This window comes from Gobio gobio (assembly GCF_949357685.1).
Source record: "Gobio gobio genome assembly, chromosome: 1".
Taxonomy (NCBI): domain Eukaryota; kingdom Metazoa; phylum Chordata; class Actinopteri; order Cypriniformes; family Gobionidae; genus Gobio; species Gobio gobio.
Window position 1 is genome coordinate 64,802,948 of NC_137097.1, and position 215,358 is coordinate 65,018,305.

Sequence of the window (215,358 nt, forward strand, 5' to 3'; positions counted from 1 at the left end):
CCAAACCCTAGCAAAATATGATTTTCACCCTTGTGAAAAGTGTGCTTTGCACTTGTAGTGCAATAAAAAACTTCTTGCCAGATATATATTAATATTATAAGTAGGTTCCCTTACTTATTAGTTTGGACTACTAAAGCACACGTAAAGTATTTGATTAAAATTGTACCTGTAGTGTGTTTGTTTGATATCACATTTAAAGTTAATAAATAAATAAAGTTATTAAATTTCAACTTCAAAATGACATAATATCAAATTGCCCACTTAACTATACTACTTAACTACTACTTAACATTAAAATATGTTTTAGTTTATCAAACATGCTTATCGATACATTCGGCAATGCACTTCTTCAACCATATTTCATAAGACAATAGAAGTAATTATGAAATTACATACTTAAGTCCTACATAAATGTCAAAAAACACTTGAGTTCAGCTAATTGCTTTTTACATAACTATAAACTATTCAGTGTGTACAGAAACATTTTCAGTGCTAAAGTGTACTTCTTTTTCACAAATTCTGTTAGTGACAGTAGGTAATTTAAAAACAGGTATAAAGCATCACACAAATATATATTTATTTATAATTCACAGAAGGTTGTCAAACACAACAGAAGCAGCACGGGCTTATTTGAGCATCCATCACAGCAGATTTATCTGAATACTGTACATTTACACTTAATACAGACACACAAACAAAACCAATTCCAGTCAATCCGTTTACTCAACCCCCATTGTTTAGCTTGTAAAACTGGCATTCATCCAGGTGATGTGAAACACATATACTGAACAAGCGTCCTATTTTTTCTTTTCTTTGTTTCCCTCTTTTTTCTCTTTCTTTGCACTACTCTTCCCCTTTCCCTTCTTCGTCTCCTTGCTGGGCTCTGCTCTGCCCCGTTCATTGTTCTGTTGCAGCTGAGCGGTGTGGACTCTTTGGATGAGAGAGAAGTAGTCCTCATAAGGGCTGAATGGACTAGCCGCATCTCCTGGGTGTGGAGACGAGGGTCTCGGGTGTCCCTGTCTGGCAGGAGACCTGTTAGTGGACGTAGACCTGGAGCGATGGTTTCTGGGTGAGTTCACGTTGAGAGAGACCGGTCTGCTAGGCCTACGGCTGAGAGGAAGTACTATAGCCTCCCCTGGTTGTCCGATTGTGAGGAAGACTTCAGGGAATGGACACGGCTGATTATTTGCTCCATGCACCTGAAGGAGACACAAACATAGACATTAGACTCTAGGGGTTCTCAACTCTGGACTTCCAATCCAAATCAAACACACCTGAAAAAGCTAATCAAAGTGTTTTTAGGATTACTAGAAAGTTACAGGAACTATGTGAGTTTGATGTGGACCTCGAGTGGCCAGAGTTGAGAACATCTGCATTAGACATCAATGTTCAGTCATGAATAAGTAGCCGTCTGGAACAAAACAATATTTTAAGTCCTATGTTTACTTTGAGCTGCAAGATCAGCTCATGTCAATAGCACTTATTTGAAGTTTTATTTAAATAAATGAACGGCACTTTGGGCAAATATTTTTTCCATTTCAGCTATTGCAGTGGCATAGAGAAAGCTATTTGTTTTCATACAACAGCATATAATAGTAAAAGTTGAGCAATGGACATGACAAAAAAACTCAAGAGTTGTCTATAGGAATCATATTGTCTTCTGAAACCATATGATAGCTTTGTTTGAGGAACAGGCCCAAATTTGTCATTATTTATGCATTATTTATGCCCATCAATTTAATTGATCTCATCAGGATAGTTCACCGAAAAAAATGAAACTTCCCCTCACGTCATTCACACAGAGAAAAAAAGGTGTCAAAATTGTACCTTTAGGGGTATAACAGCTTGTCGCTGAGGCAGTACCCTTAAAGGACATATTTGTACCTTTTTCTACTCCTAAAAGTTGCACATTAGCACCTTAGAGTACAAAAATTACATACCTTAAGGTACTACTATCAACCGTTTTGTGCTAAAATAAAAGGTACAAATATGTTCGACAAGCCGTTGTACCCCTAAAGGTACAATTTTGAGACCTTTTTTCTCTGTGTTCCAAACTCAGATGATTATCTGTTTTCTGTCCTTTTTGGAGCTTGAAAGTTTTGGGTCCCATTGACTTTCATTATACACTCAAAAAAAATTGCTATATGGTACTAAAAGTGGTTATTGGCTGAACTCATTACTGGACTGCTATTTTCCTCTCACCAGGCTCCTGAACACTACCACTCATTATGCCTGATGTGTGACACCTGTGTTTTGCCCTATTAAGTGGGTTTGTGCCCTTTGTGCCATGCTTTATTGTTCAGTCTTGAGCCTATGCTACCTGTTGTCAGCTGCAAGCTAAGTTGGTATTGGTTAATGTTTTTGGACCCTTGTGTCTGTTTTGTTTTTCTCTGTTTCTTGGAAGCCCAACTTCCTTTGTTTTGTTGTCATTTTCTTAAGTAAAGATTGTCTTTTGTTGAAGATCAACGAGATGGCACGCTTTTTGCCACCTCTGCCCTTGGATTCGTTTACTGGAGACTTAACTCAATCAATAAACTCAGTGACTTTTAACACTAGAGACCTATGTTCAATCCCCACCTAACAGGCCTGTTACAGCATCATAGGGGAACACTTTTGGTGCTATATAGCACCATATCTTAACAGGTTCTGTATATGGTAGTGGTGCTTTATAGCACCTCAGTCATACCAAAGAACCACTGAAGCACCAAGATTTGTTGCTATACAGCACTTAAAGTGGTTCCCCTACGATTACGAGCCAAAGAACCAGTTTTAGTGCTATATAGCACCATTTTTTAGTTTACTGACAAAAACAGCTGACACATTGTGATGTATTTTGGTCTGTTCCTCACACAAATCTATCACATGACTTCATGGTTGTGGGTTTACAACAAAATGAAGATAGAAGATTCTAAATACTGACAGAATTTCTATTTTACGTATCGTAAGTATGAAATATATTATCTGTTGATTTTGGGAACTCTGTAGTACTTTTGTTTTTAGATTTAAGTCTGGCATTACACTGTAGAAAAACAGTATTCTTATTGCCCACCTTGAACATTGAGGGTATTAAAGGTTGTGCCCTAAATTGGTTAAAATCCTATTTGAATATTAGAACTTTCTCAGTCTGTGTGGATGGGTGTTCATCCTCCAAATCAATTTTGACCTGTGGGGTTCCCCAAGGCTCTATCCTGGGCCCCTTATACAGTATATGCTCCCACTGGGTTCAATTTTTAATAGGCACTTACTGGTCCCTAGATTCAGGCTTTTACCATAGCCGGCCCTAAATTGTGGAATAGCCTACCACTTTCTATCAGAATAATCTCAACTAAAAACCTCTTTTTGAGAATGTTTATAATCTCTGAGCAAAATGAGACTAGTCTAAGAATCAATTATGTGTTTGTGTTGTTTTTTACTGTCATTCTGTTGTATGTATTCCAGTTTTTTTTTATTGATATTGTTCAGCAAAATGGTCAACTACTGTTGCTTTATTGTGCTTTATAAATAAATTGAGATTGAGTGTTATAACGAAACATAAGTAGCAATAGATTTTTCTTCCATGTTGTGACATACGGTGGAGTGAAACGTATTACTTTTAAGTAAACTTTTCACTAAATATTCTTTCATTCTGATAAACAAGCCATGTATTGTACTTACCTGATGTGGAGGGAAGCGCATGGAAATTTTAAATGATATCTGTAAAACAAGAATGTGCTTACTATTCATATCAACCACTTCAGCTCAATTTTCAGGAATCAAAAGCAAAAAAATAGATGCAGTACATGCTAAAAATAAAATCCCTCACCTGCCCAGACATGTCATCATACTGTAATCTCTCCTTATCTGACGCTGGGCAAAATGAGGCCGATCTGGGGGGAGGCATGTCTGATTCATAGACCGTCAGAGTGGGAGAGGAAGGTCTGGAACACACTTTTTTTGGTGCAGCAGGTGACGCAGGGGTCAGCATGATATGGGGGGATGCTTTATTTTCCTCTCTCCTAGTCCCTATTCCGGAGGGCTGGAGAACTGGCAATGCGCTAAGTGTCACGCGTTGATCATCCAGTCGTCCTCTTTGAAACTTGGTCAGTAAATTGAAAAACTCCTCAGGATCTTCCGCTGTATGCAACAAACACAGTAGTACAGTGTGAAACTTTTGGATTACAGTGATTCAGTTTTTAATAATCACAATCGTCCAAGCAGACTTCAGTTACCTGTGGGATTTGCGTTTGGGTTCTTTGGAGAGGGAGTACTCTTTTTAAAGGGTTCAAATGAGCACCGCTGGTCATCCATTCGCCGATGCTGTGCATGATGCACCATGGAAAAAAACTGGTCCTGATCAATACAATTTTGTACCTTAATTAAGAGAAAGATAACACTATATGAATCAATGTGAATTTATGATTTCCAGGGGCATTATACTATGTATTATACTATCCTAAGAAAACAGTCTATGGTAATATATATACCAATCAGGCATAGCATTATGACGAATAACACTGATTATATTAAGGTGAATAACACTGATTATCTCTTCATCACAGCACCTGTTAGGGGGTGGGATATTTCGGTGACGCATTGCTGCCACATACACATTTTTTTTTCAATCAATTATGTCGTAATAACGAGATCTTACGTCGTTTTAACGACATTTTCTCGTAAAAACGATATCTTGCGTCGTTTTAACGACATATTTTCTCGTAAAAACGAGATCTTATGTCGTTTTAACGACATATTTTCTCGTAATAACGAGATGTTATTTTGTTAAAACGACATATTTTTCTCGTTAAAACGACATATATTTTCTCCTAATAAGGGCATGTGTTGTGTAGTGATGTGTGTATAGGCTATATGTCTGTATCCACATTAGAGAATTTATTTAGCCCATGCCTTTGTCACACTTGTTTGAAAAACAGAAGCAAGCTCAGCGTAAAATAGGCTCATCCGCTGCCTGTATCAGTGGCAGTGCCCATAGCACGAAATTGTTGTAATTTATTGATGTAGCCTATAGTTCATATATAGCCATGGGTAACAGGTGCCATGGACCGCTCATGATTAGCCTCAGTGGCATAACTTTAACCTAGTAATGACGGACCCTGGTGCAGCCACAAATATCATAACTATCTATAGGCCTACTGTAAGTAAGATTGTCTTAAAATGTATTAAAAACAGAAAGACGCTATAGTTTCAGCCTTACTCAAAGGCCGCGGAAACATGGCCAGTGGGTTCGTTACGCACGCCAATCCATTCCCAGCGTTCTTGGTTTGCTTCTTATTTATTAAATATAGGCTACAGTACAGGCAATTAGATGAAACCTTGATCAAAATTAAAATACAATTTATAGGAAACGAAATTCACTTTAAAGAAAGACTTTCTACAAAACAAAACTCAATAAAAATCATGTTTGACCACACTCCATGTCCCAGACAATAGGCAGCGGATGAGCCTATTTTCAAACAAGTGTGACAAAGGCATGGGCTAAATAAATATGGATACAGACATATATACACACATCACTACACAACACATGCCCTTATTAGGAGAAAATATATGAAAAATACAAGAAAAATATGTTGTTTTAACAACATAACATCTCGTTATTACGCGAAAAGATGACGTTAAAACGACATAACATCTCGTTATTACGACATAATTGAGAGAAAAAAATAATATGTATGTGGCAGCAATGCATCACCGTAGGATATATTAGGCAGCAAGTGAACATATTGTCCTCAAAGTTGATGTGTTAGAAGCAGGAAAAGTGGGCAAGCAAAAGGATTTGAGCGAGTTTCACTAGGGCCAAATTGTGATGGCTAGACGACTGGGTCAGAGTATCTCCTAAACTGCAGCTCTTGTGGGGTGTTCCCGGTCTGCAGTGGTCAGTATCTATCAAAAGTGGTCCAAGGAAGGAACAGTGGAGAACCGGCGACAGGGTCATGGGCGGCCAAGGCTCATTGATGCATGTGGGGAGTGAAGGCTGCCCTGTGTGGTCCGATCAAACAGACGAGCTAATGTAGCTCAAATTGCTCAAGAAGTTAATGCTGGTTCTGATAGAAAGGTGTCAGAATACACAGTGCATCGCAGTTTGTTGCGTTTGGGGCTGCATAGCCGCAGACCAGTCAGGGTGCCCATGCTGACCCCTGTCCACCGCCGAGAGTGCCAACAGTGGCACATGAGCATCAGAACTGGACCACAGAGCAATGGAAGAAGGTGGCCTGGTCTGATGCATCACGTTTTCTTTTACATCACGTGGATAGCCGGGTGCGTGTCGCTCACCTGGGGAACACATGGCACCAGGATACACTATGGGAGGAAGGCTTTGGGTAATGTTCTGCTGGGAAACCTCGGGTCCTGCCATTCATGTTTCTTTACGAAGTGACATTGCCAACTACTGGCCAAGAATAATACAGCATTTTTAGGCATTTTCACGGGTGAACAGGGATCGTTTTGACAATGCGAAACATTTCAAGAACCAAAATTAAAAATGTTCCGTTTTCAGTACATCGTTGTCATGTAAACATACCCTAAATATTGAGCTACAGGCCATCACAAAGACAACTTTTTATGCTACTAACTACAACAAAATCTATAAAATTTGAACTATATAGGCCTACAGTAAAATCTCTGTAGCATGTTTAGCACATTCAGTGTTATTATTAGATATAGTATATCACCTCCGCTCACCTCAGAGGAAGGACTAAATGAACCTGATCTCCTGGTTGATTCAGATGGAGGGTTAGTCGGGGATACCGACTGAGAATATGATTTCCTTGGGGGGGCGGGAGACCCCAGCTGGATTTTGGGAGCAGAGCAGGACTGATCATCCATCCGAGAGCCCTGCCAAAGAGAAAATAATACAAGCGTGCCTTGTTATCATGGAGTGCTTTTAAATTAATGATATTCTGTCCAGGTTTCTATTTCTGTGCACCAATTATTAAAACAGGAGAGCGCTAGTAAATGTTGATTGAGATCTTAAAATAAGCCCTTTTTTGCTGGCCTATATTTGTTCTCTTCCCCCTATTATTGCAGCGCATGGTCGTGTCATCACATTTTTCATGATTTTCAAAGCACTGATTTACTGACACTTTTGATCAATGAATGCATCCTTGCTGAATAAAAGCATTAATGTCTTTCAGACTTTGGAACCATATTGTATGACCTTTTGAAATGATGAAGGCCACATCTCAACACATTACATACCTGTATTCTGGAGACCATGTTGAAGAGCTGATCTGATTCCTGAGCTGTCATACCAGGAGGTGCTTGTTTTGATGGCAACAGGTTTAGCGTTGCCCGCTGGTCATCTAACCGTCGATTTTGGGTGTTAGTAATGAGTTTAAAAAAATTCTCTGCATCTTGGTCTGTTTAGAAGGTGTATAGAAACATGCACTAGTAAGAAACTTTGTTTTTCGATGCATTTGTTGAATGACTAACTTTATTATCACAGACTAACCTGACTGGCTGTTGTCCGTATGTCTGGGTGATGACGATAAGGGGTTAATCGAGCAGCGCTGTTCATCCATACGTCCACGTTGGGTTTGACTAACTAGACACAACAGCTGGTCCTGCTCACGCTGATGGATTAAGAACAAGAATAACAAGCTTTTGTACTTTGTTAGTAGCAAGTTTTGAGAAAAAGTATCTGCGGCCACTGTGAATATAGCATTCATACTCACTTGAAAACTTTCCATTCTGTCTTTGTCTGATATGGGGTTGAATGAGGCTGATCTGGTTGTGAGCGTGTTATAAGTGTCTGAATCAGCAGGAGGTTGAGGATTGAAGCTCGCCCTTCTCACAGAGTCCGGGGCCCCTGGGGTCAGGGTGTTTTTTGGAGGGATGTGTTTCCTGAAACTCTACATTGCAGGTAAAGAAATTTGACACAATACTTTCCTTTCGTTCCTTTTCTGTATATCAATCAAAAATAAATGGTAGGATTTACTCGATGATCTATAACGACATGGGTAAAGGTTAGGTTTAGGGGAAGGTTCAGGGTTAGTACTTAGTTGTTACCCAACTATTATAATTACTATAATAAGTACATAGTATGTACATGGAGAACAGGACTGTATAATAAAATGCTACTCATATAGTAACAGTGAATTAAATGTGTAATTTTGAAATAGAATGACAAAAACAGTATTATCTTGTAAAACATGCTCCAATAAACATTTTACTAATCAGATGTGCTCCAAAGTTCACCGGAAAACTCACATGAGCTCTGCTGACCATGTTGCAAAACTGATCAAAGTTGGTCTTCAATACATTTCCGTCTTTCGGATCTCTGACCGTGAATGCCTCCATCCCTGGCAATGAACTAAGCGTCACTCGTTGGTCATCTAATCGTTGGCTCTGACTCTTGACCAGGAACTGGAAAAACTCGTCTCCATCTGCCGCAGAGCCATCCAAAGAGACATGAACATGTAAATGTTACTTTTAAGGCAAGACACCCAAGACAAAACCTTTGTTTTTTCATTCACAGGTCAAATTTGAGTATGTTGGGCTGCTGCCATAATAGTCAGAAATATACACCAAACTGTACAGTTTTATTCCTGTCAATACAGAACCCCGGACATGGGGTTGGATTATATAATATGAAAAATATATTTTAAATATATACTGATTCGAAAGACCGCTGTTCGCCAGCTTCTTTGTTTACAAGTAGAACGCAGAACCGCCGCAACTCTGCCGTCATTATGTTAAGCCCACCCACCGACTCTATACACGATGTGATTGGCCTGACCAGAGTTTGGTTTTTCCAGCTTGCAAGCCAACGGAGAGTTGCTAGACTACCCAGTCTTTAAATTAGATTTGCTGCCGCTATAGGGTGCGTCTGGATTTCTAGGCTACTCGCAAAGATATTTGCATTCGCTCACAAACTTTAGCGTTCCCTGAGAAACTTTGCCTTCGCCTGCAAAATGTTTGCTCCCCTGAGAAACTTTACGTTTGTTCGCAAAACCTTCGCGTTCTAACCGAAAGATATTTGAGTTCGCTCGCAAACTTTTGCGTTCGTTTGCAAATTTTTCCGTTCAATCGCAAACTTGTGCATTATCTCGCAAAGATATTGGCATTCGTTCGCAAACTTTTGCGTTCACTCGCAAAACCTTTCTGTTCTTTCGCTGAGATATTTGCGTTCGTTCGCAAACTTGGGGAACGAAAAACTTTTTGCGAATGAACGCAAAGTTTCTCAGGGGAACGCAAACATTTTCTAGAGGAAGCAAAAGCATTGAAATATAAATAGTTTTCGTCCCATAATTTTTCCTCCACCATGTCCTCTGTAAGAGGCTCCGTAAAAAAGAAATATCAAAATCCCCTTTGTAAAAACCACTGACTATAATATGTAAACAAAATTAAACAAAAAAAATGTAACTTTGTTTATCCAATGTTCATATTTCTGATCTGGAAATGTATGTGAATTAGTTCATATTTATTCGAAAATGCCTCATTTGCATATTTATACATAACATTTCAGAAAACTTGAAATAAGCATTTGTCTTAATGCGCTGTGATTAATCAACCGTGTAAATATGGTGATTATATATTTTATTTCTTAATTACCATTACCAAAATGACAAAGACATCTGACCTGGTTGAGGTTTTGTCGGACCCAATGTGCAGCGCTGTTCATCTATTCTTCCACGCTGAGCGTTACTAACAAGGGAAAACAACTGATCCTGTTCGACAGAAACCTGCTGCAAAGACAAGACATCAATCAACTTTAACATTCTTAACAGGTTGTTGTAAACATACATTGTTAATATTGTTCATAATGATTCATAGCAATGCAGTAGCTAATAATAAACTAGAAACGTTTAGGGTCAAGTTTAGAAATGTAAAAAAATGAATACCTCCATGTTGTCCGCCACAGCCGTCATCTCCTACCAATCATCATCTGGATATTCTTCTCATTAAGATACAAATATCAATGCATACTTCGTTAGAGCAAGTATTACAATTTCAGTCATAGTGCAATCTAGCTACTTGTGTACAAACTTGCGTTCCAGTTTCTCTCTCCAGACTGAAGTGAAGCTCTCTGAGGATGGATGGATGGATGGATGGAGAGCTTTTAGAAGGTCTTAAGCTTTAAATATAAACCCGCACCCATTAGGAAACCTAGATGGGGGCTGTCTTTAATCCCAGATAAAAACGTTAATCCTCTCTATCATGCAGCAATGATCTTGTATCATAGGAGACAATTATTTGAGCAATGACATCAGTATCAACAGAGACCTCCTGACATCGGCCTGTGTTTAGGTTGATAACTCTTTGGAACCGATTAATGGATTTATCAAAACCTGCAGACAATATAGGCTTAAACAAACATAGGATGATTCTGTTCAGGGTCAAAGGTAAACACATGGATGGGCATACAGGGAGAGTGCTCTCTCTATAGAGGAAATCCAACCAAGAGTTGAGCTACAGGAAGTGCAGCTGCAAATGTGTGCAAAATGGACCTGAATCTAAAAAAAAAGATGTTTTATTTATATAGCGCCTTACCGTAGCTCACTTTACTTTGTACATTAAAATACATTTGCACACCCACACACATATTGCAAACACATAAGGCCACATACATATTCATTTAGCTGAGTCTTGAAGGTAGACAAACATGAGATATTACAGAGCATTAACACTAAATGACCTTCCACTTATACAGTGGACAACCGGAAACAAGGGATGGACAAAAGACAAGTAAATGATGATCTAGGGACCGGGAAGGACAGTAGGAGGAGTAGTGTAGATCAGACAGATATGGAAGTGCAAGACCATTTAATGCCTTAAATGATAGAAGTAATATCTTAAAGTGAATACGTGATGCCACAGGTATAGCCAGTGAAGATCATGCAGTTGAGGAGTAAAGTGAGCAGAACCTCTGGTGGAGGTGAGAACTCTTGCTGCTGAGTTTTGAATATACTGTAATCTTGTAATGCATGAATCATATGCAGAATCTTGATGTCTGTGTGCGACTGTGAAATATTTGCTCAAAACGTTGTGTGCACATACTGTTTTATCATCCTTCAGGATAAGTGATCCTTTTAATGCTTTTGGTGCCAATACAGTAGATTCGCAAGGTTATAGTGGCTATAAACAAATGACTATTGTGCCAAACAAGAACACAACATCAGATGCTCGCTTTCGGATGATTTAGTTATCATCAACAAGGAGCTGATTACACCTGATGTCACTTTATCTTTGCTTTCTCAGCCACAACTATTGTGTTTCACAAACACACAGTTAGAGCAGCCAAAGAAAAGCTACCTCAAGAAGTACGGGGACCAAGAGCCCAACTAAAGCAAATGCTTCCCACCACAATGGTGACTTTAAATTAACCATAAATATCAACATCTAAACCTCTGGTAATTCTCAGTAAGAGCTTCTGTAGACGTCTGACAGAAATAGTCAAAGCGTCTCGTATGTCTGTGATTAAGGGCAGCACCAGTTTCTCCTCACAGACGTCATAAAAACGTTCATTCTGGCTCCTCAGTGGACGTCTTATCAACGGGTGTTCAGCATCAGCTTGAGTGAGAGACGATTGAATATTACCAAGATGGAAAAAAAGAGTTTTTAACAACCGAAGAAATATGAGAGGCCAATGATAGAGTTGAGTCAAATAACCAAGATTACAGACAGATGAAGGCTTAACATGAACCCCATTGATGTCAAAGGGCCGGTCCATCCTTTTGACTTGAGTTAAAGCAAAGCCAATCATCAATATTTCAGTTTTGCTATTATTTAGTTTAAGGAAATTCAGGGACATCCCATGCTTGATATCTCTGATACATGCAGTAAGTGAGTCAGGCAGGAATGAACCTTCTATGGTACGGTGTTGCCTCCAGGCAACATAGTCTATTTTAGTTTTTTTTTAATACAATGAAACACCAATTTATTGGTCAAACCTATTTTAGGGAAGAAGAACTCAAATACTAATCAATGAAAGTGCGACAAAATGGTCACATGACCCACAGGGGTCCATTTTGTGTGTTTCAGCACATGTGCACAGGTCACATGGCTCCATATTTTCTCCGATGAAAAGTGCATTTTTCACTAGTTTCCGTCGTGTTAATCACCCACAAAAAATATGAGTCACCTTCACTGGTAAGTAAAGAAGTATTTTCAAGAAATTTACATTATATATCATCAAATGTTTGATGTAACATTGAGTATTTTTTGAGTAAATAAATATTTTATTTGAGTAAATAACAAAAAACTGTGTGTTGCCTCATAATGGAATCGCATAAGGCCATACCAGACACACTAGATTGGATACAAATATAGTATATTTGTAAGGAAAAGAGTTAAAATTCTCGAAATGTATTTGTATTTTTGCATGATTTTGTAATGCACGTATAAGATTAGTAATTCACATATAACTGCATATATTATGATCTGCACGTTTTCTATAGTACTTAAAAAAAGGTATAAAACACAACCGATGAAGGGGAGGAGGATGAAGTGTCATGCGATGAGGAAGATGAGGTCATAGTGACAATCTGGCAGGGAGATATCGAAGATGGAGATGAGGATGAAGATGGATATGATAACTTGACATGATAACTTGATGTGATGGTTTGGTAATACTTGTGTTCCACGATGGTACAATGTTGCCTAAGAGCAACAGCTGAATTTGAAATGTTACTTTTTATTAAATATGAAATGTGTAATACATTATAAACTGTATAAATTATTATCATTTATTATTCTGTGACTTTTGAACTTAATGCATCCTTTGCTGAATAAAAATATTATTTATTTTATAACCCCCCCCCCCCCCATTTTACTGACCCCATTTTAAAAAAATGGTAGTGTACCTATATCAAATAATTAAACAGACCGCAAAATGAAACAAACTTATACTCAAGCACAGTGTTGAGGAAAGTTACATGTTGCAATATTGCGTTACTCCCTAAAATTACTATGAAAAGTAATGTGTTTCGTTGTTTTTGTGTTACTTTATCTCAGTTGGACTGGACTTGCTTATCCATCCATCCATCCATCATCTTCCGCTTATCCGGGGCCGGGTCGCGGGGGCAACAGTCTAAGCAGAGACGCCCAGACTTCCCTCTCTCTAGCCACTTCCTCTAGCTCTTCCGGGGGAACCCCGAGGCGTTCCCAGGCCAGCCGGGAGACATAGTCCCTCCAGCGTGTCCTAGGTCTTCCCCGGGGCCTCCTCCCGGTGGGACGTGCCTGGAACACCTCCCTGGGAAGGCGTCCAGGAGGCATCCGGAACAGATGCCAGAGCCACCTCAGCTGGCTCCTCTCGATGTGGAGGAGCAACGGCTCTACTAAGAGTTCCTCCCGAGTGACCGAGCTCCTCACCCTATCTCTAAGGGAGCGCCCAGCCACCCTACGGAGAAAGCTCATTTCGGCCGCCTGTATCCGGGATCTTGTCCTTTCGGTCATGACCCACAGCTCATGACCATAGGTGAGAGTAGGAACGTAGATTGACCGGTAAATCGAGAGCTTTGCCTTGCAGCTCAGCTCCTTCTTCACCACGACAGACCGGTACATCGACCGCATTACTGCAGAAGCTGCACCGATCCGTCTGTCGATCTCCCGTTCCATCCTCCCCTCACTCGTGAACAAGACCTCAAGATACCTGAACTCCTCCACTTGAGGCAGGAACTCTCCACCCACCTGAAGTGGGCAAGCCACCCTTTTCCGACTGAGAACCATGGCCTCGGACTTGGAGGTGCTGATTCTCATCCCAGCCACTTCACACTCGGCCGCAAACCGTCCCAGTGCATGCTGAAGGTCCTGGCTCGAGGAAGCCAACACGACAACATCATCCGCAAAAAGCAGTGACGAAATCGTGTGGTCCCCAAACCGGACACTCTCCGGCCCTTGGCTGCGCCTAGAAATTCTGTCCATAAAAATTATGAACAGAACCGGTGACAAAGGGCAGCCCTGCCGGAGTCCAACATGCACCGGGAACAAGTCTGACTTACTGCCGGCAATGCGAATCAAGCTCTTGCTCTGGTTGTACAGGGACTGAACAGCCCTAAGCAGGGGGCCGCCGACCCCATACTCCCAGAGCACCCTCCACCGAATGCCACGGGGAACACAGTCGAATGCCTTCTCCAAATCCACAAAACACATGTGGACTGGTTGGGCAAACTCAGCACCCTGGAAAGGGTATAGAGCTGGTCCAGTGTTCCACGACCGGGACGAAAACCACACTGTTCCTCCTGAATCCGAGGTTCCACTATCGGCCGAATTCTCCTCTCCAGTACCCTGGCATCGACTTTCCCGGGGAGGCTGAGAAGTGTGATCCCCCTATAGTTGGAACACACTCTCCGGTCTCCCTTCTTGAAAAGAGGGACCACCACCCCGGTCTGCCAGTCCAGGGGTACTGTTCCCGACCGCCATGCGATGTTGCAGAGGTGTGTCAGCCAAGACAACCCCCCAACATCCAGAGACTTGAGGTACTCAGGGCGGATCTCATCCACCCCCGGTGCCTTGCCACCCAGGAGCTTTTTAACCATCTCGATGACTTCAGCCCGGGTGATGGATGAGTCCACCTCTGAGTCCCCAGCCACTGCTTCCTCAACGGAAGACATGTCGGTGGGATTGAGGAGATCCTCGAAGTATTCCTTCCACCGCCCGACGATATCCCCACTTGAGGTCAACAGGTGCCCATCTCCACTGTAAACAGTGTTGGTAGGGCACTGCTTCCCCCTCCTGAGGCGTCGAACGGTTTGCCAGAATCTCTTCGAGGCCGACCGATAGTCTTTCTCCATGGCCTCACCGAACTCCTCCCAGGCCCGATTTTTTGCCTCCACGACTACCCGGGCTGCAGTCCGCTTGGCCTGCCACCGGACTTGCTTATTTAAGTTCTATTTTTTGACATCAAAAGTGAAATTCATAAGCCTCAGCATGCGTTACTTGTAATGCGTTACACCCAACATTGCTCAAGCGTCTCTTCATAGAATGAGGTATAATCTGAATTTATTTAGAATTGATAACAAATAGACAACAGACAGTGAACCACATCCACCTATATGTGATAACGTAACAGTAAAAGAAACAAAAGTGCACAAGCATCAGAGCATGAAAAACAAAAAAGACACCTAAACTGAGATAAAACATTTCATGCCTTCTCCAACAGGGGGGCAGAAGATATATGAAAAACTGACTGGAAATCAGAAATAGACAACTTTACCATAAGCAGACTTATCTTGCAAATTCCTTTGGTTTCCACATTGTGCAGCTTTACAGTAGCAGTAAAACACAACCTCCATAATAAGGCAGGTGTTAAAACATCCATTGTGATCATCTGTGTGCAGGTCCAAAGAAGTCCTAAAATCACCTCAGAACTTGATAGGGCAAAAGGTTCAACACGTGATTGTTGGATGAATTGGATATAAACTTAGCGGGACAGTGGGTCTCCAGGAGGAGGGTTGAATACCTCTGTAACGGGCCGTAATCACAGCAGAAGTCATCTCCTCTCATCAATCTGAACCTCACATTTGGTATATCTGCACATTTTTAAGCCTCTGGCAACAGGTTCACATATTTCATCTCACATATATATATATAATTTTTCTTTTAAATTAAGCATCAGTCATCAACAGCATGAATATATATATATATACACAAACATATACCACCAGTTTAACTTGGGTCATTAAAATCACTACTTTAAAAGCAAATAATCAGTAAGCTAGATCTTTTCACTGGTAATTTGAGAGTATCAGGTTTCACATGAGTTCAGTGGGATGAATCTCTTCAGCGATGTACTGCTAAACGGGTGCAGGCTTGTCCAAATCCTTCAGGTCATTCAGAAAGCTGGTCGGAGTAAGAATGTGAGACGATCCTGCAGAAGAAAGAAAACCATGAGATTTTAAACAACACTGAAGACAATAAATGCTGTCTTCAACCCTGCTCCTGGTGACCCACTGTCCCGGAGAGTTTAGCTTCAACCCAAATCGAGCTCTTCCGGATCACGTGATATAAACTTTGCAGGACAGTGGGTCTCCAGGAGGCCGTGATCATAATCATAGCAGAAGTCATCTCCTCTCACCAATCAGAACCTCCCATTTGCCCTCTGTGGCCCGGGTCACTTCATAAGCGCTGCGCATCTCAGAATGTGTCACGCCGCCAATCACGAAGATGATGAGGCGAGGGCCGCTGCGGTACTCTGTGGCAGACTTGTTCTTGTGCCAGTGTCCAAACCGTGCGCTGCTGGAATAGGATTCAAGAGTAATGTCACACCACAAGCCAACTACTAGTGTGTGTCGTTTGTAGCTTCCAAACCTCGGCAGGTCTGTGTAAACCACGACTTGGCAATAAAAGATTCTGTGTGTGGTTCTTAATTTGTGTTCTGTGTGCATCCATGATTTGACAAATAAGTTCAATGTAGTTCCAGTCAGGATCGCTTCTGAGAATAATACATTTACTGATTTACTTTGAATTTGGCAAAAGGCTTTGGCTCTAATGGGCTTAGCGGCCACTATAGACAGTTTGGGATACCTCCTTAAAGCTACACTATGTACATTTTCCTTCCACTAGAGGTCGCCTGTTCAAAACAAAGGCGTAGTTTGATGACGCCACGTTTGAGCGCAGAATCTTGGGACATGTGGTCTTCACCTCACAGTCGGTGGGAAAGAATTGGTATAGAACTCGGGCAGAAATCAAGTTGATGGATGCGATTATTAACGTTACTGTAGAATGAAGAAGAGCAGGACTGAGTGTTGTGGAGCTGAGGAACCGCTGGAGCGATTGATAATAAGAAGAGCAGAACACGCGCTTCACGAGCAGCCGGACAGTTATTATGGCATAGTCGCCGGCAGGACTTTTATTATGCCACAGTCGCTGGCGCCACTTCCGCTTTTCCGGTCATAAGTATGAGGTAACGCAGCTCTGTTTATCATATTAGATACATTTGAGTGTGTTGAAAATTAAGTTATGACGTTACTCTGTGCGTTCTCTTGGCAGCTGCTATGACACTTGTTCACACTGCAGTGAGAGTAAAGCGTTTCTGCAAAATTAAACCGGAAACCGAGGGGAACGCTGATATGAAGCCATCGACAGGCGACTCCCTCACACGTCCCGGTTCCTCGGTTAAAATAGCAATTTACTCATGATTTACAAATAGTTGTTAACATTTGGGATATTGTAAGTACTCAACTGAACAAAATATATAACACTGACCTAGTGGTTTTTGGATATTTTACTGAACATTTTTGACGTAGTGCAGCTTTAAGTGTCATGAAACCCCTCTGTTTTAGGCTGGTCGTTCACACCTCAGAGTTGGATAAAGTCCCAAAGAAATGGGCGTATAAAGCTGTGGAATAGTGGGAGTGTGATCTTATTTGAAAGATTGGATTCTATCGACGCTTGTTTCTGACTTTTCCGTCATCATATCACATTTAGTTCCAACTTATTGTGACTTTTTCATCTCACAATCCTGACATTATAACACGCAATTGTGAGATAAAAAATGTATCGCAGTTATCTTTTATAATGCTTAATTCTTTCACAGATGTAATTCTGTTCAATAAGTAATGCAAAATACATTTTAAAATGTACATGACAACAACACAGTCACTCTTGTATGCAAGTGCGTCTGCTTGACCATGACATGACATGTCATTTACGCCGTCATCACCGGGGTGTTGATGGCACGCAGGCGAGACCTGAACAACACACGTTGATATATGTGTTTAACCTCTTATGCTCTGGGACCATTTTGGGGGATTTCCGCCTGGATTTGGCCTACCCAAATTGAAAAGCTTCCCATACCCACATACAGTGGTCTCTAAATACACAATAAAACACTAAAAGTGATAAACATGTAATTATATGTTATTATATGTCATGTAAATAACATGACCGTTCCACCCCTATTTTTAACTTATTTGAAGTGCCCAACCCGTCCCCCACCACTGAGAAATATCCAGATTTTTAGTTGATTTTAATGCTTGTTTGGTTTCTAATCTTAAATAACTTTGTTGAGAACCACTGGTCTACAAAATGAATATACAAAATATGAATTATATAGTGTAACTAATCTGATCGATCACTAATGGCTCTTGTGGCTGTGAGATGTGCTGGTACCTGACTGTAGTTGATGTGGTGGTGGTGATAGGGGCAGGATCAGACAGGAACGGCCACTGCTTCCTGTCACACTTGTCATCAATGATGTTCTGCAGAGCAAGAGGAATTTAAATAAGTATCATTGCATTCTTATATAATTCTTATATAAGCGCTTCCTGACCTCCATCACATCTTTCAGGATGGGCGTCCACCGGGAGAGCTGATATGTGGATTCTGTGCGCTCTTTCCTGTCAGGCATATTCTTACCAGAATTAGTGCCCTAAAAGACATGACAGAGGACAATTTGGTCATTTGTTATCATACTGTTCTTCAGATCCACAAAGGCTGCCAGGGCAGCTGTTTCCTATGAAGAAAACCAGTACAGCTTCTGCTAGGGCCGGAACGATTTGACCTAAAATCAAAATCTCGATTACGATTAATGAACGATTATTTAGCTCCTTTTTTTTGGCTTTCCTTTTTTTGCCCTCATAGTTCACTGATAAGGTTTGTACTGTAAATATATATTTTTTTCTAATGAAAAAGTGCATTTCTTTGTGATTTTAAAAATACTTGAAGGAAACAGCTCACTTTTTAAGCAGTTATTGTCTATGGGGCAGATTTCTGTTTCTTGTACATCAGATACAGATAAATTAGCACAGTAGGCCTACATTACATTTATTTGAATGCATTAATTAGAGAGTGTTTGTGTGTGTGAATTAGTCATACCGTCTCTATTCATTATGAAGCTGTGGTTTGTAGTTACTTCAAAAGTAGACACATCTATGCTATAACGGTTGAATTTCTGAGCTACTTTAGCGATGAATCACAGGACAGCGTTGACAATGAGTTTCTGCGCTCCTCGCTGTGCTGTGCGAGTTACTGTCTGTATGAGTGTTTGTGTGTCACAATATATCAGGCATTAGTTCAACATAATACACATCCGATGGTCTAAAATCACTTCAATGTTCAAACTGGCAGGCCTTAAAACACATACAGTTGAAAGTTGAAAGCTTTGAGAGGACGCAAGTGAACGTGATCTGGCTTCAGGGCGCGCGCGTTGTCAGAGACACGACACAACTCGGCTCTCTGTGTCACAGAAAACAGCTCACGAGCACGGAGATGTTTGCCATATGGTTGTTCTTGAATAGTCTAAAATCGCTTGAATGTTCAAACTGGAAAGCCTTTAAACGCATTTAATTCACAAACGTCATGAGGATGCAAGTGTCTGTGTGTGTGTATCAGCGCATACAAGTACGGCGATTCATTGACCTGTATAAACTGTGTAAAACATGCAATTACCATAGTTATACTGAGCATCCATCCAGATTGTATAAACAAAGATAACTGCTCCTGAATCTTTCCGTGTAACTCTTGATGTTACTGACGGGACGGAGTCACGTGACTAAAACCGGCATGGGAAAATTACGTCGTTTAGAGGTTCTGAATTTCGGTTACGTTTTACTTTTCAATGAATCGTCCAGCCCTAGCTTCTATGTTCCTGAATAAGGAAAGACTGAAATTTAAATGAATGAAACATCATCATACACCATTGTTTACAGACATGAATGATATTTTTGTGAAAAAAGTGAAGCATTTTTTTCAGTATTCTTTAGAGCTGCACGATTAATCATTAAAAGATCACGATCTGGATTCAAACACCCAAGTGATCTTATTCCTAAGTCAATTACACCACCAAGTGCCAACAAGTGACTGTTAAAAAATTTAATTATCACTGAATCATTCAATCAAGAGATTCTTTCAAAACCTAAAGTACTTATGAGGGAGTCATTGAATCATTCATTCAAACCGATAATTCATTCAAAATAGTAAAAACTAATTTTTTTAATAGACTGTAGTAATTAACATTTTGTCAGAACCTCTAGTACATTACGTTATTTTGTTTAGTTGTCTGTTCAGAATTGTGAGCTGTTTGAACAAATTAAATTAAATATCTTGAATCGTGCAGCTCTAGTATTCTTTGATGAACAAATTTCAAAAGAACAGCAGTTATTCAAAATAGAAATGTTGTAATAATGTACAAGTCTTTACAGTCACTTTTGATCAATTTAATGCATCCTTGCTAGGGGTGTAACGATGCATCGTTATATCGCGATATAAAAATGCGACGATATGTATCGTTGATGTAAACGATATGCTGTGTGTATGGATTGTGCAAGCGGTCCAATGAATGTCTGATTTGAAAGCGAGAGGACTGTGTAAGGGAAAAAAAAAGACAGTTTTGAGTGACATTACTACATTAAACTACTATACATAATGTTGAATATAATGCATAATGCAATGGGGGAATATTTGTGGGTCCTGTTAATAATATAACAACAATAATATTATTTTAATAATAATTTAAAAAAAAAACTCATTTATTTCGGCTTAAAATATTGCGATAAGTATCATATCGTGAGTTCAGTATCGCAATTTGTATCGAATCGTGACATTACACCTTTTTAGTTTCTTTACAAAAGTATGTTACAATAACATATTTCATACAGGCATATTGCAAAAATGGTATCCTAAATCTTACTTTTTTAGGCTGGTCCAGTTAATGCACATTTAAAAGTAAAGAAATTAGAGCGTCTCATCTTACCCCAGCGATGATGGGGCAGCCCAGGTGCTGCAGGTTGGTGATGATGTTACTGTCCTTCTGCACGTTTGCGTGCTGGATGAGTTTTGTGAGATTCTCTTCACCAATGCCTGTGTGTAAGGAGGAGTCACTTCTGCTTAATTCATTCAGAGCTTAAGCTGTCAGCTTTCAAAAAAGTTACATGTAAATGTGAGCATTCATACCCTTCTTCTTATGGAAAATGTACAGCAGTATGATGCGGATTTTGTCGTAGGGTTCGATCTCGGTGTTGAGGAGAACAGGGACGATACTCTTCATAGCATCTTTGAGCACTTCCCCCTCAGAATCTGAACCCATTGCCAAGTCCTGTGGAGGAAAACACAAAACCACCACAAATGTAAATGAATGCAACATTGTCATGCACCATTTTTTACTGACATGAATGATAATTGTAAAATATTCTTTACTATTTAAAATAAGCGTTTCCTATTTGAGTATATTTTAAATTTTAATTTATTCCGGTGATGTAAAGCTACATTTTCAGCATCATTACTCCAGTCTTCATGATCCTTCAGAAATCATACTAATATGATGATTTGATGCTCAAGAAACATTAATTATTATTATCAAATTTGAAATTTGAGTTGTGCTTATTTGAAACGGAAATATTTTGTAACATTATAAATGTCTTTACTGTCACTTTTGATCAATATAAATGCATAAAAGTATCAGTTTCTACTTCAAAAAAATCTTACTGAACCCAAACTTTTGAACCAGTGTTGCATCTTGTTTCATAACTTTTGAAAATAATGGAAGCTGCATTTTAAGTGAATGAGGGATGAAGACTGACCAATGAGAGACAAAAATCTCTATTTGAATATTTTAATGGCCCCATTTGTTTGTTAAACTCATTCAGGGCTTAACATTAACTTTTTTACTCAAAACGTCCAAAGTTAATAGTCACTCAGCATTTTCACTGGACACAATTTTGACATTGATACCATGGGGAAAAACTGCCATATAGATATTTTTTAATATTATTTCATAATTTGGCAGCAGGTATATTAGGCTGCTGTCACTTTAAGACCTAACGCATGGATTCATTATATACTGTTACACGTGCATTTTCTTTCTCAACTGTTTATATTCACTTTAAACATAACTGACTGTGTTTGTGTGAATACTCGCCAAGACTGACATTTTGACATTATTTTGTGTGTATTGGACTGTTTTAAAGACAATATATAGGCAGCGAAAAATATCTCAATTTAGTACTGAGAGGTGGCTTTTTGTGCGCACACTTTGGGTGTGAATCTGTGGGAATGAGTCAAATTAAGCACAATACACACAATCTCACGCCAAAATTCATGCACTGTAACACCAACAATATTCATCCGGAGCAAGCGAGTGAGTGAGTGAGTGAGTGAGTGAGTGAAGGAAGGAAGGCGGGTTTGTGTGTCGACTCACTGTTGGAGAGATCATTAGGGAGCGAGAAAGCGCAGCTGGTATTGTGTATCTATTCTGCACAAAATGAGTATTGGAAGCGTTTCAGTATCGATATGTACACTTTAAATTCCTACACAGTTTACGTTGTAAATAGTGCAGCGAATTCGAGTTCTATGGCAGCCGATGCGGTTCACGTGAGCACCACGACGCATGCAATGCAAACAGCGTAGGAAACTACCACAGGCCAGAACGAAATTGTTGAATAAAGTCATTATTTTTGTTTGTTTTTGCGCACAAAAAGTATTCTCGTCACTTCATTAAGTTAAGGTTGAACCACTGGAGTCACATGGACGATTTTAACAATGTTTTTACTACCTTTCTGGACCTTGAAAGTGTTCATTACATTGCTGTCTATGGAGGGGTCAGAGAGCTCTCAGATTTCATCAAAAATATCTTAATTTGTGTTCTGAAGATGAACGAAGGTCTAACGGGTTTGGAACGACATGAGGGTGAGGAATTTTTCATTTTTGGGTGAACTAACCCTTTAACATGCAGGAGTACTACAAACTCAAAACTTGATAGTTCTGCTGACTTAAAATTGGGAACATCATAACTCTTACTTATTTATTTTGGGGGTTTACAGTGTATCGAAAAATCTATATTTTTGACAACACTACATTGCACTGTTACAAAGACTACAAAGACTACAACTGAAAAGTGTATACATTATATTTAAAATTTAACCCGCCAAAGTGGCTAGTATGAGTGACTGCGTTACACGCCAATGCTGAAATCCACCCACATTTGGTAATGTCAAGCCCTGAACTCATTTATACATCTTTGAATCATAAAAACATACAAATGAATTAGAGAAACTAAATACTTTCAATGCTTTTTAGTCATGATTCAGCAGAATAAGATGTTAAGGGTGTCAAAGAAAACAAGGAAGTGGGATTATGCAAGTAACATTTTACTGCCGCTGTAAAACATATCTAGACTACTAATTGTGTGAATTTTTTTGTTCGTAATTTTGTGTGATTAATTCATTACTTTTTTTCTTTTTTTTAACAAAATGTAGTTAATATATCCAGAAATTGACAGCCAGATGTTGTTGATGTAGATATTTACATAACAATTACATAAAATAATATAAATAGGAGGAAGCTGAGACTATCCATCAGCAGAGCACCAAGTGTAATAAACACGGCACATACAGAACAGCATCAGCTGCAGTCATATCCAGACATTAACCAGCTGGTTATAAAACCTCCACACACAGAATGATGCACTTAGTAAAAACCGTCCATCTGCTATACATAAAACAGGGAGATGACCGTTCAATGTCCAGCGATGTTGCCTGTACTTTTAAAGATTATGCAATAGCTTCCTGTACATTATTTTACTGCCATAAACTGCTGAATAAATTGACAATAAGAAGCTTAGACATAGTAAGGAAAAATAGTAACAGACCCTCTGAAATCCACCCATAAACAGTATGGTGCATTTCATCAGAACATATGGTTCAAATGTAGCCTACACAAAACATATCACATAAAATGTGATGGAAACTGACCTGCTCCACCTCACAGAGCTTGTCTAATGAGTTCTTGAACTTCTTCATGCAGGCATCGGCGAGGTTCAGATGAGTGGAGTACTGTCGACATCACAAACAACAAGAAGTTACAGTCACCGTGAATATACAAGTGTCAAGGAAAAAGGGAAGCTGTGTTATGTGAGAGAGAAGCCGTACCAGGCTTAGTTCTTTCTGGTACTGTGGCATCTTCTTCAGCATCTGAGACAGATCTTTGATGTTGGCCTGAGGGAAGACGCATCAATGGCACTTTAGTATGAATCATGTGCAAAAGAGAGCGTTTGTAAAAAGATAATTTGTTTGTAAGATTTCAAAAACATTTCGCCATTTAGAAAATGTTCATTGTTAACCACCCTCGTGAAAAAGAAGAGTCACGAATTGTATTGAATGTGCACTTGTAGTGTACTTCAAAGTCTCCCCTGCAGTCAATAATTTTATCCCTTAGGCACAATATGTAATTTTTTGGTGCTAGAGGTCGCTTATTCAAAACAAAGGTGTAGCTTTTACTGTTACTGTGGCTATGTTAGCTGAGGCATGTTGTACTAAAGTACTATTGTAATAATATAACAATGATTAGTTTTCTGCCGATAAATGTATCCAAACAGTTGCTCATTTGTTTAATGAAAAACACATAATATATTAAAGCGTTTTTGGTGTTTCCATGGAAATCGAGGGTAACGCGGATATGATGTCGCAACGCAATGACACAGTCCGGTCCGTGTCCTGGTTAAAATTGCTGATTTCTCAACATTATTGGAAACATTTGGGATAATGTAAGTACACAAGTCAACAAAATATATAACATTGTCCTAGTGGTATTTGGATATTTTAAATTAAAAAAATCTTACATATTGTGCCTTTAAAATTTGTTGATAATCAAAGTGTTATATAAACGTTTTTTCCCTGTGAAAATTATTTCTTCATGCCTTAAAATAGCTTGACTGTAACTCTACACCCTTGCTTCATTTAGTATACACAGAACCATGAATATGCAAACTAGTTCTGCCTCCACTCAGTCAGACTGCTGAAATTTGGCGATCCAAACCGCTGAATCGACTCATTGATTCATAACGCTTCGAAGCTTCATGAGGCCGTGTTTTGAAATCGTCATCACTATATAAGTCGTTATTTAGGGTTTTTTTGCGCACAAAAACTATTCTCGTCACTCCATATAGTTATTGTAGAACCACTGTAGTGAGATGGACTTTGTAACGACGTCTTTAGTACCTTTTAAGGGTCTTGAGAGTGAACCGTGCCATTGTGCCAATGGAGGCCTTTCGGAGCCATCAGATTTCAACTAAATGAACGGAGGTCTTACGGGTGTCGAACGGCATGAGGGTAAGCAATTAATGACAGAATTTTCATATTTGGGTGAACTAACCCTTTAAGTACTCTTAAATGTCCAGGTGTAAATTATCATTATTTAATATATAAATAATAAACATGAATTAACAATGAACAACAGTATATTTATAAAGTAACATTAACAACGATCTGTAAAAAATGTTAACCAATGGAACCTCGGCTCATTGTGTGAAGAGTTGCCCTTTTTAATTACTTTAAACCATCATAAGAAGCTTAGTTTTAATTGTCAGCACAAATACATCTGAACTTCTAGATAACACGGACCCATTTTATCAAGTGCAGTGAGACGTCATCACTAGAGGACAAATAATGTGTGTTTACCTTGTCTGTGTTCATCCTCTTGCTCTCACAGAAGGTGCGCAGCAGCTCCGTCACCTTCCTGAAACAAAACAGAAGGTGTGAGCACAAAAGCCCAGCAGATGGACAGATGGGAAACGTAATGGTCGATCTGCTCTTACTTGGAGACGTCTGCTATGTGCATGTGCCGCAGCTGCACCCACAACTCATCATCCTCATCCAGCAACACTTCCTTGTCTCGAGCCTCGCCAATCCCTGCCGTCTGATACCTGCCAGCAATATGCCACAGTTCATAGACTAACGGTAATGACTTCATACATCGCATGAACCCTTCTGTTTGGGAACTGGCAGACAATCACACACCTGTAAATGTCTTGTTCGATGTCCAGCAGATCGTAAGTCATAGCCTGAAAGGTCAGCTCATGCAGGATTGGAGAGATGGGATCATATCCACGGTCCACTATAAGCAGCTGGGAGCGAGCTTTATCTGTGCCCTGTCAGTCAAACAACGCAAAGACTGTTAAACTGCAATTTCAGTTCCTTAGAGTGAGCATTTAAGAACAAGCAAACCAGGGTTGTGTATCAGCATATTAGAAGGGTTCCAACGTCAGACTTATTCAGACATCAGCTTGTCTGTCACTTTTAATATATAGAGCCTATCGCTTTCACAAATATTTCTAAATTTACATTTTTAACGTTTTTGAAAGGAGTCTCTTAATCTCACTCAAAAAGATTTGATCAAAGCTACTGTAAAAATAGTAATATTGTGAAATATTATTACAATGTAAAATAACTATTTTCTATTTCAATACATTTTAAAATGTAATTTATTCCTGTGATCAAAGCTGAATTTTCAGCATCATTACTCCAGTCTTCAGTGTCACATGATCCTTCAGAAATCATTCTGATTTGATGCTCTGGTGCTCAAGAAACATTTATGATTATTGTTCATGTTGAAACAGGTGTGCTGCTTCATATTTCTGTGGAAACTGCAATGTTTTTCAGGACTCTTGGATGAATAGAAAGTTCAAAAGAACAACATTTATTGGAAAATGTAATAAAACTTTAAACAATTTCTTTCTTTTAATAAATAATTGTAAAAAAGAAATCTTATTGACCACAAACTTTTGAATGGTAGTCTATAGGCAGGGTCAAAAATAAACTCATCCACCATTAAACAGATTTTGTTGCATTTCATTAAAAATAAAACAAGCATTTCATTGTAAATGTGTTATTCCTGTAACAAAATTATTATTTAGTTGTTTTGTCCCTTTTATATTTGTGTCAAAAGCGGTTAAACGTCAAAAAAGGTTGGGTGAAAATTTGTAAATTTGCAATTTAAAGGTTTGTTGCAGTACCTAGAAAAGTCTGTTCAGTAACATATTTGATAACAAATTGTACATTTTTCAGTTATCGCAATTTCTGGTGTTGTCAGCCAGGGGAGGAGAGCTTCCCCAGTCTTAGTTCCTCTCTTGGTTCCTTTCTCATCTACTACTAGGGATCAACAACATCCTAGGGAATTCACCTTTGCCTCGTTCTTTTTAGGATTTTAAGGGACTATTTAATTCACCTTTTCTCTACTTTATTTTTGTATCGTCTGTAAAGCTGCTTTGGAACAAGTGCTGGTGATTGGAATTGAATTGAATAATAATTTGATATTTCATCAAATGAAATGTAGGATCAGAGAGAAAACAGATGAGGGATTAGAAGAAAAAAAGGTGACAGGAACACAGATGTAACAGAGCAGGAGCACAAGGAAATAACAAAAGCAAGATTTGCATTGACACCCACCTGAACCTCAGGAAAATATCAGCTGACACATGAGGACAGGAAAAAAACAGAGAAGAGAAAATAGTGCAGAAAATAGAGTAAGAAATGATACAACATTCAAGAAGTGTTACTTTGAAACAGAAGAAAGTGTGAAGTTTATGTGACAACAAGATATTAGATGGTATAATAACATACATACATTTATACATACATTTATACATACATTTATATTTATATTTATATTTATATTTATATATATATATATATATATATATATATATATATATATATATATATATATATATATATATATATATATATATATATGCCAACATCTCACCTCTCCCATACTGGGATTGTCTGCTTTATGTGCATTCAGACGGTCCATCACCATCTCAGCCAGGGTGAAGTTCTCCTTTGGGCCCCTTAGAGAAACATAGTTGGTTTACACTTACATGTCAAACAAAACATGTTACACCAGGAAACAAAAACAAGGGATTGAGAAGTACTGGCGGTAGCGGATGGCTGGGTATTCCTTCAGCGTGTCACAGAGTGTGGCGATCTGCTCGGCCATAGCCTCCATTATCCTGGTTTTGTCATCTAGATTAGTCTGAGTTGGGCTGTAGAAAGTGTACAAGGAACTAGGGTTGTCCAGAGAAAACACCTGCAACAAAAAAACTTTAGTAAGAACTTCATTTTTTTAAACAAGAAATTATTACTTTTATTTAGCACGGATGAATAAAAGATACACTATGTAACTTTTGGCGACGGAAAATTAAAAGTTGTGATTTTCTTCGCCGATCGTCAGTCTTAGTACAAGATGTAACTAAACACATCACAACATGTTGCCGTTATTTTGTCACTTATTGAGCAGTAGGCTAGCTGGAGCCATTTACCTCCAGTCTTTGTGCTAAGCTAGGCTAGCGGTATGTATGGACAACCTGGATCTAACTCTGGGAGATACGGTGAATAAGCTTAAGTCCCAAAAAGTCGGCTTTAATGCGGGTGCGGTTCAGGTCACAGTCTTTATGTCAAAAGAGTCGGGTACGGAATTAAAATAGTGCAAGTACGCAATTACCGGCGAAAACCATCCCGTAAGGTCTAAAATATAAATCCCTATAATAGGCTTACCGTAGTGAATCAGGGTAAGACAAAAACACACTTTGGTAGAAGGATTGAGGATGCATTGATTTAATTTTGAGCAAAAAAAAAAGTTACATAGAGTACCTTTAAAATGATTAAAAGTGACAGTAAAGAAATTTATAATATTTAAAAAAATGCTGCTCTTTATATGAATCAAAGAATGCTGAAATAATTGCACATTTCTCACAAATAAAGCCGTTTTCAACACTAATAATAATAAGAAAATGCAAAAATCAGCATATTATGATGCCTTTTTGAATGGTAGCTAAAGTGCTTGTTATGCTGCCACGCACCTGAGACTCGTATGGTATGAAAGCCACATTGATTTCCTTCAGGGTTTTGATGACCTTAGAAACCTTCGACCTCCCGATCTCAGCAAAAAGCCCATCAGGACAAGCTGAAATTATTAAATTATAATTATACACAACTCCGGATTACACAGAGTAGGCAACCCTAATAGACTGTGTTCGAGCTGAAGCAAAGCTAATAGTGAAATGAATTATCTTACTGTCTGTGAAGAAGATGTGTGCTGCTTTGTATGTAAGGCTGTCTCTTTGAAAATCACCGATTAGAGAATGAATCGACTGGAAGAACAAATATGAGATCATTGAGATCACATGCTTAAGACTGTGAGTATTAACAAAAACAATCAAAAAGAAGTTAGCAACATATTAACACTGCCACTGTGCGATGTGTGTTAGTTAAGATCGCTCACCTTTGGCACAGGGGAGATGAGGTAAATGGCCTCCAGACTAGGGATCGGCTCCCTCCGCTTGTTAATGTCCTCTACAACTGCGAAGAAAAACAGGACAGCTCGCATCAAGATTGTTCCTAGTAGTGTTAGACCGATATATCAGGCCGATATTTGCGCTTTTTACATGTATCGGCATCGGCCGATACAAGGCTGCTGCGTTCGCCGATATTTTTTTCCCTGCATTATTTACAGACAGGCGTCCACAGGCAGCTCTCACCATCTTCAAACTGTCTTGCTCTCCCTCCCTCGCGCATATTAATCAAAATCAATTGAGAATTGACACGATGGTAAAAGTTCGAAAGACTGAAGTTTCACGTGGAGCATTGGGAGATTTTTTTCCTGATTTACCGCTGGTGTTGCTCTACAAGAGATTAAGTTAAGTGCACCTACACTCTAAAAAATGCCTGGTTAAAAATAACCCAAGTTGGGTTGAAAATGGACTAACCCATCAATTGGGTTGTTTTAAGCAAATATTTAACCCAACCACTGGGTCAAAACAACCCAATTGCTGGGTTAGTCCATATTCAACCCAACTTGTGTTATTTTTAACCCAGCATTTTTTAGAGTGTAACCGTTAAATGACTAGGTTGTAAATAGTTTTAAAATGAAGTATAGTACAGTCAGTGTGCACTTTATTATGCTGCTTGCTTGTTGATACTGTGTGCAATAGTGTAATTATTTTATTTATGCTTAAATATTTATTTTCAGAATTTATTTTCACCACTGAACTTTTCTTGTTCTACATCACCTGTTTTTACTATTTGTTAAATATAGTTTTTTTAGTTCAATAAATGTTCCTTTTTTAAATTTTAAATTATCATCCTGATCATTGTGTAATTTTTATGATGTAAATTGAGGGAGCAAAAGCAGTATCGGCTTCAAATATCGGCTCAAGAAAATCGGCAGCCTGTATCGGTCATCGGCTAAGGGTGATGAAAAAAAATCGGTATCGGCATCGGCACTAAAAAATCCATCTCGGTCGATCCCTAGTTCCTAATGGTTCATAGGATAACCAGTGAAATGTAAAAGACAACAAAATCACAACAGAATAGTCTAATAAAAAGCACCTTCTGGCAACTTTAAAAAGGAAAGATTTTTGAAAGAAAAGAACAAAAAAATGTAATATACTCACTTGTGACGCCCTCCGCCATGATATCAGACATTTTACAGCAAGAGGACAGAATCCGCATGCTCATGTGATCGACGATGAGAACCTAAATAAACACATCAAAGATACACACACAGTCACAGGGCCGTCGGACTGGGGGTAAAACCAGTACTGATTACCAGGGCCCCAAGGGGAGAAAGGGCCCTTGAAAAGTCTGGAATATATTTTATTTTACCTGGATATTTTAATTTCCTAATTAGATTTCATAATGAATGTCAGATGAAATGTAAAGTTAGTGTATTGGCTGAATAACTTGGTTGATTGACTGACTACATTTTGTATACAAAAAAGTCTAAGGTCTCACAGTCCCACCCCTTGCTAATGCGCCAAATAGTTTAGTCCATCGGCACGCATTTTGTTTATGTTAGTTGAGCGTCTGGTGGAAAGCAAACTTCTGCTGTAGAAATGTCTTTCTCAAAGAAAGCCAAATCAGGCCACCAAAAATGAAAGGAAAGACAGGAGAAGGAAATAAAACCAAATGAGGGGAAACAATTGGTAACTGACTTCTTTTCAAAGAAAGGTGAGCACAAACTAGAACACGAAACCGCGATCGTTGTAATATAATTTAGCTTGAACTTAGTAACCATAGTAAAGTATTCTAAGGGTGGGGGGGGGGGGGGGGGGTTTGAAATGGGTTAACAACCACAAAATGTCAGTCTATTCAATGTACTAATACTATTACCTTCCATTCCCCATCTTTCTTCACACTCTTGATGACGCCACTGAGGATTTCTACAGAAAAATTCAATGTAGCCTGGTTAGAGAACATCATGTATTGCCTTTAATAAAGTACAGATATGGAAAAATAGGATATGTATGGCATTTACAATGGTGGTACGTATTATGATGATAAGCTTTCGTTTGCTGAAGCAGGTTAAATGTCTTTCTGGAGTATTTGATTCATAACAAGGACTAAGTAAGTAAGTAAATATACCAATAAATTCCAAAATGTGATTATTTTGTCATACAAGAGCCTGCAAAAATGCTCATCCAAATATAGTAAGCTAACTGATGCCAGATTTGGCAAGAAGGAAGCAGCCGTGCATGACATCTAAACGCTTTAAATGTTATGTTTAAAATAAAACATAAGTCTGGTGAAATGTAATAGTAATGTATTAATACTGTGTGTGGTGCTGTGCAAGAGTTTCTCAAGAGTTTAACGGGGGGGAAAAGTGACATTTCCTGTGTGTTTTTATTATGTCCGGCGTGATGTTGATCACAAGACCAACTGGCACAACACATTTTAAATCGTGCAGTATCCTACAAACAAGTCCGTTATCCCCTCCACTTACATACATGACATTTCTAAGGAGTAAACGTGTCGGGTAAACTCTGTTGAAGTTGTAATAAATGAAAGTTTAAGTTTCTGTGTAAACTTGAGCAGCTTCATACGGAAGTTTGGTCCATTATGAGTATGACGTATCGAGCACTTGCTGTACACCTGTTGCTATGATTACTTATCAAGACAGGCCAATATATCAATATTTAAGCTCTGAGTTATTATATATATATTGTCAGTAGACATTTAACTGCCGTATTGTGAGAATAAATCAAACTTACTCTCGTTTGCGAGCACTTTTAGTCCACTCGGGGCCATCTTGACACTTCCCTGTTGACAGATTCCAGCAGGGCTGTGAAGGCAGAAATGACGGACACCTCTTCCACACCCTGATGGACGAGAACACCCGGAAAATGCAATTCAAAATAAAAGTCCTCGACGATCGACGTCGTCTTGTTACGATGACTTGACCAATATTTTATAGAAACTATAACTTCTTTTAAAGTTGTGGAAAAAATAACTGCGACATTAACATAAACTAGACTCTATCGCGTTTTTATACTGGGGCTAGTTGCATAAACTGTCAGAAATTTACTTTTAAAAGTAACGAGTTACAATACTGCGTTACTCCCTAAACGTACCAAGGGCTGGTCTTAATTGCTTAATAATTATATTTTTGGCAAATGTAAAGGCCCTTTCAGAATCAATTTCACACCGAAAATTAAATTAATAAGCCTCAGGCTGAAGGAAGATACAAAATAAAAGTCATCGACGATCGACGTCCTCTATATTTTATAGAAACTATAACTTCTTTTAAACAAATTAAAGTTGTGGGTAAAGTTATGAAGTTCGAACTGTGAGATAAACACACAAATGCAAGAAGAAGAGTCTAAAAATGTTATGTTAAACATTTATTTCATGCTGTATCTGCTAACTGCATATGTGAATATTATGCAATGTAGACTTACTGTTTACATCAAATTCATGCTTAAATAGTTGACTAATCATTGCGGGTTTCATCAGTCCAGTCTGAAACTTGCAACATAAACGTCTAAACAAAAGTCATTGATGTCCCTTAATTTATATTCGCTTAATTTATATGAACAATTCCACTTTTTCTCAAAGCAGAATCAGATTGGCCCAACAGGATAGCTATGCATTGGTTTGCATATGAAATCAGCATTTAGTGCGATGTTTAAAATTAACCAAACCATGAGAGATTAGTTTTGCTGTCTCTGCACACTTGCATGAAACAGTCAAAAGCATGTGGGACAACAGATTAGTCATGCCAATTAAAAAACTTTCAGCATAACATTATCTGTGTTCCAGCATCATCACACAAATATGGGTAGATAGGCAGGATTTATTTTTCCAGTTTTATGGCCTTTATATTTATTTGTGGTTTGGAAAATAATATTGATCTGTCTGATTGCATTAAGTCCTTAATATTCAATCTTGATAGTTTGTTTGAAATTGAAGTTACTGCCAGTTTAAAGCCAAAGCGCGTTGTGAGTGAGGACGTTTTGCTTTATTAAACAAATTTTGTTTTCTAATCCAGATTTGTATCTAGTCTCCATGATAAATGCTACATATTTTATTGATCTGCTGATCTGTGTGGAGTGTCCTAATGGTTAAAGATAACCTAAAACACAATTTGAAGATTTAAATTCAAGAAATTAATTTTCTGAGGAGCATTTTAAACAATTCAAAATAATTATCAGTTGACTTATTTTCATAATTTATTGATTATGGTTGTGCAGGAATGTGTCATTTAGTTATTATAGCTAGATGTTTGTATCTGAGAGAGTAAAAAAAAAATAAGGCTACACTTTAAGGTGACGTACTTACTCTAAGTAATATTTATTAACTACATGTACTTTATAGAGTTACGGTCAGGGTTATGGTTTGGTTTGGGGTTAGTTACTTGTAATTATGCATAATTTAGTGTTATTACATGTGTAACCAATAATAATAATTTATAGCCTGGTTAAACAACAGTTCTACAATGCACTTGATGTACTTTCTGAGAGATAGACATTATTGCTTGGGGAACATATTGAGACCTCGTTTAACAGAACTAGTTGAATGACCAGCAACTGACCTTCAGAAATGAGTTGTCTAATTTGTTGTCAATGTAAATAGACTATATTCCTCCAGGAGGCAGTGTTGAACAGTGTTTCCAGAACCTACCCCATGATTTACTCACCCTCAACCAGGTGGCCTGCTGTTCACTGCCATTATATATCTTGGATTAGCCAGGACATTTAATATTATGACTCAGATTGTATTTGTCTGAAAGAAGAATGTCATACACACCTAGGATGGCTTGAGGGTGAGTCAGTTCTATTAGACTAGGTGCATGTACAGTGCTTGCAGAACTGTCTAACACTTTTAAATATAACAACACATTTCATGCATGTGTCATGAATGTGTGTCGTGCGTTGTATTATTCAAATAATATTACTCTGCACTGGAAACTCCTGTCATCAGGACAAATTCTTTGTGTGTGTGTGTGTGTGTGTGTGTGTGTGTAAACAATACTGATTAATCATTTGTGTGAAAAATGTCTTAATTAACCCAAAAGTGTCACCGTCCCACTGGTGGGCCCAAATCCGTTACATATTTAAAATACTAATATCCTATACTAAACCTAAACTAACCTTGACAAACTATATATAATTTTAAAGCTTACAATCTAACAGTTTTCATATTGGGTGACTGATTTTCTAAATATATTACAGAGGAGCAGTAATTTATCAATTTGCAACAAGAATATTTTCATACTAATAAGGCGTATTCAGACCTTTATTTTGAAATAGCGACGAAAAATGAAAAATCATAAAAGATTGGTAGAAACCACAGTTTGTTTTCATGCCGAGAGTTCAAAAGATAACATGCATTCAATTTTATGAGAAAAAAGGGTCTGAAAATGTTTTAGATATAAAGAAACAAATGCTAGATTCTCCATTTGTGATGTGGCGGTGAGCTATAACACCAATATGTGTTCTTTTTATGTGTTTATTAGAGGTTGAATTCAAATCAAATACTGCCAAACTGCCCATTCTACTTCTGAGTAGGATGTCTACTTCATAAATTGTATGGAAATTATGAAAATACATGGTTCAGATCACTCAAACTATATGGAAATGGAGGTGCCCTTATATGGTCAGTAATGGAGCTTGGAAAAAAGTTTGATACTGCGCCCAAACAAAATCTTACTGAAAGCTCATTTTTTGAGATATCAACCTAAAATTTGGAACACAACTTTTGGCTTTAATTTTCTTGCAGTTTTAGAGTCCAACATGTTTTATGTTATATAAATTATATTTTTACATTGCACATTTTCATAAACTCAAATTTCTTTAACTTTTTTCTGTTTCACTTTCTTAATTTATTGCACTTCCATAATAATCTGCCAATTGTCTTCTTTAAAGCAAGATCAATCTTAAGTCTATATTAAAACATTCTTGAATTATTTAATTTTGAATATTGAATTTTCATGTATATGTGAGAAAAAGGGGGTGTGGTGACACTTAAGATGAATTAAATCCTGCATGATAAACTCCAATAGCACTGAAAAGAGAACTGAAAAAATATAACTACTCTAAGTTTATAATGGCCAAATGCTTTTTGCATTATATCAAAGGTATTGATCTTTTAAATTTCAACTTTCCAAGGCATATTTACTGCGAACACCAAAGCTCATTGTGTCTATATGTTGGCTTAAATAAAACTGCTACAGGTGAGTTTGAGGAACCTCTGCCATTATGTTAACTGTGTGTATGGTTAATACTGCATGTTTATATAGTGTGAAGTTGAGCTTGAAGAGGACAGTGAGGTGTGCCGACATCAGCAAAGGCTGTATCTATGAGCATCATCACCCTGCCTCCACTAGCGCTTTACTCTCCAGTCATTACTGCCACACAGTTTCACTGTTTTCAAAGGTGTTGCATCAGACAGAAAATTATTATTTTTTAAATTATCTTCATAAAATTAATTACATCACCCAGAATTGTATTGTATGGTGTAACAGACTGCATTCCCGTACATATGACAATAAACTCTTTAAGTGTTAAATTCTATAAAATATTATGTTTAAATACATGTTTTAACATAAGAATTCATGTTGATATCTTCTACTCACTTCCATTGTATGAGTCTCACTAACAGTTTTTGCTTTTTTAAACATACAAGGAAAACACACAAGTCTGAATTATTTTTTATAATAATCAGCATTATGCCGCAAATGCTGTCGATTGAGATGAACTTTGAATCCAAATTATTCCATTAAGCAAACATCTGTTATGTAGTTTCAATAACACCCTTTAACAACATGAAAATATATTAAGACCAAATGTATAATTGATTAAAAAAATATGACACACACAGCAGACAAAATTAAAAAAGAAATGACTTTTTATTCATTTTCAATTGGGAAATAAAACAACAATAGCAAAAACAAAGTGTTCTTATTTATTGATTTAGAAAGTAAAGTTACACACAATGAAGTCAAACCCCCTCAGCTGTATCCGTTTAAATACTTGTATATGTACAAAAATATATACATTTCCCCACCCGTTTATTCACATTAAAGTTTTAATTATGGTCTGACAGTTTGGGAGAAGCATTACAGTGTTTCCATGTCACACATGAAGGCTTGATCCCAAGGGTGCATGTGATGTTTTATTGTCATTCCTCAGACTTCATGGCCATCTGTTTCAGCATCCTCTGCTCTTTCCGGTTTCTCATGCGCTCTTTGAAATCCTCCAGTTCTTGCCTCTGTTCCAGAATGAGAAACGGCACATGTAAAAGAGAGCATGTGGCATTGCATCTCACTTCTTTATATATATATATATATATATACATACACACACTCACCTAAAGAATTATTAGGAACACCATACTAATACTGTGTTTGACCCCCTTTCGCCTTCAGAACTGCCTTAATTCTACGTGGCATTGATTCAACAAGGTGCTGAAAGCATTCTTTAGAAATGTTGGCCCATATTGATAGGATAGCAGCATCTTGCATTTGATGGAGATTTGTGGGATGCACATCCAGGGCACGAAGCTCCCGTTCCACCACATCCCAAAGATGCTCTATTGGGTTGAGATCTGGTGACTGTGGGGGCCATTTTAGTTCAGTGAACTCATTGTCATGTTCAAGAAACCAATTTGAAATGATTCCGGCTTTGTGACATGGTGCATTATCCTGCTGGAAGTAGCCATCAGAGGATGGGTACATGGTGTTCATAAAGGGATGGACATGGTCAGAAACAATGCTCAGGTTGGCCGTGGCATTTAAACGATGCCCAATTGGCACTAAGGGGCCTAAAGTGTGCCAAGAAAACATCCCCCACACCATTACACCACCACCACCAGCCTGCACAGTGGTAACAAGGCATGATGGATCCATGTTCTCATTCTGTTTACGCCAAATTCTGACTCTACCATCTGAATGTCTCAACAGATCAGACCAGTCAACATTTTTCCAGTCTTCAACTGTCCAATTTTGGCGAGCTCGTGCAAATTGTAGCCTCTTTTTCCTATTTGTAGTTGAGATGAGTGGTACCCGGTGGGGTCTTCTGCTGTTGTAGCCCATCCGCCTCAAGGTTGTGCGTGTTGTGGCTTCACAAATGCTTTGCTGCATACCTCGGTTGTAACGAGTGGTTATTTCAGTCAAAGTTGCTCTTCTATCAGCTTGAATCAGTCGGCCCATTCTCCTCTGACCTCTAGCATCAACAAGGCATTCTCGCCCACAGGACTGCCGCATACTGGATGTTTTTCCCTTTTCACACCATTCTTTGTAAACCCTAGAAATGGTTGTGCGTGAAAATCCCAGTAACTGAGCAGATTGTGAAATACTCAGACCAGCCCGTCTGGCACCAACAACCATGCCACGCTCAAAATTGCTTAAATCACCTTTCTTTCCCATTCTGGCATTCAGTTTGGAGTTCAGGAGATTGTCTTGACCAGGACCACACCCCTAAATGCATTGAAGCAACTGCCATGTGATTGGTTGATTAGATAATAGCATTAATGAGAAATTGAACAGGTGTTCCTAATAATCCTTTAGGTGAGTGTATATACACACATACACTGTTCAGCCAAAAATAAAGTGGCTGTTTGGATTTATACAGGCAAATGCTTAAGAGGCAATGATTGGATCATTATTGCAGTGATTATGATGTTTCTAGCATGTTATATGTTTGGCAACAGCTCTTCTAAGCCTGAGTGTGTAGCTTTTCATCTCTTAAACAACCATGTAGGAAGACACATCATGGCCATATTCCAGGATGACAATGTCAAGATTCATCAGGCATGAAGGATCATTTTCACACATGAAACAAAAAGTTTTTGGGATGTGCTGGAGGAGACTTTACAGAGTGCTGGACTCTTGCATTGTCAATACAAGATCTTGACCAAAAATTGATGCATCTTGACATTTCCTGCAATATGGCCATGATGTGTCTTCCTATATGGTTGTTTAAGAAATGAAAAGCTACACACTCCATCAAATAGGGTTAGAAGAACTGTTGCCAAACATATAACATGCTAGAAACATCGCAATCACTGCAATAATGATCCAATCATTGACTCTTAAGCATTTGCCTTTTAAAGTCCAAACTTTTCTTTGTCCGGGCAGTGTATAAAGGCTTCAGCGTTATTCTAATGGGATGTTGCTGCTGACTAGTAATCTACCCAAATATCTGTTAATCTAACCATTGCAACCACCAAAATGAAAGCGGTTTGATTACAGTTGAAGGAAATACTTACATGCATTTTCTCATCAGGTGGGAAAATCTCCCTCTGTATAATAAAATATACAATATTAACATTTAGTTATTATATGAATACTACTATAATAACTGACTGAGATTATTAGGGCAATTATAAACCTTTCGCTTCACGATGTATTCCTCAAAATACTCGGCTTGGTTTGAGACCCAAAACATCGCCACTGGAAACGACAGATACACCATCATCTGTGTAATAAAAAATAAAACATTACAAACCCAGAGATATTCACTTGTTTCGCAGTGGCTATTCACACAGACAGGCAGTGATGATGAGCTATAGTGTTTAGCAAATTGGGACGTTTAAAGCGTTTTTAAAAACATATTTCTCTCCCCAAAGTTGGTTTAGTTTGTGTATATATGTTTATTTAAACAGACCGGGATGCTTACACGTCTAAACGTAATCAAACTTACCCTAAAAACCTCTATTTTAACCCCCATGTCCTACAGCTTGACAGTCAGTCACGCATTCAGGCACTTCCTGTTTTCAAGATGTCAAATTAAAAGTCCGCCGCTAAAAACGCGCCGTCACGGCTAACAGTGTCATGCACAATGGAAATACTTCTCTGGAGAGCGGTGTGTATTTTTTTGTGTGTGAATTTATTCACAAAAGATGATGTTTAATGCAAAAATAAAAATAAATGGGTAAAAAAATAAAAATAAACCCTCTTCCAGCAGACTCGTTCCTCTTGCGCAAGCCAGCTGCAGGCTTATGAAAGAGCATGCAATAGTTGACCGGATGCAGGTACATCAAGATGATGTAAGCATACAGTAACTTTACTTCAGATACACTGTACGATAGTTGCTCTATCAAACTGCAAGACCAACATTCGCCTCTACTTAACCGCATCTAATGACATTTAAAAGGAATTTAAATAGTTATCCTAAAAATGCTATCATTTACTCACCCTTATGTTATTTCAAAGCTGTATGACTTTGTATTGTGGACCACATTAGGTGATATATGTGACCACAAAACCAGTCATAAGGGAGATTTACCCATAATCTGAAAGCTGAATAGACAAGCTTTCCATTGATGTATGGTTTGTTAGGATAAGATACACAACTATTTGAAAATCTGGAATCTGAGGCTGCAAAAAAAGTCTAAATACTGAGAAAATCAGCTTTAAAGTTGTCCAAATGAAGTCCTTAGCAACGCATATTACTAACAATAAAACATTTTTAACATATTTACGGTAGGAAATTTACAAAATATCTTCATGGAACATGATCTTCACTTAATATCCTAATGATTTTGGGCATAAAAAAAAAACAAAAATCAATAATTTTGACCCAAACAATGTATTGTTGGCTATTTCCACAAATATACCCGAGAGATTTATGACTGGTTTTGTGGTCCAGGGTCACATATTAAGCAGAAAGACATGTTTTGACAACGGAAGTGAATGGTGACCGAGGCTCTAATATTCCACAGTGTTCTCATTTTGTAAAAAAAAGCACATTAAATCCTCTGTATTGAAATCTTAAATGGCCCTAAATGGCCTTTATTTTCTGAAAACTTGATTTTGAGGTGAAATATGACCCTACATTTTCTTGTGAGCTTGTACAACAGATGCTGCATATGAAGGCACACGTTTCTTTGTACCATTTTCCACCCGCTCAACTCAAGCTGAAGAGATATTACAGATGCATTGTGTGTAAAGATGGACTGTGATGAATTATAAAAAGGAGAGACAGACTCATTTTTGTTTCATTTTAATTTTCTATAAAAGAGATGAGTTTATTTCATGATCATAAACAGATTGAACCATTGACCTCGATAGCCCACGCACATACCAAACAGTAATCGAGGAAAATGTTAAAACAAACCCAAAAGAAAAAAAAACAACAAAAAAAAACAAAACAAAAGAAAATAACAAAATACCTGAATAAAGCAAACTCTCTGCTGAGCTGCAGGTCAGCACATTCTCCGGATAATCCGAATCTATGGCACATAATGTCCAACTGTTACCATGGAAAAGAAAATACATTTAAAGGCTTGAAGGAATGAAGTGTTGCTCTTCTTTTAACTTGTACAGACCAAATTAACCAAAGAAAAAGGAAAAAAAATAGATATTTATATAAGTGGACTTCACGAGGAAGAAGAAGAAAACAAGTTTGCAAAGCAATATTTAAATGAAGTGTTGTGATTTAAACCTCCGGGTAAGAGCACCCTCCCCAGCCACATGACGTACATATCCAAACATCCAGACACACGCACGCACGCACTCACACACACACACACACACACACACACACGATGATGATCAGACATGTCCTCTTAGCAGTTTCGAGAAAATGAAAAACTAGTTGTTCGGTGTGTATACTTAAGAAGTCCAGCTAAAACTAGATTTAAACCTGAATATTGTAAATGGGTAAAATATAAAATGCTTACGTTCCTTTTTTGTCTTTTAAACACAAGCTCTCGCACCTAAATCCCCGATTTTCCCCTCCCCGTCCAACCGTGCCCCCTCCCTCGCCCTCCCAGAACGCAATATATGCCAACTAGAATCGCAATACAATACAGGCACTGGAGAAAACACTATAAGAGAAAACTCAGAGGACCTGCCAAGGTCTCGAATTGTGCCCCCCCGCCCCCCTTGCCGAGTCAAATAACAGAATTAGAACACATATCCACTATAATTGAACAAGAACAATGATAAATCAGAACGGTTTGATTTTTTTTTTGTAGCTTTTTTTCTTTCAGACGTTTTGCAATTATATCTAGCACAGCGTACAGAGATCTCTCTCCGGGCCGTTGTAATAAAATGATCTGTGAAAAGAAAAGAGGAGTCATGCAGTAACCAGCTGAGAGCTCCGTCGCGTTGGCCTGGTGTTCGCGTGACGACAGCGCGAACGTCTACCAGTTGCACAGAGTCGCATGTTTTCCTTCTGTATGTATAATACACTTAAAATAGTATTCTTTAAATTATATTTCAAACTAAACGACACTCAGAAACCACCCCGTGTGGGTCAACGCTCCGGCCCCGTGGCGAGACATGAAAACCGTGAGCAGTGAAAGTATATCTTCCATGATTCTGTCCTCAAATAACACTTGTCAGAATAATGCATATATTAGGGTTTATTTTCTACAAGGCTACCTAAACTTTTAATGACGAGTGGGGAGAACAAGAAAATATATTTATATATTTAGAAAGACATGTTACGTGAAGCGTTTCGAGTCTCGGCTATCAGCATAAAAGGATATGGGTGTTTGGCATAGACATCAGAGGGTAAGGTGTTGGTAAGAGAGTTAAAAATATTTAAAAAAAAAAAAAAAAAAAAAAAAAAGAGAGAGAGCGAAAGAAAACAAAAAAACAACCAACCAATCAACCAAAACAGTAATTAAGAAAATACCTTTTTACAGTAGATCCTACAATGAAAAATCTGCACATGATAACAGTGTGAAACACACCATGTTTAGTCATTTGTCACAGCCCCTGGTGAATATTGTTTGTGTTTTCGTGTTTACGAGTCAGAGGTGTAAGGCGAGCTGTACTTCCTCTCCCGAGGAAGGTCATCTAAGTGCCCCCGATCCCATCCTGCCATTTGCCTGCGTGTTTTCGCGAAAAAAGGGGAGGGAGGGGGAAAGGATATAGCGAAAACGAAACGATGGGAGGGAAACCAAATCAAACAGGAAACAAAGACGTATTCTATTCCCCCACAGACATCTGGCAGTCGATGGACGCCGCAACTAGAGAATCAGTACATGTTATTGTCGTTCACATATTCCTCCGGCGACCGCATTGTCCATTGCTCCCACATTCTGAATTAAGAGTCACACACGCAAGTCCCTCTCTTTCCCGCCGTGGTCACAATGGCAAATCCAGGAGGTGCCATCCGCCCCAGTGTGAGGGTCCCTCTTTCTGCCAAGGCAAAAGGAGAGCTACAGCCTCCCTCCCTTCCCTCTCAGGGCCTCAGCTTATCCATCGCTAGTTCAGCCTCTTCAGTGTTTCTTGTGGTCAGATGGGGTCTTTTTCCCTTGCTGCTTTTTTTCAGTTCATTCTGTCCGTCTAGAGAGGAATCCATGAGCTTTTGTTTCGCAGTTTATCTCATCCTCTCGCACTTCAGAACAAGTTCTCCTCGAAGATAGCCATCAAATCGCTTTGGAAATTCATGTCAATAGTAGCTGCCATCTGCAGAGGTGGAGAAAAGCAAAATTAAAACACACATTTACAACACTCTTAACATTTTGGGCTGGTAATGGAATCTTAGATGACATGCATATTTTAAAGGAAAAGCAATTGAAGAGCATAATTACACATTTGCCTTTATTACTACCGTATTGCTCCAGTTCAACTGCTACTGCCTATCCTGCAGTGTTAATTTCGTTGACGAATAATTTGTCGTCATCCACCTTTTTTCACTGACGAAAACGAGACGATAACTAAATAAAAACTAGTGTTGGATGACAAAAACTATAACGAAAATCAACTGTCATTTTCGTCAACAAATAAAAACGAGACGAAAATGTTAGGGAGGGACGATTAGGGAAGAGATTCAGTCAGAACTGATGTCGTGTGTAACCGATGCGCACATTTGATCTGAACTGATCTAACGGCTGGAAAACACGGCGCTGTTGTGCTTCTACAGGCTCACGCATCCCCAATCCAGCGCTCCAGAGCGGCTCACAATCAATGAATAACACACATTTATGCCAGGCAAGTGTTTATGAACTAATGCTGATGAATAATGACAATGTTTACTTTACGATGTTTTTATAGTAATATGTTTTAGACGGTTGTAACAATGCATATTTCATCTCCTGTACTTGAATGAGCTCCTGCAACTGCAACAGAGCCGCATGCATTTCAAAATAAGAGTCAATGTGTATTTCGAGCTTGTTTATAATTAAAAGTCACGCATTATATATTCGTTTTTGGTTACACAATAAACTGCATTTAATTTCATTCCCATTTAATTCATAGTCAGGAGGAAAGACCAGTATTTGACATGCATTCAATAAAGTATCAGGGTTATAATAGTTAACTAAAACCATTAAAAAAAAATCTTCATTACTTGAAATTAAATAAATGTTAACTGAAATTAAAAATAAATAAACAAACTTATTTGAAGCTTTAGCTTAACCTCATATGGCCTACTAACTAAAACAGAAATACAAAGTTACAAAAACTATATAGATGTTTTTAAAAAAAACTCTCTTTCATGTATTTTTAATGTCAAAAACAAAATTATGTCAAAATGTCAGTTCAAGTGACAGTCGGTTATGTAATGCTTAAATGCTTAAAGTATTACAATTTAACTAAACTCATTAGATTTTAGGAGACTAAATCTACTGTAGATTTAGTCGACCAAAACTAGACTAAAACTAAAAACAATTCAGGTGACTAAAATATGACTAAAACTAAATGGCATTTTAGTCAAAAGACTATGACTAAAACTAAATCAAAATCAAAAAGTATCGGTCTCTGCAGGATAGTAATAGGAGTTACCAGATCAGTGGGCCAGGCCATAAACAGAGGGGTGTTTTCCACTGTTACCTGATTTGCCCACGTCACTGTGTGTGTAGGGTTTAGGGCAGGGGTCTCCAAACTCGGTCCTGGAGGGCCACTGTCCTGCAGAATTTAGCTCCAACCCCAAATAAACACACCTGAACCAGCTAATCAGTGTCTACAAGGCCCTAATTAAACACTAATTAACTGGTTTAGGTGTGTTTAATTGGGGGTTGGAGCTAAACTCTGCAGGACAGTGGCCCTCCAGGACCTCCCATCAGTTTGAAAACACCCACAAATTTAGAAACGCCCACTTTTGTTCCGCAGAGACCTCATACTCATCTTGAGTGACAATACTACTCAAATGTTTGGGGTCAGCTTGATCATCACAGGAATAAATTCTTGCAGACCCTAAACTTTTGAACCCTAGTGTGTGTTACGAGGGAGGTGCAGCTGTAACTCACCGCCTCTCTCCTCCTCCTCTCCTGTTCCCGACGACGTGCGAGCGCCCTCTGCTGGTCAAGTGCACTCTGGGAGGCGGCGGGGGAGTGGGGCGGGGCTTGGGAAGGTTGCGGGGCCGAGGGCGGCTGGGCTGGGTTCTGGGCTTGGGGCTGAGTTTGGTGCGGTTGCTGCTGCTGCTGCTGCGGCGGCGGCTGAACCTGCGGTTGCTCCGTCCGCCTGCGGGGCTCCTCCTGGGGCCTTCGAGACGTCTCAATGGAGTCCTCCTCATCTCGTCCCCTTCAGAGAGCAAGACAAAGACAACGTCTGGAAACATGACCTTTGATTAAAATAGACAAGTTAGATTAAGATTGTCTGCTCTCTTACCGAAGTTTCTCTTGTTCCCTGCGCTGACGGTCTTTCTCAGCTTGCTCGGCCTGGGCTTTCAGGGCCTTCTCTCGCTCTTCCTTCTCTCGGGCCACACGTCGAAACTGTTCGAAGCTGTCGCTGGAGGACTTCAGGGCAGACGAGGGAGTGGAGGTGGATTTCTGTGCCAGGCTCGCCCAGGAACCCATGTTCTTTAGTTTCACATCCTGGGCACAAAACGATATGTTACGAGGCGTGAAAACAACATAACATTCTAGAAATGTTACAGTTGTATACATGGGAAAGTAAAACAAAGTTGTCCCTTCCACCCACCTGTACCTTTTTAGGTGCCACAGATGTCTTGGACTCCTGTTTGAATTTCTCTTTGCCCTGCATGGAAGGAGGTGGACCGCTCTGCTCAGAGGAGCGGATGACAGGACGGGAACTTTCAAGTGGTTTCATATCTGCTATTAAAAAGGGGTTGATAAACAGTTAGTTCCGCTCCTCAAGATTGTCAATATTTAGTATAACTGCACTCACACTGGAAGAACGCCACAAACAAATTGAAACAGAGTATTTGAGCAGTGTGTAGTGCAAGCAAAGATGGGTTGCAGAGCGTTTTACATACTCTGTTCTAGACCAGGTTTTAGTCTGTGCAATGCTTGTAAAATAATAATTTTATTAATCCAAAAAAAAAAAAAACCCTACCTATTATTGTTTATAACAAAATCAGTATAGCTCAAACAAGACTGATGCAATATTGAATATCAGCATTACAGCACAAAGTGTGCTTAAAATAAACACATGCTTTGAAACTCTCGGTTTCACTCACTCTGTTGGCTGTGACCTTGCATTATGGGTTTGCTCTCAGGGTGTTTGTGAGGCTCTGGTCTCATGGCTGGACTGAAGGGCTCACCGCGCATCACAGGTGACGGGGGCAGCTTCTCCTCTTTAATGCCAGCCAAAGCTGAAGGACCTCGTTGCGTTTCCTGTAGCAAACCAAAGCTTCAGTTATACCCCACCGAACACACATCTATAAAACCACAAACTATTCATCATTGCAAGAAAAAGGAAACGGTACTGACCTTTTTGGCCTGAGGAGGGGACTGGTGGACTAAAGCGTACTGAGAGATTTGAGGGGAATGCATCATGAGCGGAGAGGAGTTATCTCGCATGTGTGCTGTCAAAATATAGACACAAATGAAACAGAAGTACTTGCAATGCTGTCCAATACACACACACACACAAAAATACCTGTTTGATAGATATATAGATATATATATAGATATATATATATAGATAGATAGATAGATAGATAGATAGATAGATAGATAGATAGATAGAGAGATAGATAGATAGATAGATAGGTAGATAGGTAGATAGGTAGATAGGTAGATAGGTAGATAGGTAGATAGGTAGATGGATATAGATAAATAGTTATACAATGTTTATACAGTGCAGCTTTTAAAAAATTCAACTTTACAAAACAAACCAACTAAAAACATCACAAATTGTGATAATCATTCACTACACAAAGAAAACTAAACAATAATAAACAAATAAATAGTTGCTGGAAAAGTTACTCCATTAAGAAAATCTAAAATTAGTGATGATACATTTCAGCATTTAATTTTTTTTTTAACCAAGGCTGTTGTGTTACCTGAGTTATAAGGGTCAGACTTGTGTTGACGTGGAGAGTGATGTTGTGTTGGCTGTTGCTGGATGATCTGCTGTGCTTTCGTGGAGGACATGGAGACCTTGTGTTGACTAGACTGCGTTTGCGTGGTCTGCACCGGGCCTTGAGAGAAGCCCAGCTGCGAGTGCTGCATGTGTCTGGCCTGATGCTGCGAGAGCTGCGGGGAGGGCTGGTGCGACGCTGGCGGCTGGGCTTGAGTCTGAACGGGGAGCTGCGGTGGGGGCAGCGAGGTCTGCGGGCCCAGCTGAGACTGAACCTGCACTGACTGCAGCAGAGACGGCTGGCCCGGCTGCTGCTGCCTGCTCTGCAGAGACTGCATTAGTGACGTCGGCGGCTGCTGCTGCAGGCGGTTTGGCTGCAGGTGCTGCAGGTACATGGGCAGGGGCATGGAGGGAACGGGCTCCTCGTCGTCCTCTAGCAGCATCTGTGGGGGCTGGGAGGAGAGCAGGCCCTGGGGAGTGAGTGTGGGAGGAGAGAGCGGCCGTTGGCGGATTTGCTGTGGAGGATGCAGGAGGTGAGGAGGGAGGTGGTGCTGGGGCGGAGGGGGTTGCTGGGGCTGGAGCTGCTGCGGCAGGGTCTGCTGGGGTTGCTGCTGCTGCTGCTGGGGCGTGCTTTGCTGCGGAGGTTTAGGAGGTAGTGGGGCTGCCCTATTACTGGGCCGTGAAGGCTGCTGGGGCATTGCGTTGTGCAGGGCTGTAAACCAATGACATACAGAAAGAGGAAGACCACAAAAACGTGGTCGAGTGAGGAAGGCGTCAATATAGATGACCAGAACATATCAAACATTTAACATGCAGCCTGCAGAGCACCATTTTGCCAATGTGACGTGGTAGTCTAACCAATAGTACAATTGCTTAAACTGAAATTGAATAGATGGACATGTTTTCATTTTTTTTCATCATTTTCCAGAACACAAGTGTTTTTTAAATCATCTGGGGCCAGTTGAATAAACAGCCACTATAGCCTTGTTCAGACTGTCAGACCAAATCCCATTTTTTGTGTTAATATCCGATCAGATTTAGCAAGTCTGAACAGCCAAAAATCACATGAAATCCGACTTTCATATGTGGTTTGAAATCCTATTCAAATCGCATTTCTGGAAATCCGCTTAAGTCTGACCGCTCTGATCGGATTTCACGTGGTTTATGTGACACTCACACACCACATAAAACAAACGGCAGACGTTGTTTTAGAAAAGTTGTTTTTGCAAAGTGCGGGTCGAGCAGAAAATGACAATATAACGGGGACGGAAACGACAGCACAGAATAAAGCCACACACACCAGCCTCATACGGTTCTGCCGTTGCCTCAGAAGACGCACGATGTCATGTTGTAAATAAGACAACATCTTTATTGCAAACCCCTCTATGTTGCCGTTTTTTTCTTATGCCTACCAACTCAACATCTTTGCCAGAGAAACCAATGCAGATATTCAGGAAAACGAAAGAACTGCATGGACACACAAATCGGATCTGAACAGTTGTGATACACAGTGTGGGCAGTCAAACGTTAGATCAGATTCCAATCGAATTTGGACTGACAGTCTGAACGAAGCTTATGTTAAGAGTAAAAACAGTCTGATCAACTAGAAGTTAGTCAAGGGGTATTAAGTCTTACTTTCCGATTCAAATTGGTTCAATCTACAGTTTTATTATACTGACAGTTATTACCTGTCTCAAAGGGGGGGAAAAAAGTCAAAGCATTTGAAGGGGGTGGGTCCTGAAATTCCCTGCCGCTTTACCTATATATACTAATTAAATGTATAATCAAAACATTAATCAATATTTATCCTCCTTTATTATTATAATGATTCTTTCCAGTTATGATATTACTTAATCAATAGAACCACTGATTGTTTGTTTCTTCATGTTGTTTGTACTTGGCTTCTGAGGAGTGACTGAGGGTCTGGGCTAGGGATGTGTGACGTGTCGCTAAACACTTGATAGCAGAACATGCAGTCGTGTGTTTGGATTTGGGAGGTATCACACACCCCTAACATGCCAGGAGTGCAGTTACGGTGCTTACTCACTTAGCCCGACTTCCAGAGATGAAATATGGATTGGTCTTTCATTTTATATTATATTTTATATTAGTGAAACACTAAAGAATTATGGTGAATACTGTCTGTACCTCTCACTGAGAGAAAGCACATGTTATCAGTATGTTTTGGGAAACTTTCTGGTCAGAACTGGAGCTCAATCAACTCCAACCTTGGAGAGGCCGCAGTATTCTGTGTTACAGATCAGTATTGAAGGTGTAAAACGGGCATCCTAGGGAGAGTGACAGGATGTTGTTCTGGACAAGCTGGCGCCTGCTCCAGATCTGGAAGGTCACTACGTGCCTAATTCCGGGGTGAAAGCGTCAACAAGTGATCTATGGACACGTGCATCTAATTAACTGACAATGTGTGGAAATTTACCATGACTGTATTTTCTCTTAGCCAATCAGAATCATTCAAACTGAAGTAATGACGTGGCCAGACCTTAAAAACAGTATAACTGTTGAGAAATTGTATGTACGATAGGCGGGTAGAGAGGGAGCGCGGCCTACAAACTCCTTGTGAGACCTGAAGCTGGCTTCTGCTGATGAAACTGCAAACTATTCTTCAGTCATTTTTTCTTTAATGAATTGCACTCCTGACTCTTGGTCTTCATTTTTCACTAGTTGTCTTGGGTCCTAAACTGTTATCCCCAGACACATTTTATGCAACTGGCCCCTCAAACTTGCTGCAAATTATATTTAAAAGTAACTCAATTAACATCAATCACGTAAAAAATTTGCAAAGCACACACATTTGGATTTGTGCTGAGAGAGGTATACGCGTTTATTTGTACAATTTGTACAAATATAAAAAGTTTCAGTTTCACTTTAAATTTGTTTAGGCTTGGTCTTTATAATGTTGTGTATAATGAATGCCACTATACTACATGTTTATTATATACAACCCCAAATCAGAAAAAGTTGGGAACGTTGGAAAACGCAAAAAAAAAAGAAAAAAAAGAAGTGATTTCTAAATTTACTTTGACTTGTATTTCATTGCAGACAATATGAACACAAAATATTTCATGTTTTGTCTGGTCAACTTCATGTCATTTGTAAATATGCATCCTTTCCTGTCATTCAGACCTGCAACACATTTCAAAAAAAGTTGGGACAGTAAAGCATTTACCACTTTGTAATGTTGCCATTCCTTTTCACAACACTTAAAAGACGTTTAGGGACTGAAGACACCAAGTGATGAAGTGTTTCAGGTGTAATTTTGTCCCATTCATCCTGCAAACAAGTCTTGAGGTGGGCAAAAGTACGGGGTCTTCGTTGTCGCATTTTGCGCTTCAAAATGCGCCACACATTCTCTATTGGAGACAGGTCGGGACTGCAGGCAGGCCAGTCAAGTACCCGTACCCTCTTCCTCCGCAGCCAGGACTATGTAATGTGTGCAGAATGTGGTTTTGCATTGTCTTGTTGAAATATGCATGGACGTCCCTGGAAAAGATGTCTTCTTGAAGACAGCATATTATGCTCCAAAATCTCTATGTACTTTTCAGCATTAATGGTGCCTTCACAGAAGTGCAAGTTACCTTTGCCAAGGGCACTGACACAACCCCATACCATGACAGACCCTGGCTTTTGGACTTGTTGCTGGTAACAGTCTGGATGATCCTTTTCTTCTTTGGTCCGGAGCACACGGCGTCCATTCCTCCCAAAAAATACCTCAAATACTGATTCATCTGACCACAGTACACGTTTCCACTGTGTGATGGTCCATCCCAGATGTCTCCGAGCCCAGAGAAGTCGACGGCGCTTCTGGACACTGTTAACATAGGGCTTCCTTTTGGCACAGTACAGTTTTAACTGGCATTTGTGGATGTAACTACGTATTGTGGTACTTGACAAAGGTTTGCCAAAGTAGTCCTGAGCCCATGTGGTGATATCGCTTATAGATAAATGGCGATTCTTGATGCAGTGCTGTCTGTGGGATCGGAGATCACGGTTGTTCAGCTTAGGCTTGCGCCCTTGTCCTTTACGCACTGAAATTCTTCCAGATTCCTTGAATCTTTTAATTATGTTATGCACTGTTGAATGTGAAATATCCAAATCTCTTCCTATCTTTCTTTGAGGAACATTGTTTTTAAACATTTCAATAATTTTCACGTATTTGTTGGCAAACTGGTGATCCTCTGCCCATCTTTGCTCCTAAAGGATTAGACCTTTCTTGGATGCTGCTTTTGTACCAAATCATAATTACAATCACTTGTTGATATCACGGTTTCAAATCACATCATTATTTAACCATTTTACCTCATTACTAGCCCTAAATTGCTCCTGTCCCAACTTTTTTTGAAATGTGTTGCAGGTCTGAATGACAGGAAAGGATGCATATTTACAAATGACATGAAGTTGACCAGACAAAACATGAAATATTTTGTGTTCATATTGTCTGCAATGAAATACAAGTCAAAGTAAAATTAGAAATCACTTCTTTTTTTTTTTTTTTGCATTATACTGTCCCAACTTTTTCTAATTTGGGGTTGTACTTGTAAATTAGTTTACATTATTTTATACTTATATTTCCTGCCCCTTAAATTTAAAGGGGAACTAAAATACATGTTTGTAAAAGTTTTGTTTGATTTACCAGTATTTTACACTATTTATTAAATGTAATAATAAAAAGTGACTTATACACACACTGAAGCGACATCAGTTTTCCTTTCTCTCAACAACGCAATTTTGACCTGGAAAAAATACCCTACATCAAATCAGATGTAATAAACATGAAGTTTCCACTCACCTGGGGATGGGAGGATGGGGTGCTGGTTCAGGAACGGGTGCGTCTCAGGCGACACTGGGCCTCCTGGAGGGTGAGCGTTGAGGTGAGGTGGCGCAGGGGATGACGAGTCATTGGCGTGGTGGGCAAGGTGCATGAGGGGCTGGCCAAAATGGGCCAGAGGGTCAAAGGGATTTTCCAGGAGCTGCGAGGGCTCCAGAGCGGTGACGGGAGGAGGCATGTAAGTGGCGGGAGAGGGATGCTGCTGCAGTTTCAGCTGAGCGCTGGGCTGCAGCGCAGGGGTCTGGGGTTGATGGGGAACCTGTGGCTGAGGCATGCCCGGAGCCACTGCCTGGTGATGAGCCTTCTTTCCGTCACCCCTCCCTCTCTTCTTCGGCTTAGAAGCCATCCCTGAGTTTGTGAAGAAGAAATTCTTTATGCAAAGCAGCTTCTTGGATCTGTTAACATAGCAAATGCATTAGAAATTCAGCTGGTCAGACGTTATCAAGCTGCAGGGCTCACCTGGCTCAGAGTCTTCACTTTCTGAGGAGCTGGACTCGCTGCTGCTGGCCGACTCGGATGATGAGCCTTTTGTCTTTGAAGCACTCACTGCCTCCACGGACTTCTCTGGAACTGAAGGACGTTAAACCATCAACAACAACCCATACCGATTGAATCTCAGGTGATGCAACATGGACAGCATTAAATACAAGTGTAAATCTTTTTACACCTTTTTCCAATGTTTTGTTAGTGTGTGAAAGACACAATGTTTACATGCACTAAATTTGTTAACTAACTAAATCTGTTTGTTTGAACTCTGATTTACATATTCGTTTGCATGAGCATTATATGTATTCTGAACAAAACCAAACTGATTCAGAAACGGAGAAAGCCACTGCGATAATAATTTTTTCCTTGACAACATATCTTAAAAGAAAGTTTAATTTTTTAAAAGAGCTTTTTAACGCTTTCCCCACCAGTGTTTAAAAAAAAAAGTTGCCAGCCACCACCAGGGTTTTTCATCATTTTCACAAAAATGTAATGGCCCATATAATATTTTGTTGTATGAATATCTGAACATGCAATATATCAAAAGAAAGAGCAGACCCTCTGCCTTTAAACAACAACAAAAAACCCTGCTTTATTCTAGTTTCATGCATTCCTTTTTTATCAACACTTAAATATGGGTACAATGCATAAAAAAAGCAACATTTTGAACAAAAAGCAGAGAAAATCAAGTTTTTGTCAAAGACTACATCCAGACCAGATTCAGAACGATGATCAAACACAGCTGGAGTAGATCGAGTCCATCAACACCCCTAATGCTTGCACAGTCCTATAGCTTGTTCTGGGCCGACATTTAATTCAGTAATATTAGATAGTTTTGATTTATATGATGTTTAATGTTGATGATCATGTTATTTTATATATGCATCTGCTTGCATACGATCGCTTGTTTTTTTTTGCATCTTCCTCATCTGTGTTTTGATCAGGAGATTCTGTACCCATTCAGATGTGTAATAGCGCCCCTAGCATCTAACAGTGAAAACACGAAAAAAACAGTTTGACAGGGGAGAGTTTTCACAAATAACGGAAAATTCCGAGTTTGGTGGGGAAAGAGTTAAACAAATATTTAGTAAATATCCAGTCTCCTCCACTGAACAGCGCACAAGACATGAGATATAAATAAACATGCACATTCGTAAGACGTAAAACATCCGCATCATGGCACTGCACAGGTGGGCAAGTTATTTTTTAAATAAGACTCGAATTCAAGCATTTACATCCTTCATTTTTTCCTACTGTTCAGATTATTTCAGATCTACACCGGCCCTTCTAATCCGATCGAAATTTCATTCAGATCAAGCTCATTTGGCTCGACTGAGGTGTTTGCATAAAGACCTTTCAAACCGATTGAACAATGAATGCAATTACCAGGGCTCGACATAAGCAATGGCCCGATGGCCCGGGGCCAGTAAAAGAGTAAGTCAGGCTAGTTGAATGGCCAATCACTGGCCCGTGCGGGGCAGTGATTGGCTATCCGCAAAGGCAAAACAATTACTAAAAGATTATTTGAGTGCATGTAAACATAGCTTGTGGGTTGCAATTACTCAAAACCATCTTCTGTGGTGGTCAGGAACTCAATATGGACACATCACATTTGAAAGGTCAATGCTAATGTGTCCCAGACTACATTCTGGGACAGGGGTGTCCAATCCTGCTCCTAGAGGCCACCTTCCAGCAGTTTAGCTCTATCCCTAATTAAACACACCTGAATCAGCTCATCAAGCTCTTGAGGATCACTAGAAACTTCCAAGCAGGTGTGTTGGAGCTCAACTCTAGAGCAGGATTGGAAACCCCTGTTCTAGGACCAGCTACTCATGCAAAATGTAATAATTGTTCCAAAACAAGTTTTTTTTTTCTAGGTAGGTACAGGCAATCATCTGATCCAATTTAAGTATATGTGGTTGGACCATGATTGACCGATATTAATGAGTGTAAACAAGGTCTCAGTGTTAAAGAAGGTTTGTAAAGTGATGCTCTTGATCCCTCACCGGCAGGCTTCTTCTTCTTGCGAAGACATGACGACACGTATCTCTCCAGCTCCCGCAGCGTAGAAGGCTTCAACGTCTCAAAGTCGATCTCAATCTCGTCCGGGTTGGAGTTCTTGAGCGAGGGCTCACGGGACTGGATGATGTGGACCACACGGCCCAGCTTGTCTCCGGGGAGCTTGTTAATGTCCAGACTCAGTTGTCTCTTCTCTTCATAGGACATGGGCTTACACTTCTCTCCAGCAGCCATGCCTGCCATTGCGGCAACTCCAGTCAGACCCAGATCCTCCTCAGAATCCAGGCCTGCCACAGGCTGCAGGATTGGTGGGGCAGCACCTGGGGGAGCCATGGAGCGACTGCCCTTACCACCGCCCTCCTTTTTGCTGTAGAGCATGAGACGACAAGAACATCTCATTTTCCATACCACTACACAGTTAAAAGGTAGACTGCAAAATTATATGGCTCACCAAATTGATAAAAACAATTAAACCATGCAATTTTGTATGCTTTCTTGCTTAAAATGGGTTTGCATAATCAAATGTCTTAGCCCACCTCAGCTTCTTGGGCTTCTTCGGAAGAGGATCCTTGTTCTTAGGCTTTCCTTGAACCTTGAGGGTAGGAGGCGGCTCCAGGATCTCCTCCAGTGCAGGCATGACTACTGCTTTCCTTTTGTGCTTGTCTTTCTTTTTCTCCTTCTTCTCCTTCTCTTTCTTCTTTGGTTTGCTGGCCGGAGGCTGGGACAAGGCAGCCAGCTGCTCATGAACCGCTTTCAGCTGAGCAACAAAGGAGAAGAAACAAAATAGGGAGATTACAGTCGCTCAGTAGAGAGCATCACATCTTCATAAAGTTTTTTTTTCACAGTATATTTAGTGACCGATCTCCTGGCCAGCTCTTCTTTAGGGAAGTGCTGTAGTAAAGATCTAACTCACCTGCTCCTGAAGCTCTGCTAGTCTCTGGGCTCTCTCCTCTTCAGAGTCGTCCGTGGAGGAGTCGGATTCTGATGAGGAATCACTGGAGCTGTCTGAGGACGAAGCTGGGCCCATGGGCGGCTGTGTCTTTACAGGAGCCGGGTGGAGCACTGGCGCAGGAGCAGGTGCCAGCATTTCCTCTGGCTCGTCGGGCATTTTAGCAAAACGCATCTCAAACACATCCTACAAAAAGAGAGAACCTTTTGAGGATCTAGTATAATGGTGCGTTCACACCGGATGCAAGTCAATGCAAAGACGCAAATAGACATTCTGCGGTGCGATTCGCGCAAATGACACGGCACCAATTGAATGTTTGACGCGTGATCCGTGGAAAGTTTGAAAAATCTGAACTTTGGTGGATATTTGAGCCGCGTTAACCAATCAGGAGCTTGCTCTAGTAGTGACAACAATAAGGAGAAAATCTGATTTATATCAATCATATATTAATATCTGGTTCAGACAAGTGTGCATATGATTATCACTGTGATAACATTAAATGACATGAAACACAACCCAGTCTCTTTTTGTTAAATGCAAGTTTATGTATGATCAATAATACAAAAGTATAAGTAAAAGGTATAATGAGCTATACATGAAATAAAGCAAACAATTCAGTCAAACATTCAAAGCCAGTGCTAGTCGGCTACAACGGTAACGTAAAGTGAAATAGCCTAAAAATAAAAAAAGGAATGAAACTTCACTTTGCCCTCAGCCTAGACGATTTGCCAGGGAACAAATTATAGATCTGTGAGATCAAAAATCGCCCGTTACATATACACAAGACGAACTATAGCTCGAGACACCACAGAGACATCAGAGCCAGCGGCAAATGTCTGAAGGACTAGCCGAGAAAAGGTTGCTCTTGCCTGGGTTAACGAGCGCGGAGCGCCGCTGATCGGCGAACTCCGAAAACGCCAGATAAAATGTTCAAATAGGCGATCTCTTTATAAATAAACCACAGATTTGAGCTTTAAACAACTACATTATCACCTGAAAAAGTCTTAAAACTACATTTTGCCACACATTAACAGTAGAATTTTAACAAAAAAGACATAAACACAGCCCATGTCAGCCATTTCTCAACGAGACGAACCGCCTGGCAGAAGCCCCTCCCATGACGCGAATTCACGTCTGTTGTGAAGTGAATGTCACGCGGAAATGAAGCGAGTAAACTCAAAATGTTCAAGCGTCCAACTTTGTGCGAATAGCGCGATTTATTCGCGTCAGGTGTGAACGCAACATTAGACTCTCAGCAATGTCCACTTCCGAGTTTAAATTCTAACATATAGTTTCAATACTGAACGCCTGCATTTTCCTATAAAAAGTGGAACATTTCTCAACCACTTCCACACTTCAATGTCAATTGTCAGGAGATTGTGTCAAAAATGCCACCAAAATAAACAAAAATGTTTGTGTAAATAAACATGCCATGTCAGATTCTGTGCCACCTTTGCGGTGTAGAGATGACTTTTGACATGGTCTACTGTGGGCAAACATTGACTAGCCGACTAGACGTCTGACTAAAAAAAACAAACAAACTTGTCACACAAGCCCTGATGTACACAGTCTTTTGCAGTACCTGCAGTTTGCGTGCCATAGCCACCACTTCATGGTCTGGAGGGTTGTACTTGTAGCAGTTGGAGAACATTAACCGCACATCTGCTGCAAACTCCTGAGCATCTCTGTACTGTCTGGATTCCAACTTGTCCTGCACAACCAAAAAGAGAAAACTGAACTAATAAACATCGAGCGCACACAAGGCTCATCCTTCGACAAAGATCCAGCAACTGTATTTTCACCTTAATAGTGCTGAGGTCCATGGGATGTTTGATGATGTCATGGTAATCGTGCAGCCCTAAAGCATCCACATCCACTGGCTTGTAGAAGGGCCAAGCGTATGCTGCGTGCTTCTTAGCGTACATGTCCTTTACGATGCCCAAGCAGTAGCGTAACTGTTCTTGTTGCTTGGGGCTGTGGGTCCCAGTGGCGACTGTCCCATGGTGCTGGGAGTCTGGTGCCTCCTTTTTGGGTAGTTTGCTTGGTCGTGTACTATCCCGGCGTGGCAGAGTCTTCCCTGACTTCGACTCGGCGGGCGAAGACTCGCTCAGCTGGTCATTTGCCGTAGGTGTCGTGGTGTCTGCTTTCCTTTTCTGACTTTTTCTCTGCTGCTGATGAAAAATTTAAATTTAAGCGCGTGAGGAGAGAAAGACGCAGCTTTAAAAACAAAGACTGAAACTATGAATGTTACAGGCCCACTTACTTTGGGAGGCATAGGGATGGGGTTTTGTAGAATAGAAGCAGTGCTCTGCTGCATGTGCACGGGCGGCAGGGCAGTTTGGGTGGGGGGAGGCACAGCCGTCATGATGGGGGCCGGTGGGTTGCAGTCAGTGGGGCCCAAAGAAAAAGGTGGCCCTAATTGAGGCGCGAGAGTAGGGAGTGAAGGGAGAGGAGGGAGCGAAGGGAGCGAAGGGAGTGGAGGGAGCGGAGGGGGCACCCGAGGGGGCACTCGAGGGGGCAAGGCTTGCATGGCAGATTGGGGAGGTAAAGTAGGCGGACCCAGTGGTGGTCCTCTTGTTTGTGGCCCAGGGGCAAGACTGGAAAGGCCACGTGTTTGAGGGATTGTGGGTGAAGACTCAAGGACAGGCCCAATCTTCATGTTTATGTCTAATAACACAAAGAGAGAGAAAACAAAAGAATTAAGGCCCGTTCAAACCGAGAATGATTACTATATTAGTGCCCACACCAGCTGACAACATTCTTTTGATTCCAAGTGCACGCTGCAGTTTTGTTGTCTGCCTCCTTAAATGCTTGAGTTCTTAAAGCAGAATAGACTCTGATTGGCTGTCAATCTTTTTATTGTTCATCAGCTGAAAAAAACCCCGAACATTCTTGAAAGTGATTCCAAAGATATTGTTTCTCTGTACCGTTGTCGTTTCTGGCATTCTTTTATATAACAATTTATATCCATCGTTATTGTCCTTGTGAACAGGTCTTTAAAATGATAATCTGAGACCTGTAAAACTAGCATTTCTGTTTTAGTTATCACTATAATCAGGATAAAAGGACACTGAAAGCAGTTCATAGCAACAAAGCGAGTCGTTCATTTTCAATTAAAGGCTGGAGATTTGAGGTATACCATCAGAGATAAAAAGTTAATGCAAAGGTGCAGAGACATTAAGACAGTGAAGCCCAAATGATCTGGTCGAATCAGCAGCCGACTAGGACACGTAAAAAAGGGCAGCAGTGTGAGTGGCCCTCAAGTAAGAGTGAGTATGAGATTTATACCTGGTTCCCTCCTGCCCCGGCCACGACCCTTGCCGGATGAGGTCGACATCTCGATCTCATGCTGGGGCATCTCTGAAATCTTGTGGAGGAACACCTTCTCCAGCGCTTCTGCCATTAAGACTATGTCATCCCCAGGCTGCAGGGGGCGACACATACCATTAACCACATGCCCCATCACACCACTTCAATCCATTGTGAATGATGGTAGCAAAAAGGTGAACCAGTACCTTATTGTAAATGTAGCAGTTAGTAAACATGGTGTTGAAGTCTTGAATACATTCTTGGGCATTGACGTAGAAAGTGTTCTCTAGGCGCTTCTTGATTGTTCCCATGTCCATAGGATTTTTGATTATCTTGTAATAGTCCTAGGGAGAGGAGGTTACAAAAAGTCAGCATGATGCATCACAATCCATAACTTTCATCATCCTAACGGCCTTGTGTTATAATAACAGCAAGCAGCTTTGAGACTTTCAATGGAGAACATTTTTGACAGCAAGTACATGTACAGGCATTTTAAAAGTTCAAATTCAGATTGCATTTTTAAAAATGTATTATTCAACGTAAACGCGTTAATCCGACAGAAATCAAGTTTGGTAATTCATTTAATTTATTTATAAAATAAACCAGACTTGAAATACACTTTTGCAAAAACATACCCGGATAATAACACTGTAGCTCGACTTCGTCATCAATGTAAAGTTTATTTGTTTTATGCCGCATATTACCACGCTAACGTCAGGTTCACACATACACCGTTCGCAGTGCATATGCAGTGCATATGCGAAATAATGGATGGCACTCGTCTCTTCATGGAGGTGGAAAAACAATTCTTTATGAACCGCAGGATTTCTTGTATAAAGATATAAATGCAAACGAAAAGGCATGAGAGTCGGCTGTTTTTGTCAATTGTAAGTTTTCATTTAAAATGTTTGCGCTTTTTACATAAATGTTCAAATGTTTTGCCACTTGCTTGATCCAGATTATATATAAATCTATAGAAATAGCCTAATGAATTGAATGTGTTGTTTAAATGTAGTGCTTTTAAACATGAATACGCATGTGAAATATTGTATAAATGTGCTGTGTACAAAGAATCACAATGCTGAAAAAACATTTTCAGTAACAACTTCTGGGTTTGAAATAATGTTGTGAGCCTGAGCTGCTTCTATAACACATACGTACTACAATATGTACTGCATACACACTGCAAACGGAGTATGTGTGAACCTGCCTTTTGGACAATAACAACCACCAATATATCAATATCCTAGTATCAGTCATTCAAGTATGTGCTGTGTCATGTATACTCAGATTAACCCTACAAAACTGTATACTGTATTTTTAAAAAGTAAACGGTTTTTGCAACTTATTTACATGCATTTTATGTAAGTAGTCTGCTATACTGCTAAACAAATCTTATTGACTTATATTACAAGCAGAATTTCATCTTTTTGCCATAGAAATATCAGCTACAAATTGCATATTCTTGCTCAGTTTGGGCCTCTGAATAAAGCTAATGTGTTTTTCCCTCTGTGTGACTCCAACGACTGGGCAAAAAAATGTTTCTGTATTTATTTCCGCTAAGCAACATTAAAAATATCATCTGATTAACGCAAATCTTGTTACTAGTCTTCTCCACTAGTCTTCATCCTCTTATTTACCTTGCGCAATGTGTCTTTCCTTCAGTGCTTAACACGGCGAATGTAGGTACGCCCTTCAGCGCGTGAAGGTCTGGACAGTTGAAGGAACTGTCACTGCCCCGATCGGGAAAATGTATCATTTGCACGTTTTTAAGCCTTGCCATTTAAACATTCGAGACGCAAAAGAGAACTTAATTTGGTACTCGTGCGATTAGTTGTGTGCACTCATCCGAAGTGTGCAGTTCTCGGAACGTGTGTGAATACTAAATTGAGTTCGCTTTCATGTCTTGTGCTTGAACGGACAAATTCACACCAAATTCACACAATGCCTGTCATGGCGACGAGTATATCCTAGTAAACATAGTCGTTTCCGGTTTAAGTGAACGTAAACAGTGGAGAAAGACAACGCATGTGTAACCGTATCAGTATATCGGATCCATGCATTACGTCTTAAGTGACAGCAGCCTAATATTCCTGCTCCAATCCTTGTTTTTAACATTAATCAAACAACAAAAGAAAAAACAAACATTTTTAATAAGGTTTAAAAAGTTTAATAAGGATGAATCAATATTTAATTTGTACAGACTATGCAGTGTTATTTTACATTTGATTACTTTGATCAATTTCTGTACCTGAAAACTACTGTTAGATCCACATGAAAAAGCACTGATTATTTCATTTGAATCTTTGTTCTATTGAATGTATTTATTTGTGCTAATGTTTTTGGTTTGATTACTACATTTTCTACTTAAATAATCTTGCAATTCAAACAATTCGTTTGCATTTGCGATCCTGTTTTTGTGATGGTCGTGACAGCCATCAGAGCCTTACGCAACACAAAACAACTCAAATGCAAACTTATTTTAAACTTCAATAAAAATATATTATTATTATGATTAAATTATTTCATGTCAAGATTTGCAGGGTTAAGACCGTAGCTCGACTCTCCAAAAACCAACAGCAGCTTGATTACAACTGCTTGATGTAAACTGATGCGGTTTATTTGCGAGCAGGTTATGTAGCAACATAACCAGTGGAAATGTGGGGCGGTTCAGGGACCAAATCACCGATCATCAGACAGAGGACCTGCTGCAGAATGACAACTAGCACCATTTCAGTGGCAAAAGAACGGTACACTGTCTGACAGGACCTGCTCATCACAGACATGACGGGACTGTAAATGGACGTAGATCACTCACAGGCAGATTTAGCTTAACGGCGTCAACAGGAGAGTGGAAAGGCCAAGCGAACTGATGCTTCCAAAGAGTCTTCAGCACCACCTTCAGCAGGTACTGCAGCTGGTTGGTCTGGCGCTTGGGCCGGGTAGGGTTGGCGATCTCTGGGGTGTTGGGGTTTAAGAGGGAAGGGGCCTGGGACGAGGGCTGCCCCTGACTGCTGCTGCTCCCCGACATCTGCACTGCGTCCAGGCCGTCTCCCATAATGGCGGGGTGGAGCGCGGGCAGAGGGACGAGAGGGGGTGGGGCAGGACACCACTCGTTCAGTCTCGAGCCAGGCGCGGGCTCCACAGGGAGAGCACCGCTAATTCCATTGCACTCCTCGCTGGGCTCTCTGTGAAGGAAGCAAATCACAGTCATTAGCGCTTTAAATTTACATCTATGCCATCTGCATCAGATCCATCACTGTAATCATCACGATCATCTCAATTATACTTAACTATCCGCACACATCCTCTCTGCCCCCCCAAATCAGCATTATTCAAATGGTTCATGTTTGCTTAAGTAATTGCCCATGGATTCTCTAATTATCCCCTGATGTGGTCTGAATCATTAACATCTTCCAAAGGACTCGTACTGGGTTTTAAAGCAGGACACTGTTGTCAGTGCGCTGTACTATGTCCAAGTAGGTGCCGTCTTTCCAGCTGTGGCACAGGTATTAGTGTATAATGATACTAATTACTGAAATCTGCGGGAATAACAGAAATATGCCACCTTTAAGTTGGCCAGTGAGTCTTGTAAAATAGACTATAATGCACTAAAAACCACGCATGTAACCAATAGGAGCTTGAATAAAATTACATCATCAAGCTTTTCATTGGCCATAAATGAAGACTATAGAGTAAGTGTTGACAGCTTCATTCATGCACGTCAATGTTTTGAGATTTGCTTTGTACAGGTATAGCGTTCTTTTACATTGAATTACTGCCATTTTGATCCAGTTTATTAAAAAAGTCACAATAAAACAGAAGTAGCGATCTATTCTACCGTATTGTCATGTGCATTACAGTGAAATGGATTATTGGAAAAAAAAAATAATAATAAAGTAGGGTGGGGACTTGCTTCTTTGCATAGGTTGTTGACTGGATTTGTGAGTTTGTGTGTGTTTGTGTGAGAGATGGGGGGGTTTATTAATTTATAAAAGGTGATGGGAGGGGGGGTAAATAGTTTTAATGATGTGGAAATGTGTCTATTGATAATTTTGCACAACTGTGAATTTAGTAACTGTTAATTTATTGTATGTTTTATTTACCTGCCCAGGGACTACGGATGGAAAATAGCAATTTGCTAAAACCCGGTGCAATGCATCTCTCCTTGTTATATACAGGGTTGATGTTTTATTGTGCACTGTCCCTGTTCAAATAAAATATATAATAATGGAGGCAGGGCTGAATGAGAGCTCGCAGTCGATTGTTAGAAAGGGGCAAAGTTTAAGTGGAGGAAATGATTGGAGAACCTCAACATGTCAACCAGAGAGAAGTCTTCTCTACTCATGTACCGCTCACCAGAAAAGCGAAGTCTGCTCAAATAACATGCCGGCATGAAATTTCTTTGTAGTAGACTGGTTTCTGTTTGCAATCGCCCTACTGTGCTGCAACATGGTGTGGTATAGCCGTGCCGGACAACGCTGGTAAAATAACGTTACTCTCACTCCTCACCATCAGTTCACATGCTCTGATAATAGCTTTGTAGGACTATACATTGATAATTGGTCAAAAAATAAACGTTAAATTTGATTCTGTTACATAGAACTGAATGAAGAATAATATATTGCCATTTAATATTATTTTCAATATATTTCCTGTCCAATTTTCCAATTTTAAATGACACGCATTTTTAAAATTCAGATTCAATAAAATGATAGATTTTAATTAAAATCTCAGGCAACTCAGTCTGGAAACCCATACATTTACTTCTACTGCTTCTGTTACACTTTTGCGGGAACCAATCACAGACTGGCTTATCTACCTGGCGCGCTATTGGAGGGATTATCACGATGACGGATAGAGAAGCGATGGGTCGTTCGTTGCCCCATATGCGTTGCCCGCTGATCACGCCTCTTGGGGCTGATTGGTTGAAGGACTATCCAATTGCGTACTGAGTCATTTAATTTATGCATGTTCATGCTCGCGTGTGCAGTAGAAAAATACAGAGCAGACCAATGTTCAATCTTAAATTGAGCTTGGTCTGGTGATAGCCAGACAATAATATTAATACAATTATACAAAAAAGCTAATTTAAAATAAGAAATTAGTTTTTTTTTTTTTAAGTCAAGTGCATCCATTGCTTTGGCCCAGAATTTTAATTTTGGTACATCCCTAGTTTATTTCATGCTGACTTTAACATTGAAACCTGAAATTCTGCTGCCACCAGAAAACATCATCTGTGCTTAAATATTTCTTTAAAAAAAAAAACCATTTCTTAGTGAAATTAATCATTCTAATAGTAACTGGTTACTTGAATTCAATGAAAGTGTACAACCTTGAATAATACATGAAGGCTATATTTTCAACAGCAGTTTTGTTTTGAAAATCTGTAGTGATTGCAGCAAAAGTTACATACAGCTCATCAAATTTGCATTAGATGACCGTCTAAAGTTTAAAAGCGGACTTTCTTGCATTAGATGACCTTTACTAGTCGTCATATTCTTTAAATTAAAAATGAGCCCCACAGCACACTACGGGTTGGGCAATGACTTGTGTTTTGCTGAGGCAAGATGATCAGATAATTGTGCTTGAGTAGAGGAAAGAGAGAGATGTGATCTCATCAACACACCGTGCCCAGGTGACCCTACGACCAAACGAAGCCTCATCACAGAGTACAGTTTATGTAGAGCTCAGCAGACAAGCCGCTTTCACTCCTGCAGACCCATCCTGCACCTCCACAATCAATTCTTGTTCTTCAGCCAGTTGTTTTTCGATTGAAGCGTGTTAAAGGTCAGCCTGGTAATTGATACCAAAGGAGGGTCTAAATGTCTTCGCCTCTCTAGTAGTCACACTCCCACCACTGCCTCTGTAATCTGGCAATCCCCACACCTACACTTCCTGCTAATGAAACCTCATGTCACCCCATACTGCTCTCTAGAGCCTTATATCTCTCTACAAGCTCAGAGCGTTCAACCTAGAAACATTACAACTGCAGCACTACCACTGAAAAATTACTCATATGAGTCAACCACAAAATACTTCAGGTTTAGACAGTCGTAAATAATCAGAATGGGAACATTCAGAGCAAAACTTGATGTCTCTGTGCTTAAATGAGGAAACGAGATCAGAGGAACGCGTTATGACACTTGATGAAGTGTGCGGAGTGGACAGACTGCTATTCCCCAAGTCACACAAGAGCTGTAGTGACTCATTGGCACAGTCGCCGTCTCCTGTCAAGTCTTCATAAAATATGATATGCATTCAGTCGACAGTGACAAGTACCATTCCTGAATCATTCAAAATGACTGAGACCTAGCAAAAATCATCAGAATTTGCAACAGTACGATGAAGCAAAAGGGATCCAGTCTCAAAGTGCCCTCCAGTATACTTTTCTGCAGTCAAATTAGGGGTATTAACCGCTGCAGGTCGGACAATAAAAAGGCAGTGAACTTGTGTTCTGTCATTAAACGTACACAAGCTTTGGCTGTAATAAAAACAATAGTGTTATAATGATTTTACAGCACAGCAGCTGCCAAGTGTTCTCTCACTTTGAGCCAGCTCAGAATCAATTCCCTTCTCTTTTAGTTTTTGTCAGAACGTTAAATCATGATATTATGCCATTCATTGAGTCGCAATCATGAGACCAGAGCAAAGACCTGCAAGTTGCTCATAAAACCACCTGTGTGTAAATTGCTGCACTGAACTCCATATAACGGTTTACACAAGAATGGCTTAAGAACTATTTAAAAAGATTCACCATGCTTGTGTTTCATGAAAGCTTTGACTAATCATTTGAGTACACATAAAATGCACTTCATTTCTCGGTTGTGTGGCAGAGAAATACTCCAGCTCAACTAGTAGAGAAACAAGACCAAGGGTTCAATTCCTAGGGAACACACAATATAATGAAAGAGACTGAATGATTTCTGGGATAAAAACATCTGCTAAACGAAAACAAGTCAACAATAGGTGCATTTACATGGAGCACTGTAATCGGTTTAAAAGTCCAATCCGAATAAAAATACTCCATATAAACACCTCAATCGGAATAAAAATGGCCAAATCGAATGAAATTGTAATCGGTTTGAGAGGGGTGGGATAAACCTTTTCATGAACCGATCAAACGAAAAATTCCACCATGTAAACGACCTGATCCGATTACTTTGAGTGCACGTCTTTCTGTGACGTGATATACAGCGCGCGCCTCCACAACTGAAGAGCGCGCGCCACGCTCACACCAGGCTAATGTTGACAAGAGAGGAAAGTTAATTTTTCTGAGGTATTAAACTTTTTATTTCGTAACATGTTATGAACATGATGTTTGAATAATGACACAGACATAGCCTGGCTACACCATCTCATCTTGACAGCGTTTGTCCTAGGCTTTAACTGCGCCTGACAGAATAATTTATTTTTCTGAGGTGATTCTTCACTTTACGACAAATAATAAATAGCTTTTATAAAACTGTTCCCCCATTTCAACGGGGAACATTCAAGCTGCTCTCTGTTTCTCGTTAGTTAAGTTAGCTATAAAAAAAATAATTCAACAACTGCTTCAAATTGGTTAAGTAACATTACCCACAGTCTACTTTAATTACTTTGGTTAATATTTATACCTTTGTGATTATGGTATCTTTCCTTAATCATCTGAAATATATATGTTTAGTACTACTAGTAATGATGCGGAGCATGTCTTGAATGCTTCATTCATGTTTCACCGTATATCCTATGTTTTTATTAATAATTTGAGTGCATTTTATTGTTAATTTTGTGTTTTTCAAAATAAATGAATTTAATTCATTTTTGATTCCGCATTCATCATTCACAGCTGTTGAAATAGCCATTGTATAGGACATAAATTAGGTTAAACTACTGCATGTCCGCCCACAGAAAAATAAATAAATATAAAAATTACCAACACAGAACTATTGATCCACGATACGTAACGAATCTGAGGCGGCAGACAAACTGTGTGCGAATGTCACAAAATGATTCCTACTGAAAGTCAGCACATGTAAACACCAGATCGGTTTAGATAACGTCTCATGTAAACAGTCCACCGAATCTTTCAATTGGAATGATTTTGATCGGAATGACAAAAAAGTGTGCATGTAAACGTGGCTACTGAAAAGCAGCATCTCACTAAAAGCCAAGCATAAGCAATTTCTCTCTCACACACATACGTTGTCAAAATTATGGTACCGAGATTTTCTTTTAGCGCTGTTGAGCTGGAATCATAAACACCTCTGATTGGCCATTGTGCTCATGCGCTCATCGGATGTGTGCTTATTGGCTACAATGATCAACGCACGGTAGCGTTTGAAAGCACACGGAAGTGTTTGAATTTTTTTTTTGAAAAGCGGGAAAAAGGAGCGTCTGAAAGCACAAGCAACACTAACACACACACACAATAACTTTTAACTCCTGTCAAACAGGGACATAAATGAAAAAAAAAATTAACCACTACCACTTACACAAACATTCACTGATGCTCCAGAAGGAAACACGATGCAAGGCGTTAGTGCTGGGCGGTATACCAGCTCATACTGAATACCGGTATTTATTTTTGTTATGAGATGAATTTGGATGATACCGCAATAACGGTATGTGTCGCGTTCAGATGTTCGGAACGTGGCGCAGCGCGTCACTGTTCGAGGGGTCGCGTTTCACTGTAGTGAGAGCACAGCTGAGATCGCATCACAGCCTATGGTAAGTCCAAAATCACACTCTAAAGCCTCATTCACTATTCCCTACGTTATCCACTTATATTGTCCACTTGAAAGAGTGAATGAAAACGAGTGAGTGAATTCAGACAGCCGTTGTGTGACTGACAATTCCAGACTGACTGACAATTCAAACAAGAAAAACAAGAATGGGCAAAAATGTAACTGCTTTATTATTTTTCTGTGTTAAACTGAAGTGTGTCATTTATTCAGAGACTGTAGTGCTCTTAAATGCATTGCAAATGTCCTTCGACCTTTTAAATGTTCTTCCGCGTTTCTCCCTCGTTTTGTCAGTTTGTTGTTATATAGGGTTATATAAGGCAAGTGCCCTCAACTCTTTTTTTTTTCCATCTCCATGGTCAAATTTTCATATGCATGTGTCTGTAATGAGTGTTTTATTGGTTGTTGTTTCCCCACAGCATCATTTTGTGGGGGCTTTGTAAACCTGTAGGCCTATTAATTCTAGTGTGGAATTTTTCTACAATATTCACTCTTCATGACAGTAAAATAGGGCATTCTAGTCAATCTACTGCAGTATTTCCTCTCACAATTAGTAGAAAATGTGGTTAACACCCGGTCATGTATAGGGGAAAACAATACCGTCATATATCGTGAAACCGGTATAATTTTGAAAAATACCATGATACCGCCCAGCACTAATCAAGGTAAACTCAAACTGTACTTAATTTGTCTTCCGGGAAAAGTGCAAGTATCTTCTGTCCCTTCCGAAGGGCAAAAATGTTCACCCCCCATCTCTTAATGCATTGGGTTTCCTTCTGGAGCATCAGTGAATGTTTCTTTTTTTTTAAATAGTTGAATAGTCTTGTGGAATATATGTAAACATCTTGTTCTTGTGTAAAATCTCTTCAGGACAGTACTAAAAAAAAAATAACATGCATTTTATATGACCCCTCTTTGTTAAAATTATTCACATTTTCACAGATTCTGCAAGGGCTATGTAAACTTTTAGGCACACAAAGCGTAGTAAACAAACGGCTTATAAATCTATAAGGGTTCTGTATTTTTAATCTCTAATGTAGAGCTGTCAAAAACCGACAAGGACAGTCAGGTTTTAGTCCAAGAGTCTAATTATTTACAAGATTTTAATCATCCCATTTGCAGAGAAGATCTATAGGATTGGGCAACAGTCTGTGACTGCGTAACTCCAGAACAGGATGTGTGAGAAAAAGTGGAGTGCTTGAGGGCAAATATTTCTTTTACATCTGGCAGTGCCTGTAGCTGCTGCGAGGGTCTGCGGGTTGACCAGCATCCATCCCCTTCATGGTGCGAATCTCTGGGAGTTCAGCTCTGATTTAACTTTACTGTTAAGCTCCTTAATGGGGAACATCATGTCCAAGTAGGCACACAAAGACCACTAGAATAATCTTCAGCCCAAGTCCATGAGCACACACACAAAAGTTGTGCTCCCAGCTAAAAAATACCCCAAACTATGGAGGAAATGCAACCAAAAACAGAGCTGCAATACCCTGCAGGATCTCGGACACGACATATTCAGGCAGCCACACATTTCACTTCTTTTCCCGAGTCTAAAAGCATCTGTACACGCACAAATCACTTGTTTATGTCTGACTAACAGCATTCTTGATGACTCACATAGTGACGAGAGAAACAGTGGGTAGATCACATGACCACTATATCAACCCTAGAGCTCAGACTCGGAGAGAGGGAGCTGACGATCTGCCAGCGTGACTACTCAGGAAAGAATGCCAAATTGTCTGTTACCAGTAAATGCTCACTCATAAGCTGCTCCAGGGAAACATTCAGGGCCTCCCTAAAAATCCAGTTAGAGCTCGTATAGATGAATACACATCACACAAAGCTGACCCAAGTCAGACACAAGTTTGACGTCAGTAAAGTTTATAAAAAATTAAAAAAGAGTAATTAATACCTTTATTTAGTAAGGATGCATTACATTGAAGTGTCGGCAAATACATGTATAACATTACAAAATATTTGTATTTCAAATAAATGCTGTTCTTGTAACTTTCAATTCAAAGAAAAAATGTATCACAAATGAAGTCTATTCACAATATTACTGTTTTTACTGTATTTGTGATCAAATTTTTTCAGCCTTGGTGAGCACAAGAGACTCAATCAAAAAAAAAAAACCTTACGTTTAAACTGTAGTGTATACGTTCAGGCTTGGGCGCATTTAGGGCTGCGCGGTATATCGAGTTTGTACAATATATCAATATATATTTTTAGAAACCATATAGAATGAGACAATACCGTTTATATCGATATACAGTAGATTGATACGAACGCACCTGAAAAATAGCGGATAATGAGCTGATGATGGGAAAGTGCATGATACAATTTGTCCTAAACATGACACATGCTTTCTATTAAGCATTATATGCTTCAAAATAACTGTTAAGATATAGTTAACACGTATAGTTTAAAGCAGCTTGCCCTGTCAGATGCTCTGAGAGATGGCAGAGATAATTACTTGCAGTGTTTAATGCGTTTGAAATGAGGGGCATAACTTACGTTTCACAGGTATATTCTCCATCCGTAAATGTTAGAAAGTCATAGCAAATATGGACATTTTGCTGTCGGGAGAGGATGAGCCATCTGCATGTGAATCTCAAAAGTGTATAAAAGTCCACTTCTGGTATCCCCGTTCTGGTAAAAGTCGTACCAGAGTAGCTATACATGGCCATGACAACAGATTATACGGCTAAAGCCAGTAAGTGATTCTTTTAATAATCTAATGTTAACATTTATAAATGTTTATGCCTTCTAGAAAGCATATAGCAGTATTCAAAGCAGTATTTGGACTCTTTTCCAAGTCAATATAGCACAACATTGCACTTGGACTGTAAATGCATTAATATTAGGGCTGGGTATTGACAAATTGTACAATTAAATTTACAAGCTTGCGATTCAATTTGATTTCGGTGATATTGATTAACTGGGGCATATCAGGTACAGTACTTGTTTTCAAATATAAACATTTAAATAGTGGCTGTCATATAAACATGTCGTATTTAGACATACATTAAATATTGAAGAACAGGTTTTGAATATGCAATACAGTGCATAGCCCACATTTAGCAAAATGGTCCTCTCAAGAGCTCGTTTTTCTTGCTGACTAAAGAGTTTTTGGACATTGAATGGCTTTTCTGAGGTAAAAGTAACATTGTTTACAAGCCGTTTAGATTTTCTTTTTTTCACGGCTGAAACCGCAATGATGAGAGACATGATACGGATTTTTGTCAATTGTACTGTATCTTTCAACATACCTTCTGATGTTCATCCATGTTTATTTTGTGTTGTAACTAGTAAAGCACAGGCGATCGGTTCACCTGCACTCCGTATTGCCGCCTTACTTGAACTGAAGGCGCTGTACGATCTGTCACGCCACATTAAACAGCGGCAAAATGGTATTTATTCTTTGAATTTCAATATAAAATTGACAGAATTTGAAAGCAGAGACTATTTCCCATCAGAAGTAGCTTATTGCGATATTTTGAATGGGAGGAGCACTACAATGTTACAATGCTACAAAACAGTATAGATTAAAAGATTGATTCTTGGGATTTAAAGCCACAATATGTAATTTTTCGCTGTTAGAGATCGCTTATTCAAAACAAAAAGGTGTAGCTTGATGATGCCTGGATTTCAGAGCTTTTATTATGCCGCAGACGAGACAAGACTAAAGCCGAGTGCACACTGTGCGATTTATAACGGTCCTTTACGTTTGTTCCTTGCCTTACAGTACGAACATGATGTAAGCCATGTCACACTGTAAGATCTCAGTTGTCAGTATTGTCAGACTGTATGATAGTTGGACGCACGCAAGAAAACTCGTCCAGAGTTTTATATCATCAATCAATGACACTTTCGGCGACAAAGAGCTGCATACACGCAGGATTGAAATGGTGACAACAAAGAAATCTATAGCGCTCATTTTGGTCATAGTTTGTCTTGAAAAACGAAGATAATTTGACGGTCGTCGTAGGAGAAGTCACACTGCAGGATTGTGCGGCAAATCTTCTGACACTACCAGAATTACGTCTGAGGTAAAATGTGATCGCAGCGGTCACTAATCGGCTGCCGGTGAACATGTCAAACTAACGATCAAAGACTTCAGATTTTAGCCTAGGATCTGAGGAATCTTTTAGGATTCGCAAAATTTGTCTCAGACGGCCAAATTGTGGCCAAAATTGCACTGTGCACCAGAGTCCTGCACGGGTGCGGGTACCCGACGGGTGACCCGCGAATATTGCTGAAACGGGTGAAAAACATCCTACTGTGTCGGAATGCGGGTGCGGGTCGGGTCGGACAAGGGAGAAACACGGGTCTAAACACGGTTTTTAAACAGTCACGTGCAAACGAATATAGGCCTATATATAAACAATATATGCATGTATATTGTAGATGTGTTCCTAAAAATACAAAAATATGCCTTGCCTGTATTCCAAGTAGATAAAATAATTTCAAATCCATATCAGTTCATCTGTGGCCGCGCGGCACGCGCGTGCCCTCACAGAAGAATCACAACCGCGCGCGCGCTCTGCCTGCACTGCAGCCGTCAAGATGAATCATGAGGAGTTAAGATAGCCGCAAATGTGGAACTTCATCACTGAGGAAGCACGCAGATAACTGTGGTAACAAACCAAGCACACGCAGTTCAATCGAACAGTATTTGTGTTATATTTCCTGAGTTTGGTCTCTTAATAACACTGTCTTAGTAGGCCTACATTAAGCCACGTTAAGTGTTTTTTTTATAATGGTTTTCTTTGGTAGGAAAACGTTTAACGTGTAATTATACGCGTTGCGTTCATATTCTGGGCTCATCTGATTTTTTGTACATAGTATACGTTATTAGTATTATGTTTACTGAGTTTGGTCTCTTAATAACAGTACATTAAGTCACGTTAAGATCCCGGCAGAAGTTGTCCTTGTGTTAATGGTCGTGTAATAACTTCTGTATGCTGGCAATAGACATTTTTGTAAGTGTGTCAATAATGTGATATGCTAAACTGATTTTATTGCGGGTGCGGGTCGGGTGTCGGTTCTATTTTAAGCGGGTCGGGTCGGGTGCGGATTTTAATTAGTGCTGTTGTCGGAAAACGGGTCGGATGCGGGTTTAAGCACTGCGGGTACGGGTTTTCAAAATCGGACCCGTGCAGGACTCTGCTGTGCACCCACTTTAACGGTGTTGTGCTACATAAATGGACTGCATTTAAATAGCGCTTTCAACAGACCCATGGCCATCCAAAGCGCTTTACATCTTGCCTCACATTCACTCATTCATACACCGAAGGCGGTGTCAGCCATGCAAGGCGCCATCCAGCTCGTCGGGAGCATCTGGGGTTAGGGGTCTTGCTCATGGACACCCCGACACTTGGTCAGGTGGAACCGGGGATTGAACCACCAACCTTCCAGTTTGTAGACAACCTACATGAACCAATGCCACCCCCGAATCATATAACAATGATTCGTTTTTTGCCGATGAAAGCATCCAAACAGTTGCTCATGTTTCTAATGAAAAACATACATTAAAAGCGTCTTTGGTGTTTTTATGGTTTCTACAAAATAAAACCGAAAATTGAGGGTATGGTGGGTATGAGATCATTGATAGGCGACGCACAGACACGGTCTGTGTCCTGGTTAAAAAAGAAATTGCTTATTTCTCTGGATTTAAACATTCTTGGAAACATTTGGGATAATGTAAGTACACAAATCGACAAACTATATAACATTGTCCTAGTGGTTTTTAGATACGTTAATCCAATAATCTTACATATTGTGCCTTTATGAATCGATACTGGTTCTTCAAAATGAGAATCGGGTTAAAAAAAAAAAAAAAAAGATATTTTTAACCCAGGCCTCATTATTATTAGGGGTGGGAATCTTAAGGCACTTAATGATCCGATCCGATTCCGTTTCTGGGAGTAACGATCCGATTCCCAAAAAGATTCTTAACATACTTTTTTTGGTAACTAATTATCCTGCTGTGCAAATACATGAACTTTACATTTTAACCAAAATTGGAGTTACTGTGCTTTTTGTTTATAGTTATAATATCTGTTTAACAGTATTTCCATATTAAAAATGATTATGAAGATTTCTTTCAATACTTTTATTTTATTAACAAAGTTATATTCAGGATTAACAAGCTCTGAATGAAACATGGTAAGCCATTTTTGCAAAAGAATTGCAAAGAACAATCATTAAGAATAAACAGTTCTCAATTTACAACTAAGTGTGACTATTTTTCAGTTTCTTTAGAACATTTTAACAAAAAAAATGTCTTTAAACCCAAAAAAGTTTCCTTTCAAGTTAAGTCAAATTTTATTTATATAGTACATTTAAAAGCAACCGAGTTACGCCAGATAAGCAGGTCGTAGTTTGTCCATTTTAACTTCAAATTCACCCTTCGCCGCGAGTTTGATTGACAGGCGATCTGACAAATCACATCGCCGAATCTGGCATTTTGTCTGACAAAGCAGTCAGGAGAGTTAGTAGATTAACATCAGTGGACTGAACTTGAAAAACGGTGTTTATTGACATCTTTTCACGGTTGAAACAATATTTCTTTTAGTGTTCATTTATGCTAATGTAATGCTTATCAAGGAACTAGAAGGAAGATGTGATCGTTTCACGAGCAGCTTTAACTGAGGCGCAACAACGATCATGACACATTAAAGAGCCACAAAACACTATTTGTGGTTTACATTAGGACTGAACGATTGAGTTTGCGATAATAATCGCAATATGATAAAACAAGATTTCCTAACCACAAAGGCTGCGATTACAGTCTGGTCACGTGACACGCGAGAGTAAAGTCTGCAGAAGAAGCATCAACTTGGCACGTTACACATATCATATGCCTGGCCTAAAAGGAAAATAAAAATGTTTGTGTTTGATCTATCTAATATTGTGCTGTTCATACTATAGGCTACAATAGCGGTGGGAGAAAAGATTCTCTCTCCAATGATTCTGAGCTTAGATTTTAACTGCAGGTGCGCGGTGGCGCTGCGTGTGTTTTAGAAACACCCGTATTCTGATTGCTTCCATTATCTCCCTCCTTCTCTCTATCACACACACACACACACAAAAATCACACACGAACCAAAAAATAATATTTCATAACGTTCGGAAAGGTTGACGGCGCGAATTGCAATGACATTCGCAGGCTTCTTTGCACAGGATATGCGCTGTGAGAAACTTTGCTTGATGTCACGCTTGCAGTGTGTGTTCTCGCCTGCCGGTATTTTCCTTACAAATGCTCAACGAAGGCTTCATTCATGTCGTTAGGAATGCAGTGTGCTTGTATATTAAAAATAAGAAACTCACTGACAGAAGGCTTTCCATTTCAAATGCTCACGCGGCGCTGTGTGAAGAGTGCTCGCGAGCACGCGCCTGTGTGCATCTCAAAATGCTTTTACGACACAAAATTAATGTAAACACCATCAGTAATGTCTTAATGAATTAAACAGACAGGGCAAAAACATCATATATTTCAAAAGAGATCTGTGCATTAGTGTGAATGCAGGTGTCTATGATGTCGTCATGATTAATAATCAAACAACAGTAAAGCTGAGAAAGAGAAAAATCACTCACAGTTCAAACACTCTTAAATACTGAAAGCACTCTTTGTTCATTGCTTGTAATATGTTTTTTTGTTCCTCTTTATGATTTACCAGCTTATGTTTTGCAGCTATATTAGTTTATATATTTAAAATTATTACACATGCAATTCTTTTAATTAAAATGGTATAATGTGTAGTTATTTTAAAAAGCTTATAATTATAATCATAATAAAAAACATTTTAAGTTTTTAATAAATTAATAAGATTAATAGCCTATTAATATTAATAATTAATAAGGAAAAAGTTCAAGAATTGTTTTGGAATCGGATCGTGAGGTACCAATTAAAGATTTCCACGATTACTATACAATGATGTATTGTTGAATAATACAGAAGACAAAGAGTTTAAAAAATAATCGCATATTAAATTGCAATCGCAATATTGGTTAAAAAAAAAAATAATAAAAAAAATTTAAAATAATAAATCGCAATTAGATTTTTTCCCAAAATCATTCAGCCCTAGTTTACATTTCTATAAAAAAAGACAACATTTTAAAGTTGAGAATGTTTCATATTAAAAGTAACTTGCTCTCTCCTTTCTGTCGGCGTTTTGTCAGTGTCCTCTTTGCTCTGCGCCTCCGCAATGTATTTTCTCTACGTGAGAACATGAGTATGTGGCGAGAGGCGCCTGCCGGACATTGCAACAGTAACTAAAGGGGGCGGGTCTTTGCGAACAGTCAATTCACAAGCATACGAACGTTCATCTATCAGCGGGTTTTTCTGTTTGGCCAGTGACCGCGCGCGCACAGTGGTGAAGGAGCAGTTTGAATTGAACACAGAATCGATTCTGAATTTTTGAGAATCGATTCTGAATCGTTAGAAAACGAATCGATGCATCAACCTTTTCTCCCACCCCTAATTATTATACACACAATTTCTGTTTGCTTTTTAAACAGACGAATCAAAAGAGCAGTATTTAGCTTCACTTTGTATATGATCTTTGATGCACATAACGGTCAATGTTAGTTTCCCAACAACCATTGACCGTTAATGTGCCTACAGTTGCTAATATTGCATCCATCAAAAAGCGTAGGCTGTTATTGCACCAGTGTGTTTACAGTAGAGATTATCACCATGTCAAACACCGGGTTCGGGAGCGAGTCCAGTAATCCGCACATTACTGCAATTACAGGTGGTTGACGCTTCCAAAATGATGTCATGGATGTTTAACTAGCTCAACTAGTATTTGCCCAGAACTTTCCTTTAAAGCTCAAGAGGCCTCTTGAATTCACCTAGTAATTCACCATGTCAAATGGTTTGACGCGGAAGAGCTCTCAAACTGAACAAACACATCGGGAAATTCACAAGCCAATGCAACGCCAACTGTCTTGTACCAGCAACATGCAAATGAGCTGTTGTGACTGCAGTGAAAGTGTAGTGATCACACACGCAGGCTGTAATGGAAAACACAATTACAAATACAGGAAGAGATCACACTTAAGTGACAGACTGGAGCTGGAAGCACTACATGACCCCACCATGAGTTTAGTCCAGCTGGTGTAGCATGAACGCACACACAGATGGCCAATAACCGCCAAATCTGTGCGGTGCTGGAACTTCATTCAATGCGCTTATAAAAACCAACAGCCAAATAATTACACAATGTTGCTTCATTAACAACAACAGAGCTGTTATCCAGCTGTTCAGAGCAGATTTTAATTTAACTCGCTCTGCAGAGGTTTAGAATAACAGTCAGACTATTAGACTTATCAACTGATAACTGTGCCTGTGTAAAGTGTTGATAAAAAAAAAAAAAAATAGACATAGCAGTTCAGGCTCTGAATGTTCCCATTTTAATAAACAAAGGAAAACTTCCTCTTGTGTAAAGTCCCCTCAGCAGACTGAAACTAGAGTCACTTTTGTTACACACGTTACTCTCTTTCCATAAAAGCAACAGGACATCTCGATTACATAATTTCTCTACTCAAGAGCTGAAATTTGACATCTTCAGCAAGAATATTTTTCTAAAATTCTGCACTGAAACAGACAAAAAGAAACACAGATGTGGGTCTCAGTCCTCTAATGTTTCTGCGATGTGTTGATGTGATGTATTTCTAAGAAAATTACACAAAAGTAAAAGAAACCATATTTTTACAGAGCTAAACTAAATATGCAAATCTGGGCAAGAAAATCATGCAATACCGCAAAATACAATGCTAATATTACACAAAGTCGATAAAAGTACTAGCTAAAATTATTCTACTATCTTGTCATAATATTGAACAGAAACACCAAAGTCAAGTGAAAAACATCTCTGTGATCAGAGGAATTTTAATTTTCAATTTTTTACTTTCACTGGACTTTCCAAAAACCTAAAACCCCCATAATTTTAAAATTACATTGGCATTGATTACAAAGTGAAACTAAAGAATTAATGGAAATGGAAAAACGTATTGTCACATTATGCGCATGCCCACACACACATACACACAACAACACAAACTCATCTTAGTACAAGTAATTGCCGTATCCTTAATTATATTCATTACAAAGTGGCCAGACACAACAAGATTCCTGAACACTAAACACAGACACACAGTGCAACGTTACAATCCCAAATCACAGCCAATCAGAACACTGTGTGCAGGAGTTTACTCACTCAATGTACTGCACAGTAAACGCATACCTTGAGTTATGATGCTCAACATTACAACATGCTTCTTAAAATGGTACTCATTGTGGAGCTTGAGGGATTTGTCAAATAATATCTGACATATGCATACACATGAGCAGCATCAGAAATGGAAAGCAAGCGACTGACAAAATGTATGGAGACAGCTGATGGAAAATTCTAATATGTGTGTATTTCAGTTTTAACAAGTGGTGAGGATTTTTTTTTTTAATCTAAAAACAAAAATAGCAAATGGTACACATCACAGGTCCAAATTTATGTCACTGGTTGTCAAGCTAGTCAAGGAATTTGGCTTTGAATGAGAATCATGTTGCTATAGATTATACACCGGTTGTACGATAGAAACAGACACGATTAAATATCATGAAACCCAGATTTACAGATAACCCACGAAAACTTGCCTCATCACAATAGTCATTGTGAGTCAGATTCTGAGAACTAAAATCAGGAACAAATCTTGGTCGTAAATGGCAATGAGCAATTCAGTATATGGGAAAATGTAGGGCAAAATCAGATCAGTAGTAAATAGTCAAGCTCTTCTGACCACTTGTCATCTTTGCGTTTGTAGACGTAAGCGAACCATTACACAAAGTTAAAAAGTCAAACATTTTGAAATGCAAGAGTACAGCTGAACAATTAGATTAACAATTCCAGTAAACCACTATATCAAAACCCCCTCCAGATAGAGTCCAGATCTGAATAAAATGGCTCTGTCCAATGGTCTAGATTGACACGAGCCCACCACACTGACTGGGATGGAAACGGTCACCTTGTGGGTAGGGTCACTAAGATGTGACAGATCGCCGCTTAATGTTGTGGTCACATAAAATATGTCTGGGAGAAAAACTATTTAAAAGCTTTATATCTACAGCTTTATACCTCATATGTGGTGGATAAACAATGAAATGTATTAAAATCCATTATAACACTTCAATAGAGTGAAATATGGACTGAATTTCAAGGGTTTTTTTACTTTGCATTTTGACAGCTGGGCAAATCCATTGAAATGTCAATCATAACATGAAAAAATAATAATAATAAATAAGACCGGCCTTCATGAGACACGAGGTTGAAGATTGTAATGTGACAGTATATCATTGTGATTAAATTGTCTGAAGCAATGTAGAAAAGGGAGCTTTTAAATCACTTAACAGCTAAACAAATTTCATTAGAGATGCACAACTAATCAAAAGTGTGTACACAGGGCTCCAGAGTGCGACCAAATGGTCGCATTTTGCGACTAAAATTTGAGAGTGTGCAACTGAATTTTACATCCAGGCGCACATGTGCGACCTGTAAATTTGCCTGCTGTCGGTACTGGAGAAATTAAGAAAATACACTTACTAATTATAATTGATAGACGTTATGTCTGGCAAATTCTATCTTTGCCAGCCGTTTCTATATGAGAGAATATTAAACCATTTGTCCGTGATGCATTTCGCAATCCAGAAGAGAGAGAAAGCGAACGAGCTATGTCACGTGGAGCTACGCGAACACAACACCACAGTAGAGCCCTGCGCGGGACTGTTTTCTTCATCCCGCTCCCGCCCGCACCCGCCGAATTTCTGACCATTACCGCCCGCTCCCGCAACGTATGTGTTACACTCCCGCCCGCTCCCGCAATATGTATGTCCACTCCCGCCCGCACCCGCAAAACTCTGAGAATTTATTCCCACACAATAATAGAGATGCATTGATTTTGTGTCTTCTCCCGTCCCGCAGGGGAAAAAAAACACGTATTTGTATTGATATTATTAAAGAGATTCATGGGGTTGTTTGTTTCGTTTCCCTGGCCTGCATGTAAAAAAACAAAAAGACAAATACATTCAAATATAATTTCGTTTTTATCAAAAACTTTGCACATAAAAATAGACTGCTTTGCAAAACAGAAAACAGAAAACCAGATTGAGAAACAAAAAACAAATCCCAATTCGTCGGTCAGTTCCGACGTAGGCTACGTCGAACGTGACCGACTGAAAGGAAACCTGAGAAAACATGCTTCAACAGAACGTAATGTGAACACAAAATAGCAAACGGACATTTAGAAACAATTCCACTCACTAAACTTCTATGTATTGTTAGTCAAAAACACCAAACAGTCAACTTGACCTGCAGGGAGTGCTGAGCGTTTTTGGTGAGGTATGATCAAGTAGCTATGTATTTGCCAGCTGCGCAATATGTGGATACATATAACGTTATACCGCATGATTTTGCCTACCAAAACAATTGAGAAACTTCTCCAAATGTCAGACTTTCCTTGCTTAGCTTTTGTGCTGTAAATACCTCGTTTGAGGTTCTTTTCTACATCATCTATTGACATCTTCTCCATCATGTCGTTAGGCAACCTCCCTATCCCGCCGATTCCCGCTGTGTTTTTTTTAGCCGCCCATTCCCGCCCGCAGCAAAATTCAAACCGCCCGCTCCCGCGAGATTTGCGTTGGGTCCCGCGGGACCCGGCGGGACTCAATCCCAATGCAGCCCTCTACACCACAGTCAGCTTTAATGAGTGACGATGGCCAAGAACTAAACAAAAGTTTAGTCTGCTTAAACTTTAGGGATGTGCTGTGATATTAATCTAATTTTATTTTCGATTTTGGCTTCCAAGAATTATAAAAAGATGGAATGAGGTAAAACTATTCCTATAGCCGTGTTCAGTCGAGCGCGACATCCTTCCCTTCACAGCCTTGCGCTGTCATTTCTTGTTAAACCTAAACTAAACGTCAGATTCAGTGATTGTTGTAAACTGCAGTCTCTACTGTTGCTAAACTGTGGAATGTGTTTGATAATAAAGAGCTATTAAATGCACAATAATCCGCGCAAGAGACGCTGTTTCCAACTTCAAGGCGGCTTATGTGTGTGTGCTGCGAAATGGACCGACTTGCACTTAATATTTTAGGCTTCGTGTGCGCGTCTAAACCATCAAATAAACAACAAATAGCCGGTGTCAAAATGACCGGATTGGAGAGTAGTTATTTTAACAGTTTATATCTTAAATGGGCATAAATAGTTTGGAGAAATAGGAGAATATGATATTAGTTATACATTCAATCGGTCTTAAAGGGGCAGCGTCTAATAAACCTGCTGACGATTGAGCCATTAATTCGAATCGAACAAAAGGCAAATAGAAAATATTCACATCTCTTGAATTAATAACTTTAGCTTTTATAAGCATTAATCTATCAATTTATACAGTGAAAACTATGCAGTGTTATTTTACATTTCATTACTGTATTAGATTTCTTTGCAGGTTTGTTCTTTACTGTAATATTAATGTTAGCAGACCTTCCGAATGCCTGCACACTGGTCCATTTACAAATAGATGTTTTATATTTTGTTCAAACTTTGCGGTTTCTTTTGCTATAGATATTTTACTTTTCAGATTATAAAGCCATGTTAATTATGTTCTTAATTATGTTTTTTTTTTATAAAAAAAAAAAAAAAAAAAGTATAATAAAAAAGAACCGGTAAGAATACTGTTAAAGTACCGGATCGATAAGCAGTATCGGTAAGAGTAGTAATACCATTAAAACCTTAACGATACAGATCCCTATTAGTAATACAGTGGAAATTAGTAGATTTGGTTAGCATGTTGATTTACGGTGTGCGCCCCTAAAATTTCTGGTTGTGCCCCTAAAATTTTCAGTTGGGGGCCACTGTGCTCCTAGTGAAAAAAGTTAGTCTGGAGCCCTGGTACATGTGAAATGCTTTTTATAGACATATTTTCCTTACTTGTTGGTAGGCAGCCAAATGCATACGAGGGAACGCAAACAACGCACTCTTGCGCCGGGTTCAGACTACACGATTTTAGCCCAAATTTGGCATGATCTGTTTGACGTAGGGTATCATGGGGATTTGTAAATGACAATGGCCATCAGGACGCAAGAATCGATCGTTTTCTCTCGTATATTGCGTAATAGTGGACGACAACCGACGCCGCATCTGTGATGCTTCACGTCGATCAAGACTAAAGGCCAATTTATACTTCTGCGTCGAGTGCACGCAGAGGGTACGGCGTACCATACGCATAGACGCGTTGGATACGCCGTACCCTGACGCGCACCTCTCCAAAAATGTAACAACGCTTCAATTCTACGCGGACTGCAAGCGCTGTGATTGGTCTGCCAGAACCCTTCCCTCAGGTCAATAAATAAATAAAAAAATCTGCGATAGGAGTGTGTGTGTGTGTCCAGAAATTGGATGATAGTTCCTTACGTCTGCTATAACACATTATTTTGTAGTCCAGCGATTCTTTATGGTAGTAAATAAATACATAGATCCGCTGAGTATAGTTTATTTATTTTCTCATTAAAAACCAAAGATGTTAATCTGTGTATATCAAGAATAGGGACACATTAGGGTACATTTCGTGAATGAAGTCTCCGCAAAAGCAATTGATTGCTCGAGCCACCGCTAGTGAAAACAGCGGCCACGAGCTCCGCATGATTTCACAAACGCATTCCAGCGCCAGATCGCCTTATTTAACCCTCAGAGCCAGACGGCATCGCCCACGACGTCACACGGCACCTCCGATAAATATCTATATTATTTCATGAAACTTTTATCGATTTTCTTACCGTTTTTTCCAGCAGAAAGCTAACGAGCTAGCCATCACGGGGGTGTCTTTGTAGCCTTTACAGAAGGTTTTCTATCCAGCCTGGAACATGTGCATCTTTTTGGAGTTGTTCAGCAATAAATCAAAACGCTTACATCCAAGATATATCCACTTGATGTCCATAATTTATAAATTTTCCGTCATTTTTGCCGCTAGCGCGATGCTAGCTGCCATTTTGGATGAGGGTTTGACCAATGACAGGCTGATCCGTCATCCACGTTGGTGTGCGTCATTACGCATGAACCACAGCTCTATTATTGTTGATAGAGAGACGCACGGCTAGTGTTGAGGAGAGAGAGAGAGAGACGCGCTGCAGTTTTTAGTAGTTTTGTGGAGAAAGTTTGAGGAAAAAATTTGAGGAGAAAGTTTGAGGAGAAGTTCCTGATAGGAACTGTTTTGAGGCTTGGCACCAGTAAATATCCAAAATCCAAAGAGGCCAAAAGCGCCTGGACTTTTTTTGGAAAAATGTAAATAGTTTTGGTTCTGTATAAGTTATCATGTTTATTCCTGAGTTCCAGGACTCTAAAGACTTGAACAAACTGTTTTCCAGAGGAAATATGCTTAGCTTTTATTTATTTGTGTGTGTTTTCAATAAATATTTGAGTGATTAAATTTCCGTTTTATGTTTTCATTTGTCTTTATGGTCCCATAACTTATTTTACATTCAGGTGACATCAATGCAACACAAATGTACTGACAGAGCAACTTGTCTTGAAAAAAAAGAGGTGTGTCAATTGTCTGTGCACAACAGGGTTGATGTTTTACAAGCTTTTTTAGTAAATAACACCAGGCGGAAAATTAATTGTAAAAATACCCTTAGGTCTTAAAGGGTTAACTCTACAAATCAACTAGAGATGCTTAATTTGTATTAGGTACAACAACTCAAGCTGCAAGAAAAGCCGCTCTCTCACTGCTGCTGATATTCCGACATGAATGTACAGATTCTACACAACAAGCTGCTTCTTCATCGGCTGTTGTGTTGATTACACCAACATGCCCGAGGACACTGCCTACTAGCGTCTGCATGCTACGGCGTACACTCGACGCAGAAGTATAAATTGGCCTTAACAGGTTAAATTTTTTCCCCTGGTCTTCCACGACGGGTTTCGTCACATCTCTGACGTTGACCAAAAGGAGCACAGCTCATACACACAGCTTTCAAACATGCCAAAACGAAAGAGACTATAGTATTGGTGCACTGAAGATTCGTGGAGCTATGGCAGTACTCCTGCCTGTGTGAAAAAAGATAAATGCTGGCAAACGATAGCGGAGGCGCTTCAGCAACCCGATGGGTTGCTACTGGGTAAAAATAAACTATATTTTACTTCGTTCTCTTTGGAGGATTCCATACGGTTCTCTAGGAACGTGTCCACTTTGAGGTTCGCTCTCTTTTGTGGGCTTTTCTGACAAGACATCCAGTGCAAAACACGCTGATTCTGTAGCCATTGTGTGTTTACGCTGACAAGATGTGACAGTGGCTAGTTCAGCCTTCTCAATGATATCACATACGTCGATTAAGACGGCAAGCGATAATTATTCAGGAAGCAATATGTGGTCTTAAATGTTTTTTGTCAACAAGAATTTACTCCAAAATCACATAATCTGACAGCACAGACTATCGTACCAGACAAAAATATTGTGTAGTCTGAACCCGGCATTACGAGCATGTCTCTTAAACACAACAGCGCTGAGTTGAACAGACGATATCTTTTTTCACTCATTCAGGCAGGAGTACTGCCATAGCTCCACAACTCTTCAGTGCACCAATACTACAGTCTCTCTTTTGTTTCGGCATGTTTGAAAGCTGTGTGTATGGAAGAGTTATGTGCTCCTATTGGTCATCGTCAGAGATGTGACGGAACCTGTCGAGGAAGACCGGGGGGAAAAATTAAACCTGTTAGTCTTGACGACGTGAAGCATCAAATCAAATCAACTGAGTTAATAGGCAGCGCAGGACCAATAAGTTCAAACCTAATAACCCCATTATAGTTATTGCACTTAAGTCAGCACATTAAGATCTACACATGACGGGTGGCAAAACCACAAGAAAAGCCTGACGTGTATTGACATTAAGTGTATTCTCTTTTTTATTTTATTCGCTTACGAATATTTTAATTCCATTTCTGTGTAAAGCACTTTGAATTGCCACTGTGTATGAAATGTGCTATATATATCAACTTAACTTGCCTCTTCATTAGAAATGTTGACTGTTCAAGTGTCATTCATGCTATTTCTCCTTTAATGTGATTTAAAACTTCCTACCGTCAGCGTCTCTCAAAACCGGTAGTATAACAAGCCTATAAGCAATCTTAATTGTTATATGCTAGTTTGACATGGCATAAAAAGAAAAAGAAAAGCTTTGTGTAGGCTGTCAAAATACTCCCTCACCTTGCTCATCTTTCTCTGAAAGTCGCTCTGATGATGAAACATTGGAAGAACTAGTTATTCAATGCAAACCTCCATCGCAAGGACGAATTGAGCAGGACGTTTCTCAGTTTGTCTTGTGCAATTGTAACTCCTCACCATCAGCATTAACAAGTGTATTTCTCATTTATTGCGGTGCACATGCAGGGACTGTATTGATAACGGTGCATACGTTAGCCCAGCACTAACGTGAATGAATGCTGTAACAAACGTTTGTAAAACTAATCTTGCTCCATCCTTTATCTTTACTCAAAGCAGTAAGAATGACAGACAGTCTGCATTAATAGACAGTTTTAGGAAATGGTGGCCCACAGCTGCTTAGCAGAAGTATAAGCCAGAAGTTAGCTGGACACGTACACAATATAAAACACAAAACAACGCATTTTGAACAGCCGGTAGTAAATATACACCGTACATCAATAATTAATCATACTTCCAGTTTGTGATTCTTAGGAGCAAGTTGGTTCAAACCATCTCATCTTTAATGGATAAGCATTTTGCAAATCCTGCATGGACCTTTGGAGATTTGAGAAGTAAAATGAACACAACAAAAGGTTATACTGCTGTTGTATCGCTGTAGTAACTTTAACCACCGATTCTTCACATCCTCTGGGAAGTGTATACAAAAGAGAATTTGCTTTTGCAATGCAGAAAACCGTGTCTTCTCGACATGAAGCCGCTGCAGTGTTTGAGGCAAGGGCGGGTCAAAGTAAACGCAGGCAGCCAAGGAAGACCATAGTTTGGCATTATGCAAATTTGTTACATTGAATATAATCAGATATAATTTGGCAGTTCAATCAATCGATTCCTTTTGTTGGGAGACAACTATTTGTTGTGCACTTTGATCTTTTAAAAATTAAAAAAATAAACACAGCTTGGCCACTGCTTAATGTGGCGTGACAGATCGCAGTAGTGCCTCAGAGTCAGTTCAAGTGAAGCCAGTTACAGCGCAAAATAATCATGAATGATCATCTGAAGGCGATAACAACTTAACGAAATCCGTATCTTGTCACATGTAATCGCTCAATCAGTATTTCAACCACGGAAAGACGTCAGTAAAACAGCTTGTAAACAATGTCTGTAAAGTCACATTTACCTCAGTAAAACCATTTCCAGTGACCATAAACTCATTGGTGAGCTAGAAAAATGATCTCGTAGGAGCATTTTGAGAAATATATGCACTAAATTACATATAATTTTTAATGTTCTTCAATATTTAATGCATGTTTGAATAAATCAGATGAGCCACCATTGAAATATTTATGTTGTTTCAAAAAAACTAATTGGAGCAGCTATTTGATTATGTTACTGTAAAGTTAGCTTTATAAATGTATTATAAAACATCCTTGAGTGTAATTTAAGTAATTGTAGACAAATACAAATTTGATTTTAACCTTAAATATTAGGCTACAGTAATGTAGCACCAACTGAGACCCATGTATAGTTTACAGCATTAGTCGAGATTTTTTTCCTCTAGAAAATTTGCCATGTACTGTATCTGATATATCCAACATAATCGTCATCAAATCGAAAGCTTGTGAATAGAAATCGAATCGAATTGTGAAATGTGTGTCAATGCCCAGCCCCAGAGCATGTCCTGTAACAACAGCACACTGTATTTTATGACAATATCAGTAATCTAGCTGATTTAGATGTTAAAGGTCCCGTTTTTCGTGTTTTTTTAAGCTTTGATTGTGTTTACAGTGTGCAATATAACACGTGTTCATGTTTCATGTGTAAAAAAACACAGTATTTTTCACACAATTTACTTTTCTGTATACCGCTGTTTTCACTGTCCTCAAAACGGCCTGAGAATTTCCTCGTTCTATGAAGTCCCTCATTCAGAAATACGTAACGAGTTCTGATTGTAAAGTTTGAAAAATGGGATCAAGAAGAACAGGACCTTTAAGGCTTTTAGGGAGAAACGAAAGCACCGCAGTGAAGGAAAGAAATGCACTAAAAATCACACCGCTCCAGGTTATTTTTGTCATTGCTGTAGGGTGGCTGTACAATGTCTCCACTCTCTGCAAGGACAAATGTATTGTCCTTTTCAGACACCTGGTAGAACTGCCAGACCGGTGAATGTAGAGAAGCAATTTTAGCTGCGCTTAGGAAAAATTGCCTCGTGAGTTTTGCGTCATCTGATCGGCTTTTATAGAGACCATCAATCGAAGCACCCTTATTGAAAACCTCTGCCCTATAACATGCACTGGGAATGCTATACGTTCATTTTATTTTCCGCATTACAAACATTTTGGCTGGTACAAGTTGTTACACAAATTTTAATCCATGTCCTTTTGCAAATCACAAAAAGCATGAATAAACGACAAACAAATATTAAAAACAATGAACTTCTTACACACTAATTGAGGGCCTGAATGTCGTTTAGGAACATGGGAGGGGGAATTCCCCCCCTAAGTGATTCTTATGGGGGGATTTTTGCTAACTTTTTGCTAAGGGGTGTTGGGTGCTTTTTTAGACAATTTTTAAAAATGACTTGTATCTCGCCTAAATGTTTTCACACTTGTTATTTGTGTTTTTCCAATAAAGCAAATTTGCTTCTCAAGAGTTTACACAACATAAGGAAGCTTGATTTCAATCTTTGAATTACATTGACAAAAGTAGCACAAATAAATACAATAGAATAAGGTATAGAAATACTACAGAAACCGAATTAAGTAATCAAATGAAAATTAACTGTGGATAGGGCTGGGCGATATGGCCAAATATCTCATATTTTATGATTAAATGGCGATATACAGTATATATCTCAGTATTTTCTATGTTTTTCTAATTGGATAAAAGAAAACATCTGTATTTATGCATTTTCTTAAAAAGCCCAATGCAGAATATAATACAAAACATTTTCATATTGAAGGCCATGAAAACAAATATAGTGAACGTAATGCAAAAAAATATTTTAAAATCATTAAAATTAAAATAAATACAAACAAAAGCACAGACTAATTAACCTACATTTGATTACCCCATTACAATAAACTTGTAGGTTTCAAATTCTACACATGGCACATTTATCGTCCAACAACAAATATTTAAGCAATATACATATTATATACTTATTATAATATACATGCATTTTTGTAATTTAGTAATTATTGCACTTCTATACTATTGCGCTCCGTCTGTTTGGCGCACATTCGTGAAAATCTGAAATCTGTCAAGTTTCTAGCATTTACAGATGGAGAACATACTTGTGAAAATGTAAGTTATGCATTGAGGAAAGCACTAGGCCTCAAACAGTTTAAAAACAGTAGGCTATCCATCTGTCAGTCAGCACATGTATCTGTCAGAGCATCTGACGGGAGCTCAAGCTGCTGTAAACTTAATATCTTGCCAGTTATTTTAAAGCTCTTAATATAAAAGCATGGCTCGTGTTTAGGTCAAATTGGATGATGCCCTTTCTCCACAGCAGCTCCCTCTGCGTCCTCCGCTATTTTCAGATGTGCTTGTATTAAACGTCGACGATATAAACGATATTGCCTCATATCACGAGGATACTCGGCAAGACCGTCATTTTGACATAATTTTGTGTTTTACAGTGCTATACGGTCCACGAAAAATAACTTCGTTACCTGCACAACCTGTTTGTGAGGCAGCTTTACTGTACGACTATATGTATGCGCAAAAAGAAAACCCAGTGAATCTCTCAAAGACTGCACGAGCGCTGAATAGTTTAAAATCCCTTGAATGTTTGAATTAGTACGTCTGGTATCGCATGACATGAGATCAATAGGCATTGGGTTTAATGGTAACACTTTACAATAAGGTTCATTAGTTAACATGAACTAATAATGAACTGCACTTATAAACCATTTATTTATCTTTGTTAATGTTAATTTTAACATTATTAAAATCTTGTTAACATTAGTTAATGCACTGGTGAACTAACATGAACAAACCATGAACAGCTGGATTTTTATTAACTAATGTTAACAAAGGTTAACTAATGCTGAACAGAGGTGTTGTTCATGGTTAGTTGATGTTAACTAATGCATTAACTAACGTTAACTAATACAACCTTAATGTAAAGTGTTCCCAGTTTAATTCACTAATAATAGCATGAATTATTCATATTTAAAGGCACAGGAGAAGGTATTCCACGTGTGTACGCACATGAATTTGTTCTTAACCTCATTCTAATGTTAATGACTTTGGAGTATTTTAAATTAGTGACAGCATGCAGGATAGCAGTCTGCACAAAACACGCCCAGACCATCTCCTTAAGGGTTTCCACAAAACCTTTATCCAGCTGTGTATAAGAGTAACCTCACAGCTCAAGCAATAATTGCACTTTTTTTTTACTCTTTCATGATGAAATATGTTTTAAGATAAAAATTCAAATGCAAAAGATTTTCAACTGAACATCATGAAGTGATTTCTGCATCTTTGTGGTTTCATTTGATCACACTTTTTTCGTATTAGAATAATTTTTAATGCGAAATTTATTGATGAAGCATTACTTGCGTAAAAACGTTCAGTTTAGTTTTGTCTAACAGTTTCATTTGATTTTATAACTACTTCGTTAGCCTTGACATCTGTGACCACTTAGGCCCCGTTTACACTGCATAGTTCAAGTGACCCAATTCTGATTTGTCCTTCTCATGTGGCACAGATCGGAAATGACGTGAACGTGTAAGCAGGGAAAAAACGCATTAATTCCTCAGATCGGATTCAGGCCTCACTCAAATGTGGTAATAAATTGTGTCTGCCATGTAAGCGGTCAAATTAGATATTCCCCAGTAAATCAACACCAACTGCGATCAGATGACACTAATGGCTCTCCTCTTTTTTCTCCGCCTTACGAGAGCAATGTTTTGCTGACCTTTAAAGATTGAATAATAATTTAATCTGCAGCCATTGCATATCGCACCGTTTTACTTCCTTTTCCGGGTCAGAATGTCTTGGGCTGCTTCGCCAGTGTATAGTGTAAATGCAAATATCGTATACGGCTTGCTTTTAAAAGAAGATGTTATAAGCCGCGTTTCCACCGCAGGAACTTTCCCCAGGAACTAGGAACTTTGGGGTGGTACTCGGTGTGTTTCGACCGCAGGAACCGGGGTCTAAATGAAGTTCCAGGTAAATATTTCCCCCTCTGAAAGTCCCTGCTCGCAAAGTAGTACTTTTTCAAAGTTCAGGAACTTTCGGGGGTGGGACTTGGGCGCTGAACATGCTGATTGGTTGAGCTGACACAGCATTTTATTTCAACCGGCATTTTTAGAAGTCTTTTACGAGGTTAGTTCAGCGTTCAGTAAATATCAGTCTTGCTCTTTCTGTCCGATGGCGCGCGTTCGTCTCAGCAATCGCACGATCAATGTCCGTAATAGCCTATAATAACATACGTTGTCTTATTTTAAATCTAGCTTTACGAGCTTTCAGAATACGCTTTAGTATCAGTGCTTGTCTCTTTTCCGCAGTTTTGTTAATTACCTCTATAGTAAACCAATACATAACCAGCAAACGCAGCGCTGCTTGAATCTCCTCCATATTTGTTAATGTTGCACACAGTGTCGCGCAAAAATTATTACCGTCCGTTGCTGACTGGGAGGATCAGTCGCGCGCAGTCCAACATCACCGGACTAATTTGCGTAATCTTCACGGTACTTTAGAGCGTAATTTCAGTGGAAATGGGGCTATAGTCACCAAATCGGAATTGTGCATCAAGACCTGCAGTGTAAATGCAGCCTATAACTCGAATTCTAAATTGTAAATGAGAAGCATCAAGAGTCACAAGAAACGATCATTCCATTAATTTAACTTGTTAAAGGGTAAATAAACCCCTGCTCAGAGCTTAACTCCACCCACTGGCAAATTTTGAAAAATGCTGGAAAAGTGGGCAGAGCCCAGCGGAGACAGAGGGGACGAACCGAGGGCGGAGCTGAGCGGAGGGCGTGCACCTGAGACCCGCAGTGACGGATTGATTGACAGCTGTCAGACTCGTTCTCATCATGTGATTGGGGGAAACATTTCTGAGGGCGTGGTGAGCTCGCGCTAGGGGCGCGGATAGTGAGCCGTTGGAAGCATATCTATGGTTGGAGGTACCATCACACGTCACGATGTACCACAACGTCCAATAGGAAAATTCAACTGCAGTAGCCACCGTTCAACCTTAAGAGGGCAGCACTTTGGCGGTTTTACACCATATATTATAGAATTAAAACACTTTATACTCAAATGTCAAAACATTTACTCAAATCAACAAACAGCATTAATAAAGCCCCAGTATTACAGATCATTAACTAAAAAAAAAGTTGGTTTAGGGTTTAGTTACCCTTTAATATTCATGCAAACTTTGTGTTCAATGGCTGGCTTTTGAAACTGCCATTTAGAATAGTAACTAAATGGTATAGCCATCTACAAATCAAACTCCACAAAGAATTGCTTGGTCTGTAAAAAAGTCCAGCATTATCAAAAGCCTGAATTTGTTTGCATGAAACTTATGTAAAACGGTTTCTGTTTAAAATCCACACCAAATAATAAAAATCAATAAATGTGCCAATATAACCTTACAATGATTTTACCTTTGGACAACTTGGCCGCAATTTGTAAATACACACTGTGTTATGCTCTTAGGCTCTGCTCAACATCATTTACCACTAAGCGTAAGTGAATACGTCAAATTTTTCTGCCAAACCTATTATACAAGTGCAACAGGTGCAGGTGCTTTACAGACTTGAAACACAGAAACCAGGTTGGTTGCAGTGCTAATAAAGAACATGAACCTAATGAACCTTGCCTACCAAACTTCCATGACAACCAAGGAGTGACATAAGGCAACCCTCTACAATGCAAGTAAATCACTTGCATATGCCATTATATATAATTATACAATTGCATATAAATAGTATATCAGTCTGGTGAGTAAACTAAAAAATAAACAAGCCAATGGCGATTCTATTGCCAAGTTGTTCGTAGAGGGTTATTAGGTGTGTTTGCTTTGTGAATCACCCGCGCGGTAATTTGATGTCACACACACCGATCGGTCTGTGCAGTGCCACTTCGAGTCAAACACACCTAATAACTGCAGCAGTGTCTGTCCAGGGGCGTAACATTTCCAGCCCCGAACACCCTGTGGAATAAACGTTGACCTCTGAACTGGACACAGATCATTACACATCACTATGGAATGTGTGTGAGGGAGGAAGACGCTCTGGTTACTGTGAACCTGAGCACACACACCAGGAAATCTGGTTCTACAGGCAGGCCAAGCCCAGCCGTGACGCATGAAAGGGAGGGTGTAAAAACCGGCAGCAAACAAAATGGCTGCGTCCCTAACGAAAGTAAACAATTAATCATTTATGCTTACTGGGAGTTTCTCGGGACAGAAAGCTCCAGGTTCCCAGCGGAGGTCTAGGTACAGGACCGGGGCAGCAGGTTTATTTGCTTGAAAGCATATGCATAAATAATAAATGAAACCGTACAGAGTCAGTTGCTCAGGCCAAGAGTCCCACCTCCCCTCATCCATCTCCCCTCTCCTCTTTCACACTTTTGTCTCGCCAGCACTCCTGGGAGCTGTTCTTCCCTACATCTCAGGCTTCACAGCAGCTTCAACTGCTAGTAGAAATAAGTCAAACGTGTTGTGTTTGTGTGTTGCAAACTGCACTCGACACGGAGGGAACTAATCTGTACAAACATCAGCGAGGACTCCATAAAAACAGAGGTGTTTTTTCTCCCCTTGCTTGAACATTTGCTGTGCCATGTTGTGTTTGTTCTAGCGCTTTGATCAGTGACCTAAAGCGACTCCGAACAGGGTCTAACAAATGTCTATTGGAGAACGGAGCCAGGAGCGCACTGGCACACGGTAGGCATGTGCGCAATGTGACTGGAGAACTTTTTTTCCAACTGCAACTGTTCCACATGCCTTTCACGACTCAAACTTCAGAGTGCGAATGTCCAGCTCGCATGTGACATACATTCACAAGTGTCAGGGCTGTTTGTTACGCTAAGAGGTTTAGTGGATGAATATTCAGAGGGTACACAGTTTCATGCGAGCGTTTCATTTACCAAAATGCAACGTTGGTGGAGCAAAATCTGAGATGGATTGTCCATTTAAAGCAAGTTGAGTCGCTTTTCTAAGTACACCTGAAGGACTTTGTCTGGTTAAACAAGCGAAGGACGCTGGGAACTTCCATTCTAAGAACAGCACAGAAATAGATTAAATAAACAAGGACAAAACTTGAGAACTTGATTGAATGTTGGGAATTGAGCGTTGGGAAACATTTCAAAAGTTTCAGTGCTCTGCAGTGAAATCAAGTCAAATAACGTCATAATCGTTTACATATGCTTATTTGCAGCGAGTCGAAGATGAGCATTCACTAAAGTTGCTAAATCATAGCCGGCTGAACCCTCTTCTTCTGCCACAACAAATACACCACCCCCTTCTTCCTCTGAAAAACCCACCCCCACCGCCTGCTTACTCACACACCCCCTCTCTCCCTCCGGGAGGCTGCCTATTCGGAGCTTTTAGCTTTCTTACCAACAATGCCACCCTTTAAAATCACTATTTTGAGGCCAACTCCCAGTAAAGGACGATATTTAAAATAATAATAATCAATGATCTGACAAAGTGACGCTTACGGAATAATCCAAAAGCGAGTCATTCAAACCGAAAGACTACCTATGAATATTAACTTGATCAGGAGTAAACTACAAGCTAGCAGGCAACAAACAAGAGATACTGCACAAGCAAGCAACACCGGTGACTAGTCGTGTACGGTTTAGAAAAAGCTAATTCACAAAAAGCTTATCAGTTGTTTTACCTTTTAACAGGAACGGAGCAATGAGCAATTTTTTCCAAAAGGGCATCCAGCGTCTGAAAATCCAGCAAATCATTGGACTTGGAATGCATTTTGTAATCCATTTATGAGTTCCTCTCGGACCAAAAAGCAAAATCAAAACAGAAAGGGAACTAAAAAAAGGCAAGAAAAGTTCGTCACTCGATCCCAAAACACAGCAACTTCTCGCTCTCAAATCTCCAGTTCTGACGTATGTTTCCCAAAATCCACTGCGCCAAATACATGTTAATCCATAGTTAGTCCACCATAGTCCTGAGAGAAAGGTTTCGTGGTTCTTGAGAAGCCTCTAATCGGAGACTCGCTGGCGAGTGAGAGAGAGGCGCAGAGGCCTGAGGCCGGCTGGATCTGTTAGCTCTGTGCGCCGGTCGGCTCTCTACACCCTCCCCCCGTCGGCAGCACAACGGCCCAGTTGCCACAGGCACTTCGCCCCATTGTGTGCCCACCCGAGGCCTCACCTCACACAAACCACCTCCAGCGGGGGGCCAGAAAGCGGGGGAGAGCAAGAACGAGCGACGTGAAACCCAGAATGCGCACTTTCTTTCTCTCACTCGTTCGCCGAGAGCAGCGTGCTCTTACTCAACAGTGAAAATGGCTCTGGCGCTTCCTCATTGAGAAGAGGCTCTACCCACACACCCCTCCCTCGGCTCTCTCTGGCGCTTGCTCATTCTCTAACCCCTCCCTTCTTTCCCCATCAATAGCTTGAGCACTCTCCACCCTCCCTCTCTCTCTCTCTCTCTCTCTCTCTCTCTCTTCCTGCCTCTTTCACTCTCCTCAGCACACACACACACACACACACACACACACCTTTAGCTCCCCACCCCCTTCCTCCCTCCATTTCACCCTCCCCCACTCATTCTTTTCAGAGCGATCTCCTGCCTGCCTCCCCCACTACACCGAAGGCCGCCTTATCTGCTGCCTCTCCACACGCCGCACACATTCACACATGTCTAGACTGCACGGGCACAAAAAACAAGCCACACTGGGGCTGCCCAACCAGCGTGCAGAAACTGCCAAACTACACGGATGCTCGAGACGCTGATGGGAGGGTTTACAAGGAGTAGAAGGAAACGGTGAGCGAGTGGACCCACGGGAGGATGAATTCGAGGACGACACAGGAACACACCTCCATGAAGCACATTCAAATACTCCTTGGACACCACTCGCTTAATGTGAGAGGATGTTGATTTTGGACAAACTGAGGGGAGTGTATTCATGCTGTCGCTTTCCGATACTGGTGCATGATTCACAAACGTTGATACAGACGGCCTCAAGTTTGGTGTGGAAATTATGAGCGTTTATTTCGCATCAGAGTTCTTCATGTTGAGTTTCAGCCATTTTGGCTTATTAAAGGGGTTAGTTCACCCAAAATTAAAACTGTCATTGCGGTTCCTCATGTGTTTCTAAACATGTTTGTCTGAATGACGATGTCTTCCATGGAAAAAAGCATAAGCCATTCATATGACTCATGTGCTATATTACAAGTCGCCTGAAGCCATGCAGAAGATTTGTGAGAGAAAGTCATTATTCACAAAAAATCTTTCCTTTTTCCACAGAGCTCATTTCTCATTTGTAATTCATTGCAACTCGTTTGCATATTCAAACAAGAGACCCATGAGAACTAAAGGCTGTTGATCTCGCTGATGTTTTGAGCATACGCAAGCGCAAATCATATTTGAGAAGATGTTCAGAAAGTTGCAATTCATATCAAAGCTTTTGTAGATAACACTTTACAATGTAACTACACTAGTAAACACGAACTAACGAGTTAAATTTGTTCCCATCATTGCACTTAATTGTATCTTTATTACCTAACATTAAAGATTAATAAATGCTGTAAAATATATACATATTTCGCTTTTCATTTGAGCTAATGGTAATTGTTCACATTATTTAATGCATTAGCTCAAATTAACTCAATGAGACCTCACTTATTGTAAAACTTGGAATATAGACTGCGACTACCTTATCCAATGTGCAAAAAATAATTTGACCAACTTATTTTTAATATTCAACTAGATTTGAAAATGTAAGTCGACAAGGATACAAGTTGGAGCATGTGCACTGATGGATTCAGTAGCGATTCAAGGTGAAGCTCGCCAGCGGAGCAATTTAAAACAATGGTGAAACCATAATTGAAATATTGATAATTTGGGTCACTATAATAGTGATATGAAATTTTCATACCGTTCCATCCCTAATATCAGCATAATTGTAGAGCGTTGTTACGACGTGCATAGAGCCTGAAGAAATTAGTCAATTAGTCAAGGAACAAGCTCTAAGTTATTCCTTAACTCTTAACAAGTCATATTCAAAATAAGTAAAATGTTTATACTGCAGTTGTACGTTAATATTTGTTGTTTAGAAAAAATGATTTTTACATTGAATAGAACATGAGGTAATCGTTCAACGGAGTCACAGAACAAGCTTGAAATTTCCACTTGTTATTTTAAACTAACTTCGACTTAGGGCTGGACGATTAATCGAAAAAGTAATCGAAACCGAAATTCATAACCTCTAACTGACGTAATTTTCCCATGTCATTTAGTCACGTGACTCCGCCCCGTCAGTCACATCAAGTGCAGTTTGCAGGCACACAGAAAGATTCAGGAGCGGTTATCTTTGTTTATACAATCTGGATGCTCAGTATTACTACTGTAATTGCATGTTTTACACAGTTTATACAGGCAAGTTAATCTGCGTTTTTTTATGCGCTGCTACACACACAGAGACGGCGTGTGCAAGCCCCGAAACTAGATCACTTTCACTTGCGCCCTCATGAAGTTTGTCAATTAAATGCGTTTAAAAGGCTTGCCTGTTTGAACATTGAAGCGATTTTAGACTATTCAAGAACAACCATATGGCAAACATCTCCGATCAGTGCTCGTGAGCTGTTTTGTGTTTTCTGTGACACAGAGAGCAGAGTTGTGTCGTGTCTCTGACAACACGCGCGCGCCCTGAAGCCAGATCACGTTCACTTGCGTCCTCACAAACTTTGTCAATTGTATGTGTTTTAAGGCCTGCCAGTTTGAACATTAAAGTGATTTTAGACCATCGGATGTGTGTCATTATATTGAACTAATGCCTGATATATTTTGACACATGAACACTCATAAAGACAGTAGCTCGCACAGCACATCGCGCGCAGAGAGGAGCGCAGAAACTCATTGTCAACGCTGTCCTGTGATTCATCACTAAAGTAGCTTAGAAACTCAACCGTTATAGCATAAATGTGTCTACTTTTGAACTAAACCACAGCTTCATAATGAATAGAGACGGTATGACTAATTCACACACACACTCAAACACTCTCTCATTAAAGCATTCAAATAAATGTAATGTAGGCCTACTGTGCTAATTTAAATGTATCTGATGTACAAGAAACAGAAATCTGTAAAAAACGGTTACGACCCATAGACAATAACTTCTGCAAAATGACCCATTTCCTTCAAGTATTTTAAAAATCACAAAGAAATGCACTCTCATTAGAAAAAAATATCCCAACTTTAATAGCTGACCATATTTACAGTATAAACCTTATCAGTAAACTACGAGGGCAACAAAAAAATGCAAAATAATCGTTCATTAATCGTAATCAGGGTAAAAGGTTAAATTAATCGAGATTTTGATTTTAATAAATGTAGGCTACAAGGTGACAAAATATAAAAGAAAAAAGAATGACAATCTATGAAAATCTTTATTTCATTATTTTATCTTTGTTATTAAAAACAAGAACAAAGATGCATATGACAAATACAATATAACATACAAATGAAATAAACCATGCTTTATTGTTTCACAGTAGATGTATGTAACAGAAGTATACAAGAAAGAAATTGAATAAACAAACGTAAAAATAAAACAGACTTCACTGTAGAAATGATATATACACTGATTCTTAATAAAGCGACTGAAGTTATTCAGTCAAGAGCAGGAAGTGATTATCTCAAGTTTGGCTGAATCCAAAAATCGCCCCCTATACCCTTAAATATGGCATTATGTGTGGGGAAAGCCATTTGTAGTGGTGTACAAACCATAGTGGACATTATCGAGGGCACTCAATCAATCCCACATTGCACTGCAATAACGAGTGTACAATTGATGTACACTCAACGGCTGTCTGAATTCACTCACTCATTCTCAATCACTCCTTCAAGTGAACTGTATTAGTGGACTAACACAGGGAATAGTGAATGAGGGTTTAGGGCACATATGTCAAACTCAAGGCCCCAACTATCTTTGGCCCGCAGGATCATTCCTAGGTGAACTTTGAAAACAGGGGTTTTCAAGACAGGTGGGAAGCAGAGTATATGTTCGTGGATATGAAGGGTAAATCAAGACCCTGTTACTATTGTGTGTATGTTCAGAAAAGAATAATACATTATTTTGAAAGGTAAATAACTGGAAGGCTTCATAAAAAAATAATAATTCTACAGTAAAAAGTGCTTAAAATATGCATTTCGTTAGAGGAGTTGCTCTAAAGGGCTTGTGTCCACTTTAACGCACACTGTGGCGGCCGAGAAATCGCACAGCAAAAAGGCTTGACGGCGCAATGGGCGGCTCGGTATTTGTATTTTCCCATATAAAAACTTTAACGGTCAATTAAAAAATATTGGTGCTGTAAAATGTGCTTTATTAACCCATTTAGTCGGATTTAACGCACACTTAAATATGGAGGAGAAATAGTGAATTGCTCTTGAGTTACGGTCTTCCAATGTTTGGAAAATTAGGAGTTTGAAAGGACAGGAGTAAATATGACAATTTTCAGTTTTACGTGAACTATTCCTTTAAGAATTACACAATGTTTGTGTGACAGAGTGAGACAACCTCTCATTCCCCTAAAGACCTACAGACTCGACTGTCTCCTCCCTTGATGGCATCAACCCACCATCTGTCCACACACACACCTCATCATCATCATGATGACTCAGGCTAATTTCCTTTCACCCCCCCTTCCCTCTCTGCCACCTTCACCGCACTTTCTGTCACTTTCAGTTCAGGACCACCCAGTTACACAGTGGTCACAGTCACACATGCTGACAGTCAGCACACGGTGGAGGGGAAACGATTGGAAGAGAGAGAGAGAGAGAGAAGAACTGTGGAACGGAAAAGCAGAGGTTTGTGAGCTCCTGTAACTGGTAGAAGGTCACAGAGGGAAAAAAAAAAACCTGATGCCAAAATGAACGAGCACTCCAGGGACTGTCAAAGCTGTTGACAGTCTACAACTAAGGTCTACAAAATAAGACTATTTTGATCAAAACATGCATTTTAATATTTATGCGTTTGCTCCAAAATAATTTTAAGGCTTATTTTAGTCCATCCGGAAAATGTCAATATTTCAAACCTTGAAAAAAATTGTGCATATTTTGTGACCTAGGACCAGTCTCGTATTAATTCATGGCAAATTAAATCCAGCATCAACAAGGTCCATGTAGATTTGATACTGCCTCATTTAAGGACACTTATAAACAATCATTCTAACCCAAAAGGGAGATGGATTTACATCAAAAGCTAACGAGCAATTATCACGTATTGAATGCCAGTGAGAATAAAAGACGGGTGTCGTGTTGGCCATGTGAGAGTGACAGATCTCTAAAGGGATGAGGTCACAACAGCAGATACAATGTCGATGAACAGATGTGACGGAGAGAATCCTGTGTAAGCTTCTTTCTAAACCAAAACCCTTACGCGCCTTCTGCCAAGACAAAAAGCACATTCAGTCACTTTTGTGTCTTACATTGTTTGCTACTTTCATTCATAGTTGTAGTACAGTGGTGTGAAATTGCAAGTCGGGTTCAAACTCACACGATATGCTCAACACTGCGTTTAACCGCTATGCCACATTAGCCTTCTAAAAGCTAATTACCGGTGCTTGCTTAAGCAAACATTATGCAGTTCAAATCCTAATTCTGTGTATTAAAATTGTCACAACATCCTATGCTATAAAATAACAATAATAAATAATAACAACAACAAATACTAAAAATAAAAATTCGATATAAACTGTATCACAATATAAGCGTTTCATATCGGTCAATATCGATAATTATTGATATTTTTATGACCTATTTAAAATGACCAGGAGAAAAATATATTACATTTAAACATTTTTATTTTAAACAAACTTAGTGATTATAATCCCCTCAGTTATAAAGGCAGAAATGTCAACACAACCATGGAAAACACTCAAATAAATAAAATGTAAACAAGTCTAAAATCACAATGAACACTTAATTATCTCTTAACATTAAGGAGCAGTGCCTCCGTTATTTCTTTGTACCGTTTAGATGTTTTGTAATAAGTACCTCTCAATGTCGTTTCAAAGAATAGCACAACGGCGAGCGCGTCGAGAATAAACACGTCCCCAAACAGACGAGGCTCGCGCTGCGGAGTCAGACGAAAGTATAAAACAAGGCTTAAGGTGGTGAAACAAGTTTGGTCTGACTACGGTCAGACTTATAAAATACCCAAAACTGGCGAGCTGACTTGATTTCCTGTTTATCAACAATCTCCTCGCTCGCTGCGGCACTCATTTTCCACTTATCACTCCACACCGGTTCTGTTACTGAAGAATCCAACACGAGACAACGATATGGCGCAACCAAGAGTGAAACTGTTACATGATTGGCTGTTAGCGTGTCACTCCCTACTTTGCTAGATTACCAGAGAATGCCTTTGTTCATGCAACCAAACTTGCTTCGCAACCTCTGGTTTCTTCCGACGAAAAAACTTTATCAAACACATTTTTTTTTATTGATACCGATTAAGTGTCTATCGCGATACATATCGTTATCGTTTTATCAGCTAGCCCTACATTACTCTTAATATTTGTATCTTAATAATAAATTAATAATAAATAAAATGACAAAATTAGATATACTATTAATATTTTTAATATTTCACTGTAAAATAAATTACACAATTTTATTTTACACTGCAATTACATTTAAAATTAAAACTAATACATAAAATATATTAAAACTTATAAATCTAATCAGAATAATAATTTTTAAAAAGTATCAGCCGGTTAATATTACACGTATGGGAAGATGGATGGCGCATGCTGCGTTCCCAAATGCACGTTAAATAGACCCAAACTCAGAACAGATGCAGAGTGCAACAACATTTACTGTGAACTGAGCAGCTCTCAGATGCTGCAAACATTGGTGGATAATGAGCTGCTAACATGTAAATGACCCTGTCGCTCTTCACTCTGAAACATGCTGAACGATTAATCGTTAGAAGGCCATCATGATTCAAACAGTATTGGGATCATGGGCGTCGGAACCATTGTATATGGGTGCGCTTTTTAAAACCAATGATATTGGACCCACTCACTTATACAGTCTCTAATTCAGCGCATGTCTGTTCACCTACCCCAAACCGATTAACACTAATTATTAAAACACGTTAGACGCTTTATTTCCACTTTTCTAATATTTTCTTCATTTTATTGAAAATAAAAGCCTTTCCGATCTGATATGTGATGGGAAAAGGGAGTAGAGCGAGTTCAGCAAAAGGAGTATTTAAACCGCAGGTCGATTTGAGTCTTAACTTTCTGCCTTGTGCCTTACCCCATACACTATTGGCGCTATAAGGTGTCTTTTGTAATATTGTCTGACCCAACCAGACGTTTAGCAAACATGGCGAGCTATTTGCACTTAATGTAAATGGAATCTACTCTAGTAAACGTTTTCTGGGGGAGGATCCACCTACGTTTTTTTTCTCCCGACACCCATGACTTTGATAAATGTTTACAGTTCAGATAAAAACCCTTATGTCTGATGGAGCGACCAAAATAGAGTACATCACCTTTTGAAAGTAACTTGATGCTTTAAATAATGTTTGTATTAATTACATCAGTAAGTGGCGACAAGTGACTTTTCATTTGACATTGAACCATTCATTCATCAATCGCCGATTCATCCAGTAATGAAACAAGTGAAGTCTTTATGAGCGAGTCATTGAATCAATAAATAAAACTGATTTAAAAAATAAATTATAAATTATATATATATGTATATATGTATATGTATATATGTATATATATATATATATATATATATATATATATATATATATATATATATATATATATATATATATATATATATATATATATATATATATATATATATATATATATATATATATATATATATAATTTAACATTTTGTCAGAACTTTTATTAAATGACGTTTTGTTTAGATGTCTATTCAGAATTGTGGGCAAATCGTGATCTCTCTTTTTTTTTATCTCAATTTATCCAGAATCATGCAGATCTAGAACACTAATTAAATTGCAGTTTTTGCTATTTGATAACCGCACTTAAAAAAAAAAATTCTCGCAATTACGCTTTTATTCCAATTTATCATGCAGCCCTACAGACAGGTTTGTTTCACTATATTAGTGAGGACACATCAGACTTCCATCGTTTTTATATCAGGTTAACAATATTTTCAGTCCTAACGCATCTCCTGAAGTTAACCGTCACAGAAACCTGTACATTAAAAAATTTGGCTGATTTCTAAGCATTTTTAACTAGTGAAGACGCATTAAAACGTCCTCACAAACTGATTATCAAGGTATTTCTCTATATTGGGGAGGACATTTGGCCCTCAAGTATAGCAAAACCTGCACACACACACACACGCAAACAGTGTCTCCTGGCCACCAAAGGGGACAGGAACCCTAACCTTTGACCTCAATCACTCACATTCCAGGTAAACCTATCCAGCCCAACCATCTGCACTCACTTTTACTGCCCCATCACAGGATTCAACCAGTCCTTTAAGTGTGTGTGTGTGTGTGTGTGTGTGTGTGTGTGTGTGTGTGTGTGTGTGTGTGTGTGTGTGTGTGTGTGTGTGTGTGTGTGTGTTTTCCGTGTCTTTAGGCTGTGTATATTGCTGGGGGGAGGAAGAGACATCCTCCAATTTCACATTCTGTCAGAAAGCCCTCTGCAGCAGAGCACCAGAGCCTGGCCAACCAGCGGCAATCCCCCCACCCAGAGAGCACGTGCCTTCCCAAACACCGCCTGAGACAATACAGCAGCTGCCCGAGTGACAAAGCACAACTCTGAGAGGCTGGGACGACCCTCACCAGCATTTGGTGACTGTTTCTGTGTGTGTGTGTGTGTGTGTGTGTGTGTGTGTGTGTGTGTGTGTGTGTGTGTGTGTGTGTGCTCCTGCATTCAAACATAGATGGGGTTGGGGAGGGGAGAAGAGGAGAGTGAGGAGAACAAGGGGGATGGGAGGAATGGATGAGAAGGCGGCGGTGGTAGAGAGCGCCTTCAGACTGCTCAGCCCATTAATCATCTGAACGTTTGAGAAGCTCGAGCCAACAGGGACCTGGCTGGAGAGAACAGGGACAAGTAATCTGCTCTGCCTGCAGGTGTGTGTGCGCGAGTGTCTGCATCAGGGAGGAGTATAAAGAGTAACGCAGTTGAGAGGGAAGTACAGGATACACAAAAACAGGACAATGAAAGGCTTTCATGTGACCCATTGAGTGAAATGAAGAGGGAGCACACACACACACACACACACACACACACACTCAAAAAGAGCTCTCCTCTCTCCCCATCTGCTCCTAACGTAAGCCTCCTGTGGCACACGGGACATCTGTCGTTTGCGGCGGTGTGCCCCGCGCTGACACAGTAGCCATACGATGGCACAAAAGAGCGCCAACAGACACCTTGACCCTTCTCTGCCTCCTGTCATACAGCCGCTGCGCAACTTGTACACACTCACAGCAGCAGACATGTCCTCCGGAGGACAGATCTTCTTCAAAAGGGCACAAGCAGAAGTCAACTACTGATGACACGGATACAAACAAACACTCATGCACACAGCCATAAAAAAGTCTAACTGAAAATGTTTGCTGCCTGGTGTAGATTTAAGAATAATATCAATCATAATGCTCAACATAAAGTCCCGTCTTACTGTTAAAGGGCCAATTTCATTTTTTGTTTACACAAAAGCACTTAGAGCTTGAGCAGCTTAAAAAAGGAGATTTATAAGGAGATTTTATCTTAAACAATTTCTGATGGCACTATTGTAATATTTTACTTTTTTATTTGAAATACACTACAAGTCAAACGTTTGAGGTTACATGGGGTACTACAATTTAAAATAAGGGTTTCGTATTTTATTTTATTTTAAAATGTAATTCATTCCCAAACTTTATAATGGGAGTGAATGGTACCACAGATTTTGAAGCCCCCCCCCCCCCCCCCCCAAAAAAACACATCCATCCATTATAAAAGTAATCCACATGACTCCAGGGTTTTAAATAAAGGCCTTCTGGAGCGAATCGATGCTTTTTTGTAAGAAAAATAACCATATTTATAGCTTTATAAACCATAATCACTGGCTTCCGGTAACAGCTAGGGCTGGGTAAAAAAATATTGATTTCTCAATTTTAATCGATTCTCACTTTTACAAAACAATATCGATTCTTAAATCCCAAGAATCGATTAGTCATCCTGTTTTCAGTTATGAATGAAATAAACATTGTAGCACACCTCCCATCCAATAAATCGCAATAATCTTTGTGCTTTATTACTATTGATATGAAACAAAGTCTAAGATTTCAAATTACGTCTTTTTTTTTTACGAAATTCAAAAACATATACCGTTTTGGCGCTGTGGCGCAAGATCGCTCTGCCTCAGCCCAGCTCAAGAGAAGCGGCAGCACTGAGCGCACATGAGCGGATCTTCTCTTCCGCCTTAATACCAGTAACAGCGCAAAATAAACATGAATGAGCTTCTGAAAGTGTGTTAAAAGATACAGGACAACTTACCGAAATCCATATCATGGTCACAGAATAACTCAGTGTTTCAACCGCAGAAAGACGTCAGTAAAACGGCTTGTAAACAATGTCACGTAACGTCACATTTTCCTCAAAAAAAACATATCCAGTGTCCATAAACTCGTTGATCAGCTAGAAAAATTTACTCTAGAGAGGAGCATTTAGCTAATTATATGCACCACATTACATAGGATATTCATTGTCAATATTTAATGCATGCATGTATGACTGAATAAATCTGGCAAGTTTTTATGCAGCCACCATTTAAATGTTTATATCAAAAACCTAATTGGAGTAGAATTATGATTATGTCATTGTAAAGTTAATTATAACTATTATATATATATATAAAAAAACTATTTAGTGTCATTTAAGTGTTCGTATACAAATCTGTTAATTTGTACCTTCAATATTAGTAGGCTAATGTAGTATCAACTGACTCCCATAGTTTACAACATTAGTTCAGAAATGTGTTTTCCTTGAGAAAATTTTCCATGTATTATACCTGATACATATCCAAAATAATCGATATTGAATTTAATCGAAAATCGAATCGAATTGTGAAATTGGTGTCAATACCCAGCCCTAGTAACAGCCATACACAAGTCTATTTCTGGCGGAAGAGTGACCGCTGACCCAACGCATGACGTACTGACAAACGCGGAAGTGCAGAGGACAGAGCGAAACAAAACACTGGTTTTAATTAGAAGTCTAAAACGAGAAACTTTAGTTGAGTTGTTGTCCAGCTCTATTTGTTTGAACTGCGAGAGGCATCTACTCTCACCTAAGTTTGCACTGCTCCTACATACTACGTCAGAAGCCAGTGATTATAGTTAAAACGTTTTTAAAATATCTTACTGACCCCAAACTTTGAAAGGTGTATGTTTTATGACAAACATCCAGAGCATGAGATCCCATAACATCTACATTCACACAACAGATGCGATCGTTTAGACTAGGCTTGCTGCGATAGCTGGTGCTGCCGGTGTTACAGATGTTCAGCCCCAACACCGGTTACATCTCTTTCCCACTGCGGCACAACCCCCACCAATGTTTAGATTTTTTTATAGTAGTAAAAATAGTTTAGTTCGTGAACAGACAATTAAAAACTGAACGTGTCTGCTTAATGCAGTGTGAGCCGAACGAGAGTCGCAGCACGAGTGTTTACTGGCGTGGAGCAGAACGAGCATTTTTTAGGTTTATTCATTAGAAGCCCAACTTCCAAAAGAAATTAATGGAAAACATTTTCTTTGCTCTGCACTGTTATGAATACCTGTGCACATTTTACTTTCACTTTGCGAATTAATGATTTAAAAAGGAGGTGCAAAAGAGGGAAAACTCCAACGGTGATACCGGTATCATTGGTGCTGGCACAAGTCGATTAACCGCTGGGAAAGTTTCCTCACCATCACATCCCTAGTTTATCTGTGCATTATACTGGGCATTAACCTAGAGATCATCAGCCTAAGATAATAACAGAACGAGCGTCCCTGTGAAGCATGATTACTATTTTGTACTGGGAGCTACACTGTTTTTATTTGCCATACAGTTTAAAAGTGCACTTTTGTTAACAGAGGATACATTAACCAAACAGACTAAAGCCTCCAAAACAAGAGGGGGATCAAAGGATTTGAAAAGATGGAAAGAGTTTTACTCAATAGCCGCAGTAAAGTCCTGAAACTGAAGAGTTACTGTGTATGAAACAAACGTACCACTGATCCACAATATACAAATAGACACTGACAAATAGATTCATTTTATACGGTCCTAAATTAAAATTCTGCACAAACTGTGATGTTTTCAATGTTGATCTTTAGGAGTTGCTCCTCAATAGGGTTGGGTATCATTTGGGTTTTTTTCGATTCCGGTGCCAAACCGATACTTTTTAAACGATACCGGTGCCTAAACGGTTCCTGAACCGATACTTAAAAAAAAAAAAAAAAAGGCCACAAAACGAGGTGGATGACATTAAATGGCTTTTTATTTATTTATTTTTTATTTAAATTGAACTATTTATTAAAAGTTTAATGTATACTTAAATGTATGAATTTAAATAAATACAAAACACAATTTACTTATTTAAAAATTATTATTGACTTTTTTACAAATTCACAGTAAAACCTAAGCCACCCAACTACAACAAGCCTAATTTAACTCTAAATAACAGTTACAGTAATAACAGCAGTCGTCTGTAATCTTGGTATGCTACTAACCAGCTTTGAGCTTCAGCTTTATTTTGAAATATGATCATATTCTCTGGCTAAATATTTTAGAACGCATCGCCTTAATGTTTCCATGGCGACGCGTCATGTTTCTCACATGACACACAGCAGCCGCAATAGCGCTGACAGCTCAGCTGTATCGGGTTTATTTCGTGTTTTCTTTTTATTCAAAATATTCACAAACTTCTTAACTGTGTCACAAACTATCTGATGTTCAAATGTGTGAGTGAATGTGTGTTAGTTGATCTATAAAGCGCAATGGGCGGCGCCATGTTAGTTTGCGCCTCAGAATCGGATCTGTCGGATTTACAACACTTGAGAGCATTCTCGTCTCACGAAATACATGAAAGTAAGTGACCAGTGAACTGAAAGAAGAATAGAGTAAACGATATAGCTACTATATAATGTGCATGTATCTGATGTGAATAAAACACGTAACGTTAGTCAAATTATAACTGTCTGAAAGGATTGTCATTGCCGCTTCCATAGATATCAGTGTGTGTTTTTTGCTAGTAGCCTACTTATGAGCATTTAAATGTCTGAAACCTGGAATAAACATGATGTGGTTTAAAACACTGAATAGTTGTCATGAGTTGTGATGTGACCAGCGCTGAGCGTCTGTCTCTGGCTCAGCCAAAGCGCGAAAGCACGTTTGAATTTTGGCACCGAAATGAGGAACCGAAATCTGCGTTCTGATTCGGTCCAGTACATACCGGTTATATAAGTACCCGGTACCCAACCCTACTCCTCACATGCTGTAGCTTTTGAATTCATTATTAAAGCGTTGTTTTCCTCTTATGCAAGTATTTTGGCTCTAAAAACAGTGAGATTTTAGTTTACACACAACCATTTAACACCCTCTCTCTCTGATCCTTAAAAGGAACACGCCGACTTTTGGGGACTTTAGCTTATTCACCGTATCCCCCAGAGTTAGATAAGTCCATACATACCATTCTCATCTCCGTGCCTTAACTCTGTCTGACGCTCCCACCGCTAGCCTAGCTTAGCACAAAGACTGGCGTTAAATGGCTCCATTTAGCCTACTAGTAATATCATTGAGCCGCTGCACCCATGGTACGGCAGCAAAGTTCCTTCATTATAATGCAGGAATGAGAGAATAGTTCCTAGCCATATGCCTACGCAACTTTTCATTTTCTGTCGGCCTTATGGTGCGTTCACACCGGACGCGATTCACGCGAGTGATTTACATGTTAAGTCAATGCAGAGACGCGAAATGGCATTCTGCGGCGCGATTCGCGCGATTGAGGTGGCGCGAAGGACGCGAATTGAAAATTTGAGCGTTTTGAACGCGCGAAACGCTCAAGTTGAAAAATCTGAACTTTGGCGGATATTTCGCGCCGCGTTAACCAATCAGGAGCTTGCTCTAGTAGTGACAATGAGGAGAAAATCTGTATATTAATATCTGGTTCAGACAATATGATTATCACTGTGATAACATTAAATGACATGAAACACAACCCAGTCTCTTTTTGTTAAATGCAAGTTTATGTATGATCAATAATACAAAAGTATAAGTAATGTATAACAAGCTATACATGAAATAAAGCAAACAATGCAGTCAAACATTCAAAGTCAGTGCTAGTAGGCTAACGTTACAACTGCAACGTACAGTTATAGCCTAAAAATATTAAGTAATGAAACTTATCTTTGCCCTCAGCCTAAACGATTTGCCAGGAAACAAATTATAGATCCATGAGACCAAAGATCGGCCGTTACAAGACGAATTATAGCTCGAGACACACCACAGAGACATCAGAGCCAGCGGCAGACGGCAGAAGGACTGGCCGAGGAAAGGTTGCCCTCGCCGGCTTTGACGAGCGCTGAGCGCCGCTGTCCGCTGGAGCTCACAACTCCGACAACGGCAGATAAAATGTTCAAATAGGCACTGTTTATGTAAATAAACCACAGATTTGAGCTTTAAACAACTACATTATCGACTGAAAAAGTCTTAAAACTACGTTTTGTCACACATTAACAGTAGATATTAACAAAAAAAAGACATGTAAACACAGCCCATGTCAGCCATTTCTCAACGAGACGAGCTGCTGGCGGAAGCCCCGCCCATGACGCGAATTCGCATGTTGTGCAGTGAATGTCACACGCGATTCGCACGAATTTCACGCGCACTCAAAATGTACACGTGTACACCTTCGCGCGATTAGCGCGAATTATTCGCGCGAATCGCGTCCGGTGTGAACGCCACATTAGTACACGATGTAACTACACATCACAACATGTAAATAGGAAAAATGTTTTGTCACTTATTGAGCAGTAGTCTAGCTGGAGCCGTTTACCTCCAGTGTTTGTGCTAAGCTAGGCTAGTGGTGGGAGCGTCAGACAGAGTTATGGCACGCACGGAGATGAGAATGGTTTGTATGGACTTATCTAACTCTGGGGGATACGGTGAATAAGCTAAAGTCCCAAAAGGTCAGCATGTTCCTTTAAGATATAAGCTGAGCAGATTTGGAGAACATGCTCATCGCTGACACACACCAACCTGCAAATTCACTGTCATTTAAAATAGGTTTTTTTAACTTCTAAAAGAGCTTGTTTATAAAACGATTGTAAGAAGACCCATAAAAAAAAAATCCTCGCTGAAATGTGCAACACAAATGATTAAGATCAGTCTAAAAAGATCAGGGGCACGGTTAAAAATAAACTTTCTGCTTTGTTTGTAGAGTTGGGATTGCTCCGAAAGATGTGCAGCGGGGCAGGAGCGAGACACAGCCAGAAACACAGAAAAGTTCCTCAAAATACAGTGGGGATGTTAAAACTTCCCACAGTTTGGTACCAGGTCAACAGTTATAAGTCAAACAGGAGTAACAATAAATAAATAAGCATACAATAATAAAAGAAAAATATATATAAAAATTATTTATTATTTAAAAATACACAAAATGTTTTACATTTACATGTAAAAATCAAACTTTTTCTGGTAAAATCACTTTTTAGTATGTTTACTAAATAAAAATGTCTAAATGTGTTTGTTAGAAAGGGGAATATTGCAGAACATACATAAAGTTGGATCTTCGCCTTTCAGCAGAAATGACTTGAATGTTGATTTCGTAACAGTCAAACAAATTAGGGGTTACATCTTGATGTGAGGACAGCCAAATAAATGCATGCACAATAAAATATTATAGTAATGTAAAATATAATACAGTTGTATTTTGCATTATTGCTTGTGCATTTTTTCACTTTACATCACTGCCATTGTTTTAATATATTTATATACTTAATATATTGTTGTGGCATGGTGACACACAAAAATCCCCACGTTTTTAAGAACTGCCTCTCAAAGGAAATATTTTTGCTGTGAAATTTATTTTACAGAGACATGATGATGATGATCATCTAACTGACACAAATCCCTCCGCCACATTTCATAAAGCTGTTAGCCTATTTGTCAGACATTAAGCTTTTATTACCCGGAAGGAATTATGACGGGACTGAATGGAAGAAGCTGTCAGGTTATTGACTCACATTTTTGTCTCTCGTGTGAAGAGTCTCTTATCTGAGCGCACGCATCTTCCCCAAAAGCACTCAGCAGAAGAGCTGCTTTCACGCGGTCCAGAGAGAAGTCACCGGCTCAGACGCAGGCAAAGCGGATCACACGGTACGAGGGCCACTACTGTAGAGAGACAGAGAGAGACAGGGATAAGTGACTTGTTTGAAGTTTCCACTCATTTAGCAGCAGCACACACACACACACACACACTCATAGGGTTTTTCCTGCATTGAACATTTTTTGGCGGCCGCCAAAACAAATTTTTGTACTGCCAAAGCCTAATTTGATGAGTTATTGTGATTTATGAGTGATGTAGAATAGATGCTACGCTTGTGACTGAGTGACAGAGAGAACGATCAGAGAGCTCCTCTCTGGGTTTTCAAAATAATCACTGTGTAAGCTCTCTCATATTTCACATATTAATCCAAATCAAAAGGTCGGCAGACCGAAACCATGTTGCACGTGGCACATTCGGACAATTTTTTCCTAGAATTACCGCTGGGTGTGAATTGCGCTCAGAAAACGTTTACTCTTCTCTGACCAGCTGACATAAACCATACTTTCAATAAACGGGAAACAAATTATATACAGTTATGAAGTGTTGACATTCTTTCGCGATGTTCTAACAGACGGGATTCGCGCACAACACGTCTGCTAATGTCCGATTCGTGACCTAATGACTCCTTTGAGCCGAATCATTTTAACGACTGGTTAGAACAACTGAACTGTCCAACACTGAACTAATGAATCAGTGTATCATTTACTCAGAACTCCTCAGAAATGAAAATACCCAATTTAGCAAGAGTGGATAGTAGGGGTGTGCCGGTTTCAGAATTGGTGATGACGGTTATGATGCGAGTCAAATGTGACGGTTCGTAAGATAACCGTGATGTGATCGTCTGTTATAGGACAACTTAGTTTGAATAAGCGAGCAGACACTGATTAGCTACTTGCTATAAGTTTATTTATATACACACAGTAAACAAATCCTTAACAAAAAAAAAATACCTTTGCAATGAACATGCTTTGTTTTAAATAAATCACACAGTAAACTAATCCTTTAAAACAAGTAGGCTACTTAAATTCTATAAGAGCTGCATAAAAATGAATGAGTAGCCTAGGCCTAAATTACAAATGATCAAATCTACATACCTTTATCAAAGAAAAAGAAAAAAGTCGAACAACGACTGTTGTGAGAATACCTTAATTAAACTAACTAAATACAGGAAACAAAAAAAGTGCAATGACATTTTAAATTCCTAATCTTTTTCGACTTCCAAGTTCTGTGACAGGAACACCAACATGTTCACTTTACTCGGTTTTAGTGTCGATCTGGCAGGGGTAGCCATGTTACCCGCAGTGCTAAAAACTCGCTCTGATGCTGTGCTTGTAGCACAAATACACATGTATTTACGTGCCAATTTTGCTAAGAGCGGATAGCGTGTTTCATTGTCTCTCCACCATGCTAGTGGATTAGCTGTAGAGTCAATTGGTTGTTCTTGGAGATAGCGGGTTAACTCCGTGTCAGCGCGCGCTCTGATCGGTAAAGGGGCAGAGATTTCAGACCTCGGTTTATTAAGGAGATCTCCAAGATTTCTCTTCTTGGTAAGGGGGTGGTGCACAGACCTCTCCCGAATCATCTCCAGCAGTAGCAGCCTCCGAAGCACCACTAACTCCGCCTCCGTTTCCCTCGTCAGCTGAGGGATCTAAAAACTGTTTTTTTTATTTATTTTTTTATGTTTGTAAAAAATATTTTAATAATGAGGTTTTGGCGTTTATAGAGTTCTAATGACGGTGTTTAACTATAACCCTCGGTCTCACGGTTATATACTAACCGTCACACCCCTAGTGGATAGTAAGAATTATTTTTTAATAACAGTATTTCAGCTTATTTCTGTTGACAATGTGTAGTAAAATAAATAGCCTACAATCATTCAGACTGGAGTGAGGTGAAACCAGAACAAAAGTTGTTATTAGCTAGCTGATCATTTTAATTAAATTGCATATGGCAGAAAATTAGGCTATTTGTTCATTTTTAATGCTACTTTTTAATATTGATATGATTATATACCAAAACAATTATCTGTAAATGGTGTAAAAAATAAGGAACAAAAGAAACAAACATCGATGTAAGAGATCATACATAATATGAGATTTCAAAATAAGATGATCAAAATTACTAGCGTTTTTAAAATGTATTGTCAGCATTGCGCTCGCAGATCACGTGGGTAGGGTGTGTCTGTGTGTGTGTCAACCACCACCGAAGACCATTTTTGACCCAGGAAAAACCCTGACTCAGTAAGCACACTTCACCGCAAACTGATACACACGGTCAAACTGGCTGCACCTTCTCTGATGCCTTTTATGAATCAAATTAAAAAGGCACCTTTTGCTCTGATAGTAAATTCGAAGATGTGTCTTACACATCACAAAGGGGTGTGCAAAACTACATTTTTAAAAGTTGACTAGTTGGTGGGTCACTTGAAAGACTAATCAACTAAATGATCTTTAAAGGGTTAGTTCACCCAAAAATGAAAATTCTGTCATTAATTACTTACCCTCATGTCATGTTCATCTTCTGAACACAAATGAAGATATTTTAGTTGAAATCCGATGGCTCAGAAAGGCCTCCATTGGCAGCAATGACATTTCCTCTCTCAAGACCCATAAAAGGCATTAAAGACGTCGTTAAAAAGTCCATCTCACTACAGTGGTTCTACAATCATTTTATGAAGCGACGAGAATTTAAAAAAAAAAAAATCTAAATAACGACTTTATTCAACAAGTTCTTGTCTTCCGTCTGGGCCTCTGACGTGAACTCACGAAGCACCAGGACGCATGCACGAGAATATGACGTTCAGACCAAGGGGGGTAATCCAGCACCCCGAAAGCGTACCTTCCATAGGGGCAGCCATTGCTAACCAAGCCATCACCTGCTGTTAGCATCCCATTGACTCCCATTCATTTTGGCGTCACTTTGACAGCGAATAACTTTACATCTGAGGCGTTTAAAGACTCCCATTTGACCATTGCTTATTTCTAAAGAAACACGACAATGTATAAAAGGCTCCATTACCTTGTATCTTACACAAAAACTAATTCTCGTCGCTTCATAAAATTATTGTAGAGCCACTGTAGTGAGATGGACTTTTTAACGACGTCTTTAGTACCCTTTATGGGTCTTGAAAGAGGAAATGTCATTGCCGCCAATGGAGGCCTGAAGATGAACAAAGGTCCTACTTACAGGTGTCAAACGACATGAGGGTTGCCTTTGAGCTGAAACAGTGAAATAACACCACCCTGCAGAGCTTGCCAGCTGGTTAATAAACTCAACCAAACGCACCATATATCAATATTAATATGAAGATTATTATGAACCTATTACGACATAAATCAACACAAAAGGACGTGAATGCGCACGTGAACTTCAGCGTGCTAGATTTTACAGGCGAAGGGTTTGAAACGGAACATTTTGAATGCGCTCTTCCCTTAACAACGCTGATACACGGACAACGAAAGCACACAGAAACAACATTTTATTAAAATCCTGTTCTCATTATAATGCTTTGACAGATGGACTCTGCACATCACGCACTTAATTTTATTATTCATGATCGAAGCGTTTACAGACATCACTGCGCGTTTTCGAACTCATAGCGAAAAACCAACTTTAAATAAACTAGGTCTACTGTTAAAAAATACGAGAACAGTATAGCACTGCTGCATTACTAATATCAATGATTCTGAGAAAGAAATAGCCTATCTAAAAAGAATATGACCGTCTCCATCATGTCGAGCATGAAATATGCGTTTGAGCTGAAACTGAAGAGAATGAACAACAGCCGGTATAACGGCAGCGCTTTGCTAGCTTATTAAGCTCAACCAAATGCTTCTTATATTAGATTAATCAGATATAGACAACATAAAAAGTATCTTACAACGTGCATCTGCAGAAAAGGACGCGGATGCTCACATGAACTTCACGCGCTAGTCTGAGTGTTCTCGCTAGTTTCTCTGTGGATCAGCTGATACACGGGGAACTAAGCACAGATCATTTACAGCTTTCTATTTCCATCGTGTTTTCATTATAATGCTATGTAGGCTATGACAGATTGGCGCTGCACATCTTGCACTAACCATTTAATGATCTCATGATTCCAGACATCACTGCAGTGCACGCCTTTATTTCGCCGCGGTCTGGAGGCGTGCTGTAAAACGCTAACCAATCAGACCTCCGCAAAACGATGCAATAACCAATAAAAAAGAGACAAATATATATTTTTCAGGGCGATCATCGTTCTCATGATCGATGATCGCTGACACGTTCGAGTACTCGATTACTATCGTAATAATAAAATAAAAAAACTGCATAGTCTTCACTCTATAAATTAACTATACACTGATTCTCAAGTTATTCAGTCAAGCAAGGGGTGATTTTCTATTTTCTTTTGTTTGACGAACATTAATCACACAGGATATTATGCCTTTAAGAGCTGCACGGACCCAATACAGTGTAACACATCCGATTTCTCACTCAACTCTGTATACGTTCACTAAGGGTGTGAACCTACACTGGTCTCACTGTTCAGTTCGATTACGATCATCATGCCAGCGATTCGGTTTAATTCGATATCACGATGCATCACAATGCATTGACGTTGCACTACATCCTCATAAAATTTTGTCAGTCAGTTATATGAACTGAACTAGGGCTGGGCGATATGGAGCAAAAAATATATCTCGATATCTTTACAGGAAAAATAACCCCCAAAAACTACTGCAAAAACAAATATGCCAAATACCACAAAGTCTTTTTTTTTATTGAAGTGCAAAGAGGTAGGCAGTTCATGTAGGAACAAAGTAGGGATGCAACAATACAGTAAGTCCACAGTTCAATACATACCTCTGTTTTTTTTAACCACGGTTTTCGGTTCGGTTCTGATGGCTAGTCGCATCAGATTTTTGCTATTCTATTCTTAGCTGAACAGCAAGAGCTTAAGGAGGAAAAAATACTATTTTTTTTATTGCAATACTCTTTCTTTATTTTACTTAAAAGACTTGAAAAACCTTACTTAAACTTAAAACTTTACTTTTAAAAACCCTTGTACACATTCCTAGTGTACTGTATAATATAAAGTAAATATATATTTATAAAGATTTACACTGGCAGCTCAGAGCTGTACAGCAGCATTTAAGTATGAGATTGAATTAATAAATGTAAAAATAAAAAACTACATAGACTTTCCCTATAAAATATACATTGATTCTTATTAAAGCTACTGTATTAGTTTTTCAGTCAAGAGCCGTGAGTGATTTTGTCTTTGTCTTTTGTTATTTTATTAACCACTAAAGGAATAGTTCACTCAAATGAAAAATTCTGTCATTGATTACTCGCGCTCAAGTTGTTTTAAACCTGAATAAAGTTCTTTCTTCTGTTGGACATAACATATTTTGAAGAATATTGGAAACCAAACAGTTGCTGGTCCCCATTGTAGGAAATAATAATATGAATGTCAATCGCTACCATCAGCTGTCTGTGTTCAACAGAAGAAATTAATACAGGTTTGGAACAACATTAGAGTGAGTAAATAATGACATCATTTTAGAGTGAACTGTCTCTTTAAGGACAAGCGGCAGCGTGTTCACTAGACTAGGCTGCCCTGCTGTCAATTTAAGACTTTCACGCATCTAATATACAGACACACGCCGATTTTACTTTTTCACTTTGCTGTCAAACTGTCAGACTATTAAAGAAATACATCTTATTCAGTCACATTGTCCGAGGTAAACTAAGTCAGTCAACAACCTAGCGTAATTACCAGCTCTCTTGGCTTACATGTAACAGCAAAACTGGACTTGGCAGTTACAAATTTTGTCATGTTATTTGAGTTAAGAGAACTGATGGGGATGTTTTTTTAATTGTAATTCAAGCAACGTATGTCTCGTTGCCAACTTACATGCACTTCACGGATGATCACTGTTGTGTTGTGATTGTGAATGCAGCGCTCAGCTGGATCAGCTGGTGTTGCCAACCCGGCACGTTGTAGAGTGCCCTCTGGTGGACAAACTATGAAACACCAACACTTAATGTGTTTGAAACGCCTACACTCAATGTGTTTGAAACGCCAACACTCCATGGGTTTGAGCGGTGTTTCGTCCGTTTTTTTTTTTTTTATATTAATTTATCGCCATCATAAATGCCGATACCGATAGTTTGAAAAAAGCCTAATATCGGCCCGCCGATATATCGGTCGGGCTCTAATATGTACATTTTACTCTTCGCAACAATGGCCAAAAAAAAATGAACGTGAGAGAGCGTGTTATGGGCTATATGACATGTTATAGTCAGATATGACGGCACTACTGAAGCACACGTCGCCGCGGGCGAGCAGCTGCGTATCTCTTCATCAAGCCAGCGCACAAACTACCGAAAGTAAAGTCGTAGGTGCTCAACATACAATCATATTCATTAAAAGTAAAGAAACTGAATGATCTGACCAGTATTGTTGCCGCGCTCTCTCCTATTGCGGTCTTTGATTTCTAATATCAAAAACAAAGACCGCAACAGGAGAGCGCGGCGGCTTAATGATGATCAATAAAATGCAGCTCATATCTGTTGTTTTCGGAGACGTAAACTCCAATAAATCTGCATATAGTGCGGGAATTGAAGATACATGGAGATACATTTATGTGCCCAAGTGTAAATTAAATGGTTTTGATAAATCAGATAGCTTTGATTTACACACAGCGCGTGTGTTCTCCAGGTCGTGCTTACCAGGTTGTTCATAAAAGCCGAAATGTGCCCAATTTCAACACCCTTAACGGTCACTAGAGACATATCCCAGGGCTCGACATTAACGCTTGTCTGCTTGTCCGGGAGAAGTGGATTTTTTGAAGGGGCAAGTGAAAGAGAATTTTACTTGTGCGACGGACAAGTAGCCTGATAAAACGTCATTAACAAAAATAACTAGGGAATCACCAAAATGCAAGAATGATTCTGCATTCATTAGTGTAAGTGGCGATCGTCAGTGAATGATAATGTATAATGAACTGACGGTAACGTTGCACTGTTGACGCTCGCGCAGCCTCTCGAGGAGAAATCGAAACAAATGTGCACCGCTCACACAGAGAAACTCAGTTAACACACTGCCGTAAATATGTAGAAATGTGGAGTTTATTCATATTTATAATATGATACAGTTGCAACGTCACATTACCAAGAGTGCTGTTTTCCTGAATAACATCACGACTGAAAATGACACTGATTTCATATGACAGTTCCATAAACAATTATTAACATTAAGTCACTTACATTTTAGATGCAATATTGAGTGTTTTTGTTCTATTTCAGCAGCGAAAATAGTTCCAAAAGATCACAGCAGAACGCGTGATACATCAACAGCGTGTTAGTGAATGATTCAGCGTTTTGAATGAATCGATAGAATCAAAGATTCAATGAATTATTCGTAAACGCCTACCTCATTCTTGAATGAATCAGCGTTTGAACGAATCGACTCAATGACTCACTCATTCAGACGGTCACCTGCCGCCACCTACTGGTGGTTTAGTTTCATCTTTCCAGCATAACTTATTTGTTTATTTAAAACAATCTCATAACATTATTTAATGCAGTTGTAATTTTTCAGTGTAAATTATTTAATTTGACTGGTAACAGCCAGTGTCGTCTTCTAATTTAATTGATTGATCCAATTTAAGAATATAAAAGGAAATCTGAATCATAGCCTATATTTAATAAGATTAGGGGAAAATGCCCTTTATAAAAGGTAAAAATATCACAAATATGCATATGTCAAAGCTGATTGAACACTGGTGAGAATATTGCTTCAGAATAAATTTTATTTACAACACACACAAAAAAAAAAAAAATTCCGGACAAGCACATTTTTTACTAGGACAAGTGGATGACAGATTTACTTGTCCGAAGGACAAGCACGTGAACATGCTTAATGTCGAGCCCTGTATCCTACGTGTTTACCTGAATACTCGCCAGGACGTGTATTTTTTTTTTACATATTTTTGACCATTCAAACCCAATAATCCGCAAAACTGACGTCGCGATCACATGCTGTCTGAGTGAAAGGCGTGCTCTTATTAGGGTGCTGTCATTCTTAAAGTACCAGAACTAATTAAAGTTCATATCGTACCGTTTTTAATAGCGGGGTATCGTGATACTTTTCTAGTACCGGTATATCGTGCAACACTACTTACAACCACAACCTCCCACACACGGATTTATAACCATCATCAAGTACTGGATAATTTTTCATTTCTGGTGTACACTGCAAAAAATTAAAGCAGCACAGATACAAGAACATTTCTGTTTATCTCTTCTATCCCTTCACTCCTGCTCCCCTCATTCAGAGGTCACGTCCTAAATGAGGCCAATGATGGAGTTGCTATGGCAACAAAAACAGTGAGGAGGGAAAACAACCAGCCATGCACACACATAGAGGAGTTCCACCCAACAACAGCACTCAAATACAATCTACTACAAGATTACTGTTAAGTTACAACCAAGCAGAACACAGACCTAGAGTCATCTGTACATGAAGAGTACACATCTATCAGCAACCTCCAGCACCAAGACTGACCTTTGCCATGCTATCTCTGTGCACTTTATGCGGCCTGAGGGCGACGTACACACAGCCGGAGTACGAAAGGTTGCAGTCCCTGTGTGTAAGTAATACTGAAGATAAACAAGTCAGTCAATTAAACTCATAACATAACCCAAACTAAACTCTCCTAAGAAATGAGACGTTCTCTACACTTGGCGTGTTCAAAGCGGATCCAATGCAGAAGCCAAGAAAGTCAGTCTATGATGGGGTGATGATCACAAAAAAGCAATCCATAACAATGTAAAACTGCTTCAACTTCATGTTTTGATTCTTTAAATAATGAGTTTGGTTGTGTGTTAACGCAATGCCAGCTTCTGTGGTGAGAAAAATTACATATCAGATTATACATCAGCTTTTTAAAATCTATTTTTGCTGAACTCAAGCTGTATTTGGTTTAACTTTGTAGGAAATTTTCTTACAAAGCGTTTCAGGATTCTCACAGGGTTAAGGCAAGCACAACGTAATAAACATGCTTCAGAGATAAAGAATTACAACTACTAACAATGGTCTCAAACTCTTGGAGGGCCACAGCCCTGCAGAGTTTAGCTCTAACTAGGCCGGTCACAATAATCAATACATCGACTTATCACACGTTATATGGACATGACCTCGATCATGTTTGGTGATGCAATATATATAACCCATAGCCATCTAATCAGCTCTCCATGTCGGAGGTGAAAGCAGGGCTCAGACAGCTCCTTCATACACAGAGCGGACATTGACAAGTGAAAAGGTAGCGCCATTTAAGGCATTATAGTGTTTTCTTAAAGGGTTAGTTCACCCAAAAATGAAAATTCTGTCATTAATTACTCACCCTCACGTCGTTCGACACCCGTAAGACCTCCGTTCATATTCGGAACACAAATGAAGATATTTTTGTTGAAAGCTGATGGCTCTGAAAGGCTTCAGATAGGCCTCCATTGGCATTCAGTACATTTATACTCCCAAGACCGATAAAAGGCACTTAAAATGTCGTTACAAAGTCCATCTCACCACAGTGACTCTACAATAATCTTACGATGCGACGACAATAGTTTTTGTGCGCAAAAAAAATCAAAATAACACCTTTTTCCAACTTGTTCTTGTCTTCCGTGTGTGCCTCCACGACGCATGCGCGAGAATATGACGCAGATCCGGCGTTCGGACACATGACCCAGAAGTGATTTGTTTACAAGCAGAGGAAGACGCGCGTATCTCAGCTGTTGGATTCTACATTGATCGTGCTTTAGGTCTCGGCGTAGTGCTCAAAATGGGGTTAGAGTGTGCATTTCATGGATTCCCGACCCCGGCGCTACGTCATATTCTCGCGCATGCGTCGTGGAGGCACACGCGGAAGGCAATAACAAGCTGGATAAAGGTGTTATTTTGATTTTTTTGCGCACAAAAACTATTGTCGTCGCATCGTAAGATTATTGTAGAGTCACTGTGGTGAGATGGACTTTGTAACGACATTTTAAGTGCCTTTTATCGGTCTTGGGAGTATAAGTGTACTGAATGCCAATGGAGGCCTATCTGAAGCCTTTCAGAGCCATCAGCTTTCAACAAAAATATCTTCATTTGTGTTCCGAATATGAACGGAGGTCTTACGGGTCTCGAACGACATAAGGGTGAGTAATTAATGACAGAATTTTCATTTTTGGGTGAACTAACCCTTTAACAACTACAGACCGTTTGAAAGTAAAAGTCTAAATGCACTGTTTCAAAGCTGCAATCCACTGTTCCGGTGCAACGTGACCGCGTGAAATGGTTTCTCCATTGTTTTTCTATGTAAACGTGCACTAGCCGGATGTTAGACAGTTGCGCTCGCGTCTTTTGCTAGCCTGACGTCGTCATAGGCTACTCAGATTCTAGTCAGAATACGAGTCTGATACTGCTCCATAGGGCTTTGATTATTGGGGCGTACCAAAACAAATCAGAGCAACGGAGTAAGTGACGTGTTGAGCGACGCAAAGTTGTCAACAGAACTCAACTGCACGCACGCTGGAAGAAGTAGAAGAAGAAAATAAGTGTACACGATCTTTGCCGGTGTTTTAAAAAAAATGTAAGGATACACGGAGTACTTAAAGGTGAACGCATATAAGAACAAGTTCTCCGAATTCAACCCAAGCGCTCTTTGATGACGTGGATGGTTACGTTACCGTTGATCATCTGTCCATCATCGTTGTTCATATGGACATCTGACTGAAGTAGGTTTTGTGTTTTTCAGCAATAGTGTGCCGTGCACCTTTACTTTACTGAGAAAAGGTCAGGGAAAAATCTGTAGATGGAAAATCTCTCTACAAGTTGTGTTGCTTTTTTTTTCTTCTTTCTTTGTTACCTTGCACTTTTTGTTAGAAAATATTGATTTATTATTTGTTTAAGTTTATGATATTTAATTTTCTGACACTTTAATTCCATCATCTAAATATTCTTATTCTATTAAGGTTTGTCGTCATTTGAAACTGTGTAGATCTACTTGCATTTTTATGCTGTTTTATTATGATTATATTTTAAGTGTTTTTTTAACAGTTAACAGTCGGCTTGTTTTAAGCGCGGAACACACTCAATCCTAGTTCCCACACGAACATATGAAGTATTCAGTCCATTTTATCACGAAATTCAAATAATAAATGCCGTTTTGACGCTCTTTAATATGGCGTTACTGATCACTGCTCAAGCGGCCCGTGAACGCGATCATCTGTGAACGGATCAATTATCTCTTCCTAAAGAATAAACATGAATGAACATCTGAAGGTATGTTGAGGATACATTACAACTTACAGTCACGTATCATATGTGGTGTAATCGCTCAGTCTCAACGGCAGAAAGACCTCAATGTAACAGCTTGTAAACAATGTAGCATCACATTTACCTCAGGCAGACATTCTGTGTCCACAGAATTTTATACACTAGAGAAATGAACTCTTTCACTAAATATATGGACTATATTAGCCTATTTATTCATTATATTCTACTTAACCTGTTAGTGATGTCTTGATAAGGCTCATGTATGTTTAAATAAAATGATAATATTTCAACAACGAATTGGAGAAAAAACTATTTTATAATTAGATTTAGAAGTTATTGCAAAAACTACCTTATGTGAAGTTTACATGTTTGCATACAATGTGTTATTTGAGTGTTATTATTATACCTAAAAATAAATAGCAACTGAATTTAGGCTAATAGTGTGGGCTCTGTTGTTAACCTTTCATATTAATGTGCAATCTTCAATAAACTTTTAGTTATAATTTAATTAATTTAAGGACATACACTTTTTTTCCAGTAAACCACTGTTTAATAAAAACTGCTGTACCGAACCGTGACTTCAAAACCGAGGTACGTACCGAACCGTCAGTTGTGTGTACCGTTACACCCCTAATATACAATAATTGGACAATGTATCGTCCAATAAAAAGTAGTTATGACAGGCCAAGCTCCAACCCTAATTAAACACACCTGATCAAGCTAATCAAGGTCTTCAGGATTACTAGAAACTTGTGTTACACGATTTACTGAACGCGCTCTTCCCTTAAAGGGTAAACTAAACCAACTTTTTTTAGTTAATGATCTGCACGACTGGGGCTTTATTAGTGCTGTTCATTGATTCGAGTAAATGTTTTGACATTTGGGTATAAAGCGTTTTAATTCTACAATATATGGTGTAAAAATGTCTGAGTGCTGCCCTCTTAAGGAACACGCCGACTTTGGGACTTTAGCTTCTTCACTGTATCCCCCAGAGTTAGATTAGTCCATACATACCATTAGGGCTGCAACGACGGGTCGACGTCATCGATGACGTCGACTACGAAAATACGTTGACGTGCGTGAAATGCGTCGACGCGTCGGCGGCACATTATTTACGTTCTAGAATAGAACAGAAGATCTAGAATAATGGCGGCTTCTGCTCCCGGGCATAGTGAAAATTATCATTTATCATATAAAGCCAGACCGCGACATTCAAAAGTGTGGAAGTACTTTAAACAGAAGCCGAGTAAAACTGTGCTTTGTTCGCTCTGTAACGCCGGTTTCACACTGCGCGCGGTGGCAGAGCAGAAGCTGTGCGCGTGTAGAGAGAGAGCTTTCACACTGCAGTCAGTGTTGCCAAGTCCGCGTTTTTTCCGCGGAATTGGGCTACTTCTACACTGTTGCTACACTGTTGTCTCATGTCCGCGGGTTGAAGCGATCCCAATTATGTGATATTCATCCCCAGGAATGAGAATTTTAGCAGGCAGCCCTGCAAAAAACCCCACATATTTAACCCCCCGAACGCGATGTTTACCGGAGAACCTCCCGAAACGCGATTGGGCTTGTTTTGGGCTAGTTTTGAGTAACGAATGGGTGGGTTTTGTTGTGTAAACCTGGCAACCCTGCTGCCAGTGTTCTCTCGCGCAGCTGAACCGTGGCGCGTGTATTGCAACAGACGGTCACATTTTCCTGGGTTCTTCTCCGACCCCAGTACGTCTCGTGCTTTTATTTATTATGGGCTGCATATATCTGCTGTAAATGCGACCTGGTTCCCCTCTGTCCCAAACACATATGCATAATAACATGCTGTATATAGGTTGTTTACATGATTAAAGTAACATTAAAGTTAAGATATGCCTCTAGCTTTAATCATTTAAATATGTCTTTGAAATTTGGGCAAAAACTTCTGGCAGCTTTAGTCGTTGTTTATGCACATGTATCTTCAAAATAGACGACTAGTTATACATTAAAACTATGATGAAAGCTCCTGTATGTGAACCTTTTGCAGATAAATACAAGTGCATTTTCGTTTACTATTGACACAAATCAATAAGTAAATCATACTCAACTACTAGGCTATACTATAGTAAACAACTTTTCCTAATTAGGCCTACTCTGTATACATTTTATGATGAATAGTATCATTATACATGATGTTTAAAATGCTTCTTGTGTCCATATATTTCATTATAAAATGGCTTAAGTACACTACCCTTCCTGAAATACAATTAATATTGTCATCATTCATTGATTTCATGTTAAAATAATATACAAATTCACTACCCTCTTTGAAATACAATAATCAGTAAATAAGAATCATAAAATCAATCCGGAAAAATAATCGTTAGATTAGTCGACTAATCGGAAAAATAATCGTTAGATTAGTCGACAGAAAAAATAATCGTTAGTTGCAGCTCTACATACCATTCTCATCTCCGTGCGTGCCATAACTCTGTCTGACGCACCCACCGCTAGCCTAGCTTAGCACAAACACTGGAGGTGAACGGCTCCAGCTAGCCTATTGCTCAATTAATGTGACAAAATAACGCCAACATTTTCCTATTTACATGTTGTGATCATAGACCGTAAAAAAATATGGACGACGCGACTTCATTGACTTCCGCTGACATAGTTGAAGCTTTTGTATGCCCGCTCACGGCGCTGACATCTTGGGACCGAGTCTGCGCAGTAGCGATCTCGGGACCGGAGTTGCGCAGTAGAGAACAGGAAGTAGAGGCGCGATTATCAAAAGCCCGCCCACACTCTCGCAGATGCAGAACAATTAATTATGTTGGTGTGAAATAAACAGTTATGGAAGTGTAGAAATTAAAGCTAAAGCTCCAATCTCCTCCCAAAAATCCAGAAAAAAGTCCGTTAGTGCCTCAGTGACAAGTTCATTCAGAGAAGCCGTCAATCTCAGCTGTCAATCATGACGTCACACCCCTCGTTTTTATAGCATCAAATAACTCACTAAAACTAAACTTATTTAAAAAACGAACACTTGAAATGAAATTATTGTAATAAAAACTGCCTAAAATGACAGAAACCATCTTTAGGAAACAATTATTTGAAGTGTAATTAAATTGTTTAGTGTGTCTCGCGCCCATTCTAATACATGGAGGGGTGGGGTTTAGGAGCTATACTGGGACCGGCCACCGGGGGGCGATCGAGGCGCGAAAGCTTCAATTTCTGACTGAAGCACTACAGGCTTGGTTGTGATGTGTATAGTAGTTACATCGTGTTTGATGCATTTTGAAAAAGAAATAGCCTAACATCTAAAAAGAATATAACCATCTCTAATAACATAATAATGAGTTGATAATGTCTGGCATTTTATTTGAGCTAAAACTGAAAAGAAGGAACACCAGCCCGTATACGGCAGCGCGGTTAATAATCTCCACCAAACGTGTCCTATATGAGATTAATCAGATATAGACAACATAAAAGTAATCTTACAACTTACATCTGCACAAAAGGCAACAAAAAAATTTGCTGTGTAAAATGTGCAATGTCAAATATTCGAAGAACACAACAAATCTGAGAGCGCACATAACGAGGCACTATTCTGATGTACAAAAAACAGAGCAGCAGCAAACGGCTAACATTACAAAAGAGGATCCCCTTCAAGCAAGTTCACACATCAAAAAATTACCACCAACCTCAACCAAAATAACCCAGTCAGTACTTCATTTAATTTGCATAGATATGCGCCCTCTCTGAGTCGTAGAGAACGAAGGCTTCCGTCATATGCTGCAAAATTTGGAGCCTCGCTACACACCATCCCGCCAGCACATTACGGACATCGCTGTGCCCAACTTGTACAACGAGTTAAAAATGAGCGTACTAGAATCTCTTTTGTACCTTGCCTGTAACAAAAGCCGAAATGACGCCACACTTCGTCTTTGTACACCGAAGCTGGAACTATTCTTTCATCCCCCATTACCAGCAGCAAACTATATTAACGTTAACATTAGTGACGTGCCGTAATGCTAGTACTTTTGTTCAGATCAAAATGTTAAGACACTGCATAATACAAATGTAAACTGAAACTGTGAACCTTGAAAGCAGGGTAGAAAAATATATAGCCTATGGTATGTTTATAACAGCTTATATTTTATACATTTAATTTAACTAAAAAATCCTGCAAGCACTTTATTTTTGCCCCGTTACTCGTACACTGCAAAAAATGCTCTTCTTATTTAGTACTTTTTTCTTGTTTCCAGTCCAAATATCTAAAAATTCTTAAATCAAGATGCATTTACTAGACAAGTAAAATTACATAAGATTATTTTTCTTACCCCATTGGTAGATATTTTTGCTTGTTTTAAGCAAAAACTCACTTCATTTTGATTTTATTTTCAAGAAAATCTTATGTCATTTAACTAGTAAATACATCTTGATTTAAGAATTTTTAGATATTCAGACTAGAAACAAGATAAAAATACTTTTTTTTGCTGTGTACTAGGGATGTCACAAGTACCAGTACTTCGGTACCAAGTCAGTACTGAAATTATAAAAATGTGACGATACCAGCATTTCTGTAGTACCGAGTCCGACTCCCGTGGTACCCGTGTGTTTATCTAAGTGCAGGGCTCCAGACTGTAGCCGAATATATACTAGTGACTAGGGATGCAACAATACAGTTAGTCCACGGTTCAATACATACCTCGGTTTTTGGTTCGGTGATGGCTTGTCACATACATTTTTTGTTATTCTATTCTTAGGCAACAGGAACAGCAAAAGGTTAAGGAGAAAAAAGACCTTAAACTTAAAACATTACTTTAAAAAAAAACTTATTTTTTTTTATTACTAGTGTATTGTATAATATAATATATATATATATATATATATAAATAAAGATTTACACTGGCAGCTCAGAGCAGTACAGCAGCATTTAAGTATGAAATTGAATGAATGAATGTAAAAATAAAACACTACATGGACTTCACTATAAAATATACACTGATTCTTAGCTACTGTATTAGTTTTTCAGTCAAGAGCATTGAGTGATTTTCTCTTTGTCTTTTGTAGTTGTATTAACATTAAAGGGATAGTTCATTCAAAAATGAAAATTCTGTCATCGAGAAATGAATACAGGTTTGAAACAATATTAGTGAGTAAATAATGACATCATTTTAGAGGTGAACTGTCCCTTTAAGGACCGCATGTTCACTAGGCTGCGCTGCTGTCAATTTAACACCTGCGTGCATCTAATATACAGACACACGCAATTTTACTTTCACTTTAGACATAACCGACTGTGTTTATGGTAACATTGTGTGTATTTGACAGTATTCGCGCAGTAAAACGACTATTTAGTCCAGTAATCGCGAGTTTGACAGGCTTTTAGTGCGCGCGCTCCGAAAAGCGCATGTTAAAACCGCGCACGTGAATAAAACCGGCAAGGCTTTGAAACGCATGCAAATAATGAACTTTCGTGATTGTGAATATCTATAGTGTTCCGTGAGTATAACTCTACCACTAACGTGTGATGTGAATGTATGTCGCGTTTTTCAGTATATTGGGATTCGAGGCTAATTATAGAATTTGTAGAAAAATAGTTAATTAAATGCAAAACAAACAAAAAAACGCAATTCACAAGCGCATATTGAACCGTGAATACCGTACCGAACAGTTCAATATTATATTGAGAATTGTGGCATCCCTACTAGTGATTGTGAATATTAAACTGCAATATACTATTTAAATATTACTCCTGCATGTTCTGCGTCTCTGTGTGAATGACTGGAAGTCGGGGGCAGCACGCGTGACACTCGCTCGCTGTCTTTTTAGTCTCTGCCGTGTGTCACTATATGAGGACACGAACGCATAAACCGTCACTTCATGAGAATTTTATTTGAGAAAACTGTCATCAGACACTCAAGTTCAACACTCACTGTTCAACACAGAAACTCAAGGGTCTTCACGGCAACCCGTCAAAATAAAAGTTTGGTTTAAAGTGAAGAAATTGACAGAATATATTAGGCTACTGTTGTAGCCGACAGTAGATTTAGCTACGTCTCTATGTAATAATAATGAATCTCTACTAATAATAATTAGGGGTGGTGAAAAAAAATCGATTATCGATTAATCGAACTAGTCCTTCAATTCATTTTAAGTTTTATTTTCAATCTCTTTTCATGGGCTACAATCGCCTACGTAGGCGAATTTTGTTTGACATTTCTAATCGTTTTTCGAGAATGTTGCACTCCTGTTTGTCATTGTGCACAAAACTTCACGCCAATAAATCATCAGAAATATTGCTGACTTGTGCATCTCATGCCCCTCTTTATGTTCCTCCTAATGCCTGTTAGTTGTCCGTGGATTGGCCTATATTTGGCGTTGAAAATGGAAACGTCTTTGGACATGGAAAATAGATTTTATAATCGATTCAATTAACACTTTTTTTTCCTCACACAAGTGACAGCCGTAATGTGGATACGCTACACCAGTTAAACATGCCAGCTGTGTGGACACTCTAGATTGACTATAGTAATTTCTTGATTTAATCAGTTATGATATGGTTCCCTAAACCTAAAATATCTTAGTTTGTGCCGTTTTCTGTTGGTCAGTGAACAAAACTTCACTAAACAAGTGCCTGCCATCAAATAATCGCAAAATGCTTTGTGGCTTTTAATAATGGTCACAACTTTCAAATTCTTCGATTTTTATATGAAATTCAAACAATAAATGTAGTTTTGGTGCTCGTTAATATGCCATTAGAAATTACTGTAGCCGCCTCAGTTCAAGGATCAATCTCTTTACTACAGTACATTACAGCACAAAATAAACATAAGTGAAAACACCAGAAGGTATGTTGTACTAAAATTAATCCTGTCTCATGTAAATCGCTCCGTGTTTCAACCGGGGAAAGGTGTAAAAAAAAAATGGCTTGTAGGCTATACAATGTCACTTAACATTACATTTTCCTCAAACAAGCAATGCAATGTCCATAAACTAAACATAAAAAATAAACATAGAGAAGAGTATTTTACTAAATATATACCCTATTACATATTCATATTTTTTACTAAACCAGTATTTAATGCATGTTAATGTCATGAAAGCAAGTTGATGCAGAGTTTATTGTCAGTTAAACGTTTATATTTCAACAACAAACTGGAGTACAAATCAGTTATTAAAAATATGATATAAAAACTGATTACCAGAGCACATAGGCCTAAGTTACATACATAAAAAAACAATGTGCATGGATTTTTTTTATGATATTCAATAAAAAAAAATCAATTTCGATTTCATGGTGACTTAAATAAGCGCGTAAAATTGCTAAATGACTAAAAAAATCACTCCCGAACATAAGATCAAACCAGGAAAAGGAAACCTGTCAGTCACCCATCAGCTGTCAATCACCGAGCTATGATGATGTCAGATAACAAACACGCCGCAAAGACTTGCTCCTCACACACAAGTTTAAGTGTATAACTAAACGCGTTTAGTGACTGCGTTTAATAATCATAATATCTAAACCGCAAAATAATCACATCTGACATTTCTGCCACAAAATCTGAGGATTCACTCGGAGGAAATCTGAGCGCAAACCGAAAGCGCTGCTAGGCTAATAACGAAACTGACAAAGAGCCCCAAACTGACAGTTCTCAACAAAACACACTTTAAATGTAAAGAATAGTAATGCGACTAACCACGGAAAGAGAGAAGTCAAATATGTAAATTGACTCTCGCACATTTTTTTATGAAAACGTAAAGGTTGTGTGTTCACCGTTACACGGTGACAAAATGGCGACTGCGGGCAGCTCGGATGAGTCCTTACACGAAAAGTGGCTAAACACCAAGGCCAAGGCGTCATATTAACGTTAAACGAGCTCATTTAGAAACAAAACATTTACTAGGGAGATTTTATGAGGTTGAGACACTATTATAGGCCTTAAAAGCGAGAAAACGAGCCACACATTTCCTCCGACCCGCTATCAATGCTAGCGGTGTGTGACAGGGACTCGTCCGGCGTCCTGCACGTATCTCAATGTGTGTGTGTGTGCGCGCACACGATCAAAACACACACTCTCACCCCAAGACCAAAAGCGTGAAACAACCACGGCCCACATTGATACACATCTGTCAATGTCAGACGCTTGGAACGAGCGCAGATCAAATGAACTCGGGTTAATTAATCTGACCGTGCGTTAGTGTACGCATATTCTCGTACAATCCTACGTTAAATCCACCAGCATTCCCGCACAGGGAAACGTGAGATTTTTCGCGAAGCTGCGCAGAGCAGGGATGCGATGCTAGCATTGGACAGCAAACGGCCTAATGCTAATAAACAACCCCGGGGCCCTACATTACTCGCTTTCTTTGCCGCACACGCGATGTAGATGTCGTAAGTCAGCACTAAAACACAAATTCAACGAGCCCAAGAGCAAAATTATAGCCAGACTGACCCGTGATCATGAGTGAGTTTGCCTTTCCTAGCAGCTAAAGCGTTAGCACTCGGCGACACACAGGCCCGCTTTCACCGCGCGCACCAGACAATCGCTTCAGCGCTGATTAGCGCGCTTGACCGTTACACGACAAGACGCAGCACATGCCGGGACCGTTAACGAGAAATAATCGCTTTGCATAAGTGTGAAGGCTGCTTGTTTATTTACCTTCTTTATTTTGTTGTGAGGGCGCGCGGGCTCTTTCTCTCCCACAATCCAGAACAAACAGCTCGAGACGTCGATGACGTCATGCGCGCGGAGGACGCACAGGACGTGAGGACAGCGAGCACGCGCCGCTGCTGCTGTCACGCGTGTGAAAGATCACTTACAACCGCTCGGCTCGGAGCTCTTCCGTTTGATCGCTGTCATTTAAACACCATCGGGAGTAACAGAACAATTAAAAAAAAAAAGCGGTTGTGATGAAATATTTAAATAAATAACAACAAAATACCTTTAATATGTATATAAATTATTCATTTTATGAAATAAAGTCTCAAATGAATGTTATAATTGTTCTATCTTCCTGTCTGTCTAACGTTATGTCTGTCTATCTATCTATCTATCTATCTATCTATCTATCTATCTATCTATCTATCTATCTATCTATCTATCTATCTATCTATCTATCTATCTATCTATCTATCTATCTATCTATCTATCTATCTATCTATCTATCTGTCTGTCTGTCTGTCTGTCTGTCTATCTGTCTGTCTATCTAACATTATGTATGTCTGTCTATCTATAATTCTGTCTGTCTATCATTCTGTCTGTCTGTATCGTTCTGTCCGTCTGTCTATCTGTCTGACTATTTGTCTATCTATCTATCTATCTATCTATCTATCTATCTATCTATCTATCTATCTATCTATCTATCTATCTATCTATCTATCTATCTATCTATCTATCTATCTATCTATCTATCTATCTATCTATCTATCTATCTATCTATCTATCTGTCTGTCTGTCTGCCTGTCTGTCTGTCTGTCTGTCTGTCTGTCTGTCTATCTAACATTATGTATGTCTGTCTATCTATAATTCTGTCTGTCTATCATTCTGTCTGTCTGTCTGTCTGTCTGTCTGTATGTCTGTCTGTCTATCTAACATTATGTCTGTCTGTCTATCTATAATTCTGTCTGTCTATCATTCTGTCTGTCTGTCTGTCGAACTGTCTGACTATCTATCTATCTATCTATCTATCTATCTATCTATCTATCTATCTATCTATCTATCTATCTATCTATCTATCTATCTATCTATCTATCTATCTATCTATCTATCTATCTATCTATCTATCTATCTATCTATCTATCTATCTTTCTATCTATCTATCTATCTATCTATCTATCTATCTGTCTGTCTGTCTGTCTGTCTGTCTGTCTGTCTGTCTGTCTGTCTGTCTGTCTGTCTGTCTGTCTATCTTTCGGTTACATCCAGGGTGTGAAGGAGGTCTGACGACCTATTCAAATATGAAGCTTTATAAATGTGTAGCCTACAGCTCTTATTGATTTTAAATTGTGCTTTTGTCCACCCCTGAAATGACTCATAACATTGGCATTACCTGCAGCTGAGCATGTACTAGAAAACCCTGATTATTTAAAGGGATAGCTCACCCAAAAATGAAAATCGAAAAATCCGTCATCATTTACTCACCCTCAACTTGTTCCAAACCTGTATGAGTTTCTTTCTCCTGCAGAAAAAAAAGAAGATATTATGAAGAATGTCGCTAACATTTACTTCCATTTTATCACCCCCCCCCTCCCCTACTATGGCTACCATCAACTGGTTGGTTACCCATATTCTTAAACATTTTCATTTTTGAGTGTACTATCCCTTTAAGGACGTGCATTTATTGCATACGGAGCAAGACCATATAGTAAAGACCACTAGAATGGATGAAGAAAAAAGGCACTGAGGCTTCAAACACAAGTGAACACGGCATCATGAAGCAGAGAAAGAGAACAAATAACAATACTTTTTTAATACATAGCGAAGAAAAGTTAGTTTAGGATTGTTTGACCTGTCAGTTTATTCTTTGGTAGTCCACAGAATCATGTTTGCTGTTTAGTTTAAAAGTAACAATATTACGTATAGGCCTATTTATAAATTAACATGAACGGAAAATAACACCCACGATCATAAGGAGAAGTTGAGCTAATGTTTAAAAAAAAATAATAGCCCACAGTTATTGGTACAAAAAGATGGGACTACGTGTCGTTATTATATTTGGACATATAATTATAATGCATCGCCATTAAAGTCAGCACTTTAATTTACTTTAGATTTTAAATTTGTCACTTTTACCATTAATAGTCTTGTGGTGAACAATTCATCAGTACACACACACACACACACACACACACACACACACACACACAACATTGTCTTTTTAATCATTGATCAAAATCTGAAAATGTACTTTATTTTATTTGTTTTATCTTATCTGAAAATGTACTTCCACTGGCCTTTTTTCTCCGATGACGTCAGAGTGACGGTTTGGGTAGTCGCTAGAACATTCCCTCCAACTGTCAGTGTGTTCCGAGCTTTGACAGCGAGATGAATGGAACGGGATGGAACGTTTGGAACTTTTATAATTCCAATCAATTCCCAGCTCGAAAAAAATCAAACAAAAACAAAAAAACAAAACAAGCAGCGCTCTCTATTTTCTCATAATATTCCGTTTGACTAGGAAATATCATAATATCGAAGTCGGTCGCCGACTTCCGGTTCACGAAGACTTTAAGCCAAGCTCCCAGACAATTTTATTTGTGGTACAAAAATAACTCAGCGACAGTTGTTTCCACACAGTCACATGGGGTGTATTTTAAAAGGTGAACCAAAGGCGAGGGACAGTTGCCACACCGAGCATTAAAATCATGAGACATTATTTGATGCACTTGCTTTTATTACCATCACGTCTAAGTTTGTGGATTCTCTCTTTGGTATATTACCTTCTTGTGTATGGCACAGCGGGAATCACGGCTAGTTTGGTTTTAATCCGAATTGCCTGGACTGGATTTAGGGATCCATGTAGAACTTTTCAATGGACCGTCCGAAAGAAACCCCCAGACTGCCTCCGAGACCCTGCACTTGGCCACCATGCATATCTGAAGGGCAGGGTGAGAGGATATTATGCAAAAAAATATTAACAAAAATGTATCTGAGGTCTTTAAAAACATTAAACAAAGTAATCTGTATGATGTTCTCGAGTTAGAAAGGTGAACGAACGGGCAAATAATGGATACCTTGTGTTCTTGCGCCACCTGTGTTTAAAAATAGAACACGGCGTTCACAATCAATGCCATATTCCTTTGTTTTTAATGGTAGCACGCTTAGCCCCCCGTGTCAAATTGAATTTATATAGCCAATCATTCACCAAACCTGATTTGCTGAATCTATTTAATTGCTGGTTATCATAAAATAATGGCCAGGTCCTACTTTCTTTCGTTACTGTATCCAGTAATGTGACTGTTTTGACTTCTTTCTCTTGGTCTTTCTTTACATTTAGAGTTCAGGATTGAGGTTCCATTATGTGACCAAAGGAGACCACAGAAAGCCCCTGATGCTGTTTCTTCATGGATTCCCAGAGAACTGGTGACTTCCTTATTATCCTTATTTCTGTTTATTTAAAATGGTACATTAGTATGTGGCAGTAAATGGTTTTGTAAAAAATATATTAACGGTTAAAATATATAGACGTCTCAGATAATTTTACTAATTATTCTTTTATTATATTACATCTGAATGTTGTTGCAGTGTGTGTTTTATATAATATTTTTGTTTTGTTTTATTATGTTCATGTTTTATTGTATTTATTAAATATCAACAAAACAATATTTGTTTATAAAGCGCATTTAAAGCTGCACTATGTAACATTTTTTCAGTAAAATATCCAAAAACCACTAGGCCAGTGTTATATATTTTGTTCAGTTGAGTGCTTACAATATCCCAAATGGTTCCAACTATTTGTAAATCATGAGTAAATTGCTATTTTAACCGAGGAACCGTGACGTGTGAGGGAGTCGTCTGTCGATGGCTTCATATCAGTGTTCCTCTCGTTTTCCGGTGTTATTTTGCAGAAACGCTTTACTCTCACTGCAGTGTGAACAAGCCTGGCCCACCCAATCAGAAGCTTGGCCCACCCTGGCCCCACGTTAAAGGGTTAGTTCATCCAAAAATGAAAATTCTGTCATTAATTACTTACCCTCATGTCGCTCGACACCCGTCAGACCTCCGTTCATCTTCGGAACAGAAATGAAGATATTTTAGTTGAAATCTGATGGCTCTGAAAGGCCTCCATTGGCACAATGCACGGTTCACTATCAAGACCCTTAAAAGGTACTAAAGACGTCGTTACAAAGTCCATCTCACTACAGTGGTTCTACAATAACTTTATGAATCGGCGAGAATAGTTTTTGTGCGCAAAAAAACCCTAAATAACGACTTATATAGTGATGACGATTTCAAAACACGGCCTCATGAAGCTTCGAAGCATTATGAATCAGTGAGTCGAATCATGATTCGGATCGCGTGTCAAACCGCCAAACTGCTGAAATTTGGCGATCCAAACCGCTGAAAGTAATTAATGACAGAATTTTCATTTTTGGGTGAACTAACCCTTTAAATAACCAATTTAAATATTTCAGCTCTAGATTTTGAAAGAGATCATGGTTTTCGTTTGCTTGTCATAAAAAATGTGCTTGTTATTTACAAACTAGAAAGCCTTATTTAACTTTTTTTTTTTTTTCTCTCGGTTTTTTAACTTTTTTTAATTGTGATCTGACATAAGAGGACACAGATATGCCATTTAATACATTTAAAAATACTTTTAATCTCTGGCTTTATTGCTCTGTTATTACAGGGTTTTGATCTTCTCTCAACTTTCAAAGCCCCCCAGTCCTATACCCTGAGTCTATTTATTTGTGCTACTGCTTGTAATTTGTTAATTTGTTCTTATTTTAGTACTTACTGTTTACTTAATATTCATATTTATTAAAATACTAATAATACTTTTTTTTTTTTTGCTGTGGGGTCAGTGTACATTTTTGCAGGGCAAGTAAAAATCTGGACCAGAATAAACCTATAGAAAAGCTCCTTTGCACTTTTGTTACGGGGAAAAAATTATGTTAAAAGTCTGGGCCCACCAGGAATTTCATTTGGCCCACCTGCATCTCAAAGCTACACACACACACACACACACACACACACACACACACACACACACACACACACATATATATATACACAGTCTTGCTCAAAAGTTTACACACCCCTTGCAGAATCATACAAAATGCATGTTAATTTTTTTATTTAGTACAGTCCTGAATAAGATAATTTTACATAAAATATGTTTAGATATAATCCACAAGACAAAAAATATCTGAATTTATAAAAATGACCCGTTTAAAAGTTTCTGTACCCTTAATTCTTAATACTGTGTGTCGTTCCCTGGATGATTCACGGCTTTTTTTTTTAGTTTTGTGATGGTTGTTCATGAGTCCCTTGTTTGTCCTGAGCAGTTAAACTGTCCAAAGTTCTTCAGAAAAATCCTCCAGGTCCTGAAAATTCTTCAGTTTTCCAGCATCTTTTGCATATTTGAACCCTCTCCAGCAGTGACTGTATGATTTGAAGATCCATCTTTTCACACTGAGGACAATTGAGGGACTCAAAAACAACTACTAAAAAAGGTTCAAATATTCACGGATACTCCAGAAGGAAACACAAGGTAAATTGTACTTCATTTATCTTCCGGGAAACAAATACGTATCTTCTGTTGTTTCCGAAGGAAAGTACTAAATTAAAAAAAACTCTGATATTTAAACAAAATAAGACAAATTTGGAACATATTCATCCTGTTCAAAAGTTTTCACCCCCTGGCTCTTAAAGGGATAGTTCACCCAAAAATGAAAATCACCCCATGATTTAGGGCGTTTTCACACCTACCTTGTTTGGTCCGGATTTTCGGACTTTTCAGTTTGGTCCGAATCAAAATTGCAGGTGTGAAACCTCCCCCGTACCACGGTCCGGACCAAACAGACGAAATTTGGTCCGACGAAAAGAGGTAGTCTCGGTCCGGATCAAACTGAACAAAGGTTCGGTTCGTTTCTAGTGTGAAAGCATTTTCTGTATGGTTCGTACTTTCAGACCATTTACAGGAAGTTCCTGTTTATGTTTAAATATTATAATGTTATTTTTAAATTTCATCTAGGCTACATTGATTATGAAAAGTGAAAATATGCGCAATATGTCAGTAGACAGAAGGTCACAAATAATTTTGAACGAAATTTTGTATGATTTTGCTTAGAAAGCATTTCTTTAATGGGAATTTCGTTCTGTATAAATTGTATCTTAATTTTAATCAACGTTTAATCAGATAATTGCCTGGATTTAATAAATAAGAAGCAAATAGTCTATAGCAGACAATAATCGCGGGAGCGATCACATGCTTTACAGATGAACTGGAGCGCGTCTCAAATAAACCGAAACTCACCAGGCTACTCGTCTCACAAACATGAGAAATATGTGTATATAAAGCTTGAAATGTCCACTTTTAAACATAACGAATAAAAAAATAGCAAAGCAATGCGCACTGTTCAATAGTGGCAACGATATGCGTTCGTTCATTTATTCTTGTCAAAGACGCTGACGTCAGACGCACGTCTGTTTACAAACCAATCAATGTCCAGATGCCGCCCACATAGATGATGACGAGTGGACGCAAGTGTGTCATGTAAAGTTCTTTAGTGCGCTCACATAATTGCAATGTGAAACCAAACCAAAACTAACCGAATATCTAAAAAGTATCAAAACATGAACTTTGGTTCGGACCTTGGTGCGGACTTTCAGGTGTGAAAACGCCCTTAATCACCCTCAGGTCATCCTAGGTGTATCTGACATCCTTCTTTCAGACAAACACAATCAGAGTTATATTAAAAAATGTCCTGAGGGTGAATAAATTATGGAATAATTTTCATTTTTGGGTGTACTATCCCTTTAAAACATCATGACCTGCAATTGACCTGCAATATGACCTGCAGGTACTCCTGGCGTTACCAGTTAAGTGAATTCAGTAGTCATTACCACACGGTGGCGCTAGATCTGCGTGGCTGTGGTGATTCGGATGCACCCGTCCAGCTGGAGGAATACTCACTGGAGACACTCTTATATGACATCAGAGACACCATTGATGAATTGGGTAGGCCTGCTTGCTGACTCTATCACAATGCCAAGACAGGACTGCCTTAGACACTAAATGCACCGGAATGACATTTGTTTAATTACAGGTCACACGAGTTGTATACTGGTGGGCCATGACTGGGGTGGGATGCTGGCATGGCATTTTGCTCTGGAGCGGCCAGACATGGTGCAGTTTCTCATTGTCATGAACGCCCCTCACCCCGCCTCATGGCTGGGTAAGAGTGACTTTTTTTTCAACTGCGATCTGCCAGACAGGTCATCCTTTCACTTCTGTTTCTAAACACTGATTCTGAACCGAAACTCAATTCATGCTGATTTCTGTAAAACCCAGATGCAGTTTTGAGAAGACCCTATCAGCTGTTGCGCTCAGGACATGCATGTTTCTTTCAGCTACCGCTGCTCCCCGAAATAGTTTTGTCTCTTGAAGATTTCAAGGTAGTGTGAACACTTTTAACCTTCACATCTTTATGTTTGACACTGTAAAAACCTATTGAATTTGAAAATCAAGGTAATTTGTCTTCCGGGAAACATGCAAGTATCTTCTGTTGCTTCTGAAGGGCAGTACTAAATGAAAAAAAAAAATTTATATTTAAACAAAATAAGAAAAATTTGGACATCTTCATCCTGTTCAAAAGTTTTCACCCCCCAGCTCTTAATGCATTGTGCGGTTTTTAAAAAAAACCCCCGTAAAATATCTTATTCAGGCCAGTACTAAATAATAAAAAAAAAATAATATGCATTTTGTATGATCCCTCTAATTTAGTTAATATTATTCCCATTTTCACAGATTCTGCAAGCGGTTCACATACTTTTTAACGCCACTGTATATGTGCTTTTCAGACGGGCTATCACCGGCCTACCGACGGGCTATGGTGAAATAACATTCCTTTCTTGTGTGTGTGTGTGTGTGTGTACTGTTCGTGGTTATATTCACTGATGATCGGCGAAATGATACAGAAATAACATTCCAATCAATCGTGGGTGGATGAGAGATGAATCATTGTGTTTGTTTGATAAAGATATTTTTCGAGCCCTGTGAGCGTTTCTCCAGACGCTTTCAAAACAATTCCTCACGTGTACTGACAGGGGGAGCAGACGCTCAATAAATATGCAAATCTTATCCAATCCTAGCCGTTTACTTCCAAGTCTTCAGTGCGGCACGCCCATCAAAACCGAGCGTTTTTCAGAGAGCCTCAAAATCAAGTCAGAAAATAGCCTATTACTTATTCATTATGATGTTTCTGAATGTAAAAACCACGCGAACGTCATAAGTTGACCTCAGACAACAGTATAACAAAATAAAAAAAGCCAGTTCATGACACCTTTAATAAAAACAAACAAGCAAACCCAGCACAGGTGAGAAAACGTAATGCAAAAGTACTGTAACATTACTTTCCATAGAAAGTAACTAACACAATTAGTTACTTTTTAAGGGAGTGACGCAATATTGTAACGTAAAGTAACTTCACTGGTCATGTGTGCATAGTTGGTTCGAAGTCTGTTTTGCGGCAAGAATCTGGGCATCAAGAACAAAGCCAGAAGACTGACCGAGTCCCAGCTGGAGGGTTACCTGTACCGGCTGTCCCAGCCCGGAGGTCTCACAGCCCCTCTGAACTACTTCCGCTCTCTCCTCAGGTTTAAAACACATCACACTTCCATTTCTGCACCATGGGCTTAAACTGCAGTGTATTGCTTAAAGTGGTTACTATGCACCTCTCTTTCTACAGTAACACTCTGTACAAGCATCAGGACGTCGGTGTGCCCTGCATGTTAATTTGGGGTGAGGCAGACAATGTACTGGTGGAGGGCATGTCTGGCGGAATGAGGCCTTATGTAAGGGGTCCGGTCGTCATCCACACTATTCCCGAATGCAGCCACTGGGTCCAGCAGGATCAACCTGAGATAGTCAACAAACTCATATGGGACTTTGTTCTGGATAAAGACATCATAAAACACAATCATTGATTGCATTTGGTTCATTTGACGCAAGATTTTCCCATGAAAAACTACTTTCCTTTTGTCTGATTTGTCTTATATTAATTAAAAAGCAAGCAAAAATAAAGCCTGATTGGATTAAGATCTGTTCAGTCTCACAAAGGTGAAGGAGAAAATGTGTGTTGTACAATTTATGCCTAGTTTTTAACTTTAAGTTCAGCTTTTACATATTTATCCCTTGTATATAAAAATACCTTTTATGAGATCTTCAGTTCAAGACACTTTGTTAAATATCATAACTGTGCTGTAGTGTCTTTCCTGCGAGCTGTTTAACCGAAAATCCAGCATGTTTATCCAAAATGTGTCACTTTTTACAATCTGTTTCAAATTAGTGTGACTTAACTACATCAAAATGCTTGATATGTTTGATACGTAGTATTCCCGTGAGTATTCCCATGTTAACTGCTCGATGTGTTTAATTATCCCAGCATTAGTGACAACGATACACCCATTTAACCCCAGATTCTTGAGGATGATGCATACTGAACACATTATTAAAAACAGAAACCTTTGTCGCACAATACAATTAGCATTCTTTCGAGGCCCTTTAAAGTCTGTCATTGCTAACATTTCTTTCTAATAATAGCTCAAACTTTAAGTCTTTTTCAAACATAAAATGTTGCTTGGAAGTCATTGAATATAGTGCATGAGTCATACAGATTACTTTTGTAATACTTTTATGGTACTTATATAATACGTTAATGATGGTTTTATGGTTATTTTGGAGCCAAGCAGTCTGAGCAGGACATTCTGCTAAATGTGTCTTTTTGTGTTATATCGTTTTGTGTAAAAAAATTCTGAATTAAAATACATTTAGTTGTGAACTCTTTAATAAGACCTAGTCACAGTCACCTTTTTAAATAGATTTGTTCTTCCCCTTCCCCATTATGTGTTCACATCATATGGCAAGCTATATAACACATTATTCTTAAAGAGTTAGTTCATCCAAAAATGAAAAATCTGTCATTAATTACTTACCCTCATGTCTTTCGACACCCGTCAGACCTCCGTTCATCTTCAGAACACAAATGAAGATATTTTAGTTGAAATCTGATGGCTCTGAAAGGCCTCCATTGGCACAATGGCACTTTACACTCTCAAGACCCTTAAAAGGTACTAAAGACGTCGTTACAAAGTCCATCTCACTACAGTGGTTCTAAAATAACTTTATGAATCGGCGACAATAGTTTTTGTGCGCAAAAAAACCCTAAATAACGATTTATATAGTGATGACGATTTCAAAACACGGCCTCATGAAGCTTCGAAGCGTTATGAAACCGTGAGTCGATTCAGCGGTTTGAATCGCCAAATTTCAGCAGTTTGGCGGTTTGACACGCGATTCGAATCATGATTCGACTCACTGATTCATAACGCTTCGAAGCTTCATGAGGCCGTGTTTTGAAATCGTCATCACTATATAAGTCGTTATTTAGGGTTTTTTTGCGCATTTTTGCTCATAAAGTTATTGTTAGAACCACTTAAGGGTCTTGAGAGTGTAAAGTGCCATTGTGCCAATGGAGGCCTTTCAGAGCCATCAGATTTCAACTAAAATATCTTCATTTGTGTTCTGAAGATGAACGGAGGTCTTACGGGTGTCGAACGACATGAGGGTAAGTAATTAATGTGTCAGAATTTTCATTTTTGGGTGAACTAACCATTTAACTATCTCTTTTAATGTTGTTGGGACTCATTCCAATAATGATGATGTTTTCAAGTAGTCCCTATCCAAATACTTATAATTCAGTTTTTACTGGTTTTTAATTTTTGATTCTGAATTGTGAAGATCATCTGTGGTTCAGATATCAACTATTCACGTTTGACCACATACTCCAATCGATGATCAGATTTGTGTAATTAGGAGACATAATCTTTCCATGTTGCTGCTCATAAATGTTTTTTTGTTTTTTTTACCTGTCTTAAGTGCCATTTTACTTTATCATTTAATTTAAATATGACTAGTAACATTTTAGTTTCTAATAAATATGTAATACTGTCTAATGACTAGTCGATAAGTCGGGTACCGGGGTGCAAATTTGTCTGATCCTTGGGGCGATCAGGAGTAGTGATTAAGTTCATTAAAGCAACAGTTTTTCAATAACGGAGGAATAAGTAAAGGTATTTGGGGTAAAAATACGATATTAATCATGTCATATAATAAAATACTGTTACTACTGTAAATCTATATATGTAAATTATTATGGGATCTCCTTCAATGCTTTCAGAATCTTTACTTTTTAAAATAATGTTATTTTTGTGTTTTTAAAACATTGCCTTGGCATAGGCCGTTAACAATAACTCCGCCCACTGATGTCTGGTTGAGCCAGAGATGCTGGATTGTCAACAGTGTATAGGGGTAAGGTGCGTGCCAGAAAGTTGTGATGCAGATCGACCCGAGTTCAAATCTGCCTTTTGCCGAACTCGTTCTAGCCACTTTTCCTATCACATATCAGATCAGAAAGGCATTTGTTTTCAATATTAATTTTCAAGAAAAATTAAGAAAATATTTGAAAAGTGGAAATAAAGTGACTAGTGTGTGTTATAAAACTAGTTGTGGTTAATGAAACCAGGACGCAACAGAAAACACAAGGAATTTATTAGCCCCTCCAGGGTTACACTATAGTTTGGCTTGGTTGTCAGCACTAAGACAACAGCAACAGTCTTCTACAATAACACCAGGGAAAACACTAGTGTTTATCATTTAGGGGTAGGTGGAGGGGCTTTATTGAATAAATAGGCGGCATCCATTTAATAATCGGAATATATATATATAATAATTTACACTACTATGTTATTATTATAGCCTACTGTTTAACGTACAGCAACACTGGTGCAAATAGTATCTGCCACTATTTATAAGTATAAATAGCATCTACGTAACTATTGTTTTATACTTCTGAATCTAGTTGCTATGTATACTCAGTGTAAATAGCCGCTGCCTTTTTTATATTAACGTATTTTAATGACAGTATATTTATTGAACAAAAATGAATTATTTTATTTATCAAAATAAACCAAAAATAGTGTAAACTTGGCTTGTTTTGAACAAGAATTAACTTCAAGGAACACTCCGCTATTTTTGAAAATAGCTCATTTTCCAAGTCCCCTAGAGTTAAACAGTTGAGTTTAACCGTTTTCGAATCCATTCAGCCGATCTCTGGGTCTGGCGGTAACACTTTAAGCATAGCTTAGCATAGATCATTGAATCTGATTAGACCGTTAGCATCTTGCTCAAAAAATGACCAAAGAGTTTCATTATGTTTCCTATTTAAAACTTGACTCTACATCGTGTACTAAGACAGACGGAAAATGAAAAGTTGCGATTTTCTAGGCCGATATGGCTAGGAACTATTCTCTCATTCCTGCGTAATGATCAAGAAACTTTGCTGTCGTACCATTGGGTGCAGCGGCGCAATGATATTACACAGCGCCTGAAAATAGTCCCTGTGTAAGCCAAGTATAGCAGGCAGTGTTGGGGGTAACGCATTACAAGTAACTTGAGTTACGTAATCAGATTACTTTTCCAAGTAACTAGTAAAGTAACGCATTACTTTTAAAATTTACAAAAAAAAAATATCTGAGTTACTTTTTCACATTTTTTTGACTGACAGCTCTCCTGTCCCCATGTTGAGAAAAAAGTCCAGAGGCGTTGTGTGTAAACATGATGGTCATTGTAGTTCTAGACTAAATGTGAGCATTTATTAATCTCACTTACACAATAAAGATTCAGTACTCGTCAAAATGAATAAAATCAGAATACTATGCAAACATCCAATAATTAAATGTTAAATAAAACAAAAATTTTTATGCATTTAATCTATCTTTATTGACCAATGTCTTGTTTCGATGTACCTTAATTACCTTCGATGATGTTTAGGGGAGTTGGAAAATGAGCCTATTTTCAAAAAAAGTGGCGTGTTCCCACATGAAAAAATACTGTAGTATTTTATAGTAAAATTACTCTAGTAAATACTATAGTGTTTTTGAACCGTACTATAGTAAATATACTACAGTAAATTAACAAAGTGTAGTAAATACTATAATACACTACAATATACTGTAGTATCTTTATGGTTCAAAAACACTATAGTATTTACTAGAGTAATTTTACTATAATATACTATAGTATTTTTTCATGTGGGTTCCTTTCATACATTTATACGATTTTTTTTTTGACAAAATAAACCACTTTCATTTTCACACAAAATCTGTTGCTCCATCAATGTTCAATACAAACATATTTATTATAAGGTGTGCCTTTAACCCCGTTGTACCCTTATAAAACGTGTAATCAAAATAAATTGTGACATGAAATCTAGTGATAAGCCACTATTGGATTAAGGAATAAATATTGAGGCGGCTTGCCATACCCTCAATGTCAGTTTCTGGGAAATGAATATGAATTAAAATAAGTTCTTACCCTGTCGTCAAACGTTTTAAACTATAGTCTCGTGTTCATTGGATCCTCGGGCAGTGAATGACATCGAATCAGGTTTCAGGAAGGTGGGATCAGCGGATCTCGGCAGATCTCAGTTCTCTCTTGTTCTTCACGCGAAGATTTCTCCCCTCCGCCAGATGAGCGTTTCCGGCGAGCGTCCGAGTGCCAAAACACATCGACGGCGCACGGCCAACTCCGAGCTGCGGTTATGTGTGTGTTTTCTTTGTTTGCTCTGAAACTCTGGCAAAGGTAAGTGTGTTTCCCTGGTGTTATTTTAGAAGACTGTTGCTGTTGTTTTAGTGCTGACAACCGAGCCAAACTATAGTGTAACCCTGGAGGGGCTAATAAATTCCGTGTGTTTTCTGTTGCGTCCTGGTTTCATTAACCACAACTAGTTTTATCTCTCGTTCTGTTAAGGTTACCTCCAAAAACTGATATGTTAAGTAATAAAGTATGCATTTGGGATTATAATGGGGCAAAACGTAATTTGCGGTCAGTTTTTAACTTACGTTGAAATCATATCTAGCGTGTGTGTGCGCAATGATGACTAGTTCGTATCTTTTCCAATATTCCCTTGTTAAAGATTAACTTATGCACTTGTCTTGGACTTAAATAACGTTGCTGTCCTCGTGCTTCCTGTGTTTTAGGGTTGGAAAACAATAAAAGACAGACACGCCTTGTAAGAAGAAGCAACACTGGCATGCTTTTGATATGTAAAAGCCATCATTTTTAAATGGTGGCTGGTCTCATCATTGGGATTACAACAATTGAACAGCTCAAGGGATTTGCATGAATGTCTCTAATAATGTTATTCAATTCTACCTGCGAGGCTTATGACAATTCGGTGCACTACTTCTACAACAAGACTGGCAAGTACATCAGTGCTGACTGGCGCACACATGACTATGTGGTGGTCGGTCTTGGGCTCCCGATTTGTGTCTTTATTATTCTGGCGAACATGTTGGTCATTGCGGCCATCGTCATCAATCGACAGTTCCACTTTCCCATTTATTACTTACTTGGGAACATGGCGGCTGCGGACTTCTTCGCCGGCATCTCGTATCTCTACCTTGTGTTCCACACGGGGCCATTTACCATCAGCCTGACCATCAAAGAGTGGTTCGTCCGTGGAGCTTTGATCAACATGAGCCTGACCGCCTCTGTGGTCAACCTGCTGGCCGTGGCAGTGGAGCGCCATCAGACCATCTTCACCATGCAGCTGCACAGCACCATGACCAAGTGGCGTGTGGTGACGCTGATAGTCTTCATCTGGCTGGTGGCCGTAGTCATGGGTCTGGTGCCCGCCATGGGCTGGAACTGCGTTTGTGACCTGACGACCTGTTGCACGGTTGCGCCGCTGTACTCCCGCAGCTTCCTGGTGTTCTGGGCGGTCCTCAACCTCCTGGCCTTCTTCATCATGGTGGCCGTCTACACGCACATCTTCATCTACGTTCGCCGCCGGAGTCGACTGATGTCCCCTCACACGGATCAGCCCTCGCACAATCAGACTGTTATCAGCCTCATGAAGACCATGTCCATGATTCTGGGTAAGGCCTTGACTCTTATGTAGACTTCAGGCGAGGTTACTCCGTCTGAGTGAAACTCTCCCGAAAACTTTCCCTATCTCCAACTGTCGAGAGAAGTACTGTTAACTTGTTTTTAGGACAAACCGGTCCCGTCAACCCCAAAACAAGTTCACCAAACTGGTTTGTCACAGATCTGCTTGTCTAGCGCGCGCTTGTTTTGCACCTCAAACGGGAATCGGTTATTTAAGTTACCCTAAGGCTATAAGTTGAGACTTCTGGTTTTGGATTCGAAGCGAGCACATGGTGCTGTTGTGAGTTAATGTCCTGAAGAATAGTTTGTATGCAAATTAGTGTCTTGAAATGGGAGTCAACATGAGCATGACACTAAAAATCGAAAACAAAAAAATGCAGGAAATAATACATCCATTAAAATTAGATAATGGAACTTTTTTATTGACTAGGAAAGATTAGTTCAGGCTGTAAAACATCACATGATGATATTTATTCATTAATGATTTGTAATAATAATAATAAAAAACACTTTAATCATTTATAAATATTATAAAAATCTAAACATTTTTGCTAAATATTTTTCTATATTATGTGTACAGGCACACGCATTCAAAGTGTAAGGAAAATGTGTTACTACTTTTTGTTAAAATAATTAATTTGTTAGTTTATGCATAGGTATCATAAACTATAAAATGCATTTTTACAGCATTTATTGCTCTTGTAAATTTCTATATATACTAATAAACAGTGTTGGGGTTAACTTGAGTTACGTAATCAGATTACTTTTTCAAGTAACTAGTAAAGTAACGCATTACGAGTTACTTTTTCCACATTTATTTGACTGACCGCTCTCCTGTCCCCATGTTGAGAAAAATCTAGAATAAGTGCTGAGGCGTTGTGTGTAAACATGGTCATTGTAGTTCTAGACTAAGTCCACATGAAGCCAGAGCTTTCCCTATACAATCTTTTTTTCCCCTCGTTTCAAGAAATATCTGCGTACACACGAGAGCATTAAAACGACTCAAAACGATGTAGTATACATGCCAGGCCAGTGTGTGGCGCTGTAATTCTGCCACAGAAATACACTAAAAACGGAGAAGAACAGTTGTGGCTAGAAGGGGTACGGCAACAGTCGAGGTGAGGCAAAATCTCACAATAAAATAACAATAAATAAATGTGCTACTTACCAGATTGTGTTTTATTAACGCCTACACCTCCCCCAACCCTAAACATACCCTTACAATAATGCAAATACAGTCATTAAACGACGCAGTATTGATGTGCGCTTGCCCAGTGCCCATACTTGTATCCCTTTCTAGTCTTCCCGTGCGGGACGTGGTGTGATGACATCACCGTTTCACAAAATATATAGGGATTGGCTGTACACACGAAAACGCAAGGGTGTCGTTTTCAGATTTATCCACTCTGGGATCCGGTTTAAAAAAATACCGGTTTCATGCTCCCAAAACGCCGGATCCGTGTGGACGAAACGCTAATACGGTACAAAATTTTAACGTATACAGCTAAACGCGTCTAAATGTGAGCATTTATTCATCTCACTTACACAATAAAGATTCAGTACTCCTCAAAATGAATCAAATCAGTCAAATGCAAAATCAGAGTACTATGCAAACCTCCAATAATTAAATGTTAAATAAAACAAATATTTTTTTATTGATCAATGTCTTGCTGCTAACCTTCGATGATTCAGTTAAAGCATGAGCAAAAAAAATGAATTTGCATTTTAACCTCAGCGTGAGGCTTATTATTTCAATTTTGGTATGAAGGGGTCTTTACATTAGCACAAAAAGTAACATTACTTTTACATAAAAAGTAACTAAGTAACTCAATTAGTTACTTTTTAAGGGAGAAACGCAATATTGTAATGCATTACTTTTTAAACGCTGCTAATAAATGTTTAACATTTGTTGCATAGATTAATATTAGTTGTTATATATATATATATATATATATATATATATATATATATATATATATATATATATATATATATATATATATATATATATATATATATATATATATATATATATATATATATATATATATATATATATATATGAATGAGTAATAAATTGCATTTATTTGATTAGAAATACAGTAAAACCGCAATATTATAAATATTATTAATTTAAAACAACTGTTCTATAATTTTCGTAACATTACTTTACTATTGCTTTTGAGCATCTTTAATGCATCTTTGCTGAATAAAAATATTCATCTGTTGTGTATTTATAAGTAAAATGTTGGCAAACATATTGGTCATTGTTACTTTGTGACACTTTAAGGATTAGTTCACCTCAAAATAAACATTTCCTGATAATTTACTCAATGGCATCCAAGATGTCCATGTCTTTCTTTCTTCAGTGGAAAATAATTTTTTTTTTGAGGAAAACATTTCAGGATTTTTCTCCACACACTGGACTTCAAACTCTGAAAAACAAAAAAAACCCTCCCAAGCTTTTTGGAGACAAGCAAACAGTCGGGCATTTTGACACATAAGTGTGTGTACTTGACCTTTGAAGCTAGGGCTGGGCGATAGGCCCAAAAAAATTATCACAACGACATTTTTCATATCAGTCGATATCAATAATTGTCTCAATAAATGTCAAATCTTTGACTTTTGCTCCTGAGTGAAAGTTGTCGAAACCAGACCATTAATTGGTTTTAAACTACTCTTTGTCAGAACATGACAAACGCATCATGTTTTTGAATCTTTTACACTATTCTAGTCATTTTTCAACATTTATTCTCAACAAAATAAATATCTTAATAGAAAAATGTATGTTTTATCGGCCGTTTTTAGTCATAAATTTTTTTTAGTTAATTAATTTTAGTTGTGTTTCCTGACTTTGACGCATATCTTCAGCACATTTTGCACTGTGTGGTGCAATATTAATATTTTTTAATAGTAAAATGTTTTGTCTTAGAAAAACACGTTTGACAGTGAGATGAATTAAGTTTGAGGTGAACTAATCCTTTAATGCATTAACCAATTGAACTTGCAAAGTGTTACTGTTATTTTTTTTAAATGACCGTTGAGTGATTCAAATTAAACTATGTTGATAACGTCAGGCACAGGTTTGTTTGTGTAGATTTCTTTGTGTGTGAGAATTTCACTGTTATTTCATTACCCACAAAGACATACAAAACATGAAGTGGTTTGCAAGGTGTTGCATTTCTTTTGCGTTCTGCAGTGGTTTTCTCACCACTTTTTTTTTTCTCTCTCTCTCTCTCTACAGGGGCTTTTGTGATTTGTTGGACGCCGGGTCTAGTGATTCTCTTACTGGACGGTCTCAGTTGCAGTGAATGTGAGGTTCTTAAATATGAAAAGTACTGCCTGGTTCTGGCTGAGTGCAACTCTCTAGTGAACCCCATCATCTACTCGTTTCGGGACGAAGACATGAGGAACACCTTCAAACGCATTCTCTGCTTCCCTTGGAGAAGAATGCGCCAGCATGAGGGGCCTTCTGGCATCCGCTTTGAGCCTGTGAAAACAGGGGCACCCTCTGAGAAAAACAACTATAACTCCACCAGTTTAGAGCCCATTTCTGCACAAAGCCTATTGTCTTCATAGAAAAAGAATTTCTCCTTGTAAATAAATGTCTTTGTATTTGCTTAGTGAAATGATCACTGTGTGTACAAAGAGTAAATAATACTTCATTTTTGATAGCTTGTTTTGGTACGTGTTTTTGTCTCTCTTTGACAATAGACGTATTAGAGGTCTTTTGTGTCCGTTAGTTGCTCTGCTGCCCACAGGATGTCTTTCTTTCCCCAAAGCACATGCATTAATATTCATAAAAAGGCCCTTTTTGGACCATTTTGTTTAGTTGGGAATGAGATCTGACACGTCAGGAAAAATACCAGGTCTAGAACCGACAATTTGCTGCTGTTATTTTTTCGGTAACACTTTACAAAAAGGTTTCATTAGTTTGCACTAGATAATTAAGTTAGTTAACACGAACTGCATTCTTACAGCATTTTACTAATATTTGTTCATTTCAACATTTACTAATACATTATTCTTAAACTCTGCTGACCCTGTACACTGCTAAAAGTGATAAACATTTAAGTATATGTGGTCTGAGCTGTATCTATTTTTGAAAGTGTGTAACTCAGGCCCTGTGAGCTCTAGCACCCTGCAGACAGTTTGGACTGTTTCCAGAAAATAGATTGTGTGGATCATGTATGCAAGATTTATTCAAATGAATCTGAATGGAGGAATATTTCTAGAGCTCACAGGGCCTGAGTTAAAGGAACACTCCACTTTTTTTGAAAATAGGCTCATTTTACAAGTCCCCTAGAGTTAAATAGTTGAGTTTTACCGTTTTTGAATCCATTCAGCCGATCTTTGTATCTGGCGGTAGCACTTTTAGCATAGCTTAGCATACATCATTGATTCTGATCAGTCCATTAGCATCTCATTCAAAAAATGACCAAATGTAGTTGCAGAGAAAGTTTCAGGCTTGCAGCCGACAAATTGTGTTGTGGATTTACCTGTGTGATTAGCCATGGTTCTGTGTGTTGTAAAGGGCTGTGATAGTAAGTAGAAGGTGTAACTACCACCATGTTTCACAGAATACCAACGAATCATTGCGCCGCTGCAGCCATGGTACGGCCGCGAAGATCCGCGACTATTACGCAGGAATGAGAAAGTTGTTCCTAGCCATATAGGTGTATATTTTCAGTTGATCTGTAACTGTAGAAGAGTCCAGTTTTAAATAGGACAAATATTGAAAGTGTCTTTGGTCATTTATTTTATGAGATGCTAATGGACTGACCAGAATCAATGATGTATGCTAAGCTATGCTAAAAGTGCTACCGCCAGATACAAAGATCGGCTGAATGGATTCAAAAACGGTAAAACTCAACTATTTAACTCTAGTGGACTTGTAAAATGAGCCTATTTTCAAAAAAAGTGGAGTGTTCCTTTAAACACTTTCAAAACTGAATTTATAACCAAAAAAACAAAAAGCATCTTTTTTGGGGGTGTGTTATTACAGCTCAGACAACATATACTTACACGTTTATCACTTTTAGCAGTGGTTTATGTAACGTCAAAGGGTTTCCTGTAAAATGACACCAACATTGTGTATTTAGAGACCACTGTATGTGGGTAAGCTTTTAAATTTGGGTAGGCCAAATCCAGACGGAAATCCCCAAAATGGTCCCAGAGCATAAGAGGTTAAATCAAAAGTGGTTTGTGTTAACATTAATGCACTGTGAACTAACATGAACAAACACTGAACATGTTAAATACAGTAACAAATGGTTAGTTCGCAAATAATACCTTATTGTTAAAGTGTTACATTTTTCCCCCCTTTCAGTGCCCATATTATGCTCATTAACAAGTTAGCAATTTTATTTTTGTGGTCCGCTAGAGTACATTTAAGTGATTTATGGCCGGTTTTCCCGGAGAGAGATTAAGCCTAGTCCTGGACTAAAATGGCCTTTTAAACCAGATTAACAGATATCTGCTTTCTCTGTCATGGTTTTAAATAGTCCTAGATTTAGTCTAATCCAGAGTTTAATCAACTGATTTCCTGGAGGAAGACTCCAGAGCTACTCCAGGATTAAATTGAAATCAGGTGGCAGGTTTATCTTCAAATTAACGTGTTTTAAAGAAGACATGTATTACTTGGGATTTATCAGAGAAGATCTCGCGCGCGTGCGTGCGTGTTTTTCTGACTTTTAAGTTAACTTCCCTGGCCTCGAGGCGTATTAGCGTCCTTGTCTGCCTTCAATGCTGGAGACCTAGGTTCGAATCCTGCTCGGAATGGGGAAAGTGCGATTTTTGTAAACGCTAAGTTTATCAGGGAAACCCAAAATATTTGCGAGAATGCAAAATCATTGACAAGTAACTTTTGTCCCATTTCATATTAGTTTTCCTTCACCATGTCCGGTTCTCAAACCTGTCCTGGAGACCCCTCACCACTGCACATTTTCTATGGGTCTCCCTCATCAGACACACCCAAGGCGAGTCTTGCAGGCTCTACTAATGAGCTCTCGAGTTGATTCAGGTGTCTTAGATGAGGGGCTTCATTTAAACCCTGTCCGGGAAACCGCATCTTAAAGCTACACTATGTAACTTTTCCGTCCACTACAGGTCGCCTGTTCAAAACAAAGGCGTAGTTTGATGACGCCACGTTTGAGCGCAGAATCTCGGGACATGTGGTCTTCACCTCACAGCCGGTGGGAAACAGTCAGGATAGGACTCGGGCAGAAATCATGTTCATGGATGCGATTATTAACTTTACTGTAGTATGAAGCAGAGCAGGAGCGAGTGTTGTGGAGCTGAGCAAGGCCGCAGGAGCGATTGAAGAGCGGGACTGTTATTATGGCATAGTCGCTGGCGGGACTTTTATTATGACACGGTTGCCGGCGGCACTTCCTCTTCTCCAGTGCTGAGTTTGAGGTAACGCAGCTCTGTTTATCGTATTAGATATATCTGAGTGTGTTGAAAAGGAAGTTATGACGTTCGCTCGGCGGCTGCTATGACACTTGTTCACACTGCAGTGAGAGTAAAGTGTTTCACTGAATAAAACCAGAGACCGAGGGTGACGCAGATATGACGCAATCGACAGGCGACTCCCTCACACGCATAGCTCACACGTCCCGGCTCCTTGGTTAAAATAGCAATTTTCTCACGATTTACAAATAGTTGAAAACATTTGGGATATTCTAAGTACTCAACTGAACAAAATATATAACACTGGCCTAGTGGTTTCTGGATGTTTTACTGCAAAAATCCTACATAGTTCACCTTTAAAGGGATAGTTCACCCAAAAATGAAAATTAATTAGCCCATGATTTACTCTTTTACTTCTTTCAGACGAATACAGTCAGAGTTATATTAAAAAAAGTCCTGGCTAATCCAAGCTTTATAATGGCATGGGTCGTTTTTTTTAAGTCAATAAAAGTGCATCTATCCATCATATAACTGCTGCACACGGCTCAGGGGGGTTAATAAAGGCCTTCTGAAGCGAAGTGGTGCGTTTGTGTGAGAAAAATATCCACATTTAAAACTTAATAGACTAAAATAGCTAACGGATTGCCGTACTCATCGATTAACGTAGAAAGAGCAACCCCTGGCGCATGCGTATTGACGAACGCAGAAGCGCAGAGGATAGAGCAAAACAAAACGTAGCGTCGAGGATACTCTTTTAGCGCAAGTAGACTCGCGCACTGCTGACCGACGGAAGTTAGCTATTTTAGTCTGTAAAGTCTTAAATATGGATATTTTTAAGCCAGGCGTTCTCAACCCTAGTCCTCGAGGGCCACTTTCCTGCAGAGTTTAGCTCCAACCCTAATCAAAAACACCTGCACCAGCCAATCAAGCTCTTCAGGATTACTAGAAAGCTACAGACAGGCGAGTTTGATCAAGGTTGGAGCTAAACTGCAGAAAATAAATTTGTTGACGGACCATGCTATAGGCCTGGGCCTGTGACATCACAAGGGGAAGTGCTTCGGGAAGTTTGCGAGTAAGTGTCTAAAAGTGAAGTTAAACGCAACCACAGTAGGGAAGTATTAAATTTCGGCCGAAAGCGAGCGTCTCCTCAACATGGTGAAACCACTTACCCAACTGTTCTTTGTGGATGAGCCAATACTATGTTCTTGCAATAGCAGAGGCTGCAGTTTAAGGGCCGCATTTCAGGGGCTGCTTTTAAGTCCAATTTTGTATGAACGCCCTAAGCCAGGGGTGTCCAAAGTCGGTCCCGGAGGGCCACTGTCCTGCAGAGTTTAGCTCCAACTTGCCTCAACACACCTGCCTGGAAGTTTCTACATGCCTAGTAAGACCTTGATTAGCTGGTTCAGGTGTGTTTAATTGGGGTTGGAGCTAAACTCTGCAGGACAGTGGCCCTCTGGGACCGACTTTGGACACCCCTGCCCTAAGCCCTTGATCACTTGGAATCTGCTATGGAGTTGATTTATTATTTTGTTTTTTTTCTTATGAATTTGATTTACGCACCATTCTATAAGTCTGTATTTATGCTTCGGCTGTTAAATTAAATACATAAATGAATACATTAAACAAATATTAAATTAATATATTTATATTAAATATGAAATATAAAAAAAGAAACAAAACTAACAATAAAAGCAGTCAGCTTAAGGTAGCTACAAACATTAAATGTGGCTAAATGTCAAAACTCCAATAGAGTTGTGTAGGGGTAAATTAAGCGTGATGTGCTGTGACATCACAATCGTGTTGCATTGTGGGCTATAAATCTGACTGAAGTGTACATTGTTAAGTGGACTCGCTCCCGCTTTCAAAATCGAGGCGTCAAGGGTCGATCCAAATGAACTTCCCTCGCCCACTTGACGAAGTTAACCCATTAACTGTCACCATCCCGCCTGGCGCTCTTTTTTTGATCGTCTTTTTTTCCGTTTAATATATTTTAGTAATTACCATAAAGGTATCGGTATCATTTGAAAGCTTATGAACTCAAAATTCATCCTGTGAAAACCGTTTTGAAATTGGACGTTGTGTTACCATGGAAACGGTACTCTAAATTCTTCTAGTGGGCGGTGTCATGTTTCGTTTTACAAAATGTATTTTAACTATTTTATAATCAAAATCTTTTCTAATCTTGACAAAACACATCGTCGGAAAGGTCTGAGTCTCCATATTTGGTGACTGTTTTGTGATGGAAGTGACATTTGTCAGAATATTTGACAGAAATTTACAGGAAACTGCATCAAAAAAACTATCAATGCAATGACTCCCGGTGGCTATTTTTGGTATAGTGCCTAAACAAAATCTCATGGGGACTTCAATTTTTGTGATATCAACTTCAAATTTGGAACACAACGTGGTTAGACATATGGCTTTGATTTTATAGTAAAACATTTTTAGTAAAATATATATTTTATATAAAATAAAAATATAACAGTATTTTTCATTTACAGTAAAATTTAAACTTCCATAACTTTTTCATACTTTCCTATTTTGAAATGCTTTCACTTCAGCTGAGTGTCTTCTTTAAAACAAGACCAAACTTAGGTCTATATTCCAAAGCAGTCTTGAATTACAGCCCTTTAAGTTTGGATGGTGCATTTTCATGACAGTTAAGGGGTTAAACGAACTTCAAAATGGCGGTAGGGGTTCCCCCAAGGGGAAGCGCTTCGGGAAATTCGCGAGTGCTCTGCGTCCAAAATCATGTACGGTCTGAGTAGGAACGGCATTTGAATTTGAACGCGACCATTAAAAAAAGCATGTTCTATATAGTATGAATGTGTGTAACTATTAGTATGAATGTAATCCGGACGTACTACATCCGCCATGTTGCCATTATCATGTGACCTACCAGCGTCAGTTGTGTCCCTTCACCTCCATTCACAAATCCTCTCCCGTGGCCTCATGGGATAGTGAAGTGTCCATTGAATGAAGTAGTTGGTCATCCGGGGAATTTTCACCCATAGTTACTGTTTTTCGAATTTGTATTCGGACGGACATAGGCCTACTATGCTGTTGGCGTACGGTTTTCCGCATACTATATAGTAGGAAGTATTCGATTTCGGATGTAGTGCATGTGTAAAATTGGACTTGAACTCAGCCTAGGACCCTAGTGACAGCGCCACCTATCTAATTCTACTCCAACAGAGGAGACCGGATCCAAACAGATGCAAAGACCCATTAAAATTATATCTTTTTTTAGGATTGTTCCAACGGGAGAGGACATTTTAAACTTGAATGTGCGAAGATTTCGGTGTCTTTAGCGGTTCAAAAACAGTTAATTGTGCATTAAGGCCTGTTCACACCGGGACGATTTTCGCACGCGTTTATCGCCGACGTTTAACGCCTCGGGACTAAACAATGGGCGCCAATGTGAGTGTTCACACCGACGCGCAAAACGCCAGGCGTAAAAGCGTCATTTCTAAAAAAACGCCTCGGGTTCGTTTTTTTATTTTGACGCGGCGCGTAAAAAAACTGTCCGACCAATGAGATCGGCGCTTTTGTTCACGTGCCTGGAGCTGCTGAAGTGACAGTAAAACACGACTTGGTGGCGCTCAAGCACAAAACGGTCTTGCCGAGCACGCATTGATACGACGAAGAAGTAGTAAGAAGACAAAGAAGAAGATGAACTGCTAATGATGCTTGCCAGTTAGCAAAAAGTGTGTGAATGGTTTTGTCCATATACATAATATGTCTATGGTTTTGGCAAGCACGTAAATACTGTCTCTCTTCTCCTTCTGTGTGACAAGCGAGTGTCAGAGGCTTAAAGTGCCGCAGCACCATCTTGTGTACCGGGAGCGCATCGACTGAATGCGCACGTTCACTCGGCGCAGCGCCAGTGAAAATCGCTTGGGTGTGAACACTCAAGACGCGCCGAAAAACGTCACGAAAAACGCTGGCGATAAGCGCGTGCGATATTCGTCCCGGTGTGTACAGGCCTTTACATTTGTTTTTCATTTATTAACGTAGTATTAAACACACTAGTTTGTAGTGCAATTATTTTACAGTTTACTGAACATTGTGCGTCACACATCAGACGTGAAGCACCACGCTGCGTATGGCCAATTAATTGAAGTCTCTTTCCAAGAAAACAGAATATAGAGGTTCATATAGTGAACCATATTAGGTTAACGGTATGTTTAGGGTTAGGTTTTTTTCCTGAAAAATAGTCAAAATAAAAACAGAATTGAATAGCAAGTACTATACAATAATGTAAACTGCTAATACATACTAAGACAACAAAACTATGGTCCAAGAAATGCAAATTGCAGCCTCCTGTATTGCAGGAGAAGACCCTACTCAGAGGCAAGCATTATGCAAATGTGTAAAAACCTAGTAACATCCAAACAACAATTCCGGTTAGCAACCGCATATAAATGCCCAGGCATTGTGGAAGTGACTGTTGCACAGACCGGCCCGACTTGTTTTCTTGATGAAACCTAAATGTAATACTAAACAGCGGTTCTAATGATCATGAATTACTGATATATTGCCATAGACGGCCCCAACTAAAACCTTGATTTCTGGTGTTTTGTTTATTTTACTTTATGCAGGGCGTTGTTTCATTTCACCAGACGGAGTTGTTCCAGAGCACATAATCAATTTAAGATGAGGAGAAAAGGTCTGATTTATTGTGATCCTCATATTATTGTCCTTATGCCGCATAAATATTCAGACAGTCGGCTAGCGCGCCGGGAAATGGCAGACTCATTCATAACCGCCGGAACGAGATCATTTTGCCGACTGTAACATGCAAATAGACCCGTAATGAACAGCAACAAGGAAAAACTACAGGCTCAAAAGCACACTAGATTATTTTATTAGTTTTTGTTTTTCTAATAAGGAACACTACAATTTTCTCATATTTCTTTTTTTCTCTCTCACTAGAACAGTTCTAAAGTTGAGGTATAAAAGGAGTTTATACAGACTACCAAGTCTGAAAATGGTGGGGTTTATATACAAGTGAAATGGAGAGAGGAGAGGTAGAGAGGAGGGAGAGAATGGTAAATACAGAAGGAAGTGTGTACTACAATTCTAGTAAAATAATGATCAAAATAGAGAAGTAAAAAACGCCGATGGCGTTTGAGCAGGCGCTGTGGAATCCACCTCGGTCGGATAATAATCCCAAACAGGTTTACGGGTGGGTGCGCTTTTAGGAAAAAAGACGTGTAGTTCAAAATCGTCGTTATGCCCTTCCTCCGATAAAACATCTGTTCGGTTTCTGTAGTGCGAGGGAATTGTCACAGCGCCTCGAACAAACGCCACCAGCTCTGACAAAAAAAAAACCACACACACAAAAAAAATAACACTCGAGACTCCCGATCCAAATAAAAATGTAACTGAAACGCTAAAATGAATATTACAAAGACTAACAAATATTACTCTTGCTCATGAGCGAATCCAAAAAACCCCCAGCGATAAAAAACAAAAACAAAGCATACAAAAAGAGAAAATACACTGAAACATTCCACAATCTGTACAGTGACATCCATAGATGACTGATAGAAAAGAAAACAAAGAAATTTGGTGTAGTAATAGCATTAGTTGGAGATATCCATATGAAATGTTTAGAACTAACAGTAATCTATAGAGGACACAATGATCGGAGTAATAGCTCGAAAGGCTCCTCAGAGTTTGTTTTTCCATGTGTACATATAAACAAAACCCCAATTTACATTTCAACGTTATTTAGTCCTTTGTGTAATATATAGAATTTCCATTCATATATCAAAACGCCCTGGTGCTTCCGTGACTAAAGGTAAACTTGGAGGGGGGGGGGAAGAGAGGAGGAGAAAACAACAACAACACAAGTCCTGGGAATAAAAAAATCAAAAGACAACAACTCATCTGTCTTGTCTGGAAAAAAGTAAATAGAAATTCATTTGATGTTCCTCTACTTGCTTTAGTCCGTCTGGTTCAAATCACGACACATCCAGTGCTCATTTTTGGTTCAATTTGACAGGAGAAAAGCCCTTGTTGCTTGGCTGTTAACTGATAATAATAATAATATTAATAAAAAAAGACAAGAGTTCCTTTGTTTAGTGAAATTGTAGGCAACAACAACAAGAAAAAAAAAAAAAAAAGACAGCATGCTTTACCAAGGAACAGGTGCTTTCAATTGCACGTACAATACAATCAGTTCAAAAGCACGAGTGAGTGACGAGACAACCCAACCCTTATAAAACAGACACCCGTACACACACAAACACAGTAACACGAGTGGCCATAGCACACGCGGCTGTAACCAATGAACCGCTACGGCCTCCTCAGAAAAGGTTTTCGAGCGGTCGGTGTGTCACGGATGCCTGTTGCCAAATCGTGCGATCGATTAAAATACCACGGAAGTCCTAGAGAAACCGAACGCCAGCTGGAAATGCTGGATTGGGCAGTATGAAGTGTTGTTCGCTTGTTCGTTTATTTGGTCTGTTACTTACACCCCCTCCTTTTATAGTATATTTTGTTTTTCGTTTAAAAAAAAAAGAAAACAAAAGAAAGAAACGTTCGGCTAAATGGAATCACTAAAACATCTCAACACCCTACATGCATGGAAGACAGTGGAATATCTTTTTTTTTCTTTCCCTTTAAAAATATTTCTAAACACCCACCCATGCCCCGATCCAAACGAATACTCCAGCTATCCGTCCAACCCCCTTTCCCAAAAACAAGTTCCCGTCGAGTCTTTTATTTGGTGGCTGGTGCATCTTTGTGGGGGGCGGGGAAAAAAACACTGTAGCTAAACTATTAAAAACAAGGTGAAATGTCAACATCTCTTTTACATCGGTTTTGAGAAAGTGGACAAGTAGTGAGGAAACATGAAGTCGCCGACTCTTCACTCTTTCACAGCCAACTCTTCTGCGATCGGCTAGTTAGTGTTCAAACATCCGGCGTACCTTTTACACAGATGGATTCCTCTCCATCCAACCAACCACCAGCTCAAAGTGAGATTGACGGGATTTGTGCTTAACGCAACGGTGAACAATGCAGGACAGATTGTTTTGTGAGAGACGCTTCGCAAAGTCGGCGAAGCAGCCGATCGGAAAGCGTATTAAAAAGCAGACTAAATGGCGTTCTCATGGTTCAGTTGTCTGAGGTTGTTCTTCGACGAGCGGAAGGTGCGACAACCGTTGACAGCACTTTGGTACAAGCAAGGAGGGAGTTGTTGCGTAATCCACATCGTGACGGATTGGAACAGGAAGGGTAAACGTGGAGTTGGGCGTCGACTGTCCAGACTTTGTGTTCTCCGCACAAAGACCGCTCAAGAGGATGTGTGGTTTGTTCGGACTTGTCCTCAGCAGATGTGACGTTCTGCATCTTTTGCTCGAGAGGAGCGCCAGCTCAAAGCGAGTGTGTGTGTGTGTGATTCAGACAGTCTGGTTCAATGTAAGAACCCTGGCACACCGTGAAGAAAGTGGAACGAGGACTATGGAAGACCTTTGACGTCTGCTAGAGTGAAGGGGCGAGACTAGATGATGAGATGCTGTGTGTGTGTGTGTGTGTGTGTGTGTGGCGTAGCGTGAGCTACATTAGCTGGAGGTGTCGGAGTGGATGCTGCCAGGTGGTCCTGGTGGAGAGGTGATGGAGGAAGGGTTGGTGTTGTCTTGCCAGCTGTTGTTAGCCTGTGGAGAGAGTCACAATAACAGTATGAGGTAAGGTAACATGCAATGACATAAAAAGGAAATCCTATTTTTTAGCAGGTTTTTAAAGGGTTAGTTCACCCAAAAATGAAAATTCTGTCATTAATGATTTACCCTCATGCCGTTCGACACTCGTAAGACCTCCGTTCATCTTCAGAACACAAATGAAGATATTTTAGTTGAAATCTGATGGCTCAGAAAAGCCTCCATTGGCAGCAATGTACTTTACACTCTCAAGGTTCTAAAGACGTCGTTACAAAGTCCATCTCACTACAGTGGTTCTACAATAACTTTATGAAGCGACGAGAATAGTTTTTGTGTGCAAAAAAAACTTAAATAACGACTTATATAGTGATTACCGAATTCAAAACACAGCATCATGAAGCTTCGAAGCATTATGAATCAGTGAGTCGATTCATGATTCGGATCGCTTGTCAAACCGCCAAAATCACGTGACTTTGGCGATCCAAACCGCTGAATCGACTCACTGATTCATAACGCTTCGAAGCTTCATGATGCCTTGTTTTGAAATCGTCATCACTATGTAAGTCGTTATTTAGGTTTTTTTTTGCGCACAAACACTATTGTCGCCGATTCATAAAGTTATTGTAGAACCACTGTAGTGAGATGGACTTTGTAACGACGTCTTTAGTACCTTTTAAGGGTCTTGAGAGTGAACCGTGCCATTGTGCCAATGGAGGCCTTTCAGAGCCATCAGATTTCAACTAAAATATCTTCATTTGTGTTCTGAAGATGAACGGAGGTCTTACGGGTGTCCAACAAGGGGAAGTCATTAATGACAGAATTTTCATTTTTGGGTGAACTAACACTTTAATTCTATAAAAATGAAATACTATCTCAAGAACAATTAGAAAGATGAACGTGATTTCACCAAGTACAACATGCACCTGGATTAACATCTTTGTTCCACTTGGAACAACAATTTAATCAACCAATCAGATTTGAGGGACAAGTTTAGGCTTTCAACCAGGGTTAGGTGCTTCTACATGAGTGTTCAACCTGGTTAGGTTTGAGGGTAGGGATATGGTTAGGACTATGTTGACCCAGGAACATGTCTTACTTGGCAAAATCATGACCATATGGAAATGTTGCTTATTTCTACTAAAATTATAAATGAGTCAAAAAGTGACAGTAAAACATTGAGAAATGTTCAAAAGATTTACATTTCACAAATGTATTTTTAAAGTTTTTTTTCTCCACTCGGTCACCTGACGGAGTCTGGGTTCCTCGCCACTGTTACCTCTGACTTGCTTAGTTAGGGACACTCAATATTCAACAATATCATTGATTTGACTGCACTGACACTATTGGATGAGAACTGAACTGAGTTGGACGACGACTTCACTGTTTTCTGCAGAACTGCTTTATAGATGAAATGAACTCATTTAATAATGTATGATTTTTTTCAATGGAAATGAATTAGTGAACCGACTTCAGCTGAACAGTGCCCGTTTTCTTCAGCGCTGCTGTACAGTCGAAACGAACTATTCTCATCATTTAATACTTTTTCTGTTATCACTGTAAACCTGCTTTGAAACAATCAATCTGTATTGTATAAATCGTTATTTAAATAAGGGTGACCATAAAAACATACTGTTTTCAACACTGATAATAATCAAATCATCATATCAGAGTGATTTCTGAAGGATCATGTGACACTGAATGCTGAAAATACAGCTTTGATCACAGGAATAAATTAAAACTTTTTAAATTGCACAATATTACTGCTTAACTGTATTTTTGATCAAATGAATGCACATTTTTTTACAAACAAACAAACAAAAAACTGTGTAATTATACATTGTTATGTCTATTGTAATGTTAAATATCAAAATCCATACCATTTAAAAATAAAAGGATTAAAATATTATTTTCCAGAAAATAAAAGTGTTAAATCCTCAAGGTTGGGCGTTTGTTGAAATAGTGTACCCAAACACACAGCATTTAGATGCAGCTGCCTGTCAAGTATTCACCACTAGAAGTTTCATATGGCACTAATAAATGTTGAAACAGGAAACGCTCAAGCCACAGTTTTTAGCCCTTTGAAACCATCTGTATGTCTGACTCCTACACAAAGACCCCAGATGGTTTCCATCTTCATTTCTCGAAAAGTTTGTTGCCTGAGAATGTTTGTGTGCGTGTAAGAGCTGCACTCACGTCTAAACGGTGTGGGGTGTAAAGAGGACTTCCTGACAGATCTTCATAGCCTGCCGTCAGGTGTGTAGCACGGTGCAGGATATCCACCTGTAGCACACATACTTCACATGAGTCTCAAAGGTCAAACAATCACAGGTCTGTAATATAACAACGGCACCTCTGCTAATATATGACATTCATTATATTTTCCGTATTCATGTTAAAAAATACATGCGACAAATAAAATATTATTTAACTGAACCAAAACAAAGGTGTAATGAGTCTGTATATGTATCAATGCAGCCTCATCAATTCCCTTATATTTCTCACACCAAAGACTTTTACACTGCATTTTCAACGCACACATCTGATATTCTGACAATGGTTCACCCAAAAACGAAGATTCTGTCAAAAATGTTCATGTTTTTACGTGAACACATGCCTCACTTCATATGAAGCATTAGTCTATTCAGACAGGGTTAAACTTGGATTATGTTGTCTTTATGACCTTTTGAAGCATGAAAGTTGTTACGTGGACTTTCAATGGATTGTGTTTCAAAGATGAATGAAAGTCTTATGGGTTTGAAACAACATGAGGGTGAGTAAATGATGACAGAATTGTCATTTTTGAGCGAACTATCTCTTTTAGTCTAAACTGATCTGCGCTGCTCTATCATGTAAATCCGCTCTCTTGCGGCTCACGCTAAAGAAGAGTGGCAAATCCGTGCCTCTTTTGGACCTGGACAATATGTCAGATAGCAATGATAGGGAAAAAAAAAAAAATCAAGAATTAACAGGAGAGTCAGAAACGAGTGTTTAGATGTAGACAACATTACCATGTGTCAGATAAGGATTTATGTCATTCGCACATTTGAGAGTGGCCAAAATCAGATGTGAAATTTTTCCGATCCTTTCCACATAAAAAATAAAAACCAGAGGCGGACAGTAGTGAGGTATTTTTACTCTGCTTAAGTACATTTCTCAAGTGTCTGTACTTTATTCGAGAGTTTTTCTTCACTTCACAACATTCCAACATTTTTTTTACTCAAGTAAAAGTAATTAAAAGTTTTATTTGAGTACAAGTATTTTTTATGTACTTAAGTATTAAAAGGTTAAAACCCTTTTATTCATGAAATGTAGCTCAGTAAAAAAGTACAACATCATGCGTTGGAATGTAGTGACGTAAAAGTTTTCCAAAGAAAAACGCTCTGATAAAAGTACAGATACTTGAAAAATGTACTTGAGTAAAGTAAAAATACTTCCCTACTGTCCGCCTCTGATAAAAAAACAACTTGCTGACAGCTTAAATGTAGTGTAAGGGGCCGTTCACACAAAAGATGTTTTTGCGAGATGTAGGGCAGTGTAATGAAAAACAAAGAGCAAGTCCTTGAGATGTATTTTGTCAAAAGTTAAACTAACTTGAGCGCCTCATTTTTTGAATGCTGTGTCATGCACGAAACACTGCAAAATAATGCAACGGGCTAACACACGTCTAGCACGTTTACACAGAAAAAGTGTATTCAAATGCAAAAATGTGTTCTGTGTGAATGGCCCCTAAAACAATATATACAGGACTCAAAATTAAGGATTTGTTTTTTGTATTTTTTTGAAAGTTTTACTCACCCCACCACAGAAAACTGGACAATTACCATTTTACCATATATTTGGCGTTATAATTTTTTTTATACATCTTTACACAAAAAAAGCAAATTATTTTGCCAATTTAAAACGGAATTTCTTGAAGAGAAAAGGGCAAAACGTACACCTAATCCACCTCTGTGTTATTCCAATTAGCATAATTAGTAAAAAAAGAAATGTGTCTAATGTGTAACAGAACATGAAAAGTTTGACTTTGCGAGACACAAGCGATACTGAAGTGATGGGGCGAGCGACCCGAAACGCTCTCAGTGGCTCCGGGCCATCGGTGCATCCTTACTGTTGAGCCCTGGTGAAAATAATTCATTTACAGGAAATAGATAAAGGATTGACTAAGGATGTGGCTGTGGATGACTGATGAAGAAATGAAACGGAGCGGTGGCCACAGGGAAGATGGCGGAGGATAGAGCTCTACGCTCAGGACTCCACGAGTCCAACTGAGCCGAGGCGCTCTGGGGTGGGAGCTAAGGCGGATGTCATGGGTTGGGGCTTTGAGGATAGGGGGAAGGAGAGCACTACACAGTGAGCAGGTACGGAAGAGGAAGGGCATTGAGGGGACGTCCTCAGTGCCTACCTGCTGCTGCTGCTGCACAGCGGGAGTGACGCTGACGCCATCCCCGTTGAGTGATCGCAGCCCGAGGTAGGCATCTCCTGCGTGAGAAAGGGTGTACGACCCAGATGACCCTGCAGGCAATATACGCAGCCGATCAGGCACGCAACTTTGCCTGGGTTGGTTTTGGAAAAGCCTACAGTGGTGTGTGTGTGTGTGTGTGGCTGAGATGGGCATGAAAATCAGGACAAGCCACATTCCAAAATTCAAGACAGCCATGATAATCAGTTCAACGGTTTCCGTGGACTAGAGATGACAGAACAAAACAGGTGAACAATGGGAAGCAACAATCAAGAATATGCTATGTGGACTGGTCCTTCACATGAAGGTTTGCAACTCAACATCCTACTTCCTCTAGATGACGTGATGCATTGTTGGTAGGCTGACCGCAGGATGTAAAACAGGAAATGTGGAGGTGAGGTTTAAAGATGTATGCGGTGACGGAGTATTGTTAAAAGGGACAATACCAAGTTAAATCACCTACCTTCTCCATTCTGCTTCCTGAGCAAATAGAGGTTCAACTACACTAACCAAGTGTGTGTGTGGATGTGTCACATGTGAATATGAAAATAAAACGACAAACATGAAGCCAACACAGCATCGATAACTCAGGCAAAGCCAAGGAAAGAGGCTATGTTAGTTATCAACGGAAAGACAAATACTTGGGGGTTATCACCACAGCTTCAGAGGAGAACAATCATGCAAAAATAGAAATGAAAGTGAATGTTCACATTGCCTGAGGCTAGAGTGGGCGGTATGATCGAAAGTTGGAAACCATCAGGGTATGAGTTACTTTATATAACGTGCTGGAAATTTTATGTGGTCATGTCTATATTTCCACCATCCAACTGTGATTAAACCCCTTTGACCTAACACAAGTGTCCTCTGAGAGATAGCTTGAGAACCCAAAAAGCTCAATTCTCTCATCCCTGATGTATCAGATAAACAAAAGATTAGGAAAATAAGCCATCTTCTGTGAGTACATATAATGCTAGTGAATGGGTGCCACACAGCGATCGTGGCGGTAATCCATACGACCACAGTGGATGAATCAGTGTCTTCCGAAGCCAAACGAATGGTGTGTGTATATACGAATATTTGAAACTTTAATTATAAATCATTGCTTTCCGTCGACTGTCACACAAATATTCATGAGAGGGACGTTATGACACATGTCGCAAGTGTGTTCGTATGTGAGCAGTTCGCATGTTGCAAGTAAAGTGGAAGCAGATGACCGCCATTTCTCGCACAAACTTCACAACACACTTGCATCATGAAAGCTTGTATGACAGTAAACTGGAAGCAATGAATTACTTGAAAAAGCCTTTTTCTTTCACACACACCTACCGTTTGGCTTCAGAAGACACGGATTCATCCACTGGGGTCGTATGGATTACGTCACGATCACTGTGTGCGTTTTTTCAAGCATCAAACGAGCGGCATCCATTAAATGCCCTCATATGGACTCACAGAGATAGATTATTTTCCTAAAAATTAGGTTGAGTAAATAAGGGCTCTACCAGAATAATCGAATATTCGCTTTTTGTTTTTTTCTCCCTTCCGCACACCTGGCATCCCCCTCGAAACGGTTCTCATTCGCGCTTGAATATGTTTATACTATAAAATCTGGCGAAATACAATACTCTTTTTTTATTTTTTATTATCTTATAGCCTTGAGGCCCACAGTCCTGCAGAGTTTAGCTCCAACCCTAATCAAACACACCTGCATCAGCTAATTAAGCTCTCCAGGATTACTAGAAAGCTACAGGCAGGCGAGTTTGATCAAGGTTGGAGCTAAACTCTGTAGGACAGTGAAGAACCCCTGGCCTAGCCAACAGTTGAACCTAGTTATACTTAATAAATATATTTGCTGCTTCTTAGCCTAAGTGTTCCCTGCAACGGAGCTTTCTCTGTCTAGAGTGCACAACTGCACGAGCTTAAATGGAAGAAGAGCATGCCTGAGCTTTCATTTTGGGTTAAGCTGCGTTGGTTTGACATTGGGGGAAATAGAGTAACAGACTCAAAATGTATTAGCCCTTTACCCGTTAGGGATGTGAACATTTTCAGCCGTGAAAGAAACAAAGTGCGGCCGTGCACATTTTAGTTTCAGTTTTGAATTAGCGCCAATTCGGCTACGGGTTGCTTGAATGGTGGGTTTATTAGCCTATTATCATTAAATAAAAAACACAAAAACAAAACAGTACAACGACAAACTCCCTTAAATAGGCGCGTTCACATTTCGCTTTGAAACCAAATCTTCCGCGATCATCTCGTCATTCAGCTTCTCACTCTCGTGATGAATGAAATCTCACGCTACACGTTCAGTTTTTAAAATCTCTAACTGAAATAAATGATTTATTACTACTATGAAATATCAAAAAACGACGGTGGGCAAGTGAAGTATTGAATGAAGCCTAATATTACCCGTTAATATCAATCTAAATGAATCTACCAGCGAAATATAGATTAGATTAGATTCAACTTTATTGTCATTACACAAGTACAAGTACAAGGCAACGAAATGCAGTTTAGGTCTAACCAGAAGTGCAATAGCAGCAAGTGCAGGATATATACAATGGTTGCGTAAGTGCAGGGCATAAAAATGTTCTGAATATATATAAATATGTATAAGTAGAGAGATGGTTATTACTATAAGTAGAACTGAATTTACAGATGAATATATACAGTGAATAAATATACAGATGGCTATTACTATAAACAGAATTTACAGGTGAATATGTACTATGAATAAATATACAGATGGCTATTACTATAAACAGAATTTACAGGTGACTATGTACTATGAATAAATATACAGACGGTTATTACTTGAACAGAATTTTACAGTTAGAGGTATACAATAATATGTTAGGCTAATATGAGGAATATAGCAGTGGATTAAGTTAGTACAATAAATTATGGACAGAGCTATCCGAAAGAAAGTGTAAAAGTGCAGTGGAAAGTGGTTGCATATTCCAGTTAGAAGTACGGTGCAAAATGCAAATGTAAACATTGTTACTGTAAATACAGTCGGCAGTGCAGATGAGCATTATCCAGTTACGGTGTGGTAGTGCAGAATGCATAAGTAAACAGTTGTTACTGTAATAAACAGTCAGTAGTGCAAATAACAAAGTGAAGGCAGATGTGAGGTAGGAGAGTTATCAGTTTATGAGGGAAGTGGATCAACGGGGGTTTGAGTTCAATAAAGAGACAGCTCTGGGGAAAAAACTGTTCTTTAGTCTGCTGGTCCTGGTCCGGAGGATCCTGAAACGCCTGCCGGAGGGCAGGAGAGAAAACAGTCTGTGGGCTGGGTGAGAGGAGTCCTTGAGGATGCTGCGAGCTCGATGCAGGCAGCGTTTCCTCTGGATGTGTTCGATGGCAGGCAGTGGAGTCCCTGTGATGCGCTGGGCAGTTTTCACCACCCGCTGCAGTGCCTTGCGCTCCGCAACAGAGCAGCTCCCATACCACACTGCCACACAGTTGGTCAGGATGCTTTCTATTGCGCAGCGGTAGAAGTTCACCAGGATAGCCGAGGAGAGCTGATTCTTCCTCAGTGTCCTCAGGAAGAAGAGGCGCTGGTGAGCCTTCTTGACCAGGCTGGAGGTGTTGGTCGTCCACGACATGTCCGCCGAGATGTGGATCCCCAGGAACTTGAAACTGGAGACACGTTCAACAGCCATTCCATTGATGTGGATGGTGTCGTGTGTGCCTCTTGACTCCTTCCTGAAGTCCACGATGAGCTCCTTCGTTTTGGTGGTGTTGAGGAGCAGGTTATTATCAGCGCACCATGTGGCCGGGTGCTGGATCTCTTCCCTGTAGGCAGTCTCATCGTTGTTGCTGATGAGACCAATCACCGTAGTGTCGTCCGCAAACTTGACGATGGAATTAGTTCCATACACAGGCTTGCAGTCGGAGGTGAAGAGGGAGTAGAGAAACGGACTTAGCACACAGCCCTGTGGTACACCAGTGTTGAGTGTGATGGATGTGGAGCAGGTGGATCCTGATCGAACATTCTGGGGTCTGTCAGTTAGGAAGTCCAAAATCCAGTTACACATTGAAGTGTTGATGCCCAGGTCTCCAAGTTTGGCAATTAACTTGGATGGGATGACAGTGTTGAATGCTGAGCTGAAGTCAACAAACAGCATGCGTGCATAAGTGTTTTTACTGTCCAGATGGGTGAGCACAGAGTGCAGTGCCATGGAAACGGCATCCTCTGTGCTCCTATTGCTGCGGTAGGCAAACTGGTGTGAGTCCAATGTGGATGGTATAGAGTCTTTTAGGTGTTCCAGGACCAGCCGCTCAAAGCACTTCATAATGATGGGTGTGAGTGCTACAGGGCGGTAGTCATTAGGGCACCTCGGGCTGGAGTGTTTCGGCACTGGCACAATGGAAGTGCGTTTAAAGCATGATGGTACAGCTGCTTGGGCGAGAGACAGGTTGAAAATGTCTGTAAAAACCCCAGCGAGCTGCTCCGCACATGCCCTGAGCACACGTCCAGGGATGTTGTCTGGTCCAGCAGCCTTGTGCGCGCTGATCCGGCTCAGTGCCTTGCAGACATCTGTGGTGGAGAGTGTGATTGGTGGGTGGTCAGCTGAGGGTTTGAGCTTGGTGGCAGTTTCTCTGTTGTCTCTTTCAAAACGAGCATAAAAGTAATTTAGCTCATTCAGGAAGTTGACATCAGTGGCTGCGGGGGTGGAGTGGGGGGGTTTGTAGTCACTGATGGCCTGGATGCCCTGCCACATGCGTCGAGGGTCAGAGTTGGAAAAGTGACCCTCAATCTTAAGCTTGTAGCAGTGCTTGGCCTTTTTGATGCCCCTCTTCAGGTTTGCCCTGGATGCGCTGTAGGCTTGTGCATCTCCTGATCTGAAGGCAGTATTGCGTGACTTCAGCAGGAGTCGTACTTCCCTGTTCATCCAAGGCTTCTGATTTGGGTATGTGGTGATCTGTTTCTGGGTTGTAACACTGTCGATGGTGGTATTGATATGATCCAATACTGAGGAGGTGTAGGAGTCAATGTCCGTGTGAGCGCCACTGGTGGCTTGAGAAGCAAACATACTCCAGTCTGTGTTTAGAAACCTTTCCTGGAGTGTGGAGTCTGCCCCCGCAGGCCACACCTTGATGGTTTTCATTGATGGCTTCACGCGGTTGATGAGGGGTGAATATTTGGGTCTGAGAAACAAAGAGAGGTGGTCTGACTGTCCCAGGTGGGGGAGGGGTGTCGCAACGTAGGCTCCGGCCATGTTTGTGTAGACATGGTCTAAGGTTTTGTTTCCTCTGGTGTGGCAGGAAACATGCTGGTGAAACTTGGGTAGCACTGACTTTAAGTTTGAGTGATTAAAGTCACCTGCAACAATAAACGCAGCTTCCGGGTGATCAGTCTGTTGTTTACTGATGGCTGCGTGAAGTTCTTTCATAGCAAGCTTGGCATCAGCATCGGGTGGAATATAAGCTGCTGTGATAATAGTGGAGGTGAACTCCCGCGGTAGATAAAACGGTCTACATTTAACCATGAGAAACTCCAGGTTAGCTGAACAATGACTCCCAACAATATAGGAGCTTGTTACTGGGACATAACCTGTGTGTTTTGTATCACTAGTGCAGTGTCTGTTCTCGGAGCATACAAGCCCTGCCCTGCCTTTATTAGAGAGAAGAATATGTTCAGCCCCCTCCCTCCGAAGCTTCGGAGCTCAAAAAAACGGTATTCGGACCTGCCCTTGAGTAAATGATTCGAGAATTTTCATTTTTGGGTGAACTATCCCTTCAAAGTTAATATTTCAGTAATTTAATAACACATCCGTTTGTTTACGGTTCTCTGATGTTGGTTAAGATTTAACACGCAGGTAAACAAATAGAATAATTCATCTTTTTAATAAGCATTTTATTTTGATTGTAACCCTGCACTGCAAATTATTTGGTTCTTACCAAGTGTTGGATAATTTATCTTGTTTTAAGAGTGAATTTCTTATTTTAGTGGAATTTCTCTGTTATTTTAAGTGTTTAACTTTACACTATAATCTTGTCAAGTGAAATGATCTTGCTGCATGGACAGATAATTTCACTTATTTTGAGTATTTTTTCCCTTAGATTTAGTGGTCTTATCTTGTTTTTAGACACCCCTTTTTTGCAGTGTGCTTTAATCAAATGAGTATTTTTTTTTCTGTTTGCAACATGATACATGATGGATGCAAAAGAAAAGAAAAGATTAACAAATCAACGGGTTTGGCATGAATTCTGCCTGGATGAGCCTCGTTTGAAGCAGTCGTAATGTACACAAACACACCCGTGAACGCACATCGACTGCCATCAATTCTATATTAATGTTGTGGCATTGTTTGATAGCGTAAACGAAGCTGTACTTCATGTTGTGCCTAACAACACCCCTTCATTAACATTTCTGTCGCGTGACGTGCACCGTCATACCGCCCCAGTCCGGAGAGAATGGAACCGTGACGGCTTTATCCTGCATATGTTTACAAAACATTTGTTGCCTGGATACAATCAGGTTGACTTTACAGTGCAACCCAGAAAAACAACATCTAAATCTTATGTTCCCAGCAAGTGCATAGTGCAAATACCAACAAACACGCATTATCTGTGTGACTGGAAAGTAAAGAAGGACCTTATGATGGACAGACAAGAACAGACTTGACAACAGAAAAATAACAGAAGTGAAAATGAGAGTTGTAATCTGAGAAAATAGTCTGATGAAATGTAGGAGTGTGATTGTGGTAAGCAGTGTGCTCAGTGTGGATTTACTCTCGGCTAGAGATGATGGGACGGGGCTGCTGTGCACTGTACCTGAGTTGGGTGTTGCTGGAGAGTTTGCCTGGCTGGCCTGTGCCGACACATTGGCAGCGTCCACGGCTGTTTTAACGGCGTACAGGTTTGCTTCCTCCTGGAACTTACCAATGTTCTTCTTGTACCGAATTCTCTTGTTGCCAAACCAATTCGAGACCTGAGGTGAAACCACTCCAATTAGACAACAATTTCATCACAAGTAATAAATCACAGCCCAGTCCTATTCAGAAAAGATTTGAATTAATTGCATCTTTGAAAGATTCTGACAGAAAATCAAGCTCATCCTAAGCTAAAGCTTTTACTCAGTGCTGATATCCAGTAGCTGCAGGAAAATGTTTTTGTGCAGCGCTGCCTGTCCTGCAAATGCCACTGCATAATGTTCAATCAACTGCAAAGTTTCCTCTACTGTTCACTGTTTGGGGTCAGCATGTTTTTTAAATAAACTAACACTTATTACTCACCAAGGATGCAGTTGATCAAAAGTGATAGTAAAGACATTTATTATGTTTCAAAAGCAGAGGCGGACAGTAGTGAAGTATTTTTAGTTTCTACTCAAGTACATATTTCAAGTATATGTGCTTTATCACGGTTATCACTGCATTCCAAAGCATAATGTCATACTTTTTACTGCACTACATTTCGTAAGTTTTTTTAATTTTTATTTACCTTTAATACTTAATTACATTAAAAATGTAATACTTTCTTATTAGTAAAACTTTGAATTACTTTTACTTGAGTAAAAGTAAAAAAGTACTACATTTTTAATGTAATTAAGTATTAAAATGATATGTAAAAATTACAATATTATGTTTTGGGAAGTAAACGTTTTCCAAAGAAGAGCACTGATAAAGTACATATACTCGAAAAATATTTTCCGCCTCTGCTTTTGAAACATAATAAATGTCTTTACTATCACTTTTGATCAACTGCATCCTTGGTGAGTAATAAGTGTTAGTTTATTTAAAAAAACATTCTGACCCCAAACAGTGAACAGTGGAGGAAACTTTGCAGTTGAGTGAACATTATGCAGTGGCATTTGCAGGACAGGCAAATGGATTTGGGTTTCAAATAATGTGCACTGCCGTTTAACAGTTTTTGATCTGTAAGATTTTTCATGTTTTTAAATAAGTATCTTCTGCTCACCAAGGCTGCATTTATGTTATTAAAAAGAAGGGAAAAAAAGCTGTAATATTGTGAAATATTATTAAAATGTAAAATAAGAGTTTTCTATTTGAATGTATTGTAAAATGTAATTTTTTCCTGTAATCAAAGCTGAATTCTCAGCATCATTACTTCAGTCTTCAGTGTCACATGATCGTTCAAAAATCATTATGATATGAAAATTTGATGCTCAAGAAACATTTATGGTTATTATCAATGTTGAAAACATTTTTTTTTTAGGATTCTTTGATGAGTAGAAAGTTCAAAAGAACAGTATTTATTTTAAATAGAATATTTTGTAACATTATGAAGGTTTTTACGGTCACTTTTGATCAATTTAATGCATATTTGCTGAATAACTGTAATAATCTCTTTAAAAAAAATAAATTCTTACTGACCCAAAACTTTTGAATGGTAGTACAATGTTGCAAAACTTTCTATTTCAGATAAATACTGTTATTTTGAACTTTCTATTCATCAAAGAATCCTAAAAAAAAATTTTTTTTACACAAATGTTTCTTGAGCATCAAATCATCATATTAGAATGATTTCTGAAGGATCATGTGACACTGAAGACTGGAGTAGTGATGCTCAAAATTCAGCTTTACATAACAGGAATAAAATGCATTTGAAAATATATTAACACAGAAAATGGTAATAATTCACAATATTACTGTTTTTACTGTATTTTTGCTTAAATAAACGAAGCCCTGGTGAGCAGGATAGAAACTTTTTGAAACCTTTTATCAACCCCAAACTTGAGAACAGTATTGTATAACTATAATTTAAGTAAATTATTACTGTTTTTATTCATATTTTTGCAATGTTCCCTGTATCTGTGCTTCCTGTGCCTCATTTCCATCATAGCTGCATACACTGGGAACACTTTGAAAGAGAAATTTCAAATAAGACTTCTTTCATGTAAAACCATTTTGTGTGATATCAAGTAACAAAAATCATTATTTATTGGCGAGTTTCATCAAAATGTTTCATTGTGCAATTATGTATCTAGCTATCTATATATCTAATGCCAGCTGTACTTGATAACTGTAGCACTGTGTCTGATCACACAAATTCTAGCTAACGTTAGTTGCAATGTAAAGAATTTCTACACTGATCCCAAATGAAACAGAGCTAACACTAACTTTTGAAGCTGTTGCTGTTTTAGTTGTTTTGACTTCACAACAGTTATGTGGGAGGAGACAGAGCGGCCATAAAATGTTTCCAACTTGTAATTACGGTAAGTCTGACATGATGTAAACACAGCAAGTTCATAAATCAACTGCAGTTGTGCTTAAATATTTAGTTCACAAACAAAAAGGAAAAAAAAAAAAAGAGGAAAATTACTCACACTCATGTCATTCCAAACCCATAAGACTATCTTTGAAACACAAATGAAGATCTTACAATTGATAGTACGATAGTAAGTTTGAGCTTCCGTGTACTATTTGATGCGCTCTATGTATGCGTGGTGATCTATGTTCAACATTTCTTAAAGGGAATATGTGCATAGGGACGGGCATTTTTGGCAATTTCTCATTTCGATCATCGATAGGTCTCAAAAAAACGAGTACTCGAGTGGCGGGGCATGTCCGTCATGGAGATAAAATTTTTTTTTATTAATAACCCAGTCAATAATATCATGCATTGCATTTGAGCTGAAACTGTGAATACACTACCCTACAGAGCTTTGCTAGCGGATTAATAAACTCAACCAAACACAGATAATCAGATATAAGCCTATTACAATTTACATCTGCCCAAAAGGACGTGAATGTGCACGTGAACTTGACCGTGCTAGTTTTTACAGTCAATAGTTTGAAAGAGAAACTCACATTTTGAACGCGCTCTTCCCTTAACAACAAAAACGTTGATACACGGGCAACTAAAGCAGAGAATTTACAACATTCGATTACAATCTTGTTCTCATTATAATGCTATGTATGATAGATTGGTGCTGCACATCTAGCACTTAACTGTATTTCATGATCAAAGTGATTCCAGGCATCACTGCGGTGCGTGCTTTCAAATCCAGTTTCACTTTATTTAGGCCGCCTGGAGGCATGCTGTCTAATCTAACAAATCAGACCTCAGGTACCGCCCAAAATGCCATAACAACCAAATTAAAAAAAGAGACAAATATATTTTTTAAAGTCAGGGCGATCATCGTTTTCAAGATTGATCGTCGCTGTCACGTTCGAGTACTCGAGTACTCTTGCTCTTCCCTATATGTGCATCGTATAAAGCTATTGTGTCTCATTAAAAGACCTGGATAAACGCACTCAAATCATATGGGTTACATTAAAGATCTCTTTATGACATCTAGGTTTTAGTTGTGTAGACTTTCAATAGAGGAAAAGAAATCTCTTTAGTAAAGTTTCTCTTAAATAAATCTTCTTTTTTTTAATCGAAGATTATCAAACGTCTTTTTTGTTTCGATTTTTGGAATGATATGAGCGGGAGTAAATGATGCCACTGTAATACGTGCAAAAAGTGCTCATCTTTGCAATAGGCCTTTATCACAGAGGAATTGAATACCGGAAGAAGCAGTGCGCTGATTCTTCCGGTTATGAATGTTTTCAATGTGCTTTTAACACCTAGCTGAACAAACAACACTTAAAATATGCATCTGGAGAATTATTTAAAAATCCGGACATTTCCAGAGAGAGGAGAAGAGATAAACTGATCATTACTGTGTACAGGATTTTCCAAACTCTGCTGAACGACGTGTGTTTTTTTTAATCCAACATAAACTGAGGGTCGTAAACATACGTGATTATTTCACCACACGGTGTCAGTGCTCGTCTAAATAGTGACCGCGATGAAGTGCGTGTGAGACCTGACGAATAAGATCTGAATCAACATATTTATTTGTATTAAATATTTTAGTCATTATTCTATCTTTTTTCATTGACAATCATTTCACTGTGGCGTATATGTAATTCACACATTTATGCCAAAATTCAGTCACACTGTTAAAGATTAATTAAATGTTTAACATCGTTAACTTTCTTTAAGGCAGTTATCGCGCATTCGTTCATCTATTTAATACTGTCATGAAAATTAACCATGGTTTTATTACAAATAAAACGTGGGAGTGTGTTTGTGTGTTGTAGGCCTATGCATTTCCAAACTGCGGATGTTTACGTCTCATAGTCTCGTAGTTTAATCGTGGTATTTGTTGTAAAACTAATACAAATGGTAGTCAATCCACGAAAAAAAAAAAAACCAATAAAACATTGTTACTACATTCTTACTATAATAAAACCATGGTTAACTTTCGTAAGGGTGTTTATCAGTCAAATTCATTTAAAAATGTAACAACGGGTATGAAATATGATTAGTAAGAGAAACACTATTAATGAGAAGATGAGCACTGGACTGCGGCAGGTTAGAAATATATTTATTATTCAGAATGCACATTTGGATGGGAACATTTCAGCAGGCTGACGATATGAGACGTAAATATCCTCAGTTTGGAAATGCATAGGCCTACAACACACAAACACACTCCCACATATTATTTTTAAAGAAGGACCTTCATCCTGCCATATAAGTCTCACCCATGCTTTTAGTGTCAGGAAATGGTAAAAATCTGAGGTAAGGATGTCATTATTTAGTATTAAGAGCATCGTATCGCTGCAGCAACACCTGCGAGAAGGTTCAGACAATGTAGTTTTGATTGCTTCGCGATGGGACCTGAAGTAGCGGTGCACAAATTCACTTACCGGAAATAGGAAGTGTGATAAAGGCCTATAGGTGCAACATCAACAATTACCATCAATAACCAGTCATCGGAAATGATGCTGAAGAAGAGATTGTGGTTTGACCTTTTCTTGTTGTTTCCTGATACTCAGATGCGATCAGCGGCATTACGGACATTATGCAACATTATCGTAAATGACGTTACATCTATATTTTCTGAAAACCGTGTTAAAGTTGCACAGTTTTGTTAAAAATGGAGCCGGATAACAAGTTACATTTTGGTATTTTTCTTACGTCTCATTATTGGAAAACTGGATTACAAAATTCCAGGTTTGCAGAAGCCCACGCGTGGCCTTACCTGAGAGACAGTGATCCCACATTTCTTGGCCAACTCTTCCTTGGCTTCCTCACTGGGGTAAGGGTTGGACAGGTGAGAGTAGAAGTACTCATTCAGCACCTCTGTGGCTTGCTTATTGAAGTTGCGTCTCTTACGTCTGAGGACACAGTAAGTGGAGAAATCAGGTGCGAGTTTCATTGACACGAGGTTAATAATTGGTGGAATGGTCCACAGATCAGAAAAAGACAACCTGATTAAGTTCTAAATCCTAAAGAGACACAAACACGCAGACACGCACCTGGCATCGAGGAAGCGAGAGCGGAGGATCATGACGGCCTCACAGGTGCTCTGCTTGAGCTGCATCTGGATGGAGCTGAACTTGCGGTGGATGATGGCCACCATGCGCTCGATCTCTTTGGGTGAGATAGGCCGCGTGCGGGACTGTTCCCTCAGCAGGTTCATCACGTGATTGGTGAACTCACTGCAGGCCTGTTATTAAACAGAATTGAGGATCCTTACATATGCACAAATACACAATGCCGTTCAAATGTTTGGTGTCGGCACGATTGTTTATCTTATGCTCACCAAGGCTGCATTCATTTGATCAAAAATACAGTAATATTATTACAATTTAAAACGACTGTTTTCCATTTTAAGATATTTTGAAATGCAATGCATTTCTGTGATACAAAGCTGAGTTTTAAGCATCATTACTCCAGTCTTAAATGTCACATGATCCTTCAGAAATCATTCTGATTTGATGCTCAAGAAACATTTCTGATTATTGTCAATGTTGAAAACAGTCGCTTCATATTTTTGTGGAAACCTTGACCTTGATACATCAAGTCAGTTCAAAAGCAGCATTTATTTGACATCTTTGTAACATTATAATTGTCATCCCTGTTACTTTTGATCAATTTAATGCATCCTTGCCAAATAAAAGTACTAATTTCTTTCAAAGAAAAAAAATGATATGATATGAAAAAGAAAGATATGTATATGAAACTAGGGATGGGGCCGATCCGATCCAGTATCGGTATCGGGACCGATACCAGCTTAATTCACGTATCGAAAAAGTGCTTAGAACTGCTTGATTTATTTTTTGTTTGTTGATTTTCAAATATAAATTGATAACCGTGATAATTTGGGTCACTATTATCGTGATGTGAAATTTCCATACTGTTTCATCCCTAATATGTACATATCATACTTGCCCGTTGAGTGGAGTTTATTTCAGCATCATATAAAATCAACAATAATGATAATAATAATAATATTAAAGCAAACACAGCTCTGGTATCGGAATAGTATCGGTATCGGCCGATATCCAAATTCAGGTATCGGGATCGGAAGTGAAAAAATGTGGATCGGTGCATCCCTATATGAAACAAAAAAGAACATTTCTAAAAAAAACTACTTCCTACTCATTATCACTCCACCAGTGAGACCTACAAACCTTGCTGAAATCAATTTATAAGGGCTGACCCTCACCTGTTCATATTTCTCTAGTTCGGAGTGGTAGATCTGGCGGATCTGTGCAAGTTTGGCTCTGTAGTCGGAGTGCTCGATGCTGCCGTCATTGGGTGATCCTCCAGCCGCTGCTGCAGCCGCGGCCGCTGCCGCTGACCCGCCACCCTTCTCGGGCCCAGACACACCCTCGGCCAGCAGCATGTTATCCAGACGCATGATCTGGGGGTCTGGGGGGTCCTCCTCCTGTACGCCTCTGATGCTCAGCACTGCAGAAGACAAAACAGGACAAACGGGTCAACAAGATGGAGATGTTCAAATTGAGCTTACAAAAACCGGTCGCATCACACCATGTAGAATTAATAGCATTTCTTTCCCTATGCCAGAGACACTTAAAGGGTTAGTTCACCCAAAAATGAAAATTCTGTCATTAATTACTTACCCTCATGTCGTTCGACACCCGTAAGACCTCCGTTCATCTTCGGAACAGAAATTAAGATATTTTAGTTTAAATCTGATGGCTCTGAAAGGCCTCCATTGGCACAATGGCACGGTTCACTATCAAGACCCTTAAAAGGTACTAAAGACGTCGTTACAAAGTCCATCTCACTACAGTGGTTCTACAATAACTTTATGAATCGGCGAGAATAGTTTTTGTGCGCAAAAAACCCTAAATAACGACTTACATAGTGATGACGATTTCAAAACAAGGCATCATAAAGCTTCGAAGCGTTATGAATCAACGAGTCGAATCAGCGGTTTGAATCGCCAAATTTCAGCAGTTTGACACGCGATGCGAATCATGATTCGGCTCATTGATTCATAACGCTTCAAAGCTTTATGATGCCTTGTTTTGAAATCGTCATCACTATGCAAGTCGTTATTTAGGGGTTTTTTGCGCACAAAAACTATTCTCACCGATTCATATAGTTATTTTAGAACCACTGTAGTGAGATGGACTTTGTAACGACGTCTTTAGTACCTTTTAAGGGTCTTGATAGTGAACCGTGCCATTGAGCCAATGGAGGCCTTTCAGAGCCATCAGATTTCAACTAAAATATCTTCATTTGTGTTCCGAAGATGAACGGAGGTCTTACGGGTGTCGAACGACATGAGGGTAAGTAATTAATGACAGAAATTTTCATTTTTGGGTGAACTAACCCTTTAAAGTACTTGCTAAGTATGCAATTTGTGGCTCAGCCAGCAGAGGGCAGCATGGTACCTCAGTGGCAGGCTGGAGCACGAGGCACGGGTCCAATAATAGGAGAGCATGTGCTGTCACTATAAGCTCAAGCAGCCATAAGTACACACCTCTCCAGCACTGAATTAAAACAAGACCTCTGTCAACTTCCTGCTATGAGCCTATCGCTCACACACCTATACGCGCACCCAGTCTACACTCCTGTACATATGCACACGTAGGGCCGGCCAGTGACTGAGTGCAAAGTGTAATAAAGGTAGCGTACAGAAATACATGAGCCAGAGGGTCTTTGTCTTTCCCCTAGACCAGTTTCACAAAGTCTTAGTGTTTTGCGAGAAATGCCAATGCCACATTAACACATTAGCTCTGTTTACACTTGGTATTAAGATGTGTTTGGTCGATCGGATCACAAGTAGACAAGGGAGACACATACCCGTTCACACCTGGTGTTTTAATCTCTTTTGTCCACTTTCAACCACTTCTGCCTGGATTTCTTTGATGAGAGGGTCAGTAAATTAATGTTTTTTTTTTTTAGATCTTTCGATCTAATGGACGAAATAAGCTCACGCAATTTTCATATGAACGCAATCAAGACCATGCCGAAAAAACGGTGCGTGTTAGAAATCAGGAATGGTGAGAACATTGTGCTTCGTACGTTTGGGTCTCCAGCACACGAGCGTTTACACTGTGAAAGCAATCCGGTCTAATGCGTTTTCGGCCATCTCTGAAAGTGGACAAGCTCAAAACGTTTTAGACCCTGTTAAACAACTGTATTTAGCGTTATCCACTCATGATTCGATCAACCGAAACACATCTAATAGCAGGTGTAAACAGGGCCTATGTGTAGAAAAAGTTCAATTAACTGAAATAAAAATAACAAGTATTGTTATTTACAAGAATGTAAAGATGTCCATTGTTCATTCTGAAAGGCTAAAGGGATAGTTCACCAAAGAAATGTACATTCTGTCATCATTTACTCACCCTCATGTCATTCCAAACCTGAAAAGCTTTCTTTATGGGTGGAGCGGTTGTAGCAAAAGTGGCTGGGAATCAGGGAAAACCGTTACCTTTCATTGAATGCTTGGACATTCTGCTAAATGTTTCATTTTGAACTTCACGCAAGAAAGAAACGTCACAGGCATGTGGAACAACACGAGTGAATAAATGATGATTTACCATTACTCAAGGGAATATCTCAATGTGCATTTCGAGTTGATATTTAGGGTGTCCTGTCCGCTCTAGATGCGATTCATCTTTGAGTAGATCCAATAGGGCCTAGAATCCATTAGTGCATTGGGTTTGCTCTGTTTGTGAACTGAAAGAGTGAGAAACTTTCAAAACACAAATAGTGCAAATAAAAGGCCATCTGTTGGAAGCGATCAGTGTTACGTCTGTGGCTGTTCTGTCTGTACCATCCCCACTGAAATCAAAGCTGTATTTCCCATCCTCCCTTTAACTGATAACACATTTAATGACTTCAGCTCTTACCCTCCCCCAATAACGGCACAGAATTTGTTTCCAGCTCTCCCTCTTTTTTTCCCCTCGTACTTTTTGCAAACTTTCTTTCCCTTGGCAAGCGCTCTTTTTTTTTTTTTTTCTCTCTTGTTCTCTCTTGCCCCTTCAGGGTCCCTCCACTCAGGTCCTCCCTCTTTCTTTCTCTCCAAGTCACATTCCATCTTTCATTTCTCCCCCTCTCCGAGCTCAGGAATGCAGCAGACCTAGCCGCCTGAACTAATGACCCCGATTCACCATCCCTCCCTCTTTCCCTCTCTTTACCTCTCTCTTTTTCAGCCAGCAAAACTCCCCAAAGTCAAACAAAAAGGAAGAACTCTTTTCTGAAGTACATTAAGTTTGACTCGAAGTGAACTCGTGATACAATATTTCTGTGACTAACACAAACAGTGTGAGCATACTGTTGTGTACAATATGAAGGCACACTATTTATTTATTTCACAGGGACAGTAGAGAATAACACTGTTGCATAAGATTTCATGCATTCATTTGACTCTCCCTGGTTAGGCTTTAAAACAAAAGACAAATTACATTTGAAATATGAGTTTTATGTTTTATTTAAACTCTGCATTTTCATTCTAGCAGGAAATTGCAATAAATATTTAAATTAAACGCAATAAAACAAAAGAGAAAAACAAATCTGTTGACTTTTTTATTTCTATTAAACACAGTTGTTCATTCTTGTGGTAATTTTTTTCAATAATTATAATAAAACAAAAGAGTTTTTTCTTTTTAATTTCCATTAAAACTATTTTGAACATTTATTTAAATAATTAACATTATAAGTATTATTATTATTAAACAAAAGTGAAAAATTAAGTCAAATGCTAGAATAAAAGCATCTTTTTACGACTATTATAAACGATATATATATATGTTTATACAATTGTTTTTATATATATATATATATATATATATATATATATATATATATATATATATATATATATATATATATATATATATAAAACTTACTGAACAATTCATTTTAGTGGTGAATTCTTTTTAATTCATTTTAGAAGTAAATTATTTCAATAATTATTTAAATTATTATAACAAAACAAAAGAGAGAAAAGCAAATCTGTTCACAGATGTGTTTTTTCTTTTTTAATTTCCATTAAAAAAACAACAACAATATTTTGAACATTATTTGAATAATTAAATAACATTATTATTATTAAATAAACATTACAATTATTATTATTATTAAACAAAAGTGAAAAATTAAGTCATAAAGTATATGAAAATCTGGGTTTTCAAATCAGAATAAAACCATCTTTTTACGACTATTATAAACCATCTATCTATCTGTCCATCCATCCATCCATCCATCCATCCATCTATCTATATATATGATGTTTATAAAAGAGTTTTAATATAGATAACTTAATGAACGATTCATTTTAGAAGTAAATTATTTCAGTAATTATTTAAATGCATTCTCAGCATTGCCACAAAGGGCGCTATAGTGCTCTGCCTCGCAGTTTTCCCTTTCACATCAACCATTTTCAAGTTGGAGCAACAGTTTGAAAACAATTGCTGAGAAAGCTAGTTTAACTGTTGGCATGTTTATAGCTAGCTAATTAAATATCACATCGGGTGTAATTCTGCATATAATATGACTGGTGGTTTTTTTAGTGCCGCAGTAACAAAATGTGCGCTTGTAATTATGTACTTGTGTAGTGCGTGTCTGGCCTAAACTCAAAATGCACCTCTGTTGTCCTGGATTGTGACCCAGACTCACCGTGTGCATGTGTGTGTGTGTGTGTGCTTTGATGGGTGAGGGGAGGGTCGTTGTTTTTACGACCACAGCCCCGCAATCAATAGAGTGAAATTTACCACCTCCCCAAAGAGTATCACCCACAATATCCATTACGAGCTCTGCCTCCAGCCGAATCCCTCAAGCATACAGCCTTTTCTTCAGCCTAATTATCTCAATTAAGCTATGATTACTGATAATTACACAAATAACCCACAACATTCGACACGAGATGATATGGACCCCTTTTAAATTTCTAACACCCCCTTTATATTTCAATTTATTACCAACCTTGATTTCGAAACCCATAATAATGTATCCGTGAATAAAGTGGGGATTTCGCCACGGCTGGATACGTTTTATAATAGCTTGGCGGTAAACGCTTACAGCTACATTCTGAATCCTGACCATATTAACCAGAAAAGCCACTGCATCTCAATGTTTGTGCGGCTTTAAGAAGATTAATAAAGCCAGCCTGTTAAATCTTTCAATTAGCACACTTCATTAATACAAACACACCGCCATGCTAATGAGATAATGTACATTTTAATGCGCTGCATCTGTCCAAGTTGCACTAATATCCTTCCATTAAATTTATGAATGATCGACGCCAATGCACGCCCCTCCCTTACGCGGGGAGGAATTCCCTCATTTGTGAAGGATCGGTGAAAACGTGCAGGCAGAAAAAAAAAAAAAAAAAAAAACGCAAAGGGGCCGAGTGGAAAAAGCCAGCAGACGTCCAGGCGTTAGCAGACAGAGCTGGCGAGTCGTATGAAATATTCAGGGCGCCCAGCTGGGTTCGACTGCATACATAATCAGGCGCAGAACGTGGCCAGGTACGGCACAGGTGATGAGTTAAGCGCAGACAAAGGTATTGTGTTCGCTGCTGGAAGAAGCAGTGCATTAATGCTGCCATTTTCTTTGCATTACTAGAGAAACAGTCCATCACGGCTGTGTTGGCTGCCTTTGCTCGGGCCTCGTCTGTCTTTTTCTCTGTACCTCTTAACGCATTCTCTTTCTCTCTCTCTCTCTCGCTCTCTCTCTCTCTCGTTCACCCTCCCTCCTCCTTTGGCTTGGGCCGCTCTCCCGTCATACCCCGCCTCCTTTTCTCTCCGTGCCCCCAGCCACCTCCCCCCATCCTCTGTTCTCCATTTCAGTCGAGTTCTCCATGTGAGCCGCAATCCCTCATGCTGTCAGCCCCCCCTCTACCGCTCTCTGTAGACAGACAGGATTAGCATTTTAATTGCATCAGCTCCCTTGGGTATTCTCAGCCTTTCACTGGGAGAGCGCGAGGGAGCAGAAGGGGGGAAGAGAAGGTAAGGAGAGAAAAGAGGAGAATTGTGGGGGGAAAACAGCAAAAGGGAGTCACAGGAGGAGATAAAATAGCGAGGAGGAGAGCAGAGACAGAATGAGCAGGAGATGGAAAAACAGAGGGGGCAGGGAGGCCGAGAAAGAGAGAACGGCAAAGGAAGGGTTTGGAAGAGTTGAAGATGATCGCGGTGGGCTGCACACGAGTGTGGGGCGACACTTAGGAAATGACAACGCTCTGACCGCAACAGCCAATAAATCAAAAGGAGGAAGGCGAACACGACAGGGGAGGGATCTGTGCGCGCTGAAAAGCACGCCCACATGGACGCAAACAAACATGCTAACCTGAGAGCTAAGTGGGATGTAAATAAGGGGGAATTTATCTTCAAAACAAAACGACTGCAGTGCCATTACAGTCCAAGTGAAATACGAGGGTCATTCCTGCTTTGCAGTACGTTTGCAGGTCCCCATCACACGCACGTCTTAAATGTACAGCGCAAATACTAAATATCCCTGGTGCTTCTTCATTTTATTCCTTCTCCTATCGGTTTTGTTTTATTGGCGTCAATTTATACACTACCATTCAAGTTTATTAATAACGCATGCATTCAATGGATCAAAAGTGACAGTAAAGACATTTATAATGTTCCTCCATCTCAAATAGTTTTCTATTCTTCGAAAGGTATTTCCACAAAAATATTAAGCAGCTCGATGTTTCTATGTTTCTTGAGCAGCAAATCATCATATTAGAGTGATTTCTGAAGGATCATGTGACTCGAAGACTGGAGTAATGATGATGAGAATACAGCTTTGATAACATACAGTTTAAAATATATTCAAATAGAAAACTATCATATTATAATATTATTGTTTTACTGTTTTTTTGGAGAACTTGCCTTGGTGAACATAGACTTTATGTCAAAAAATATACAAAAACTGCTTTTTTCTGCGTCCTCAATATCAAATTTCATTCAACCGATTGAGGTTTTAATGTTTTAGTGGGTGATAAAGTGACAGAAATCAACAAATTAAATTCAAGATGACCCTCACATCTTGATTTGGCTATACACGTTCATTCATCAAGAGCCTAAGCTTGACCACAGCATATTTCTGATAGATACATTTCTATAGAAATACACATGCTCAAACGGTGCTGCATTACAGGAATAACAATCCGAGGAAACGCAGATATTTTTACGCACATAAAAACACAGACGCAACTCAATGTGAGTTTGAATGAAGACCTGCAGCTGTGTTGTGGGTAAAAGCTAGAGCCCAAAAAACAAGCGCTAACTTAACTTTAGACACAGAATCAGCACTGAATAAACAACCTAAATAGCAGGCTTACGGACAGCCAGTGCACCGAGCTGGTAAGCTATAAGGGTTAATGGTTCTGAGAATATTGACAAAATCACTTAAGCAACTTAACCGGAATCAGACAAAACGAGGAAGGGAATCACGACACATGACCGGAGAGACGTTCAAACCCGGAAACCGAAAGAAAAACGAACGTGACGACACTGAAGAGAATGTGCCAAAGTACAGTGTGGCGGGATTCGTGTCAGGTTTCTCTCGGGGGAGAAACGATGAGAGGAGGGCATCTTGAGCGAGTGCCAAGGTGGTATAAAGCTGCAAAATCCACCGGAAAGTAAGCAGCTCAGGTTAAGCAGCGTCTGCGGGGCCTATTTCCCGGCGCCCAGTGGCACGCACCTGGTGGCTCGTCCTCTGACATGCGCGCACACGGGACCGCTCACGCCCTGTGAGGAGCGGCCATTGGTCAGCGTCAACAGAGGAGGATGTGATTAGGGTGTGAACAGCGCTCCTACCTTAGGCAAACACGGCGTCTGCTCCAACTTGTCATTTATCAGCTCTTAATTAACTCAACTAGCATTTCATAGACCCGAGCGGCGGTACAACAAGCTTCGCTAGGCACGCAGAGACCGGTCAAACAAGATCACGCAGGTGAGAACACACACCATCCCACCTCCGTGAGCTCGACACGGTCAGGTGAAACATCACACGGGGGACAAAAGAAGCCTCTGCGGATGACTTCACTCCGGGAGGAAGAGGAGGAGGAGGAGGAGGAGGAAGAAGGCTGTTGCTGTGGCGATTCGTCCTACCGACACGCCCCCCTCTCGCCCGCTCCCTGGCTCATCAGCGCAGCTGCCTCCTGTGCTAATTAGCACCGCCTCTTAAGGAGCTCCTAAAGACCTTGTGAAAAATGAACGCTCATTTGAGAGGTCGTTAATTTGCACTGTTATGCAAATTAGGTGGCAATTAAGCAATAGATCAGAGGAGCAGCTCCCATTTATAACGAGCGAACGAGAAATATGACAGAGGCAAACAGGGCCGGGGAGAGAGGTGGCTGGCTGCACTGAGGGGGAGTGTAAACTAACCTTAGCCCACTGCAGCTCAGGCTGACAGACAGACAGACAGACAGAGAGACGGTGCGCTGCATACTGCCATGTGTACAGGTGAATGGCCCAGCATGTTCAAGTAAGAAGACGAGACTGCAACAGCTGCAGCGCTGGAGTCGGAAACATTCGACTGCATCACCTCGTGCTCTTCATGCAACCGTAAAACTGCATTTTTAATGTCATTTTTGGCCTTTTTATTATTTATAGGAGAGTGAAAGGAAGACAGGAAATGTTGGAAGAAAGGAGGAGGATGAGGAATAGGTGAGAAGCAAACCAGATTCAAACTTGCGCTGCCCGCATGACCACCACAGCTCAATGTCGGAGCATCTTTTCTAAATGCCCATGCAAACGTTGCAACCCCATCGCTAGAATATTGTTGCCAGGACGTTGATATGCGGTGGCTATGGTGCTCTCAGTGGCTTTGTACATGTTATGCAGTTGCAAAGGTATTTGAGGTGGTTGCTTACTGACCCATGTCAAAATAACCTCAATGATATTTAAGGACCAGACTACCATTTTTGTAAAAATCAAACCTTACTCACCCCAAACTTTTGAAAATTTGAGAAATAAAATATTTAAGGACCCATTTTCTTTCTCAAATGTTCAAAAGTTTGGGGTCAGTAAGGTTTGATTTTTACAGAAATTCGGCAAGGACATTAACCTCACATAAATTGATCAAATGTCACCGTAAACACATTGATGATGTTACAAAAGATTTCTATTTCACATAAATGCTGCTTTTGAACTTTCTGCTCATCAAAGAATCCGGAGAAAATGTATCATGCTTTCTACGAAAAAATATAAAGCAGCATTACTAGTTTTCAACCTTGATATTCATAAATGTTTCTTGAGCATCAAATCATCATGATTTCTGACGGATCATGTGACACCTATGACTGGAGTAATGATGCTAAAAATTCAGCTCTGGAATATATATTTTTTTTATTATTTCAAATTGTAATAATATTATTTCACAATACTATGGTTTTTACTGTATTTTGAACAAATAACTGTAGCCTTAGGGAGCATAAGAGACTTCTTTCCAAATTATTTCTAAAAAACTTTAAACGTTTCCACCTATTTTTATTGTAATATGTTACACCGTTTAACAAAAGTAATAAATTGCTAATTTTAAAAGCTACTGTCATGATTGACTAAAGACACGTAGTGAAAAATAGGCGTTGAAAAGGCGTGAGCAGTTATTTTTGCGGCTGGCTTAATTGCATATGCATTTGTAGGATGCATTTCCCTTTCAGACGCAGTATTTAAATTAATCATGCGAGGTGATTTACTAAGGTTTGCCCTCGTCAATTAACTGTTTGCACCATTATTTACCACCCCCAAAAAAGCATGTCTTAAACCAGACGCTAACTGGTAAGTTGCATTGGTCATTGTGGAAATGATCCGGCTGCGTCTCTGTTCATTAATGTGTGCGTTGTTAGTAGATCACGGGCAGAACTGTCCACTCTCATCTGCGTTTTTGCAGAATTATGCTCTCAGGCTAATTTGCCGTTAAATAAATCTGGACCGAAGACGAGACGAAGATGACACCAACGTCATGAAACGATAAATGGGAGCTCTAGCGTAGTTCTACCTGGAGGACTCCAATGTCACATCATTCACTAATTATCTATCTAGCCAATCATCTGTAGTATATAAGTTCTGTTCCCACCCATTACGACGTTCGCAGATACTGACGCCGGCGTTCACACCCATCCTCCCCTGTAATTCAGTCTGTGTACTACTGCGACTAAACCTGCGATCAAACTTCTCAGTGATAAGACTGTAATAAATCCAAACATGGATCTCGAGACTATATTTACTATTGTGGCTGTTGAATAAATGCACTTACACATTTTTGCTGTTGTTTTAATAGAAAAACATTACTATAATTAGGATTGATTGGATTACTAGGAATTTCCCCGTTTTCATTTGTGAGAGAAGTTTCTTGTTTTACCAGTAGGCATTTATGATAAATAGGCTATAATAAATCAGTAAACTAGATGAGGTAAAATAAGACTAAGATTAAATCAATAAAAATAGCTGACAAAATTAACACTAGCACCAATATTGTCGGTATCATTCAAGTCTGTAGTGCATTTGGTTTAGAGCGTGACTCATCGAGAGTTAATAATAATAATTTGTTACATTTATATAGCCCTTTACATGGAGGGGAGTCTCCTCAACCACCACCAATGTGCAGCATCCACCTGGATGATGTGACGACAGCCATATTGTGCCAGAACGCCCACCACACACACCAGCTTATTGGTAGAGAGGAGACAGAGTGGTTCAAGCCAATTGTATGAATATATATATATATTATTCATTATTAGGGATTATTAGGAGGCCATGCTGGACAGAGGCCAATGGGCAAATTTGGCCAAGATGCCGGGGTTACACCCCTACTCTTTATCAAAGGACATCCTGGGATTTTTTTTAATGGCCACAGAGAGTCAGGACCTTGGTTTAACGTCTCACCCGAAGGACTTGGGGTAAAAAGTTTGTTCAAATCCCTAACCCTACATTTGAGCCTAACCAACTACCACTAACTAGCCGTGTGTCCATCTTAACCTACATTATAGAGCTAGTTTGCATTAACACCTTTGCGTGAGACAAACAGATTATTGTAGCTTAACAAAAGGCCAATGCCTCAATCCAAATGGTATGCGTAGAAACTTGAAACTCCCTCCCTCGAGAGAAGCTTAAAGTGAGAGGAGCTCGGAGCAAACTCTGACAGATCACCCCTGCTCAAATCCCTTCTCCAGTGCTCTAGATTAGTCACAGACTGCAGTGAGGACCTCCACACAGGGATGGAAGCCTCCCATCAATTGTAATTAATCCTTAATTAGTCTGGATTAGGTGTTGGGCTCTGACTCTCTCCCACCCCACCAAAGCCACGCCAGCTAATGTAATCCAGCTGAGGCCACATTTACATATCTTTAATTAAAGAGACATGGGCTTCTTTCAAACACTGTTCCCTAGACCAGCAGACTGAGGGACATCTCCATGAGTTTTGACACACCGCAGATAAATACGGCTGTCGCTCCTCTTTTGAGTGCTTAATCCTGATGTAAAGTTGGGGTGTTTAAGAGAGCGAAAACTATACCCTACTGAATTGATTTCTGATCCTAAAAGTTCAGTTAATGACTGACAAAATTTGTCCACAAAGTGCTAAAAATAAGAACGCACATTTTAATTAGTATTGTAAGATGTGGTATAATCGTTTTTTTTTTATTATTTTGATAAAGATAAAAGCATTCAAAACACATTAAACGTCTGATTGAATTCAGAGGAAATAGCGGGACCTCAAAATGACTTTAATGAATTTAAAATAAGATAAAATGAGCATTAAAATGAACAAACAACCAAAAGCAAGATATACTGTGCACATATTTACGTGCCACAAGATCGCGCGATATTACAAATATTTCTCATTGAGGTGAAAAACTGTCTCGCGATATCACCATAACCTTTCACATTGCTTGCATTATATTGTTCTGTCTTTTACTGCATATAATAATAATAATAATAATAATAATAATAATAATACATCAGTATGTTTCTAAATATGCAAAGTGTTGTTCATTGCGATTTCAAAATAAAAGTGTAAACCCTCGCTCTGAGTTTGCATGTTTTGATGTCCACATGTTCTTGTTTAATACATTACAGTGCCTGTAGCATTTCTATCATTGAGAAGAAGTGGCCAAATATTGATACGATTAAGTGGACATTGAAATTAAATGTCATTTGGCCAATATTAAACAAGGATTTGATCATGCTGTAAAGTGTAACAACAACAACAATCACCAGGATGGCCTCTGCAGGCATTTGTAATGTATTTAATTTGATTGGTTGTAATATTATGTATATTCCATTATGTATAACAGTATTGTTCAATAAAACCATAAAATAACTTGCTTTTGATACTTTATTTAAACCAATTATTATTGAATTATTATTAAAATATATGTATTTTAAGTCATTTTAAAGGCTATTCACTGAGGTCTATTTTTATTACCACAAAAAATATTATCCAATTACTCAATTAATTGTCAAAATAACGGACCAATTATTCGATTACCAAAATAATCATTAGTGACAGCCCTAGATTAGTTAAATGATAAGTAAAATGTGCCTGTGCTGTTTTGCATTTTGAGACTTTCAGTCAAATAAACAACAATTTTTCCAGTTATATCATCATTTAAGATTTCTTAAATGTAGTGTTTCTTAAAAATATTGTCTCGTGAACCCAAAATCGTGCATCGTCCGTTGGCTAAGCATTTCTTCCAGTCAATTACAAAATACTGCGGCCTTTGAATGTTTTTATGAACAACGGTAGGCATTGAAAGGTTGAGAACCACTGAGCTATAATGCTAATGCTTAATATGATTTCCCCCCGTATTTACATCTTTGGTTACGTCAGCAGAAAACTTGCTGCAGACGCATGCAAAGCGTAAAATTACTGCATTTTGATGAAATGAGAACATCACACACTGATGAATTGTGCACAATAGGACCAGGCACAATCATTTAGTAAATAGGGTCAATTAAGATTTCATTTCATCTTATAAATTGCATTTTCCAATAAATTAAACTATTAGAGCAGAGGAAGTACTCGGCCGATCAACTCAAAGGGCCTGGATGTATTTTAAACGTTTCCTTGCATTCAAAAGTGCACCATTCAATTTTGCTCATCCGGTCCGGAGAAAAGGCTCGATATCTCAAGGAGCAACGTAATGAGAAGAAAGACGCTCAGCCCACACAGCATTAGGACAGAGCCGAGCATTCGGGGTGACGCTCTCTCTCCCCCCCGCCACCATTCTGGACCTTGTGATGGGGGGGAAGGGGGGCGCCTGTCAGGGCCAGGGGTCTGTGTGATATTAGCCGTCTGCCAATCCGGCGTAGGGAATGGACACAGAGTAATTACTGCTGCTCTTACTGCCTCATCAATCTCTCTCTATCGCTGTCTCTCTCTCTCTCCCCTCTCTCCCCCCTTCACACTCTATCTTTCTCACTCCTAGAACAGAGGAGAGAAAAACAGATTGAGTGACAGAGCGCCACACAAGAAATGTCGAATGAAATAGGGGCCAATACCAAATGATGATGTTCGGGAGGCTAGTTTTTATGTTCGGCTGCCATAAGCATGTTAAAAATAGTCATTTTTGCGGTTAATTGGTTGAACACTTTAGTCAAGGTGCACAAATGTTTGGTCTGTTAGAGTAACTGAGTTCATCTCTATTGCAGTTTATTTAAGTTGTAAAAAGTCTCACACTCCACTGGCTCCTTTACCCATAGGCCTGCAGGCTCTGCCTCGTAAAACGAGTCTGAGATTTCCAACAACTCGTAAAATTTTACAAGAGGGTTCAAATTAAGGTCTTTCAAAAATGAATGATAATTAAAAAGCCTTAATTAGGTCTTTGACCGAGCAGACTGTGAAACCGGAGTTGTGCAGATCATACAGGCTGGTTATAAACAAGGATTTGAGGTTATTTTCCAGAACCAGATGGGCTTGTGGAACTACATGGCATGTGCATGGAAAGCATCTACAAGTTTTATATACGATAGCTTGATGGCAAAGTTTTACAATACTTGGAAAGGCATTTGTGGGTGCCAAACTGTTTAAGCACTTTGAATAATTTGCCACTTAAACTGACAGGATAAGTTACCAATATCAAGACAATCTTGACAAAACTTCACCTGACTTCTCAAAAGCATGCATCATATAAAACAATGTTTTAAAACATCACAAACTTGGGGAAGTTTATATGTCTGAACAGTGGCCAGCTGAACTTCTTATGACCACTCTTATGTGGTCTTGCTAGAAATTAGGAAAAAAACGACAAGAATAGTATAAAAAATAAAAAAGTGCTACAAGAGACCAGAAATGATTGTTTTGTGGCAACTGGAAAGATACTGGAAACGCAGTCCAAGACCAGACACATCATAACTCACCAGTGGAGAGGTATTGGACATTTTGTCCTTCTAAAGCCTATTAGACGTGGTTTTATAAACCATTGAACCATTTTTAGTAGACATTAAAAAATAAACGCATATTTAATTCATGCAGAGCTAGGTTTATTTGAGGCTACGGCATTCTTAGTCCTGCCAATTCATGTATTTGTTTCTGGGATTTTAAAAGCAGAAATGTACTGGGAGTAAAGTTGACCTGGCCGGTTCTTCTGGTAGGTGCTCTACAAACATCACATGACTTCACTATTATGAGCTATTAAGCAAGGGAGTTAACAGCTGGAGAAATTCAACCATAAAAGCTTCTGCAGCATGAATTCAGAATTCAAGATTTTAGGATCTCTGTCTCTGAACAGAATTCGGTTTCATTAAAAAGTAAGTGAAGGACACAAAAGAAAGTGCATTTGGGTGGTTGGGTAACCTGCAGTCATTTTTCTTTTCTGTTAATGACGGATCATGCCATTTTTTTGACATTATATTGAGAGATGACATGAAATGTTTGTTCCTTTAAAAATGTTTTGCACACAACAGCACTATGTAAGTGAACAGCCAATAAAAATATACACTTTTACTGTTGTACGTACATTGGGATCTGAGATCATGATTTGTTCTACTTAAATTCTATATTATATGTAGGGTTGGGTCACATTTTAACCCAACAGTACCTTTTTCAGTACTTTAGGGATATTTCCATCAATAACTGTAAAGAAACTGTAAGTCGTTAATAGAAGTGTTATTGACATTATGCCAGAGCTGCCTTGGTCTGTGATTTTTGTTCACTGTAATATTAACTTATTATTAATAGTTAATAGTAGTATTAATAGTACTAGCTGAATTAATTGAATTCATAAAAACAACCATTTTTTTTTATTATTATTCAATCTCTATAAAAAGATTTCCCACAAATTCTGTGTATTTTCTGGTAATCAAATGAAGACATAAAACATAAATTTATCTTTTAATTTAATTAACTTTTTTGTCAAACAAAGTGCTGCACAACTGAGCTTTATACTGTTAAAATTAAAACATGAAGACATAAAACATTGTGATATATTACTTAAAAAATTTAGTTTTGATAACTTATTATTATTATAATAGTGTTAGTATTATTACATTGAGACGTATCTAAATTCTACTGTACAAAAGTAATATATTTTGTCAAGTTAAACCAAACTTTTATTTTGACGGGTTGCCGTGATTAACTTTGAGTTTCTGTGTGTTTGACATGACGGTAGTTTTTCTCAAATGAAACGGTAAAATGCTCATGAAATTACTCTGGAGCTGATGGACATGCGTTCACGTCCTTGTATGAGATGGAAAAGCGCAACCATCGCATGCAATTCTGTGTGTGTGTGAGGTAAATAAACTGCGGGTCAGCGCCATTCATTCACACAGACACGCAGGATTCGTATTTAAATAGTCTTTTTGCGGTTTAATATTCACAGACGCTAGTCTATATCACCAGATGCGTTTTGGTACAAATTGATTTAATGCGAATCGGTACTCGGTAGTACCGACGTAATTCGGTCAGCGCCTTTAAAAGTACAGAGTTCGGTACCCAACCCTAAATTATATCAAATCGACAATTGAAAAGTTGATTTGGAAAATTAACCTGAATTTCAGAATGCCTTTGGATTCGTCGGAAATTTGGGCAAAACCTGGTGTTACCCTGCCGAAACTTAAGTATTACTTTCATGTTATCAACTTTAATTTGCGACTTAAACATCAGTTAGAATCCCCGATTTCCATTTAAATTTCAGACCCCACTGTTACATACATTTTAACCTAAAATCTTGATGGTGAAAAAAAACCCAACATGTCCATGTTTCATGTCAACTACCTATAATTTTATTGCTTCATTTACAATTCAAAAACCTGTAAAAACAGATCGTACAAAAGCATGTGACCTCTGCAATGAGCTGGGCAGCCAGAACAAAAGTCAGCGTGCCGAAAAGGGTGAGAATCAACTTGCTGCAACCATTTTTTTTTTAAGTCGATGGGGGAGGGACAAGACCGAAGAGACAATTGGCTCAGAAACCTCATCTCTCTCTCTTAATTTGTTTCTAAGGAGATTAATTAACAAATCTTACATTTCACGCACATGAAGTTTATGTTAAACAGATGGGGATATATTCGAGGGGAGGGGGGGGTTGAGGGGGGGTAGTGTGACTTGCATTTGAGCAGAACATTTCCTTAACAATAAAAAACAATCTTCCCAACTGCAGCAGCACTCCGAGGAATTCAATGCCCCTCCCCCACTCTTCCCTAACCCTCCCCTCCACCTCCATTACCATATCAAAGCCCCGAGTTCAGAGCAAGACTTCTCTTTCAAGAATGGAAGCAAGGCATCAGGAGGGAGGAGGAGGAGGAGAGGACAAGACCGCAGCGGCAGGGAAAGGCCTGAGCTCCAGCTCGCTTTTATCCCTGCTGTTCGGTGTAGAAGAGAGAGAGTGAGACAGAGGCAGACACACCGAGACTGTAGAAAACAGATGTAAAGACTACTGATCAGCACTACAATCATGTGCAGTAGAGGAGGCTGCCTTCTTTAATTCACATTCCAGAGGCAGGAGATAAAAGCAGCGGGGAGTCTTGGAGAAAAACAGTGCAGGTATATATATATATACACACACTGGGAAGGAGGTGGGGGACGTGCTGATCACAATGATGGACACCATCCACCACACAAGTACACTCACAGCTAAGGCCTGTTCAGACAAAGTCCAAGCTCATTTAAAAGCAAAACAATACATCTCTGCGAACTCCATCATGCAGAGTGTGAGATATTGTACTGCGACAACCCTGTGCTTTTGTAAATGTTTAGCTCTCACCGATCATTCAATACCATAGATAAGAAATGTAAGGAATCGCATTCTACTTAACGTCGACGGTCGTTGCACAAGACAAAAAAAAAAATCCAAACACATACGGCGAATAATACAAGAACGTTGACGTTTACAACATTGTTGCCATTCATTTTGGATACAAAATTCCTTCATTTCCCCCAATGGTTTCTTATTTTCATGAAATTATTTTTTATTAACAGAATCACCAGTGAACAGAAGCACATGAAATGCTTCAGGTAACATTATGAAAACCATTTGGCTCCATATTTAAATAATTAAAAATCATAGCTATAACTTTTAAATATATTTAGAAAAAAAATTATAGATATTAGGGGTGGGAATCTTTTGGTACCTCATGATTAGATTACAAATCGATTTTCAATAAAAATTTTCGATCCGATTTATGCATAGATTTGATTATAGTTTACGGTTTTGTTACTTTTCCTATTTGACTTCAGTAGACAGTTTACTAGTCTTGAAGGGGGAAAAAATCTCACCGAATTAAATGTAAACCTTGAAATTTAATGTTTTTTTCTCTCACCAATTTTAGTCAACCTAATATTATAAAATAAATCTAGTTTAAGCTGACTGCAATCATTATACACGCGTCTGGCAGTCTTCTGTAATAAAGCAAAGCAGCCTTGAGACGAATAAAAAAAATGACTTGGTACATAAATAAAATTTCTCTATACAAAAATAAAAACTTTTGCAAATATAAAACTGGTAAATAAAAAGGAAATAAAAAAAAAGGACAAATACAACAGATAATAAATATACAAATTGAATAAACAAAGTTTTACAGGTACAGTAACCTAGGTTTATTTAACATGTCTTAAGAAATATTTAAATAATCTTAAGAAAAATTTAATAATCAAATGTAAAAAATAAGACAGTATAGTCTTCACTGTATGGAATATGGTTGAATATAAATGTATTCATAATGAAGATACAAAAGCGATCCACTCGAAAGCAGTTTGTGATTTTCTGTTTTTGTATTAAATTAAGTTTATTAGGCTGCTGTCTCTTTAAGAGCAAATGCACGCATCTAATATAATGTTACACATTTGATTTGCTCCCAAATGTTTATGTTCACGTAGGATATAATAGCCTGTGTTTATGTGAATGTGATGTATTTGACCATTCAAGCAGAATAAACTGTGAAAGAATTCGGGATCGCATGCATCTGAGAGGCGGCATCTGTGCTCGCGCTTCGGCTGTGTGTCCGTCAAGTACTGCAAAGTTAAAGTGTAACACTTTAGAAAAGCGATGTTTGAAATGTGTGAATCGATGCAAATCGGCAGAAGATAGAATCGCGATTCATATGTGAATACCCCACCCCTAATAGATATCAAACACGATATATCACATTTATAGAAATATGTGTTGAAAATGTAAATAATATAAAATACATATAATTGAATTGAGGATTCCATTATTTATTGCAAAGTTTGTGCAAAAAAATTATAATTGTCGCAATGAAATTGCCATAAAACAGGCCGTAAACGCGAAACCACAGCACAGCTCAGATCAGACAGTAATGGCCTTGCTTCTGTCATCTAGTAAATCAGCTCATTTACGCCGACGTCTTCAGGGTAAAACACGAATTCTAGATTAAGTTTGGCGATAAACGAAATGATATATGGAATAATTCTGACCATTAACTTCGCCTGTCTGCACTGCCGACAACACCTTCCATTTAGTGCTGCATTTCTCCCCGGCCCTTTCTCCACTGGCAGGCTAAATGTGAAAATCAAAGTGAATGACATTAGGTAAATAAGACAGCAGGTTGCCTTGGCAACAGGGACAACCCCCGATACCCATTCCTCTAGCCTACCCTTTACTTGCATCCAATTATAGGAAAGTAAGACTGGGTTATTGACAGATTGCCACAAACAGACCGCTGCACATCATTTTTGCACTGTAATTCCACATGAGCATGCTTGTTACAGAACCTGGGATGGATTCAAGCTGCAGGATATGACAGGAAAGAAACGAGAGAAACCATGGCACAAAGACAACGCCAACACCTCCATAAATATTTAATCATTTGTCAGCCTCTCGTTTGAGGAGAGAAAGCTGCAGATCTGCCAGAAAACTGACCACTGTGGATCTTCCGAGTTAAGATGCGGGAGCCGTTACCTGTTTGGACCGGGATGGTTTGTGCGGATGGGGAAGTAACATTTAAAGCAAACAATGAGAGTAAAGCAAATACACTTGTTGCTAGTTCAAAGCGTTGAAATGCATTCAAGTGAAATTTCACACAATGCACACAAACACTGTATCCATTGCTATGGCACTTAATGATCGCAGTGGTCGCGATACAATAAGACACCTGGGAAGCCCAGAGGAACAAAAAATAAAAAATAAAGAGCACGGGGACACAATAAATTCAGTCTGATGATTATTAAACACCAGTCTCTGCATATGGTCAATGTAGAATCAATACTGAGTAATGAAAAAGATCTAGTCGAAATGCTTGAAGGAGTTCTGCATTGGCAGAGTAAGCGAGCGAACGACTCACCAGTTTTTTCTTTGATCTCGCATAAAACACTGAAGAGAGCCGGCTTCATCCTGTGACAGTTCAGTGCGTGTTTTCTGTAAGAGAGAAGGAATGTGTTAGAGAGAGACTGATTACATTTCATTTCTAACAGTGCAAGACCGACATATCGATCAGTATTTGGCCATGCTAAGTTTATTGGCATCTGTCGAACGCCATGCCCAATTAACAAAGTGCCCTTCTGTCAGGTTTGAAATCTACCAATAGCCTCGTCAAGGAGAAATAAACATGTAGAGGGAAATTCAAGGCCACTGATAGAGCATTTATTTACATACTGTGTGTGTGTGTGTGTTAGTTTAGTGCCAGATTGACTAAAGAAATTATTCAAATAAGGTCATGGCACAACTGCTTCCACAAAAATGTTCCGAATGCACTTTGCAAAACGCAATTCCCCATCTTGTGGGGTCAGTTCTGACTACCACAATCTGGCATACTTTAAAAGCATCTCTTTAAACGGCAGAGAGTGGTCCTGTCTACAACACGTCTTGATATATGGCCAGTTATAATGCTTTTCTACATCATTTCATCATCATTTGATGAACTACCGCTACCACGATCAATAGAAAAAATAAACAAATCCATTCACCGCTTGCATTTCGCACCCGATTAACGCACGTTTTTGAATTAGCCCAATAAGGTTTTCACATTTTTGTGAATTTTTTGTATATATGTATCATGTAATATAAGTGTTCATCTCATTGGCCATCCTTTTTACATGTATCATCGATTATTGGTCATCAAAATATTAACCATCCAAGTCTCCTTTTTAGAGAATCATTAATGATTGATTCTCCAAAGTCTCAATTTAAACCACACATCGTTTCGCCGCCAAACAAACCAAAGGATTTATGGTTATTGAAGACATACCAACAACCTTTAACATTCGCTGCTGAATATGATTGCAATCACAGGTGCAAACATCTACTCAAGAATCAATCAAGACGTAATGGACACACCAAGACTCGAGTCCTTTAAAAAGCTCAATGTCTGTAGATTGAGAAGATACAGCAGCAGTCTCGGCTCACTCCAGCTAAATGAGTAACTGACACATGGTCTTCATTTGTCTTCGGGGAAAAGCATTCCACCCTTTAATGGTATTATCCAGCCCTTTTTACACCCTGAACGTGCTTAATTTATTGAGCAGGTCTGGAGAATATCAAAACAAGTGAGGACCCTCTGTCTCGCAGAGGAAACATTCTTCTCAACGCCAGAATCATACGTGCTAAATCCAATCGTCGATCATTTCAGGGCAGTCTCCCATCAGCAAACTTTATTTCTAGGCTTGGTAAGCTCTGATGCCTGGGAGGCTTATCTACCCGCAGCCAGATTTCAGCGCTACTGTATTAGAGAGCAGACGAAGCATGCTTTCCAGGAGCATCGTTAACCCCTAACAAATGCCAATAATCGAGGTGTTCTCGTTAAAGCTGTCCAACTAACAGCTGGGATTAACTCGCCACTGGGATTAACATGAGCAAGCAAACTGATAAACTCACAAATCATGTGACAAAGCCATTTTCAAAATACTCTCAGCATTGCATATTAAAAAAAATGCATTGGATTTTGTAGAAATTTGATGCTGCAAAGCACTCCAACTAGCCTGAATAATCTCTTTTATGAAAGTCCTAAACTGAACACCACAACACTCGCTGCCTAATATTGCAGTTGGCCGCAGCTAAACAAAGTTAGAATCTTTCCTTTTAGCTCCAAGGCAAACAGATAACGTGGGAAATCCCAAAAAAAGATTGTTTTTTTGTGTGGATGAGGCCTTAAGCTGATGACACACAGTGCAACTCGTTGGGTAATTTTGTTGGAAATGGGCAGCGGCACTAGCTTGGGCAATGCTGAATCGGTTACTGTTGATTAGTTAGCGTGTCTTATCACATTGCCTACTTTCCAATTGTCTTGTGTATCATCCAACTTGAGTTAGAAGTAAATCTGAAGTTTGCTCGGCTTAGACTTCATTCGCTGCCTAAAATGTCCTTTGTAGGCTTTGATGTGTTCACACCCAAATATTTCAGGTATGTAGCATTCAACGCAAGAGGCACAAACATTTAAAGACATGAGATGTCAGAAATAGATCACTGCTCCTTTTTGCAATATGAGCAAGACAAATAGAAAAACATCAAGTAATGACAACTGATAGTACAAACAGAATCCCAAACTCGTGTCTATGGATGGGTGATCATGAAAAGACATAACTGATGCAACCAAAACCTTTCCTGGGACGTAAATGACAAGGGGAGGGAGTTTTTTTTATTTATTGTATGACTATCTGAAATCTGTGTGGTGCTTAAAGGTTTAGTTCACCCAAAAATGAAAATTCTGTCATCATTTACTCACCCTCATGTCGTTCCACACAAATTGTCAGAACACAAATGAAGATGTTTTTGATGAAATCTGAGAGATTTCTGTCCCTCTATTGACAGCTACACAAGTAAAAACTTTACTCAAAATTTTCTGAAGAGACTTGATTGATTGCATTATATGAATAACAGATTAAATTTAGTTTTTTATTCACATATAAAAGTTTCTTTAGTGAACATAAACAGAAGCTCAACCAACAAGAATGAACCTCATTGGTTCTTGCAGAAGCTCAAACGTGCTGCGTAACACGAGAATGAACCTCATTGGTTCTTGATGAAGCTCAAACGTGTTGCGTAACACGAGAATGAACCTCATTGGTTCTTGCGGAAGCTCAAACGTGCAGCGTAACACGAGAATTAACCTCATTGGTTCTTGTGGAAGCTCAAAACGTAACACGAGAATGAACCTCATTGGTTCTTGCAGAAGCTCAAACGTGCTGCGTAACACGAGAATGAACCTCATTGGTTCTTGCAGAAGCTCAAACGTGCTGCGTAACACGAGAATGAACCTCATTGGTTCTTGTGGAAGCTCAAACGTGCTGCGTAACACAAGAATGAACCTCATTGGTTCTTGTGGAAGCTCAAACGTGCTGCGTAACACGAGAATGAACATCATTGGTTCTTGTGGAAGCTCAAAACGTGACACGAGCATGAACCTCATTGGTTCTTGTGGAAGCTCAAAACGTGACACGAGCATGAACCTCATTGGTTCTTGCAGAAGCTCAAACGTGCTGCGTAACACGAGAATGAACCTCATTGGTTCTTGTGGAAGCTCAAACGTGCTGCGTAACACAAGAATGAACCTCATTGGTTCTTGTGGAAGCTCAAACGTGCTGCGTAACACGAGAATGAACATCATTGGTTCTTGTGGAAGCTCAAAACGTGACACGAGCATGAACCTCATTGGTTCTTGTGGAAGCTCAAAACGTGACACGAGCATGAACCTCATTGGTTCTTGCAGAAGCTCAAACGTGCTGCGTAACACGAGAATGAACCTCATTGGTTCTTGTGGAAGCTCAAAACGTGACACGAGCATGAACCTCATTGGTTCTTGTGGAAGCTCAAAACGTGACACGAGCATGAACCTCATTGGTTCTTGTGGAAGCTCAAAACGTGCTGTGTAACACGAGAATGAACCTCATTGGTTCTTGTGGAAGCTCAAACGTGACACGAGAATGAACCTCATTGGTTCTTGCAGAAGCTCAAACGTGACACGAGAATGAACCTCATTGGTTCTTGTGGAAGCTCAAAACGTGACACGAGAATGAACCTCATTGGTTCTTGCAGAAGCTCAAACGTGACACGAGAATGAACCTCATTGGTTCTTGCCAAAGCTCAAGCGTGACACGAGAATGAACCTCATTGGTTCTTGCACGTCAAGCGAACATGCTCGAGCTTCCGTTTACCACAACTGATGTGTGACTTGATGAATGTTTATATGTGAATAAAAGCCCAAATTCAATCTGTTAATCATATAAAGCGATCGAGTCTCTTCAGAAAATTTGACCTAAAACACTCAAGTCTTACGATCTGAACTTTTTGAAGCAACAAAGTGGTAGTTGCGTAGACTGTTGAATGAGGGACAGGAAGCTCTCAGATTTCATTTAAAAGATCTTCATTTGTGTTCTGAAGGTGGGTGAAAGTCTTGCAGGTTTGGAACGACATGAGGGTGAGAAATTGATGACAGAATTTTCATTTTTGGGTGAACTAACCCTTTAAGAGCGTTTTCACACTTGGTTCACTCGGCCTGAGAGTGGGTGAATATATGCAGCTTTTATAAAAAAAACTAATTTTAAAGCGAAAATCATCTCATGAGGTGTTTTGAGTTTCTTTTTTTTTCTCCAAGTGTTGTTTGTTTCTTTAAGTCTGAGGTGTCCATCACTTATAAAGCGCAATGTGAGTGCAAAGCGCTCCAGGCTCATGCACATTAGAAATATTTTTGGCCATTAAAGGTTACTATACAAAGAGAATGATGACATGCAATGAAACAAACGAGGAGATAAGTCACTTATTCTCATTTTTAGAGATAATAACACATATTTTAAAGCTATGTATGGACAAATACACAGGAAAAAGGTTCCTGTGAAAAATCTGCCTTACTTTATAATTGAAGAAATTTACTACAAACAAAAAAAACGGTATATTGTTAAATTTAATAAGGATATGATTATAATAAAATATAACGGGGAAAAAAAAAATCAATAAAACATTCAAATGGTTATTGAACAGTAGACTAAATGACAAATAAAACAGACCCGAATAAAAGCCCCTTTTTAGGGCCAGGGACAATGTGAATGCAAAAAAAAAAAGAACTGGGCTCTTGATTCACATTTCGGTCTATTCAAAGGGGTCTGAATTTGGTTCTTTTAAGAAGGAATAGCATAATTGAAAAAAGATTTTTTTAATCAATGACTGTATGAGAGTGTGTTTTTTCTCTTTGTCGTCAACATGGAGGGGATGATGGGGGAGAGAAGAGGAGGGGGTGCTCATGCGCTCCTGTACTGACCTGTGCTGGAAGTTGAGCGGCAGGGCACACCCTGCTGTGCTCCCCCCCAGCTCCCCCTCCCTCTGCGGGGTCCACTGCGCCGGTGCCTCCTCTGGCCAGCATCTGGACACAGGGCAACAGGGTGAGAGGCTGAGGGCGGCAGGCACAGACAGCGCTGGCATCTGCCCCCACCGTCCCGATGACATCCCACCCCATCCACCCCTTAAACTGGGACCAGAGACCCCCCACAGTAAATAATGCAGATCAAGAGAAGAAACAAACAGAAATCAAGTACTGTGTGTTGCATATGGTAATGGGACCAGAACAAGTCTGATTTTTGCCCCAACAAATGTTTGAGACGTCGAAACAAAAGACCTGGGTAACAAAACGGTAACTAAAAGTTATAAATGGGAAAAGAAAAACACGTGAAGGACGTGTGCATGGCGGATATAATCTGGTCAATCTACCAATACAAAGCAAGTTAAGAAGCCTTGTGCTTAACATTTGTTTTTGAACATGAATAAGCAATTCAGACAGGACCATGTCTTAAAGCGCTCTTTGCCTTTCTGAGCAAAGCACGTGCCTCCACTCAGCAAATAATGCAGGTTTGGGACACATTACACTAATTAATTTAAGAGGCATTGTGATGAGCCACAAATCCATTTAATGAGATACCACAACCGTGCATATTTCATTAGTATCAAATAAAGGAAATCTGTTTATAAGAGAGAGAGAGAGAGAGAGAGAGAGAAAAAAAAAAAAAGAGCAATGTGTCTTGTAGTGTCCAAGATTGCTGACCGCACAGGTACAATCCCTCTGAAGCAGGGTAAAGCCCTCCACTCGGCAAATGAAGCTGCCTTCTCTGCCCTAAAACCATCCCACACTTGACAAAATAATAATGCATATTTCTCTCAGGTATCTGAACTATTTCAGGTCTGTCGGAAGCACCGAAGGGCTTTTTTGCTTCATAACTGAAGGTGGCAAGGGCTTATACTCAAGAATAACTGTAGAATATCAGTGACAGAGAAGAAGTGACTAAAGAGAAAATGCATTTACGTCCATCACTAACCATATCTGGCATTATGCTTAAAGGAAAAGTTCACCCCCCCCCCCAAAAAAAAAAAAGTAAATTCTGTCATTTACTCACCCGCTTTGCCCTGTTTACCTGCCTTTTCCATACAATTTAAAAAACTTTTTCCCCGACTCTCAAATGTGCTTCTGCATATTCAAACTTGCCATATCATGACCAGCTATGAGAGACACGAATCAACAGGGTTTGGCATCGCTGTGACAAATCTTCATGCCAGTTTGAAGATGCAGAGGTTCCAGATTTGAGAACATTTTTGCAATTTAACTAGTAGGAATGCGCCGATTGTTCGGCGACCGAGATTATTGCACAATAAATATCTTACTTGCGCCGATTCGTGTCTACACTTTGTTTGTTCGTTCATGAGAGGTTTTTTTGCGAGGCTGTCACCGCTGCAGAAACACATTGTAAATGGATACATTTGACGTTCTACAGACACAAATATGCACTGGAGCATGTGCCAATATATTATTACAGTAACAACTGAGGGTGCTCCTGCTTGCATTTGAGGGTGCTTGCTTAGACGGTGTCTGCAAACGGCCATTTTTTGCGTCTATCTCGACACTTTAATGCGAAAATAGCAAAAATTGCACTTTCGGTGTTTGGCCGAATAAATTTAACCGAACAATAACGTTTTTGATGACGCGATCAAATATAGCAACCAGCGCGTGTGAGAGAGAGGCGCGCATGCTTCTAAATGCAGCAAACATGTCGGAAGAGTGGAAGCATTAAAGTGTCGGAGATTAGGGCTACACAATATATCGAAATCATCGCAAATGTACATATCGCAATATGCATATCGCAATGGCACGCAATATCTGAATGATTATAATAGGCTACTTCAACATTGTGTAAAGTGTAGGTTTTAGGTCGACGCATATAGCAGAGAATAGACTGGGCACACGACCCTTACTTATGTGACTTGCTTGACGTTAAAAAGTTATTAAACGCAATAACTTGCGAAAAACAACTCCATGCAGTCTCGTGCTGTCTGACACACACACCGAAACGTGCGCACAAGCCATTCTTTTTTTCGTGTCGTGTTACACACTCGAACTGTCAAATACACACACAGTTGTGTCAAAATGGCTGTCTTGATGAGTATTCATGTAAACCCAGTCGCTTATGCTTTAAATGCTTTAAATTTAGATTCTACACACGTAAAGCAATATCGTATCGTATCGCACATCGAATATCGCATTATTTAACAAGGATATCGAATTTTTCTTCAATATCGCACAGCCCTATCGGAGATGGACGCAAAAATGGCCGTTTGCAGACACTGTCCCTCAAATGCAAGCAGGAGCACCCTCAGTTGATAACGCAATAATATATTGGCAAATGCTCCAGTGCATATTTGTGTCTGTAGAACGTCAAATGTATCCATTTATAACGTGTTTCTGCAGCGGTGACAGCCTCGCAAAAAACTAGTGCCTGACCGATGTATCGGCCGATATTAGGCGTTTTCCAAACTATCGGTATCTGCATTTATAATGGCAGATAAATGAATATTAAAAAAATAAATAAAAACGGACGAAACCTCGCTCAACCACATTATGAGTGTTGGCGTTTCATAGTTTGTCCACCAGAAGGCACTCTACAACGTGCCGGTTGGCATTTATGAAGCTTACCACATCTATTAATACTGGTAACTTTGAATTTTTGTTTTGTTATTGTGTTTTCGTCCAGTTTCATATCTTAAGTTTTTATTTATATACATTTTATTTATCAGAACTTTAATATGTTTTATGTTCCTCTGTTCTGTTGTGACAATAAAACAAACAAATTTATTTTTAAACTGCATTATCATATTATTTTAGAGAGGCTGAGGGATCATGAATAACTACAAATAACTAATTTAAGGGAAATCTGTTTAAGTTTCTGTTTTTAAATGACCAAATATTTGTATCGGCCTAAAAATCCTTTATCGGGCTCTACAAAAAACCTCTCTTGAACAAACAAACAAAGTGTAGACACGAATCGACGCAAGTAAGATATTTATTGTGCATTGCTAGCAGCTTCATTGAACTGACATATCGAGGGCGTTTAGTGATCGTAAAATGGAGCGGTCGTGGCTCGCTTTCGAGTCTACAGTCTATATAATCCATTGAATAAAACTATTGTTTTTCATGTTGCAAAAAGGATTAATGGCCAGTTGCACGCTGCAAAGTTTCAAAAGTGACAGTGAAATAGTAACTCATTAAAGCAATGTAAAGGCAGACTAACAGATTAATAGAAAAATATTGGTTGCAAAATATTTCTGACTGTCTCGCCTACATCTGTACTTTAATAGAGCACCCTCAGTGTTTTGATTATGATACCTGTAGGCATAATAGGCCAAAGATAAGATGGCATAAGATGGCCAAATTATTATTTTTTTTAAGTTATATTGTGCTTTGTTTGTATAATGTCTGCTGGAATGCTAAAAAATGTTCAGTGTTAAATAAATATTTTTAAATTGTAGTATTTGTTTTTCTAAAAAAAAAAAAAAGCAAGACAAAATAATGAAACGTAAATTTGTACTATTTAATTTATGCAATGTTGAAAAAAATCGGCACAGTAAATGGACAAAACTGCATTTGGTATTTGGCCAAGTGTTTTATTATTATTCGGTATATTTCAGTGCATCTCGAAGTAATAGGCTATTGCATTGAGTAAGGAGCCATTTCTACCTAAATTTAAAATTGTATTTTAACATCTTTATTGTTGGGTATGATCCTTGCAACAAAAATAATTTTCAGACTTCAAAAATTGGTTGAATGAAATGTTTCACGTTATACAAATGGAGCCTATTGGTTCATTTGAGCCAACTACACACCCTTGTTTTGTATATGGTAAAAACGTATATATAAAAAATATTTTCGGCTATAATAACACCATTTAATTTGGAGGCTTTAGCCTTCCATGACACAATTTTGAACGGTTTGCCAATCAGTTCCTCAAAGCGAAATGACTTCATAAGCTAATAGAGCACAGGTTACATTGAGAACTTTTATTTATTGTAATTTTGTGTTAAGCTTGATGGCCTCCCCGTTCACTTTCACGACTTTGAAAGCAGCAGCCAGGAAAAAGCTCAGCAAAAAGTCATTTTTAGGTGAACAATTCCCTACTCCTCGACTGCATATCTTCAACCAAACACCTAAAAAAAAAAAAACCCTCTCCAAACAGACAAGACATCATCATTCATCTCACGAGCCTATTGTACAAACTACACACAACCCGAGAAACGCGGTATAGATTGATTATAAAAAGGCAATATCGTTGTGTAGCGACTCTCCATCTCATTAATAGAAACTCAATTTGCGGACAGCTGCACACGCGCGCGCATTATAGGAGAATTGATTGCGCCCAACGCACAATGAAAAGGATGAACACCACCAGGGAGGAGGAGGAGGAGGGTAAAAGAGAAGTGAATTAATTAAGAGAACCAGGTGGTCAAATGGCTTGGTGGAAAATCACAAGCTAATGACACGTCGCAGGGCATCCGCGCACATACGATCCCTCATTAAAAGGCAGCTTTTGTGCGGGGATCGGCGGCTCGAGTTGACCTTTCAACAGATCGCAGGTCACGACGCGATCAATTGCACTGCGGTCAATATGCAACGCGAAATGCACCGTACGCGAGAGGATGATCGCGTCTCGAGGTTAAGTCTGACACTGTTTGACGGCGATGACTTAATTAAGCGCGCGCTGATTATCTATGCTAATGACTAGGTAGCGCATTAATCCAATTCATTTATCTAGTGGGACCTCAATCTGGCAGACGCTCGCGGAAGACCAAATGGCTTCACAGAGCCCAACACACATATTGGTTGACCTCTAAAACCTTTCTGGCCCCATTTAGCAAAACCAGATGAGGGGAAACACTCACGGGTTATAGTAATTACACTCGAGTTGGCGCATGTTTAGTGCATCGTTTCCAAGTCTCACTATTGACACCTAAACTTTTGCATTATAACTTTCAAGTCACCTTTATTTAGCCAGATTGTTGATTCGGTTCAATGCGAGCATTTTAAGTAGTCGATAAACATGCATAGATGTATTCACCTAGCAGATGCGACGTATGGATTTCTTTCAGAAGCAATAATGCAACGTTTTATTTGACGCAACTTTTAACAACTTAATCCAACAACACTCTTACTTGGTAAAATCTAGAAAAAGGTTTTCACATGGGATTTGTATTGTGTCTGTATAACGCAATGAGGTGTAGATTGTCCAGCTGATGTTGCACTACAATTCCCCTCACATCTATCTATCTATCTATCTATCTATCTATCTATCTATCTATCTATCTATCTATCTATCTATCTATCTGCTTTTCTCGAGAGCGTCCAGCACACTTGTCTTACCTCGCCTGGGCTTCGTCGAGGCTCTCGTCGGTGATGGCCATGATCTGCTGGAGAATATCCCCTATGTCTTGCTGCGGTTGACCGAGGGATTGCTGCTTCCGAACCGAATCGGGGTCACCCACGTCGGCTTGAGAGAGTCCGCCGAGTCCGCCCATGCTAGCCAGCATTCGGGTCTGTTCATCCATAGTACTTGTAAAGCCGAATCTCGCCGTTTCCCCGCCGCAAACCAATGAAAACGCGTATCAGCGACCTGTCTTGGTGGGCATGTACCACCACCAACAGCGTGAATACAAACGTGGAGCTCAAAGAACCACTAGATTAAAAAAAACAACAACAACAACAACGACGAGAGTGCGACTGGAATGTGGGATTTAACCACGATGCGCGATTGATGGGAGAAGGGTGAATAATTAGTTTGCATGGGGTAAAAACAAAACCAGGACCGCATGCAATTCCTGCAAAAACCAGTATTGTCTAAAGCAAAACGCTGCACACTAGCACTCCCATAAAGCAGACTAACAAGAAAACAAGAGCGTCCCTGGAAACACGAAGTATCCCACGCGCGGCATCTCAAAGTATCGCCCCTCTAAACAACTCTCGGTCCGCGATAAAACCATTCATGTCCGCGATCTGGCTTTTCGTCAAAGGCTTGTTGTCGCTGACAGCTATTACAGTAGAAATCTCAGACACTACTAACAAGCTGGACTAAACCAACCAGAGCGGCTAACAAGCTAATAGAGAGGAGGAGGAATGAAAAAAAAAGTCCCTGCTGAAAATAAATCGAAATAGAAACTCGACTGTTCGCTTATTAACGTCTCCTCGCTTAGGAAAAAGGCAAAACTCAACGGGCAAAACGAATCCCGAGAGCAGCGGACGAGCGTAACCGCTTTTAAAAGGTAAATCCGAGATCTCCGACACAATTGATTCGCAGTGTTGGCTAGCTGCTTAGCAGCGGAGCTAACTAGCATTCGAGCGCTGCTAGCAACAGATTCACACGGGCTCCACAAACCCCCGGGACCAACGGCAAACTGCCCCCGAAATGCCCCGGCTTAGGTGGACTGCTCGAAACGGCTCAGAACGGCAACGCTCAGCTCCATGCCAGCCAGCTCGACACAGTTGGTTCGTTCCCAAGCCGCGGTGCTGTCGTAGAAAAAAAAAATTGCCCCTCTCTTGTGTTTCTGCCCTCCTCGGCGGCTCTTTTCTCCCCCTCTCAGCGAGCGCACCACTGCGCGCGTTCACGCTACTACATACGAGCCCGTACGTCATCATCGCGCACAAAAGAGCCGTTACTGTGTGGAGCCTCTAGGGGCGCCACGGACGCGCACGCGCCCTTCGAAAGTAAACAATTTGCGCGTCTCTTTCAAACGGATCGCATGCCGTTTTCTCCCCCCCCCACATGCAAGTGGCTTTTGTATAGTAACCATAGCTGAACTGTGGCATTTGTACTTGTAAGTCCATAGTAACCAAAGGTAAAACAATGGATGGCGCCTGTTTGCTGTGCTTTGATCTGTGTAACTGTGGTTTCTGTTACACAAGCTGTGGAATTTAGAAACGATATAATTATAATTTTATAGTTTAATTAGCCTCCCTCTTCTTAATATGTTACAATTTAGAATTAATCTACAACACTTCTGATAATAATTACAGTTACTGTAGTAAAACCGTGGTGAGTTTACATTTAAGGGTGGTTTAAACCATTTCCTTTAAGGGGTAGCCTATCTTTTTTTTTTATTAAATTGAGTGTTTATTCATTTTTAATTTTTAATTTGTATGAATGAAACCGCTCCTAAACATACTTTATCACTAGAAAAAATTGAGACAAGTTAACCGACTAAACATTAAAGTATTATGCAATCATTTCAAATTGAGACGAGTTATAACTCACAAAATTATTTTATGCTGTTCACTTTATTTAATCAATTAATCTCGATTTAACACAATTCTATCAGGTTTCTGGTTCAAATGTATTTGATTCATGTTAAACTGACTTAAAACCGTCACTCTTTGACATAACTTGATGCTTTCATTTTGAAATAACATGTTTCAATCAAGTAACCCAATCAAACAGGACTTTCGCTTCCCATCATGCTTTGCAAAGGGGCTGAATTCGGAGAGTAAATGTTTAAGTAAAGTGCTATTTGATGCATTTTTAACAAGATGAGAAAATGGAGAGACTTTTTAACGCTTGATGTTTTGTAATGTTAGTGTTTTTGCCATTGTGGTGAAGTGTAGAGCGTGTGCTTGGGCTGAGGACAATTAAAGTTGTTTGATGTAACAAAACCATCTTCTGGCTAGCCAATAAGACCTTGTAAATGTTGTAAAAATAGTATTTCACTAAATAAAAATAATCAATTAAACTGGATTACTAGCTTTGGTTTGTTTTTTATATTAATTTTAGAATAACTACATTGAATAGTTTTGGACAACATTTAAGAATGTTAACCTGATTTAACTAAATGGCATTGAATTAACGTTACGTAAAAAAACTTAAGTTTACTGAAATAAACAATGTTAATTAAATTCAACATAACCCAATTACTTGGCATAAAAAAATTAAGTAAATCCAACGTATTTTTTTTCTTTTTTGAGAGTGACGAAATGGCCAAATTCCATAATCAGCATTTCAGCAGATCAAAACAAACATATAGGCCTACCTGAATGGTTACCAACATTCAAAATGTTTCATAATGCTGCCAGTGTTGGGAGTAACACATTACAAGTACGCGAGTTGCATATTTGTATTACTTTAAGTAACGTGTTCACTGAAATGATGTTTACTGCTTGTTAAAATTGCTTAATTAAAATGAGCTAAAGCAACACAATTGCTATAACTTAACTTGATTGTGTTCAATCCACTTAAATATAATTCAAATTGAAGTTTACTTAATCCCTTTGTGTTGAGATTACATGATTGATTTGTGTTGCATTAACTGAAACTGGGCGGGGCTTGTTGGCTCCCAGCATGCTTTGCATATGGCTTAATCAAGAGAGAGTAAATGTTATTTTATATGTAAAAGTGTGATTTTATGTATTTTTGAGCAAGATGAGAAAGGGGGACACTTGATTGTGTTTAATAGTGTTTATTATTCAATTATGTTGGAAATATTAAAACAATTTAAATGGTTACCAGAAGAGTGGAGCGTTTGCTATAGGCTGTGGACTAAAACAACTAATGTCATAACGGCTTTGCTGAAGGAGCTTTTAAGATGCTAATGTGTGCTATTGCTAGATAAAAGTTTGTCAATTAGCTAGTGCAATATTATAATTCAGTTGTGTAACATTAAAATATATGAAATTGAAGTGGATGACTGAAGGCTAAATTAAATTAAATGCCTGAATCATGGTAGGGAGCCATATAAAATTCATTTTGAGACTCTACTTAATTGGGTCACTTAAAATGTATTCTATGATGTTGAAGTTAATAACAACATAATAACAAATTATGTTTGTTTAACTTAATTGATTCATGAGGGACCATTAAATCATGTAAATCCAATACACTTTTTTCAGTGTAAAGTAATGCATTACTTTACTTTAAAATTTACTAACAAAAAAACAACTTGTATTACTTTTTCAAAAAATGTAATGCAAGTTTTCCTATTTATTGACTGACAGCTCTCCTGTCTCCATGTTGAGAGAAATCGCAAGTGCAGAGGTGTTGTGTGCGCTGAGTGAAGATGATGCTTATTGGAGATCTAGACTAAATGTGAGCAGGCATTTACTCATCTCACTTGCACAAAAACTGATTCAGTAGGCCTATTCCTCAAGAAAATGCACAGTGAAATGCAAGAATATTATGCAAACCTGCCATATAATTAAATATATTAAATAACACAAATATACTTTATGTATTTAATCTCACTTTATTAAAGAATTAGTTCACTTCAGAATTCAAATATCCTGATAATTTACTCACCCCCCTGTCATCCAAGATGTTTATGTCTTTCTCGAGTCGAAAATAAATGAAGGTTTTTGAGGAAAACATTCCAGGATTTTTCTCCATATAGTGGACTCCAATGGCAACCAACGGGTTGAAGGTCAACAAATTGCAGTCTCAATGCAGCTTCAAAGAGCTCCACACGATCCCAGCCAAGGAATAAGGGTCTTATCTAGCGAAAGATCTGTCATTTTCTAAAAAAATAAATAAAAATGTATATACTTTTTAAAGGAACACTCCACTTTTTTTGAATATAGGCTCATTTTCAAACTCTCCTAGAGTTAAACAGTAAAGTTTTACCGTTTTCGAATCCATTCAGCCGATCTCCAGGTCTGGTGGTAGCACTTTTAGCATAGCTTAATTTTTTTAACTCAAAAAAAATGACCAGAGAGTTTTTATATCTTTCCTATTTAAACCTTGACACTTCTGTAGTTACATTGTGTACTAAGACCCACGGAAAATTAAAAGTTGCGATTTTTTTAGGCAGATATGGCTAGGAACTATTCTCTCATTCCTGCGTAATAATCAAGGAACTTTCGTTCTATGGGTGCAGCGGCGCAATGATATTACACAGACCAGATGTATTACATGACAACCTCCTTACACAGTGAGCGTGCTGGGGACTATTTTCAGGCGCTGCGTAATATCATTGCGCCGCTGCACCCATGGTACGGCAGCAAAGTTCCTTGATTATTACGCAGGAATGAGAGTATAGTTCCTAGCCATATGGGCCTAGAAAATCACAACTTTTCATTTTCCGTCTGCCTTAATACACAATGCAACTACAGAAGAGTCAAGTTTTAAATACGAAAAATATCGAAACTCTTTGGTCATTTTTGAGCGAGATGCTAACGGTCTAATCAGATTCAATGATCTACGCTAAGCTATGCTAAAAGTGCTACCGCCAGACCCAGAGATCGGCTGAATGGATTCCAAAACGGTAAAACTCAACAGTTTAACTCTAGGGTAGGGCTGCTCGATTATGGAAAAAATCATAATCACGATTATTTTGGTCAATATTGAAATCACGATTATGTAACACGATTATTTCACATGACTTTGGGAATGTGTTGTATTTATTAAAAATACACCTTTCAACAATTCAATTGAAATTGTAACATTTGTTGTACTTTTTGAACTATTAAAATAAATAATATAACATATATTCAAATCAAAGTATAAAACTATTCACGTAAAAATGATAATCACAAATAAATAAGATCAACAATATGGTTCGGCTAGATATGCTTTTCAGGTACGTCTAACATTAGTTTTCAGGTAGGCCTACAGAAATGTCTCAAATGTAAAATAACATTGCATATTTGAGTGCATAAATTAAAGATGAATCCTATTAAACTTACAAAAGCTATTCAATCCGGATCGGATATGCGTCGTCTTTATCGACTGTATAAAGTTCACTTAAGGCATATACAGACTATGTCTGCTAGGATACTCATCAAGATGGACGTTGACATACGTTTTGTGTGAGTTTGTCCGTTCAAGAGCAAGACTTGAAAGAGAACTCAGTATTTGCGCGCTGAGAGACGTGTGCGCGCTCTCGGATGAACGCACAGAGACACATTTCCTCACAGCGCGCGCGGCTTCTCATTCGCGTCTTCTGGCACTAAACCCGGGTGATGACGGCGAAAACGACTGGTCATATTCAAACATACGGCAGCACTCGCATGCATTGAACAAAGTTTACAAAGAGAGAATTATTTGAAAAATATGAGGGGAAAAAATGACGTTTACACGGCACCCCTGCTCTCGTCAGTTTTTGTTTCTTTATTAGATTGTCATAGGTCACTCTGTTTAATTTTCAAGTGGTTAAACAAATTCGTGGTGTTCCCTTGCGTTGCAGCCACTACCATGTAGCAAATCTTGCACGTAGCATGTTTCTGCTCGTCGTCTGATTCCTCGAAGCCAAACTGTTCCCAGACAACGGAGTTGGTTTTGCCTTTTTTGCTCACCAAACGCTGCTGTAACTGCCCTCCTTCTGCCATCTTTACTCGCGCAGAGTTTTTACATTCCAGCGGATGATATGCACACGAGACTCCCGATCTGAGAAAGTTTGTGGCTTCGGGAGGGGCGGATGAGCGCGTGCGCGTTTCATTCAGAACGCAAGTCAAAATAATCGTTTTTTCTCGATTGTACTATTTTGGTGATCGTTGGGAGGCAAAATCGAAATCGAAATCGAAATTCGATTAATTGCACAGCCCTACTCTAGGGGAGTTGGAAAATGAGCCTATTTTCAAAAAAAGGGGCAGTGTTCCTTTAGCCACAAATACTCGTATTGCACTGCTCTGCGCCACGCATTTCATAATCACATTGAAAAGGTTGCGTGTGACGTAGGTGGAAGGGCGAAAAACTCCATCTAATTTTCTCCAACTTCAAAATCGTCCGACATTGTTTTTTTTTTTTACCATTTTCTTTAAAGGCCGTTTGACTTAGGGCATTTTCACACCTGAAAGTCCGCACCAAGGTCCGAACTGAAGTTCATGTTTTGATACATTTTATACATTCGGTTAGTTTTGGTTTGGTTTCACAATGCAATTATGTGAGCGCACTAAAGAACTTTACATGACACACTTGCGTCCACTCGTCATCATCTATGTGGGCGGCATCTGGACATTGATTGATTTGTAAACGGACGTGCGTCTGACGTCAGCGTCTTTGACAAGTGTGAATGAACGGACGCATATCGTTGCCACTATTGAACAGTGCACATTGTTTGACTATTTTCTTTTCGTTACGTTTAAAAGTGGACATTTCAAGCTTTATATACACATATTTCTCATGTTTGTGAGACAAGTAGCCTGGTGAGTTTCGGTTTATTTGAGACGCGCTCCAGTTCATGTGCAAAGCATGTGACCGCTCCCACGATTATTGTCTGCTATAGACTATTTGCTTCTTATTTATTAAATCCAGGCAATTATCAGATTAAACGTTGATTAAAATTAAGATACAATTTATACAAAACTAAATTCACATTAAAGAAAGGCTTTCTAAGCAAAATCATACAAAATTTCTTTCAAAATCATTTGTGACCTTCTGTCTACTGACATATTGCGCATCTTTTCACTTTTCATAATCAACTTAGCCTAGATGAAATTTAAAAATAACATTATAATATTTAAACATAAACAGGAACTTCCTGTAAATGGTCTGAAAGTACGAACCATACAGAAAATGCTTTCACACTAGAAACGAACCGAACCTTTGTTCAGTTTGATCCGGACCGAGACTACCTCTTCTCATCTGACCAAACTTCGTCTGTTTGGTCCGGGGAAGGTTTCACACCTGTAATTTTGATTCGGACCAAACTGAAAAGTCCGAAAATCCGGACCAAATGTGGTAGGTGTGAAAGCGCCCTTAGTCTTTGCACGTTTGCTTTCCAAACACTGGGCCGGTACTTCCGCCTGACCTTTCCAACATGATAACATAATGCGTAAAAGGACATTTGGGTTTTCCTTTTTATTTATTTAATTGCTGAAGTAAGAGTGCTGAACTTTCTTCTCCTCCGTCCTATTCTTCTGCGATCCAGAACGGCAGCACAGCTGAAAGAAAGGTTTGAGCTGCGCCCTCTACTGTACAGGCCAGAATTCGCATTTCCTTCAGCCTGAAGATTATTCATTTCACTTTTGGTATCAAAGGGCCTTTACATTTGCTATTAAAAACAAGCAAGCGAGCCCAGCCCAGGTGAGAAAAGGTAAAGCAACAGTAACCTAACACATGACTTTCCATAAAAAGTAACTAAGTAATGTATTTAGTTACCTTTTAGGGAGTAACACAATACTTTTAAAAGTAACTTTCCCCAACACTGAATGCTGTTCCGGAAAAATAGGCCTACTGACAACTTTCAGCTTTAAAACATGTCGAAATTGGGAGCTACTGGTGCCTTCAAAGAACAGTCTGTAGAAATAGGGCGCAAATGTATTGCTAATATGAAGGAATTTTCCATATTGATTTTTCTCAGGTGTTGGTTTCCCTGTAGTTTGGAATTACGCATTGCTTTTGTCCCGCAGCCAAAAAGGTTTGGTAGCATTCTTCCACATATATTCTTTTATGTTTCACAGAAGAAAGCAAGTCTTACAGGTTTGGAACCACATCTATACGGTTGAGTAGATGATGACAGTGTTTGCTTTTTGGGTGAACTCGCATTTAAAATATGCTGTGACAACACAAACTGATGTGTATTGCAAAACATTTTTGAACTGCAGAAATATACAAGAAATGCTTTGAGGAATTGATAAGGTTCAATAAGAGAATATCAGATGTTTTGATAAAACGGGTTGGAAAGGGCAAGTTAAGATTTCTAACTTTTAAATTGAATCAAAATTTAGTTAGTGTGTATTAATTAGCCAATGTTTTACTAAATGTAGAATTATGGTTTTTATATAGATTGTCTTTGGAGAAAATAGTTCAATAAAATCAAAATGTATTCAAAGAGAGTCAAAATTATTTACTTGATTACAAAGTAAAGTTAAATGAACATATTCATTATCTACTAATACCTTCATGTCTGTCCACATGAATGGCTGAATATAACATTTAAATCAATGTCTTCTAGCAAGTGCACGGACAGAGCAGATTAAAAATAAGTGGTCCCAATTTTTTTTGCAAACGTGGACATTTTGGGGCAGTTCATCACTCAGATAGAAAAGACAGGCTTCTCAGACGAATGGCTGCTGGGATACATGGAGGGGAGAGACTCAGCCTGGAGCATTTCAATGGGAGTTTGATGATGTGTGTGCAGAGAGGAATGGGACAAAAGTGGTCCTGGTTTATGCTGACGCGTGGCACATCTCTCGGCTACAATCTAACACTAATCAATCTGAAGTGAGAATGAGAATATTAGAGAACAAACTGTAACCTGAACTCGTTATCACGGCGTTGCTTTCGCACAGTGAGATTTTGAGTAATTGTAAATCTATATTTTTTTCAATCTTTCTCCCTTCATTTCCTAAATGATGGACAATGTGGCCCAGTGGTAAAATGTACTATATGTATATATATCTTTCTCTGTGTCTGTATCTATGTGTTACAGTATACACACACACACATATATATATATATATATATACACACACACATATATATATATACATACACACATACATCCATTATATATGCACATTTATATAAAAACATGCATGCATATGTATGTGTTTATATAAATGTGCATGTATGTAGATGTGTGCCTCTACACTATATTGCCAAATGTTTTGGGACGCCTGCCTTTACATGCAAATTAACTTTAATGACATCCCATTCTTAATCCGTAGGGTTTAATATGGAGTTGGCCCACCCTTTGCAGCTATAACAGCTTCAACTCTTCTGGGAAGGCTTTCCACAAGGTTTAGGAGTGTGTTTATGGCCATTCTTCTAGAAGCGCATTTGTGAGGTCAGGCCCTAATGTTGGACGAGAAGGCCTGGCTCTCAGTC

The 215,358-nt window shown here is 39.1% G+C and overlaps 7 protein-coding genes across 17 annotated transcripts; 2 read left to right on the plus strand and 5 right to left on the minus strand.

Moving 5' to 3' along the window:
- Positions 1-554: 554 nt before the first annotated feature.
- On the minus strand, positions 555-10,026 carry LOC307128826 (uncharacterized protein). The gene is made up of 11 exons (XM_079820827.1): positions 9,840-10,026; positions 9,578-9,683; positions 8,206-8,381; positions 7,671-7,847; positions 7,448-7,568; positions 7,195-7,355; positions 6,679-6,831; positions 4,209-4,350; positions 3,803-4,113; positions 3,655-3,693; positions 555-1,199 (listed from the first exon to the last, which is right to left on the minus strand). Exons 1-11 carry the CDS (start codon positions 9,864-9,866, stop codon positions 798-800), a joined length of 1,815 nt encoding a protein of 604 aa, XP_079676953.1. The 5' UTR covers positions 9,867-10,026; the 3' UTR covers positions 555-797.
- A 4,894-nt stretch (positions 10,027-14,920) lies between these two features.
- Positions 14,921-31,791, minus strand: stxbp2 (syntaxin binding protein 2). The gene is made up of 19 exons (XM_079827362.1): positions 31,700-31,791; positions 30,822-30,871; positions 30,104-30,185; positions 28,933-29,009; positions 28,726-28,801; positions 28,511-28,614; positions 27,584-27,738; positions 27,415-27,499; positions 25,668-25,798; positions 25,466-25,573; positions 25,329-25,386; positions 23,802-23,867; positions 23,625-23,705; positions 20,830-20,971; positions 20,630-20,736; positions 18,209-18,307; positions 18,049-18,137; positions 16,013-16,173; positions 14,921-15,805 (listed from the first exon to the last, which is right to left on the minus strand). The coding sequence occupies exons 1-19, from the start codon at positions 31,734-31,736 to the stop codon at positions 15,732-15,734; spliced, it is 1,782 nt and encodes a 593-aa protein (XP_079683488.1). The 5' UTR covers positions 31,737-31,791; the 3' UTR covers positions 14,921-15,731.
- Positions 31,792-35,816: 4,025 nt separating this feature from the next.
- pet100 (PET100 cytochrome c oxidase chaperone) lies at positions 35,817-38,709 on the minus strand. The gene is made up of 4 exons (XM_079836580.1): positions 38,630-38,709; positions 38,318-38,404; positions 38,196-38,228; positions 35,817-36,197 (listed from the first exon to the last, which is right to left on the minus strand). Exons 1-4 carry the CDS (start codon positions 38,654-38,656, stop codon positions 36,108-36,110), a joined length of 237 nt encoding a protein of 78 aa, XP_079692706.1. The 5' UTR covers positions 38,657-38,709; the 3' UTR covers positions 35,817-36,107.
- Positions 38,710-39,939: 1,230 nt separating this feature from the next.
- On the minus strand, positions 39,940-129,235 carry brd4 (bromodomain containing 4). Of its 7 annotated transcripts, none has more exons than XM_079834931.1 (20): positions 129,129-129,235; positions 109,117-109,264; positions 60,577-60,946; positions 57,965-58,102; positions 57,738-57,873; positions 56,713-57,116; positions 56,252-56,617; positions 56,032-56,160; positions 54,414-54,635; positions 54,037-54,257; positions 53,488-53,867; positions 51,455-51,565; positions 50,957-51,343; positions 46,133-46,861; positions 45,558-45,652; positions 45,305-45,461; positions 44,806-44,939; positions 44,494-44,699; positions 44,133-44,406; positions 39,940-42,351 (listed from the first exon to the last, which is right to left on the minus strand). In XM_079834931.1, exons 3-20 carry the CDS (start codon positions 60,814-60,816, stop codon positions 42,283-42,285), a joined length of 4,398 nt encoding a protein of 1,465 aa, XP_079691057.1. In that variant the 5' UTR covers positions 60,817-60,946; positions 109,117-109,264; positions 129,129-129,235; the 3' UTR covers positions 39,940-42,282. The 7 variants fall into 7 exon arrangements, with proteins under 7 accessions (XP_079691057.1, XP_079691056.1, XP_079691052.1 ...); XM_079834930.1 differs by having other exon boundaries at positions 56,252-56,620; XM_079834926.1 differs by lacking the exons at positions 109,117-109,264; positions 129,129-129,235 and adding an exon at positions 92,551-93,182.
- A 2,252-nt stretch (positions 129,236-131,487) lies between these two features.
- On the plus strand, positions 131,488-138,979 carry LOC307137368 (epoxide hydrolase 4). The gene is made up of 7 exons (XM_079834986.1): positions 131,488-132,076; positions 132,466-132,551; positions 135,995-136,152; positions 136,241-136,369; positions 136,486-136,589; positions 137,641-137,789; positions 137,882-138,979. The coding sequence occupies exons 1-7, from the start codon at positions 131,834-131,836 to the stop codon at positions 138,117-138,119; spliced, it is 1,107 nt and encodes a 368-aa protein (XP_079691112.1). The 5' UTR covers positions 131,488-131,833; the 3' UTR covers positions 138,120-138,979.
- A 3,498-nt stretch (positions 138,980-142,477) lies between these two features.
- Positions 142,478-147,869, plus strand: lpar2a (lysophosphatidic acid receptor 2a). Its single transcript, XM_079834998.1, has 3 exons — positions 142,478-142,833; positions 143,232-144,131; positions 147,386-147,869. Exons 2-3 carry the CDS (start codon positions 143,378-143,380, stop codon positions 147,718-147,720), a joined length of 1,089 nt encoding a protein of 362 aa, XP_079691124.1. The 5' UTR covers positions 142,478-142,833; positions 143,232-143,377; the 3' UTR covers positions 147,721-147,869.
- Positions 147,870-155,397: 7,528 nt separating this feature from the next.
- Positions 155,398-207,246, minus strand: pbx4 (pre-B-cell leukemia transcription factor 4). Of its 5 annotated transcripts, none has more exons than XM_079827309.1 (9): positions 205,977-207,246; positions 200,562-200,663; positions 195,657-195,730; positions 176,150-176,394; positions 174,957-175,147; positions 174,680-174,815; positions 169,456-169,612; positions 160,413-160,499; positions 155,398-158,216 (listed from the first exon to the last, which is right to left on the minus strand). In XM_079827309.1, the coding sequence occupies exons 1-8, from the start codon at positions 206,159-206,161 to the stop codon at positions 160,456-160,458; spliced, it is 1,134 nt and encodes a 377-aa protein (XP_079683435.1). In that variant the 5' UTR covers positions 206,162-207,246; the 3' UTR covers positions 155,398-158,216; positions 160,413-160,455. The 5 variants fall into 5 exon arrangements, with proteins under 5 accessions (XP_079683435.1, XP_079683437.1, XP_079683439.1 ...); XM_079827313.1 differs by lacking the exon at positions 200,562-200,663 and adding an exon at positions 162,622-162,731 and having other exon boundaries at positions 155,404-158,216; XM_079827312.1 differs by having other exon boundaries at positions 155,404-158,216; positions 169,564-169,612; positions 205,977-207,195.
- Positions 207,247-215,358: the final 8,112 nt, after the last annotated feature.

What these genes read in the sequence shown, in the direction of transcription:
- LOC307128826 (XM_079820827.1), bottom strand. Translation starts at nt 9,866, where the DNA reads ATGACGGCTGTGGCGGACAACATGGAG. An exon ending in CTGTGGCGGACAACATGGAG is followed by an intron (nt 9,684 to 9,839) that starts GTATTCATTTTT and finishes TTGTCTTTGCAG; the next exon opens with CAGGTTTCTGTCGAACAGGA. An exon ending in ACATGGTCTCCAGAATACAG is followed by an intron (nt 6,832 to 7,194) that starts GTATGTAATGTG and finishes TCTCTTTGGCAG; the next exon opens with GGCTCTCGGATGGATGATCA.
- stxbp2 (XM_079827362.1), bottom strand. Translation starts at nt 31,736, where the DNA reads ATGGCCCCGAGTGGACTAAAAGTGCTCGCAAACGAGA. An exon ending in AGAAAGATGGGGAATGGAAG is followed by an intron (nt 30,186 to 30,821) that starts GTAATAGTATTA and finishes GTGTTTATTTAG; the next exon opens with GTTCTCATCGTCGATCACAT. An exon ending in CATTTTCCATAAGAAGAAGG is followed by an intron (nt 20,737 to 20,829) that starts GTATGAATGCTC and finishes CCTTACACACAG; the next exon opens with GCATTGGTGAAGAGAATCTC.
- pet100 (XM_079836580.1), bottom strand. Translation starts at nt 38,656, where the DNA reads ATGGGGGTTAAAATAGAGGTTTTTAGG. An exon ending in AATACATCGTGAAGCGAAAG is followed by an intron (nt 38,229 to 38,317) that starts GTTTATAATTGC and finishes TTTATTATACAG; the next exon opens with AGGGAGATTTTCCCACCTGA. An exon ending in CACCTGATGAGAAAATGCAT is followed by an intron (nt 36,198 to 38,195) that starts GTAAGTATTTCC and finishes ATTCTGGAACAG; the next exon opens with AGGCAAGAACTGGAGGATTT.
- brd4 (XM_079834925.1), bottom strand. Translation starts at nt 92,651, where the DNA reads ATGGATTACAAAATGCATTCCAAGTCCAATGATTTGCTGGATTTTCAG. An exon ending in TGCTCCGTTCCTGTTAAAAG is followed by an intron (nt 60,947 to 92,550) that starts GTAAAACAACTG and finishes CTTCCTTCACAG; the next exon opens with AGAGCCCAGCGAGGAGTGCA. An exon ending in TAGCAGAGCTTCAGGAGCAG is followed by an intron (nt 54,258 to 54,413) that starts GTGAGTTAGATC and finishes TTTGTTGCTCAG; the next exon opens with CTGAAAGCGGTTCATGAGCA.
- LOC307137368 (XM_079834986.1), top strand. Translation starts at nt 131,834, where the DNA reads ATGAGACATTATTTGATGCACTTGCTTTTATTACCATCACGTCTAAGT. An exon ending in AGACACCATTGATGAATTGG is followed by an intron (nt 136,153 to 136,240) that starts GTAGGCCTGCTT and finishes GTTTAATTACAG; the next exon opens with GTCACACGAGTTGTATACTG. An exon ending in TACTTCCGCTCTCTCCTCAG is followed by an intron (nt 137,790 to 137,881) that starts GTTTAAAACACA and finishes CTCTTTCTACAG; the next exon opens with TAACACTCTGTACAAGCATC.
- lpar2a (XM_079834998.1), top strand. Translation starts at nt 143,378, where the DNA reads ATGTCTCTAATAATGTTATTCAATTCTACCTGCGAGGCTTATGACAAT. An exon ending in GACCATGTCCATGATTCTGG is followed by an intron (nt 144,132 to 147,385) that starts GTAAGGCCTTGA and finishes CTCTCTCTACAG; the next exon opens with GGGCTTTTGTGATTTGTTGG.
- pbx4 (XM_079827313.1), bottom strand. Translation starts at nt 206,161, where the DNA reads ATGGATGAACAGACCCGAATGCTGGCTAGCATGGGCGGACTCGGCGGA. An exon ending in AACTAGAGAAATATGAACAG is followed by an intron (nt 175,148 to 176,149) that starts GTGAGGGTCAGC and finishes GTTTAATAACAG; the next exon opens with GCCTGCAGTGAGTTCACCAA. An exon ending in GTGGGATCACTGTCTCTCAG is followed by an intron (nt 169,613 to 174,679) that starts GTAAGGCCACGC and finishes GTTTCACCTCAG; the next exon opens with GTCTCGAATTGGTTTGGCAA.